At 50.5% G+C, this 229694-nt stretch overlaps 2 protein-coding genes across 5 annotated transcripts; one reads left to right on the forward strand and one right to left on the reverse strand.

Annotated features, from left to right (window-relative positions):
• Positions 1-22391: 22391 nt before the first annotated feature.
• Positions 22392-156213, forward strand: CDH22 (cadherin 22). The gene is made up of 12 exons (XM_025399914.1): positions 22392-22627; positions 79251-79907; positions 89612-89906; positions 103189-103308; positions 113756-113923; positions 117543-117736; positions 120153-120406; positions 130808-130944; positions 143259-143380; positions 143501-143618; positions 151742-151993; positions 154874-156213. The coding sequence occupies exons 2-12, from the start codon at positions 79650-79652 to the stop codon at positions 155449-155451; spliced, it is 2496 nt and encodes an 831-aa protein (XP_025255699.1). The 5' UTR covers positions 22392-22627; positions 79251-79649; the 3' UTR covers positions 155452-156213.
• A 43891-nt stretch (positions 156214-200104) lies between these two features.
• CD40 (CD40 molecule) lies at positions 200105-211045 on the reverse strand. Of its 4 annotated transcripts, none has more exons than XM_025399372.1 (9): positions 210911-211045; positions 207405-207483; positions 206944-207069; positions 206534-206680; positions 206070-206163; positions 202882-202943; positions 201512-201601; positions 201385-201413; positions 200105-200862 (listed from the first exon to the last, which is right to left on the reverse strand). In XM_025399372.1, exons 1-9 carry the CDS (start codon positions 210959-210961, stop codon positions 200704-200706), a joined length of 837 nt encoding a protein of 278 aa, XP_025255157.1. In that variant the 5' UTR covers positions 210962-211045; the 3' UTR covers positions 200105-200703. The 4 variants fall into 4 exon arrangements, with proteins under 4 accessions (XP_025255157.1, XP_025255156.1, XP_025255160.1 ...); XM_025399371.1 differs by having other exon boundaries at positions 201500-201601; XM_025399373.1 differs by having other exon boundaries at positions 200232-200862; positions 202842-202943.
• Between the last annotated feature and the right edge of the window lie 18649 nt (positions 211046-229694).

A 229694-nucleotide genomic window follows, 5' to 3' on the forward strand; every position in this document is an offset into this window, starting at 1 on the left:
GATCTTTGTCACGGCCACACGGATGCTGCTCAGTATGGTTCATTTGGAGCAAACATGGCCCCTTCCATAGTGGACAGGGATCCCTTCCAGCCTCTGGCCACAGGCAGATGAAGGGAGCTGCTGCATGCAAAGGCAGGAGGGTGTGGATTAGGAGCCATCGTGGGAAATGGCTTTCTTATCACGACACAACCGGGATTGCCAGGGCCAACTCTGGAAATTGAATTGCTCCCCGACTCCATGCCCCCTCAATACCTCTTCCCTCTGCTTCCTGCTCCCTCCCTAGCCCTATCCCCCATGACAGGGAGAGACCCAGAGACAGAGATGCAGGATACAGCAATTACAGGGGGCAGTGGGGGTGCTCAGAGACTGGGGCAGAGATTGGGGGACCAGGAGGCAAGGGCAGGGTTGGCAATGAGCCAGAGGCAAGGCAGGGATGCGGCCACAGAGGGGGCCACTCAGGAATTCAGTAGACGGGGGGTGCCACCCTCCCCATGGACTCCTGTGCCATCCTGCACCCGCCAGACCCGAGCTTTGGCCAGCCAGGTTGGTGTCATCTCCTCTCTGTTGGCCCCTCTCCAGCTCCCACCTTGGCGCCTCTGCAGGGCCCGGGAAGGGCCCTGATGGCCAGGGCAGAACCCTGGGCTGGCGCCCACAGGTGCTTGGATGTAGTCCCAGTGAGTTCCTGGCAGAGCCAGTCTGCAGGTGGTGGGGAGCAGGCCCAGTGGCCAGGGGCAGCCAGCTGTGTAATCAGGCGGGTTCTCACCACAGCCAGCCCAAGGGAGGAGGCGCACAGGGAGGGGAAGAGGGGGGCCTGGCCCACCTGCCTCCAGCTCCCCTGGCAGCCCAACCTGGAGTCTCTCGGAGGGGACCTCAGAGTCCAGGAGGCTCAGGATGAGCTGCCGGAGGCTGTGCAGGGGGCTAGGACCCCATGAGTAGACCTCCAGTCAGCCCAGCCCCCAGGCCAGATGCAAAATCAGGAGCTAAAGGCTGCTGCCTCCCAGCCTGGCATGGTCCTGCCTCCCCTTCCCAACCCAGCATCTTGGTGTATAGCCTAAAACTCTCAGACCCTTTCATGAACTGACCCCTGCCTTCAGCCTTTAGACCCTCAGCCCAGAAGTAGCCCCTTCCCTCAAAGCCCTCTCTTCTCAGCCCCAGCTCACCCGTCTCCCGCCAGGTGCCCACCTGTGACTAGCCTGGTGCGCAGGAGCTGCAGCAGCCAGGGAGCCCAGCATGGGGGGACCACAGCCCCAGGACCACGTGGCTTCTTCTCTACTCAGCCCACCCTGCCCAAACACATAAACACTCTCTGTCTCTCATTCATTCACAATGTATTGCTGAATCTCAAGTTCACATGTTATCAGCTCCAGGGACCTCTTAATTCAACCTCCATTTACAGGTGGGGAAGCTGAAGCTCAAGACAGAATGGACTTGTCCAAAGTCACATGACAAGGGAATCCCTCTAAACCCCAGCCAGCCCTTCCCTCCAAGGGTGCCCTCCCCTGGGAGTCCCCCTTTGGCCTCAGGACTCTCTCTGCCCAGACTTTGTGGGTTCTCCTGGCCTCTGCACTCACCTGCGCCTCCCAGACCTGGCCAATGGCAGGGCCCCAAAGTTAATAAATCAAGGTGACTTTGGGGACAAGAATCGGCCTCTTTCTCCCTTGTCCCTCCCATTTGCATAATCCTGGCTGGCAATATGATAATGATGTTTGTTAAAGACAGAGCACAATAAATTAATACCGTTAAGTTGTTGCTGCAAAATGCAAAGCAGGTAATTTACTGCCAGCGAGGAACGGAGCCTTTAAACTGTAATGGATTAACTTTCCCAGCAGCAAATATGTCCCCCGAGGGAGGGAGGGAGGGAGGCGGGTGGGCTGGGCTGATGATAGGGGGGCCTGCCTGCTTCCCAGGGTTGGGCCAAGTGTCCAAGCCAAGATCTTAGGCCTGCACCTATGTCGGCCCCTCCCCCATTGTACAGAAGGGGAAACTGAGTCCACTGCAAGACAGGGAGCTATGGAAGGCCACAGCAGGGCTGTGGTGGTGACCTGGGGGCTTTGTATGACAGCCCATGACCCTCTAGAAGAGGGCGCCACAGATGCCTTATTTACACACCTGCTCTGGTACGCTCAGGAGGAGCTCCTGTTGCAGACCCTGAGCCTCCTCTTCCTTGAGGGGGACTAGTGGTGTCCTCCCCAGAATCTCCCAGGCCCAAGAGAGGCCTCAGCTACAGAGTCAGTCCTAGCCCAAGGAGGGAAGGATCCTGGGTTTTGTCAGGACTGAGAGGAGGGGAGTGGGAAGTGGAAAGGGGAGTGCCAAGAATGGGGTCAGACCTTGGCCTGATGCCCTCAGATACTGGGAGGGAGGGGCTGTGAAAGCAGAAGAGGAAGGGGTCTCTTGAGAGGAAAGGCGAATTCTATGGTTGAGGGGGAGGGGAGTGGGACGGCGACAGCAGGGAAGGTGGGTGGGCGATGGGAGGCTGGCAGGCCTAAGGAGAAGCTCAGGCACTGGCCCAGGGCCCCTCAGGGGCATCTCCTCCACTGGGGCTCACACAGCTCCATGGGTCCCTAGGAGAATTGCCACAGCCCCAGCTCAGGGCGGGCCGGCAGGCGGGTCTCAGGGACCCCAGCAGAATTCTAATTTCTCATTTATCTCTGCAGCTTCTCCTGTGATATTAAAGGGGCGACGCTCTGCAGTTGGCTCCCAGGCTAATTGGATTTGGGCCTCCTCTCACTCCCTGGTGAGGGAGGGGGATGTGGCAGCCTTGATGGGGGAGGGGATGTTTGAGGACTTGGGCTGAGGCTGTGGTCCAAGGCCAGACTCCTGGGCTACAGTCCTGACCACCACGTGGCCTTCCTAAGCCTCTGCCCCTCTCCGGTCCCTGCATTCCCTCATCTGAGATGATGATAATGATGTTAATATTATTAATAATAAAAAACAACAACCATGATTTGCATAGCATTTCCTAGATGTAGACACTGTTCTTAGTGCTATTCAGGACAGCACTCCTCACCCCCTCATCGTAACAACAGCCCAGTGCATTAAGTATGATTACATTCATTGCACAGACGAGTAAACTGAGGCATGGAGGGGTTAAGTAAGTTGCTCAGAGTACAGACAGCGCCCTCGGTGAATGTCTTTCAGGTTTGTGAGAGGCCTAGAATCCCAACTTTAAAAACCCAGTTATGTTCAAATAGACCTGAGGTGGGGGTATTACTGCCTGCACCCATTTCACAGATGAGGAAACTGAGGTCTGACCCATATGTATTTTTAGCTTTAATTTTCTGTGACTCCCACCAAGGGCTCCCTTCCCTCTCCTCCACCCCAGGGCCCAGGGCATTTCCAGGGTAGGAGACTGGGGCTTCAGAGGGTGCGTTCAGTGCAAGAGTCTGAGGTGGGGCAGGGGAACTTGCTCCCAACACCTGCCTTTCCTCCATAGGCCCCACCTTTCTCCTTTTCTGAGCGGAGGCCTCTGTCCCAGCATCCTCCAGCCCTGCTGGGGTCCCTTGTCCCACACTGCTCATCTGGAGGGAGAACCTCACCTCCTTAGCACAAATTAATTCCCAGATGTACCCCAGATGCAAACCACACAGCTCTGCAGGTCCACAGTGGAATAATGGAGACAGGAGGAGGCCGTCCATGGGAGCCTGTTCCCCAGTGACCCTAGAGCCAGGCCCTTTACACATGTTGCCTCATGTTATCTTCATGATAGACCCACAAGCCAGTGCAGCTCCAATGCCCATTTTACAAAGAAACAGAGGCTCCCGTGGAATGTTCCAGGCCAGGCCACACGGCAAGGACCTGATTGAGCTGAGATTCAAACCCAGGTTTATCTTGATCCAGAACCTGAGCTCTGGATACATCCTCCTGTGCAAGAGAGAAGCTGAGACTCCTCTGGAAGTTCAGTGTCAGAGGGCCTGAAACTGGAGCCCAGGATGACTACAGTGGAAGGAGTCCCGCACTGGGAACTGGTAGACCTGGGTTTCGATCTCTACCTGGCCCCAGACTCACTGTGTAGTCCTGGGTGAGTCATTTGGCTTCTCTGAGCTCAAGAGCAAAATGCAGAAACCACAGTGCCTAACTTATGGGGCTGTTGTAAGTGTTACAGGAAGTACAAGCAAAGCACTTGTCACAGTGCCTGACACGTAATAGGTACTCAACCCAGGCTAGCCATCATTCTGTGGACGTATTCATGCTCACCTCCCAAGGTAGTACCTGGGCAGAGCTTTGCTCTTTGTCATGGTCTGAGAGACTGCCAGAGCTAGAAGCATTGAGCACAATGCCCTTGCCTTTCAAATGGGGAAACTGAGGCACAGGGTTGCAACAAGTGAGTGGCAGGGCAAGGACTCAGCTCCAAGTGCCCTGGTGGCCTCCCTGCTCAGCAAGGGTGACAGTTCTCCTTCCAGTCTCCTTTTGCCCTGGGTGTCCGCATCTGTCTGTCCAGGCGTCCCTCCCTGAGAGGCCAGCTGGATGGCTGACCCCTGCAGCTCTTTCTAGTCCAGCCGCTGGCAGGAACCAGCCGGAATAAATGCAAAGAGACCCCCTCTGGAGGCTGCTCTTGCCGTGTCCCCCGTCCAAATGTTAATTTTGCCAGGGCCTTGATAAATCTTCCTGTCGTCTCCATCCGCTCGAGACATAGATTTCATCTTATTGAAAGGTGACACTTCTGCCCTTTGGTACCAGCTATCAATTTCAGGCGGCGATCAGAGTGGAGAGCAACGAAGAATCAGGCCCCATTAACTCCCCTTCTGCCACCAAATCCTTCCTTTAAACCTTTTGGGGCCCGCCCACTTGAGATGTCTGCTTCACCTGCCCTTCCAAAAAGGTGTCAGGACCTCGTCTTTAGCCTTTCAGGGCATGCCTGGCTGAGTTACTTTCTCAGGCCTCCAGAGCCACTTTGCTGCCCAGTGGGCAGACTGAAAGAGTCAGGAAATTAATGTCCAGCTCTTAACTGATGACTCTTTGAAGCCGGAGTATAAGTACCCCAGATCCCTTACCCTTTGTTGGGGAGTGGAAGTGGATTACTCTGTGATGTGAGTGCTCTTCTCCCTCCCAGAATTCCCCAGCAGAGTTGAGCTCCAGTTGCCCACAGTAGTAACAGGCTTGATAAAGCACCCAGTATTGGCTGCCTGCCTTTTCTGTCTCACTTTCCCACTGTCCTACTGGTGCTTCCTGAGATCATTTCCTAAATAAATTACTTGCCCTTGAATCCATTTCTCAGGGTCTACTGTGGGAACCCAAACTGTGAGAACACCGAAGATTTTTTAGCATCTCAAGATGGAATGCACTCTACTAAGCAGTGGAGATACAAGAGGCCTGACATGTATTGATTGCCAACTACATGGCAGGAATCATGTGTTCTGGCTCCTAGATCAATTTTTCATTCATGCTGCCAGACAGCTCTGGGAGGACTTGTCCCAGTTTTACAGATGAAGAAACATGCTCAGAGAGGTGAAGCGACTTACCCAAGGCCACACAGCCAGCAAACAAGAGTCAATATCCAAATCCAGAAAGCACACTGCCTTATCTACTCCATTCTACTGCCTCAGATAGGGGCATGAAATGGAGCCAGGGCTCACTTCTAGGTACAATCAGCAGTGCAGTTGGGTAAATTTCTCCTGAGGGCATACTATGAGGCAGGCAGCCTTCTGCAAGGTGCTTAGGACAGCGCAATGAAAAGACACAGTTCTTGTTCTCAAAGGGGCTGGAAGTGGTAGGGGAGATAGATCTGTGAAAGGCTGTATGGCTAGGACCTCTCCCAGAGTGCGCTGCAGCCTCTTCCCTGCAAAATCCCATCTTATAATCATAGGACATTCATGCAGCGGGGCAGCTGAGAGGTTGTATATTTCAACACATTATTATATGGAGGCCATCGAGGCCTCAAGAGAGGCATTCACCCACAGTTCACTCCATGGCCAGGGCTCTCATGTTTGAACTCAGCCAAAGATTTCTCCAACAGGGCCACAGAATTCCTCAGGCTCACAAGCATTCTGAAAACTCAGAAGTCTCTAAATTAAAACAAAAACAAACAACAAAAAAATCTTGCAACATAAAGTATTTAAACTTCTATATGAACTAAGGAAAAATTAATAATTATAGAGACTTAAGAGAAAATATTTGCATATCACAGGTAAAGGGTTAATAGCCTTAATATACAAAGAGCTTTTGCCAATCAATAAGAGAAAAACAACCAAAAAAAGGGACAAAAGATACCAGCAGAAGATGCCAGTGTAAGGAGTTAATGTGAGAGCTTTGGACTTCGGAGGATCCTGAGGGTAGTAAAACTGTTATTACTTGTTAAATAAATGCTTATTCATTATTAAAAAATCCATTTGGACTGTGGGTCGCATGCTACTGCTTGTTAAATCTGTTAAAGTGCTGGGAGTCCTCCCAGATGCCTTATTTACAGTTACAATGACAGAGAAAAGTGGCTGAATGCCAGAGTGACAACCCTGTTGTGGGATCCACTTCTTGCTCCCTCTGCCAGTTCCGTGCCTTTGGTCCCCCAGTCCCAAACAAAGTGGCCTTAGAGCCAAATTGCCCCTGCAGCTTGGGTAAGGCCGACTAAAGAGGAGTCTGGCCAGTGGTCAGAATGCATAGGCTCGGATCCTGGCTCTGCCCCTGTGTGACCTCCACTCTCATCTCTATAAATCAGTTTCCCCATTTATAAAATGAGTGGGTTGGCACCAGTGGTATTGGAGGTCACTGCCACACCAACAGGCCAGCATCCCGGGGTGAGGGTGGGGGTGTAGGGAGTGGTGGGAGGAGATTTGGCACCTACTATCTCTCATGTCCCCACCTTTACACCATAGGGCAACTGCTGACCTCATTAACTGGAACTCAAGTAAGGAGCCCTTTTAAGCAACAAAGATTTCAACTTACAGATGAAAAGTCAAAAGCCCAGAGAAGAGCAGGCACCCACTTAAAGTTGCCTAGCCTCTTCAGGACCAGAGCCTGGGACTCAGGTTCCTTCCCTCCCTCCTTGGAAGGGAAGCAGAGAGGCCAGAGGCAGATCCAGAGCCTGGATTTTGCAGTTGCTGGGAAGCTTTATCTGCTCCTCGCACTCAGCGCTGCCTCTCTCCTCCTCCTTGACTCCATGGAGATCCCCCACCCTCAGGGCCAGAAGCACCTTGCAGCAGGAGAACCTTGTCAGCCCAGCGGGGTCCTCCTGGTCCTCCCACTCAGCCAGACTCCTCATCTCTGCTCTGAAGACAGCCTCTGGCCCTGAGTGAGCAATGCTGCGCTCCACGTGCTCCACGCCCCCTGATGCTCGCTGTGGGAGACACGGCCTTCCAGGTGAAGCATGGTCCTGTCAGGAAGTCACCGGGAGGGGTACCCGAGTAGCAGGGAGCACCTACTGTCTTTCCTTTCCATGTGTTTTATGTCTCTTATCTTTCGACCCTCCTTCCATTGCTCCTGGGGGGAGGGGGGTCAGTGTGTACCCCGTGATGGCAATGGGGAGATCAGGATTTGGGGCCAATTCTGCCACTTACTGTGTGACTGTAGGCAAGCCATGTCACCTCTCTGAGTCTCTCCATAACCAGGGCTGTTGTAAGGAAACAATTAGATAATAAATGAAAGGTATTAGCACAGTGCCTAGGACCTAGGCAGAGGTCGATAAAGATTAGCTCTTATTGTTATCTGAAAAATGGGATTAATAATATCTAGCCTAGGATTCTTGGAAGGGATAATGACATAATGCATCTGAAACATATGGCAACATAGCAGGGGCTCCTTTAGTGACCACACTGGGGCGAGATGACTCTGAAACAGGGACATTCAGCTCATTTTTGGGCAAGGGGCCTAATCTCATGACTCCAAATGCTCACCAGGATCATGGCTCCCTCATTAGCTCCCACCTGGGGCTGACTCTGGCCCTGGCCAGCCTTGGGGTGTCATCCAAGCTGGAGATGCCAGCCTCGAGGGTGGGTGGGAGCCGGGGACCCAGGAAGACACACATGATCAATACTAAGCCAATCTCTTACAAGATTCCCCCGGCCTCTGGTATCCAATCGTAAAGAAAATCACTCAGCACACTAGGGAGATGTGAAAAATGGCGCAGATTACAGTTTGGGATGTTCTGAGTGAGAGTGAGTGAGTCTGGGATTGTTTCCTGCAGTAAATAATTCATTCACTTTAAATTTCGTGGTTTTTTTTTTTTTTTCTCACCAGCTCCCTTCCTGCCACCTCTGTCTCACTGCCTCTCCTGCCAGCTCCCTCTCAAGTCCGCTCTCCGCCCTGGAGGTTCCCACCCCTACCTCGGTTCAGGCAACCCCCAAACCACCAAGGAGCTCATAATACAAATGTTTTGAGTCTGTTAATGACACTAATCGTCTTTTGCTGCTAATTAGTAATGCTGCCAAGGAAAACTTCTTTGTTAATGAGGCCAAGGGCCACCCAGGCAGGAAAGCCTAGTTGGAAAAGGTTGCATCTCAGCTGGGAGCCAGGCGGGAGCCAGGCAGGCGGGCACCAAGGAGGCCCCTGGCAAGACCAAGGGCAGTCTGGCCGGTGATGGCTCCTACCCTGGACCCTGTCCTCTGCCTCACATGCTATATCACCCAGAGAGGATGACTTGAGTGGGAGGCTGGAACTTGGGCAGGGGGCAGGTGAGTGGAGGCCAGGGAAAGAGATCTGGCTAGTGGTGGTCCCTTCAGCCCCATCATAGACACTGCCAGGCCCCAGATCAAAAGCATGGAACAACTCCAATCTGAGTGCCAGTTCTAAGACCCAGGGCTCAAATATGCGAATGGTGCACCCATGTGGAACCTCTTAGTACACAGTAGCGGAGGGTCCGGCAGACAACTGTTCAACAAGTAGACCCTGGGGAGGTGCTGAGTCCCCAAACGCAGATCAGACTCTGCCTTGATCTCCAGGAACGCCTAGCTTGGTGCAGGGAGACAGACAATAATGGCCAACATTTATCGATCACTTACTATGTGCTGGGCACTGAGCCAAGAATTTATGCCCACTGCTTCACTTATTCCTCCCCAAATCCCCATGAGCTGGGTACTTGTGTGGTTTGGAGCGTTTTTGTTTGTTTTTATTCTTCTGATAGGTAGTCTTTTTTTTTTTTCCATTGTACGGATGAGAAATAGAAGGCACAGAAAGGTCAAATAACTGGTCCAAGAGCGCAATACAGCAGAATCAGTAAGTGAACTCAGGCACCTGGATCTAAAGCCAGTTCTTTGAACCCAAGCCCTTTAACAGAGAAGTAAGAAGACGATTTTCATTCAGTGTGCACCAGTCTGGAATAGGAGAGGTTTGGGGGTTGTAGTCCTGGGTGATGAGTGAGGCTTCCAGGAGGGGGTGAGGTCTGGTTCTTGAGGGGTGCATAGGAGTTAGCTGGGGGAAGTAGGAGGGAAAGTACAAAGGAATTCCAAAAGATGGGACATTGTGAGCAAAGCAGGGCAGCACTCAGGTGGTCTAGCGATATCTGAGGGTAAGGAGTGCAGTGAGAATGGGGAGAGATCACTCTGGGGAGCCCGGGAGAGGGGCTGGAACCGCACCGAGGGCCATGAAGATCCATACAAGGAGAGCAGCAGAGAAGACCTGACTTCAGGACACTCCCTCTGGACTACAGGATGAAGGAAATTGTGAGAAGGACAGACAAGGGAGACTGGTGATAAAGAAGGAAAGGGCTGGCCAGGGATTGCACTTGGGCCGTGTGCTACTGGAATGGAAGGGGAGCAAGCAAAAGGTGATGGATTGAAAGTGGAAGCAGGATGGAGGAGACCAGGAAGGCCACAGCAGGCTCTTAGGAAGATACGAGGAGGGCCACCTTTCTTCTCCTCCTCAGGGAGACATGCTAGGCATCTCGGGATGGGGACACAGCCTGCCTATTCAATCCCAGCTTGAGCTGCAGAGGGGCCAGACACCAGGAGCTGATAAGGCAAGAAGTGCCCCCCAGCCTGAAAGGCCACCTGGCCAACTATATCTTCTCCTGTGGCACCTAAAACCCACCATTTCAATTTCATTCCCTTGGATTAAGCATTGCCTGTTCTCTGGTAGGGAGATCATATCATACCATGAACTCTTTGGAGACAGCATTGAGGACTCAAATTACATATCATTGTTTTCAGGGGCAGCTTTCTGGGGTTCCTCCAGACAGAATAAATTGTTCCTTCCTCTGTGGTCCCAGAGTGCCTCATATGGATGCACAGCCCTGATGATACTGGAGTAAGGTTTTTTCTGTCTGTCTTCTGTATTAACCTGGGAGCTCCTGGAGCAAGATAACAGAGCAAGATCACAAGAGATCCTTTGTTTTGTATGTGTTCTTGCAAATGAGCATGATTTTGTATAAATGCAGTTTTTCGTATGTATCTCCCCTCCTAGACTACGAGCCCTCTGAAAGTGGTCACTTGTCTTATTTTATATTGTTTTATATTATTTCAATTATCATAAAGTAACATTGACTTTCTTTGGGTATATAGCTCTATAAATTTCAACACATATATAAATTCATAGACCACCATCTGAATGCACATTTAATTCAAATAGATGGCATTATGCTATAGATCCCAGTTGGTTCCTCATTCCTTTCATCTCATGTTTTAAAGATCCATCTACGGCCGTCTCCGCACTTGTCTAATAGTTGCCGGGACCTCTGCAGGGTGTGTCTCCCATGTCTTCCCCTCCACTCCCCCAGGGAAGAGAGGTGGGTTGCCTCCAAGTCCCCTCACCACGATGTGGGCACGAGAATCCTCAGACTTGTTCCTCCCAGTCATGCTGATAATTTCACTGAGATTTACACCAGGAGCAGAATCTTTGGGCCATAGGGGCATCATATAAATAATGATCTCTAAATGCCGTGTCACTCACAAGAGTGTCCTGGCCCATCTTGGAAGATGACCCATAACAGGCTGGGTGGAGCCAGCACATGCCACTAGGGCTATGCCAGGTGTTTAAAGGTTGACATCTTTCCATTCTGGTGGGCAAATAGGTACTTACCTGTGTAGAGTTTCCCAAGGGCTCAGCCCACCTCCCTGACACCCAGCTCTACCCCAGAACACCTGAGTCTTCCCAGGATCCAGCAACTAACGGGTTACAAGTTGCCCAGCAGGGCCCCCAGGGTCTTGCTCCAATGGCCATTATTAACTATTACACATTTTGAATATCGTCCTTATCCATAACCCTGTGCAGGGGAATGAGGCAGAGAGGGGCTCAGAGGTTGAGATTCAAGTCCTCTTCAGCCAGCCTTGGCAAGCCCCCTCCGCTTGCTGGATTCCCACAACGCAAGATCAGCGCTCGCCAGACTTTCCTGAAACATTCTTCTACAACCTCTTAGCCACTCTGGGAGCTGGGAAGTGGTTCTCCTCATTGGACAGATGAAGAAAGAAGAAACAGGCCCAGAGAGCGGAGGTGACTCGCCCAAGGTCACACAGTAAGCAAGGAACAGAGCTGTGACCCAAGAGATTGAAGACCAAGGTGAACCCCAACACACTCCTGCTCTGAAGGTCCCCACACCACACCACACCACATGCAGTAAAATGCACCAACTCCCGCTTCAGACCTCTCCTATGCATGAGTAAAGGAGAGGTGAACAGAATTGGTGCTGACTAGTTGGCACAATGCTAGATTTTGTAGACATTTAATTAAACACCCATTAATTTTGATTTTGCAGTTTTCTTTTTGTATTTTGGAGCTTATCTTTTCTTTTTTCCTTTTCACATGTCAAACTTTTCCATAGGCCCTTGACAACTGCTTGAATGCTCCCTGTGGTACAGGGCCAAGTCCTATCTCTCTGTCTCAGTCTTGGGACTTTTGGAGACCCTTAGGCTGTGGCCAATCTGTGGAGAAGGGAGCACAAAGATCAGTTAGCTGAGGTGCTCTCCTTAAGGACCTCAGGTCTGCCTCTGAGACTCGACATCCCCAAAGAAGAAGGTTCCCCAATGCAGGAGGTCTGTGCTCTGGCAGGTTTCAGGAGCTCAGCACAGAGAGTCTCAGGCCCAACAGGGGATGGGAACAGTGCATTCATTGGGGGGAGGCTGGAAGTTATTGGTGAACCTTTTTAAAACGTGGGGAGGTGGGGTAAAGTGGGGACCTGGAATGCCAGGATTCCAGGCTTAGCGCCTTGGTCCAAATTAATAATAATGCCAATGATACCTACCTCTGTTAAGCACCTACTGGATGCCAAGCACCATACTTTTATCTTGTTTAATCTTCATGACATCTGTGGGATTCAAGCAGGGCAGATAAACAAAATATTTAACCTTTAGTACAGCACGTAGGATCAATCAGAACATTCACCACTGAGGCTGCAGCAGGTCCTCATGGCCCCCAGAGGAGCCAACCTTTAGTTTCTGGACCTTGGCGAGAGGAGGTGTCCCTAGGTAAAATGGGAGCAGGAGAGAACATTTGGTCCATGGGTTGGCCAGGACAAACATATTGCAATTTTTGTGTGTGTGTGTGACAGAGTCGCGCTCTGTCACCCAGGCTGGAGTGCAGTGGCATGATCTCAGCTCACTGCAGCCTCCGTCTCCTGGGTTCAAGAGATTCTCCTGCCTCAGCCTCCTAAGTAGCTGGGATTACAGATGCCTGCCACGATGCCTGACTAATTTTATTTTTTAATTTTTAGTAGAGACGGGGTGTCACCATGTTGGTAGGGCTGGTCTCAAAATCCTGACCTCAAATGATCTGCCCGCCTTGGCCTCCCAAAGTGCTGGGTTTACAGGCATGAGCCACCATGCCTGGCCCCGTATTGCCATATTTTAACAAGTCCGCCTGAATATTGGTTCAGGTCATAGGCACTACTACCATCTGCTCCACTTTACAGTCAAAGAAACTGAGGCTCAGAGAGGTGCCACCTCTAGTGGGGAGGCGTTACCTGAATTCAGACCTAGGGAGGCTTCGCTCCAGGGTCTGCACCTTGAACCATTACGCTTCTAATGTTTAACTACCTTGTCCCAGGCCCAGGCACTCACATTCTGGCTACTTTCTCTTCTCCCCAAAGGTTTCCCTGCAGCTTCCGGACTCAAAGGGCCAATGGCAGCTCAGGCAGGAGGAAGGGAAGGGTTAATTGGGCCACAGCCCAGGGCAGGCGCAGCACCACTCTCGGGCCTGGCAGCCTCTGGCACCTGCCCTGGCCTTTCATCTCCACAGGCTCCAGGTGAGAGAAGCCAGAGTCAGACCTGCCAGGGACCCAGCTGCGTGGCTTCCCTTTGATTCCCATGGGGCCCAGAATCAAAAGCAGGCGGCAGTGGCCAGTGCCTCAGCATCCCCCGGATGGCAGCCCCATGCTGCCCTTTTCCCTTAACCACCAGCCTGGCCTGAGCCTCTGCAAGGTGAGGCTGGTGGGGGGCCCAACCTGTGAGATTCTCAGGGGACAGGCCAGAGCCAGAGAGAGGCTGAGGGATGCTCTGGGGCAGAGAGGAAGGAGGGACAGCAGTGCAAAGCATGGGTTCAGGCCCAGGACCAGTTGTAGGGGGTCGGGGGGAATTCCAGGAGGCTGGAGGGGGAAGAGCGTGGGCTCTGAGAAGCACAGAGCTTGACCATGGCCCTTCCCGGAGGTGCTGGCAACCTCGTGGGGTTCAGGTCTCAAGGTGAGAGCTGCAGGGGGCTGGTGAGAAAAAGCAGCGAATTTAAAAGGAATTAGTCAGGAGAAGGTGACAGGCCCATTCTGAAGCAAGATGAATGGGTTTCAGTTGGCGAAAATGATTCTAATTTATAATCTGCTTCTTGCTGCCGCTCGCCAATTAATTCTCTATAGATACATAAATAGGCCGCATGTTTGCTTTGCTTCAAACGTAATAAACATTACACTCTGTCCCCTTCTTTTGTGCCGGTTCCTGTCATGGCATTAGTCCCCACAGCTAATTCCTCACACCTGTCTTTGCCGCTCAGGGGAGCAGGGCTGAGTGGGGAGGAAGTGCCCAGCTCCAGGAAACTCGAGGCACCAGGAGATAAATTGCCGATCCAAAAGCTGCCAACACCCGCAGCAAGCCCGGGCTCCCCACTCAGGAGACGCCCAGGCGGCGAGGGAGGGAGGGAGGCACAGGGGAGTCCCTCCATCCTCCTTTCGAGACTCCTGTGTCACACTCTTTGGTGTGGTGACCATCTTCCTAATGAGGGATGGAGGGAGGCATAAGATGCTTCCTCCCATCTGTAGCCTCAGCCCGCTGGGTTCCAGACACACCAGGCCCACTCTGCTTCAAGCTTTTGCACTTGCCATTCCCTCTACCCCAGGGAATGACTCCTTTACGTCATTTTTAAAATTTCTGAGTCTCACTCTGTCACCCAGGCTGGAGTGCAGTGGTACAATCTCTGCCTCTCAGGTTCAAGCGATTCTCCCGCCATAGTGTCCCGAGTAGCTGGGATTATAGACACATGCCACCATGCCCAGCTAATTTTGTATTTTTAGTAGAGACAGGGTTTCACCTTGTTGGCCAAGCTGGTCTCGAACTCCTAACCTCAAAGAGGTCTGCCTCGGCCTCCCAAAGTGCTGGGATTACAGGTGTGAGCCACCACGCCTGGCATTCTTTGCATCTTTCTTCATGTTTCACCTTCCCAGTGAGATATTTCCCTGACCACCCCCCCACTTCCTAAAACTGACACCCCCTCTTCAACTCTCCCCATGCTCCTTTCCAGCTTTTAATTTTTCCTTGGTACCATCACCCTCTGACATTATATGTATTTTGTGAATTTATCTTGTCTATTTTCCTCCCCAGCTGGAATGTAAGAGCCCCTGAGGTCATCCCCACATTTGGTGCTATATTCTCAGTGCTTGGCATGTAGTAGATGCTCATTAATATTTGTTGAATGAATGAATGAGGTGGGGAGGGAGTGGGAGGGAGCAGCAGATGGGAGCCACAGATTGAAATGACACCTTACTTCTCGTCATCTCATCTGACCCCTGAGAGATGGCAAAACTGAGGCTAGGGGAGGCGAGACTTGCCCAAGATGACACAGCGAGTTAGTGGCAGGGCTGGTACTAGGATCCCAGTCCTTGGCCCTTCTCTAAGGCAGCTCAGGCCAGGAATACACCTCCCAAACGTCCTTCCAGGTGGGGTGTTGAGGCAACTGAAACTCAGGGAGGTGACGTGACTTGCCCAAAGTCGCATTCATTTAGTCACCAAAATGATTGAGTACCTACTATGTCCCAGGCAAGGTTCTAGGAGATGAGGATGTAGCAGCAATCAGGACAGAAAAGATCTCTGCCCTCCCAGAACTCACATCCTAGAGAGAGAAACTGGCATTGGGTGAGTTAACAAATAAATGTAAATGTTAGGAAGTGGTAACAGCTCAGAATTTAAAGCAGGGTGAAAAGATCGTGTGATGTCACGGCAAGATGGAACAGAGGTGAAGTGCCATTTGCCGTGGGTTGGTCAGGGATGTTCTCTGTAAACAGGTAACAGCTGAGCAGGAGCGCCACTGACAAGAAGGAGACAACCTTGTGAGCACAGAGCAGGACCGGGATTTCCACTTGGATCTGTCTGCTCCAAAGCGTGTATTTTTCCCCACTAAAAATGAGCATTCCTGGCAGTAAGGAGCACTATCGGGTGAAGGAAGAAGCACTCAGCTCTGAGTGGGTGAGGTATGAGTTGAAGTCTGAAACCTCGGTGAGAGAGAACAGATAGCAAGGGATGGAGCAGAGGTGGCTCAGCCAGAGACCACAGGGGCAGAGGCCTGGAGGTGAAAGGCCTGGAGGTAGGAATGAGACCTTCAGGCAGAGGTGAGCTGGCTCTAGGGGAAGCAGGGAGCAAGCCCTGATTTGTATTGTTTATCATTTCTTTTTTGTGGTGTAAATATTCTCAACCTGGCCAATTTCAAGGGCTTGCCAACCTGGCTTGCAAAATTCCTGGGAAAAAACTCTAACAATTGGCTTTGATAAGCCAACACAAACCAGTTCCAGCACACCACTGCTTCAGGTGTCAATCAGAGGGTGGCCAGACAGCATCCACACAGGGAAGAAGCAAGACATGGTTTGGAAAAGTACGTGTGGAGCACAGAGTCCTGGATCCCGAAAGGGCTCTTGGTCATCATGACATTTCCCCCCACAACTCCTCCTTTATTTTATGCAACAGAAAACCAAGGCCAAGAAAAGAAAGAACTAGAGACGTGCCCAAAACACAGAGAGAGTGGAGGTCGGAGCCACAGCCAGAAGATCTTAGGCTTCTCAGGATATCTAGCACTTTCTCCGTGGCATCCAACTGCCTGTTCCTAAGAAGTCGTCATCTGTGATGGCCCCATCAGGCCTGAGAGTCAAGGAATCTGCTACCCGTGAGAGGCGGGAAGAGGGAAGCAAACAGGGACATGTGTTGTAGGTCCAGTGGAGGTGGGAGAACTTCATGCCTCCTGCTGGTTTAATACTTACGCTGGATTTCAAAAGATTAGATAGGAGTTTCCAGCAAAACAAAGGAGGAGAGGGAGCTCCAAGTGGCAGGGACAACATTAAAAAAGCTCAGAGTTTGGCACTACCAGAATATAAGGTACGAGAAGGAAACAGTGGGAGAGGAAGCTGGAGAGGCAATGCCCTGTTCCTCATGCTGAAGCCATAATGGTGGGCTTTCAGGTAGCTGCAGAGAAGCTATTTTTAGATGGGTACCCCCCTCTTGCCAGAACCAGATGAATGAAATCGTACGGCAAAGTCCACTTCCTCATGGGTGAGAACCTGCAGGTGAGGGAAGGCCTGGGTTCTGTGGCATGTTGGCCCCAGCTCTTCTGGTGCTCAGCAGGTCACTCGGCCCGGGGTGGGTCCCTCATCCTCATCCCCTTGCAGATCCCCTTTCGCTTCCCACTGGCGGGTCTTCTCCAGGCCAGGAATAGAACCTCACATCTGACAATCCTCAGCGGTGTTTAAATTTAATGGGCCTTTCTGCTTTTTTCTTCCTCAGCACCTGGGCTGGGCGCTCTGCAGCAGCCCTGAGGAGAGGCAGGTGAATAATTCAGGGAGAGTCGGTGTTTGAAGTGTGTGTGGGGAGTGTGGCAGGGCTGTCTCACCCCACCACCCCAGGGAAGGGGGTTCAGGAGGGAAGGTCCAAGTGCTCAGTTTCTGCTCTACTCTGCTCTGTCTTTAGGGCCTTTCAGGGAAGCTCAGGGGACTCTTATTCCCATCTCCACGCAGCCACCTGCAGTGTCAGGCCTCAGGGCTGCAGAAGCTGTCTAGGGCTGACACGAAGAGAGAGGGAAAGGGGGGAGGCACGTCTTTCCCAGTGGCTTTGGATCTGGGTCCAAAGAGAGAGACAGAAAAGAGACAGAGTGTGTATAAGAGGCAGAAGGTTGGGACCTAGCCCCAAACAGAGGTGACAGGAGTAGGGTTAGGGACCTGGGATGTGGGCTGAGATGTGCATGCCCAGAAGAGCTCCTGGTGTAAAGCTGGATCCTGGCCTGGGCCATAGCCACTGTCCATGGTGCTGCCGTTGTGCTCGGGCCCTGGATGGAGTGCCAAGTTCACAAAGCTTGCAACTTGGCAGGCGCTGGCCTCCTACTTTTCCCACCCGGCCCCACCCCAGCCCACCACAGACAAAGTAGCCTTCCCATTTTCTAACTTCGGCACCTTTCCAGCATTTGCATTCATTTATTCACGCATACATTTAACAAGTATTTATTGAGCATCTACTATGTGCTGCATTGGGAGGATAGTGCAGTGAACAAAACAGACTCAATTCTTAAGCTCCTAGAACTTGTGTTCCATCCCTGCACCCACTTCCTTCAGGAGAAAGAGGGGAAAGGAGAGGAAGGAGCTGGCCTTAAATTCCTGTTCGTCCCCTGACTTGGTCTGAGTCGTCCAGCAAAGCACTTTCTCTCCCGTCCAGCAAGTCCACTTTCTACCGCTGGTTTCCCCAGCGGTAGCATGGGGATGATAACCCTGTTTTGTGAGTTGTTGCTGCTGTTCTTCTTATTAATTACAGCAAACACTTATCCTAAGTGCCTTACAAGGATTTGCTCATCCAGTCTTCACCATCTCTATTTTACTATAAGGAAACTGAGACGTGCAGAGGTGAAGTCACTTGCCCAGGGTGACACAGTGGCAAGGGGCCGTGATGGGATTTGAACCCAGGCAGTCTGGCTACGGGGTCTGCGAGGATTAACGCGATGAGGTGGAGGTGTTTAAGGGCGCAGTGGCCTCGGCCCCTGTGGCTCCCGCAGGCTCGCCCTTTCCCCTCCTGGAGCCCCCAGCCATGGGCGGCTTCCCCGTCCCCACGCAGTCCCCTCCCCCTCCCTGCGCTCCCGTCGGCCCCGGCGGAGGAAGCCGGCTCCGCAGAGGCGTAGAGCGCCGGGAGTCCCCGGTGGGCGCCCTCGTTCGGGTCCCGGGTCCCTCTGGGGAGGGGCTGGGGTGTGCCCCGGCTGCTCCCCATGCCCCCTGGCGGGCTGACGGCCCCGTCCCCGCGCTGACATTTCTTTGGTTGTTCATGTCACGGCCCTTCAGTCTGCGCAGTTTTACAAATGTGCTGGCGAGATGAAAGGCGCCGGGAACAGCGACTGGAGAGCAAGTTCGGAAAAGCTTTTAACTTCCAGCTCCCACAGACAAAGCGGGAGGAGGGGGAGGAAGGGAGGGAAGGGAAGCACAGAGTGGGGAGCGTAGAGGAAGGGAGCGGGAGGAGGGGAGTGGGAAGGAAGGAGGGAAGGAGGAAGAGGAGAAGGAAGTGTGGGGAGAAGAGATAAAGGGAAAAGGGGCGGGGGCGGGGGGCGGGGTATGGGGAGGGATGAGGACAGAGAGAATCAGAGTAGGACAGGCAAGAGGAGACAGAGGGAGATTGGGTGCCCCGAAGAAATAGAGATGAGAAGAGACAGAGAAACAGAGAGAGGGAGACAGACACGGGGGCAGAGAGAACAGGACAGAGAGGGGGGAAACGGAAAGAGAAAGACAGATGCAGGGACACAGCTAGGAGATAAGCAGATCGGGGGAAGGGAGAAGGGTGCTAGAGAAGATGTAGGGGCAGGTAACAAGAGACTGACACCCATTCAGAAACAGTCAGAGAGACCAGAGACACTGAGGGGGAGAAGACAGAGACAGGAGTGGAGGGAGTCAGAGAAGGGAGGATAGATGGACAGTGAATGAGAAGGTGACAGACAGATAAAGAGATGACAGAGAAGTGTAGAGAAGAAGAGGAAAAGAGCCAGGGAGAATAGCAGAGCCTGGAGCTAAGAGCAGCCTCCCCACCCCCAATACACACACATACACACACCCTTCACTGACACCTGCTCAAACTCACAGGCTCCCTGGAGCAGACCCTGCTGTTAGGGCGCTCAGACTAGAGCAGGGGCTCTCAACTGGGGGTGACTTTGCCCTTCAGGAGACATTTGGCAATGTCAGGACACATTTTTAGTTGTCACAACTGGGGAGGGGGTGTGCTGCTGGCATCTAGTGGGTAGAAGCTGGGGATGCTGCTAAGCATCCTACACGGGACATGCCCAATGACAGAGAATTATCTGGCCCAAATGTCAATTGGGCCAAAGTGGAGTGACCCTGGGCTAGAGAGAGAGAGATGGCCATGCACCCAGATGACTACTCCAGGGGAAAACATGTCCCGTGTGCCAAGACAGGGCTGTGTGCCCTTCTGATGGATTGGGAAGGAGAATTCTCACATGCGCCTCCTCCTGGAATCCTTCCCTCACCATGCTTCTCTCCCCAAGTCCTTCCTTACCCTACCCAGTCCCTGGAGGAGTGGTGTCTCCCTTGTTTGTAGACTCACCACACGATATAAAAAAGCACAGGTTCAAGCTCTAACTACAAAGCACTCGGCATTTTATTTGCCCAGAGGCAGTACTGCACACTAGTTCAGTGTGCAGGCTTTGGCCCCAGCCTGCCTTGGTTTGAATCCCAGCTCTGCCACAAACTAATTGTGTGACCTTGGGCACATTTCATAGTTGCTCTGTGCTCAGTTTCCCCATTTTAAATTTATAAATTTGTTGAGAGCAAAAGGAACTAATCTGTGTAAAACGTTTAGGAGAAGGCTTGATACATGGCACAGGTTCACTAAACGCTAACTATTGTTACTATCATCTCATTTTCTCTTCACATCAATGCTGGGGGAAGTGGCTTGCCCATGGGTCTCACAGTCTGCATGTGGCAGAGCTGCTCTCAGAGCCCCGGTTTGCCCAGTTCTTCCTGTGTCACACCACACTGCCTCTTGCTGCACCTTCCACACTGCAGCAGAAGTCCCAGCTTACCTTCTCCCAGACCAGAGTAAGAGATCTGAGCCAGGCCCAATGCATCAACCTGATCTCCCTACTTGCCATCTGAATGATCTTGCTATTTCAACGCTGTGTCTCAGTTTCCTCATTTGTAAAATGGGCTAATACTAGTACCTGATTATTGTGAGGACTTAAACGCAAAACTATGGCACACAGCAAGTGCTCAGTAAACATTCAGTGTGTTCTCAGAGCTTAGCCGAAGTGCTCACAACAGAGTGGATGCTCAGAGAAAGTCTGTTGAAGGAAGAATTGGAAATAATGGTAGAATGAGCCTGAAATTAGGAAACATTGGGATAGGAAAACCTGAGGGCCTAATAAAGAGTCACGGGGAGCTGGATGCAGCAGCACATGCCTGGTGTCCCAGTTACTTGAGAGGCTGAGGCAGAATGATCACCTGAGTCCAGGAATCGAGCCTGGACAACACAGTGAGACCCATCTCATAAAAAAGAGAGAAGAGAGAGACCAGAGCAAAAGAGAGAGATGTGACAGCAGTTCATTCAATAACATTTATTGAGCACCTACTGTGTGCATGTAGATGTGAGAGCAACAGTGTCCCAGGCCAAAACAACCTGTGGACAACTAAGTAGGTCTGACTCTGGAGATGAACAGCACACACCGGGGCCTGGAGGAAGAGGCGAAGAGGGAGTGGGAACCGGAGCAAACAGCAAAAGTGAGTCAGAGCGGGAGGAGAGAAACAAAAGTGAAGAGATGCATCTGGAAGGCTGGCCTCTGGTCTCCGAAAGCATGAAAGAGTGGACGCTAAGAATAGAGAGGAGAGGGATGGGGAAAAGGAAGACAATAGAAAGGCAAGGCTGGAAGAGATCAATGAAGGGAAATAAACCAAGAGAAGGACTTAGGGGAGGGAACAGCCTGGCACAGTGGAGAATACATCTCAAAATAAATAAATGAATGATGGAGTTTAGTAGGTGCGGCCGGAGGGGCAGCCAGCAGGCGAGGTGATTCCAATAATCAGGGAGAAGGACTAGGGTGTGGAGATGGAGATGGAAATTGGGAAAGGAGGCGAGGAGGAGAGAAGGATAGGGATGAGGTAGAGCCGGGGTTCCTGGAGGGCCCTGCCCCTTCTTTGCCATGAACTTCAGCAGCTGATTGTGGGTGATTAAATGGCTGGTCATTGGCAGCTTGGCAGGACAGAGGTCTGCAGCTGTCCAGTCTCCTGTTATCCTTCACCCACCTATCTGGAAGCCATGGGGAGTAGGGGGGCGGGTAACTCCTAAGGGGACCCACAACCCAAGATAAAGTGTGGGTCGATGGGAGTCACTGGTCCTATCCTACCATCAACAACCTCATATTGAAAACTCAGGAGTGGGGGTGGGAGGGTCTCTTCCATTAGGCCTCATCCCAGAGAGATAAGGCAGTAAGGAGAGCCAGGCAGCAATAGAAAGAAACAGGACCAGGTGGAAAAAACATCAGGGAGCGGACCAGCCGGATTTTTTAAAGAACGGAAAACCCGACCATCAAGGAATTTCTGGGCAGTGGGAAGATTTTATTGGGAGACTTCTCCAGGTCAAGGTGGCACCAAGTTAAGGATGGAGGCGTCTTGTTTTGCCTGCTTACTTTGTTGGTTACAGGGATGTCCAGCAGAACCCTCCAGAGGAAAAGCCCACAAGGTTCTCTCCCGGGTACACCCGACCTCCCACCTGCCTGGGGACTCAGCCCTAGGCACCTGGTCTCTGTCCACCTCAATGCACAGTGACTGTTTCTGAACTGGCCGATCTGGTCTGTGCAAGGGGCCTTTCTGGGCAGCAAGCCAGGGGTGGCCACTGGAGAAGACTGCTCCTACCCTCGCCTGAGGCCCCGCTCCTCTGAAGGCGGCCTGCCGTGGTAGTCGGGGGCGGAAATGGGAAGCCGTAGTTGCAGTAAAATCAGGTGGGGGAATAGGCTCCGGTCTCAAGCTGCGGCCACCGGGGGAGCTGCCAGGCGGGGAGGTAGATGGTCCCCCTCCTGGGGGCGCTCCCTCCGCGCGGATCTAGGGTTGGAGGAGGGAGGGGCACTGTCCCCTGTGGGGTTTCCTGGGACTGGGCCGCCCGAGAGAGGGAAAGGCCGTCCCCTCGTGGCGTAGGAGGGGCGCGATCCTTGGGGCGGGGGCCGGGGCTCCCCGTCTGCGGGGGGTCCGGGCCCGGCGGCCGCCTGCGGCTCGGCACTGTGCGGCGCTTCTGCCCGGCGGGCGCTGCATTCTCCGAGTCTCCACCAGAGGCTGCGGGAGGAAGGAAGGGATCCGTCCCTTGCACACTTCCCCCCTAGTCAGACACGCACACTCCCTCGCTCCCGCTCGCTCGCTCACTCCCTCGCTCTCTCGCTCTCTCGCTCACACACACGCGCGCACACGCCGCCGCGGCTCCCCCTCTCGCTCCCGCTCTCCCTCCGGCTCCTCCGGGCGGCCGCGGGGCTCCGGACTCGCCCGTCGCCCGCGCCGGGGCTTCCGCCCCACGCAGCGTCCCGAGGCGGCAGGACTGGGGGGAGCCGCGGGCCGCTCCCCGAGGTAAGAGCGCGGAGTGCCGCGGGAGGGGCGGCCGGATCGCCGCCGAGGGGAGGCTGCCCGGCGGGGAGGGAGCCCCCTGGTCGGCGGGAGCGGCCGGGCAGGCGGCGCGGGGGGCGAGCCTCCAGCCTCAGGAGGAGCCGGGGTGCCTGCGCCCGGCCCTGCGCGCCCCCTCCTCTCGGCGGGGCGGGCGGGGAGGGAGTTTCCCACGTCCAAACTTTCCCCGGCGCGGAGCCGAGCCGCCTCTCGGCCCAAAGCCCGCAGCCCCCACCCGTCCCCACAACCTCGTCCGCCGCGCGCCCAGGAGCCTCCGGGACCCCCGCGGGCCGAGGGGTGGCAACGCCAGGGGCCGAGCCGGCGCTCCAAAAGGAGCTGGGAAGGTGGCGCACAGCCCTGACGCGAAGGCTGGGACCCAGGCGTTCCCGGTCCCCCAACCCGGCTAGCGGGGCTCGGCTCCCCGGCCCCTCCCAGAGGCGGGGTCCGGGGCCGGGAAATACCGCACGGCGCGAGCGTGTGCGCGCGGTGTGTGTGTGCGAGGTCGTGCCGCGTCCGGGGGCACCCGGAGGCTGACTCCAGCCGCGGCGACACGCATGGCTCTGGCCCCCTCTGAGCCGGAGAACCGGCCCACAGGGACCCCTGCCGGCCCCACCCGCGCGACCCTGTTGCCCTCTGGCCGTCGGGCGGGCTGGCGGTGAGCGAGGACCAGCGCTGCCCTCTTCCTTAGGACTCGACTTCGGAGACACCGTCCCCGGTTCGGAAGAAGGACGGGGCCCCCGACAGCCTAACGTCCAAAGAGAGCGCCACTTAGGGCTAACCCTCGGGGGCCGCGGCGTTTACTGGGAAGAGTGGACTGCGTGGGCGCGCAGGGTGCTGGGCAGCCCTGGGTGGGCACAATGTGGACCCGTCTCGCTCGCGCCTCCCGGCTGCCTCTTCTCTGGCACTGTCGGGCCCTGTCCCAGGCGTGGCTGCAGCGGGCAGAGCTGATCCAGGGTCCCCCGAGGTCTCCCCGAGGTGCAGGGCACCCCCTTGTGGCGGGCAGAGAAACTGCTGTTTGAGGCCGCTCAGGGCTTCCAAGGCGCTCGCTCCTGGGAACCTCTTCTCTCCCACCCCTTCGGGCGTCGCCAGGGTTGCGCATGCCAGCTTCTTTTTCCGTGGGGCTGATTCTAGCACTCCCCAGCTTTCTGGAGCTGGCCAAGGTGCCCCCAGCACAGGCAGCGGCTCATTCGAGGGCTTTGGCTGTTGCCAGCTCTCTGTGGCCCCTCCACTCAGGTTCAGGATCTCATCCTCTTCTCCCACTGGTCAGCGCCACTACCCTATATCAGCATCACCACTGCCCTGGGGCCCAAAGGCTCCACCCTAACGACCATGACTCTTTGTCCTTCATTAGTATCCCGTGTATGTGTCCTTCAGTGCCCACTCCGTCCCCCTCAGTTGCCTCTAGTCTACAGCCCTTGTTGAAATTTGGCCTCTACACCCATAGTGACATTCTTTGGTCTTTGCCCATCGATGACCATTTCCCCGTCCTCCAGGACCCATCTTCTGTACTGTCTGCCTCAGTTTTTCTGTAGCACTCACCTGTTCCCTGCCCCAGTCATTTCTCTACTTCACCCTTATTTCCCTCCTTGTCCCAGTGTCTGGAACTCTCCTCTTCCATTCCTCCTGGAAGGGAAGGGCATTGCCAACATTTAAACACTGCTTCCTGGAGATGTCCATGTGCCCTTCTGGGACCACCACTGCCAGTGTCTCGGGGGCAGGTACTTTATAAAGCCAGCCAGGTCTCTCTCAGCTAAGGGACACCTGTACCTCTTGTGCGTCCCCATCAGGGGGCCCCTGGAGACGAGAACCCCTTTCCCTATTCCTAACTGTGATCAGCATATTGGAGACCACCTGGGCTGCCCTCTTTTCTATTTTCAAGGATTGGCAACAGCGGCCCGAGGTCACATGGTAAGCTATACCCAGAGCCAGAATAGGAACCCAGGCATCTTGACTTCCAGGCCTCACCAACGCTCCTTATGTGTTGGGTAGGCCTGGGGAAAAACAGACCCATTTCTTGGCTTCATGCTGCAGGCAGGACAAGAAGACACTTGCTTAAATTCAGCATGAAGTGTTCAAGTTAGACCCCAGTGCTCCCAGTCCAGTGTGGGAAGAAAGCTGTTGAATGCCTTTAGCAGAGAAGCCAAGTAGCAGAAGCAGAGGACAAAGTTTGGCCCCTAAAAGTGTGTTGTGACCTCCGGGTGAGTCACAGCCTTTCTGTCAAAAGGGTGGCTGTGATCTCAGGATGTTTCTGGTCGTGCTCTGGAATAATCATACCTAGAGGCTGGAACCCCCGATGCCCCTGCTGCTTCCCCAGGCATTGGTCTTTCTGAGGGCTTTGCAGGAGCGCTGCTTTCTGAAGCCCTCTGACCGGGGCCGGGCCATAGCTGGGGCAGGGAGCCCAGGAGGGCCCGTCTCTTCCCGAGTTGTCAAAGTTCGGAGCAGCCAGTTTATTTACCACATGGGCGATAAGAGTCAGCCAATTAAACTTCCTCTCCTCTCTCTCTGTTCTTCCCTCTCCCCTTTTTCTTCCATCAGGAAGCTCCAGTCTGAAATGCAGCCTCAGGTAGAGGGAGAGAGAGTGAATGATTTCTGTTTATATAACACGGGCAGCAGCTGGCACTGCACGGCCTGGGAGAGAGTGGGGGAATAGAAGACCCTATGGTGGTGGGTGGGCTGAGGCCTCAGGGCCGAGGACTTCCTCATTCCTCCCCATAGCTGAGCCAGGAAGGGTGCTGGGGCTGGGGACCAGGTGGGGAATCAGGCTGAAAGGAAACCCAGGCCTCAGGCCAGGCTCAGAGAGAAAAGCCTCATGCCCCCAGCAAGAGTGGGCACACCCTCCACCCTGGGTTCCTCAGAGCACCTTTAAGATGGAGCTCTCGAGTCAGGGCCTCTCCTTCCTAGAACCTTGTGTTTTGATTCTGGCCCCTGTAGAGAGAGCCTAGATATTTCACCACCAGGACAGGCTCTGACCTCAACTTTTCATCAGGGCAGGCGGGCATGGTAGGACTGTCTTTCCCCTCATGGAGGAGACAAGGCCTAAAAGAAAGTTGTCTGTGGAGTGATTTGAGCTCTGTGTATCTGGCAGGAGGGACATTTTCTCATTGTTGATGATACAGAGTGGCTACTTGGAAACAGAGGTGCAGGACAGGAAGGCTGGAGGCATGGCTGTTATATGCAGTTGGGCAGGTTGTTGACTGTCCAAGGACATTTAATGCAGGAGGAGAGTGGGGACTGAAATCTATTTTAAGCTCCACTGTCCAAGTCAGGTGCCTGCCTGGAGGAGGGGAGCATCTTTCTCTAATTTGCAAAAAGGCTTCATATACTTACCAGCCATGGCCTGTGGGGCTGCTTACCCCCAGAGAAGGATCCCTTTCTTTAATTACTCCAAAGGTGGCCCATCTGGGGGTTAAGGATATGTTCACTGCTCACTCCTTAGCTCAGTTCTCTTACAATGGGCACACACCTTTCTGAATATGTGGATCTGATTTCAAACACATGAGGTGCAGAAACCTGGAGGAATTCCCTTCTCCCCCCACGTTTCCCTTCACGCCCCATCAGCAGGCTCCTTCCTGCTGTCACATTGGGATTAGGCTGGGAACTTCTTGCTTTGTCGTCAGACCCACAAGCCTTCAGCCATCCACTTGTTACCAGCTCTTTCCTGTGCATAATATAAATAGATGATTAAGCGCGTAGGCATTGGAGTCCAACCAGCCTGAGTTTGTGACTTGCTGGCAAGTTACTTTGCCTCTCTGAGCCTCAGTCTCTTGCTCTGTGAAATGGAGGAAAATATAATACCTGTCTCATTGGGTTGTTGTGAAGATTAAATGTGCATGAGCATGTATGGTCCTGAGCACGATGCCTGGCACATAGGACACCCCATACGTAAAGCAGTATCGTTATTATTCATATCTCTCCGTTTGTATTCCTTTGTTCCCATGGGGTAAAGGTAGTGGTTCCTCCCTGTTTGGTTTTGCACATCATTTTGGCTGCCTGCACCCCTGCAGGAGGGGAAGTGAGTTAGGACCACCAGGATCTGTCTCTGACTTCAGGATCCTTCTTCCTTTGCCTCGAGGAAGGTGGAGTCCCTGCATGCAGTCGGCAGTGTAGGAACATGTTCTAGAGTCCCACAGATTCATTTCATCCTAATCTCTACCTTTTCTCCCCTCTCATCCATCTCGCGATCCCTGCCCCAGCTCAGACCTCACTGGCTCATGCCTAACCTGTTGTGGCAGCCTCCTCCCTGGCCTCCCAGCCTCTGATACCCTCCCGCTGCAACCCCTGTGGCAACCAGAGCGTATTTTCTCTAACGCAGGTGGGATCGTGTCACCGGCTTGATTAAAACCCTTCCATGGCTCCCCATTGCCTACTGAATTAAGTCCAGACTCGGCACCATGACATTCAAGGTCCTTGTAATCCGTCTGCATCCTCCTTTATCTCCCACTGTGCTTCCAATCTGACACTCCTGCATCCAGCCCCACCTGCCCTTCCACCTGAACACCCTTCCCTGAAGATATTCCAAAGCATTAAGGACCCAACCCAAATAGCCCCTTTTCGTTGCATCACCCATCTGCCTGTCTGACCATCCATTCATTATCCAGTTTAAAATATATACATTTACATATATACCTAAAGCATTTACTATGTGTTAAGCATTGTGCTGAATGGTAGAGACACAATGGTGAGCAAGCAGCCTGAATCCCAGCCGACAGGAGTCTGGTGGACCAGGGAGGAAGATGAACAATTCTCATAACTGTGACAGCCAATGGGCGGGGCAGCGGAGGCTTCTAGGAGTAAATGATGTTGAGGCACACCTGCAGGCTGTCTCGCGGTTATCTATGGGATAAAGGGGGGTAGGGAGGAACAAGAGACGGAAGGCAGCCTCCAAGCCAAGGGGTACCAAGGCCCTAAGAGGAGGGAGAATAGCAGAGGAACTGCGAGTTCAGTTGGCTGAAGTGGGGTTCAGGGAGTGGGAGTCACAGGAAACCAGGCCAGCGAGGTGGGCAGCAGCCAGGTCCTGTGGGTCTTGAAAGCCACACAAGGAGCTTGGCCTTCATCCCGAGAGCAGTGGGGAGCCACACACAGGTTTTCAGCATGGGAGCGGCGCATGGAGATTCACCATTAGAAGCCTCATCCTGCTGCTGGGTGGGGAAGACCAGGTCCTGGGCTGCTGGTGTCTGATTCTGAGTCATGGAGGGGCACTCACTCGTGAGGGTTGTGGGAGTGGAATGGATAGAGCTGAGTAACTGCATGGGCATGGGGGAGAGAAGGAGTCCCCATTCCTGGCTCAGGAGGCTGTGTGGGTCGTGAAGATGCTACATGAAGAGGAGAAGGGCTTTCAAGAAGAGGTGGGGACCAGCTGTGGACAGGTCGAGGTGAGATCCTAGTGGGATACATGAGTGGGGATGCCTGATGAATAGTCATGCAAAAACATCTAGGCCCACTCGGAGAGTTCTGGGCTGGAAACAGAGTTTTGAGGCCATGAGGAAGGAGGAGCTCACCATCCAGGATGAGTCTGTAGAATGGAAAGAAGCTTGAGGCGCTCTCAAGGTTCGGGGACAGGTTCATCCCCGGAAGCCTTCTTGGACCCAGCCAGGCACACGTGACTCCTGTCTATATTTTGAACCTCTGTAGCAATTAGTTTAGTTTTCTTTTCTCACTGCCTGCCTTGTGTCATCTGCAGCACATTAGATCAGTGTTTTTCAACTGGGGGCAATTTTGCCCCCCAGAGGACTCTTGGCAATGTCTCGAAACATTTTTGGCTGTCACTACTGCGTAGAAGGCTGCTGCTGTCATCTGATGGGTAGAGGCCAGGGATGCTGCTAAACCGCCTACAACGCACAAGACAGTCGCCCCACCCCACTGCAAAGACTCATGTAGCTCAAACTGTTGATAGTGTGGAGGCTGAGAAACCAAGCCCTGGATGAGAAGATCTTGAAGGCAGGCGCTGGGCTTTCTCATTTTTTCCTCCCTAGGGTCTAGCGTGGCATATGGTGCAAAGCTGCACTCACTCCATTCACTGAATTAAATTTGGGTGTGAGGAGAGGGGGACTGAGGCCATGTAGCCTTGAAGTCTGAGTTAGAGTTAGGCCCAACTCTAACCAGGGTTGCCTGGCCCCTCCCCAGAGAGCTGGACCATGCTAATACACAGGCACTTAGAGAGGAGAAAAGGATGCACTGGCTGGTGGGGAGCTCCTGGATCCACAGATATTTTTCTATATATATATATATATATATATTTTTTTTTTTTTGAGACGGAGTTTTACTCTTGTTGCCCAAGCTGGAGAGCAATGGCACAATCTTGGCTCACTGCAACTTCTGCCTCCTGGGTTCAAGCAACTCTCCTCCCTCAGCCTCCCGAGTAGCTGGGATTACAGGCACCTGCCACAACGCCTGACCAATTTTTGTATTTTTAGCAGAGACAGGGTTTTACCATGTTGAGCAGGCTGGTCTCGAACTCCTGACCTCTGGTGGTCCACCCGCCTTGGCCTCCCAAAGTGCTGTGATTACAGGCATGAGCCACCACACCCGGCCATATATATATATTTAATAGGCAAGTTACAGATAAAAAAAATGAGAAATATGACAACCTAGTGATTAGGTGCACGGGCTCTGGAAGCAGACAGAGCAGAGTTGAAGTTCCAACTCTGCCACTTAATAGCTGAGTGAACCTCAGTTTCCTCATCTAGAAAATGGTTTTAATAAAACCTACCTCCAAGGACTCTGGAGCAATGAAGTAATACAGACAAAGTGCTTAGCACTGCACTGGGCTCACAGGAAGCATTTAATACAGAGTGATTCTCTATGTGTGTGCGTGTGTACATTTATATATATATGTATATATGTATGTATCTTTTTATATATGAAAGCATTTTTAATTAGCCATAATTTTACCACCACTTGGCTACCATTTCAGTGCATATCCTTCTTGACATATATAGATTTTTAAAAAATAAAAATGGCATCTTGCTTTATACATATGCCTCCATAACCTGCTTTTTTTCACCCTATAATATATTGTGAATGTCTTGCCATTTCGATAAATATACATCTACATCATCATTTTTTAAGAGCTGCATGGTTCTCCATTGTGTGGCTGGCCCATAATTCATTTAACCAGCCCCCACTGTTGGACATTTGGGTTGTTTCCAATCCTTTGCTATTACAAACAATTCTGCCATGAACATCCTTGTACACACATCTACACGCTCTTGTCCGATGATTTCTTCAGGGACCACTTGGACATTTTTGGCAGGAGGCGCGTGGCCCTGACCAGATTCCTCAAGTAGAAGCCCTTGGGGCCAGCAAAGAGGGGCCTGGGGGGGTCCCTGGGGAAGGGAAGGATGCTGGATGGCAGAGAACTGTTTTGGCTTCTGGGAAGTAGGTCCAGATGTTAACACCACAGACCCCTCTGTGAGTGAAAAAAGCAGAAGGCCCCGCCCCATCTTCTTTGTTGTCACCATAGTGCTTGCAGAGTAGGGGAGGGGAGCTGGGGAGGTGGAGTGTGTGCGTGTGTGTGTGTGCGTGCGCGCGTGTGTGTGTGTGTGTGATGGGCAGAGTGACAGGCACCAGGCAGGAGGGGGACACAAGGTGGATGGGCCCAGGCAGACTGATGGATGGGTAGCAGAAGCAGGTGGATCCAGGTCAGCGGGTAGACAAGATGATGGGTAGGTGACAAGCCAGACAGACTCAGGTAACTAGACACAGGACTGTGGCCTCACAGCGGGGCCCACATGGACCAGAGGCTAAAATTGTGTATTCAGGGACAACAGAGAGTTCCCAGGAGAGGCAGCCCAGCCCCCAGGCCAGGAGGCTGCCAAGGCTTGCGTCTTCTAGGATCCAAGTGACTGTGTTTAGGGTTATGCATTTTTGAGTTGAAAGGGCCTTTAGGGACTGACCAATCCAAGCCCATGATACAGAAGGGAAACTGAGGCCCAGGGAGAGGCCGGAACTTGCCCAGGGCCCTATGGTGTCTCAGAGCAGACTGAATCCTTTGCCCCTAGCTGAGTCTATTTCAGTGTCCATTTATTCAAATGGCTTGAAGAGAAGGGAGATGGGTTGGCAGGGTGGGAGGGGAGCTGGGAGGTCAGAATGAGCCTTATCATGGCTTTTCTGTGTCCTCCCCACTCCAACAGCACTATTCATGACACACTACTGTGCGCTGTTGAGAGAACTGCCTGGGAGCCAGACTTCCAGGGTTCCCATCTTCGCCCTGCCACTTACTAGCTGAGTGACTTTCTGCCTCAGTTTCCTCATCTGTACCTACCTCATAGGATTATTGAGAAGGTGAAATGAATTATTAGAAGTAAAGCACTTAGAACAGTGCACTTAGGCCCATATTCAGTGTTCCATAAGCCTTAGCTACTAATACTGTGCTATTTTGCCCTTATTTTTTTTATTGTTTATTTATTTATTTATTGAGACAGAGTCTCACATAGGCGTGAGCCACTGCACCTAGCCATGCCCTTATTTTTCCCCTTGAATTCTGTATATGTTTGTACGCACCTGCATGCTCACACACACATGACTACATGAGCAGGCTGTGTACCTTGGAAGGCAAAGGTTGTGTCTCTCCTGTGTCCTAGCCCTCCCACCATCGGGACCCTATTTGCCAGCTGGGCACATAGTAGGTGCTCCATAAATGCTCTTGAGGAAGTGGCACACTTGGCTCTATCTGATCGCGGGCACCAGGGGAGGCTTCGTGGGGAGGCAGCATTTGAGCTGTGTATTGAAGCTAGGATGATGCTGCCGCAAGTGGAGGGTATGGGTGGAGGGTGGGGGTGCTTTCCAGCAGGTGGGAAGAGCGTGAGCAAAGAGGAGGAGCTTGGCAAAGGCTTGGGTGCCAGCCGGTTGCCCCGTTGACCAGGGCACAGAGGACATGGAGGGGAGGAAAGACAGAGAGGACCAGAAAGGGAAGTTGTAGCTGAATTCAGATGCGTGGAGCTCCAGGCTGAGGAATGTAGGCAATAGGAAGTTATTGAAGGTTGCTGGCTGGAATTAAGCTGTAGAAAGAATTTCCTGTTGGCAGTGTTTTAGGATGGACTTGAGGGAAAGAGAAAGGAGGCAACAGACAGGGGCAGCTGAAATTGTCCAGGAGATAAGTGGGGTGGGGGCTTAATGAAGTTGTAGAGAACAGGGGCCAGGGAGAAAGGCCCCAAGGAAATAGGATCAACAGGACTCAGAGCTGTTTGCTTGTGGGAGATAAGGGAGACGGAGGAATGAAATATGACAAAACTTCAGGCCTGGTGTCTGAGAGAACTGGGGTCCATTAACCAAATTAGGGGAGCCTATACTTGGGATATATAGGGGAAAATTGAGATGCCAGTTGAGATTATTCATCCAGCCAGCATCCCATCTAAGCCAGCCATCCATCCACTCATCCATCCACCCACCCATCCATCCATCCATCCACCCATTCATCAGTCCATCCATTTATCCAATCCATCATCCTCCAGCCCACCCACCTCCATTTAAACATCCATCTGCCTGCAGTTCACCCCTCACCCACCTCCACCCATTATCCACCCACCCATCATTTACAGTCATATCACCACCTTTCTTTCCATCTTCTTACTACTCATCTCTCCACCCTCATTCACCCTCGAAGTCTACCAACTTCTCCATCCATCCAAGATACATTTTTTGTGAGCCTACTATGTGCCAGGCTCTGATAAAATCTTAACACAGCACTTGAAGATATCTGATCCTAAAGATAATGATTAGAAAAGCCAACGAAAAGGACCAGAATGATTTTACCTAGAAGAGAGAAGTTTAAGAGGAGACTTTATGTATCCAAAGCGATGAAGAATGGAATGAACAGTGGCCTGTAGATCAGCCTTTTTGTTCTATTTCCAGGACAGAACAGAGGAAATGGGTTGCACTTGCAGCTAGACAGATTGAGGTTGGCTGTGAGGGAGGACTACCTTATTGATCATTACAGGTGTCTGAAGTACCGACCTGATAATGCATTTGGGCTGTAGGAGGATATCAAAATCTGTAGAGGTGACTTTGAGGAAATGGGTGCAGAGTGGGGCATTTGTGGAGGAGTTAGTAGAGGGGGCATCAGGATCTTGCCTTGAGGAGAGGTGGGTGGGGGAGTGGTGGAGCAGAGGACCAAGGTGAGGGGACCATCAGGGGCACAGGGCTGTGTAAGCCAAGGAGACAACCCTGTGGCTAGGATGGGTCAGCTGAGGCAGGGCACCCGGGTAGTGGGTCAGGGAGGAGATGGCTGCATTTAATTCCCAAAACAAACTTGGAGGAAGGGCCTTCCCACTCTCTCACTGCCCCTGTCCCTTCATAAGCCACCATTTCTCTCCAAGCCCTCATCCTCTTGGAAAGCCCCAAGCCCCTTCCGGAGCCTCTGTCCCCTGCAGGTTAGCCCCCATCCCCTCACTGAGCCCATGCTCTCTTTTCTGAGCCTTTATGCTCACAAACCCAGCCCTGCAGCCAAGCCCCTGGCCAGATCCCCACCTCCCACAGAGTGCCCGTCTCTTCTTGGAGTCCCCGTCTCCTTGTGGAGGCCTGGTCCTCTCACGTGATAGAGCCCCCAATTCCCCAGAATCTCCACAGAGCTGCACCCCCTGTGAAAGCTCTAACCCTCCACAGAGCCCCCAGCCCTCCTGGAAACCCATCCCGTCCCTGAGCCCCCATCCCGTCCCTGAGCCCCCATTCCGTCCCTGAGCACCTCCTGTCACTTAGCTCCTGGTCACCTTCTGGCATGCCTCCCCCTTCCAGAGCCCCTGTTCTCTCACAGAATTTCTGTCCTCCGAACTGAAGACTCATCTCGTCTCTGAGCCTGCATTCCCTCAAGGAGCCCTCATCCCTACTCACAGAGCCCTGGCCTCCTCACTCAGCCCCTGCCCCTCCTAGAGCCCTCGAGCAGCCCCTGGCTTCCTCCCAGAGCCCTCATGCCACTCTCTGTCCCAGGGTACCAGCCCTTGAGGTCCGTGAGGCACCATCAGCCGGCAGTGGGTGGCCCCAGCTTAAAGTCATTCCCAGGCCTCTGCATCAACTCAGCCAGCTTCAGGCTGGGAAAGAAGCCCCTGGATTTGGGACCATAAGACCCTCCCCACAGCCTACCTAGGACCGTGGGGGGCTTTTGGGACAGAGGGACTTGTAAGTCCCCAAGTGGGCTGGGCTGGGGGTGGAGACCTGCAGCTTTGGCAGCTCCATTAGGCTCGGCTTATGGGCTGGGAGAAGCTGGAGACTCTTGCTGCTTCTGGTTATAAAAACAATCACAAATTAGAGAAAATGCTTTGGGAAATTGCTGTGCTGCGTGAGAGGGAGGCTGCCTCAGGAGGGAGGGAAAGAGGCTCCTAAGACAGCAATGGCTCCCTGTGGCCTCGCCTGTCAGCGCCAAACCATCTGCTTGGCGTTCAAAGCCCCATCTCGTCATCTGACATGATCACCTGATGAGCTCAGACACAGACCTGCTAGGCCACTGCTCCAGGGCCCATTCCCACCTGCAAACCTTTGCTCACCTGGGCTGTGCCCTTACATCTATTCAATCTCAGCACCCCCTTGCAGCCCTTTGCGAACCATTGTTACCTGTCTTGCTTCTCTAACTGGTCCCTTGAGGACAGGAATCATGTCTTTTGCTAATGGCAGTCAGAGACAGACAGATCTGGGCACCAGTCCTTATTGGATACATTTTAGCTGAATGGCTTTGGGCAGGTGTTCGACTTTCCAAGCCTCTGTTTACTCATCTGTAAAATGAGGAGCGTAAGACCCCCCTTGCTGGAATGAATGAGATAATGCGCACATAGTGTCCTCATAGTAGGTACCAAATTAATGAATATGCCCCTCCCTGCCTTACAGCCAGCTCAGGACTTTGGGCTGTGAGAACCAGCATTGATCTACAGACATCCACTTATTGATAACGTCCTCAGGTGCCTCCTCTCTTTGTATCTGTCTACCACTCCCTGACTGTGAAGATACAAAAGGGGAGCACAGAAGTTTCAGGACAAGCACTTAGGAGGCTCCTGATATAAAAAGGTGAGGCAACAGGCCAGGCGTGCTGGCTTACACCTGTGATTCCAGCACTTTGAGCACTTTGAGAGGCTGAGGCAGGAGGATCACTTGAGGCCAGGAGTTTGAGACAAGCCTGGGCAACATAGCAAGACCCCGATCTCCACAAAAATTTAAAAATTAGCCAAGCGTGATGGCACACGACTGTAGTCCTAGCTACTTCAGAGGCTGAGATAGGAGGATCGCTTGAACCCAGGAGTTTGAGGCTGTGGTGAGCTATGATCATGCCACTGCACTCCAGCCTGGGCGACAGAGCGAGACCCTGCCTCTACAAATAAATAGATGAGGCAACAAAAGTTGAATTTTATGAATCTTTTGACTATCAGGCAAGACTCAAGCTGGATCATCATCTATCAGGAGGAATGAGAATGGGAGCCCAGAGCTTGGATTCTGGAAGCTGGACTGCCTGGGTTCTGCTCCCTGAGCTGCCCCCCTTCCTAGCTGCCTGTCCTTATACAAGTAACTTAACCACCTCAGTTTCCCCATCTGTAAAGTGGAGATGATAATCACAGTAGTTGCGTTACAGGCTTGTGGTGAGAATGAAACAAGCTAATGTTTGTAAAGTACTTAGAACAGTGCCTAGCGTTTGTAAGCCCTATGTAAGGGTTTCTTTAAAAGTAAATGTGATGAGGGATTCGGGAACACAGGAGTGGACAGCAGGGAGCTCAGGCCGGGTAGGAAATGGGCTTTCAGGAGGGAGATTTTGCAGAGCTAGAGTCCAACCAGCTTCCCATCAAGTTGGCCTCTTTCTGAACAGGGAGAGCACAGGATATTCTCAAAGCAAAAACACTTTTTCTGGAGACCACTGGGGTGCCTCATTTGGAGAAGGCTGGGCCAAAGGACGTTGCAGGGAGAGGTGGCCTCTGCAGGGGGCAGCAGGGAAAGACATCCAGGGCTCTCAGAGACACCCCAGAACCGCACAGATCTCACCTGCCAGTGAGAGGCTCTTCGCGTGCCTGTTCTTTTCCTGGCAGTGAAAGACAAGGCCAATTGTGTGTGGCCTTCGTGGAAAAGGTCTCAGAGAATTCCCTCCCACCGGATGGTGAGCAGAGAATGAAGGGTGTGAAGGGGAAACCCCTCCCCAAGCACAGGCAGCTCTGGAACAAGCCCTGTTACTATCTGCTGGGTGCCAGGCCTGTGCTGGGCACTGGGAAGGTGCAGTGGGTCAGATACATTCTCACACTTGAAGAATGTGGGATGAACAACCAATGCCAGGAATCCCACTTCTCCTTGTGCCTCAGTTTCTTCAGTTGTCCTCTTCCCTTCTACAGAATGGACTTTTCTTGCCCCTTTCTTTTCCTCTTCCTCCCAAGCCCCCACCCACCCACCCCAGCAGAGAATGGGGGGAGGCCTGTGGAGGAGGGAGAGTTTGTACAAACAGGGGCACAGTTGGAACTTCTGATTGGTTGGTCAGGGCCATTCTTTTCCCTGGTTGCCATAGCAGCCATTTCCCGGGGTTGTCAGTGATGAAACTCATAACATTGTTTTCAAATAATCCGTGTAATTGAAATAACAATTGAGCTGTTAACTTGTCTCTCACACCCCAGCTAGGACAGATCTTCCTCTTTCTGTACCCTCCTACCATCCCCAGGAAGCTCTGGTGTGTCCAGTCTCCTGTCTGAGGCCCCAGCCCCTTCCTTGGGGCAGGAGGAAGAAAGAGGAAGTTGCATGGCTCCCCAGCATCAGTATAGAATCCTAGAAACTCAGGACCCCACAGCTGAACCAGAACTTAGAGAAGAGAATCCACTTCTTTTGCAACCAGAGACTCAAGGAAGGGAAGGGGCTTAACTAGGGCCCCACAGGAAGGACACAGCTGAATGAAGACATCCAGTCCTGCTTTTAGGTGAAGGTTGAAGCTGATGTGTTGCACTAAGGGTCAATGCATAAACCATAAAACTGCCCCCTTTTAAGGATTTGATGTTGCAGGCATATCTACCTACACCTACCCCCATTTTACAAGTGAACAAACTGAGACTCCAATAAGTTAAACATAATGTAAGCGATTTTTTGTTTTGTTTTGTTTTGTTTTGTTTTGTTTTGAGACAGTCTTGCTCTGTCGCCCAGGCTGGAGTGCAATAGTGCAATCTCGGCTCACTACAACCTCCGCCTCCCAGGTTCAAGCAATTCTCCTGCCTCAGCCTTCTGAGTAGCTGGGATTACAGGCATGTGCCACCAAGGCTGGTTAATTTTTTGTATTTTAGTAGAGACGGTGTTTCACCATGTTGGCCGGGCTGGTCTCAAACTCCTGACCTCGTGATACGCCCGCCTTGGCCTCCCAAAGTGCTGGGATTATAGGCATGAGCCACTGCGCCCGGCCTCCATGTTTTTATAACTTCTCAGAAAATACCTGTTGAATGGATGGATCTCAAAGAACACAGACCACCTCTCTCCTCCCTACCCCCAAAACCAGGAACTGAGATCTGGTTGGTTTAGTCAGAGGACTTCTTGGAAGAGGGGTTGTGGACAATTTGGGTACATGTGGCTCAGATGAAGAGAAGTGTGGATTCCTCGAGGGACTATTAGAGGGAGGGAATTCCAAAGTGCTCCCCCTAACCCCAGCCACCCATATCTTAGGTCGGAGACTGCACATTCAGAAACATAAACATGAAAAACATAGGTTCCCTGCCTGATCCTCAGAAAGTCCTGGGATGGATTGAAAAATGGAAGAAGCAAGGCCTCTTCTACAAGCACATGTCTCCATGCACACAGGGAGACGCAGGTCTGCACAGACAGCTCCCTGTAGCGGCAGCTTCATGGAGGATAAAAGCATTTTTTATTAAGTGTCTGGTTGCTGTCCAAGGTACTCTCTGAGTCCGCAGAGTGTGTGGGTGGCTGAGACGACAGGCCATTGCTGGGACTGGGGATGGGGGCAGCTTCAGACCAGATGACAGCAAGAGGTTGGCCTCCTTCCCTGGATTCTAGAGGGTTGTAACCACTAAGGGGTCTTGGCAGTCTCCTCCCCCGCTTCATTCATTCTTACTTACTCAGCATGTACTGAGCATCTACTCTGTGCCAGGCACTGTGTGGACCACAAAAACATTAGGATTAGGAAGACCCAGGGTCTGTCTGCAAGGACTCTTTTGGTCTAGTGGAGAAAACACACACACGCGTGTGCGCGCGCACACACACACACACACAACCAGTGGCTGGTGCTCTTCTAGAAGCACCAGAACAGAACAAAAGAAGGAGTGATTAACTCTGCCTGCAGGAATCAGAAAGACCCCCTGGAGCAAATGACTTGGGCTCAGTCTTAAAAAGATGAACAGTTCTCCAGGTGGATAATGGGCAGGAGAGCGTTTCAGAGGGGCAGCATGAACCGATGCAGGGAAGAATTCATGGTTTAGATCACAGTGAGAAGTTTTGTGTGACTGGAGTGTTGGCTGCTTGAAGGTGAATGGCGGATTGAGGAGAGTGGGTTCTGGAGGAGGCAGTGACTTGCCCAAGGTGCCACTTTGAGTTGCAGGCACAGCCAGGACTAAGACACTGGATACCCTACGTTGTCAGAAAATCAGAACATCAGAGCTAGTTGGGTGTTTGCGATTCTCTAATCCAAACTGCCCATTTTTTGGATGGGGAAACAGAGGGTGAGAGATGTTGAGTGCTGTGCCTGGGGTCCCACAGTATGGGTGTAGCAGTATGGGATTTGAAATCTGGTCTCTTTGGCATCAAAGCCACAGCTGTTTTCCGAGTGCCACAGCTAGGAGCAGAGCGAGCTCCACCTCGGCTCAGCTGGAGAGCAGAGGGCTCTGGCAAGGACAGGCTGCTCATGGGACCTGTGCATTTACTGGGACAGGCAGCCCACTCCTGCCACATTGCTGGCACTCAACACTCACCCTGGGGGAGGGAGACTCCAGCGGGAAAGCTTAGTAGGCATGCCTTCCTCTTGGCTAGAGTGACCTGAGTCCTACCACCAACTCTTTGAGTGACCTTGGGCAAGGTGTGACCCTCTCTGGCCCTTTTTTCCGTGATCCGCGATGTCATGGGAGGATCTTCCTTTGCCGACCATCTGGAGCAGTCATTCTCCTTTGGGGTGGGAGAGCAGTTGATTTTGGCCTCCAGGGAACATTTGGCATTGTCTAGACAACAATTTTGGTTGTCACAACTGGAAATAAAGAGTGCTACTGGTATTCAATGAGTAGAGGCCAGGGGTAAAGCTAGACATCTTACCCTGAGCAGGACAGGCCCCAGCATTAAAGGGTTATCCAGCCAAAATGTGACTGCTGCTGAGGCTGAGAAACCCTGAAGCCTGAGGCCATTTGTGAAGGTCAGATATGGCCACAAGAGTGGGCACATAGGGCTGTGCAGAGGTGCACCCCAGGCTACAACGCAGAGAGCAGAAGTGGCCTCGCTGTCAGGCAGACCTGGCTGTGTTGAGAGGTGCTTCACCTCCCTGCGCCTTGGTTACTTCATCAGTGCAGCAGGGGCAGTAACAAGAGCACCTATCTCGGGAGACTACTGAGAGGGTGTGATGAGATGGTCAATGCCAATGATAGAAGAAGCAAATGGAAAACAGAAGCCTGGAGCCAGCTCTGGAGCCAGTAGGGCCACTTAGGACTATGGGATTTTAGCCAACTTACCTAACCCCTCTGCCTCCGTATCCAATCTGTAAAATGGAGATTATAGTAGTACCCACCACACAGGCCCGATGGAGGATTAAAAATGAGTTAACTGATGTAAAGCATTTAGAGTGACACAGAGTAAGTGTGATGCAAGTGTTAGCTATTATTATTTGGTTTTGTTTGTTTGTTTTTTGTTTTATTTATTTATTTATTTGTGAGATGGAGTCTCACTCTGTCTCCCAGGCTGGAGTGCAGTGGTGCGATCTTGGCTCACTGCAACCTCTGCCTCCCAGGTTCAAGTGATTCCCCTACCTCAGCCTCCTGAGTAGCTGGGATTATAGGTGCGCACCACCAAATCCAGCTAATTTTTGTATTTTTAGTAGAGATGGCGTTTCACCATGTTGGCCAGGCTGGTATCGAACTCCTGACCTCAGGTGATCCACCTGCCTCTTCCCACAGTGCTGGGACTACAGGAGTGAGCCACCATGCCCAGCCAGCTATTATTATTTGAATTCTGTCTTGAACAAGGCAATCACATAAGTTGCAGAGGGTGCATCAGACACCAGGCCCTCCAGATGCCAACTCTCTGCAGCTCTCCGACTATCCATGCCGCACCCCCAACCTTCCTCCCTAACACACCCCCCATAGAACCTGCTCAGGCTCTCTGCAGTTCTGCAAAACTATTAGTCTCTCTCTCTCTATGTCTCTCACCAGCTCCCACCCTGCTTGTCTGTAGCTTCATGAATTTCCTGACACATTGGGCTGGCCCTCTCCTCCTTCTCCCTCCCCATCTCCACCTTAACCCCCTTCCTCTCCCCTAGAGTCTGCCAGAGCCAGAGACAGCTGTCAGCAGCTCCATTCAGGGGAGGGGGACACAAGTGTGCCCGCACCTGACTCTATAGCTCAGGCCCACATCACACCAGCCCTCCCCCTAAACACTCATATTCTGACTCCTGGCCCACTTGGATTAGCCTTGGCTAACCCTTTAGAGAATGAATAAATCCTCCAGCATGGGGTTTCTCAACCTCAGCACTATTGACTTTTGGAGCTGAATAATTCTTTGTCGTGGAGGGCTGTCCTGGACATTGTAGAATGTTTAGCAGCATTCCTGGCCTCTACCCACCAGATGCCAGCAGCACCCTCCTACCCAGTTGTGACAACCAAAAACATCTCTAGTCATTGCTAAATGTCCCCTGGGTGGCAAAATTGCCCCTAGTGGAGAAAAACTGTTCAAGAACTTGACTATATAACGTGAGCATTTGTCTCATAGTGTCTTGGCAAAGAAGCTTTGAAAATCTACTAAATATCCTCAAGTTGAGCCCCTCAAGTTGATGCCACCTTCAACTTTGTCCAGTTTTCTCACCAGTTTTCGTTTCTTGACCCATTCTCAAAACCAGTTGACCACAAACATTAGGCTCAGCTCCCAAACACTCAGCCCTAACTAGAATTCTGAATATTAACGTTAAATCCAAAACTTCAACCTGTTTTCCAAACTCCAAACCTTAATTCAGACCCTAACCCTAAACTCTTGGCCCGTTCTAAAACTTTAGTTTCCTGAACTTCCAACAGAATTCTAAATCCACAGGTTAGCCTCAAACATGAAGCCCAGTTGGAAACCTACACTTTCAGATCCTTCCATCACCAGCTCCTAAATTTTAATCCCTATTCCTTCTGGTCTCTAGAGATTCCTTGGCTCATGTTTCTAGCTTCCTTCCCTCCCAGGTGACCCCAGGTTCTTCAGGAATGGCAGGAAAAGTTCCAGTAGGCAGCTCTGTCTAGCTGTAACCCCTCCCTCATATCGCCCCATGCAATCCATCTGGAAATTCTATTATTATTCATTTGTTTATTCAAACATTTGATGAGCACCCACTCTGCAGACTCTGTGTTGGACACCAGGAAAGCAGTGGAGAATTGGATCCAGTGGCTTCCCACTATCTGCTGGGGGAGACAGACAAGCAGACAAACAGGAAGACAGATAGATAAAAACTCTGCGAGTCATTCAAGAAATATCCACTGAGCACCTATTATGTGTCATGTGCTGTTCTAAATGCTGGGAATTCAGCATCAAGCAAAAAAAGACAATACCCCTAAAATCATGGCACTCACATTATAGAGAAAGGAGGCATCCATTTATAACATATCAGTTGGTGATAAGTTCTATGGAGAAGGTGAAGAAAGCAGAGTGAGGGGATATGAATGGCCTGGGGAACTGAGGAGCTGTTTTATTGCAGGTTGTCAGGGAAAGATGCATGGGGTCAGCTATTTGAGTGGACCTTCGAAGGAAGGGAGAGAGTGAGCCAGGCAGACATCAGGGGCAAGGGTGTTCCAGGCAAGAAGACCAGCAAGTGCAAAGGCCCAAAGGTGGGATCATACCTGATCTATTCAGAGAAGAGCCAGAGGGCCAGTGTGGCTGGAAGGGAGGGAGAGGGGAGGTAGGAAAAGGTCAGAGAAGCAACAAGAAGCTAACTTATGTTAGGTCTTATGAGCCATTTTACTCTGAGTAAAACAAGAAGCCAAAAGAATTTTGAGAGAAGGAGTGTTATGGCCTGATTTATGTTTTAACACCATAACTGAGAACAGTCTGCAGGGGGCCAGGGCAGAAGCAGGGAGACCAGTTAGAAGGCTGTTGCAATCATCCAGGTGAGAGATGATGGTGGCCGGGACCAGGCTACTAACAATGAAGGTGGCAAGATCGGCCAGATTCTGGATCTATTTTAAGGTAGAGCTGACGGGATTTGCTGATGGATTGGATGTGGGGTGTGAAGTCAAGACTGACTTCAAGGCTCTTGGCAGAAGCAGCTGGAAGGATGGAGTTGCCAGTTACCGAACTGGGGAAAGCTGGAAGAGGAGTAGTTTTTGAATTTATTTTCTCATTATTTGTGTGTGGTGGTGGGTAGCACTCAGGAGTCCGGATTCAGACATGAGGGTTTTGAAGTGCCTTTTAGACGTTGCACTGGACAGGCAAGAGGCTGTATGTGTTGGGTTTTGGGCAGACATTTGAGTTGGACACACACATTTGGGTGTCACCAGCAAATCCATGGGGTTTCAAGCTGCAGGGTTGCATGTGGTCATCTGAGGAAGAGTAGCCCAAGGACTACACTCTGGGGCCTTCCAAAATTTGGAGGGAAATGAGATGGAAACAGCAGAGGAAACTGAAGGAGCCGAGAGCTCTATGAGGTACAGGGTGCTGGGAGAGGTGTGGATGTGGGAAAAAGACCAAATCTGGGGTACCAGGGAGGGCTTCAAATATTAGAGGGGACATTGGAGCCTGGCTTTGAGTGATTCATACAAAATGCCCCATCAGACAAGATTGGGGAAGGACATTCTCCCTGGAACAGTATATGCAAAGGCTCAGAGGCCTCCAGCCACTGGAGCATGGTAAGCTACATGCATGGTTCCTCATCCTCCAAACTTGCTACTTCCCTCTCTTCCCCAAATCAGTGAATGGGGCCACCTCAATATCTTACCGAACAGGTCCTCATCTTGCACCTCCCCATAGCATCCCTACTTGTCCGGAGGATTCTGCCTTCTGTATGTCTCTAGAAATAGCCCACTCCTCTCCAACCTCACTGCCCCCACCTACTTCAAGCCACCATTACTGTTCACCTGGACAACACCCTCCTCTCCCATGTCCCTGTTTCATTCTCAGCCACCCGACGGGGGACCCCAGCAGGTGAAGGGGTGGGGACCAGTCTGCTTCACACCCACAGTGGTCTGGGTGAGTTCCAAACAGAATAAGGTTCATGCCAATCCTCTGCTTCAGAAGCTTTAAACAGCTTCCCATTACTCTTAGAATAAAATCTAAACTTTAATAAGGCCCACGAGATCCTGCACAGTGTGGCCTCCTGCCTGCTTCTCCTGTCTCATTTCGACCTTCTTCCCCATAGCTCCTGACGTGCCAGCCTCCCCGCTGCCTTTCAGGTTCTCAGCTTGGCAAAATCCATCCAGCCTCAGGGCCTCTACCCAGGCTGTTCCCTTCACCTGACTGTCCTCATCCTCGCCACCCCCACCCTCCAATCTGAGAACAAATCACTTTCTCGGGGACCCCTTCCCAAGAGCTCCAGACTAGTCCAAGCTTCCTATCAGATGCTCTCCTTGTACCTTTCTTTTATAGTCATCATCGCATGTTTTAATGAAGTCGTGAGTTAATAATGATAATAACAGCTAACGCTTACGGAGTACTTCTTGCTCCGTAGTAAAAGATCGAAGGAATATTGAGTGATTCACATATCTTTTTAGTTATTTAAGTCCTGACACACCCTGTGAGGTAGGTACTGTTATTATTCCCATTCTACAGAGGAGGAAACTGAGGCCCAGAAGAGGTTATTCATGCAAGGTTACACAGATAATAAAGAGCTAAACTGTGACACAGACCCAACGTCTGTCTTTTCTGCTTGATATTAAACTCCATGGGATGACGGACCATGCCCGTCTTGTTCACAGCTTCATCCCCTCCATCCCTCAGAGGGCTTAGTAAATGTTTATTGAATGAATGGATGATTGATTGAACGGATGAATACATGAATAAGAGTTTGAGCAGCACAGGGCGCCATGGTATTGGAATGCAAGCAAGGAGGCTGGAGCCACAGAAGGGATGAGACATGAAGGACCCTGAATGGCAGACAGATGAGTCTGGACTTGGGTCTGGGCAACAGGAGCCATGGGGCTTTCTTGAGCAGAGGAGGGCAGAGCCCAGATAAGGAAGTTAGACAGATCTAGCAGCTGGCTGCCACGGAGGAAGACCACAGGTGGGGTCCTTCCCTGCCCAGCAACCAGGCAAGGCTGGCACCCACCCCCTCCCACTCAGCCCTATTAGCATTCTGTGTATGGCTGGGCTCCACAATTAACACAAAGGTACAGTCATTCATTCTGACTGGTGGACTCGGGGGATCAGCGAATCAGGGGCTGGCTGTGCAGGGCTTCTGCTGGGAAGGCATGTCACAGCACAGCGGCCACCGAAATGAAAAGCTATTAATAATGATCCTGGAACTTCACTCCCATCAGCTGTTTGTTTAAAGGTGTTCCATACTTGGAGCTGCCTGATTTATGTGGGCAATAACGCGCCCTGGTCGGTCCGCACTTTTTAAAGCAGCGCTAATGGGGTGAGACTGAGACCCCAGGGGATGCTGGGGAATCAGGCTCGAGGGCCAGGTGTGGTCAGATTTGGACCTTGACTCCCTGCCCAGCATCAGAGTGGGAGAGCTGAAAGAGCCAGGGAGCTGGGTTCAAATCCAGCTTGAGCATGTCTCTTTCCTTCTCTGAGCCCCTGTTTCCTCATCTTCTCTTTGAGTAAGAGAACACCTGCCTTACAGTGTTGACAGGAGGATCCCATGAAAAGCATACAGTAGGTGCTCCATAATGTCTTAGTTTTCTCCCCTTCCTCTTTTCCTTGTAGAAAAACTCTCCCCACCACCTGCCAGCCCTCTCCAGGAAGGAGAAGCATTCAATCTACTTAAATGTTTATCGAGAATCTACAATTGTATTTCACATTTAAATTCCTGAAGGCCTCACAACAATGCTGGGAGAGACGTCGCGTCGTGCCCATTTTAGAGATTAGGAAACTAAGGCTCAGAGGAGGAAGAGATATGCCTAAGGTCACCCAGTTCAAAATCCACTATGTGGGAGTCCCCAACGGGCAGAGATTGTATATATTTTATCCACCACTGAGTATCCAGCACCTTGCCCAATGCCTGGTATGTCACAGGAGCACAATGTATATGTGTCAAATTGAAAACAAAAAGTGTCTGAACCCTGAATCTTGCCTCAGAGGTCCAATTCCCTTTCCATCGTTTAATCTCAGTGGTAGAAACAGTCAGGAGACCTGGATTCTATCCCCAACTCTGAGGTAAGTTGCTTAAAAGGGTCATTGGATCGGATGACCGTAGGGCAGAGTTTCTTAACATCAGCACTACTGGTATCTTAGGTTTGATAATTATTTTGTGTATAGGTGTTTGGGGGGAAGGAGTCCTGGGCTCTTTGGGATGTTTAGCAGTATCCCTGCCCTCCACCCACTAGATGCCAGTAGCAGCCTCTCAGTTGTGACAAGCAAAGATGTCTCCAGACATTGCAAATGTCCCAAGGGTGGCAAAGTCCCTCCTGGTTGAGAACCACTGCACTAGGAGCTTTCTCCAAATGCACAAATTCTGCACAGCAGAGGTCTACGTTGTGGTTGGGGGAGTGGGGGAGACTTGGCCTGTGACCCAGGAAAAATGTCATGTTGACATTTTCACAAAGTCTCGTTTTCCCATTTGGCCTGTGGGAGAACAATTCTCCTTTGGCAGAGCCAATCACCAGGCAGTTCTGCTAACAATGCTGCAACCTGGTCCACAGAACGGATGGTCATGGCGCACACAAAGGCAAGCTTCCCAGAATGCAGCTAAACATGAGAACCAATGAGTCCCCACCAGGCACAGGGGCGAAAGAGAAGTCTGGAGCTGTTGGGGATGAGTGAAGGGAAAGTGATCAGCACTGGGTACAGTGGTCAGGTTGGGGGTCAGGGGAAAGCCTGAGCAAAGATGGAGAGGCTGGAATGAGTGCTGATGAGGAGTGAGGGAAAAATTATCTGTGCCCATCCCAGAAGGATAAACACTTTTCAGACTTTCCCTCCCATTTTCCCACCTAGTAAAGCTGCACTATCTCGGCAAGAGACACAGTTTCTCCTGGCTCTAAGTCATCCCCTCCGTGCCTCCTTCCCACAGGGACTCCTTACACAGAGGTGGCCTGGAGAGACAGAAATGGTGTGAGCTTTGGTGTCAGACACCAGGGGTTCTAGCTTCAGATGGGAATCTATAGCCCTGTGGCCTTGGCTCACATGACAAAGGGCAATATTAAAGACACTGAGCCACTGGACCAGCATAGTCACTGATCCATCAGAACAGGGGACAGTTGAAAACAACCGACAGGGCTAGCTGGACATCGGCCCCGCCTCTGAGTCTGCACCTCCACCTCTGTACATCTACCTCCTGGGGTCGTCAGGTGAAATGGAGAGAAAGCACCCAGCACAGCAGCTTGCATACAGCAGGCATTCAATAAATGTTCCTTGGCTTCCCCCAAAGATCCCAGAAGGTGTTGAGGTCTGAATTCCCTGCAGTGGGTCCCTGAAAGACATCATTCTTTCCAGATGTTGAGGAAGGTTGTGAACCACTTCTTCCAGCCGGGGCTTAGGGGCAGGGAGGCTGAGAAAGCTGGTCTGGGTGCAAAGATGTCAACTGCAGTCAGGGTTCACTGATCACCTTTGTCCCCCTGGAGGTCTTCGTCCTGCCCGGGAACTCTGGCACACCTTCCTGTCATGCACTCCAGGAAGATCTGGGTCTGTGCATCGGAACCGGGCCAGCCAGCCCTGTCTGAGTGTGTATAGGCAGGTTGTCACTACGAAATCCATTTTCTTATCTCCTGCCATATCTATTTTTCTAATTCTTACTTAACGAGCTCCCCTGAAAATAAGAAAATCATTGGAACAATTTCCTTAAGTGTGAAAGATTAGTCTGAAATCGGCATTAAGGGGACTAATTACCTTCATTCTCCCACCTTTCCGACAGCCGTTTGTTAGCTGTGAGGACTCATTCATCTGCTGCTCAGGGAAGTCAGGCAACATTTGGCTGTGGTGGGATCCTCCGCTCCTGCTTTGGCTCACTGGGTGTGTGTATGCATATGTGTGTGCATATATGTGTGTGTGTGAGATAGAAACATACAGAAATGGATTGGGGAGCAGAAAAGAGTGGGGCCCAGGACTCCATATGCAGCTGCTCCCTGGGACTCTTTGGTGATGGCGGTGGGGGTGGGGAGAGTAGACATACAACTCAGAATCAAGGGTGGGTGGGTACCTGGGGAGGTGCTGGCATGAGCCAGCCACACACGGTCTGCCAAGCTCCTAGAGGCCTGGATTCCCTGCCGCTGACTCACTGAATGACTATGGAGAAGTCTCTGTGACTTTAGGCCTCAGTTTTCTCATCTGTAAAATGAGGGCCATTTCTTGTAACTACAGTAATGACAGCGATATCTAACTTTCATTTTCATAGGGCAGGCACCGCACGGTGATTCCACTCCCTCTTCATCCTCACCACAGCCCCAGGGGCAGCTCCTATCATTAGTGCAGTGTACAGATGGGAAAGTGGAAGACCAGAGATGTTAGGGAACATGCCCTAGGTCATGCAGCTGGAATCGGAATCTGAGTCTGTGTAATTCTGGAGCTCATGTCCTGTCCACTTTGCTCAGACTCCAGACCTCCCCCTGCACCCAGAATGCATTCCCAGTACACTTGGAGGCTGAAGACATAGGTTCCAATCCCCAACTTGAGCTCACACCACTTGTGTGACCTGAGGTACATCCAGGCATGTCCCTGAGCCTCAGTTTTCTCCTCTGTAAAATGGAGACAGTTATGCTTCTTGCCATAATTGGATGTGGGGGGCACCCCGTGCCATACTGCATGCTGTAAACAAAAATGAAAGGATATGGAAGGCAACGGATGGCAGTGGAGGAGGGCCAGGAAGAGGCAAGAGCTGCACAGAGTCCCTGGAAGCCCCGGGGCATGAACCCGGATCTCTGGACGCCAGGCTCCCCTAGACCTGGCTAGCTGCTCCCACTCCTGTCCCTAGCTTTGAAGAACCCGCCTTCCTGAACAAAGCTCTGAACAGCAAGAAGGCTTGTGATGAGGGAGCAAGTTGACAAATGGTGGTGCCCAGAACTAGGCAGGGATTACAGGTTCCAGCATCCAGCCCAGGACTTGGTATGGGGGAGGGGCAATCACCCACCCACCCACCCTTCCCTCCCCCGGGAAGAACTTACTGGGGAAGGCGGATAAGCTCTGAGAAGACGACGGGAACATCTTCCATTTTCCATTTAACCACCCGATATTGAATTATAAATAATTCATACACCTGCCAAACATTTGATTAAAAGAACCCAATTCGCACTGCATTTGTCAAGGGGTAAGAATTGCATTTGGTGTTTTTATTTTAATCTGTCCTTTAACTCTTTTACGAATATTTATTTATACTTGGCTGTCAGGTTTTATTCTATTTGCCCTGATTTTATTCTGGCTGTAGCTGGCATTTTTTCCTTTCCCTTTTTATTTTGTCACTTCTGCCTAGTAGTCATGCATTTGAGAGCCCAGAGGTAATAAATAAGGAAGCGATACTCCTTCTTGCTCTCTCAGGGCACTTGGCCCCACCCATCTCCGCCCATTGTGTGTAGAGACCCCTTTCTCCCACCCCCTGGGTAAATCCACTCCCACCCCTGCTCCCACCCCCCCACCCGGGTAAATCTACTGTGAAATCTAACCTGCCAAACTCAGGGTATCCTGGGCACGTTGTATTCATTTCTGTCTCTGGATCTTTGTCTATCCTGTTCTACTACCATTCTCTTCCCTCTTTGCCAAGCATGGCAATAATTATTTTTTTTAATGAATAAATGAAGCATAATCATCAGACTCATCAGTATGGGTATCTTTGGGGACAAAAAGGAAGGTATTGGTATTCAAGTCTAGTGATAGGAGAAAGCTGTCATAGTGGACCTTAGATCCAGCTCCTGCTCTGCCAGCTGCGTGAATTTTGGTAAGATACTTCAATTCCCTAAGGTCTGCATTCCGTCATCTGTAAAAGCATCTGTAATAACAGCACCCGCATCAGACATTGATAGAAGAATTAACGCGTGTGCCCCGCACATAGTAAGCATTCAAAAGCCAGAAGCTATGACTTTTATGATGAACTGTAAACTCCTTCTCTCACATCCTGTCCATATTCCACTTGTCCTTCCTGCCTTTCCCTTGAATCTGAAGGTCTGGGCATCTGTGATATTATGCTGAATGCCAGGTGTGGGTCGACAGATGTGTCTGTGACAAACAAGAAAAAAGAAAAACTGACCATTTCCCTTTGTTGGCTACCTGCCTTCACAATAAATAATGCACTCTGTGTTTGTTGGAGGGCTTACATGGGTCGGTTTGTGAGTTGACATAAAAACTTGTTTCTGCCAAGTGATTCAGGTGAGCTGGGAATTTCCTTGAGACCTGTGTCAATGCTCCCTGAATACAAAGGTAGGATGTTATACGCCCAAGAAAAGCTGTTGACAAGGACAAGAGAGTATCAGGGTAGGTGTATGTGATTTTTTTCCGTTTATAAAATGCGTCCTCATATACATCACAGGTTTTCTTTCAATCTCCAAGAAAATCCTAGCATCTTTCAAAAGGCAGTCCAGCCACCCTACTCTTCCCTGGCCTCCTACAATCCTCCAGGCATTTCTCGGGATTAGAAGAGATCTCAGGGCCCCATCTGTCACCTGAATTGTTCACCACAGCCTCCTCAAGGCCTCCCTGCCTCCAGGCGGTCTCTCTGCCTCTGGGCTTCCCTTCCAAAGCCACACTCCGCACAGACAACATGTCCTTTCAGAAGTCTATTTAGCCATTTCACTCCCTTGATCAAACCTTCAATGGCCCCCTACTGCCCTAAAGGTAGCGTTCAAGATGGCCCCAGTGAGCTGACCCCAGAAATCAATTGAGATTGGGAAGACCTTTGCTTGTGAGTAGGTCTGCCACCCCAGTTAGATTGTGGTGACTTTTCCTGTTGTCATTGGTCCTTTAACCCCACAAACTTCCTGAAGTCAAATCACAAACTTTCCTGAGAATCTGCTTTGTGCCGGACACCATGGCTCACACGGCATTCAGGGTTAAGCCAGACACTGCCTAGGACTATCCAGGCCCCTGCTCAGAGTTGGAGAAACTGTTGGAAGAGGAAAACAGAGCAGGACATAACATTCATTGAGTGCCCACCATATACATTTTGCCCACAGCAAACTACAAACTAGGTCTTATCTTACAGAGTGAGAAGTGGCTTGCTCAAGGTCACCTTATGTGACAGAATTGAGATTCAAATCCAGGTCTCCCTGAGTCCAATAGCCAAGGTCTATCCTCAGCACCACACTGCCTCCCAGGGAATAGTGAGTGAGGGTCTCAAGAGAGAAGGCAGCCCCCAGACCATATGCTGAGGTCTTTAGGGCCAGTTCAGATGGGACTGTGGTACTTCTGCCTAGAGACTGCCAGGCCCCCTGAGAAGGTGCTCAGAGGACCCTGCCCCCACCATCATTATCCTAATGACAACAATGGCCAGCAGGCAGTTTAAAAGATATTGTTGTTGTTGTCCTCAGAGCCTCACTCTGTCACCCAGGCTGGAGTGCAGTGGCACTGCAACCTCCACCTCCCAGGTTCAAACAATTCTCCTGCCTCAGCCTCCTGAGTAGCTGGGATTACAGGCGTGGGCCACCATACCCAGCTAATTCTTGTGTTTTTAGTAGAGATGGGGTTTCACTGTATTGATCAGGCTGGTCTCAAACACCTGAGCTCAAGTGATCTACCCGCCTCGGCCTCTCAAAGTGCTAGGATTACAGGTGTGAGCTTCCGCACCCAGGCTGTTGTTTTTACCCCAGAGCTTGAAGCAGCAGGGAGGCTCAGCCTAGGGAACCAGACAGCCCCAGGTGTGATTCCCAACTCGTCCCCATGACACGTATGTGACCTGGGACAAATCACTGCAGCCCTCTGTGCCCCAGTTTCCTCCTCAATAGCACAGAAATTATAATCCATCCCTCAAAGTCTTGTTGAGAGGATGGAGTAAGGTCACGTGGGTAAAAAAATGCTCTGTCAACTAGAAAATGAATTATACATTCTCTCTGCACGTATAATTTGATCCTCCAAACAATTTAGTGAAATAGGCAGGGCAGAAATTATTTAAATAAAGTGGTTAATTTCTTTTAAAAATAATTTTAATTTTATAAGAAATACCTGAATCCATTCTCTTAGAAATCAGGGCGCTGTCGATGAAGCTGAAGTCCCTTCCCCACCACCTCCAATCTGGTCCCCTCCCACTTCCTCAGCGCCAGCTCCTAGGATGAGCTTAGTATGTATCACTGCAGACCATTTTTAGACTTTAGCATACATTATATGCACCCACAGAAAATAACTAGCATTGTTTTGTGGTATTTTTAATGTAAATGGATTCATACTGATGTATCACTCTGCAATTTGCTTTTTTCTGTCCAACAACGTTTTTGAAAGCTATCAATGTTGTCATATATAGCTCTGGTTCACTCCATTTAAGTGGCTGTGTTCCATCGGATGAATACACTCCATTTTATTTGTCCACTCCTTTAGCGATAGACCCGTAAGATGTTTTCCCTTTTCCCCTTATCATCAGCCATGCCATGTGACCATCTGTGTACACACCTCCTGCTGCACATGCCGATATTTCTCTCACACCGACTCCTGAATCATGAGTTTTTTTGCATTTTCAGCGTTAAGGGACCAGGGTGGGGCTTATTAATAATGATAATAGTTATCATATACTGAGCTTTCGCGATGTTCTAGGAGAGCGTATGGGCATTATCTCATTTAGCCCTTGCAGTAAAACCATGTGGGAGTCAGGATTCTCTCCAGTTTTCAGAAGACACTGCTGAGGCCCACCCAGAGAGATACAGGATCCACTTAGAGCCATATAGCTGGGTTGAAACAGTGTCTGGACCAGAACTTGGCCTTCCTAAGCCCGGATCAGCCCCTCCCCCCAGCAGCTGTCTTTCCTGCTGCTCTTGAAGATTTAGGGCAAGAATCTCTTAAAAAACTAACTGGGCCATTCTGGACCCAGGGCCAGAAATCCACAAAATGGCAGGGTGCAAGGGCTCACAACTGTAATCCCAACACTTTGGAAGGCCAAGGTGAGAGGACTGCTTGAGGCTAGGAGTTCAAGACCAGCCTGAGCAACATAGTGAGACCCCATCTCTATCCACCACAACATTTGTTTAAATTAGCCAGGTGTGGTGGCACACACCTGTAGTCCCAGTTACTCGGAAGACTGAGGTGGGAGGATTGCTTGAGCCTGAGAGATCAGGGCTGCAGTGAGCTGTGATTGTGCCACTGAACTCCAGCCTGGGTGCCAGAGTGAGACCCTGTCTCAAAAAAAAAAAATAGATAATAATAATAATAACAATAAAAACAAAACAAAAAGTCCACAAAATTGCAAGTGGCAGGTCTCTTCTGATGATATGAAAGGTGTGTCTGTCTAGGCCATCTCTAGGTCAGAAGGTCCATCCTGAGTTTTCCTTACTCCAGACACTGGCGGCTGGGGTGGCAGAGGCAGGACTGGAAGGGGCATTGAACCATGGAGTTTTAGTCTCCTGGAGCTGAAACAACCTTTCAGGAGAAACTGAGGCCTAGGGCAGAGGTGGGGAGGACTCACTGAAGGTCACGCAATGCACCAGAGATGTTCAGGACCAGGAGACTGCCTGGGCCCCGAGGCCAGCTAAAGGACTTGCAAGCCCAGGCCGGGGCTAGTGACCAGCACGAGAAGCAGAGCTGGGGACTGCCCCCAGAAGTGTAGAACTGGAGGGTGGTCCCCCAGAGGGAGTGCCTAGGAGCCCAGGGAGTGAGGCCTGGCTTTTGTTCCCAGCTCCCTGGGGTCCCCACCCCCTGACCACCCTTTCGCTCCTCCTCCTTTTCCTCCTCCTCCTCCTCCTTGTCACCTGTCATCACGGAGGATCCTTCCTTCCTCGGCCAACGCCTCCTGCCCCCTACCTTCTGCCTGGATCTACACTTTCGCCCCCTCTCATTAGCACTGAGCGCACCCAACTCTCTCCTTTAAGAAAGCCCTCCCTCGGCCCTGCCTTCCTCTCCAGCTACCGCCCCCTCCCTCCTTCCCTTCAAAGCCCAACTTATCAAATTGTCTTCGCTTCACTCTCCCACTCACTGCTCAGCCCACGCCAATCTGGTGCCCGCCCCCTCCTCGTTACAACCATCACCAGGTCACCGGCGGCCTTCCTGGTGCTGTCACTGAGGATGCCCTGATCCTCACCTCAAGGGGGCCCTTCCCCCTTGGTCTCTTATCAGCACTGGACCGGTGGGGGGCAGGCCCTCTTCCAAACTCACCCCCGCTCTGATTTCCTCCATCCCACTCTCTTCTGCTATTCCTCCCACCTCTCTGACCACCCATTTTCACTCACCTTCACCTCTCCTCCCCCACCTACCCCTTCATTGGTTAACAACATTTATTAGTTAAAACGAAGAACTATAGAGAAAAAAGCCAAACAAAAATGACTTAAAATCTTACCTATCAGTTATTCCCTTATTCATTTTTTGCAAAAATAGATGTGGTGTGTGTGCCACCTGCATAAGCCCATGCTGTGTCTGCAGAGAGAACACAGAGAGAACAAGGCGGTGACAGTGCCCTCCCCACCTGGCCTGTTGCTCTCCCGAGGTAAACCCTGCAAACCCTATCTTCTAATGCCTTCTAGAAAAACGTTTTGTTCATACACCACCATATATGTCTTGATATTAAGTTTATTTACCTCAAAGGGACCATTCTAACAGCCTGATTTGTACTTGTGCCCCCCTTTAAATCTTGGTGCTGTCCTGGCCTTTTTTTTTTTTCTTTTTTTTTCTTTAGAGGTGGAGTCTCACTAGAGACAGGATCTCGCTATGTCGCCTAGGCTGTTCTCAAACTCCTGGGCTCAAGCAATCCTCTCCCCTCAGCCTCCTAAAGTGCTGGGATTACAGGCGTGGGCCATTGCACCCAGCCTGGGCCTTTTCTTATTCTTCACACTGCCTTGAGCCAGCCATCTCAGCCACCCTGTAGGGTCTTTGTGGTGATAAGACCTGATTCACTTCTTGCCAGCTTTAATTTCTTCTCTGGATTCCAGACCCACAAAATCAACTGTCCATTTGACATTCCCACTTAGGTGGAGAAGCTCACACTCTTTATAGATCTGGCATCTTCCCTGGAAAACAGAAAACTGTCTCACTTTCTCTGGCCCCACCCACCCCCATCTCCCCAAACAGCTCCACTGCTCACCCCAGCCAGCAACCTGGGAGTCACCCCTGAAAGTCCAACGTCGTCATTAGACTGTGTCTGCACACTGGATACACCACTTATGTTTGTGGAGCCTCATCTGTAAGATGGGGATGACAGCAGTTCCTTCCTCCCGATATAGTTGCTGATGTGTGGATTAAAGGAGATAGAACCTGGAAGGTGCTCCGGGTAGCCCGGAGATACTTTCCTGGCACAAGTATCTGCTCACTACATGCTGGCCATGGTTATTAGTGTCCATGATCCCTCCTTATCCTTCCCTTTGCTGACCACCTACATCCAATCAATTGCCTACGACTGTCAATTCTCCCAACCAGACTGGCTAAACAGTCTCCTATCCAGCCTCCCTGAAGCAACTCCGGCCCCTCCAGTCTGTTCTGCTCTTGACAGCCAAAGTGATCCTTTAAAAGGTGAATCTAATCACTGTCACTCCCTTGTTTAAACGCTTCAGGGATCACCACATGTCTAAAGTCCAGGGTCTCTCCTTTGGCTTCAGGCTCTGCAGAGATTCAGTCAAAGAGTTCCAGCTGTGTGTGGCCAGCATATTCTCTGATTGGTGGGTGCCCCACTGAGCTCACTGCTACATATTTGGACATGCCCAAGGTCTTCTGCAGCCTCACACCAGCAGCCACCTCACCAGCATCTCTCCTCTGTCCCCCTCACAGTTCATATTTCAGCTAGAACAAACATCTATTTCCCTAAACAGGATGACACACTTTCTCCCTGACCTCTGGGCCATCATATATGCTGTTGCCTTGGCCTGAACCCCCCCTTCTCCCCACCCCCACCTGGCTAATTTCTACTTATCTCCAGGAAGACCCTCCCTCATCCTGCTCCCATAGCAGCCTTTTGTAAAGTTCTTTCACTCGTGATTTCTTACCAAAGGGGCTAAGAGGGTTTCCCTCTATTACTGGTTTAAAATTGTTTTTTGCCTATGGTCTCTACCACTAAAATGCAAAACATCTAGGGGTGAGAGACTTGCTCATTCAATGTGCTTCTGAACGCTCAGCTCCTGGCACAGAGAGGGCGTTCAGACAACGTTTGTTGAATCGCTTATTAATTCAACCACTCAACAAATATTTGTTGAGCACCTTTCTGTACCAGGTACTATTCTATGCCCTAAGGATACATCAGTGAATTGAGCCAACAAAGATTCTTGTCCCCTTGAAGTGTATGTGCTATGGAGGAGAGAGGGTGGCCAAAAATAAACATCATAAATAAGTAAATCACATAATATGTTAGAAGGTGATAAGAGCTATGGAAAGTAAAGAATAGAGAAAGGGGTGTTGGCAGAGCCTTGGAGAGGGGCTGTGATTTTAGGTGGAGTGGTTGGGTTGCTTTTCATTGAACAAAGATAGTCAGATGGCAAGGGAGGGAGGCCCACAGCTATGGGGAAAGGAGCATCGAGACTTAGGGAACAGCTACTGCAAAGGCAATCAGGTGGGAGAATGCCTGCCAAGAAAGGAAAACCCAGCAGGCCAGCAAGGCTGGAGCAGAGGAACAGGGAGAGGGGAGCGGACAGGGTTAGAGGGGCCACAGGGGCAGATCATGTAGAGCCTTATAGAAACACTGGCTTTTGTACTGAGAAAAATGGGGGCCACTTTTTCCAAAAGCTTTATTGAGGTATAATATACATGCTCTAAAATTCACCCATTGTAAGCACACAATTCAATGAGTTTTCATAAATTACAGAGTCGTGCAACCACCACGCAGTTGCAGAACATTCCTTTCACCCTAGAAAGAGCCTCCATGCCCATCTGCAGTCAATCTCCATCCGCACTGCCAGCCCTAGGCAACCATTTCTTTTGCTTTCTGTCTCTATAGATTTGCCTTTTCGGGACATTTCCTATAAACCAAGGCATACAATGTATGCTTTTTGTTTTGTTTTTCACATTTGGCTCCTTTCATTGAGTGTAATGTTTTTGAGCTACAGCCGTGTTATAGCAGGTATCAGCAGCTCATTCCTTTTTATTGCTTAATAGTACTCCTCTGTGTGGATATACCACATTTGCTTATCCATTCACTGGTTAAGAGGCTTTGGGGTTGTTTCTGCTTTTTGGCTATGTTGAATCGTGCTGCTATGAACATTTTCCTATGAGCCTTTATGTGGACATATGTTTTCATTTCTTTTGTGTAGATACCTAGGAATGAAATTGCTGGATCGTATAGTAAATTTATGTTTAACTTTTAAAGAAACTACCAAACTGTTTTCGAAATGACTGCCATGTGGAGAATATTCTAGAGTGGAAAAAGGATGGAAGCTAAGGGCCCAATTGTTTCATTAATATCATTAATTAAATAAATCCACTGGGTTTAAGGAGAAAGGCGTTAGAACCATCATCTGTAACCTGGGCACATGGTGTCCAGGTCGGCACCAAAGACCCTTGTTGAGGACCTAGGCCAGGGAAACCCTGGCTGCAAACCCAGCCTTCCCAGCCCCAGAAAGGAGCAGAGAGCCCCGTCATATCCCCACCCCTCCCTCCATGCTGCCCAATCCCCAGAAAGCTTCCACGCAGCCAAAGCGTGAAAATTTCCAGTTTAAAGAAGAATCAGCATCAGGCATGACTGTTCGAAACTGCGGAGCCCTCTCCCCCCAGGGAGATGACAAAATTTTCTTTGCAATTAAAATTCCTTTGAAACTAGGACCAAGGAAAATGCAGAGGAGAAAGCGTTTTAAACTAAGGGAAATACTCTTCTGTAGCAATTACCATGTGTGCATTTCAACAAAAGCTGTTGCCTCCTCTCTCCCTGCTCTTCCCTCCTCCCAGTGGCTGCAGGGAACTGCCCCGGTCCAGCTTGGCTTCTGCATTCACACTGGGCCCTGGGGCCTTCCTTGGCCCTTTTCCCTGGCTGGTCCCTGCTTCTCTGCCCACTCCTAGCTCTTGGATTCCTCACACATTCCAGCCTTGAGTTCAGGCCTTTACTACCATGTCCACTTCCTGTAAGTCCTTTACCAACCCAGTGGCTTATCTGCCAAGATGCAGTTCCATCCTTGCACTCACCTGTCTGATACCCCCTGCTGTTGTCCCTCCCCATTCCACGTAGGTCTTTCCCTCCTCTGAGCTCACAGCCCTGCCTCTCTGGACAGCTCACGGAGCTCTGAGCACAGTGCTCTGTAAGCGTCTTGGCCTGTGAGTGTGATGTTCAATGCATCAGAAAGAGTAGGGACATTGGACACCTGGGTTTCCTTCATTCATTTAATCAACAAATATTTATTGAGCCCTAATGATGTGCCATGCACTGTGCTAAAGTCCTAGGGATCAGCCATTTCTGTGTTTAGAAACAAGAGGCTAGGTTTTTGGGGCCAACCCTTCAGCTAAAAAGGGCTAAGAATGCTAAATAAAATATAAAAGGTATCTTATTAAAGCATCAGAGAGCTGACAAGTAAACTCTTTGTAAGGAATTACCAGGAATTATTAGGTCAAAACTGAGGGAAAAACAGAAACCCAGAGAAGTCAGAGAGCATAGAAACTGCTTTTGTCCAGAGGGCATTTGCTGATCCTAGAAAATCTGCATTTGTTTTTTGATGATCTCACGGCATAAGGAGAATTGAAATCCAAGTTCATGGCCTGAACAAGGTGGAAAATCAGATGAGAGACTCTCACCAAAATAAACTGGAACTCCAAAGGATTCACCCTTGGGGTAAGGGTGAACCAGAGATGACCCAGCCTTAAATCATGGATTGGAAGCCTCATCCACACAATTTGGGTATGCCAGGGGACCTCAAGCCTTTAATTTTATTTAATCACAGAATGGTAACACCCACAGCCATATGCAAATGCTCACTAGAAACAAATACCTTTATCCTGGGCTTTAAATTATTCCTTAAAATAAAATTCAAGTACAATGGCCAACATGCAGTCGAAGATAACCAGACACACCAGAAAACAATGCATAATGAGCTAAGCACTGGCAGTACAATGTGAGCAAACAAATGACATCCCTTGTTTCATGGGACTTACAGCCCAGCAGGGAAGACAGACATCAACACTCTTAGCAAGGATACTAACAATCTCTGCTAGTAGAGGCATTTCTGTGTCCTCAGTTTACTTTGCTTCTCAACAGCTTTCCTCATGCTGACCTCTAGTTCCACTCTTGGTTTCCATGACAGACTCTTGGATGGCTTCCAACCTCACTGGCAGCTTCTTCTCAGTCATCGTGCTTCCTTCTCCTCCCCTATTTCATCTCTGATGGTGGTGTGCCCCAGGGCTTACTTCTGGACCTGTTCTCTAGCTCTCTCCAGGTGATCTCATTCATTTCCTCAGCATTAAATATCATCTACATGCTGATGAATTACAGATTTATATCTCCAGCCTGGATTTCTCCTTGGAGTTCCAGACTGTTTCATCCACTGTCTGTGACACATCTCAACATGTATGTCTCAGGAATATCTCAAACATAACACATCCAAAAAGGAACTCTTGCTGCCTCCCCAACTCTTCCTCCCCAAATTTGCTCTGTCGTGGTAAGTATCACACCACCATCCAGTGTTCAACCAAAAACCTAAGAGTCATCTTAAAATTCTGGATGGAATTAGAATGGGGATGGGGATGATGTGAAGTGGTCAATTTAGAGAGTTATTTAGAAGGTAAAGTGGACCAGACTTAATAGATTGCCCCATTGGGGGTGCAGGGATGAGAGATGCCAAGCATGACTTCCAGCCTTCTGGCCTGGAGCACTTGACAGATGAGGGTATCATTCACCAAGATGGAAAACCCCAGAGAAGAGTCAGTTTTAGAGAAGAGGCACATGTTGAGTTTGAAGTTTTTTGGAGACCTCTAAGTGGAGGCATGAGAGGGCAGCTGTATGTTTATCCTTGGGCTTCAGAGGAGAGGTTGGGACTGAGGATACTAAGCTTGGGAGCCATTATAGTATTGATAGTAATGGAAACCATCAGCATGGTTGAGATTGCCCAGGGAAAGAGTGAGGAGTTTGCAGGTGGGGTAGAGAAGGACGCACCTGCAAAGGAGATACAGAAGGCATTATTGGAGAGGTAGTAGGGAACCCAGTTGTTTAGTTTTATATTCTAAATGCTGCTGAGAGTCAAGTAAAATAAAGATTGGAGAACATCCATTGGATTTAGCAACATGGCAGTCAAGGTGACCTTAGTAAGCCATCTCGGTGCATGTTGGGAGTAGAAGCCAGATGGCAGTGGGTTGAGAAGAGTAGGAGGTGAGTAAAGGAGATAGTGAGTATGATCAGGCAGTTTTCCGAGAGGTTTTGCTATTAAGGGAAGGGGTTGGGGAGTATAGGGAGGTATGTGCTTGGTTTTGTTTTTTAAAGATGGAATCTACTTGAGCACGTTTAAATGCTGATGCCTACAAACCCCTTAGAGAGGGTTGAAGGTAATAAGGCAGGAGAAGGGACAATCCATACTATAAGGTTTCTCAGATTCCAGGAAGGTTTGCCTAGGCTCAGACAAGAAAAGGGCCATTTCCTCTGTTGCAAAGAGGAAGAAAAGAGGATGGACATGGATGTGTTTCCTCATCTGTAAAATGGGATAATAACAGTGCCTACCTTGGAGGGCTGTGATGGGGCTTTGATGAATGGATGTTTACAATGGGTTCAGCCCAGGGTGGTCCCAGCAGGTGGTACAGGCTCCACAAACAGCAGCTGCTATTCATTATCTTCCACTCTCATGACTGCTCCACTCTCGCCTGTGGGGAATAATAATCAAAGCTCACTTGGTTACAGCACTTGACTCTTTCCAGAGGATTACTTTTATATTCATCATCTATTCAAGCTTCACAACGAACCTGGGATTCCTGTTCCCTGTTTTACAGAACAGGGCACTGAGGCTCCGAGGGATGAGGTGACCTGCCTAAGGTCACACATTTGGTAGCAACAAAGCTGGAAGTCCAGCCCAGATTCCACTGCCAAATCAACCCAGCTCCTGCCTTAAATATCATCGACATTAAATACCATCTACATGATGAATTGCAGATTTATATCTCCAGCCTGAACTTCTCCTTGGAGTTCCAGACTGTTCCATCCACGGGGTAAAGATGGACACAGACTTAGGGTCTCACCACCCCTGCACGTAGCCCCTGCAGTATAGCCCTGTATGGGAACTCCATTTCTTTCAATACCGGCAGTGTCTCCTGGAGAAAGGATTCCCATGAAGAATCCATGACTAGAATCCATAGCTTTAAACTCAGGAAGAAGAGGATTCAGGTTTGAACAAGGTGCCAGTCTCACCCCCCTTTCTTGTTCCAGCCCGAGACCGGAGATTAAGGAAGAAGGCAACTTATCTACCAGCTCTATCGCTTGTCAGGAGAGGGGATAAAGTAAAAGCCCCCTCAGGCCTGGCTCAGTGCTGCCTATCTGTCACCCCAGATGGGGCCCTGCTCACAGTCTGGGGTGAATGATTTGTCCAAACTGCACTGCAGTCTGCAGCCCCAACAGGCCTGACCTGGAGATGTAGGACCTGTGAGAAATATTCTCTCCCTCTCTCCTTTCCCATCTGTTCCCGGCACCACCAGGTCAGAATAAGTGCTCCCATCTCCAAGCTAAGAGCCAGCCCTGTAGCAAGGTGCTCAGGCTGGCTGTGCCTTCCCTTTCTACTCTCTTCCCCTAGGCTCTCTGAATAGCCCTTCCTCCAAGACTTTGTTCAGGTTCTTCCCTCTGCCTGGAATTCCTTTCCCCTTTGCTCTATATGGCGAACCCCTACTTATCCTTCAAGGATCGGTTCAAATGTCTCCTGCTGCAGCAAGCCTACCTGACTCCCTTGGATAAAAGCAAGTCTTTTTTGAGCACCTACTACATACTGGTTCCTGGGTGAGGCTCTGGGGTATGGAGATGAATCAGACCTCGGCCCCTGCCTCCAGAGGTCCAGGGTTGCAGTCCAGTAGGAAGAAGTCACAAGGCTGGAAGTCCCTGAGGAGGTGGATGGGGAAAGCAGGGGGTAGGCTTGGCTCAGGGAGAATGGTGACCTCAGGCCCCCGGCCCAAGAATAAAAGCAACAGGCCAGTTTCCCTGGTAAAGCAGGCACCCTTACTTGTCCCTGGCAGGCTGGCTCCTCTTGGCATCTTCTGTCTGCACAACCACCCACAACAGGCCACGTGGAATGGAGAGAGGGTGCACGATGTGGGGAGCCCCAGGCTCGGAGCATGGCTCTGACGTCAGACTGCCTGTGTGATCTTGGACAAGTCACCTCTCTGCATTTTGTCTCCATGGCAACGTGGCAATAGAAATAGGATCTGCCTCATAGGGTTATGTGAGAAGTAAATGGATTACATTCGTGAATGCTTAGAATGGTGGTTATCCAGCACTTGACAAAAGTTAGCTGTGCTCAGTACTATTTATTATTTTACTGGCAGAAGATTTGGGACCCACACTGTCAGCTCACCCTGTGCACTGGAGAAGTGCACCCCCTCTCTGGGCCTGTCTCCATCAGGAAAATGCGGAGTCATGGATTTCCAGCTTTGATATTCTGTGATAGGAACAGAGACAGGGCTGGTAATTGGAGCAGGATGGGAATGAATAAGAAAGACCCGGGGCAGAGCAGGACGCTGAGCAGCAAGGAGACCACAGGCAGCCTGCTGTGGTGGTGAACCATGAAAGACCAGTCTGCAGAAGAGTTAGCAGCCAGACCACAGAGGGTATTCAGTGTCAAAATAACCCCTCTGAGGGGTCACAGGGCCTGATCAATTATTTGGCAACTATGTCTAATCATTAGAGAGATAACAGGCCCACCAGAGAGAAGTGATTTCCCCATCACTAGGGGAATGTAAGCAGGGGCTGAGATCTAAGAGAGATTTGAACATCCAAAAGCAGCCGCTGGGGAAAGAAGGAGTGTGCCAGAGTGCTTCAGCTACCTCAGCCCCAGAGTCAACTGCTTTCTTGGTGTGTGACCTTGGCAGTGACCTCATGCTGCCTGGCCGCAGTTTATCCATCTATAAAATGGAGGAGATGGTTATTGTGAGGGTCAGATGTGGTAGTGTTGAAGTGCTCATGATTGCTGGGGTTACTATGACCTCTCGGCCTTGGCCTCTGAAGCCCATTCCTGCCATCTCTGGCCTCTCTGCTCTCCCATTCTAGGAGAAGGCAGCCGGCCGTGCTGGAGTCTAGGGCTGAGGAGGCTCCAGCCTGAAGCCTCCCTAAGGAGCTTGCCATGGTTACCAGCTGCCTGCAAAGAGAGGCCATAAATCCCGAGCCCGGGGTGGTGGGAGGGAGGGAACCCGTGTGTGGGGTGGGAATGGGGGCAGCTAAGTGGAATTGAATCTTGTTTAAGGAGGAGGCCCACGCCTCCCCGGGCCTGTAATTTACTGCGAGGTTGACAAGATGAAAGTGGAATTTTCAGTGGCATAATCGCTGGGACCTCGGGGAGCTGCGGGAGATGAGCTGCGAGGCAGCCGGTGGCCGCCAGGCTTTACGCAAGATCTGGGGCGCTGATCCTGCTGTGATCACAGCAGGCGACAGACCCTCAGAGCGGGGCCAGGACCATCTGGATAAGCCCAGGCTCAGGCCGCATCTTGCCTGCTGTCGTCTCCAGGGCTGAGGTCGGCCCCCAGTTTTTAGCAGATTTTATGTAGTGGATCGCACCACCCAGGACGGTTTTGACCCTGTAGCTGCTGACAGCCCTCAGCCAAAATGAGTTGCCTCACCCCAAGTCATGCCTTTAGGCGCGTTGGGGGGCCCATGTCCAATATGTGGTAGATACATGGATTCAAAGGCCTGACCCCTTGCTCAGTTTGGAGCACCCCAGCTCCAGAGTTCCCTGTGGGAGCAGCTGAGGCCCCTGCTGAGACAGCATCGCAGTTCAACTTCTCTCTCCACGTGGTCCTGCTTCCCTCACCCCTGCCACGGTGTTCCTGAGAGCTCTCCCGCAGTGAATCTCCCGCAGGTAAAGCTCTGGCTCAAGGCCTGTTTCCAGGGAGCTGGACTTAGGGCCTTCCCTCACCAGGAGATTTGTTTCAAAGCAGTGTTTATAAGTAGCATTGGAGTAGGATACTGGCAACTTCTTTTACAGATGGAAAGACTGAGGTCCAGGAAGGGAAGAAACTCATCCAAGGTCCCACATGGTGTCAGGGGCAGAAGCTGGGATTCCGGACTCAGCCCACTAGTCCAACTCCTCCATTTCACAGATGGAAAGACTGAGGTTGGGAGACATCATTCAGCTGCAGAGCTGAGTCAGGGAATGGAAGCAGAGCATGCTGGGGCAGAAGCTACTGCTTTGGAGTTGGCCTGTAGCCGTGTGGTTCTCAGCAAGCCACCTCTCTTCTTGACACTTCTCTTTGTTCATCGGTAACTGGAGAGACTAAAGCCCATCTCAGGAGGATGGTGTGACAACTGCCTAAAATAATAGCGATAAGAGCTCGCACTGGTTGTGTGTGGGAATGAGCCCTTCACACATACCTTGCTGAATCACTGTGAAAACATGTAGCAGTTGGCTTGCGCCTGGGCACACAGTTAGTGTACAATGCTTCATCTCTGTTCCACAACTTGCTGACCACCTGCTCCAGAGGATCTCAGGCCAACATCAGAATCTGCTACAAGCTATCCCAGACTGAGGACAGGCTCTGGCACCAGACTTTCCTAGTTCAAGTCCTGGCTTCTCTCACTTTCTGGCTGTAATCTTGGACAAGTGGCTTTACCTGTCTGTGACCCGGTTTCTTCATCTGTAACATAACAATTATAATAAAACAGATGTGGCACAGATGAAGCAAGGTGACCCATGGAGGGTGCTTAACAGAGTGGTCAAAAAGTACAGCCTCTTCTTTTTGCTCATCAAAGGCACGATCTCTGGCACATAGAAAGCGCCCTATTAGAACATGTGGAAAATGGCAAAAAAAAAAAAAGCACCCTATAGACATTCCTGTTAGTACTATTATTATCCTTACTGAATCAGAGGCTCCAGAGGCCTGGGAATGTGATTTTGAACAAGCCCCACCTTGTTATACACCAGCATGACCCTAGTCCTCTGATGAGCCCTGAGAACTGCAGTTTGACCTTCCATTGTACAGAAGTCTAGCGAGGGCAGAGACTTGCCCAAGGTCACCCAGTGTTTTGGGATCAAAGCCAAGCTCCAACCTACTCCACTTGCCTTCCGGCCTAGAGAGCTTTCTCCTGTACCACAAAGGGACAGGTTCTTTAATGTCATCTGCTCAGGTTGCAATAAAAATTAACTATCCCGAGTATGTGCATCATCAAAGCAGCTCCAAGACGGAGAAAGGACTAAGAGAGACTGGGATGAAATGTGTCACACGTGCACCTGGGGTCTCCAAAGCTGCTCTGTAATGGCTCCTAGGAGCCCCGCCTCCCCGCCCCGCACCAGCCTGCAGGTCCTTCTCTGCCTTGGTGAGACACAATGCCAGGCATAGGGTGGTTGCTTTGCGAGACCTTCATTGAGCAGAGCTGAGGTTGAGGCTTGACCCCTGAATGGCCCAGGTTCCAGTCCTCTCTCCCCACACAGCTGTGCATCCTACAGACAGCCACAAGGTCACTTGGGGCCACCTCAGTTCCCACCCCAGCCCAGAGTGGGTGAGAGTGGGAAAAGAGGCCTTCTCCCCAAGGCTGCTAGAGTAGAGGCAGGATGTGTGAGGACAAAGGACCCTGCTGTAGCATTCCCCCAGTCTCTGCCCCAGGAATCCTCTGCAACAGATAAACTAAACTTTAATAGACTCAGGTCCATGGAGAGCCTCCCTCTGGCTGGAGCCACATACCCAAAATCTGGGTAGGGAGAGAGAGAGAGACCCAGAGGGTTCATCTGGGCCCCCAGTAATTCAGTAGGATGGAGGAGCTGAGATCAAGAGTGTGTGTGTGTATATGTGTGTGTGTGTGTATGTGTGTGTGTGTGTATGTATGTATGTTTCTGTACATCTGTGTGAATGTGTGCATAGACCCCAGATGTAGCAGACGGAACAATAGAACAACAGTGGGCAGGCAACCAGGAGGTGGAACAGGAAAAGAAGTAGGAAGAAGAAGAGAAGAAGGTGGAAGGGAAGGAAAAGTGGGAGAAAAGGGGAAAGAAGGAAAAAAAAAGGAGAATGGATGAATGGATTTCTAAGTCACTGTATTCATGCAATGGAGTACTATGCAGCAGTGAAAAGGAACACATACAAGAACAAAGACAAATCTCACAAACATAAAGCTGAGAAAAAGAAGCAAGATGCAAAAGACCGTTCAGTATGACATACAAGCTCAAAAACAAGCAAGACTAAACTAAGATAACATAGTCAGAAATGCATAGTCGGGAGACAACAAGGAAATGCAAGGAACTAGTCATCATAAAAGCCAGGACAGAAGGAACCAGTGGGTTATGGTCAAGAAGGGACACACAATAGGAGCTTCTGAGGAGGGGACTATTTTCAGTATTTTGCTCAAAGTGTGGATTCAAGGGTTCATTTTATGACTTTTCGTTAAACTATGCGTTTATGATTTGTGCAGCTTTCATTATCAAGGCTGAATTTTACAATTTTAACTGATTATGAGAAGTAGAGAAAGAGGAGGAGGAAGAGGGGGAAAGAGCAAGGAGGAGGCGGTTTGGAGGGAGAAGGGCCTCCTGGGACTCTGCTTGGCTGGCACCACGGCAGGGCCCTGCCCCCATCCGGACGCGTTTGTAAAATGGAATAAATATTGACACGGCCAGGATGGTATTCAATTTGTCCTGATCACTGGGCTGCGGTGAGTTCTGACAGGGCGCGGTGTAAAACAGCAGCTCGGGATGTAATTTCTACTGTCAACATGATGTACAGCGCGGCTCTGCCTGCGGCACCGGCACACGGGCAGGGCGGGGGCGGGGCAGGGAGACAGGTGCAGGCCAGGGGCACCTGCGGTGGAGGGTCCCAACAGGTTGCCACTGGGCAGGCGAGCAGTACTAGCCAAGGAGTCTGCATGTGTACACGGTGTGTGTGTGTGCACACAGTGCGTGTGTGCATGGTGTGTGTGTGTACGGTGTGTGTGTGCACGGTGTGTGTGTGCACGATGTGTGTGTGCGCACAGTATGTGTGTGTGTACACGGTGTGTGTGTGCATGGTGTGTGCGTGCACGGTGTGTGTGTGTGCACACGGTGTGCGTGCGCATGGTGTATGTGTATGGTGTGTGTGTGTGCACACGGTGTGTGCATGGTGTGTGTGTGCACGGTGTGTGTGTGCACTCTGTGTGTGTGTGCGCGCACGGTGTGTGTGTGTGCACACGGTGTGTGTGTGGGTACAGTGTGTGTGTGCATGGTGTGTGTGTGTGTGTGCGCACTCATACATGTTCATAATTTGCACGGGAGGTCAGGGATAAGGAGGGACGCAGGCCTGGGTTAAGTCACCTCAAGTAGCTTGGGGGAAGGACATGGTTCATGCTGAGAGCCAAATGCAGGCCTGTCCTTTCCAGCAGCCACTGAGCACCTCCTGGCCCATCCTCATTTTCCTCCCACAGCCAGTGCCTGTTTGAATTCCAGATCCTCCACTAACTAGCTGTGTGACCTTGGGCAAGTCCCTCAACCTCTCTGAGCCACTGCTCCTGCTTCTGTAATAGAAATTTTAAAGAGAGCTATTGTGAGGATTCAATCAGATCATTGATACAAAGTGCTCTGCATGGAACTAAGTGTTACCTCTTATTATTAGCTAATTGGATGGCACCGTGCCTGGCACATAGTAAAAGCGCTATAAATGTTATCTATCATTATTCTTACTGACTCAGAATCAGCTCAATGTATGCAACTGGCCTCTCTTTCTTCCTTCCCTGTGCCTTTGATCTGCCAAGGTTGTTCCCCAAAGGAACAAAGCTTGGGACACATCCCACTGTGTCCTATTGCCTAGCTTTCTGATGGAGTGAAATGAGATTGTGAAGGGGATAATGATAACTGACTTTATGGGGTTATTGTGAGGAATAAATAAGTTAATGCGTATAAAGTGCCAGAACAGTGCCTGGCTCTTAGTAGGTGATCAATAAACGTCAAATCCGGGGAGTCACTCTTGATGTCTCTCCCTCCCTCGTCCACTACGTCTGATTCATCACCAACTCTGGTCCATTTCGCTTCCTAAATATTCCAAGTCTGTCACCTTTTCTCCAACCCACGCCGGCCTCCCTGGTCCGGGCCACCACCACCCTCTTCCTCAGACGCTGCCACCACCTTCTCATGAGTCCCCCACTTCCAACCTTGTACATCCGCAGTTGTTCTTCCAGCAGCAAGCACGGTGACCTCTTTTAAAACACAACCTTGAACACATCTCCTCTGCCAAAAGCTCTTCAGTGCCTTCTGGTTGAGTCAAAATCTCAACTCCTCCAGGCCCATCCTCAGCTGTTTCCCTAGCCTCTTCCCTTACACTCTGCTTTGCCCGTGGCCTTTCAGTCCCCTAAATATGGCTCTGCACATTCTGCCACCTGTGCCTCAGTACATCTCACTCATCTTTTGGGTTTCAGCTAAAAAACCCCTTCTCAGGGAACTGTTCCCTAACTTGCCCCACCCATCCCAAATGAGGTAGTGTCCCCTATAAATGTGGGAGTTCCTTGTACTTTCTCTTTGCAGATCTTGGCACAGTTGGTAATTGTGCATTTATTTGTGAGGTTGTTGGACGAATAAATGTATCTCCACACACACACACACACATGCGCGTGCACACACACACACACACACACACACAGAATGGAAGGCCATGGGGACAGGGACTTTGTCTGACTTTCTAACTGCTGCATCCTTAGCCTGGCACATAGTAGGTGCTCAATAAATATTTAATGAATCCGTAAGTGGAACAAGCATAGAAGAGCAGTCTGAGGGATGGGGTGCAGCAGTAACCAGGCAACCCCACCGTGTGTTCTTCCATTCATCCATCTATCCACACATCCCTTCATGGATTCACTTACACATTCAGTAGTGCAAACTCTGAGCACAGCACTGAAGTGTGAGCTGGAGGACAGAGAGCAATCATGAAGCATCCACAGCCAGTGGGCAGAGTGCTGAGGCCAGGACAAAGAAAAGCGTGATTCTGAGACACAGGCTCAGATAAGTGTGAGCTCTCCAGGGTCGGGGGAGGAGGCTGAGAGACCGCATGGAGGAGAGGGCAGTGGGGCTGGGAGCCGAACATTGAGTCAGAGCTGGATGTGGGACAGCAAGGGAGAGGGGCATTGTTGGCAGAGGTGACAGCAGGAGCAAAGGCCCAGAGGCATGAATGTCATGAACAGCAGGTGGTTCCATCTGCCCAGGGAGAAAAGAGGCAGAGGCAAGATGTAGAGTAGGCAGGTCCCAATCAGGCAGAGCATTGAGTGGGCCACGTGGGTAGTGGGTAAAGGTACAGGCTTAGGAGCTGGCAGATTGGAGTTCAAATCCAGACTCCACAACATAGCAGTGGTGTGACCTTGGGCCCATCACATAAACTCTTTGTGTCTCAGTTTCCTTATCTGAAAAATGGAAGCAAATAACAATATCCACCTCAAAAGGCTGTGTGTGGAGTCATTGAGCATGAAAAACCTTCGTTACTCTAAACAGTAATGAATGAATGCTAGGCCTGAGTCTGGGCTTTATCTTAAAGGGGAAAGGCAGCAAGGAAGGTTTGGAACAGGAGAACCATCCAGACTGAGTTGGGCTTCATGAAGACGTGTGCGGCAGCGTGTTCGGCATATAGCCTGGGGCAGGGGGCAAGACTGGGGGCCCCGGGTCAGCCTTTGCAGATGAGGTGACCGTGTATATGGGGTGCATAAGACCCCAGCTCTGATCATCCCCTCTCCCCTGACCTTCCACCTTTGCCTCCCTGGGTGATGTTCAGCTACCAAGCCCAGAAACTTTGGGATATCCTGCTCCCACTCCACCACCCGCCTCCCCTACACACAAATACACTCAGAGATGCAAACACCCTCCATCCAAACACTACACGTGCATCACTCACAGGCCCCAGAAATAGCCCTTGGGCTCAGCACACGAAGAGCAGACCCCCATTTAGTCTCTCGCTCCACACTTACTGAGCACCTAGTGTGTGCAGGGAGCTGTCCTTGGTGCTAGGATGTGGTACATGTGCATGCTGCCCCTGCACACATCAGTGATGCACATGCATGCGTGTATTCAGCCTCACACATGCTCATGTGAATTGCAGGCACGCTGAGGCAGTAACTGTTTGCCTCCTTCATTTGTGGCTCCATCGTGCCTTGTACCTTGGGGTAGGAGGCATTGAGAGGTGAGCAGAGACAAAGTGGATCTTCCCAGCACCCCTCCATGCCTCAGTAGCTCCTGCATTACACCAGGAGCTATTCTGGCCCAAAAGGAGAGCACTGAGCTGGTAGAAATAATTTTCCCCCAGGGAGAAGATGGCAGCCAAGCACAGAGAGCTCTGGGCTCAGGATCCAGCAGGCACAGTGCCCTTGGGACTCAGTGGGGGCAGACAGGAGCCAGACTGTCAGGCACTGCTCCCACTGGCAGCCCTGGAAGCCAGGCAGGCGTGGAGAGAGGCCACATACAAGCCAGGTGTGTTGGGAGGAGTGAGTGAGTGAAGGAATGAACAGATGCATGAGCTGCCTCTTCCTGAACTACCCTTTCCCCCAGCCTGAGTCTGGTGCTGGAGCAGGAGGCAACTCCCACACCCTGTGCAACTCTTCACTCTTCTTGACTCAGGCTGCACTATAGGCCTGATTAGCACAGTTGTTAAATAAATACGTGAGTGAATAAATAAATGGCTGAGAGGATGAAGTTCTCTAAACTCTCCTTACCTGGCCAGGATACTTTGTGCATAATAGGGTCCAGTAGTATTTGTCCAGGGACCAGAAATAGTAATAACAACACTAGTCATTCTGACGACATTCACTAACATTTATTGCCAAACACCACAGATTCCTTCACATGCCTCATCTCGCTTACTCCTTACGTTGGCCCTGGGAGGTAAGTACTATTATCCCCATTCTTCAAATGAGAAAACTGAGACTCAGAGAAATGAAGCAAATTACCAAGGTCACACATAGAGTAAAATAATGGAACTGGAACTCAAACTGTGGTCTGACTTTGGATCTCGTGGTCTTAGGTCCCCTGAATGTTAAGAGATTATCAGGAATTTGGGGGAGGAGGCAGGGGTGCCAAAGCCCCAGGCAGCACCACAAAATCTGTTCTACTTTGTTCTGTCTGGGGGTTGCTCTGTGCAGCCCCTCTTCTTGGTCTTGGCAGAGTGAGAGGACACAAATCCCATGACAAGTAGGATAAGAATACCTTCCCCTGTCCCCAGGGGGAAAGACAGATGACAAGGGAGAGCCTGGAGCCACCAAGCTGGCAGTCATACAGCCTTGGCAGTGACGATGCCAGGGCATTGAGAAATCAAGAAAGGACATGCTGGCCATCCAACCAGACTCCGGAAGTACAGGCAGCAGCAGTGATGCCCACAGCTGGCAACTCCCCAGTGACAGGGAAAGTCATATTACCCGACCAGCCTCTGAAGTCTGTCTGGAGCAAGCCTCTCCTGACTCCCTCCCAGGCCCCAGTTCTGTGCTTAGCTCTGCCAGGTATGTGTGTGGGAATGGGGAAAGGGATGGAAGAGGAGTAGGAGTGGTCTTTGTCTTTCGGAAGTTTGCCATTGCAGCTGACAGCAAGCCCCAAAGGGAGACACAGCCAGACAGGCCTGAGGGAGTTCAGGGAGAAGAGAAAGAGAGTCTGGAGGAAGTGGAGGCTGGAAGTGGATTCAAGACCCCGGGTGGCTTAATTCAGTAGTTCAAAAACATCTTCAAGGACACAGATTGTTCTGTATTTTCTTAGTAGGCCTCTTTGGCCTCTTGGTGTGGTTCCCTGCATCATCCAAAAGTGGCTGCTATTGCACCAGCCATCACCTATTTCCACATGCAGAAAACAAAAAGGTCCTCCTTAAGGCATCTCTTTTTTAAGAATAATAAAAATTTCCCAGAAGCCCACAGAAGATATACTTTTATATTTCACTGACCAGAATTGTGTCACATAATACTTTCTAAATCAATTGCTGGTGGGGAGAGGGGTCTGGGTCCTATTGGTTTAGACTAGTCACTATTAACAGAGGAGGGACTGAGCACATGGCCGAGCTGAGGGCAAATATTGAAATGAAATTGAAACAAGAAAGAAGGATGAGGGATGAATTGGCTGTTTGCAGCCAGCCATGTCTTTTGTATTTCCCATAGCTCTTTTTTTCTCATTTCATTTTTGTTCTTTTTTCTTTTGATAACTTTGGTACCAATCATTACTCTTTTTATACACCATAAAACCCAGCCAGACTACACTATTCACTGTATCCCATTCATGTCCTAGGTTTCCTCTGCTCATGCTCGTTCTTCTGGTAATTTCCTACTTCATCTCCCTGTGTCCAAATCCTCTTCACCTTTCAAGGATCAGCTCCAATGCCCCCCTCGTCCAGGCAGCCCTCCATGGTTACCCAAGGAGATAGGAGCTCTTCCTCTGAGCCTTCACATCTGTGCATGAGTTTTCTATACTTTCCATTTTCCTGGTTTTATTTTTTGTTGTGGGATTTTTTGTTTGGGTTTAAAAAAATATTGGTCTCTCCTGCTCATCTTTGAGCACGTGCATTTAATTTGCAGAGCACTTACATGTGATGTGGCACATAGTAGGTCTTCACTAGATTTTAGTTCCCTGATAAATGAGCAACTGCCGGGGATTTCTCTCATTGGAATCTGGTAACTTGGCCACAAACCTGTTAAGGCTCCTTTGTGAAACTTGCCAAGGACCCAGCACAGAATCTGGTACCCTGTAGTTCAATAAGTGTTCATTGAAAGGATAAATGAGAAAATGGTACACGTGAGGTATACTGTAAATGCTGAATGGCTGTTGCCACCCTCTAGATGGTGAGCTCTTTGGGAGAATTATGCCTCTAGGTTTCCATCATCCCAAGAGTACCTAATGGTCTGTCTGTCTCACTAGGGAATGTTCTCTAAGAGTTTGTGGAATGAATGAATTAAGGAATGGACGTCTCTACCGTAGGCTATGACTGCCTTGAGGGCAGGGATCACATCTGGCTTATTTCCAGGGCTGAGAAGAGTCAAGTACACGTAGTGTGGCTGTAATGTGTATGGAAATGCTTCATCACTATTGGTAAATAGACGCTGTCCCAAACCCCCTGAAGACCACCTGACCCTGTCATTCTAGCCCCTACCACAGGGATCTCCTGGACCTGCCCTCTCCTTGGCCCCTGGGACCCTGCAGTCAGGGTGGTTGATGTCTATGCTGCCTCAAGTTGTTAATATTTCTCGCATCGTGCCTGCCTCCTCTGTGTGTCCCCCAGAGTGACAGAGCCTCGACAGGACCCAGAGCACAGCAGGTACTCGGTGACTGCCAGAGACTGGAGCTGTGGGACTCTCCCCGAGGCTGTTGGGGAGCTGGGAGACAGGGAGCACACCCAGGGTTGGGGCTGCTCTCCTCTTCCCATACCCGCTAGAGGAACCCAGCCCAAGGCAGGAGCAGCGAGGATCTGCCAAGTCACGGGAGCCTGGGCAAGGACAGAGACTCACCTGTCTGGCTGGGCCCTGTGGCAGGAGAGATGGGAAGAGTACAGGAGGGGATGCAGGGAGAAGGGGGCTCTTCTGGCCCTCCCCACACAGCTGAAGCTGCCCTGGTTGCATTATGTGTATGCTGATTTGTGTCCTGAGCCTCTGTCTTGAGCCATCTCTACTGGGATGAGGTTGGGGGGCGGGGGCAGGCAAATGAACCTTCACAAATCCCAAGAGGGGCCGTCACCGACCCACACATGTCCCCACCTTCCCTCCTCCCGGTTCTCTTGAACCTGTTCCAGTCAAGCCTGTGCACCTACCACTCCACCAGATCGCTGCCAGCAAGGTCACTAATGACCTCCGCCCCACTAACTCCAATGGTTAAGTCAAAGTCCACATCTGACCTGTCAGTAGGATCACATGATTTATCATCCAAACTGGGGGACATTGTTAACAGTTATGCCGTGGAGCTGTCCCAGGCACAGTTGGACAGACGCTCACCCTGCAATGGCAGCATTCGGCACAGTTCACCACTCCCTCCCTATAGCACTTTCTTCTGTTGGCTCCCAGAATGTCTCCCTTTCCCTCCCCTTCTCTCTGTCAGTCTCTTGCTGTTTCCTCCTCATCTCCTGGATCACTATAGCTGTGGTCCCCCAGCATTTGGTCCCCAGATCTCTTCTCCATCAACAGTCACTCCCTGGTGCTCTCACCCAGTCTCAACTTTACATGCCACTCAAATTCCCAAATTGCTACCTGCAGCAGGACCTCACCCCTGAACTCCTGGCCATAGGCACAGAAGCCTGCTCTGCATCTCTGCTTTATGCCTAACAGAGATTTGGGGTGTAACCTGTCCAAAAACTGATTGTAACACATCAAAGTCAGTTCCTGACCACCCCCAAATCTGCTCTTCCTGCCGTCTTCAACTCTGAATGAAAGGAAACACCATCATTGCCTCTGCCCAGGCTGAGGGCATGGCCACACTCAGTTGCTGTCTTCCCATGAACCCCGTTTCTGACCCATCAACATATTCTGTGGCCCAGCATCTCCACTGCTCCCCCTTGATCAAAGCCCCTGACTAGTCCTCTGCCGGATTATTGAAATATTCCCATAGGCCCCTCCCAACCCCAGGATCTGCCTATCTTAACGCAATAGCCAGCCAGCGTGATTTTTTTTTTTTTTTCTTGAGACAAGGCCTCACTGTCACCCAGGCTGGTGTGATCATGTCTCATTGCAGCCTTGACTTCCCCAGGCTCAGGTGATCCTTCCATCTCAGACTCTTGAGTAGCTGGGACTACAGGCACATGCCAGCACACCCAGCTAATTTTTCTTTTTTTTTTTTTTTTTTTTTTTAGAGACAGGGTTTTGCCATGTTGTCCAGGCTGGTCTCAAACTTCTGGGCTCAAATGATCCAGCTGCCTCAGCTCCCAAAGTGCTAAGATTACAGGTATGAGCCACCGTGCCTGGACTTTTTTTTTTTTTCTTTTCTCTTTTAGAGACAGGGTCTCACTCTGTCGCCCAGGCTGAAGTGTTAGTGGTGTGATCACAGCTCATGGCAGCCTTGAACTCCTGGGCTCAAGCAATACTTCTGCCTCAGTCTCCCAAGTAGCTGAGACTACAGGCACATGCCACCTTTCCTGGCTAATATTTTTAATAGTTTTTTGTAGAGACAGGATCTTGATATGTTGCCCAGGCTGCTCTTGAACCCCTGGCCTCAAGGAATCTTCCTGTCTCAGCCTCCCAAAGTGCTAAGATTACAGGCATGAACCACTGCACCCAGCCCGGAATGATCTTTTAAAACATAAGTCAGATCATGTCACTCCTCTGCCCAAACCCTCTTAGGGGTCTCATCTCACTCACAGTAAAAACCCAAGAGAGCCTGTAGGCTCTGACTACACCTCCACCCTCTCTGACCTCATCGGCTGCTGCTTCCCCTGCACTCACTCCACTTCAGCAACAGGGGACCCCCTCATGTTCCTCCTTCCCACTAGACACGTGCTGCTGACCTCAGGGTCTTTGCACTTGCTGTTTCCTCAGCCTGAAAGCCTCTTCTCCCAGTTTTGTGCACAACCCCTCTGTCCCTCACTTCAGATCTCTGTTTAAATCTCATCTTAATGACAAGGCCTTCCCTGGCTACCCTGCATAAATGATCATTTGTAATAATGATGATAGATGGATAAACAGCAAATCCCACCATCCCCAGAACTTCCTGCCCCTTACTCTGCTTTGCTTTCTCCACTGCACTTGCCATTGTCTGACACGTTATTTGTTTATTGTCCGTGTCCCCACCTGGCAAGGACTGTACCTGTTTCTTTTTGCTGTGCCTAGAACAACACAGAGTGGAAACTCATAAATATTTGTGAAATGAAGGAATGTACATCAAATCCTCATGCACACTCAGTCACATAAGTGACTGCAGACACATGTTCGCATGCACATAGAAGCCATAGGCATATATGTAGACCCTTGGGCAGACGGACAGATTATAGGAGGTGAGGCTGAAGTGTGGACAGGGCAGAGCCAAAATTAATTGAGCCAGGCCTGGGCTCAGTTTTTCATTTCATTTGGGATTAAACAGCTCTGTGCAGTAGGCTGAGACCTGAGGACCAGGGAAGGCCACCAACATGCCCCAGGTCTCATGGGAGGGGTTCCCAGGAGGGCTGAATGCGGCTGCAGGACTCCACAGCTGCCTCCCTGGACCGATTTTGAATGCCAGGACGGGGTCCTGTAGTCACCATCCATTCAGGAAAAGCAGCTGGAGCAAGAAAAGGAGGAAGGGAGGAAGGGAGGGAGGAGGCCGACATGTCTGTGGCAGCCCTAGCAGGGCTGTGCAGAGCAGTGAAGAGTTGGCAGGCTGCCAGGGCACCTAGCCAAGATGCCTGAGGGAGGACCTGTAGGCTGAGGTATGAAGGGCCAGGAGCAGGAGGGAGAGGTGAGGATGGGAGGGCCAGGGCTCCACCCTCAAACAATAGTGCAGACTGTGCCCTCACGAGTTGGGGCAGGCTTGCCCTGCCAGTGGTGACTCCAACACTGGGTTGCAGTCACCTAGAGGTGCATTTTTTCCCATTCCCTGGAGATGCCTTATGCCTGGGGAGTCCAAGTGCCAGGTTCGAGGCACCGCTTTGTTGACAAAGTAGGCTTGATAGAGTCCTCCTGGGCTCTACTTTCCCCCTCTCTAAAGTGGGGATCTTGGCCAGGCACGGTGGCTCACACCTGTAATCCCAGCACTTTCAGAGGCCCAGGTGGGTGGATCACCTGAGGTCAGGAGTTCAAGAACAGCCTGTGAAACCCCATCTGTACTAAAAATTAAAAAATTAGCCAGGTGTGGTGGCATGCACCCTGTAATCCCAGCTACTTGGGAGGCTGAGACAGGAGAATTGCTTGAGCCGGGGAGGCAGAGGTTGCAGTGAGCCGAAATCACGCCACTGCACTCCAGCCTGGGTGACAGAAAGAAATTCCGTCTCAAAAATAAATAAATAAAATTTTAAAAATATATAAAGTGGGGATCTGACTCCAGGCCTTTGCCTTGGACAGCCCTTCTACCAAGAGTGCCTTCTCCTCCCCAACACCCCAAACTCCACATGTCCAGATGCGTCCTGCACTTTAGCTGCAAATGCCATCTCAGCTCATTCCACCCTCTGGACCTTTGCACAGGCTGTTCCCTCTGTGTGGAACGATTTTGTGCACAGCTCCTTCTTATCCTTCCAGACTTGGCCCAATGCCACCTCCTCTGAGAGGCCCTCCCTCCTGATATCGTATCTTTAACAACGCACTCACTCCATTCCTTCCATCATTCTCTCTCCACTTCCTCCTTCTTTACTTTTCTTCTCAATGTTTACCACTCCTTGAAATTATACTGTAGATTAATTCCTCTGTTATCTGTGTCCCCCACCAGAAGGTCGGTTCCACAAAGGCTAGGACTTTTTTTTTTTTTTTGAGATGGAGTTTCACTTTGTCGCCCAAGCTGGAGGGCAGTGGCGCAGTCTTGGCTCACTACAACCTCCACCTCCCAGGTTCAAGCGAATTTCCTGTCTGAGCCTCCCGAGTAGCTGGGATTACAGATGCCCACCACCATGCCTGGCTAATTTTTGTATTTTTAGTAGAGATGGGGTTTCACCATGCTGACCTGGCTGGTCTCGAACTCCTGACCTAAAGTGATCCACCCGCCTCAGCCTCCCAACATGCTGGGATTACAGGCTCAAGCCACCACTCTCGGCCAGTACTTCATTTTTTTATTGCTATGTCCCCAGTGCCCAGTACAGGGACTGGCATTAGAGAAGTGCTGGTAAATATATGTGGAAAGAGTGAAGGAATAACCAGAAGAAAAGCATCTCTTTGTTGATAGATCGCTGAATAACTGATTGCATCTTGCTGTCTTAAACAGAAAGCGATTGTTAACGTATGTTCGATAAATGAATGAGTGAAAAGATAAAACGCTGTTCTGTCTCCCTGCTTGTAGCAGACCCTCATGTTTGGTGACTGAATGAATCTCAGAGCCTCCCATCCTTGTAAAAGGTGTTAGAAACAAAGAAATAAAGGAAAGGAGGGAAGGAGAGCAACAGCTGGGTGCCTGCAAACACTGGCACATCTCCCCTTGACATGCCGCTCCATCGACCTCCACAGCCCTCTCCAGAAGTGGCAGCAGCCTCCCTCCAAATTCTCTCTCCCTTCAGCCTCTCCCCTCCTCTGCATCCCTACAGGGCTGTGATGGGCCCTGGAGCTGCTTGTTGGAGTTGGGGGAAGAGTTCCCATGGTGCACGCAGGGAAACTTTACGCTCCAGGAAATGAAGACTTTGGAGCGGCACCTCCTCCTCACCCACAACTTCAGCCTCCTTACGACCAGCCCAGGTCGTAATGCGGGGAATCAAAGCCAGATCCCTGGAGGCGGCAGCACAGAGCAGGGCTTGCAGAGCAGAGCTGTCAGGGTTGGGGAGCCTGGTGCCCAGGTCCATAGAAGTCATTCTACACCTAGGCAGGGTATGTTCACAGCAGGATCATGGGTCCTCCTGACCCCATGAGTTCAGGCTGGGCCTATAGGGAAAGAGGGAACAGCATGTTCCAGACCCCTCCCTCCATTCCTACCTATGGAGTGTGGACGTTTTCCCATTGTCACAGCCCAGAACTACAGTTTAACCCCCTCACTATCACCCTCACTTTCCAGCGATGACTCCCCACCCTGAAACTCCTTCCATAAAGATTTTCTGGCGCAGATGCTAGAAAAAAGCACTGGGGAATTAGGCATCTGCAAAATAGGCATAAGACAACTTTCAGAGTTGTAATTCCCATGAGTCGAAGGGATGGCATTGCCCACTGTGATGCTGGGTTAAAGAAGGTGGTCTGCATTTCTTCCTCACTAGAGTCAGGCCACTTCCTTTGTTCTCAGGAAGATCTGGCTAGGGCCAGGTCAGCCCCCGACCCTGACCCTGCTACACACCATCTGCCCAAACACACACCCCTGTTCACAATCTAACTCCCCATACTGGCCAGACCACTCAGCCATCATGCACGCTCTCCTGCCTGAAATGCCCACCTTTTCTTCCCATCTGCTCAGATGCCACCTCCTCCAAGAAGTAGCCCTGATTGTCTCCCGCCTACCTTCCCTTTCCAAACACCCGAGCTCAGTCCTTTCCCTGAGCCCCACAGGTCTCAGGTTGTCCACACACAGACACTTTTATAGCCCTGATCACATGCCACCTGGCATTTAGGTTGTTTTAAGAAGGGTTTCACCTTCCACCCCACTAAACTGTGAGCTTATTTACCTTGCCCCTGGCAACCAGCCTAACCTGGCACAAAGTTGAAGCTTGGTGGAACTGAGCTGTTGCACTGAGCTGAACTGGACTCAGGGGAAGAACAAGTGAGGATTGAGCCCCTCACCTCCATGCACTCCTCTCTGTCCCTGAAATTCCTCCATTAAGCAGCATCGCTGTCCCCTGTAAACACCCACATTAAGCCATTATTCATCATTATGGCTTGAGTAGGCGTTAGTCCCTCAGATCCTTTCCTGCTGAAAGCAGGATCTGATGGAGAGAGGGGAGGAGAGATGGATGGATCTGGGGACGGCAGGCTGGCCCAGGAGTGGGGAGGAAAGGTGTCTCTTGGACTGTGGGAAAGAAATGTTTTCTGGGGGAATGTGGAGGCACCAGAGGCAACCTCAGAGGGGTTGTGACCCTGCCTGGAGTCACTGGGGGTGTCTCCAAGCCAGGCCCTCTGGGACTCAGGTGCTCTATCCCTAGAAGCTGGTGTGGGGGTAGGAGCATATCAGAGGGCCTTCCTTTGGTGCTTGTTTCAGATGGAATGGCCTGTCTGTGTCGCGATGGATAGGAAGGCAGGCGTATTGGGTAGTGGGCTGGGTGCTGGACTTCTGTGCACCGCGGAGGCCTGGGTCTTGGGGGCTCTTGAAGATGTCATCTAGAAGCACCTGGGTTGGGGGATTTCTGGGGGCTGAGTAGGGCTGGAGACATCGTCAGCCAGGTCAAGGGCGCCACCTACTAGGGTCTCTGCTTGTGTGGGCATGAAGGCTGAGCTGGGGAGGGGCTGTGAGAAAGGCGCAGGAGGTTGGGAGAGCAGGGGCGTCTGATGCCAGGTGAAAGGAGAGGCTGCGGTGTGCGGGAGAGGGCGCCTACTAGACTATGGGCTCCAAGAAGAGGGGACCACTGTGAGTCGCTATGGTGCCTGTCCCACCCTGCACAGTACCAGCATACAGAAGGTGTTTAGTTGGTACCTACAAGAGGAAAGATAGACTCAACTTGCCCACGCCCCTACACAGAAGCCCCATCTGATGTTTTCTTGTTTCTCTTGCAGGCTCCTGATGGAAGGGGAAGGCCCCTAATCCTGGCAGGATCTGCCGGCCTCAACCCGCATCCTCTCTGCGCAGGAACCATGGCGCTTCCCCGACTCTGGAGCTGTCCAGGCGCTGCCTGGTGATCCGCACGCGACGCGTCGAGGGGGGCGCGGGCGGGGACCCCGGGGGCTGTCCATGCCCCGGATGCGGCCGCGCCCCCTCCCCCTCCAGCCGGGCACCCCCGAGGCTGGGCGGCGTTCAGGGCCGCGGGCCTGTCCGGGTGCCCCGTCGGGGGCGACATCCCGGCGGCCGCGCTGAGGCCACCATGTGACACGGCGCCGCATCGTTGTGCGACGGAGCAGCGGCGCCCTGGTGCCTCCCGTCCATGCTCCTGGGCCCCGGCCCCGCGCAGGCCAAGCATGAGGCCGAGGCCCGAAGGTAGGGGGCTCCGGGCGGGAGCCGCGCTGTCCCCCGCGCTACTGCTGTTGCTGCTGCTGCTGCCGCCGCCGCCGACGCTGCTGGGGCGCCTGTGGGCAGCGGGCACGCCCGCGCCGTCGGCGCCCGGAGCTCGGCAGGACGGCGCGCTGGGAGCCGGCCGCGTCAAACGCGGCTGGGTGTGGAACCAGTTCTTCGTGGTGGAGGAGTACACGGGCACGGAGCCCCTGTACGTGGGCAAGGTAAAGTGGGGCCCCACTCCAACTCCAGATCCCAGGACCCTGAGGACACCCACTGGTAGATACAAGAAACCCTAGTTCACCTTTCCTTTTAAATCCACGTTTCATGTGCCTCCTTCTGCTCCCTGGCCAAAGACTGATAAGGGAGTCCAGAGCCCCACTCCCGCTCTGCCTCACGGCCTCCTCTCCTCCCCCTCATCTTAGAGAGAGCCCAGCAGGCAATCCCAGCCCATCCTGTAGCTAGATGCATGCGGGATTTAGGAACGAGTTTGCAAATCCGGTCCTCTCTACTCTACATACTCTAGCCACTCTGCTTAAAATTCTTCAGCGGCTCCCTATGCACTTGGGGTCTAGCCTAAATTCTATCCATCTATCCATTGATTACAAAGATCTGGCTCCTCCTCCAGCCTCATCTCCTGCCACACTCTCTGAGTTTCAGCCTCACTGCCCTTCTGTTGCTGTTCTGAAAGTCAGTCAATGCCCCATGCACACTCCTGCCACTGCCCCTTTGCCTAAGTTGTTTCTCCCGCTGAACTGCTCTTTCCTGCTCCTTCACGGATGACCTTACACTCACACTACAGCTCCAAGGCCACTTTCTCAGAGAAACCCTTCCTGCCCACACCAGACTAGGACAGATCTGCTGTCACATCCCCCTTGAGGTCCCAGCATCTTTCCTTCATAACACTTTAATTATGCATGTGTTTGTTTGATTGTGCAATTAATGTGTGTCTTTCCTATTAGACCATGTTTGTTTTGCTGGCCATGAAATCCCCAGTGCCTAGCACAGACATTGCTTGCAAACGGTTTATTAAGTGAATAAATGAATGAATGAATGAAACTACTTTCTCAAACTCTCTGAGTAAATGCTGGTAAATCTGGCTGAAGATCTGTGCCACAGAAGTATAAGAAGCTGAGAAGGACTTTTATTCATCCATTCGATTCCTGAGCCCCTTGTGGGGCCCGGGTGTGATGCTGGGGAGAAAAGGCGAGTGAGATTCAGTCTCTGCCAGTTTAGGGATCCCCAGAGTGGCAGAGGCACCCTGGTGCATAAAAAGCTTCACGAGTCAGCACTGGGCACTGAGTAGGCAATCATTAAATAGTATATTTTGTCATGTCTCTTCACGGAAGAGAAAACACCTGAACTGGGTTTTGACGTAGGTGTAGGAGTTCATCAGGCTGGTGGGAAAGAGGACGTAACCTATGCAAAGATTTGGAGGCCTGAAAATAGCTGGTTTGCTCAGAGCCTTGTCAGTAGTTGAGGTGTTGAAGTGGAGGGTGATTGTAGGGCATGAAAGTAGAGTGGTGGCCCGGGACAGTATCTGGCTTTTGTTAAGGCCAATTAGCTTTCCAGGAAGTCTTGGTCAGCAATGTGGGTGGGCAGAGACGACTCCAGAACTTCCTGTGTGCTTAAATGAGTCTGGGAACTGGGAGGCAGTTCTGAGGCTCAGAGATCAGGATCCCCCAAAGCTATTTTCCCCTCCATACATGTGGCTGAATGAATGAATGAATGAATGATTCCCACGAATTAAGCTGAGCAAGGATTTGACAGACAGAGCTCAGATAGGTTCGAGGCCTTGCTCAAGATCATCCAGCAACCTAGCGGCAAAGCTTAGGACTCCTGACTCCCAGTCAGGTGTGGGAGATGGTGGCGCTGGTAGAATGGGGTGAGGGCTGGGGATGGAGTGACCAAGGCTGCTATGTGATAGGTAGTAGCCAAAGGTGAAATCGCTAAGAATGAAGGCTTTGGAGGCAGACAAACCTGAGTTTGAGGCCTGGTTCTGCCAACCCCTTCACTGTGTGACCTTGAACAAGTTCCTTTGCCGCCCCAACACTCAGTCTCTTCATCTGTAAAAATAGGGGCTCAGAGAGCCGGCTTCCTAAGGTTGCTGAAGATTAAAGAAGAAAACAGAGCACATAAAGTGTTCAGCCTGCGGCTTGTTTGTTGTTGCTGTTTTTTATTATTCCCATATAAAGTACTTAACCCTTAAACTGCAAGGTGGAAATCATCATTCCCTTCGGTAGGTAAAGAAACCGAAGTAACAGAGGGCAAAGTCATAGTCATGGGTGAGTGGCATGGCCAGGACTTGAATCTGTGTGAGTCAAAGTGTTGTTGGCGGTGGTGGTTTCATTTTTGTTTTTGTTTTTGAGACAGAAACTTGCTCTGTTGCCCAGGCTGGAGTGCAGTGACACGATCTCAGTTCACAGCAACCTCCACGGCCGGGTTCAAGCGATTCTCCTGCCTCAGCTTCCCAAGTAGCTGGGATTACACCATGCCCAGCTAACGCTTGTATTTTTAGTAGAGATGAGGCTTCACCATGTTGGCCAGTCTGGCCTTGAACTCCTGACCTCAAGTGATCCACCTGCCTCGGCCTCACAAAGTGCTGGGAGTACAGGCGTGAGCCACCGCGCCCGGCCCCCTGAGCTGAAGCTTTTAAGCCCCCAACAGAGAAAGAGAAGAGGCCAATCCCAGCCTGATTTTCCAGACCCCTCTGAGACTCTCAGACCTGGGAAAAGGCTTTTGGTCCAGGAAAACCCCAGAGACACAGGAAAGGACTGATGCATCTGCCTAAATATCAGAGGAGGTGGTCATCTGAGGCACTTCAGCCCTGCTGTCCGCCCAGCAGCTGGGGCTCTGCAAAAGCCTCCCCAGCCACCCACATCCTGAAAAGATGAGAAAACCAGCTTCTGACTCACGCTTTCATCTGCCCCTACCTAGCCTTTATCACCTCAACAGCATGAACTGACCCCACACCCCCATCTCATGGAACCACAGTCTATAAGCAGGGGAGGGCCCTGTAGCTCCCTTCATTAGAAGGAGGGGAAACTGAGGCCCAGAGGCAGAGAAGATCATGCCAAGGCTACACAGCAACATAGCTGCAGAACCAACCCAAGAAGCGAGGTCTCCTAACACAACCTCCATGCTCACTTCAAGAGCTTCATATTAAGCAGCTGCTAGGAGTCAAGCACTGTGCTGGGCCCAGGGCCCTTTCTGTTTCCCCCAGCAACCTCTCTCCACAATTGCCACTGCTGTTGGGACTTGTCACCCTCCTCCTCTATCACCTTCACCCAGAGCCCCTGCCCTGCTGTCTTACTCTCAAGGCCATCTCCAGAAAAGCACTCCAGCCAGGGAGGAAGAGGTTGCATCTCTTTGCAAATGTTTACCCTATGTGCACTTTCTTATGAGAGGTGGCATTGTGTGTGGTTAAAGGGCCACCTGGAGCTGTACTGCCTGGGCTCAATTCCCAGCTCGGCTGCTTGTGATCTTCCTGACTTTGGGCACTTTACAGTTGTCCCTCGGTATCTCTCAATGGGGGATTGGTTCCAGGACCTCCCGTGAATACCAAAACCCAATATAAAATAGCAGAGCATTTGCACATCACCTATGCACATCCTCCCATATACTTTAAATCATCTCTAGAGTATTGATAATACCTAATACAGTGTAAATACTATGCAAATAGTAGTTACACTATATTGTTAAAGAAGGACAAGAAAAACATCTGTACATATTCAGTACAGACCCAATTTTGTTGCTGAATGTTTTTGATCCTTGGTCGGTTGCATTCACTGATGTGGAACCCATGGATACAGAGGGCTGACTGTATTCACCCTCTCCGTGCCTCAGTTTCCTTATCTGTTAAGTGAGGCTATTACTAGGACCCAGCTCAAAGGCTGGCCTTGGGGAGTCAATGAGTTAGTACTTATCAAGAACCTAGAATACTTGCTGGGTCCTGGCACGTGCTCAGTAAGTATTCACTTTTATTATTGTTAAGTCTCACCTTGTAAGTCTCACTATTATTGAGAGTTCCACCATCTTGAGTGTACCATCTAACTACAAACTCCCACCCCAAATCACAAAAAGTATTTTTGGCAACTTAACATTATAGCTTCTTACCACTAAATGGGGGGAAGTTTGTCATTAGCCCACCCCTCCCCACCCTAGGAATACAAGCTTGGGCTTTTAAAAGCCACCTGTCCCCTTTCCAGCTGAGTCCCTCGTATGTACGAGTGCTTGTGTGGGCACACACGTGAATGCAAACACACACTCTCATACCACGCTCTCTCACTCTTCAGGAAGAAAGGACTTCACCACGGTTTCAGTTAATTCACTGCTTCCTGGTTTCCCCCACCCCAGGGAGCCGCTCGGAGCATCCGTCCTTGTCGAATTCTAAAGGTAGCTTAGCAACAGCACCATCCGCAGAGTGAACCCCAGGCGCCCGACGGTAACCTATTTTACAACCACCTCCTCCATCACTCGCCGCCAGGCTTCTGTCAGCACCCACAGGAACTGCTGGGCCCCGCGGTTGTCACCCAGGCTCCACACGAACAGCTCCTTCTGGGGCCCTGCCCCCATTGGCAACCCTGGCCCACCTCTCCCCGACCTTCTCACGACACCCACCCTCAAAGCAAACTCCCAGCATTTCCATAAAATCTGGGTACTCTGACTAATCCCTTTTCCGAATGGTAATTTCCCCCGAGGCTTCTGTCAGCTGGATGTGGACTTTGTAGGATTTTTAATTTTTTTAAAAAAAGATAGAATTATGGGGTCAGCACTTATGACCAACTCCTGTAGGCGGTGAGATCTATTTTAGATATACGGCAGGATTAAAGTGGGGAGGAGAGCAGATTTAATTAAGTTGCTAATATTTAAAGAAAATTGATGAACTCCTGGTTTACGAGTAGCACGGTTGTGAACAGACCCCTCATTCCGGGGAGGCTTTTTATTTGATTTGCTTTCCGTTTAAATCCTGGACTCATTTTATTTGCGTAGCCGCACTGTCCGTTTAATTGTCTTTAATAAGGAAAACGTACCTCTGCTCGCATTTAATTTTGATTTAATTAGGAGGAAGTAATTAATGGCTTCATAAATCCCATTTTTCAGCCCCCTGGGATGAGAAACCATCACTCTTGTGTTTTTCGTGTTGTTTACGATCAAGGGATGGGGCTTGAGGGGGATTTCTCCTCCAAGGCTGGCCACACTTGATGTGGTAGAAAGAACTCTGAATGTGGTGTCAGGCTTTGGAGCCGTCTCTCATTACCTGTGTGACTTTAGGTGGGGTTTAGACCCTCTCTGGGCCTCAGTTTGCCCACCTACTCAATGGGGAGAGAGTAAGTTCTGATGCACAAGATGAGACATCAGTGAGATAGCAGTAAAGGGTCTAGAACTGTGCCTGGAGTGTTTTAAGTTCCCAGCAATTGTCCATGTGTACCTGGGATTTAAGAGTGGCTGAATTCTCCAGAAATCCCAGAAGACAACTAGGGGAGTCTGATGACAGTTGTATACTTTATTATTCATGTATTCAATATGTTTGGTGCTGTGCCCCGTGCTGGGTGCTGGGGAGTTGGAATAAACAGCCAGATGCTTGACCCTCAAGGAGCTTGCAAACTCACACTCACGTGCACACACACACACACACACATTCAACTTTGCCACCCCCTGTATTTTCTCTGCAGGTATTGTCAGGGTACCTAGTGCGTGCCAGGCACAGAGAGTTCTGACATAGACAAACCTAACTTAGTCCATACCTTGAGGCCCATGACAGCTGGGGACACAGATGTGCAACACTAGAAGTTACAGGAGGGTGTGGAGTGGAGGGGTTTGTGTACGGGGCAGGAACGGAGCAGGTGAGGTCTCTTCAACCAAATGAGAGGGCATCTGAGAGGGCTGCCTGGAGGAGGAAACAAGCTGAATTTGAAAGACAAGAAGGCATTGATTGGATCATGGCCCCTAGATCTCCAGTGGGTCAGGATTTGAGTCTGTGTGGTTCTTGTATCAGGAGATAGGGGATAAACTAGGTGACCCCTCAACCCCTCCTGAGACCAGCACAGGAAAAGGAGAGGGAACTAATTTACATTGAGCACCTACTAAGTGCAAGGAGCTTCCATATATTATCTTATGAATCTTCAGAATATATATGGTGAAGCAGTATCAGCCCCATTTACAGATGAGAAAACTGAGGCTCAGAGAAGGGTAGCCACTTGCCCAGGCGCATGCACAGGTTGCTGGCAAAGCTGAAGCTGGTACAGAGCTGATTCTGACTCCAAAGCACGTAATCTTTCCTGATGTGTGGCTTGAGGTTCTTTTCCAAATGGTAAAATGGAGGCTTAGAGAGAAGAGGCCACCGATGACTGTGGCCTGCAGGGCACAGGGCAAAAGACTGGTGTCAAGGCCACTGTCCAAGCTGTGCAGCCCAGTGGCCACCCGGTAGCCCACTCCTTCCCCTTTTCTCCCTCATCCTCTGCCACAGGCATTGTAAGCAGACTAGCCAGATTCCCAGAGACTGCAGAGAAACCAAACTGGACTTTGGAGTCAAACAGACCTGGGGCCACCTCAGTCTCTTCACCTGGAAAATAGGGATACGTTTGCAAACCCCACAAAGTCAAGCTCAATTTCTGCAGATGGCCTGCAACACATGTGTGACACATAGTGGGTGCTCAATAAATGAGAGCACCGTCTTCCATCCTCCACTCACACCACACACAGCTGAGAGTCCTGAGAAATATCTTCTTAGGGCAGAGCCACAGGCATTCTCCCTTCACTCTGGAGCTGGGACCCAGGCAGGCAGGGCAGGCAGCCCCAGCTGGGCCTGAATTCGTAACTCCCAGATCTTAGCTCCTGCCCAGGCCGATTGCCCCCGTCTGACTCTGCGGTCCCCAGAGAGCAGCCAGTAGGCCCCAGGGTGAGCTCTGCATCATATTCCACAGAAGATGACATCACCATAGGCTCTACTCCCTCCTCTCCATTCCTCACTCATAAGTGAGCCCTGCCTGGGATCTGAGTTAAAACGTCAAGGGCTGCAGAGACATGATGGAGAGCCAGGAGATGGAAAGGGAAGGAAACAACCATTAGCAGAGTGCTTAGGTCAATGTAAACATGCTCTCATCTAATCCTCCCCACACCTGTGCCAAGTAGGGCTCGGTCTGATTTCTCAGGTGGAAACACAGGGGCTCAGAGAGGTAAAACTGACAAACCCATGGTCCCAACATTAGTGAGTAGTAGAGTCAGGAGCGTGCTTCCCGCAGTTAGCCACGTGACACAGCACATGACTTCCCCTCTCTGTGCCTCAGTTTTCTAACCTGAGAAATGGGAATGATAATGTTTCACAGGGCAATGATGAAGACTAATAAGATTATAGCTGTTAAGCATCTCTTCGAATGGCGTCTATTCTATCACACTGCTCAGAAGTGTTTGCTGATGAAATAAGCTGACAACAGATCAGACTGGGAAGCAGATAGAGCCACCCCAAAAGGGAACAGAATCACCCCCTCTCACCCCATCTCCCCTGGGGCAATGGTAGAAAAAATGTATAAACAGCAAACAGGAGAGACAGGTCTCCTCATCCTCAGCACTGCCAATGATTCAGGGCCGATGTCCTGAAATAATTTTATTGGGGGCATTAAACTGAGTTATGAGGTTTTTACAATCCAGCCACTTATGAGAAATCTATTAACAGTAACTGGACAGGAAGAAGGCTTCTCAGTGGAGCCCAGGACGGGCATTAATTGGGGCAATCTATAACAGGACGGGGACCCGGAAAGGTTCCACCAGACGCCTCCATTTAGTCCCCGCAATTTCTGCTGAGAATCAGCAGACTCGCCAAAAAGAGAGAGATGCCCATTAATCGGCTAATGAAATATGAAAATGTTTATGGGCCATTCAATCTTCCAAATGGCACTTCTATAATCCACCTTTCAGACACAAAGTTCTACCAGCAGAATTTATACCCCGGCTCCTCCTGCGTGGCAGGGGATGGGCTTTTGTCCCCCTTCGTGATGACTTCATGGGCACCTGTTCTCCTGCTGAGTGGGCTGGGGTCCACAGCACCCCAGCCTGAAAGGAACTTTAGGGGTTCTCTCATTCACACTCCATCTCCATGGAAGCTTAGAGAGGAGCAGGGACCTGCCCAAAGCCATTAGCTTCATCGGAATGGATTTTCCTCTGCGCGAAGCTGCCTGGGAGATTTGGGCATTGGAAGATAAGGACTTAGGTGTTTCTGATTGCAAGAAAACAGACTTCTTGCTGGTTCCTCACCCAAGAGATCTCAGGGCAGTGGAAACAGCCTGGAATCTGGAGCGTAATAGTGCCTAGATTAAATCCTGGTTATATATAGCTAACATTTAGTAATAATAAAATAATAACGATAGCTACCATTTATTGGGCACTCATTATGTCTCAGACAGGGCTGATTTTCAGCTAGTACAAACTGGTATAGTTGTACTGGTTGTTAAAACCATGAAAAACCTCCATACTTGTAGTAAATAGTCCCTCTCCTCTCCCTCGCCCCAACTCTCTCAACCCCTTGGGCCTCTCTGTGATCCAGCAACCAAAGGGTTCCTGCCTGGCCCAGCAGGGATCCTGCTGCAGTACCACTGCCTGGGCAGTGCACCCACCATGCTGGCTGTTAAATATTGTAAATGTCACCTGGTAACACCTGCTAAGGGCCTTGTGTGGATTCTCAACTCAGCAAACCCCTCAGTACCTCTGGGAGGAAGATGCTAATATGATTCCCATGTTACAGATGAAGCAACTGAGAGCCAGAGAGGCAAAGTGATGGGTGAGGACGCACAGGGAGGAGATGTCAGAGCCAAGGCTGGGCCAGGCTGCACTGTCTCTCCCCTCCCCTGGGCTCCTCTCTGGAGGCTTTAGATGGAATAGGAAAGCCCAGTGTGGAGTCAGACCAGCTCTTCCAGTGGCCTGACCTTGAAGAACCCATTCCACTTCTCCAATCTTCATTAGGAAATGGGGAAAAAAATCTGTAAAATAAAGATAGCAAAACCTACTCTAGCAGGTTTTTTAAAAAAGCATCTTGAACTAGAAAAGTACATAAATTGCTTAGCCAGTGCCTAGCACATAGAAGGTGCTCTTTCAATTGACATCCCTTCCTCCTCTCTCCCTTCACTCCCTGCCATGTGCCGTGTCTTGAGCCTGGTTCTCCATATACCAAGATGAGGAAGATGCCACCCCAACCTCCTGTGGTGCAGAGTCTAGGGAGCGGTGGACCTGTAATTCACAGTGAGCTCATGGACCAGCAGCCTGGAAGTTTGTTAGAAATGCAAAGTCTGAGGCCTGGCCCCAGACCTACTGAGTCAGAATCTGCATTTTAACAAGATCCCCAGGTGAACTGCATGCATAGTAGAGTTTGAGAAGTGTTGGCTACAGCCATCCTACAAGGCTGAACATGATCACAATGGCTTGATGTACTGAGAGATCCCGGAGGTGGGGAGAGACTGAGGATCCAGAAAAGTTTTCTGAAAGAGGTGGCATTTTTGTTGCACTTTGCAAGATGAGTAGACTTTCCAAGGGCAGAGAAACAAGGACAGGACTCAAGGCAGGATCCTCAGGGCTGCGCGTGCTAAAGGGGAGAGAGGTGTGGAAGTGGTGCTGGACTTCTATGTGAAGGCAATGGGAAGCCACTGGAGGGTCGTAAGCAGGGAGGCCATGTTCAGATCTGCCTCCAAGGCTGATAGCTCTGAATGCAGAGGGGAAAGTAGAGTCCAGGGACAGGGAGGGCCCCAGAGGACTGAGGAAACACTCCAGGCCCGGGATGTAAGTGAGCGTGGTTGCTGGGCCTCAGTGTCCTCACTAAAGATGTGTATGTGTTGGAGAAGAGATGGGCTTAGGAATAGGCAGCCAATGGCATGGGACGGTGAAGCCAAGAGGAGCTTCCTCCTCAGCCTCCACCTTGCCTTCCTCTCTGCCTCCCCAGATCCACTCCGACTCTGACGAGGGTGACGGGGCCATCAAGTACACCATCTCAGGCGAGGGTGCTGGGACCATTTTCCTGATCGACGAGCTGACAGGCGACATTCATGCCATGGAGCGCCTGGACCGCGAGCAGAAAACCTTCTACACGCTGCGGGCCCAGGCTCGGGATCGCGCCACCAACCGCCTACTGGAGCCCGAGTCGGAGTTCATCATCAAGGTGCAAGACATCAATGATAGTGAGCCCCGCTTCCTGCACGGCCCCTATATTGGCAGCGTGGCCGAACTCTCGCCCACAGGTGGGCTGTGGGCCCTGGGAGTGGGGGGTGGGATCAAGGTGATCCCCAAGGGGAGTGGAGCCTGCTGGGAAGGGGAGTAGCTGATCCTCTGGGAGGGACAGGAAAGACAGAGCCTGCTGACCCAGGATACAGGGTACAGATGTGAGCTCAAGTGCCCCCTGGGGTCAAGCATAGTCCTGGACAAAACCACACACATGACCTCAGCCACTTCCATGGACACAGCTCCCCCATGAATGCGGATCTGCATGTGGACACAGTGATGCCCTCAGACATGCTCATACAGCCACACCCAGTCACATATGTAGGCACAGCCACAGATCTGGACATGCCGCATGCACAAGCCCAGCCCCGCATACAACTCACCACTACAGTGGTATACAACCCCATTCATAGATCCAGTCCCCAACACAGGCACAGCTGGACAGAATCACACACACAGGCACAGCTGGACAGAATCACACACACGGGCACAGCTGGACAGAATCACACACACGGGCACAGCTGGACAGAATCACACACACAGGCACAGCTGGACAGAGTCACACACACAGGCATGCCTGGACGCCTTGACAGAGCCCTTCACAAAAGTTCAGCTGCACATGAACAGATACAGCACAGCCCTTGACAACAACCTCCACACGGACATACTCCCATCTTCAGGCACACCCACCACTGGGAACAGCTAGATTGGGACACAGCTGAAACAGGGCCCAACCATACACTCAGACCCACGACTGCACACCCTGACATAGCCACGCACAACCCTAGGCAGGAAACGGGCCCTTATGCAGATAGCGTTTCTGCACAGACTCAGCCATGTACAGAGACAGAGGCAAAAGCCACAAGCAGACATGAGCATCCTGGGGTCCAGCTCCCCTGGTGTGCAGCTGTAGACAGGCATGGGCACAGGCAGATGAATGAGACAGGCAGCTCTGTCTATAGCTCAGAGAAAGCCACAGCTCACCAAAAACCCAGCCAGCTAGGGACAGAGCCTCATACAGAGATGGCTGAGCCCCCAGACACAGATTCAGTTGCACTTACCTGGGTATGACTGCACGCACACTGGAGCACTGCACACATGATTATGCCCATAGAAAGTGAAGTGCACACACACAATATACATCTCCATGTAGACATCAGACACAGCCATACTCAGAAAGGGCCATGCACACAGGAGCAGGACACTGAGGCTAAAGCTGCATGACTCTGCCTGACCATGAAACCCCCAGACCGTTTCTGACCATCAAGGCCTCACTTAGCTCAGGGCTTCTGGGGCTGTGGTAGAAACTGGAGTCATGGGGTGAGGGGCACAAGCCAGTAGCCGCCATCTCCTTCCCACCATGTTGCTCGAAGTTATCTGCAAGCCAGGCTAGACAAGAAGCTGCTGCCCTGGGTCTTAAGCCACGCTCCATTGCTGACTCGCTGTGGCCAAAGTTTGGATGCTGTGCCTCCCTGGACCTCCCAGCTGTATGGCTGCGTGTCAGAGGCCAGGAGTACTTGGGCTCTAGGGAGAGAGTGCTGTCAGCCCAGCTTCCCCAGGTTGAGCCAAATCTGGCAGCTTGCTGGGATAATGAGCAAGCAGCCAGTAAGGGAAGAGGAGAAGGTGAACCAGAGAGAATGGTGGGCAAGGGATGAGGGGGAAATAGGGAACAATGAGGCTGTGGATGTGGGTGCCGACTGGTGTACACACACAGGCATGCATGCGTGCCTGATGTACATGTGTGTTCCACATATATATGCAGATGTGCACACACACACCTAGCCAAGAAGCACTTTAAGGCCTGTGTGTGCATGTGACGTGTTGTGTCTATATGAGTATATTCATTCATTGAACAAATATTTATTGAGTACCTACTATGTGCTGGGCCCTGGGAACATGGCAGTGAAAAGGCAGAAGATTCCCTACTCTCATGGAGGGCCCATTCTTCCTAAGGAAGACAGACAATAAGCAAGTGAACAACTAGATCATTGGTCCAGTAAGGCTTCTCTGAAGACCTGGAGGAAGTGAGAGTGTGGCCCTGGGGGAAGAGCATTCCAGGCAGAGGGAATGTCACATGCAAAGGTCCTGGGGTTGAATTCTGCCAAGAAAAAACAAGATGACCAGATCATGCAGCCATGTAGACCATAGCCAGGGCATTGCCTTTTATGCTGAGCAAACTGAGATGTCAGTGGGAGGTCTTGCTCAGAAGAATGACATGATCAGGACCCCACAGCTGTTCCATGAAGAATAGATGGAAAGAAAAAAGGGCAAGAGCAGAAGCAGGTGGCCTGTGAACAGGAAGTGATGGTGGCTTGGAACAAGATGGTACCAGTGGAGGTGTTGAAAAGAGGTCTCCTCTGGATATATTCTGAAAGCATAATGGATTGGATAATGGAAATTGCTAATGGATTGGATACGGAGTGTGAGAGAAAGAAAACTCAAGGATGACTCTTAGAATTGTAACCTGAGCAATTAAATAGATGGATTTCTCTTTACTGAGATAGATTTGGGGGATGAGAGGAAATTAGGAGTTTGGTGTGAAGTATGTTAAGTTAGAAAAACGTATTAGGCTGCCGAGTGGAGATCTTGAACAAGACAGTTGAATATCCAGGTTCGGAGAGGGTCTGGGCTGGAGAGATAAATTTGGATATTATCAATGGCAAAGACATATGGAATTTCAGAGCCTGGCAAGAACTTAGCAATTAATTTTGCAAATGGGGAAATTGGGCCTCAGAGAGGCAGTGACATGTCCAAGGTCATGCAGCAAGTCCCTGACTTTCTAGGTCCAGCAGCCCCCACCTACTGACTTAAACTCACAGCCCTGTCCCCCTTCACCTAAAACTGACCTGCACATTTCTGCATTAAAAAAACCAGAAAGGTGGGGCGAGCAGATGCTAGAGAAGGAAGCAGGAGCCCCATCTGAAGGACTAGAGGAAAGCAGGTAGCCTGGGAAGGCTTGAGCGAGGGAGTGACGTGGGAAGACTTGCATTTTAGAAAATTCCCTCTGCTGCACTGCGGAGAAGGGCTGAGGATGGGGAGGTGCCGGGGGAAGAGCAGCCTCATCTCCACCATGGTGGCTCCTCCATGACCACTTCACTCTCACTGCGACTCTGAGAGGTGGTAGGACTGATGGTAGCATTCCCATTGAACAGATGGGAACACTGAGGCTCAGAGAGAAGAAAGTATCTACAGTCACATAGCAAGTCAGTGACAGAGCAAGTTGCTGGGCATGGCTGCCAGGTTGTTGGAATGGCAAGGGTCCTTGTTTCACAGGTGGGGAAACTGAGATCAAGAGAAGGGCAAGGACTCATCCAAGGTCACGCAGAGAGTAGGAGGCAGAGGCAGCCCCCAGTTTATGAGCACCAGCCTATGGAGAACCAGCCCTGTCTTGACTTCCTCTCCCAGCCCACTGACTCTCACAGTCCACTCAGAAAAAAGGTCGAGAGGGAGGGGGACTCAATTTGGACCAGCTGGGAACTCAGGAGGGGGAAGGGAGAAGCAGAAATTAAATTAGTTTATTTCATTTGAGCGACTATTTGAAGGGGAAGCAAATCTGACACCAGGGTGCTTGCAGAGACTCCAGGCAGCTTTGAAAATCAGTCACAATTACTGAACCTCCTGATCCGGCTGCGGAGGGCGGGGCCAACAAGCAGTACCAGGGTCCGGGCAGCTTCAGAGATCAGAGGGAGCAGGGACGCAGCTTGGGACATGAAAGGCAGCAGCACTTGCAAATTAAACCACTCACAGCTTAAAAGGGAAGGGAAGTGTGCCGGGGGCCTCCAATGAGCCACGCTTCTGAGCAGGGGCACACCAGTCATGTTAAGCCTCATGTAGCCAAGTGGGTCCTGAGTTGATAGTCAGGATGCCTGACTCCCTGCATGACCTTGGTCGACTTCCTGCCCCCTCTGGACCCCAAGTTCCCTTCTGAGCATAGAGAGGGTTCATTCAAGCATCAGATGTTTATTGAGCGCCTGCTATGTGCCAGGCACTGTTCCAGGCACTGGGGATTCTTAGGAAACCTACATACTATAGCAGGAGAGAATCAGGACAGAGATAAGCAAATGTGTAATATGCAAATAAATAATTAAAAATATAAAATAGGCCAGGTGCAGTGGCCCACGCCTGTAATCCTCGCACTTTGGGAGGCCAAGGTGGGCGAATTGCCTGATCTCAGGAGTTCAAGACCAGTTGGGCAACATGGTGAAACCCCATCTCTACTAAAATATTTTAAAAAATTAGCCAGGCATGGTGGCATACACCTGTAGTCCCAGCTACTTGGGAGGCTGAGGCAGGAGAATTGCTTGAGCCGGGGAGGCAGAGGTTGCCTAGAGCAGAGATCATGCCACTGCACTCCAGCCTGAGTGACAGTGCGAGACTCTCTCTCTCTCTCTCCCCCCCCCTATATATATATATGCACACATATATAATGAATATTAATATGCCTGATGGTGTGAGTGCTATGCAGAATAAAGGAGTAAAGGAGTTAGGAGCAATTTGGGGGAGTGCTATTTTAGACAGAGGGGTCAGGGAAGGCCTCTCTTTCTGAAAGAGGACATTTCTGAATAAAGATCTGAAGGAAGGGAACCAAGGAGCTCGGTCAAAAAGTGGTTTTCAAACTTTTTTGTGCATCCACATTACCTGGAGGGTTTGTTAAAACACAAATTGCTGCCCTTGTTCCCCCAGCCTTTCTGGCTCAGGAGGTCTGGACTGTTAGAAATGTCTGCATTTCTAACAAACTCCCTAATGCTGCTGGTGTGGAGACCATACTTGGACAACCCCTAAGCTACAAGAAGAATGTTCCAGGCAGAGAGAACCACAAGTGCAAGGGTCCTGAGGCGTAGCATGTTTGTCATTTTATTTGAGGAATAGCAGGGAGGTCTGTGGCTGAGGAGAAGTAAGTGGGAGAATATCTGGAGTCTGAATACCTCAGACAATGGATCACGCAGGACTTGGTAGCCATTGAAAGGTTTTTGGTTGTACTCTGAGTGAGACGGAGAACAGAGGAGTAATTGAATCCAGCTTATATTTTAAAAGAATGACTTGTTGGCTGCCATGTTGAAAACAGACCGTAGGAGGCAAGGTTGGAAGTAGGGAGGCCAATGAGGAAGCAATTGCAATAGTGCAGCAAGAGGTGATAGTGACTTGGACCAGTGTGGATGGTGAGACGAGATGGAATTCTGGATGTACATTGAAGGTAGAGCCAACAGGGTTTGTGAGGGATTGGATGTGGGGAGTAAGAGGCAGAGGAGACAAGGATGATGCTGAAGTTTTGAGCCTGAGCAACTGAATGGATGGAGCTACTGTGGCTGAGATGGGGACTGCTCCAGGAAGAGCAAGTTTGCAGAATAAATTAAGAATTCATTCTTGGGTAAGTTAAGATTGAGGTGTCTATTGGACGTCCAAGTTCAGATGTCAAGGTGACAGTTGGATCTATGAGTCTGGACGTCAGGAGAGAGATGAGGCTAAAGATACAACTTTGGAAGTCAACAGAGAGAGGGAATTTACAGCTTGAGGCTGAATGTGTCAACAGGGAGTAAGTTTTAATAGAGAAGAACTGGACTAGACACTCTTTCAGTGTCAGGGAGCCACACCCCTTCCCTAGGCTGTCACAACCTGACCATGGGATGGCAAGAGGATTTCACAGGTCTCCCACACCCAGCTCAACTCCTCCTACTTATTCATGCCAACCTTGTGCAAGATACTATGCCTGGCACTATTGAAGATACCAGAGATAGAAATGATAAATTCAATTCAATGTGCATTTACTAACCACTACTTTATTCTGGGCACTGCAGGGGATGTAAAGATAAGTAATTCAATTAAATCCACAAATGTTTATTAGCACCCACTATACACAAGGCCTCCAATGTACTTGGCTCTGTAGGGCTTGCAAAGATGAGTCACCCAACTTAGCAAACATTTATTAGCACCTACTTTATACATAGCCCCACGGAGGATAGAGAAGTAGTTGTTTTTAATTCAGTAAACACATATTAGGCTTACTAGGTACATAGAACTTTGCTAGGTATGTGGAGATCACAGATGAGCAAGACACCACCCCTGACCTCAAAGTGGTAGCAGATCAGTTTCATCTCTTGTGCTAACTCAGATCAATTGGTAGTGACTGTCGGGCTGTATTGAGAAGGACTCTAAGATCTCATTCAGCCTTGGTAGGAAAGAATGCCATGATGGATTGGTGATGTCTGCCATGGGCAAAGGAAGGAGAATGTCATAGCACACATGCCATAGAATTGACATTGCCAGACCATGGGATTAGGGCTCAACAGAATGTGGAAATGGGCACTTTTCCACCTATTTCAATTCCTCTGTGAGCAGCATCTTTAACAGATGGGAAAAGACTGTTTGGTTGTACAGCCTGCATTTATTTGGATATTTACTAAATAATAGCGATCAGCAAGCCTTGCGTTCACAGAGCTATTTCTCTTTATTCTCACAATCCTGGGGAATAAGCAGGATCGGTATTAGTGTCTTCATGTTACTGATACAGAAATAAATGCAGTGATTTTTCTGAGGTTCCACAGTAAGAGCTGAAGCCAGAACTAGACCCAGAAGCGGAAACCAGAACTTGAGTTCCTTGGCTCAGCATCCATAGCTTTCTTTGAGGAAAGAGTTGCAACCATTTCTTGCACAGAACTTTGCAGCTTGAAAATTCACTTTCACATCCCTAATCTCATTTCAGCCTCCTAGGGACTCTCTTGGGTTAAGTACTGACATCCCCATTTTACAGCTATGGAAACTGAGGCTCAAGAGGGGAAGGAAAGTAAAACTGGGAGAGCACACTATCTGATTCTTAAATTCGGTGCTTGGGGAAACAGAGAGGAAAGGAGGAAGGCAGGAAGGAGTGTGTTCCCCAAGGATATCATTTGGAGAGGGCAGCGGCAGGCTGGGAGCCTCCAATTGTCCCGTCTATAGCTGGAGAGAGTGTAGCTCAGCAGCCCGCAGGCCCAAGCCAGGAATCAATCGCTGGTCTCTGCAGAGACAACTTCTAAAGATGTTTTTAATTAAAGTCCAGGAAGATCTATACGTGCAATATCTCCTTGCCTAGCAACGGCACTGGCTCTCACCACCCGGGCTGTGGGGAACAGGACAGGAGGCTTCTGGTGGGGAGAAGCAGCAGACAGGAGCAGAGGCCCTGGCCCTCAGGAGTCGGTCCCCTGGCCCAGGTAATCTGGACAGGGAGGAATATATCCCTGTCTCTTTTCGTCTTTTCCATCAACAAATCATTCAACAAATATGAGCACCCTCTGTATGCCAGGCCCTGTGGCCACACAGCATTAGGGTGCAAAGGTGATAGAGCTACCATCCTGCCCTCGAGGGTCTAGCACATAGCAGGTGCTCTGTAGATGTTGAGAGAATGAATGGAACTGAATCATAAGCAAAAATGTTTGCTTTCTGCCATGGGTAGAAGGATGCTATCACAGATACTTAAAATGTTGCAGTCCAAAACAAAGTCATGGGACTGCCTAACAGAGGGCCTGGTAAATGTTGAGAGGACAGAAGAGCCTGTGGGTCTCAGTTTGGGATATGAGAGTGCTCTCTCTCAGGAGGACATAGCAGATACACACACACACACTCAGGGGTTGCCTGGATGGGCAAGTCCATGGCCAGGATCCATAAGGAAAGAAAGGGTGAGAAGAGGAGGGTGTTTCGCGTTCCCTGGAGACTTTAGAGGAAGGTGCTTGCAATGCAGGAGGTCCCTCACCCCACCAGGCCAAACCTCACCTTCCTCTCCTAGTTCTCCCTCCTGCTCTGCCCCCTCTTCCTGCTCTGTATGTACTGCTGTCTCTGTTCTATTTGCTCTGTCTTTGTTTCTGGATTCCTCTGGTTTCCTACTTAACCTCTGTGTTTCTACCGCTTTCTCTCTGTCTCTGCCCCACAGACTTCTGTCCCTCTGACCCTCCTTTCTCTGTCTCTTACCCACTTTCTTGACCCCTCTCTCTGTGCCGCCTTCTCTGTCACTTGTCTCTGGACCTGCCCCCTCCCATGCAGGCACTTTCCTGCATCTCCTATGTGTCATTCATCTGCATTAGGCTGCCCTGGCTGGGAGGCTGGAAGCAGGGTCAAGGCCAGCCCAGCCAGCCGGTATTCTAAGTGATGATAGAAGAGGGAGTTGGGAGGAGGGCAGCAGGGGTGGATGTTGAGAGGGGGCTTGTTTCCTGTGTAATCTGAGCGTTCCCAGAGACTCGACAAGTGGTGTTTAATTTTTAATAGAAAGCATTCTGCACAGTGCTGGCAGCAGCAGGGGTGGGACTCATTTTTTATAAATGTTTGAGAAGCTAAATGTGAGCCTAGGGTTTCCCCAAGCCCAGTGGGGTGGCGAAAGGAGGTAGGGAAGAGGCAGGATGGTAATAATTACAAACGTCTTCATAATAATGACACGTGGTCACCTCGGCTGAGAACTCTGTTCTTTTCCAAAGTGCTTCATCTCTTTCTCTCATTAAGGGGTCTCCCACACCCAGGGAGGCAGGAATGATAAAGTGTTATCTCCATTTTTACAGAAGGGGAACTGAGGCCCAATAGATTGGGAAGATTTTCCCACAGCCACACAAAGCCAAGGACAGGGCTGGAATGAGAATTTATGTCTGTAATCCCTGAGCTCCACTCCATGCAGCACCATTCACTCCCAGAACCAGCTGGGGGGCTCCTCCTGGGGGCTCTGGAACTTGAGTCTGGAGCCTCAACTGCACGTCACAGATAGCAAGGATTAAGGGATAAGAAAAGAAAGAATTCTGGCCTGGGATCCAGGACACACATTCCAATTCTTGTTCCACAACAAACCAAGTCAGAACAACCCAGAGATGAGGAGTAGGCAAGCCCCCTCCCTCCTGATGCTGGTGTCCAGGGGTCTCCTACTCAGGGAGGCACAGCCCCAGGTGCCTTCTGATAATATGGAGAGAAGGGAAAGGAATGAACTTCTGTTAGGCACCCATGACACACTGGGTCCTTAAATCCATCATCTCTAGTCCTCATAGCAGCTCAGAGACTCAGAATGGGCACCCCTTAATGTTACAGCTGAGGAAATGGATCAGAAAAGGTAAAAGATCTGACTGACGGTGTAGAGTGAGGAAGTGGTGGGACTTGAAACCAGGACTCTGTGATGCCAAAGCCCACCCAGTCTCCATGGAGATGTGAGGGGCATCTCCTCTCAAGAGTGTCCGACTTCTCATGCTGACTTCAGCTGGAAAGAGCTCTGATGACTTGGTGGCAACATCATCCTACCTGCTTCCTTCCAGGTGTCAGTCTCAGAACAGGCTCAATTAGTCCAGGAGGGCAGCATGCTGGCTAGGCAGACCTGAGTTTGAATCTTTCCCTACTGCTTACTAATGATGTGTCCCTGGGGAAGTCATTGAGCCCCTCTGTGACTCAGTTTCCTCATCAGTTCAGTGAGGGGTTGGGTTTAGGGCATCAGTTTTTAGACCGAGAGGCACTTTAGATGCACTCTGGAGATTGTGAAAATACCTTTGCCTGCGCTCCTCCCCAAGAGTCCTATTTACTTGGTCAGGGATGGGGCTCTGCATCAATGTTATTTAAAGTTCTCAAGAGATTCTAATGTGCTGCCAAGTTGAGAAGCTCAGTTTCTGTGCTCTTCAAGGACCAGCCTTTCCATATCTAACATTCCACATGGATCCATGGGCCCTGAGATCCTGTTTAGCCAAGAATCAGTTGGGCAACCCTTCCCATTCCAGCCTGGACCTAGGCCCCTAACCACCACTTAGCAGAAGGACTGGGCGGCAGCACCACGGACAGCAGCCCGCTCCCGTCAACCAGTACCAGCTCTACTTCTGGAAGTCAGGGCTTGAACCAGCTGTAGGGGAGGGAGAATCTAAACCCAGTTCCTGTCCTTCCCCTCCTCTTCCCTCCCCTGCTCCTGTGTCTGAGTCTTCCCTCTCTGTCTCTCCCACCTATCTACTTCTACTCCAAGCAGCCCCTCCTCCTACCTCTAAGGCAGGATATATGTGGGCTTTGACATCAGATCCACGTGGGTTTGAAACCTGCCTCTCTTCTGCACCAGGTGAACTTGTCAAGGTACTGTCCTTGGTGCTGAGCATAGAAATCTGAGTTCTCACAGTGATCCACAAGTTTAGTAGTATTCTTACCCGTCTCACTAATGAGGAAATGGAAACACTAAGAGGTTCATTACTTAACTTCACTCAGCCTCCATTTCCTCATCTTTAAAGTGAAAATATTAAAAGCTTATCTGAAGGCCTTGTTTTGTAAATTCTATCACATACAAAAAGGGCTTATATCATAGTATCTAGTACAAAGTTGTTATTTAATAAATGGAAACTATCTTTATCAGTTATTGAATAACGATACATAATTCATAATGGATTTCATTATTAATTCATGTTTGCACCCTTCACTGTGCATAGCAGTCTCCTCAGCTGTGAAATAGGAACGGGGCAGGGGTGTGCTGGAGTCAGCTCATACCGGCTCATGAGAGCCACACTTTGATTTTCAGGAGTTTTGTGGGCCAGTTGATATCATGTTGGTAGCTTGAAACTGGGCCATGGTGAGAATATTTACACCATGGAAATCAGCAAACATTACAAAGCAGGGCACTCCTCCCCACCCCTTCACCCCTCAGAGCTGACTCACCAACAAACCACTGCATCTATGTCACAGAGCTGGTGTGAAGTCTGCAGGAGAGAATGGACATGATGGGGCACTGTGAAATATAAACTGCTGAACCTGTAGAACCCCCCCCTCGAAGTGGTCCCACAGTAGCTACAAGCCTGGCACCCTTTTGTCGGCCAATTCTGGGGAGCTGCTGACTTCTAAAGAAGGTGGGAGGGTATGTGTTGCCCAAGGAAGCCATTCCCCTGGGGCCTGGGAAACCAGTGGTGAATCACTGACCCTTTACCATTCCCACGTGTCGGCATTAACTGTAATGGCTGCAATAAAGAATCCTGGATTGAGGAAATGATTCCATCATCCCCTCGGGAGTCTCTGAGATGCAGCCAGGGAGAGAGAGAGCTCAGCCATGTCTCTGGGGAGTCACTCAGCCCTGCATTGTGCTTTGCCCAGGGAGTGGGAGGGACATGCGGGGGGAGTGACAGGGAGACCCTCTCTCATAACAATTACAACAGCCACTAGTTATTGTGCACCCACCATGAGCCTGATGCTTTACGTATCTTCTCCCATTTCAGCACCTCTGTGAGGGAGTCATAATTGTGCCATTGTGTACTGGCGTGCTGTGCCTCTTGAGATGACAACAGTAACCTGCACTTATTGGGCTCTTGGCATGGTCCAGGCACTGTCCTCGGTGCTGGACGTGGAAACTGAATTCTCAAAATGATCTCAGGAGATTTGTAATACTACCACCCTCATTTCGCAAAATGAGGAGATTGAAGCACAAATGGGTTCATGATAGATCCAAGGTCAAACTTCTAATAAGTGGCAGTGCCATCGCTGGTTGTGACTCAGTGCACCAGACCACTGTCCCCAAAGTCACTATACTTGTGCTGACACTGCTTCCTAGAAGGGACTTGGCATCCCAGAGTCCCGGGTTCAAATGCCACAACTTCCTTACTCTGTGCCTTCAGTGAAATCTTTTCCCCTGTCTGACTTGATTCCTCCTTTATAATATTAGGTGGGGGGACCCACTCTGCATCTCTCAGATACTATGAGGATTAGAGATGATGGATTTAAGTGGCTGGTGAAGCCAGTGTGTCATGAGTGCTCAATAGGACATAATTCCTTTCCCTTTTCTCTGTACCAGCAAGAGGCACCTGGGGCTGTGTCCTCTCTGAGTAGGAGACCCCTGGGCACCAGCATCCAGAGGGAAGGGACTTGCCCGCCCCTCTTCCTCAGCTTCTCTGGGTAACTCTGACATGGTTGACATGGAGCTGGAGTGGCCAAAGAGACAGGCGCATTGCAGGGACGTTTTAGGAGACTGTGGCTGGGAGGGGGAACCTGGAGAGGGAAATGAGAAATGCAAAAGAGTGAAAAATAAATACATGTGTCTGTCTGGAATGATAGAGGGCCCCGGGCTGGAGGCGGGAGAGGCGGGCGGCAGGCTGGGCTTAGCAGAATTGCTGCAGTAGCACTTCCAGATTCTCACTCATTAACCAGGCAGTGAACTGGCCTCACCTCCCAGCATGCAGGCCTCCTGGCCCAGGGAGCCCAGCCCAGCCCCAGGAGGGGCCTGCCTGGCCCCACCGGCAGGCACCCAGCAGAGGGCATCTCCCTGAGGTGGGGTCTCCATCTCCTCCCCTTCGGGTCATATCCTGAACCCCCAAGACTCACTCTTGAGTCTTCCACCTCACCCTCTTCTTTCTGGAAAGGTTTGGATGGACTCAATGGCTTTGTTGGCCCCTCCACCTGACCCTCCCCCACCCTTACCCCCACCCCCACTTGGTCTAGCCTCACGTCCCAAGCCCTGCTTTCGTCAAATTGAACATGATGTCAAATTAGAGCCATCTCTGGGACGGACCGAAAGAAGCTCCCAGTTTAATGAGGCAGCGTCGAAAATCAATAACTTAATTGCTGCTGTTTGATGGACTTTTATCCAATTTATACTCTACCCAGCAGTCTACGTGCAGAGCATGAGGAGAAGTGTGTGTGTCTGTGGGTGGGCCGTCTGGGCACCCAGGGGGAGGGGCAAGGAGGGCACCAGGGCCCGCAGCCAACCACTTTCCAAAGGGAAGGCTGGGTACTGCCCTCTCCTGCCAGGGGCCAAGAGACACTGGCCTCTGACCCCCGATGAACTGGTCTGTCCCTCTGGGCTGTCCCCTACAGCCATGATGCGGGGAGAGGAGGCAGAAGTCCCTTGAAGAATCAGTAGGAGCTGGAGTGGGTAGAACGGCCCCTGCATTGGGAGTCAGGTCCTGGTTTCCAATCCTGGCTCCAACTGACTGTGATGACTGTAACTGGCAATAATGATTGTTGCCATATTGAGAAACTTCTCTGAACTGCTCTGTGCTGGGAGTTTAGAATTCTTCCCCTCAACCTAATGAACCAAGCACTAGGATTCAACTGGCTTTGCTGAAGAGGTAACAGACTCAGAGAGGCTGTCTTTCGTTGCCAGAGTCCTACAGCTGGGAACCACCCCAAGGGGACTTGAATCCAGATCTGACTCCATGGTCACATTTGCGCCACTAAAAAGGGCTCAAAACAGGAAGAGGGTTGGGGCTCAGAGTGGGGATGGGGACCGTGAGGGGCTGTCTTCGATGGCCTCCCGCAGGTCTCCCCTCCCAGCTTCCCTGGGGTGAGGCGAAGTGGGGGAACGAGCTCGGCAGCCCCAGATGACCCCTGTCTCGCTTGGTCCCCCGGGCCCAGGCACGTCGGTGATGCAGGTGATGGCCTCGGATGCGGATGACCCCACGTACGGCAGCAGCGCTCGGCTGGTGTACAGCGTGCTGGACGGCGAGCACCACTTCACCGTGGACCCCAAGACCGGTGAGGGGCGGGGCGGGGCCAGAAGCGGGGCCGTGGGGCAGGGTCAGGGGCGGGGCGGGGCGAGGACCATCCCAGACGTCTGCTCTGAGCCTTCTGCCCCAGCAGCTCTGAGGAGAGCACAGGGGGCACCTTGTGCACAGCAGGAGTCCAGGGTCGCAGAGAGGGAGGGGCAGCCAGGCAGGAAGAGGGAAGGACCGAGGAACAGAAAAGGAATGGGATGGGGGGTTCTTCCAAAACTGGAAGAGCAACAGAAAGGCAGAAGGCAGCCGCTGTGGGTGCCCTAAAAGGACCTCAAAGGTCCGAACTAAGCGGCTTGTCCTTGGAGCTAAGTTGAAGCAGGCGTGTGAGCTCTTCCGGGGTCACAAGTGTAGTTTGGGGGAGGGAGGATGGCTGGTTTCAGCAGTTTTGAGAGCTCTGCCCCCGTGGCAGTTGTTAAGGACCTGATGGAAAAACACAGGCATCTTTAAGGAAGGGTGTTTAAGACACAGAGACCTTTAAGGAAGAGTGGCTTCTTTCTTGCTTATCCCCCCAACACCATCAAACGATGGTGCAGCACGGCCACCCGCTGTCCCCCACTTCACTCACTGTGACATTAGAACCTGACTAATCTCTGAGAAGCCTTGGGGGAGTGCGAGGAGGACAGGATGAGAAGACTGAAGACCAGAGAGGTGAAGTGACTCACTTGAGGTCACACAGCTGGGAGTGGCTGCTGATTCCGGCGGGGTGCTCTGACTGCTTCTGGGATAGGAGGGGCCTGGCTTGGGTGAAGGCAGGGAATGAGATGTCAGACAGCACAGAATGTTTATCAAATGCCATTGTGAGGCTCACAGCCCTGTGGGGCAGGAGGACAGGCAGATATGTGGGGATTTGGATGCAAGACTTCTTGGATGCAGTAGCAGCAATCTAAAAAGGATAAGAAAGTGTCTGCGGGGTGCAGTGGCTCACCCCTGTGATCCCAAGACTTTGGGAGGCCAAGGCGGAAGGATCGCTTGAGTTCAGGAGTTTGAGACCAGCCTGGGTAACACAGAGAAGACCCCATCTCTACAAAAAGAAAAAATTAGCTAGGCATAGTGACAGGTGCCTGTAGTCCCAGCTACTCAGGAGGCTGAGGTGGAATGATTGCCTGAGCCCAGGAGGTCGATGCTGCAATGAGCTATGATGGCACCATCACACTCCAGCCTGAGCAACAGAGCAAGATCCTGTCAAGAAGGAGGAGGAGGAGGAGGAGGAGGAGGAGGAGGAAGGTGTTGCCAGAGCAAGATTTCAGAGAAGGGCATTCCAGGTAGAGGAGGAGGAGGAGGAAGAGGAAGAAAGTGTTGCCAGAGCAAGATTTCAGAGAAGGGCATTCCAGGTGGAGGGTATGGTGCAGGCCAAAGTTGGGAGAAGCAGAACAGCTTGGAGGCATGAGGGGAATTGTAAGCAGCTCATGCTTGGGCAATCAGGTTTGTTGAGAGGTGACATCGAGAGGGTGGCAGGGGCCTGGCTGTGCTGGTACGAGCCAGACTAAGGAGCTTGCATTTCATTCTAAGGACAAAGCTGGGAAGTAGGGTTGGGGGGAGTTGATGGATTTGGGTTTTGGGTTTTTCTTTGTGTGTTTCTTTTGTCTGGGGGAGAAGGGAGAGGATTCCAATCCATAAGCACAGTTATAATTGTATTCTCTCACACAAAGTATCTTCGTTATTTTTTTTTCTCCCCACAAAAGTAATACATTTTAGAAAACATTCAAACATTAAAGAAATGCTAAAAAGAAAGAAAAAGAAAGTGCTTCCCACTCTATCCCCAGTAATTGCAGCCCCAAAGGTAGCCACTTGGTGTATATATCCTATGAGATCTTAGACTCATTCACTCGAAAATATTAAGTCATGTTTAATAGATAATACATCTCAAGGTTCAAAATTCAAAAAGTCCAAACAGGCATTTAGTAGCAATTCTTCACCCCATCCAGCCCCCCAGACACCCAGTCTGTATCCCCAAGGCAGCCAATGTAATTTTCTCATGCATCTTCCAGAGCTATTCTGTACATGTACAAGAAAATAAGGTACATGTATTTGTTTTATTTTTTTACATGAATGGTAGCTATAAACATACTATACACACGGCTTGCCTTTTTCACTTGACAATACATCTTGAAGATTATTCCATATCAGTACATAAAGAGCTTCCTCATTCTCTTATTTAATGGGTGTTATGGATACACTAAAATTTATTTCACCAGTCCCCTACCGGTGGACACTTATGCTGTTTCCAATCTTTTGCTACAACGAACAATGCTACAGTGAATAACCTCACACATACATCATTTTGTGCTTGTGTGAGTATATCTGCAGGATAATTTTCAGGAAGTGGAGAAGCTGGGTCAAAGGGCATATGCATTTGGAATCTCGATAGATAATGCTGAAATGTACCAGATGACACTCCCGTGAGTCACGTGTGAGAGTGCCAGTTTCCCCTCCTCGTCACCGACAGTGCAGGTTCATTGATGACTTCTAAGCAAGGAAATGACATGCTCTGGTTTTCATTTTAACAAGATCCCTCGGGCTTCTGCTACAGAGCTTGGCTCAGAGGCAGGAATTGGAGGCAGGGAGGCCCTAGAGCCCAGGATGCCCAGCATAGAGTCCCAAAGGGCAAAAACCAAAAGCCTGTGCCCTTTCTTGACACTCGCTCAAGACTCCTTAACCTACCTGTCTAGCTAGGAGGCCAGGGATGATGAAGAATTCGTAGGAGGATTGACTGAGATGCCAAGAAGAGAGAATGGGGGTGGCAGTAAGATCCTGCAAAGGACAAACCTTGGGGGCCAACACGAATCTGCAGGACTAGGTTGAGGGAGGAGTTTTTTTCCACGTAGTAGGATTTATTCATCTCGACAAGGGGTACCACCAACAGAAACAGGAGGAGTGTAAATTAAGAAAGCTACTAGAGCAGAGGAATGAGTGAATATGCCCTGGAATCTGAGGCAGAGCTAAATAATTCAGCTTTAACCATATTGGCTTTAAGATAAGAGAAAACAGGGAAAGAAACACCTAGAACTTCTAGCAGGCCATGTGAAATACAGGTGTGGAGCTCCAAGATTGGTTGGGGCTCTTAAAGCTTCAGTTTCCCCATGTGCACAGGGGAGAGTCATACCCATCTCATGTGATGGTTGTGAGAATTCAATGGGACAGTTCACTCATTCATTCAACAATTATTTATTGAGTGCCTATTATGTGCCTGGTTCTGTTCTAGGCACTAGGAATGTAGTAGTAGGCAAATCTAAGGCTCTGCATTCATGGCACTTTTATTGAAGTAGAGAATATAGAAAATGAGCATGTACACATGTAACATAATGTAAAGCAGTGACGAGTGTGAGGGCAAAACCTAATGTAGAGGAAGAACTTAGATTAAGACATCACAGCCGGGCACCGTGGCTCATGCCTGTAATCCCAACACTTTGGGAGGCCAAAGCAGGTGGATCCCTTGAGGTCAGGAGTTCGACACCAGCCTGGTCAACATGGTGAAACCCCATCTCTACTAAAATACAAAAATTAGCCGGGCTTGGTGGCATGTGCCTGTAATCCCAGCTACTGGGGAGGTTGAGGCAGAAGAATTGCCCGAACCCAGGAGGCAGTGAGCTGAGTTGCAGTGAGCTGAGATCGTGCCATTGCACTCTAGCCTGAGCGACAGAGCAAGACTCCATCTCAAAAAGAAAGGAAAGAGAAAGAAAAGAAGAAAGAAAGAAAGAAAGAAAGAAAGAAAGAAAGAAAGAAAGAAAGAAAGAAAGAAAGAAAGAAAGGAAGGAAGGAAGGAAGGAAGGAAGGAAGGAAGGAAGGAAGGAAGGAAGGAAGGAAGGAAGGAAGGAAGGAAGGAAGGAAAAAGAGAGAGAGAAAGAGAGAAAGAAATCACAACAGGCCTTTCTGGGGAAGTGACCTTGGGGCAGAGACCAAGTGCAGTGAAGGTATGAGCCATGCAGATTCCTGGGGACCAACAATGCAGGCCAAAGGAACAGGAAGTGTATAAAGTGCTTAGCCTGAGCCCTGGCACAAAAGGATAGTGATGGTGATGAGGAAGGCTTCATGCATTCAGCCTGAGGAGGTGGGGACCTTAGGGTTGATAAACCTTGGGGAGATGGGGGGAAGAAAGAACATAGAAATAAGAGAAGGACCAAGACTGAGTCTTGGGAGGTGGCAAGGCTGGGCAGATGAAGGATCAGAGAGTGGGGAGGACATGAGAGTGAGAAGGACAGCCAATTTCTAAGAAACAGCATCCCCCACTTCAGAGGGCCCAGAAGATGGTGACAACTGGGAGGCCACAGGGCCTGGGGGAGCAGGAACAGTTCCCAAGAGGTCAGAAAGTGAGGAGCAGGCAAGGCAGGTGAAGGAGTTCAAATGGGGTCCCTGCTCCAGAGTCCCTCAACTCTTCAGTCTCAAAGGGTCCTTTCTGGCACGTCCCAGGAAGAACCAGGTTTTGCCTCCCCTTGCCCACAGCCCCACGGCAAGAGCTGCCCTGGTGCCATTCCCAGCCCCAGCTCCATTTCCCCAGCCAGGAATATTCCGCTGATGCGGGTCTATATATAGCAGCTGCTGCGAGGTACAGTCTGTTCTCGCTGTGCAGATAGCAGGGAGCAGAGCCGGAACGGGGCCTGGGAGGAAGGTGTGAGGGAAGGGAGGAGGCGGGGCGCCGCGAGGCCCCAATGCCAGAGGAGGAATTAACTTGTGTGTTTTAAAGGCCAGGCCTGCCAGCAGGCCCCCCACAGGGCCGACAGGGATGGCATTTGCGGGCTAATGAGGCATCACATGGGCTCCAGGGCCCCTTTTGCAGCATTTGGAGGGGACGGCAGGGGCGGCCAGGACAACAGCTGGAACTGGGGACGATGGGTGAAGACAAGGCTGCGGGAGCTGAGGCCAGGTTATAATTACCAGCCCCCGCCCACCACCACCCCAGCAGGAATAGAAATATTCTGTGAGATTTCAAGATCTCTGCTGAAAATTCTCAACTGAGCCAGAGTCGTCCATTTTACAGGGAGAGAATGAAACTAACATTTGTTGAGCACCTTCTAAATGCCAGATCCTGGGGTCAGGATAAGGAACTAGACCTGGTTTCTGCCTTCATGGAGCTTCTGCTCTAGCAGAGAAGCAAATAGATAGTGACACCCAGGTGTGAGAGGGGCAGTGGAGGGGCACTGGGAGTCAGCCAGTCAAAATGTTTGAGCACTTGCTGAGTGCCAGGCCCTATAGATACGAGACGAACAAGACCAGCATGGATCTCTGCCTCTGTGAAACTTACTTATGGAGGTATCCAATCCAGAACTTGAGAAAAGAGATCAGCAAGGCATCTCCAAAATGTGAGGCCTGCTGCTGGAAGCTTCCTCTCATTCAGTACTCTCAACAGCCCTACCAGGTGCGTGTCCCCATTTTACATAGGAGGAAACAGAGGCTCAGAGAGGCCCAGGAACTCGCCCATGGTCAGCTAGCATGTAAATGGTGGAAAGAAGACTTGAGCCTATAGCTGTCTGGCCCCAGAGTCCTCCTTTTCACACTGCAGCCTATCTGATTCTGTGCAGCCCTGGCATGTGTAGTAGGCCCTCAGCAAGACTGTAACAAATGAATGAGTGAATGGATGAAGTCAAAGAGCTGGAAGGCTTCAAGAGCAACTTCGTGGACTGATTTGGAATTTTTGTACCCCTAGATCTTTCAGAGGGCAATAGTCTCCACCGTGCTTCTCCCAGCATCAGGAGGAAGAGAGTGGAGTAGAACATAGTAGATAGGAAAATATGTTATCAATTCCTCTCTGCCCTGCACACGGCCTCTTAGTAATGTGACTTTGCCACTGTTCCAGGCAAGAGGTGGAGTCTGTTTCCCCACCCTTTGAACCTGGGTTCACCTGGGACTACTTTGGCCAATAGAATGTGGCAGAAGTCATGTTATGCAAATTCTGACTTTAGACCTTAAGAGACCTTGCAGCTTTCACTTTTACTGTCCTGGAACACAGTCCTGAGACTGCTATGTAAGGAAGCCAGCCTACTGGAGGATGAAAGAACCAATGTGTCCCCACCGACAGCCAAGACCAACTGCCAGACATGTAAATGAGCCATCTTGGACCTTCCAGTCAGCTGCTCCTCCGGTTTAGGCTCAGCTGTGTGAGTGAGCCCAGACAAAATCAGCAGAGGAATGGCCCAGCCAACTGGATTTCTGTACCAGTCATCTAGAGCTACGTAAAAAAAGAAAAAACCCCACCTCCAAAGCGTGGTAGCTTAAAGCAACAATAATTTATTATTTGTCACAATTTGGTGTGTCAGCTGGGCAGTTCTTTTGCTGGGGTCACTCATGCAGCAACAGTCAGCTGTCGGGTCGCTGGGAGCGACTTCGCTGGGACAGCTGGCATGACTAGGCCTCCCTCTCCATGTGGCCTTTTATCCTGGGCTTCTTCACAGTACAGTGGTCTCAGGATTCCAAGAGGACAAGCCGCAGCATACAGGGGCTTATCAAACCTCTGCTTTTGTCGCACTTGCTGATGTCCTATTGGCCAGCGCACACTTGCTGATGTCCCATTGGCCAGAGTCAATGTGGGAGGGAATGACCCAAGGGCATGGATACCGGAAGGTGTGGTTCACTGGGCACTGTCACCATAGCAACCGACCCTGTTCCCTGGATCCCCAGAACAAGGCCCAGGGGCAGTGTGGCCTCTGGAGACCCAACTCACACACACCCAGAGAAGGCACCTGAATCCTACACGCTATAAGGCTTCAGGACCAGTTTCCAAGTGAGAAGAGTGTCGTGTCCCCAGTTCCTCAGGAGCTGGAAGTGACAGGGACAGCAAAGAGGGCAGCCACATGGAGCCTCTCTCACTCACAGAAGTAGAGCCGGACCCCTGCTCCAACCCCTGCTCAGATCTGGGACACTGAGCCTTTGGTGCCCAAGCCCATAGATGCACAGTGACCCCAGATCCTACCATGAATCCTCTACATTCACTGAGGTCCTGGATGGCAAGTGACCAGCACAAAGCTTAGCACACAGCAGGTGCTCAGCTAAAGTCACTCCCTCTTCACCTTTCCACCTGGGACCCCCTGCTCCCTGGCCTGGCGGCTGCTGCACTGTAAGCCTACCTGCCCTCCCCTCCCCACCCCCCACCATCTTTCTTCACCCTTCCTGCGTCTCCCTCTCAGTTTTCTGTATGTCTGCTCCTGCTCTCTTAGTTGTTCTTTGCCCATTTTTCTTCCCTCCTTTCTTTCTCTTCCTCTTTGTTTCTCTCCAGGTCTCTGTTTCTCTCTTACTGTCTCTTTCTGGGTATCTCTGACTTTCTCTCTGGTTTATCTACCCCCCCATCTTCCCTTCTCTCTTTCTGTCTCTTTCAGCCTCCCTCTCTCTCCGTTCCCCTCCCCTACCTTCCTTTCTTCCCTTTTCTTTGTCTCTTTCCTCCTGTCTCTCACTAGGTTTCTCCCTGCCTCTCTTTCCCTGGGACTCCTTTTCTTCTCTCTCTCCTCTTCCCTGTCCATCACCTTCGCTCTCTTCCTCCCCTCTGTCTGCCTTCTGTTCTCTCTTTCCAACACCCCGGGGTGGAGAATATGATACACTCCACCTTCCCTGTACAGCCCCTGCTGTCCAGGGCTGCAAAGCCTCAGTGTCCTGGCTATGCACTTTCTACACGTGTGACCTTCAACAAGGTACTTAGCCTCTCCATGCCTCTGTCTCCTCATCTATAAAATGGGTATAATCACAGCACCTTCCACATATGAATATTGAGAGGATTAAATGAGGCAATTCACCTAAGGTGCTTAGAATAATAATAATAATTTTTATTACATGTAATTCTCATGAGATGAAATCCTGTACGAGTGGTTCTCAACCAGTCTTGCCCCAGGATCCATTTGACAATGTCTGGAGACAGTTTTGGAACTAAGGCAACGGTTAGTGCTGCTGGCATTTAGTGGCGGGAGGCCAAGGATGCTACTAAATATCCTACAACGTGCAGGTCACACACACACACACACACACACACTATAGAGAATTATTCTGCCCAAAATGTCTGCAGTGCCAAGTTTGAGAAATCCTGTTGTTTAAGTCAGTATGGTGGTTGTCCCATTCTACAGATAAGGACACTGAGGTTCAAAGAGGTGAAAGGATTTGCTCAAAATCACATGACCAAAGAAATGGCAGATCTGGAATTTATCCCAAGGCAATCCACTGCCAAGACTCCCCTGTTCCTGGGAAGACCAATGGTGGCAGAGAAGGGGTCGGGGGGGGTCTACTGAGGCATTGAGAAGGCCACTGATAGAGGGTTTGTGCGACCCTTGATTAGACAGAATACCCATTCCATATCTGCATGTGATCCCATGAAAGTGGGACCACCCCTTAGGCGCCCCACCTCTGGCTACCCTACCACAGGTACACGCAGAAATACACACACAAACACATACACACACACACTACAGCCTCTCCTTCCATTCTGTTGCCTGTATGGGAATCTGGGGACTGTTGGGGGACATCAGGTGTCGGAGCTTGGGTTTTATGGGGCGCAGCATGGGGCTGCTGGTGCATGACTCCACCTGGCACACAGGCCCCAGGCACCACCTGTCACCACCTGTGCTCGGCAGGTTGGAGTGGGTGGTGGGACAGGCTCTGAATGTCTCATCGACTCCCCTGCCCTACCTTTGTCTCTTCTACCGGCAGGGAGACAAGAAGCCCAGTCTTCCCCACAGCAGAATTAATCTTGTGGTCACCCCCACACCTGCTCCCCTCCCCGCTTCCAATAGCAGCTTGGAAGACTGTCTGCTCAGCGATTAGCTGATGCCTGGACAGAGGATCTAGGGCCTGGAGAGGGTGGCAGTGGGCCTCTAGGGCTGAGGGATAATTTGGTTGTGGGAGGAGGGTGTGAATAAGAGTGTGTGACGGTAGCTATGAGTGTGCACCTGTGTAAGGGACTTTGTATGTGTTCTTATGCCCATACTCTACAAATGTGTGAACTACATTGCATGTGTGTATACAAGTGAGTGTGACAGCATAGTGAGTGTACATGAGTGTGGACATGAGTCCAGTTCACACCCACCAAGCTGCTGCTCCATGCCTGGCTCTGGGCTGTGCGTTACTGACACAGACCTGGTTCATGCATAGAATGTCAAGTGGGGAAACTGAGGCCCCAAAAGTGGGATTAGTTGCCCAGGGGAGTCACACAGTGGCAGGTTCTAGCTTGCAGTCCTCTTTTTAGTAAACCAAATAGTCCGTTCTGTTGCTTTTGTGTTGTTTCTGTGTGAGAGACAATGCATGTGCAATGTGTATGAGCAAGTGTGTTTGAAATTGGATGTATTTGAGGCCAGGTGCAGTGGCTCACACCTGTAATCCCAGCACTTTGGGAGACCGAGGCAGGCAGATCACTTGAGGCCAGGAGTTCGAGACCTGCTTGGCCAACACGGCAAAACCCTGTCTCTACTAAAAATACAAAAATTAGCCGGTCATAGTGGTGCACGCCTGTAGTCCCAGCTACTCAGGAGGCTGAGGCTGGAGAGTTGCTTGAACCCAGAAGGAGGTTGCAGTGAGCTGAGATCGCACGACTGCACTCCAGCCTGGGCAACAAAGTGAAAGTCTGTTTAAAAAAAAAAAAAAGGAAAGAAAAAAGAAAAAGAAAAAAAAAAGCATATGTATTTCAGTGTGTGTATGTGTTAAAGTGTGTATGAGAGTGTATGTGTATATGTCAGTGTGTCTGTGTGTGTGTGTTTGTGTGGGAGGATATGTATTTGAGAGTATGCGTGTGTGTGGATCGTTGAGTGTGTATTTGAGAGTGTCTCTGTGTGTTTGTGTGTATGTGAGTATGAGTTATTTATGAGAACACATCTGTATGGCCAGGTGTGAGTATACGTGTGTCTGTATGGATGTGTGAGTGTATCTGAGCCCGTGTGCGTTTCTGCACGGGCAGATAAGTGTGTGGGTTATCTGTATAGGCCTGTATGCAATTCTGTATGAGTCTGTGAGTGTGAGTGTGAGCATATGACTGGATCTGTAGGGTATATGAGTGTGTGTTTGTGAGTGTATCTATAGGAATGTGTATGAGTTTATGAATGTATCTGCATAAGCCTGTGTGTGTTATTCTGTGTGAGCCTGTGTGAATGTATCTGCAGGAGTGTATGTGAGTATATGAGCATGTGTGTGCATCTGTGTGAGCATGTGTGTATGTGTGAGTATCTGCATCTGTATGAGCAAGTGTGTGAGTCTATCTGTGTGACTGTGTGTGTGAGCATGTGTGAGTATATCTGTGTGGGCATGTGTATCTGTAACTGTATGAGCGTGTGTGTGTGTGTGTGTGGAAGCTGCTGAACCCTGTCCCACATGGTGGCCACATGGATGTCCTTGTGTGGCCCACTCTCCTCCTGAACTTGAATTTCCCCAGGAGTCACGGGCTCTGAATCCCACCTGTACAGGGGTCTCCACATCAGTGGGCAGCTGGTGTGGGGCATCCTGGCCTCACTCTCACTCACCCACAGGTGTAATTCGGACGGCTGTGCCTGACCTTGACCGCGAGAGCCAGGAGCGCTACGAGGTGGTGATCCAGGCCACAGACATGGCGGGTCAGCTGGGTGGCCTCTCGGGCTCCACTACCGTCACCATCGTAGTCACCGACGTCAATGACAACCCTCCCCGTTTCCCACAGAGTGAGTGAGGCCTTCCCAGAGGAAGGAGCGTCTGTGTGTCTGTCTGTTAGCCCATCCAAGCCACCTGCCGACCCCAGCTTCCCTTTAGACTTCTCACCAAAAGAAGGGCTTCCCCCTGTCTGTCTGTCTGTCTGTCTGTCCTCCCAAGCCACCAGCTATCCCCCAGCCCTCCTCCAACCATGCCTCCTACCAAGGAAGACTCCAGGGCTGGTCGATGCCCCACAGAGCCAAGTAACATGCCATCACCTTCCCAGACCTCCTCTTGCTTCCGGCAGAGGGGGAGCCCCACCCATCCACCCTTCTGTCCATCCTCCAAGCCCTCACTGGCCCCTGCCCACTCCCCTAGCCACTTGGACAATCCCATGCCGCTGACCTAGGCTTGCAAAGGGAAGGTATTGGGGAGAAAGGGGGCGCCCAGGGATCTAAGCAGAGGCTGCTTAGCCTCCAGACAGATGGAGGTTGTGCAGAGAAAAACTAAGTCTGAGTGACAGGCATTTCCCTCCTCCTCTGAGCCTGGGTAGCGGGACTCTGTGCTTCTGAATTAGGAGGCCTTTCCACCCTCTGCCTCTGCTGGCACAGCGGGGATTGGAGGATGTCTCCGGCCCAGCCTCCCAGCTCCCTATCAGCCCAGCCAGCCCCTCTGTCCCAGGCTCAGGCCGAGAGCCACGACAGGGAAGCACCAAAGCTGGCAGAGACTAAATGCCGCGGGGAGCTGGGCTGATTCCTATCGGGTGAGTCATTACTTAAGGTCTGCTGCTCTCACATTAGGCCCCGCCACAGGGGACTGACCCCCCGAGAGATAAGGGAATCCAATCCCTTAGCTGAGAGCGCAGCATCATTGCGGCCTACAGCCTCAGCTCAGACAGAGAGCCGAGTGGGCTGAGCTCACCAACCGGCTTCCTGGTGCCAGGGAGCCTGGTATGGAAATCATCCCACTGCCCAATCTCCCAGCCCAGCCCCAGCCCCTGAAGGCCCATGCAGACAGGTCGGATGGTGGGACGCACCCCCACCCAGTCTTCTGCCCATTTGTGCCAGGCTTTGAATGAGCTCTGAGCTGGAAGGGGTGGGGCAGAGCAGAGAGGAGAAGGCCAGGGTCCCCAGAAGGTTTGCTTTCCTGCTCGTCCTTCCTTTCCTCCTTCCTTTCTTTTTCTTTCTGTCTTTCTTATCATGAACTATAGCACACAGAAAGAACATAAAATATAAATGTTCAGTTCAACAAATAATTATAAAGCAAACACTCTTGTGACCACCAGCCAGGACCCCAGAAGCCCTAATATGTCCTTTCTGATCATAGCCTCTTCCCCAACTCCTCCCTTCAGTTACCCACCACCTGCTTTTGTGATGGCCATCTTTTGAGTCTGTTCATCTATGTAGGCATCACCAGACAGAAGTCTAATTTCATCCATTTTTGAATCTTATGTAAGTGGGATGAATCATACAATACAAAGTGTTTTTGTCTTGCTTTTTACCTCTCAAAATTATGTTTATGAACTTACGTTGCTGGTAGCTATAATTTATTCATTTTCTTTGCTGTATAGTATTCCATAATTGTCTATTCTGGTGGTGGTGGACACGGGCATTATTTCCAGTTTGGGGCTATGGGGAAGGAGACTGCTTTGAACCTTGTTGCCGCAGGTCTCCAGGTGCCCATTTGCACTTGTTCTCTATAGATATAGAGGAGTGAAATTGCTGGGTCATGGGATGTAGTCATCTTCAACTTTACCAAATAAAGCCAAACTCTTTTCCCCCATGAGGAAATGCACATGTCCATTGTACCACATCCTCACTGACTCTTGGTACCGTCACGTTCTTTGATTTGTGTTAATCTGGTGGGTGTCTACTGGTAACTCATGCTGGTTTTCATTCATACACTCACTAGTCCCTCACACATTTCATTTATGCGACAGCCTGGCATTCTGCCAGGCACTGGGAATGCCTGATGAATAAGAGATGTGGTCCCTTTCTTCCAAGAGCTCATACCCGAGAGAGAGAATAAACAGAAAATGAGAGTAAAAACGTAGTAATTCTAACAATGGGATAAGCTTGGGGGCCAAGGGAGCACAGGAGCAGAGCCTGGAGGTCTGGGAGGGTTCCCTGGAGGAGGTAACATTCAGTGAGACTGGAAGGCAGAGCGGGAATTGGGAAGGCAAAAGCAGAGAGGAGGACAGGGAGAGGGGATGCCTGGAGGTGAGAGAGAGTGAGTCAGAGTTGCAGAATCACAAGAACTTTAGCAAGGCTGAAGCTAGAGACGGAGTGGGGATTGGAGGATGAAGCTGGAGAAGCCAGCAGGGGCCAGGCAGCGTCTTGTAGGGCAGGCCAAGGGGCTTGCATAACTCCATCCCAAGGGCAATGGGGAGCTATGGAACGGATTAAAGCAGGGGAGTGGCATGTTCAGCTTGTGTTTCAGAAAGTGTCCCACCTCGGCTGCTGTATGAGAATGAATCAGAGGCAGCCACTCCATGCAAGGGTTACCAAGACCTGTGGAGCCCCCAAGAGACACATCCCCACAGTCCCTGCTTCAGCTAGGCTGGCCTATCACTTAGCAAGTCATCCTCACCTCGACCTCAGCTCTGGTTGGAAAGCAGGCGGCAGCCTCCATCCCATCTGATCTCATTCCTTCTGGTTTCCCCTCTGCTCCTCCCCTCCAGCCACACGGCCATCTTGCCATTCTTCCAACATGCCAGGCACAGCACCCACCTCAGGGCCTTTGCACCTGCTGCTCCCTCTGTCTAGAAAGCTCTTTCCCAAATATCTGCTTGGCTCGCTCCCTCCCCTCCTTCTGACTTCTGCAGAAATGTCATCTTCTCTGAGAGGCCTTTCTCCATCAGCCTATTTAGAACTGCGTGACACCCTCATCAGCACTCCTGCACCTTCCCTGCTTTCTCTCTCTCCTAAGTACCTATCACCATTGGACATACCGTATGTTTCACTGATGTGATTGTTTAGTGTCTTTCCCTTTCTATTAAGAGTAAAGCAACATGAGAGCTGAAATTTTGGTCCATTTTATTTGCTGCTGTAACGATAGTCCCTAGAATTGCATGATGTCTGGGGACATCATAGGTGCTCAACCGTTAACATCAACAGCAAAATCAGTATGAAGCCCCACCATTTTAACACAATTTATTCTATTTCTTGAGTAGCTACCAAGTGCCAGACACTGCACTAAGCATGTTACAGGCGTCATCATCTAAGTTAGTTGTCATAACCACACAGCTGTTAGGAAGGCACCATCATTATTTATTTCCATTTTACAGATGAGGAAACTGAGGCTCAAGGTTACACAGCTAGGACTCCAGAGCCTTAGCCTTTATCACTGTGCCCCTCTGTCCCTGTCACTGGCTAGGTAGGGAAACTGAGGCCCAAAGAACTGCAGGCATTTTCCCAAATCAACCAGTGAATAAAATCAAAGGTCAGAATTTAAAACCTCCCTTTGCACTGCCACCCAAACTCCTGCAGGGGACATGCCTCTCCCAGCCCCCACTTTGGCCAAGCTGAGAGCCCCTTTCAAGCACTGTCCTCCATAGAGGCTCACCTGGGCCCCCTTATCCCCTCCCCCACTGCTGGCAGAGGCTGGGGTAGGGGCTGCCTTCATCCCTGCTCATGGCCGTGTTCCCCACAGAGATGTACCAGTTCAGCATCCAGGAGTCAGCCCCCATCGGAACGGCCGTGGGACGTGTGAAGGCTGAGGACTCAGACGTGGGAGAGAACACGGACATGACTTACCACCTTAAGGAGGAGAGCGGCAGCGGCGGCGATGTGTTCAAGGTCACCACAGACAGCGACACACAGGAGGCCATCATCGTAGTGCAGAAGGTGCAGCTGCCTCAGGAGGGATGGGGGAGGCAGACCTCAGGGGCGGGAGGATCAGGGAGGCCTCTGGGCAGCCAAATACCCCCATCTCACTCCACTCAATGGATTAGTTCTCTCTAGAGGCCCAGGACCAACCTGGAAAAACACTGATGGTATCATTCCCCTTTTGCAAACCAGGCATACAGAGGTGAAGTGACCTGTCTGAGGGTGCACAGCTGGTTGTCAGAGCCGGGGTTCAATCCAGATGGGAATCCACACCCTCAAACACTTTGATGTGTGCTTCACATCCTTGCCAGGCTCTTCACACTCCTCATTCCCTTTAATCTTCGTGTTTCCCTCTGAAGTTTCCCACTATCCTCATTTTTACAACTAAGAAAATAGAGGCTCAGAGAGGTCAAGGGGCTTGCCCAAGGTGACACCTGTAAGATACATAGTAGAGATTTGAACCCAGGTCTGGAGACTCCAAAGCTCTTTCCTTCCTGAGTCTAACAGCCTTCCTTGCCCACTGGCTGGCCCAGGAACCAGAAACTAAAACTGCAAACTCAGCAGTCCCTAGGGAGGTCAAATAAAGAGCCAAAAATCCATCTTCCGGGACTTGGTCAGGGGCTTGGCAACTCAGGGCTGCAAAGCCCATTAAGACCACCTGCTCCGACCCCACTCTCCCATGGGAGGTCTGAGTCCCCTGCAGGAGCCCAAAAGTGGTCATAGGCCTTTGTTTGTATCTCTCCAGGGACAGAATGCTCACTTTCTACCACTGTCCAGCGCTTCTTCCTCCCATTCAGCTGGCATCGGTCTCCTTAAATCTGTGCCTATCAGCCTGAGCTCTGCCTTCCAGGACCTCCAGAAATATCTGCCCTCAACAGTCCTTCTTTCACTCAGCAAGCACATAATGACCCGCTCTTTACCTGGCATTGAGGGCTTGAGGATAGAGAAAACGCCCAGTTCCTTCAACTCCCTCTCAGAGGATAATAATATAATAGCTACTACTTGTGATAATGTGCTTGCCACGTGCCAGGTGCCCTTCAACTACTTTCTGCGTATTAACTCATTTGATCCTTTCATCAACCCTCTGAGATACTGTTATCGTTCATTTTATAGATGAGAAACCGAGGCCCCGAGAAGTTCGGTAACTTTCCCAAGACCATGCATCTAGCATCGTTCGGTAGGGATACAGGCCCAGGGGGTCCAGCTTTAGAATCTCCCTTTTTTAAGCCCTGGTGATTTTCAGTCTTTTGATCTCCATTTGTCCTTAACTGTTAGATGGGCCCATTTTACAGATGGAGAATTGGAGGCCTAGAGAAACCCAGCTTCACAGAGCGGCAGAATCAGGCTTCAAACTTAGCCTGGGGACTCCAGCACAGCATTTGCTCTCATCCCCTGGGCTGCTTAATCTCCCCCACCCCCAGCTCTTAGGCCCCCTCCCACTGCCTGCTCCAGCAGTGGCGCCTAGGGTGTCTCTGCGGAGTCAGTGATGGCTCAGGGAGCAGATTGATGGCCTGGCTCCAGAGTACATCGCTCACTCCTAGGCCAGGCCGCCGCCTGCCTCCCGGCATCCTGATTTCCCAGGCAACAGGCTGGAGGCAGGACATGGATGTTTTTGCTGCTGGAGAAGTCAGGGGTGGGGGATTCTGAGAGCAATGGGTGGACCCCATACACAGGGCAGGCACCTGCTGTGGGTCTCCTGGAAGGTCACTCTTGCCAATCAGATCGCTCCCCCACCATGCAACTGAGGTTCCTGCAGCTGCACCATGGCTATTTCTCTTTGCTATAGGCAGTGTCTTTAGAAGGCCAGAGCTAACACACAGCCACGGAGCTCATTCATCAGAGGGTCACCCATTAGCACCCCCCGATAAGAAGCACAGGCTCAGCATGGATTTAACCAGATCTCAGAGGAAAGCTCTAAGGCAGCCCGGCTTATCGGGCTCAACTCACATTAGTTGCTAACTCCGGCATACCAGGGAATCCTGGCTCTGCTAGTGACTCACTGCTCAGTAACTCCGGCAAGTTACTGAGCCTTTCTGGGCCTGGATTTCCTCATGTGTAAAATCCGATCGTAAGAATACAAGTCTCTTAGGGTTGATGTCAAGTTGAGTTAATATATTTAAAGCACTGGCACACAGTAGGTGCTTTGTGTTGGTGAAATAAACTAATGAAATATGCCAACACTGCGCTGGAAGGCAGGAAGTTTGGGTGCTCAGCGCGGTAGCCTGGCGTGGCTGTGTCCCGAGGCAAGACTGTCCTGGAGGAGCCTCAGTTTCTCCACCTGTAACCCACCGAGTGGGTCTGGGTCAGTTCTGCAATTCAGCCCAAACATCCCTGCCGCCCCTGCTGAGACAACGTGTGACCTTGGCCTCCCTCGTGAAGGCCTCAGTGTCCACCAGACCCCACCCACTAACCGGCCCTTTGCTCCCTCCCTCAGCGCCTGGACTTCGAATCCCAGCCCGTGCACACCGTGATCCTGGAGGCCCTCAACAAGTTCGTGGACCCCCGCTTCGCCGACCTGGGCACGTTCCGCGACCAGGCGATCGTGCGCGTGGCCGTGACCGACGTGGACGAGCCCCCCGAGTTCCGGCCACCCTCCCGCCTCCTGGAGGTGCAGGAGGACGCGCAGGTGGGCTCCCTGGTCGGCGTGGTGACGGCGCGGGACCCCGACGCCGCCAACCGGCCCGTCCGGTGAGACCCCCGCCCGGGGCCGACGCCTGCTGCCTGCTATCCCGGCCATCGCCCCCGCAGACAGACTGCGGGCAGAGGGGAGGAGGGCTGGGGCGGGGAGGGCCGAAGGAGGGGGCTGCGTGGGGGAGGGAGGCGCGGAGAGAGGCGCACAGGGATGGAGAGAAACAGGCACGGAGCGAAAGGGCCAAGGAAGCAGATGTGAGAAGAGTCAATGAGAGAGGCAGGGGAGCCAGGCCAATGAGGCAGAGAACGAGGAGGGACAGACACAGAGGCGGGCACTGCACTGGCGGGGCCTCCGCGCTGCTGGCTGCAGCCACACTGGCTCCCTGGTCTCTGGACTGGGCCATCCCTGTGCCCAGGACTCCCCCAGTCTTCTCTCTGCACCCCACTTCCCTCTCATCATCTCCCTTGGTGTTCTGCTAGACACCTCAAACTTAGGTTCAGAACTGGGTTCCTGGTCTCTCCACCAAAGGAAATGAAAAACCCAAACACCAGTTCGCCTGCCATCATCTCCATCTTGGGAATGACAGCCCTATCCTTCCAGTTGTTCAGGTCAAAAATGTTGGAGACATCCTTGCCTCCTCTCATTCTCTCATGCCTCCCTTCAATCCATTAGCGAATTCTGCTGTCTCTACCTTAAAAATTCATCCAGAATCTGACCACTTCTCACCACCTCTGCTGCTACCACCTCGGTCCAGGCCACCATTTCTCTCGCCTGGAGTATTGCAGTTGTCTCCTCACTGGTGTCCCTGATTCTGTCCTCACCCCTCTTTAACCTAGAATTGTTGCAGGAGCCAGCCTGATCCTGCTCAAAGGCGAACCAGAGCCTGGCCCTGCTCTGCCCAAGCCCTCCAAAGATACCTACAAGGCTCAGAATAAAAGCCCAAACCCTGACAATGACAGCTCTGGCCTCCCTGAACCTCTCAGACCACACCTCCCACTCCTTTCCAGTCCACTCTGCTGCAGCCACACTGGCCCCCTCACAGCCCTGCAAACACACCAAGCTCACCTGCACTCTGGGCTTGTGCTACAGCGGATCCCTCGGCCTAGAATGTTCTTGCCCTAATAGCCCCCGTAGTTTGCTCTCTCACTTCCTCCAGGTCTTTGCTCAAAAGTCATCTTCTCAGTGAGACCTTCTCTGACCACTCTTCCTAAAATTTCAACTCCACCCCAACCCCTAGCCCTGATACTTCCTATCCCCTGTCTTCCTCTGCTGCTTCCTTATTACCTTTCATCATCATCTGACACGCTGCTTTTCTGATTATCTTGCTTGTCTCTCCTACTGAAAGGTAAGCTGTCTGAGGGTAGGGATTTATGTCTATTTGTTCACTGCTGTACCCGCAGGGCCTAGCCCAGGCCTTAGTACTCAGTGAACATGTGCTAAATATGTGGTGAATTAATGATATGTAAAAATAGAGGCCAGGCGTGGTGGCTCATGCCTGTAATCTCAGCACTTTGGGAGGCTAAGGCGGGCGGATCACATGAGGTCAGGAGTTTGAGACCAGCCTGACCAACATGGTGAAACCCCATCGCTACTAAAAATACAAAATTAGCAGGGTGTGGTAGCGCACTCCTGTAGTCCCAGCTACTCTGGAGGCTGAGGCAGGAGAATCGCTTGAACCCGGAGGCAGAGGTTGCAGTGAGCCAAGATTGCACCATTGCACTCCAGCCTGGGCGACAAGAGCAAAACTCTGTCTCAAAATAAATAAATTAATTAATTAATTAAAATAAACTAAAAAATAAAAATAATGATTGAGAAAAGAGGCAGAAAAACAGACTCACAGAGATGTAGAGAGACCAACAATGAGAAGAAGAGACTGGAGAGAAAGAAAAGCCCATCAAAAGAGGACAGGAGGGACTGACCCGGCAGTGTGTAAATAGAGAAGGGCACCTTGGAGAGGAAGCCAGAAAAGGGAAGAAATAGACACAGACACAGGCAAGACAGAGGCAGAGCAGGATGGGGCAGCTGGGGTCCCTGGAAGGGTCTTGGAGCTGCAGGTGATGGGAGTCTCTGACAGTAGCCTAGGTTGGAAGATGTTCAAATAGAAGAGGAGGGAGGAAAGGCTGTAGAAGAAACTGATCCAGAGGAGGAGGTTAGGGGCTGGGGGGATGGCCAGTGTGAGAGGGATGGGAAGGAGGCATTGGGGCTCCCTGACTCATTGCCAAAACCCCTGTACCTAGTCAGTGAGTGACCCCTGAGCTGACTATGAGCCTAGCCCTGTGCTGGGCATTGAGGAGAGGGGGAGGGAAAGTTTATTTGAGGACCTCTGCATTGTGTAACTCCGGAGGGCAACGTCCCCATCATTGTCTGATAGGTGCTATCAGGATTGTGCAGTGCACAGCCTGTGCAACATTACATGGCAGCCCTAGGTGAGACACACAGATGCTATCCTGCTTAACTGTTCATGGACTCTCAGACTGGGAGATAGCCCCAGGGGTCTGGGAAGACTTCTGAAGGAGGCAGGAATTGACCTGAGCTAGGTATCTGGGTACGGTGTAAATATGAGGAGAGGCACATTCCAGACAGAGGAACAGCTTGTGCAGAAGTATACAGGCAGAGGAGTGGTAGGTGTGCCTAGAGAAGAGCAGACCTTGATCGCTATAGGGGGCTGGGGGAGATGAGGCACAAAAGTGAAGTCTAACAGGGCCTCAGAGGCAGGCCGAGGAGCTCAGACTGTCCTGAAGCCAAGAATGCCCACGCTGCTTTCACTACACTCACTGCCAATGCCATCCTGCCACTGCCTCTGAACTCCTCTACTCCCTTCCACCTGGGCTGGTGGCACAGTCTCTGAACATCCCCCTTGGCCTCTGGTCTGGGCCCAGACCTCTCCAGGAAGGGCATTGTCACCCCTGTTTGTCAGGGAGCTGAGGCCCAGGGAGGAGAGGAGGATTCTGCAGGCTTTCCCAGAGAGGTAAGAACACGGAGCGGGAGGCGAGTCCTTGGCCCCAGGTCAGTCCTCCCGTCTGCCAGCTCCCCTCCTCTCCAATTCCACTCTCCACACCCCCTCTCAGTCCTCTCCCTCCTCCCTGCTTTGGCTCCCTTCCCTCCTGCTTTTATCTGCACTGAAAGGGCCAACTTTGAAACCTGCTTCTCACCTTCTTTCATCTCTCTTTGCCGGCCCCTTCCCTGGGGCTCCTCAGATGTGGAGGCAGTGAGGAGCTTGAGACTGGTCCAATTTAACACCACAAACATTTACCCAGCTCCTCCTCCGTGCCAGGCCCTGAGCCAGGCCTGGGGACACCAAGATGACTCAGCCAAGGACAGAACTGGGGTGGAGCTTCCAGACTGTGGGGTACAAAAATGGAAACGGGAGGCCAGTGAGGGGCTATGGGAGACAGAGAAGGGGTCCTTGCAGGCCATGTGTGCTGCCAGAGCCCAGCTTGCTCTAAGGGTTCCATTCTGGCAGCACCTGCGTTCTCAGGGTCACAGGCTCAGGCAGCAACTTGGCATTGAGTTATGCCCGGCACTGTTCTGTGCAGTGAGGAAGCAGAGATGATAAAACAGGATCCCTGCCCACATGGAGTTTGCCTTCTCCTGCAGGAAGACAGACAGCAAATGGTTAAATGGAATAATTGCTGAAAGCACTATGAAGAAAATAGATAGAGTGATAGGATAAGGAGGGATTGGGACCACAGAGGGCCACTTTGAATTGTGTGGTCAGGGATGTGACACAAGAGCTGAGATCAGAATGATGGGGAGTCATCCATACAAAAGTGTGAGAGAAATCATTCCAGGTACAGGGAACAGCAAGTAGAATGGCCCTGAGGCAGGAACAAACTTGGTGCGTCCCTGGAAATGAAGACATGAAGTGGCATCCTGGGAGACTCTGCCTAGCATGGTTTGCAAGACACAATGTGTGCCTGGAAATTACAGGAAAGCAGATGGTACAGAGAGATTTTTCTGAGCCTTTGCACTGGAGATAGTAGAAGGTGCCTCATGTTACTTCATTTCCCTTCGGAGGGTATTGTACTCATTTGACAGATGAAGAAACTGAGAGTCAGAGAGGGAAAATGACTTCCCAAGGCCACCCAGCTCAAAAAGGGAAGCACCAGGGTTTGACCCATGTCTGACCACTTCCTGAATCCAGCCTTTTGCCATTTCACTCCTGCTTCTTACTCTCCTTGTGGTTACTGCGGTTCCTAAACTTGTGCAGTGCTCTCCGCTGTGCACTGGCCACAGAGATGATGGCCTCAGACATGGGCCAATGGGAAGGCTGGACCTGTGTGAACGAATCCAGTGACAGGTCCAGGTACACGTGGGCTTGGACTGAGGCAGGGGCTTCAGGAGCTCCAAGGAGGGGTGAGTAGTTTATGCACCAGGAAGGGGAGTGACAGAGGTTTGCCCCAAGAGGCCCCTGCAGGGGGACGAAGGGGACAAGGCTTGGAATGGGGAGAGTGTGCCCCAGGTTGGAGTGATGGGGAGGGGAGGTGGCAGGGACAGAATCATGGAGCCAGGAGGTTAAGTTTGGGAGCAGGGAGACCAGCTGGACAAGCTCATGATAGGGCCAAGAGGGCACTTGGAGATAGGCTGCGAAGGACCTTGAATGCCACATGAAGAAGTGGAACTTTATCCTGTAGGCAGTGGGAAGCCTTAGAAGGCTTTAGAAGGAGGGAGAAAAGTGCTCAGATGGGCCCACCTCTCAATTAGGCAGGTTTGCAGACAGACCGACCATTTATCAGCCCAGCCATGTTCCCACCTAGCCCCATTGTGAGTTTCCTTTGAACATCAAAACCAGCTAGTCCACACTACAGCGGAGGAAGTGAACACTTCGTTTCTCCACCCAGCACTCTGCAGTGTGATGCAGCAGAAAGTGCAAGGGCTTTGGAATCAGAGGAGACCTGGGTTCAAATCCCAGCTCAGTTGTGGAGTCTTGGGCAAGTCAAGGCACCTCCTCTGAGCCTCGGTTTGCCCATCTCTAAAATAGGCATCATAATAGTATGTGCCTCATTCATAGATATCAGATGTCTACCACATACCAAGTTCTGTGCCTGGTGCTCTCAGGGCTGGAAGAAAGATTAAGTGCTTAGATATAGCAGGCCCTCAGGAAATGGTCATTACCATTTTTCTTGGTATTCTGCACACCCGTTTTTTCCCTTTCATTCTGCAACCAGTATTAACCACATATAATTTTCCAGGCATCATGTGTGGGCTTTTCAGTATATGCCTAAAGGGAGTGGGGGAAAACAGTCACAGATAGGGTGGAGTGAGCAGAAAGGAATCCCTTGGTTGGGACAGTGGAGCAGGAGGCAGGTTGCTTTGTTTTGGAAGAGGCTCCCCCACTACACCCCAACACACACACACACACACACACACACACACACAAGCAGCTTGGGTGGCAGCTACATCATTCAGTTGGCTGCATGTATGTTCATGCGCCCACACACAGGCACACCAGAAAGCCTGTATGTGCATAAGCCTGCAGCCTTCTCTATTTATTATGCCTGCATGCATTATATATGCACATGTTTATGTAGAGGAAAACCACATGTGCACCCCCAGCCAGGAAGCAGCACCCTCCCCATTTTCTCCACCCTAACCTTAACAACAGCAGCATTTTGTGCTGTTGCTAACACATGGAAATGCCAGCAGGTGTACCTGGCTGGCTCCTTAAGAGGATACTCTTAGATGTCTGGCTCTGAACAGACATGGGAGCTTGGCTCTGCCACTAACTAGCCCTGTGTGACCCAGGGCAAGATACCTGGCTGCTTCTCTGAGCCTCAGTTTCCTCCTCTGTAAAATGAGAGTGATGACAGTATCTGAAAGGATTCAAAGAGCTCATGACACAAAGTCTTGCTCAACAAATAAAAGTAAGAGCTAATCTGTACACCAAGAACCATCTTAAGTGATTTATTGGTAGTCACTTGTCCAAACCTCACAACCAGCCTGTGAGGTAGGTATTACTATCCCCCTTTTTTTGAAACGGAGTCTCGCACTATCACCCGCGCCGGAGTGCAGCGGCGCGATCTTGGCTCACTGCAATCTCCGCCTCCCGGGTTCACGCGGTTCTCCTGCCTCAGTCTCATGAGTAGCTGGGATTACAGGCATGTGCCACCACACCCAGCTAATTTTTTGTATTTTTAGTAGAGACAGGGTTTCAATATGTTGGCCAGGCTGGCCTCAAACTCCTGACCTCGTGATCCTCCCGCCTCAGCCTCCCAAAATGCTGGGATTACAGGTGTGAGCCACCATGCCCGGCCTACTACCTCCATTTTTAAGAGGAGGAAACTGAAGAACAGAGAGATTAGGTGACTTGTCCAAGGTCACACAGCTAGGTTTCAAACCTAGGCAGATGGGCATCAGATCTGCACCCCTAGGCACCATTCCCAGGCCTCCCTTGCACATGTGGGTGTACACACACATGAGCTGCCACGAACTCATATTCTCTCCCTGTTCCTCCAGCCTCACCTGTTCTAGTTCCCCTTGCTGCCCTTCAGGTTGTTGTCACCAAATGAGAAGTAGGACTGCAAAATTTAAGCAGAACCTTCTAGACCCACAGCTGCCTCCTGTCCTTCTCAGACTACTGCGTCCCTACATGATACCTCCCTGCCCCCAGGTATGCAAGCCACACACTGGGTTGGGGGGACTCCTGTGTACTCCCCACCAGACATCTCTGAATAATAATTAGAGTGACAATAGTTCCCATTCATGGAGTAATTTTCTGGAACTCAGCTAGGCACCTTACATGCATTTCATTCTCCCGACAACTTACAAAGTAGGATTATCATCTCTATTTTGCTAGGAATTAAAGATGGAAGTGACTTGCCTGGGGGCAACGCAGACCTGGATCCAGATCCAGGGCTGAGCTGCTGCCTCTTGAGCTGCTGCTCAAATATAATGCACAATCTCACACACACAGGAACACCACTCACATATTGACACACACTGTCCAGCCACAACACAGACCAAACACACAACCCATGCGAGCACTACACGTGAGCTGCACAAGCTTCGCCCCCACCCCACCCCTCCACCCCTACATTTGCCAGGCCACAGTCCCTGCCACACACTGCTTCCTCCCACCCCTCACTGCTTCCCTCCCTCCCACTCACTCTCTGGCTCCCTGAGCTGGAACAAAAACACCTGGGCCCAGCCAGCCGCACTGACCCCCAGCCCCAAGTCTTTAGCTGGTTAATGGCGGGTGCCCGCTGCCCCCGCCCTATGGCCTTGGGAACAGCTGCCTCCACTTAGATTCCAGCCCCTCCCTTCCCCTCGAGGAAAGAACAAAAGAGAAAAATAGGGAAAAGGAGAAGGAGGAAGAGGAGGAGGAGAAGCAGCAGCAGCATCGAGGGAGAGAGAGGAGAGAGCTGTGAGCCAAGAAGGGAGGAGAAACAACAAGAAGGCAGTTGGCATTCTCCCATCAACCCGGCCTCTTGCCCAGCCCTGACGAGGGATCAGGAGCCGAGGCCGTGTCATGTCTCTGGTCCTCTCCCGGCCTCTATCCTCCCACCTGTGTCTCCAAGGTTCCTTCCAGCTGAGCTGATGTTCAAGAGCCTCCTTCAACCTCCTCTGGACTCAGATATCTGACAGGGCCAGGCTGGGGCAAAGGGGACCTGAAGCTTCATGCATCGAGGCTTTGGCTGGTTCAACTTTGGATGGACTGTCAGTCAGGCTAAAAAGAACTCTGGGAGGGAATCCCCGATCTGGTTTCAACTTGCAGTTCTGTGACAGAGTCGCTGTGTACCCTTGAGCAGGGCATCGGCATCACTAGCTCATGTCACCTTTGTATAAATAAGAAACAGGCCCCCCTTTGATACTTCCTGGTCTAGGACACGTGGCTGGGCAAGCAGAAGGCTCGCTGGAATTCACCCCCGCTTCCCCACTTCGGCCTGGTATCTTTGTGCATGACACAACCTGCACAACCATACTTGGCAGCTCTAAGCTTGGCAAGTTTCCTCTCTGGACCTCAGTGTCTTCATCTGTAAAATGGAGACCACATCAGCCTCATAAGATGCCTGGCAGAAACCTCTTCTATCTCACTTGCCACTTTATCCCCAGAGTCTAGCACAGACCAGCACAGAGAAGGCACTCAATTAGTGTTTAGGGCGTAAACGAATGAATGGAGGGATAGTCGGGGGAGAAGCAGGCTCCAAACTGTTAAGTGCATGCTAGGGAGGAATTATAATCATGGGTCTGAACCTCCCCACGTACTTTCACCCAGGCCAACGGGACTCAAGGTGACCAGGGGCAAGAAGAATATGGGTTTAGCAGCTTAGGAACAAGATCGAGCATTAAATTGGGGATTCGGGGGATTGGCTTATAATGCCCACTACACCCATAGGTACAGCCCTTTACAGTTTGCCATAGGCATTCACCTCCAGGACAGTAAACATGAAAAGCATAAGGGCTGTCCTGTATGCCCCACCCCTCCTCTAACACCACAATGTGAGGTGAGTAGGAGTCATCCCCTTTTTCAGGTGAGTAAACAGAAGCCAAAGAGTGACTTGCCCAAGGTCATACAGATAGAATCAGTGGCAGAGGATTCAAACCCAGCTCTGACTGCTTTCAGAGCCACGAAATTCCACTGGGTGTCAACAGCCCCATTTCAGAGATGGGGTAGTTGAGGCCCAGAGAGGTTTGGCAGTGCAGCCAAGGCCTCACTGAGGGGTCATCTCAGGGCTCTGGGCCCGCAGCAGGCAATGCTTCTGGGGTCCTCCCCTCCCCACTCTGGGAGACTACAAAAAAGCCCCTTTCCTCCTGCCTGTGGGAGGGGCCCTGTGGCTGCGCAGGGCCCCCTCCTTACCAGGCTGCTTTGTCCTGGCGCACAATGAGCTCTCGCTTGGCGTTCGAGGCCTTTGTCCGCGCGCAGCCTCGCGGCGCCCCCATCAGCGTTATCAGCATGGGGAAGCAGCGGCCGGAGCTGGCGGGGCCTCTTTGGGCCGCTGCTGCCCGAGACATGTGTTGGACACGGGCCTTTAAGGCCTGGAGCCGCCACACAAAGGCCCGGGAAGAAGGCGGAACAAAGGGCTTTTTCACGCGGCAACTGAAAAGCTGCAGATTAGCTCGCGCGTGCTGCGCAGGCGAGAGGAGCCGGCGGCCGTGTCCCCAGGCCCCCTCCCACGGCACTCGCCCAGCGCGTGTCCACGCCGCGGCCTCCCGAGAAGCCTCCTGATGCCACAACTGACCCCCTCTCCCCTGCTCAAAATTCCCCGTTGGCTCCTCAGTACATGCCAACTGCGTGCTGTACCGGTGTGTTCTGGTGCCGAACTCTTCCGGCTTTCCGGTTCGAGCCATTTTGCAGTGTTTGCCATTTCTGGGATAACGCTCAGCCGCAGCGCCTTTGCACCTTCTGTTTCCCCTGCCCAGAATGCCACCCCCACTCTCGGTCTCTGCCTTCAAGCTCAATTCTAGGGGCACCTCTTAGGGAAAGATAAGAATTGGCCGGGTGCAGTGGTTCACGCCTGTAACCCAACACTTTGAGAGGCCGAGGCGAGCGGATCACTTGACCCCAGGAGTTCGAGACCAGCGTGGGCAACATAGCGAAACCCTGTCTCTGAACAAAAAAAAAGAAAAAAATTAGCCATGCGTGGTGGCATGCATCTGCAGTCCCAGCTACTCGGGAGGCTCAGTGAGTCAGGAGGATGGCTTGAGCCCAGGAGATCGAGGCCGCAGTGAGCCGGGATGGTACCATTGCACTCCAGCTTGGGTAACAGAGTGAGACCCTGGCTAAAGAAAGAAAGAAAAAGGGCCGGGCGCAGTGGCTCACGCCTGTAATCCCAGCGCCTTGGGAGGCCGAGGCGGGCAGATCACGAGGTCAGGAGATCGAGACCATACTGGCTAACACAGTGAAACCCCGTCTCTACTAAAAATACAAAAAATTAGCTGGGCGAGGTGGCGGGCGCCTATAGTCCCAGCTTCTCGGGAGGCTGAGGCAGGAGAATGGCGTGAACCCGGGAGTCGGAGCTTGCAGTGAGCCGAGGTCGCACCACTGCACTCCAGCCTGGGTGACAGAGCGAGACTCCGTCTAAAATAAAATAAGAAAAGAGAGGAAAGAGAGAGAGAGAGAGAGAAAAGAGAGAGAGAGAGAGAGAGAAAGAAAAGAAAGAAAGAAAGCAAGAAAGCAAGCAAGCAAGAAAGAAAGAAAGAGAGAATCAGTGAGTCTGTGCCAGGCACTTTGCCAGCTTCCAGTCCTCACGACAACTGTGGGTACAATTAGCTCCATTCCAATTGAAGAAACTGAGGCTCAGAAAGGTTGAGGGCTGCCCATGGTCACAGCAGTTCACCGTGCAACTAAGATGCAAACCCAGTTGCTTCCCGCTCCTCCTCGGTCGCAAGGGGCTTCTCTGCACCTTGTGTGTGTCCCAGGCAGGCGCTCCCTCTCTTGGAGTTGGGTGTGGGGACAAGGGCATGGGCTCCATTTGGCACTGGGGCGCCTTCAATCAGCCCCGCCCTGCCCCTCGCAGGTACGCCATTGACCGCGAATCAGATTTGGACCAGATCTTCGATATCGATGAGGACACAGGCGCCATCGTGACTGGCAAGGGGCTGGACCGCGAGACAGCCGGCTGGCACAACATCACGGTGCTGGCCATGGAGGCGGGTGAGCTGGGCGTCGCGCCCCCTCCAAGGGCAAATATGGGGCCGAGGAAGCAAAAGCTGAGGGGAGGGGCCAAGGGCTGGGGGCAGAGCCGAGGCGGCACTGTCAGTCAAAGCCCACGGGGGAGGGGCCAAAGGTTGGGGGCGGGGCAAAGAAACTAGACAAAGATCTCACAGGGGTGAAGGTGAGGGCAAAAGCTGATGGGTGAGAGCAAAGATCCAGCGGGGTTCCAAGTCAAGCGGATAGGGCTAGTCTCAAGCTAGGCTTTCTTCTCTCATCATTTATTGAGCACCTGCTACATGCCAAGCCCTGTTTTAGGGGCTGGGGATCCAGCCTTGAACAAGACAGAAAAGGTCCTGTCCTCATAGAGAGAACGAGACTATCAACAAACAGACAGAAAGCACGGACATACTATGTCAAGTGTTGCTAAGTGCTAAGAAGAAACAAGGAAAGAAGGAGGCTGGGAAATGGAACTGGGAGGAGGAGAGGCATTGCTTCTCTTAGGGGAACATCTAAGAGATGAGGAAAAGACATTTCAACAAAGACCTCAAAAGGTGGGAAAGTCATGCTGACATCTGGAGGAAGAACATTCCAAGCAGGGGGAACAGCCAGTGCAAAGGCCCTGCGGTGTAATTTGCCAAGCATGTTGGAGGAACAGCAAAGAGGCCAGTGTGGCTGATGAGGGGCAGCATGGTCAGCCAGAGTCACTGGAGGGTCTTTGGACTTTACTCCAAATGAATTTGGAGTCATTGGAGGCGTTTGGAGAGAGGAGGGATGTTCTCAGTCAGGGTACCTCTGGCAGCTGCATTGAGAAGAGCCTGGAGCCTGAGGGGAAAACGGGGGCTTAGCTAGAAGCCGAAAGCAATAGTGCTTAGGAGATAGCACCATGGCCTGGCCCAGGGCAGTAGCTACAGAAGAGGTGAGAAGGAGGGGAGAAGTGGCTGGCTTTGGGATACGGGCTGAAGATAGAGCCAGTGGGACCTGCTCATGGGCTGATGTCCTGGGGAGAGATGGAGACGTGTCAAGGATGACTTCAGGGTGCTTGCCCTGAGTTTCTGGAAGAGTACGTGTACGTGTGTGTGTGTGTGTGCATGTGTGTGTGTCTGTCTGTCTGTTTGGTGCAGCTAGGGAGAAATGTGAGTTGGGAGAGAAAGAAAAAGAACCCTGAGACATGGCATCCAGGTAAGTAAGGCTGTGGAGGTGAGGAGCTGAGAGCACCGGGAGAGGGGCCAGGGGAAGTGCCTTCAGGCTTCCTCCATGCCCAGAGCAACACTGCCACTGCCGTGGCCTCCACCTGATCTCCCAGCTTCTCTACCCCATCAGCCCTCAAGGTCTCAGGCATCAGCAGAGCCACCAGTAAGCAATCATGACAACAGGAATATGGTTGAGTCTCTGAGCTGCAGGTGGGTAGGCAACATTCAAACTTGCCTCTGCCCATCAGGACCCCAGGCCTCTCTGCCCCAGGCCTCTCCTGCCCCAAGCTCCTCCTGCCAGCCCTCTTCCTCCTCCCCTAGCTGCCATCCCCCCATTTCCCAGGCCCCACTGGCCCATTCTGGGGCCGAGGAAGTCCCTAGGCTGAAGTTCCCTTCGTCTCTTTCAACTGCAGTTTAAAAGGAAATACAAAGCTGGCTCAGACCTCAGTGCCTGCTGCTCTGGAGCCTTTGAATCCACTCCTCCACGGCATGAAAGGGAGATAACAAAGGTGGCTGGAGAGGAAGTGGCGGCTGGACTTGGGGGAAGAGAGCTCCCCCTCCTTGCCTCCTCAAACCTGCTCCCTGGGTAGCAACTGAGGCTCTGGGCTGCAGACGGAGCCAGGGAGGACTGGCCTGGATGCTGGGCAGGGATGCCTCCTCTCCCTACCCACAGATACACGCCCCCTCACCCCCCGCCACCAGCCTATCACCAGCCCAATGTCCCACCACCAGCAATAGTCTCCTCTTGGGTTAAGCATTGTGTTTCTACCCAGTGGGTCTCTTTCAGAAAGCAGCTAGAATAGCATACAAAGCCTGTAAGGCTGCCATTTCACAGGAGAGAGAATCAGGGGAGGGGTACTCCTCCACAAACATTTTACAATTTTTAACCTGGCCTAGATGCTTTCTAGCACATACTTTATTGAATTATGATCTGTAGCGTGATTAGCACCCATTTTCCTGATGGGAAAATTGAGGCTTGGAGAGTTAGGAAACTTGCTTGCCGAAGATGTGCACTGGCAAAGCTGGGATTTGGACCAGGAGTGCTTGGTTCCCACAGCATTGCTGCATGGCCTCCCTTTTCTGGGCACTCTCCCCTCTCTGAGCCCCACCCCCTTCCCATCCATCAACCCCAGTAACTGACCGTGGGGAAGGAGATGTATCTCTGAAAAGAGAAGACGAGCCACTGGGCTTGAGATTCCCCTTCTCTGAGCTGCAATCCCCAGCCCCTGCCCACTCCTCACCCAGGATATTAATTAATGGGAAAAGGAATTGTTTTGCTTCAGAGAGCTGGTGGGAGGATCAAACAGCATAGCTCATGGGAAGAACTTAGCCTAGTGGTTGGTGCTTAGTAAGTGCTCAGTTGATGGTATCTGTCAGTCTTGACTCTGTTCCAGGCCCTTTGTTGTGATGAGCTCATGAAATCTTCACCCCTAAGGGGTGTCCATTCTACTGCCATCTTCACTGTGGGGATGAGGAAACTGACTCAGCAAGGCGAAGTCATTTGTCCAGATTCCCAACCCCAGCCTGCCTGACTCCAGAGCTCGGCTCTCCTCAGCTGCCCCTCCAGTCCTGTTTCCCTGGTGCTGGCACAAAATCAAGAGCTCTCACAGGTCAGGCACAGTGGCTAACGCCTGTAATCCCAGTACTTTGGGAGGCCAAGGGGGTCGGATCACTTGAGTTCAAGAGTTCGAGACCAGCCTGGCCAGCATGGCGAAACCCCATGTCTACTAAAAATACAAAAATTAACTGGGCATGGTGGCGCGCGCCTATAATCCCAGCTACTGGGGAGGCTGAGGCACTAGAATCACTTGAACCCAAAGGCAGAGGTTGCAGTGAGCTGAGATCATGCCCCTGCGCTCCAGCCTGGGCAACAGAGCAAGACTCTGTCTCAAAAAAAAAAAAAAAAAAAAAAAAAAAGCTATCACAAATAACTGACCCACTCTTCCTTTTCACCATCTCCATGAGATGAGAACAAACTTATTACCCCCATTTTACAGATGAGGAAACAGAGGCTCAGGGAAGAACAGGGATGGCCCCAAGATCACGAGCAAGTCCAGGCAGGGGCAGGCTCAACCCAAGACCTCCCGCCTCCCAGGAGCCAGCCAGAGCCCCAGGTTCATGGCCATCGGGTCTGCCCACCCAGCCCCATGTCCTCCTGCCAAAGCGTCCATTTGGCTTCCTCAAAAACAGAAGAGAAACTCAGAGGGTCACGGCGGCCCCACCTGCTCCCAGTCATAACAAACATGAGGTGACAAGAATCAGAGGGGAAATATTTATACACAGCGGCGGCGCTTGGTGAGCACCTCGGAGAATGTTGCACTCAGCCGGGAGCCGCCGCCTGTCATACTGGATTACCTCAAAGACTCCCGAGCCACTTAGTATGCCGGCTCCCCTCTCCCCGAACTTCTGAGTCATCCATTCTGCCCATGCAGACGCTCCTTCCACTGACATTATCTTTAACGTTTTGTAATCATGAAATATTAATGACCGATATTGAATTTAAAGTACAATTTGTGTCTGAATCCTTCGGTGGAAAGGGCAGTTGTAAAGGGACAGTCTTCAAAGAGACTGGCTGGGGGGATCTAGGGGAGACTTGGAAAGCCAACACTGGGAGGGGGCAGTACCAAGGGGGGTACTCAGTCACCCTCTCAGGAGTCATCCAGCCCTAAGCTGATCTGGAGGAGTAATAGCTAGATGTCCAGGACAGCAAAGGGTTAACCAGACTCGGCAGAAGCTTCCCCATCTGGGTCACCCCCGGCCAAGTCACGTCTCACAGAACCCTGCTTTTCCCTTCATGCCACAGAGCACGTGTTATGATTTTTAGATGCATCTGTGTGAGTATTCAGTGAAGATCGCTCTTCCTCAGGAAACTGTACCTTCCATGAGGGCAGGGCCTAGTCTGTACCTGCAGCACTCACACAGGCCAGGCACACAGTAGGCATGTGTGTTTACTGAAGGGATGAATGAACGGGCTTGCGTGCCCAGTTGGAAAAACAGGAATGCGTGATGGAGAAGAAATGCTTCTAGTCGCATGGCTCCCAGTTGCGTGGGCCTGGACATGCCACTCCCCATCTTGTTACCTTGGTTTTCTCATCTATAAAATGGTGATAATCATACTTACTTTATTGGATGACTGTGACAATGGTAACTATTAATAATAGCAGCTTCCAGCTGGGCACAGTGATTCACACCTGTAATCCTAGCACTTTGGGAGGCCAAGGTGGGCGGATCACCTGAAGTCAGGAGTTCAAGACCAGCCTGGCCAACATGGTGAAACCCCATCTCTACTAAAAGTACAAAAATTAGCCGGGTGTGGTGGTGGGCACCTGTAATTCCAACTACATGGGAGCCTGAGGCAGGATAATTGCTTGAACCTGGGAGGTGGAGATTGCAGTGGGCCGAGATTACGCCACTGCACTCCAGCCTAGGAGACAGACCGAGACTCTATCTCAAAAAATAGTTAGTAATAGCAGCTTCTATTTACTTAAAGCTTACAATATGCCAGGCATTGTGCTGAGTGCTTTCTGTAAAACATAAATCCCCCAAGGATTAGAAATAATGTGCCTCAAGTGCTTAGCACAGGTTCCTACTGTGTGCCTGACACATAGTAGGTGCTCTATTAAGTCAGAGAGAGAATCTGAGAGGAGAGGGAATGTCAGAGATCATGGGCTCCAGCCCTGTACCCATCCTGTTTTGTACCAGAGGAGACAGAGGCCAAGAAAGGGAGTCCTCCCATGAGGCTTTCTGACTCCCAGTCTGTGCCTCTCAGAAGGACCATAGAGGAGGCCTAAGGAGGCTGGAGGAAGGGGCAGGGATGGGGAGTGAAGGTCGCAGTGGGGTCTGAGCAGCAGAAAGTGCTCAGTTTCTCCTGCAGGGACCCCCCCCCCGACACCCACAAGCCATGTACCCGCAGCCAGTGTTTTCTGGGGCCTCTTATCACCCACCCCAGCCTGGACTGGGCTCTGGACCCGGTGATGAACAAGGCTTGGCCACTGACCCGAGAGTTCACAGGTGGGTGGGGAGAGACCCACTGACAGTCAGTGACAATACAGAGTGAAAGTCATGGGGTCATGGCGATTCCTGAGGAGCAGGGAGAGACTGTGTGTGTGTATGTGTGTGTGTGGTTTTTGTTTGGTTTTGGTAGAGAGGGGGCTCTCACTATGTTACCCAGGCTTGTGTCCAACTCCTGGGCTCAAGCAGTCCTCCCACCTTGCCCTCCCAAAGCACTGGGATTACAGGCATGAGCATTAGCACCTGGCCGAGAGGACGTCTGAGTTGGGTTTCAAAGGCCAAGGAAGTTTTTCCATGGGCAGAAAGGGGATTCAGGTGCTCCCAGCAGAAAGCCCCCTGTGTGCAAAGGCCTGGGAGCTTGGATGTCCGAGGCCCATTTTGAAAACAGAGAGGCTGGGTGTGGCCAGTCTCTAGGGCTGGAGGGTGTCCGGAGCAGGTGATGCAAGGCGTGAGTGAAGAAGCTCACTGGGCCTGTACAGAAAGGGCCTTGGTGTCTCATGAGGAACCAGACATCTCCTGCAGGTGACAGGGAGCCAGCGCAGGTCTTTGAGCAGAAGGGTGGCATGATCAGATGTTTGGTCCCCAATGTTCCCTCGGGTTTGTGGGAAGGATGGCTTGGAGGGGGCAAACGTGGAGTCGGGGGAACATATGGGAGGCTGTCAGGCTCAGCTTTGGGCTGGAGGGTCCAGGGCAGGACCAGGGCAGGTGGTTGGGAGCTCCAGGGAGGCTGCCTGGGGAAAGAGACATGTCACAGCTCTACATGGAAGGGGCTGCTTCAAGAGACAGTGAGCTCCCTGTCACTAGAGGTATGCAAATCAGGCCTGGGCTCCTCTTGGACTGGATGACTCCTGGGATCCTATACCACCTTGAATACCTAACAGACCTCAACAGGAACAAAGATTTTGTGATATCCATGGAGTAGGACAGCCTAGAACATTAGGGACCAGCTCAGCTCCTGGGGAAGGAAAGTTCCCCCATCTCCCCTTTGAGTTTCAGGGATGTTATGATTTCAGGGTCCCTGCTTCACCCAGAAGTCGACCCCACCCTTTCCTTGGAGGAACAAACTTCCCCCCAATAAGGTCAAAGCTTCCAGTCTCAATGTGGAAAACAAATAGATCATCGAAGTCCCTCCAAGGGACAGAGAAGGGCACCTGAGCCTCCTGCTCCCATTGTGGGGGCGTGGGGACAGGGCAGGGAGTGCAAGGAGTTCGCTGCTGGCTGCCCTGACACCCACTTCCCTGGAGCACCCCCATCTTCTCGCCCCGCACGCCTCACTGTCCTGCCTGCTTGTCTTGGCGGGTTTGTAATTGGGATGATAAATCTTCCTGCCCAGCTGGCCAGCTCTAATCAGAGCCTGGTGTTTGGATGCAATTTAACTCCCTCGGGGAGGAGGGAGGGGCTGGAGGGCCAGTGGAGAAGAGGGTCCAAGCTCTGCTCAGTCCCCAACACTGCGAGCGAGAGGGAAGGCGCTTTCTTTGAGCTGATCTCTCTCCTCTCTCTCTCCCCCTCCCACCCCACCCCCCACTCTCCTTCCCACTCCCACTCCCACTCTTGCAGCTTCACTTCTCTGTTTCTGTCTAGGCTTCTGTCTTTCTCTGTGACAGCCAAGGAGAGCCACAGAATCCAACTCCATTTGTTTTATTGATGAGAAAACCTTGGTCAAGAGACAGAGAAAGGGAGAGGCAGGAAGAGGGTCCCAGCACTAGACTGCTTCTGAAATGGAGGGGACGCAACCCCTGATACGACAGAGTCAGTTCATCCAAGAAGGTCTCAGTTTCTCCCCTGCACCTCCCCAGCATCCCTCCTGGAGCGTGGCCATGGTCAGAGATGCCACAGACAGTGGAATCCATTCCTCTGACACACCTTTTTTAAGCACCTACTACGTAGCATACACACAGTTACTGGGGATACAGCAGTAAAGTATACACAAATTCTGCTTACATTCTAGGGGAGAAGAGAGAGGATGAGAAAGTTCAATAAAAACAGAGGGTGCTGGGTAAATGCTACAAAGAGGAATAAGGCAGGGAAGTGGTGTTTGGTAGGATGGCAAAGGGCGCATGGAAATAAGGTCTTTAGGGGAGGCCTCTCCGAGAAGAAATCTGGGCCAAGACCTGAAGGAGGTAAAGGAGCAAACTCGGAGCAGAGTGAAAGAGGGAGGGTGGAGTAGTGACGAGGCTGGAGAGGCCACAGCAGGATGCTCATGGGGGGCCCTGTGGGCATGGCGGACTTGGGCTTATCCTTGGATCGCCCAGAACCTAGAGCAATCAAGGAGAGCTTCCTGGAGGAAGCAGGGAAATTTGTTCAGGGCCTTGAAGGCAAGATGCATTCTGACAGCTAAAGACAAAAAAGGCAACACCATGTGGTGGTTAAAAACTCCCCTTTAAAACCAGACCCAGTTTCAAGTACCAGCTCCTATGAGACCTTGGGCAAGTCATCTCACCCCTCTGAGCCCGTTTCCTCATCAGTAAAACAGCAACAGTCCCAGTCCCTGTCTCCCACTGTGGTTGACAGGACGAAATGGGGCAGTCCAGACCCTGGTCTTGGCACGTGCTTAATATGTGTTTGTTGCCATTCTTCCAGGGAGGAGCACATTCATAGGAGTGCCCTAACAGGGGCACCAGGCCAGGCCCCGTCTCCTTTGCCCTTCCCATTGGCCCCCAGCCCCATTCCCACGCCCACTCAGGTTGGTCCAGATGTCAAATGAGGAATTCTAGTAGGGGCTGGGATCCTGCTTGGAAGAGATCCACATCCTCCCCTCCCACCCCAGGGCCTTTGCATGTGCTGATCCCACTGCCTAAGACAATCTTTCCTTTCCCTTGCCCCTCATGCAATTACTTCCCAGTCAGGACTCGCCAGGACTCAACAGAAATATCATGTTTTTCCGGGAAAAACATCCTGCATCCCATCAGGCAAGATCCCTGCTCCAAGCTCTCGCAGCTCCTGAGCTTCTTCCCTCAGCCCTTATCACAGTCTGGAGTAATGTCTGTCCCTGCCACTAGACCGAGACCGTGCTGTCTTGTTCATGCTGTGTCCTTGGTACAAAGGAGATGCTTGATCCACAACTGTCAGCAAAAACCACAGGTTTCAGTTCCAGATTGTCCAGTCCAATCCCCCATCCATTATACAGAAGAAACTCTGAGGCCCAGCGAAGGTGAGAGACCTGCCCCACTGCACAGCAGTTCTCCTGCTCCGAGTTTGGTCTCTCCCCGAGGTACCCTGAGCTGCCTAGCCTCCGCAGGTCCCTCAGACCCCCGGGGCTTCACCTGCCACCTCCCCGGATTAATGGTGAGGCAGCTCAAGGAGGAAGCACCGGGCCAAAGCACGTTTAATTTTAATTTAGGAATCGGTTAAGGCTGCAGGCCTGCTCAGCCCCAGGCTGTCAATCAGCCTTCCTCAAGGCTGCATCAATTAGTTTAAAAATATTGAATGTAATTTTGCCTGACACAACATATTGCAGCTACTGCAAAATATAATTTATTTTAGAAGAAGAAATAATTAAACTAATTTGCATGTCAGTCAGCTGAACTGAAAAGCCAAGAGGGGAGGGCTGTGGGGGACCCAGTCCTTGGAGGGGACACCTGCCACTGGCCATTGGGTGAGATCCACTTGGGCCTGGGTGTAAGCTGTAGCTGCCGCTGAATGGACAAATGCCCAGGCAGCAGGAGGGACCCTGAGATTGTATCAGGACCAAGCACTGAACTTGGAGTTGGGAGGCTTCGGACCCAACCCCAGGTCTGCTGCTGACTCCCCTAGGGCTGTGGGGAAAATCCTGCCCCTCCATGGACCTCTGTTTCCTCATCCAGAAAGTGGGTTTAACAAGGCCTTCTTCAAGGGTTATTTCAAGGATCACATGAGGTCATAATAAGAGAGTGTTATGAATTGGAAAATCCTACACAGAGGTGAAGATTAATAAACAGATTCCTTGTTTTATCCCAGAAACATTTAAGGTGGCAAAAAATAGGATTATTTTCCATTCTTACAAATGATTCTAATTGTGATAGGAGGGGTTTGGAGGAAGGCAGTCAGGCTGGATTCCCCCACCTCCCAGTCACCGTAGGGTAGTGGTTTGCAAACCTTGCTACAGGCTGATCCTCTGAAGCTGTTGAAATAAATAAATAAATAAATGACCAAGCCTTGGCCATCGGTGTTTTCTAAAGGCTTCCCAGGTGATTGTAACGTACAGCCGTGCTGGAGACCCACTGCCACAATGGCAATGGCAGTGGCAATGAGTGCTGACCTTGGGCAGTCCATGAGCTCTGGGATCCCAGGCCAGCCCTAAATTCAGGAATTCCTAGAAAAGAAAATGCAACTGGCAACTTTGGCAATTTAGAGGTCACTCAGCTGCCCCGCCGCTTAGGTCTGAGACTCTAACTCATGCCAAGGGCATTAGGGCTTTCTCACAAGGTGACCTATGACATTTTAAAAGAAGAGGTAAGAGAAGCCGAGCCAAAGCAAAGGTGCTATAATGGGGGTCTCATCCACAATGAGGATCTAGGAGGGGATCACCCACTCAGCAGTCCATCCTGCTCTACCTTCGACATGGCCCATAGGACCCTGTCTCTCCCTCCAGCCCATATACCCCCACCACCCTCCACTGCAGGGGGAAAGTGCCCTGGCCGCCCCCTCTACTCTCCCCTGCCTCTGCTGGGAGAGAGGCGCCTGTTCCTGGCTGTGGGCCTCGCCCCCTTCTTCCCAAAAGCACCCACCGTCTGTCTGTTGAAATTCGCCGGCAACGCACTCTTAAAAATAACGGTTCACCCGGCATCCCCAGTCACGACTCCCATCTCTCACCCCGGAAAAGCCCCCTGTAATCACTAGAATGGCAGATCTGGTGAGCTTAGAAGATAATGTGCCCCTGGCTAAGGGGAACTCCAGAGAGAAGCCAGGGTCTGAGTTAATTAAGAACTCAGCCCCCTCCTTTTCCTGACTGCCCCCCGCAGGAGGTGGCTGTACCTGCCTTCTTATCTCTATTTCTCTCTTTATCAACACGTGAGCAGCTGCCATCAGCACACAGTGGATCCTGAGTTCACAGCAGGAGGCAGCCGACCAGTCCCACTCCCCGCGAAACTCATGGGGAGCCTGGATACCTGGAAGCTTTCAGGCTGCCCCTAAAAGAGCTCCCTGCCAGCCCAGCCAGAAAGCCCCATCTTCCAAGTCACTGCTTGGAAGTGAGGTGTGGTTTCCTCCTCCAGGAGATGTTCCTGAGGTCACTGGCAGGTAGAACATGTCAGTAATGAACATGTCAGTAATGAATATGTAACCAAGATAGCAGAGGATGGGGCACCAGAGAGCACTCAGAGGTCTGGGCTGGTGAGGGCTTAGAAAGCACCAACACTCAGGGCACTGCTCAGACAGGACAGGCTGGGATAAAGTATTCCACATCCTAGAATTATTTAATGTCATTGCTAATAGGACCCTGCGAGGATGTCTGTTTATTTACAAATGCTTATATAGCACTTGCTATGTGTAGTACACACAGTTTTAAATGCCCTGCAGATATTAACTCAATCTGTCTCTTCACCTACCTATTAACCCGTTTGTGCCTGAGGTTGTAATTTTTTGAATTTTTGCAATCAGACCTTGGCGATGACCTAGGATATAAATAACTCTCACATGCTTAGCATTCCAATAATGGAACGCTAGGCATAAGTGGGTCAATATTGGACCCATTTTGCAGGTGAGAAAATTGAGGCACAGGGAGGTCACGTGACATGGCTCGGATTACACAGACATGTAGCCACAGAGCTGGAATCAGAACTACCCAGCATTGCTCGTAATCACTATGCTCTGTTTATTTTCCAGGTGTGGAAACTGATGTCAGAGAAGGCAGGGTCTTACCCAAGACCAAATACTGGGTCAGGGACACAGCCATGCCTGGAATTCAAGCCTCCTGCTGTCTCAGTCTTTCCAGGCTTCATTCATTCATTCATTCATTCATTCAGCAAATATTAATATGTTAGAATTTACCTGTACCATATCCCACAATGCTGGTAGCCCAGAGATAAATAAGACAGGGACCATGACCTTGAAGACATCCCAACTTGGAGGGGTGGGGACTTCATGGTTTTGCTGGCCAAGATTTTCCTCCCTGGACTTGTCTGGCCCGTTTAGGATCAGGTCTTGAGAAGGCAGAAGTCTTGGAGTTTAGTTGCCCCTGACCCACGTCTAGAAAGCGTCCCATGTTTTAGTTTCTCCTTTGCAATGTGGGGATAGAAATTGTACCAAACCACAGGATTTCTGCAAGGATACTTAAAATAATGAATGTAGATGCTCCAGGTGCATACTGTGTGCTCTGTGGTGAGGGGAGGGGTGGCAGTGGTGATGGCAGCGTTGTTGGGGATCAGGGATGTGATGGTGATATTGGTGATTATGATGGGGTAATAGTAGTAATAGGTGGGCTGGTGGTGGTGGTTGTGGTGACTATGGAAGAGATGGTGGTGGTATTGGTGATGATGATGGTGAAGGTGGTATTGGTGATGGTGTTGGGGTTGGTGGTGGTGGTGAGGGTGGTAATGGTGATGGCTTTAGTATTATTTATGGTAGAGATGATGAGTGTAGTACTAGAGGATGTGGTTCATTCTAATGGTGATGGTAGTGATGGTAGTGATGGTGATGACCTGATGGTGGTGGTGGTGATGGCAGTGGTGATGGTAACAGTGTAAGAATGGTGATGGTGGTACTGATAGTTATGTTGGTAGACACACTGATAATAATGCAAATAGTGGTATTGGTAATGGCTTAATGATGACAATGGTAATAGTAATAGCGGTGGTGATGGCAAAGGTGGCCATGGTGGAGATGGTGATGGTGGTGTTGATGCTAACAGTGGTGACGGTGTTGGTGATGGCAGTGGGTGCTACTGGTGATTGTGGTGGTGAGGGTTGTAGTGATAATGCCACTGGTGCCAAGGCTGATGGTAATGGTGGTGATGGTTACAGCGATGATTACTCAACTTATGCCCAAATGTTGCCAGTTCTGGTCCTTGTACCAGCTTGGTTAACCCACAAATCTCTCAGCATGACCCCACTGCCTACTGTTGTCCTTGTAGTAGAGAGGAGGCTATCTAGATCTCACACTTGCTGCCTCTCCCCCGCTCCTGTGCTCTCATTACAGACAATCATGCCCAGCTCTCCCGGGCATCCCTAAGGATCCGAATCCTGGATGTGAACGACAATCCCCCAGAACTGGCCACACCCTACGAGGCAGCTGTATGCGAGGATGCCAAGCCAGGCCAGGTACCCCTGAGGGGCTGGGGACTGGGGGTTGCTTCCAGGACTGGCCAGCAGCACCCTCTGCCTGGACCCAGAGTGGTCTCAGCCTCACCACTAGCCCCCTATCCCCTCCTCACCCTTCAGCTCATCCAGACCATCAGCGTGGTGGACAGAGACGAGCCCCAAGGCGGGCACCGCTTCTATTTCCGCCTGGTGCCTGAAGCTCCCAGCAACCCTCATTTCTCTCTGCTTGACATCCAAGGTGAGCCTCCAAACCCTAGGATGCAAGAAGGGAGAGGCACAGTCTCTCTGCCCTGTTCCCATATTATAGACAGAGGGACGGAGGCGCCCACAGGGCCTATGTTGGATCTAAGATCATATGGAAAGTCTGGGCCAAGCTGGAGCTGTTACCCAGCCCACTGGCCAAACGCAAGCAGGGTGTGGGTTGGTGGAGTGGAGGAGGGCGTCCCAAGGATAAGAAATGGCAGATGGGAAGATATAGACAGGGAATAAATGAGGAATGGTTGTGCCAGAGTCCAGGGTGGAAAGAGCCCCCGTTCTGAGTGAAGACTGAAGTAAGCCACGTGCACACACTGCCTACCCTGCAGGTTTCTGGTTTTTTATTTGATTTTTTTTTTTTTTTTAAGACAGGGTCTCTCTCTGTCAGTCAGGCTGGAGTGCAGTGGCTCATTGCAACCTCCACCTTCCAGGCACAAGCAATCCTCCTACCTCAGCCTCCCAAGTAGCTGGGACTATAGATGTGTGCCACCATGCCCAGCTAATTTTCGTATTTTTTGTAGAGACGGGATTTTTGCCATATTGCCTAGACTAGTCTTGACCTCCCAGGCTCAAGCTATCGGCCTGCCTCGGCCTCCCAAAGTGCTGGGATTACACGTGTGAGCCACTGTGCCCAGCCCACCCTGCAGTTTAAAAACTGCTTTGTTCCACTCACATTCCTTTTTTGGTTTTTGGAATTGTTCTTGAAACAAGGTCTCACTTTGTCACCCAGGCAGCAGTGCAGTGGTGCAATCATAGCTCACTGCAGCCTTGAATTCCTAGGCTCAAGCAGTCCTGCGTCAGCCTCCCGAGTAGCTGGTACTACAGGTGCACACCATCACCCCTGGCTAATTTTTTTTTATTTTTTGTAGAAATGGGGTCTTGCTGTGTTGCCCAGGCTGGTATCCAGCTCCTGGGCTCAAACGATCCTCCTACCTTGGCCTCCCAAAGAGCTGGGATTACAGGCATGAGACACCACGCCAGACTCACATTTCTTTCTGCATCCTCACAGCCATCTTGTGAGGTAGTTTTCTGACTCCTCTCCCCATTTTACAGGTGATGAAACTGAGACTGTGAGAGAGAAAGAGCCCTGCCCAGGGTCATATAGGGAGTCAGTGGTGTGGGTAGGATTCAACCCACCCCCATCGCCAGTCCAGTGTGCTTCCTGCCTTAGCGCACCACCGGGAAAGCAAGCTGCCCTGCCCTGCCTGAGTCCACTGTGAGATTCCTCCCCTCTGGCTCTCACAAGTTCCTCATGATGTTGAAGTTTGAACCTTTAAGGAATAGACTGAGGGGAAGGGAGTAGTCACCAAACTGGAAATAAGGGACCAGGCTTAGCAAAGGGTGCGCTATACCACCCTGGCAAGCTCCTATTCCTCTCTAGTTTTTTGTGGTGGTTGTTGTTTTGTGTGTGTATGTGTGTGTGTGTGTTTTGTTTGTTTGTTTGAGACAGCATCTCATTCTGTTGCCCAGGCTGGAGTGCAGTGGTGCAATCTCAGCTCACTGCAACCTCCATCTCCCAGGGCCAAGAGATTCTCCTGCCTCAGCCTCCCAAGTAGCTGGGGTTACAGGAGTGCACCACCACTCCTGGCTAATTTTTGTATTTTTAGTAGAGACAAGGTTTCCTCATGTTGGCCAGACTGGTCTCGAACTCCTGACCTCAGGTGATCCACCCACCTCCCAAACTGCTGGGACACCTGTTCCTCTCTAAGCCTCAGTTTCATTGTCTAAAATAGGGAAGATGCCTACTGTCCCGGGTGGCTAGGTGGCCCCAGTAAAATAAGGGCCACTGAGATATAGTGTTAATACCTAGAAATATCAATTCCTACGTCCAGCAATTATGTATTGAGCGTTTATTGAGACACAAAGCCTCTGTGTCAGGGTCTGCTCTGGGTCCTGGAAACGCAATAGCAAACACAACAAAACGTAGTTTTATTCTAGTGAGGTGAGACAGAAATTACACAAATGAAAAAGTGTGTTGGGGGTGACAAGTGGCTGGGGTGGAGGAATAATGCAGTCTCCACAAGGGTCTGGACTTGTCTTTCTTCAACCCTGGGTGCCTGGAGCAGTGCTTGGCACATAGCAGGTGTTTGATAAAATGTGTTCAATGAAACAGTGAAAAGTAAAGCAGGGACCAGGCATGTTGGCTCACACCTGTAATCTCAACACTTTGGGAGGCTGAAGTGGGCGGATTACTTGAGGACAGATGTTCGAGACCAGCTTGGCCAACGTGGTGAAACTCCGTCTTCACTAAAAATACAAAAATCAGCAGGGCGTGGTGGTGCACGCCTGTAATCCCAGCTACTCCAGAGGCTGAGGCAGGAGAATTGCTTGAACCCAGGAGGCCGAGGTTACCGTGAGGTGAGATGGCACCATTGCCCTCCAGCCTGGGCAACAAGAGCAACACTCCACTTCCAAAAAAATAAAAAAAGGAAAGCAGGGTAAGAGGAGAAGCTATCTTCTTAAACAGGGTGGCCTGGGAAGGCCTCTCCAAGGGGATCCATAGTGAGAAGGGACCTAAAGGGTACGAGAGAAAACGACCACCCCAGTGGTAGAAACGGCAAGGCCCCGTGGTGAGCAGGACTGGGGTGAATTAGGAATGGAAGAGACCTGAGTGATTAGAGTGAGTAAGAGACAGGACTGGGAGGAGATGTGGTCAGCAAACCAGATCATGTGGTTTCCTTCTGGCCTTGGAATAGGTCTGGGATCCTTTTCAAGGCCTTTACACACTCACACCCAATGTGAGAGGCCTTAGTGGTCTCTGAAGCCAGACCCGTCTGTACCCCTGGGAGTCCTGTTAAAAACATGTAAGGCTCATGCTTACAACCCCAGCACTCTGGGAGGCCAAGGCAGGAGGATCCCTTGAGACCAGGAGTTTCAGAATAGCCTGGGCAATACAGTGAAAACCCATCCTTTAAAAAAATAATAATAATTAGCTGGGTGTGGTGGTGCACACCTGTAGTCCCAGCTACTCAGGAGGCTGAGGCAGGAGAATCACTTGAGCCTAGGAGTTTGAGGCTCCATTGAGCCATGATCGCACCACTGCACTCCAGCCTGGGAGACAGAGTGAGACTTTGTCTCAGTCAATCAATAATTAAAAATAAATAATGAAAAATAATAAACAGATGTAACAACCAGTGCAGCTCAGATGGCCAATCAGAAAGGACGCTGACCATAGCCTGGAGCAGGACCCTAGAAACCCTGCCATGCCAGGCATTAACTCCTTCGTGGCTTGATTGTGTCAAAGTTGGGAGGCTGCCTGGGGAAAAGGCTGAGGCAGCAGGGAGGGACTTGGGGGGCTCAGTGTCAACAGCTATTTAAACCTTTTTTGGAAGTATTTCAATATTTTAACAACGAGTACAGCCCTGCCTACTCATTATTCCAGTAGTATCTCGAGCTGGTCACAGGAAACACAGCTAGCCTTGGCTCAACTCTACCAAGTTCACCAGGCTTTACAATCCAAGGGGTCCGAGATTCTGCCTCAATTGCTTTTGTTTAGCTGCGGGGGGAGGGTGGGGGCACCAGAGCTGCCATCCAGAGTGCCACCTGGTGTAAGCTCCGGGGACTGGGTGGCAGCAGCACGCTGAGGTCATAGCAGCCGTGGAAGGCCTCCTCCTCCAGTCCCTCAGCCCCTTCTCACTACTTGCCAAGCCCCCTCCTCCTCACTGTATAAATATCTTAGGTGACAAACGGCTACCCCAACCCATCTGTTTCTTTGTACAAATGTGTAGCCAGTTTGGAAACGTGATTTATAAATATTGCCTTTGCAGCCAGGGATTGACACTGATGTATGTCAGGCCAGATGGATGGATGCAGCGCTGGGCACAGATCCCACCTAGAAGGGTGGGGTAGGGGGCTGGGGTGGCCAGCGGCTTCCCCAACTGAAGCCAGCTGCTGCCCAGGAGGGCAACTTGATGCATTCAGGGATGATGCCTGGGGATTCCCCTTCATGGGGTGGAGGAGTGGTGGGGACCCGAGTTCCCAGAACATATGGTCCCATGGCCCGAGACAGCAACCCTGAGAGACAAACATCCCTGTTCTTGCTTGGCAATCTGAGGCTGAGCCAGAGCCAGCCACTCATTTCTCAAATCTGCCTACTTCTCTGTGCCTCCACTACTACTATTATCTCACACCTAAAACACGCGAGAGCTTCCTGGCTGTTCTTCCACATTGACTCCTGCATTTTAGATGATAAGCTCCTTCAACTAGAACACAGGCCCAGCAAAGACAGGGACCGCATCCATCCTGTCCATTGCAGTATCCCCAGGGAGGACAGATAGAATAGTCCTGACAGACAGATGGTGCTCAATTCCTACTTGCTGTTGAATGAACGGGTTTGTCACTAGGTCACTTCTTTGCTTAAAGCCCACCAATCAATGGCCTCCTGTTGCATTTAAGAAAATTATCCAGATTCTGGCCAGGAGTGGTGGCTCATGCCTGTAATCCTAGCACTTTGGGAGGCTGAGGCAGGCAGATCACTTGAGGCCAAGAGTTCGAGACCAGCCTGGCCAACATCATGAAACCCCGTCTCTACTAAAAAGTACAAAAATTAGCCAGGCGTGATGGCAGACGCCTGTAATCCCAGCTCCTCAGGAGGCTGAGGCAGGAGAATTGCTTGAACCAGGAGGCGGAGGTTGCTCTGAGCCAACATTGCGCCACTGCACTCCAATTTGGGTGACAGAGCAAGATTCTGTGAAAGGAAGAAAGAAAAGAAGGAAGGGAGGGAGGGAGGGAGGGAAAATGACCCACATTCCTTACCACAGCTTCCCAGGCTTTCCACAATGAGCGCCTGCCTCCTCCTCCAGCCTCGTCTTGACTCATTGTAGCTATTACCCTCATTCCTCCAGCCACAGAGGACTGAGTGTCCTCTCAGTGTCCCAGGTCCCTGAGTGTATTATGCTTCTTCCAACCTCAGGACCTTTGCATGCGCTGTTCCCTCTCCCTAAACTCATTGTTCGGGCTCAGGAATCATATCACTTCTTCCAAGAAGCTCTCCCCGAACTCCTAGACTGGCTCAGGTCCTCTGTCATGTGCTCTTCCTATATTCTTCCTTCACAGCACTCACCATGGTTTATAATTGTTAACTAAATTGTGGGTTTGTTTGATTAGCATTGTTTCTCACATGAAAATATGAGCTCTGATCCAGGACCAGCAGTGAGCTGACTTAGCTCTCTATTGTTTTCTCAGTGACTAGCGTGGTACCTAGCACATAGTAATTAATAAAGATTTGTTGGATGGAGGCCAGGCATGGTGGCTCATGCCTGTAATCCCACCACTTTGGGAGGTTGAGGCAAGAGGAGTCCAGGAGTTCGAGACCAGCCTAGACAATATAATGAGACCTCATCTGTACACATACACACACAAAAAAAACTTTAAAAATTTAAAAAAAAATTAGCTGAGCATGGTGGTGCACACCTGTAGCCCTAGTTACTCAGGAAGCTAAGGTGGAAGGATTGCTTGAGCCTGGGAGGCCAAGGTCACAGTGAGCTGAGGTCACACCACTGCACTCCAGCCTGGGTGACAGAGTGAGACCCTGTCTCAAGAAAAGAAAAAAAAGATTTGTTGGATGAATGGAAGGAAGGAAGAGTGCTTTCAGTGGAAAAATTCAGACAAGTCACTTGTCTCTGAGCCACAATTTCCATATATACAAAATGGGAATAATACCACAACTCTTAATAGGTTGTGAGGATTAAACATTACTATGTATTTCAAATATGCAGACAGTCCTTGATGCATAAAAAATATCCATTCAGCGCAAATGGGTCCCATGCCATTCCCTCTTTCTCCCATCTTGCCCTCCAGCCCCCTTTCTTCCCCTGCAGAAGGCAGATTTTTCCCAGCTGGGGTTGACGCACCCTTTGGTGGGAGAGCTAGAGTTCAAGCCTGAGTGTAGGCAGTTTGAACTGTCGAACTTGACTCAACTTTGCCAAGTTCCCAAGGCTTTCCAACCCAAGGGGCCTGCAATTCTGCCTTAATTGCTTCTGTTTGGCTGAGGTGGCCACCAGAGCTGCCATCCAGTGTGACCACCCCATGTAAGCTCTGGGGATGGGATGGCAGCAGAGACCTGAGGGGCTGACCGGAGACCACTAGTTCTCCCAAAAGCTATGGTTCATTCAAGGATTGCTCTTCAAGACTGGCTCCGTGCCAGCCCTGGCTGGCCATGCAGTGGAGAAACAGGCACACACTAACTTAACACAATGTGACAAGTGCTGTAACAGAACTGTGCATGGCACCTGCGTAGTCAGAGCAGGGAGAGGGGGAGCCATAAATCCTTCCTTCCCAGGGAAGCGGAGAAAGGAGGCCACAAGAAAGGAGGTGGCATTTAGCTGGAGCATGACGGATGAGGAATTTGCCCAGGCAAGAAGGTGAAAAGGGTGTTCCAGATAGCGGGAACTTTATGAGCAAAGGCAGGGCGGCCTAGACAGGGAGCCAGCAGTGGGTGCAGCACAGGGAAGATGGGGGCGGGATCTGAAAAAATATTAACCAGCATTATTGAGCCTTTCTATGGGCCGGGAACTTTTCTAAGGGTTATGTGTGAATTACACCATTTAATCCTCACACCTGCATGATACCCTTTCTGAGTTTACAGACGGGTAAACTGAAGCTTAGAGAAGCTCAGTGGGTTTCCCCAGCTAGTAAATGATAGACTTGCATTGTTTTTCAACATTTTAATGGAAATTCTCAAATATATGTAAAAGGAGATAGGCTAATGGCATGAACCCTCATGTTCCCGGCACCTCGTGGGCAGCTTCCAACTCATGGCCAGTTTCGCTGCATCTGGACCTGCAGTCCACTTCTGAGATGTGCCAAAGGCCACAAGTCAGACCTTCCCAGGGCTCCTTCTGCTGCATAGCATCCGTGATGAGAAAGGCCAGATCTAGGGTGCTGAATTGGGGGCGTCTGGGGAAGGGGCTGGGTTAACTGGGGCCACGAAGCAGGGCAAGGAACCCAGGCTGCCAACAGATCTCCCAGATCTGGCTCTCAGATTAGAAAGAGCAGACTGAAGACCGCAGGGAGAAGGAGGACTGAAGGTCCCCAGCAGGAAGGCAGGGCCCCCTTTGGCAGAGTTGGCTGTGAAGGGCGGGGCAGCAGCCTTCAGAGCTCTGGGCACTTCGTCCCCCTGCATGTGCAGAACTGAGAGGGGCCATCAAAATGACAGAGGGTCAGGTGGCCTGACTCCTACAGAACAGGTGTGAAGAAGGCAGGAAGGGCGGAGAAGGGGGTGCCACCTGTCACCTCAGCCTGTGATCCAAGGCCAGCCACCATCCCCCTGCGTCCTGCCTGGCTTCCCCAGTGACAGGCTGAACTAGTGCCATGAGTTCCATTTGTATTTGTTCACTGTCCTCTCTGGCCGCCTGTGTGAAAAAGAAAGATGTGAAGAAGAAGACCTCGACACTCCAGGGCCCCTCATCAGGCCCCTCACCACGCCCCCAGCCCTCTAGGCTCAGCCTCTTAGGCAGAGACTCCTTGTCAGGCTCCAGGACTCTCAACTAGCCTTGGGGTATGAAAGACAGAAAGATCCCACAGCCAAAGGCAGATGCTGGCTGGCCTTCTGCCTTCTGATGACCTGGTCCCTTCTGATGACCCAGGACTTGTCAGGGCCCAACAAACCACAACCCAAGGACCCTATAGGACTCCTAGGGTCAGAATACACTGGGAAGCTGGGGTGGAATCTAGAGCAAAAACAAACTATTGAGACAATATGGAAAAAAAAAAAAAAAGACATAGCCGGGACAGGACCTTGGCCTAGCTGGGGACAGAATCTTAGAATAGCTGGGGACCTTGGCATAGCTGAGGACAAAATCTTAGGATAGCTGAAAACAGAATCTTGGGATGGTTGAGGACAGAATTGTGGGCTACATGGGGACAGGATCTTTGGGCAGCTGAGGGCAGACTTTGGGGGACAGAATCTTTGGGCAGCATGGGGCAGAATTTGGAGGCACCTTGTAACAGAATTTTGGGAGATCAGAGAAGAGACTCATGATTCCACTGGGAGGCTGTAGTTTGGGGCATAGGGAGGTAAATCTCACAGTGCAGTCAAGCGGTGGCTAGGACAAGGATGCTGACCCCCGGCTCCAAGTCACACCGCACCCCCTTCTTCTGGAACAGACAACACCGCTGCAGTGCACACGCAGCACGTGGGCTTCAACCGGCAGGAGCAGGACGTGTTCTTCCTGCCCATCCTGGTAGTGGACAGCGGGCCACCCACACTGAGCAGCACGGGCACACTCACCATCCGCATCTGTGGCTGCGACAGCTCCGGCACCATCCAATCCTGCAACACCACGGCCTTTGTCATGGCCGCCTCCCTCAGCCCCGGCGCCCTCATTGCCCTCTTGGTCTGCGTTCTCATACTGGTCGGTGAGTCCATCGAGAGCCACCCAGCCCTGCCTGATTGACCCCCATCCTGGGGTCCTGGGTTTCCTTCCTAACCAGCCCCCATGGGGCCTCAGCTTCCCTGTCCACATGAGGATGGGCTGGCCAAATGATCTCCAAGCTCTAACATGCAGCCCCCATGAGGAGTCTTCTAAGTGCAGAGCGGCTCCGCCACCAACTCCAGGGATGAGCTCACTGTGGCCCACCCGCTACACAGCCTAAACCTCACCCTAGCATATTTTTTTTTAATTCTCTTATGTGAATGGTCCCTTTTTAGTCTCTATGTAGGACTTTTAGTAAGAAGGGCTCTTGTGAACCTCACAACCGCATGGCCAGGCATATATTATCCCATTTTTCAGATGAAAGCGCTGAGGGTCAGAGAGGTTAGGTGGCTGGTGTAAGGGTACCGGATAGTCTTCGGATTTGATATTACGTCTTCTCACCCTGTGTCCTCTACTCCTCTAACTACACCACCTGCTATTAATCTAAACTGAGAGCAAAATCTCAAGTCATTGGTGGTGGGGAGGGGGGCAAAGTCTACACTGGTTCCAGCCCACTAGCAGCCATTTGAACCCCAAAGTGTCCCCAATGAAGAGGTCAAGTTTCGAAGCTAACCTGGATTTGAGTGGCCATATGCCACCTTTCACAGCTGTAGCCACCCAAGTACAGAAGGGCACTGAGGCCAAAGCTAGAGGAGCTCAAGGGAGGTCCAAGCGCAGATTCTAGCCTTGCTGTGCTCCCTGGGAGATGTCAGCTGCCTCCCCATGCCCTCGCTGCCGAGCACTGGCATGGCCTCTGTCCACCCTCTGAGGACCTGCCCAAGGCCAGGCTGTACCTCCTCAGGTCCCAGCAGAGGCCCTGGGCAGGCTTCTTCTAGTTGGGAAGCCCCCCTTCTCCCCCCACCCCAGCCCATGGCTCAGGAAACCCTTTTTCCAGAGGGTACACTTTAGAGCAGTTTCATTTTCCGAGGCAGTGCAAACAAATTTCTGCCTAATTGCCCACAAACGAAGACAGTGCACATCAGTGCTCTAAAGGTGACGGGCGGAATCGCTGATCAGGCCTGGCACATCTGTCGCCCGCCGCCCGCAAACCTCACCATCTGCTCCCGTGGGCATCCCCCTCCATAGCTCCCAGCCTCGGCTCTGAAAGCCATCCATCCATCTTTCCCACTTCTCTCCTGACACCTTCCTTCCCTGTGCCCTCCCTCCAGGCCTGTCCCCAGCTCTCATGCTCTTCCCTGTCACAGGCCACCTTGTTAGGTGGTGAGCAGGTGCCCTGCCCCATAGCCCTCACAGCCAGCCCTGGCCACTGGAGCTGTTTGGAGGAGCAACAAGAGTCCAGTGCCCAGCACAGTACCTGGTACATGTCTGTCCATCTGTCTGTCCATCCACCCACCATCATTTACCTATACATCCATCCAGTGAGTCCCTCCCATGTGCTAGACACTGAGATTTAGCAGTCAGCAAAAGAGACTTAAAAGCCCTGAGTAATTGAAAAGTCGGGGTTGCTAACACTGAGATGGGGGAGACTCGGGGTGGGGAAGGGGGAAAGATTAGTATTTCACCTTTGGACCTGTTAAGTTTGAGATTCGCTTGGTCAACAAGAGGACATGTTGAGTAGGAAATTGAATGTACAATCTAGATTTCGGGGGAGAGGTTCAGGCTGGAGGCTGAGATATGGGAATTGTCAGTTTCTAAATGGAACTTTTAAAGCCGTTGAGACCAAAGGAGAGCTCCAAGAGAGGGAGCATGGATACAGAACTGAGGTCTGAATCCTAGGACATCTGAGTTAAGGTAGGCGAGGAGAAGCCTGCTTAGAAGATTGAGAATGAGTGATCAGTGAAGTTGGAGGAGGAGGAGGAGAATGTGGAGTCTTGGAAATCAAGTGAAGAAAGCCAAGAGGGGACAAGCATTCATTCACTTACCCGTGTCCTCCATCCAACTCTTCCTTCAGTCATTCATTCACTCAACAAGCATGGTTCAGGTGCTCACTGCATGCCAGCCACCAAGATAGAGGAACATTTCCCAGGTCCTCAAGGGTAGCTTAGGGTGTGTGTATTGGGGAGGAGACAGACATGGTAACACAGCAGGGTCTGGTCTATGACAGAGCTGTGGCTTTCAAACTTGAGCTGCCTCTTCATGTTTGCAGGTCTGGTTAAAACACAGATCCCCCTCCACTGCCACAAGATCCGTGCCAGGATCCAAGGGTCTGCATTTCTAACAAGCTTCCAAGGGGATGCTGCTGTTGCCCAGGGGCTGCACTTTGAGAAACAGTATGATAGAGGAAGGAGCCCCGTCCTGGGGAATCTTGGAGGGGAAGGCACGGAACCTGGCCTGCAGCTCTCAGGGAAGGGTTCCTGCAGGCCTTGACCTGCAGGAGAACCAAAGGGCTGAGTAGGAGCTCAAGACTTCTGGTGTGGCAGAGGAGGGTGAGGGTGAAAGAGAGGTCAGGGTGAAGGACATCTTTCACTCCCCCAGTTCCGTCTGTTTCTCAGCTGCCTGCTACACACCCCCAGCACCTAGAGTCCTCAGAGAATATATCTCTTCATAGAGCTGAGAAGGGAGACCTCAGGCCTCAACACCCGGGAAAACCTTTAACACTGCTCTCCCATTGGCCACCTCCACCCCAGAGTAATCTAGCCTCGATTTGCATACCTCCCGAGATGGGTAGCTCACTACCTCTCCAGACACTCAGCTCAGTTTTGATTGTAAGAATGGCTTTTTGAACAGAAATCCAGGAAATCTGTAGGAACGTTGAGACTGGGCCCACTCTGCTGGCGGGAAGCGGGAGGAGATGGGGTAGAGGGTCCTCCTAACGCCGTGGGCGGGGCTTGGCCCTCAGTCGCCCCCTCTGTCCCCCTGGCAGTGCTGGTGCTGCTGATCCTCACCCTCAGGCGCCACCACAAGAGCCACCTGAGCTCGGACGAGGATGAGGACATGCGGGACAACGTCATCAAATACAACGACGAAGGCGGCGGCGAGCAGGACACCGAAGCCTACGACATGTCGGCGCTGCGGAGCCTCTACGACTTCGGCGAGCTCAAGGGCGGCGACGGGGGCGGCGGCGCGGGCAGCGGCGCGGGCGGGGGCGGGGGCTCGGGCGGGGGCGCGGGCAGCCCCCCGCAGGCCCACCTACCCTCCGAGCGCCACTCGCTGCCGCAGGGGCCGCCGAGCCCCGAGCCGGACTTCTCAGTGTTCAGGGACTTCATCAGCCGCAAGGTGGCGTTGGCGGACGGGGACCTATCGGTGCCGCCCTACGACGCCTTCCAGACCTACGCCTTCGAGGGCGCGGACTCACCGGCCGGCTCGCTCAGCTCGCTGCACAGTGGCTCGTCGGGCTCGGAGCAGGACTTCGCCTATCTCAGCAGCTGGGGTCCGCGCTTCCGGCCCCTGGCCGCGCTCTACGCCGGCCACCGCGGGGACGACGAGGCCCAGGCCTCCTAGCCCCGCGCCTTGCCGTCGGGGCGCGGCTGCTCACCCGCCCAGCACACGCCGGGGCCCCCAGGACAACGCGTTTCCCCGTGGACCCCCTTCCCTGCCCTCCCCAACTCTCCCTCGGCGGCCGGACGGAGGAGGACTTGCTGGGAGCGGATTCTCTCGCTCCTCCTCCTGTGGGGGTGCAACTTTGGGGCCCAGAGGTGTGGGATTCTGACCAACGGCATTAAAACTGAGGCGAAACCGGGCGCGGCGTGGCTCTGGGGTTAGAATGGGAGATGGGGGTGGCGTTGCAGAGTCGGGAAGGGGCGGGTCACTCAATCCTGGCCTGGGGGAGAATGCTGGAGGGAGCACGCCGCTGAGATGCCCCCACCCCAGGTTTCCCCCATCAGAGTTAAGAGGAAAGAAGGCTATTCATTTACTAAGCACCTACTGTGTGCTGGGACGCTGTACAGAGACCAGCTCAGTCGTCAGAGAAACCATGAGGTGGTGTCCTGCACGGAATAGAAGGGGAAAGGACCCCAGAGAAGTGGCTGTGACCCGTCCAAGGGCACCTGGCCAGCAAAGCCTCTGGCACTGGCCAGCTGCCTGGCCTCGGGCAAGTCACTTCACTTCTCTGGGCCTCAGTTTCCTCATCTGTCAAATGGGGTTAATAACAGAACCTACCTCGAAGAGTTGTGAGGCTGAAAAGGGTTCATGTGTCAAGTGGTTAGGACAGTGCCTGGCACATAGTAGGTGTTCAATAAATGCTAGCCTTTGTTACTATTCTTATCTTTGTGGTTCTTAGAAGCCTAGTGTGTCTGCCTCCAAGGTCTGAGCTCTCTCCCTTGCTCCAGATGCCCTTCCCCTTTTCCCTACATCTCCAAGGGGAGAGGAAAAGGTTGCAACTGTCAGCTCCTGATCCTGCCCTGCGTGGGGGATAAGGACACCCCCAGCAACTGTGGAGCCTTCAGGAGTCTCAGACCACACTGAAACACCAGCGGAGCCAAGCAAGAACAAGCTGGGTGACTCCAGGACTTGAGTGGATGCAAGGATTGGCAGGAGACAGAGGGGTCAGAAACCACTGGGTAAGGGGCGGGGACCTTATCTGTCTGGCTTTGGAACCCATCAGTTTCCCCACTCATGGATCCCAAATTAAGAACCCCTGGACTAAGTCACCTGAAGAGTTTCCAACTCTAAAACCATATGATTATAAGATACAGGTTATCTGTCCTCCCACCTCCCCCCACACCCAAGTGATTCATTCATTCCACATTGATCCAACATGAATTCCAGCTCCTGCTAGCTGGGCATCCTTCATCAAGGTCCTCCACTGCTGAAGCCTCAGTTGCCTTATCTGTAAAATGGGGGTAATGATAGTCTCTTCCTTAAAGGATTATTAAAAGTCTTAAATGAGATAGTGGATGTTAAGCTCTGAACTCAGTGCCTTCCTGACGTGGAAAGTTCCCAATAAATGCTTGTTAGCCTTATTTTTCTTACCCTCCCAGAGGGCTCTCATTCATTCCCACATTTGCCAAGGTCCACTGTGATAGATCCAGAGATGGCCAGTATGTCCCAGTGCCTTACCTGCATTATTTTCTCTCATTTAGGTACTGTCAGCCCCAGTTCACAGATGAGGAATCTGAGGCTGAGAGAGTAGTAAACTGTCGAGGGTTACACAGATGATAGGTAGTTCCTCCCTTCCAGTAGCTCAAGACCTAAGTTGGAGGAAGGAAGTGGATCAGGGAGCTGAAGCAGCCAAAAATAATGTGTTTGGTAAGAGTAGTAGAATTAACAGAATAAGATCTCCTGGAAGCACTAAAGAAAGACTGAGTAATCCTGGAGGGCTTCCCAAAGGAAGTAACTTCAACTGGGTCTTGAAGAATGCATATGGGATGTGAGGTGGCCAAGCGAGCAAGAGTATTCCAAGAGGAACGAAGAGCATCTGCAAAGGCTGGGGGTGGGGAGAAGGCAAGAAGGATGTGGCAGTTTCAGGAAGGGTGTGTGGCCCTTGGGACTGAATCACAGGGTGGAGGAGTGGTGGGACATGAGGCAGGGAAGGCTGGTTGGAGGTAGTTGTGAAAAGAACTTGAAGGCCAGGTTAAGGAACTTGATAACTTGCTCAACTTGAACATGCCTTCTAAAGTCCATTGAGAGTGGCCAGTGGCAGGGATGTGGGGTTAGCATGGTAAGCCCAAGTGGAGGGAAATCTGGGAACCCCCAAATCATCCCATGTGGGACCCTTAACCCATGGTTCCTATAGCTCATGCTACAAATGGGCATGTTAACTTGGGGACCCCTGGGGAGAGCTGCAGCCACCTCTCTCACCCCTGTGTGCCCAGCTCTCACATACAGAAGCCCAGCAGCATTTCTGAGGTTGGTTGCCAGCTCCATTGTAGAAGGAGGAAACTGAAACCCAGGGAAATAAAGTGGCCGGTTCAAGGTCTCCCAGCTAGTATAGGACAGAGCAGAGATGGCACAGGTCCCCCTGGCTCCAAGCCTGCCCCTTCCACATGCACTGGTTGCCTTAGCAGATACTGACCCTGCCAAGAAGGAGGTTACAGGCAGAGTATATGTCCAGAGGGACACATGGACATGAAGTCATAGGTCCCTTGAACATCCTGTCTAAACCTCACACATGGAGAATGACTTACCCAAGGTCACACAGAGTCAAAGATCTTGCCAGAAATAAAGAACATTATTTATCCAGATTCGCCTTCTGAGCCTTTGGCTCTACTATTTACCCACTGTATTATTTCCTTCTTTCTTTCTCTTTCTTTCTTTCTTTCTTTCTTTCTTTTTCTTTCCTTCTCTCTCTCTCTTTGTCTTTCTCTTTTTCTTTCTCCTTCCTTTCTTTCTTCTTTCTCTCTCTTTCTCTCTCTTTCTTTCCTTCCCTCCCTCCCCCCTTTTCTTTCTTTCTCTCTTTTTCCCTCCTTCCTTCCTTCCTTCTTTCCTTTCCCTCTTTCTTTCTTTCCTTTTTTCTTTCTTTCTCTCTCTTTCTTTCTTTCCTTCTTTCTTTCTTTCTTTTCTTTCCTTTCATTTCTTTTCTTTTCTTTTCTTTGCTTTGCTTTCTTTTCTTCCCTCTTTCCAGGGTTTTGCTCTGTCACCCAGCCGGAGTGCAGTGGCACGATCATGGCTCACTGCAGCCTCAATATACCGGGCTCAACCGATCCTCTCACCTCAGCCCCCCAAGTAGTTGGGACTGCAGACATGCACCACCACATCTAGCTAATTTTTTGTAAAGATGGAGTCTTGCTATGCTGCCCAGGCTGGTCTCAAACTCCTGGGCTCAAGTGATCCTCCCTCTTTGGCCTCCCAAAGTGCTGGGATTACAAGCATGAGGCACCACGCCCAGCCATTGTGTGGCTTCAGACAAGTTATTTATCCTCTATGTGCCTCCATTTTCTTATCCATAAAGTGCATATGCTCAGACCAGCTACTTCATAGGGTTGCAATAAGGATAAAATGCAATAGCAACAGCTAACACTTACTGAGCATTTTACATAAATTAACTCATTTAATCCCACAACAACGCAATGAGGCAGCCCCCATTTTACAGGTGAGAAAACTGAGGCACAAGAAGGTTAAGTAACTTGTGCAAGATCAAATGACTAATAAGTGGAGATGCTGAGATTTAAACCTGGGTGCTCTGGCCCCCAGAACCTACCCCGTCAGCAGCACACACAGTGTCCGGCACACAGGAAGCCCCAAACATATGTCTTGGGTGTATCCAAAAGTCCCTGTCTGTGCTCAGAGAGCTCATTCCTCTACCCACCACCGCATTCCACAGCCTGTAGAAGTCCTCAAGCCTCCCCATGATTTCTGCTAGTTCCAGAGTGAGGTGTGGAGGAAAAGGTAACATTCCCTCAATCCCCTTTGCTTCTAGCTCCTGCATCCACGCTTGCTGTCTCCACTGGGTGCTGAGCCAGCCCACAGTGAAATCCAGTGAGTCCTGCCCTTTCACTGGGTTGCACAAGGTGTCTACTCATGCCAAGCATTTGTGAGCTTTTCTGATGACTTGGGGTCACAGAGGAGGGTTTTATGGAACACACAGCTTTTGGTCATCTGTCTCATTGGTTCTCACCAGGTTCCCCAAGAGTTCCAAATCCTCTCCCTGTGTTAGGCAGAAAATATAACCATGCCAGCTCCAGGCTCCAAATAAGCAAACCCAGCTCTATCAAGGAGCTTAGAAAATAAAGAGCCTTCCACTTACCGTGTCTGCCCTCCTTACAAGCCATCTAGGAAGATGAAAAGAAAAATATTCCCCTTTTATTGTCATCATCATCATCACCATCATTATCATGGGATAAAAGAGTATTCAGGGTCTTGAGCAAGAATTGATGTGCAATTGGCCAAGGATTTCAGAACCAGGGATATTAATGACAACAATGATGATAGTAGTGATGACGGTGACAGCACACTTATGTAGCATTGCGGCATGCCAGGCCCTGTTCTCAGCACTGTACATAATTAATACTAAGATAGGTAAATCTCATGGAGAATGGATGCCGTGTTTACTGTGTTTAGTGCTTTTACATAATTTGCCTTGTTTGATTTCAAGCAGGTGCTTTCATTAGGCCTGTTTGATGATGATGAGATGAGGAACCCAGGGCTCACAGATGACCCGCGCTTTGCCCAAGGGCACGAAGCCTTTAAAGACCTGAAATCATTTTACACTCCCACCCGCCACAGCTCTGCACAGGGCCTAGATGACTCTGATTCTGAGTCGAGTTTCTGGGAGGACAGAGAAGCATGTTGGTGAGAAGGGGAGGCACTCCAGGGGGATGGCAGAGCTGGGAGCAAGATGGACAGAGGGGCCTGGCTGGCTGACCACTGTCCAAGCCAGGGTCTGTGTCTCTGGTGTGTACCAATGTGTGTGTGTCCTCACGTGGCTGTGGACAAGCACCAGGGAGGTGGGAAGCCAGTATTGAGCAGCACAGGTCAAGAACTAACCTCCCACCTCCTGATTCCGGCAGCTCAGAGAGCCGGCTGCTGTCATAGAGGGCGTCTAAGCGCCTGCATCCGTCAGCCAGCCGTCATCACAGCCCGCCCCCAGGTCACAAATCAGCAGCTCCACTCACCTCCTGCCAGCAAGCACTCCCAGGCCAGCTCTGTCACTGGTCGCTGAGCCTTTGGAAAATGCAACCCTGTCAGCCCTCACTCTGACGCGAGATGGCTCATGTTCCAGTGTGTGCATGAGCATGCCAGTACATGAATGCACATGTCGTACCCAGACACGTTCATACCTGTGGGCACAATGCAGACATGTTCACAGCGATACACACAGAGCATATCCCTGCAAGTCTGCAAATGTGGACACATGCCAGCATGCTATGCATGCACGGGAGGCAAGCTCTCATGTGTGTGCTCATGTTTGTATTCAGAGCATACACATGCCTGCCATAGATAAGTTCTCTTACATGCATGTACATGTGTCCACTGGTACTCTTCAATAAGCAAGCATATTTTCCCATTCAGGTATATACTCATACACATTCACTAACATATATGTGTCCCCAGAAACTTCCACTCAAATACACAGCACATATGTGTGCATACCCTCACATGTGCTTCTGTGCATGAACATACAACTCCACGCTCTCATTCTCAGTCATATGCACATTTGTATGCACTCACAGAAAAGCAAATGTAACCTCAGGAACAGTCCATTACAAACTCCAAATTCAAATGTATGGTCCCATAGATGCATTTGTACATGTGAGCACACAGGTCTATGTGTATGAACATAATGTACACGATCACCTATAAGCACCTACACAAACAACCATCCTCCAACAAATGCTCAGATCTGCACCAAGCACTCACACACATGCAATGGTAATACGTGCATCTGCCTGTCTCCGTGTAGGTTCCTCAACTTCCAGACAAGGTGTCCTCAGGCATTAACCACCTCTGTCCACATGCACCTTTAAGCAGGCCCAGCACAGTTCACTCATACCCATGCCCCATGTGCCTAACTCAACCCCACAGACAAGCACGCACATAGACACGTGCCTCTAAAGCCCATCTCCCACGTGTGTGGAGTCAGATCCTTGTCACATGGATGCACACACACCCTCTCTGGGGCACAGCCTGCCCAGTCCCAGACCGTCAGGTGTGCTGGGGACAGCAGGAATGGTGCCCACAAGCAGAAATCGCCAGTCACGCAGAATTGCATCTGCCGCAAACTTCTCATCTGCTGTGCAAATGATGATTAAATGTTATTGTGTAAGAGAAAACAGCAAGGAGGGATTCATTAGCTTTATTGTCAGGAAGGATTCCATGGGCTCCAGCTCCCAACTCCAAGGCTGGTTTAACCCCCTGTGTGCTGGGGGGTGCCATGCCCAGACGTGGGATTGTTGAAAATGAAGGCCCCAGGGATAGAGATACCAGTGCTGGGCCCACATGAGCCCATCTGGGTGCAGAGAGCACTGTACAGAGAGTCAGAATGTGAGGGAGCCACTCCAACCTTGCCTCTCATTTGCGTGTGTCCCTGGACCCATCATTTCATTCAGCAAATAATCGCTCATCCCTACCATGTCCCCAGGAATCTAGAGCCACAGAAGCCATGTTCCCTCTGGGTGCGTGTGCCTTCTCAGATGGAGAAGGACAGTCTCCCAAGAAAAGAGCTTAAGCAAAGGTTTTGGGGACTTGGAGAAAGTGGAAGCAGTGCAGGACTTGTTCAGGGAATAAGGACCTGGACAGGTCCGTTGGGGAACAGATTGCAAAGGGCCCAGCAGAGCCTTCCAGAGAAATTGGGTCTTTTTCTGACAACAGTGGGGACCCATGAAAAGTATAGGGATAGGCTGGACAGATAAATTGCAGGGTGCCCAGTTAAATGTGAATTTCAGATAAAAAAAAAATAATTTTTCTAGTATGAGTATTCTAAATATTGCACAGGACATACTTATGCTAAATCACTTATATATTACTTATCTGGAATTCACATTTAACTGGGAATTTTGTATTTTTATTTGCTAAATCTGGCAACCTTATGTATAGATTTGCATTTTAGAAAGATTATCCTGGCTACTTGCCCAAGCTGGATTAGAGGATGAAAGAAGTGAGAGGGAGACCAGTGAGGAAGAGAGGAGGTCACAGTCTCACTTTCTTCCTTAATCAGAGAAGCCCCAAATTTTAGCTGGGTGTATGGCCTTCTATTACAAAAACCACATTTCCCAGCTTCCTTCACAGCTGTGTATGAACCGTGCATGAACTGAGTCCCAGCCAATAAATAGAAGCAGAATTGTCATGTAGCAGCTTCTGGGACACCTCTTTGAAAGGCTGCTGACTCATGCCTTTTGCCTCTTTTTTACTGACCCTTTCTTCTTTTTGCTGGCTGAACACAGTTGAGATGGCTGGAGCTCAAGCAGCCACCTTGAGCCATGAGGACAAAGGTCATATCCTATTGATGGACTTGGTTCTTATCAACCTCATAGAGCTACCATACCAGCCCTGAACTTCCCATCTCCAGACCTGGCTCACATAAGAGACTAATAAACTTCCAACTTGTCAAAGTCACTGACACTTTGGTCTTTTGTCTCAAGCAGCCAAACCTAATTCTAGCTGATGTGAAAGGCTGACACAGGACTGTCAGAGAGAGACATCGAGGCTTAAACTGGGTCAGTAGATTTGAGAAGTAGTTTAGAAGGAAGACCCAGCAGGAGTTGGCAATTGACCGGGTGTGGGGATGGCGGGTAGAAGAGGTCAGAGACTTCAGCCTTTGAGTGACAAGGGCGGCAAAGCTGGTAATGAGCCAGAGAACCCAGGAGAAGCCTGGGATCTGGGGTCAGGAGAGATCAGTTTGATTTTAGACATGCTGAGTTTGAGGGGCCTGCAGGCCACATGCACAAGATGTAGAAATGTAGGGCTGGAGCTCAGGAGGAGGAGCGGAGGCTAAAGAGGTCTTTCTACTCGCTGGTGACTTCAGGAGAGCTAAAGCTGCAAGAGTAGGAGGCACAGGGACAGTGTGTAAAACGATGGGATCTGACAGTCAGGGGTGAGCCCTGCGGAGCACCAGAGGCAGGTGGAGGGAGAAGAGTCACTTGGACCTCAGTTTCTCCAGCTGTGAAATAGGGGCAGCTGAGAGGGGTAACCTAACAGATTCCTAAAGCTCCTTCCTGATCCGGCATTCATGAATCTTAAGGTGTGATCTTAGACCATTTATTTTATCCTCCCTGAGATTCCGTTTCCCCTTTGGAAAATGAAGCTAAAATAGCAGCTACCCCATAGGGTTGTTCAGAGGTGGAAGTGGTCCCCCACTAAAGCACCTAGCTCATCCCTGGCATACAGTAAACACCAAATAAACAGCAGCTGTTAGGACATGGAAGAGGTGGCATGGTGTAGGGGGAAGGAGGGGTGAGGACAAATCCTCTTTCCCATCCCAAGCCCAGGAAGAGGTTGGAAACCTGGGAATCCTCTCTGCGACCTTTAGTGGGCACCTCCTGTATGCAAAGACATAGAGCTATGCAGAGAGAAGATAAAAATGGGGAGAAAATGTACTTACTTTTGAGATGGTGATAAAGCCCAGCCTTGCCAGGACAGCTTGAAGGAAGGTAAGATCCAGGGAGAGGGAAGGGGCTGGGAGAGGGACGGGGTGGGATTATCTGAAAGGTCTCCCAAAGGAGGCTTCTAACTGAGGCCTCCAGGGAGGAGTGCTTCAGAGCAGATGGAGAGAAGAGGAGGCCACCGCTGATCACAACACACACATCTGTGGAATGGGTCCATCGGGAGCAGAAGGGCAGTGAGAGGAGAAGCCCTTGAGCACTTCACAACCCCTGGATTCATGTCCTAGGGCTGCTGTAATAAAGCACCACCAACTGAGTGACTTAAACAACAGCACCAAATGATCTCCCAGGCCTGGAGGCTTGGAAGTCTGATACCCAGGTGCCAGCAGGGAGGTAAGAAAGAATCTGTTCCAGGCCTCTCTCCCAGGCTTACAGATGGCCATCTTCTCTCTGTGTCTCTTAACATCGTCTTCCCTCAACACATCTGTGTCTGGGTCCAAATTTTCCTTTTTTATTTTTATTTATTTGTTTGTTTGTTTATTTATTTATTGAGATGGAGTTTCACTCTTGTTGCCCAGGCTGGGGTGCACTGGCGCTACCTCGGCTCACTGCAACCTCCACCTCGCAGGTTCAAGGGATTCTGCTGCCTCAACCTCCCGAGTAGCTGGGATTACAAGCGCCCGCCAACACACCAGGCTAATCTTTGTATTTTTTTTAGAGACAGGGTTTTGCCATATTGGCCAGGCTGGTCTCGAACTCCTGACCTCAGGTGATCCACCCGCCTCGGCCTCCCAAAGTGCCAGGATTACAGGCATGAGCCACCGCGCCCAGCCCAAATTTCCCCTTTTATAAGGACACAAGTCATATTGGATTAGTGGCCCACTTGACCCCAGGATGACCTCATCTTAGCTAAGTACATCTGCAATGATCCTATTTCCAAACAAGGTCATGTTCTCATGTACAACTACTTCGGGAATTCAACATATGAATTTTAGGGGGACACAACTCAACCCATGGCATCCCCCATTCCAGGCTCAGCACCAGCTCACAGACCCCTCCCTCATCAGGCTCCCTAATGAGAAGTCTTCCCACTTTTTGTGGAAGTTTATACTCAGGTGTGGTCAGAGGGAGGAGGCCTTGGAATTCTGATCACCAGCTAGGATGGGAATGGGATGGAGAACAGTTTTCTCCCTACCTCTTCCCTTCTAGCCACTGATTCACTGAGACTCTCACATTTAACCACACACACACACACACACAGAGAGAGAGAGAGAGAGAGAGAAAACCAGAGACCCACCCATATATGTGAAGTCTCACACAAAGACACACACACCCACGCAGAACCCTCACACACCCACGCAGAACCCTCACACACGAAGACACATGCAGAGTCATATATATAGACACACGTGCTCACAGACCACAACTCACACACATCCCCAGACACACAGATGCATGCTAGCACACCCACGCAGGCACAATGACAACCACATAGAAGGATGCACAGGGACACATCTGCATTCTCACAATCACACACACAACACAGATATGCTTGTGTGCATTCTCATGGGCAAATACACCCAGCCACAATGATGTCAAACACGTGGTCACAGGCATTCATGAGCACTCAGCCTCACACAGACATATGAGGCCGCTTACATACGTAGGGCTTTTTAATCCCGTTGTGGTTGGCAGATCCTGGCATCCACGCACCGTCCCCCTGACCTCACAGCTCACTGTTCACTCTCTGGTAATTGGAGTCAATTTAATCCCCATCCCACCCAGCCAATCACAGGCCCCACAGAGCAGGCAACCATTAAAATGCCCCACCACGAGGGCAGTGAGGCAGAGACCCTCCTCCCAACTCCAGTTTCCCCTTCCACCTTTGCAGTTGAGATGGAATTTATAAACCTAGACAACCACACACATACAATCAAATACTATTCACAGAATCATACACAATTGTGCACACACACAACTACACATATGGGCACAGGAAGATCGTGTACACAACAAATAGAAAAGGTTCCATGAGATAGACGGTGTCTGTATCTATACGGTACACACAGTCTCACAAGTTAGTGCAAATGCGTGTACACCATGCAAGCAGTTCTCCTAATGCGTGTAAACTCTTGGAGAACATGATGGAGATGGAGATGAAGAACACACCTACAACAGCCACACACAGATCTCCAGCTGTGCTTACTGAACTCCCTCCCAGGGTGTCTGAGTGTTTGTGCACACGGAGGAGGAGGTGTACAGGTGCAGAGACATTGCCACATGTGCACACATGCATGCACACACCACACGCACAGGACCCCTCGAAGCCCACTCTGTGTCCCCACAGAGGCCCGTGGTCCTCGCCTGATGAACCCAGAGATGGCCCAGTTCCCCAGGCTGATTTCCCAGGGGAAGGGGGGGCCACAATCCCACCTGTCAACCTGCTATTTGTCACTCCATCACGGCCAGTGCGCTGACATTCAGAGCCCAGCACTGAGATGATCACATTCAGCTGTAATGTACCACAGATTGCACTGACATTTGGAAAATATTCCACCTCGGGACCCATTTGACTTCAAACTTTTCTCCTGGAAGAGGAGAGAAGCAGCAGCAAGGACCTGCAATAGTCTCAGCCTCCCAGGAGCTGAGAATCTGGGCCTCACCTGCCAGAGACCCAGGTATCCTGGCTGCTCCTTCTGCAGCTACCTGGAGACAGGAGGATGAGGAAGAGGAGTAGAGGCTCCCAAGGATGAAATTCCGTATCATACATCAAGTCTTTACAGAAGATCCACTGGGAGTTCCCCCATGTTTGGGGCCTGGCGATATCTACCTGCTGTCAGTGGCACACCCACTAAGCGCCAGGCCTTGCTTTCAGCATGTCACATACAAGACCTCATTTGGCAGTGGTAATGTGAGCTAGGAACTGTTATCATCCCATGTGAATGATGAAATTTCAGAGAGGTAAAGTGACTTGCCCAAGGTCACCAAGCTAGGAAGGACTAAAGCTGAGGTTTGACCCCAAGTCTGTCTGGCTCCAGAACCCTCCCTTTTTACACTCCACAAAATGTGTCACAAAATCAGGCAAATGCTGACTCCTTCCCCAGGGCCACTCACCACCTTTTCCCTTCTCCCTTTCCTCTCTTGGGCTTCCTTTCTATCCTCTCATTTCCCATCCTCTCTGCTTCAGTAAGCAGAACTAGTGCTCCCAGAATGATAGCACAGTCTGGGACAGCTTCCTGGGAGGGAAGAGGAGGGGATGAGTAGCACCTGGAAGCCCAGAAGATTGGATGGATAGGATTGGCATCTGCAGAATCAATGTGCAAACCTCGCAGAAAAGCCTCTGGAAAATACTTCATTTTAGAATGGAATGGTTGGACTTTTCCTACGTGACAGCTGCAGAGACTCCGGGCTTGGATGCAGGAGACTTGCCTGGAGTGGCCCGGCCCTCTCTGAGGTGCCCAGCCCAAGATCCAGGCAACAAGTCTATCAAAGTAATCTAATGGCAGCCAGAGATGTCTCCACCCATTCTCCAAAAGAGGAGCTGCAGAGAATCCTGTCGAACTAAATGGATTGGGAAAAAACGGTGAAAATGTAGACAGGGTGCTAGAGAGTGAGGAAAAGGATATTTTGAAGGCAGGGTGAAAATGACATGGCCTCAGCTAATCCAAAAAGAGATAGAAGAGGTAGGGAGACTGTCCAGATCTCTTATGAGCTGATTAATCTTCTTAAATAACTCAGAGTCCAACTTCCCAAAAGGCAAAAGAAAGTTAGGTTAATCTACTCTAAATGATTCCTGAGCTTCTCGGGGTGGCAATCAATACCCACACACACTCTCTCTCTCTTCATAAGTAATTCTCAGCAATTACAAGAAAGAGAGTTTTGTGGAAATGACATTCTAACTGCAGAGAGAAGCCCAGGCAAGGGAATCAATTGGCCTCCAGTGGGAAGCCAGCCCTTTCAGTGGGGGAGGCTGTTGGACAGCCACCATCACATCACGTCTTGGGCCACAGAGTCCACCCTCGGTCCGTCTGCCTGCAAGAGCTTTAATTGAGTGGAAGAAGAAAGGCCAAATGGGGAGGGTGAACCAAGATCTCCCACAGGAGCAAAAGGTTTCTACCCCACCAGCACCCATCCTTTATGCCCTAGGAGTGATATCAGCGTCTGTAACTGATGTGCTTGAAGCATATCAATGCTTAACAACAACACGTCAAGGATACCATCATCAATGAAAGCATACCATCATCGATGAAAGGATACCGTCATTGATGAAAGTCATCATTGATGACTTTGGGGTCACCATAAGCACTCATCACCAGTAGCCTTAGGGCTCCATTGCCTTTATTCTCAGGAGTACCCATCAGTGCCCATCCCGAAGCCTGGAGGGGCATTCCCCTGATGCCCCTGAGCAGAAGAACAGTATCTTTCTTCTTCATCATTGTATCTCCACTAGCCATGGTGACTGGCACATAACAGAAGCACAGTAAACATCTGTTGAGTAAATGAATGAGTGAGTGAATGTTCTTGGGAAGGATGTGTGCCTCTTCTTGGTCCTGTCTACCACCCTGTCCTCAGGGCCTTACACAGTGCAGTGCATAGCCAAGGAGAGGGCTCCATAAACATCTGTTGATGTGTGGGAGGGCAGGTGGGGGAATGGTGGATGCATACGTGATGCAGTATGCACACGTGGAAGGAAGAAAGGAGGCCTTTGGAGCACAGTCACTGCCCCTCTGTAATGCCAGGGAATCTGCCTCTGAGACTGCAGAGCTCAGCACAAAGGAATGCCAAGAGGGAAAAGAAATCTGCCTCCTGCACCGTCCCTAGGGGTCTGGGCCCCCACATGGCTAGATGGTTTTGGTTGATTCTCCTCTTTGCAGTGGGGATGAGGGTAGGCATGGAGGCAGGCAGAGGCAGGGAGAGTCTCTCACCTCCTGGACCTGCCTCTCCCCACTCCCATCCCACTTCCATCCGAATACAATTTTCCAGAATGTCCCTAGGTTCTGGAGGGAAAGCTCATTACCTGTGATCTGGCCATAAAAATGTCAGTAGCTGCCTGGCGGCTGGGGAGCCAGTTGCCATCAACTCAGCTTACCAGTGGCGGCGGGAGTCAGCCTGGCCTCTCCGCAGCCACCAGCTTCATGTAGACCCAGCCGTGACCTCTGGGAGAGCTGACCACTCCATGACACTTCCAGAGGGCACCTCTCAGGATGAGGAAGGCTCAGCCTACCTGCTGTTTATTCAGCCTTCACTGCGTGCCACTCATTCCCTGTGCCACTGAATGCACATCCTCAGGACAACCCTGGGAGTCGGGTCCAATCACTAACGAGCTCCGTTGCACAGTTGTGGAAACTGAGGCTCAGAGAGGCGGGAGAGAAGTTGCCTAAGGTCACACAGTGAGCATGTGGCAGAGGCAGCCCTCTAATCCAAGTTGATCTGACCCCAGGGCCTGGCTGCTATGGAAGGTTGTTCACAGCCCATGCCACCAAGGCCAGCATTGTCATGCAGCAGCTTGGGACAGGAGCAGCCTCACTGCAGGCAGGGTGACCAGATGGCAACAGGGAGCACCCCCATCTCAGTGACCTCTATTCTCTGACCTCTGCCAATCGCTTGGCTGCCTCCAAGATGTCCCCATCCCATGGGATCTGTACCTCGAGTTAGAAGGCAGACATGAGGGCACCTGACTGGGGAGCCTACTGGCCCATAGCACATCTTCATGCAAATTAGAAGTCACTCGTCATCCAGATGAGGGCCTGGAGGCAGGCCTTGTGCCGTGGCCAGCCTGCACCACCATGATGGCAGCCCTACCCTTGCTCTGAGACCACATTCTGCTCTTAAATCACAGAACCTTGGAACTGCAGTTCTAGAAACATTATGGAATCGATCGGTGTTTTCCCTGTCTCAGCCATTCAAATACCATATTCATGATTTCTGCTGTATCCAAGTACCACCCGAACTATTATTTACTTAATGTTTTTCTTCCCCCAACAACCTCCTTTTTAAGCTTAGTTTTATTTTGAAAGCAAAACTTCCATCAGTACATTAAGTGGAAAAACAGTAACACAGAACATAGACGGTGATGTAAAAATAAGCACACTAAACAGGCTACTGATGCCGGGTCTGATAACATTGCCTGCAGAAGGCTTCAGCCTGGGTCTTATACCCTCTTTATTACAAAGGAAGATTACTGAGTACTTGAGAAATGATAAAGACACACAATCCCCAAACCCAACTTTCTCTTTGACGTAATGGAAAGACTGAAAGAGGACTGAGGAGGGAGCACGTTTCTCACCAAGTGACAGTTCAGTGTCATTTAATGCCATGTAGGGATTGTCAGGGATGTGCAAACTACACCCTTGTCAGCACTAGCATCGATGCTGTCCGGGTTTCCTCAAGGTAGCCCCCCTGGCCACTGCATCAGTCCAGTGCAAGAGCTGAGGACCCTCTGCTTGGTTCTTTCACTATTTGCTGTGTGTCCTTGGGCAAGTCCCTTCCCCTCCCTGTGCCTCAGCTGGACAATATATTCTGTGTGAATGCTTTGACTCTGATATTCTAGAATTCTAAAATCTTAAAGGGATGATTATGTCATCTAGGATCTGGATCAGCAAACTTTTTCTGCAAAGGGCCAGAGAGTAAGTATTTTCCAGCTTTGAGAGCCACACAGTCACTGGTAACTATGCATCTGTGTCACCATAGCATGAAAGCAGTCACAGACAAGAAGTAAAAGTCGATGTGGATGTGCTGTGTTCCAATAAAACTTTATTGGCAAAATAGGCAAGGTGCAGCCCATAGATGGGACTTTGTCAATGTCAACCCCTGGTCAAGGTCTAGGGCGATGAAAGATGACCCAAGGTTGGGGGAAATTTCCACCAAATCCAGATCTGTGATGAGTCAGGCATTGGTCTCCTATGAGACCCCAGTCTCCCTTCCGGGAAGTGATTCTTCCTCGCTGCCTCCCAGGCAGCCAATAACTGCCTATTCTCTCTCTCCTCCGCTTTCAAAACTTATTCAAAGTGAAAGATCTAAGTCATTCTTTGAGGTGAAAATGATGGACTCCCTCATAGCTGGCAGCATCCCCCCATCTCAGTCTGGTGTAGCTGAGACACACACGACCTTCTGGAGATGGACAGATTTGTAGTGGACATCTCCCTCCTCCACCTGCACAGGCCCTTTCACCGCCTGCACCTATTTCTTCAACTATGAAACAAGAACTGATATGGACCCACCCCTAGGAGATTAATTGCAAGGATTAAAGAGTTCATCTCTACAAAGCACCCATCAAGTATCTGGTGTGTCATAAACCCTGGACACCTGGCCTGTTGTTATTATGAATAACAACACCGGCAGCCCGAAGCAGGCCCCCTTGGACCCTGGCCCCCTTGGCCCACCTCCCACCGCACAGCCCTGCCTGCCGTCCAGCAGGGCTTCCCCACAGCATGTCTGCTGCCCGAATCACTGCCATTGATTTCTTGGAAGGCAGCTTTAGGGTTTTGTGATATTTTTTTTATTTTATTTTTAGTTTGATTTTAAACCCTAGTTTATTCTTAGCGCTTTGAGAGAGGAAGTGAAGATTTGGGAGGCAGGCTGGGTCCTTCCTGACATTTGGTTTTCCTGTTCTTCCACTTCTATTTCCCCCTCCACCCGGCCCACCTCTACTGCATAACTTGTTTCTTCCCCCGGAAGACGTGGCACTGGTGACACTCTTCCCTCCCCTGGGTTGGGATAAGGGGATGGAGTCAATGATTGTGACTTGGGGCCCAGGCACTGTCCCCTGTCCTCCTGCTAATCCCCTGTCCCAGCCCTAGTCAGGATCCTTCTGGGGCCTCCTCTTCCCACCCCCAGCCTTGGGCTTAGGGCACTGGGCCAAGGGCTCCCCCAGAACTCTGCCATTTCCTAATTGTGGGTCTTGGGCACACCGTTAAAGTTCTCATGACCTCTGTTTCTTCTTCTGCAAAACAGGTACAGAGGTTCCATCTTGCAGGAGTGTGGGAGGTCCCACGGAGACATCCAAGGCGTGGGGACTTTGTGAGCGCTCTGCATGCGTGGTAGGGGCGGGGGTGTCTTGGTGGTCATTGTCTGACTGGAAGAGGGTCTGGCTGTCTCCCAGGGGGTGCCGGGTCCAGGTAAAAACAGGCAGAGAGGCCTTCCCAGATGGGTGTTTCAAGCTCAGGCTCTGGAGATGTTGCAGCTGTCACTCTGCTGCGACCCAGCTGGGACCCACTGGCAGCATCTTAATTTCTGCCCAAGCTCTTTTCCAGACAGGCTGCTAATTAGGGCTAATGGGCAGCTCTCCCTGCTGGCTCCCACTGCCTCTTCCTCCCCCTGCATTAAAGCAGGCCACTGAGCAGGGCCGCTGGGCACATGCCCCAGGCCCCCATTGGCGGGTCCGTCCTCTGGGTTAAGCATCGCTCTCCAAAATCTCTCGGCAGGGGTGAGCTTTTTGTTGTTGTTGTTGCTTTTCCCTGACAAATGCGGAAGATGTGGGGACTAATAGTCACCCAGGGCAAGCAGTTGATCATTTGGTGGCCATGTACCCACTTCCTGCTTATACCAGGCCGTTGGGAGGCACTGAGGACATGCAAATAAGCTGAACCAGAAGTCAGATATTCCTGGATTCAAATTTACCTTAACCTTGTTCTCACTGTGTGACCTTGAGCAAGGTACTTAACCTCTCTGAACCCAGGTCTCTGCATTTGTGAAACAGTTCCTACCTCATAGGGAAGCTCTATGATAAGAATGAAATGAGATACGGTGGCCTAAACAGTGTCCAGCACGACAGCCATGAAACTGGCTGAGGTCAGGGGGTCATAACGGGCCTTGAATGCCATCTTGAGAAGCAGGACCTTCATGTCAAGGGAGGAATAAACAGTAACTACTATCTGATCACGTTTACGTCTGCTCAACACTTATTAAGCACCTCCTAGGTCCTGAGAATATAAGAAGAGCTACACCTACATAGCACTTACTGTATACCAGGCACTATTCTAAGGGCTTTACATATACTGATTCAACCCTCAAAACAACCCCACAAGGTGGGTACGATCATTATCCCCTTTTATTTTATTTTATTTCATTTTATTTTATTTTTGAGACAGAGTCTCACTCTGTTGCCCAGGCTGGCAACTACACAGTGGCACAATCTCGGCTCACTGCAACCTCTACCTCCCAGGTTCAAGCGATTCTCCTACCTCAACCTCCCAAGTCGCTCGGACTACAGGCATGCGCTATTACATCAGGCTAATTATTTTTATTTTTTGTAGAGATGGGAGTCACTATGTTGACCAGGCTTATCTCAAACTCCTGACCTCAAGTGATCCGCCTGTCTCAGCCTCCCAAAGTGCTGAGATTACAGGTGTGAGCCACTGCGCCCAACCTATCCCCATTTTATAGATAGAGAAATTGACACACAGAAAGATCTAGTAACTTCCCCATGATTACTCAGTCAGTATTTAATTATCCACTGCTGGCCGGGTGCGGCGGCTCACGCCTGTAATCCCAGCACTTTGGAAGGCCGAGGTGGGCAGATCACGAGGTCAGGAGTTTGAAACCAGGCTGACCAACATGGTCTACCAAAAATACAAAAATTAGCCACGTGTGGTGGTGGGCGCCTGTAATCCCAGCTACTCAGGAGGCTGAGGCAGAAGAATCACTTAAACCCGGGAGGCAGAATTTGCAGTGAGCAGAGATCACACCACTGCACTCCACCTTAAGCGAGACTCCATCTCAAAACAAAACAAAACAAAACAAACAAACAAACAAACAAATAAAACATTTATTGTCTCACGGTTTCTGTAGGCCAGGAATCCATGTGCAGTTTAGCTGGTGCCTGTAGAGCTGGAGATATCACCTCCTTGCCACGTAGGCCTCTCCATGGGGCAATTCACAGCATAGCAGCTGGCCACCCTCAAGACAGAAAGCAAGAGAGGGTGCCCAAGATGGAAAGAAGCCAGTTTTTTATAACCTAACCTCAGAAGTGACATTTCATTACTTTTGTTATGTTGTATTATTTGAGGCAGGTCACTAGGTCCAACTCAAAATCTAGGGGAGGGGGTCTGCATTAAGGCAAGAATACCGGATGCCACAACCCCATTGGGGGCCATCTTAGAGGGCAGCTGCTGTGGCCGGTAAATAGCAGAGTTGGCATATGAATCCAGGCAGGCTGGCTCCAGAACCCATCTTCTTCATTCAGAATCTGGTTCATAGCCCAATTCCACAATTGTTACCTAAATGATGACAAACTAGATACCATTCCTGCCTTCCTTCCTGAAGCTCTCCATCTACAAAGGGTAGCAGAAAGGTAAGAGGGCAAAGTGGAAAGTGTCACAACAAAGAAAGGCAAAAAGGAGGTTATACAGGAGGGCTTCCTGGAGGAGGTGATGCCTGACTGAGACACAGAAGACAAAGTGGAGCTGACCAAGCAAAGAAGGGTATGGAAGAGAGTTTGGCAACTGGAACAATTTGTCCAGGGCTGGAAGCCTGGTGCTTCGTGTGAAGGCCAATGTGTGTGTAGGATGAAGGGAGTTGAGAGGGATAGAGAGAGTGCTGGAGAGGTGAACAGAGGCCAGGTCATAAAGGGGCAGGAAAAGGAACTTGGATATTATTCCAAAGAACTAAGGAGTCAGGGAAGGTTGTCCACAGTAGGATTCGTGTTTTTAAGATTATCTTGAATGGCATAAATAGAAGAGAGTGATGGGGGGACAAAAATGGGAGTGAGGAAGCTCTTCCTCCCTTTGTTCATTCATTCAGGTAATGCACATTTTGCAAGGACCAACTATGCATATTGTTCTAGTCACTGGGGATACAGCAATAAACAACACAAGGCTGTTCTCTCAGAAGTTACGTTCCAGTAGAAGAGAAAAAGAAATTTGAAAAACTAATACGTAAAAAAGGAAAATTATCAGAGTAATAGGTACTATTGAAAAAAAAAACAGCAAAACAAAGTAGCAAAAAACCAAAAGAGGCACTTTCAACCGGGTGGTTGGGGAAGGCAACACTGACCTCAAACTCAAATGAAAAGGAAGAACTGACCCTGTGAACACAGCATTCCAGAGATAAAGTGAGTGCAAAGGGCCTGAGGTGCCACGAGCCTGGGTGGGGCCAGTTCAGCGAGGCACACCAGGCAAGAGGGAGAAGGACAGGAAATGAGGTTGGAGAAGAAGAAGCCAGAAAAAAAAAAGGATGGCATCTGATGGTGAGCCGTAGCAGCCAGGAAGAGAGATGGGACTGCTGAGGAGTGATATTAAGAAGGCATAACTACTGGCCTTGGGTAAGCACATTGGAGTAATGATGCTGGGCCCAGTGGACCAGGGGAGCCATAGCAAGTGAAGGAGAGAGGAGATACTGACCCAGCCCTGGCCCGCTTTGCAGACAGGCCTCCGCCCCACAGGCCCAATTGCATGTTAACACTTATATTGGAGGCAGACCCAGGCGAAGGCAACCAGTTAGGCAGCATTTGCATATTTGTTTAATAAAAAATTATGGATGTACAAAGACGGATAATTAATTACCCAGTATATTTTCCCTCCGCTCCCTCCCCTCCTCCTCACATTACCACCATGGCCCCAGTTGCTTTCCTCTCCTTCTGGCTGAGTCAGCAGAATCCCTGCCTCTTCCAAAGTGGGGCACAGGCCCAATAAATATGTACTTATTAAGTGTGTATTGTGGCCAGTCAGGCCTGCACAAGCAGCAATCTAAGACCATTCTGCCTGAAGTATTTATACCAGTACCTAGGGCCACTTTAGCTATTTATTTTTGCAAAGAAATTAAATTAGATAGTTTGATAGCTTTCAGTGTAATTATGAAAGAAATTTACATGAGATGTTGATGGGAAGGGGGATCATTAGGCATCCAAACCCCAAGGGTTTCCATTGGGTGGGCCTCCCCTTATATCCTCCCCAGCTACTACAAGTGAGTAGGGAGGTGTCCCTCTCAGGGGGAGCCAGAGGGGTGGAAATTCAAATTGCTGGAACATGAGCTCCAAGGCGGCGGGAGGTAGCTGTCTGTTTCAGCAATGAGTTTGGAGCGTGGTAAGTGCTCAGCAAATGCTTGGCATGGATGTGGGGATAAATGGATGCTTGGTTCACAAAACAAGCGGTTTCTCCTCTCTGAGCCTCAGTTTCCCCATCTGTCATAACACCTCCCTCCCCAAGTTGTTCTGAGAATTAAATGAGATAATGTAAGCAAAATGCTCCCCCCTAGCCGTAAGCTTCATTTATTGAGCACTTACTATATGTCAGGAACGATTCCAAATACCATATTGAATCCTTATAACCGTTTTAAGTGGATATCAGTACTTTAATGGATGAGAAAAGTGAGAGTTGACCACCTCGTTACCCCAGCATCCAGGTTTTAAAGCAGGCAACCAGGCTGAGCTCAGCCTCCAATCAAAAGCTGTGCAACCACCTTAGCTTTCTTTGAGGTAGTCAGCGAGGCTCTTTCCCTTGCATTTCAGAGTTACAGCCCTACTTACTGCCTTCTCCCACCCCTACATGTAGCCAGGGAAACCAAGGCCCAGAAACGAAGAGTGAAGAGTGCCAGCGTCCTGCTGCGCGAGCCTGGGCTGGAACCCGGGTCCTGCGCCGCCTCCGCGCTCCCTTGCTGTGCTCACCTCTCCATGGGCCGGATAATTAGCGGTGGCTGATTAGCAATTATTGCAGCCGCCCGCGGGGCAGAGGAGGAAGCCCGCCTCTGGGCTGGGCCTCGGGATGGGGGACAGGGCGATGAGGCCCAGAGAACCCCTGTCTTCCCCTCAGTCCCTGGCCAGCCTGCTTGTCCTGGACAAGGCGGGCTGCAGAGGGCAGTGGGGCGAGGGTCCAGGGACGCGCCAGGAACCCAGGGCCAGGGCAAACGCACTTTAATCCAAAATCAGGAAACCGAGGCTGACTTGAGGGGGCCTCTGGGGTGAGATGGTCTGAATTCTAATCCTGGCTCTGCCATTAAATCTGGCTCTGCCATTAAATCTGGCTTTGTGGCCTCGGGAGTTACTTATCCTCTCTGAGCCTCAGTTTCTTCATCCATAAAATGGGAACATAATAATTGTTGCTTCCAGACCAAGCACTATAGCTCACACCTGTAATCCTAGGGCTTTGGGAGGCCTAGGCAGGAGGCTGTCTTGAGGCCAGGAGTTTGAGACCAGCCTGGGCAACATAGCGAGACTCCTGTCTCTAAAAGTAAAAATTAGGCAGGCTTGGTGGCATGGGCCTGTAGTCCTAGCTGTTCAGGATACTGAATCAGGAGGATTGTTTGACCCCAGGAGTTCGAGGCTGCAGTGAGCTATAGTCACACCACTGCACTCCAGGCCTGGGCGGCGGTGAGACCCTGTCTCAATAATATAATAATAACAATAGTTCCTTCCTCTTTGGGTTGTTATGAGGACAAAATAAGATTCTGCAGGTAGCACGTCTGACAGGACTTAAGCGCTCAAGAAGCATTGTTTGGCCAGGCGCGGTGGCTCACGCTTATAATCCCAGCACTTTGGGAGGCCCGGGCAGGCAGATCACTTGAGGTCAGGAGCTCGAGACCAGCCAGGCCAACATAATGAAACCCCGTCTCTACTAAAAATACAAAAATTAGCCAGGCATGGTGGCACACGCCTGCAATACCAGCTACTCGGGAGGCTGAGGCACGAGAATCGCTTGAACTCGGGAGGCAGAGTTTGCAGTGAGCCGACATCACGCTACTGCACTCCAGCCTGGGTGACAGAGTGAGACTCCGTCTCAAAAAAAAAAAAAAAAGAAGCATTATTATTATTACCCAAATCCCTGAAAGTGGGGGAAGCCGCTAACTGGCTTTCTAACCAGCGGCTGGATGACCCATGGACGGATGCAAGAGAAGCTCTCCTGTGTGGGCCTAGGAGCAGCTCAAGGCAGCCCTGCTTCCCCCTGCTTTGGGAGCCCCTCAGATCTTGGAGGTGGGAGAGGACAAAACACGGTATTGATCTGCTGGCTGTGTCAGGAGTACTGGGTCCTGGGTGAAGTCATTCGGATGAATCCCATCTCCAGGGGAGGAAACAGGCACAGCCAGCAGGGGCCTTGCACAGATCAGAAATTGTGCCCTGGGCCCCTCTGACCCCATGACCCCTAGGGGTAGGTAGGGGCCAGGCTGAAGCTCCTTTTTCTTGATGGAAAGTCACTTGGGCCCTAGGCGGCCCTTCCAGTCCCAGGCCCCACCAAGGCCCCACCAAGGCTGGGAACCGGGCTAAACGGAGCAGGGAGGATTGAATAGAGGACGCTAGTCAGAGAATCCTACAGAGGACACCAGACAAGATTCAATTAAAATATCAGCCTTGGTGAGTTCCCCATTTTAATTTTCTACAAACTAGCTTATAAAGAGGGGGATGGAAATGAAGATATTAGTTTTTTTTTTAAGAGCCAAAAGGGAAAATCCTTTGAGGATTATATTCCTTATTTCTCTTTAAAAAAAATAAAATAAAATAAAATCACTCTCAGCCAGGCGATATGGGGGATTTTCAGGCTCTCCCTCCCTTGGAGGTGACTTTCAGGACCTGCCTGTTATGGTGCAGGATGGTAACCGCTTTATAACAGAGAGCACCGTCTCCTGAGTCAGCACTCACTGTGCACCTTCCTCACCACCCCTCAGGTCGGCATCGCTGCACCTGTTTACACGTACCTGAGGCCCAGAGAGATGAAGTGATTTGTCTGAGGTCACACAGCTAGGAAGTGGTAGAGCCCAGTTCCAGCACTCATGTGTTTCCCACTGCAGCCAGACTCTTGTTCAGCCAAAGACCCTGGTCCAAGCCTGGTCCTCACTCCGTGGTCCCCATCACCCCTCTCCAGGAACCTGCAGAGTTGAGAATGGAGAGACAAATAGACGCCAGCCTGCCTGCTGCATCCTGCAGGACCCACCAGAGGCCATTAGTATTCCAGAGGCCCCACGGGCTTCCTGGCCTTCACCCAAGGTGGGTTAGGCCCCCCTCCTGGCTCCTCCAGGATGGCAGTGATTTCCGACACCACCACCACCAACCCCAATGCAGGGGCTGAGTCTTGTATGCCCTTAGGCAACCTAAGCCTGGAATCCAGACCATTCATCACTGTCTTCTGGCAAAGGCCAGCCCCTGCCCTTTCCCCCAAGTGACTGGCCCTGGCAGCCAGTGCCCTTGGTCTCACTGCAATGTCCTCCACTCCCATACCCCCACCCCATCCTCCTGTCTACTGGAAATAATTCGTTTTGCCAGTGTGGAAATAATACAAGCTCAGATTCAGCAACAGCATACCCTCCCCAGCCTGCCACATAGGCAACAGCCTCCCCACCGAACTCCAAATCCCAAGGGCATTCCCAAGCTCTGCTCCAAGACCCGGGGCAGCATGCTGGCAGAGACAAAGCTCCCCCTCTTCTGGGCTGTGTGCTCTTGAACAAGTGACTTAACCTCCTTGTGCCTCCATTTCTTTATCTGCTAAATGGGTATTATAAAAATCTAGCCTGAAAGGTTGTGGTATGAGTTCAATGAAAGCACAGACTTGCCAGGCCCTGGTACAACAAACGATGCTTGGCAAATGTTACCCCTTCCCTCCAAAAACTGGATGCAAAGGGCCTGGCTGGGATGGGATTTGACATGGGAAGAGGTAAGAGAGGGCTGAAAGAATGAGACAAAGTTTCCATGCCCAGCGCGGTGACTCACGCCTGTAATCCCAGCACTTTGGGAGGCCGAGGTGGGTGGATCACCTGAGGTCAGGAGTTCAAGACCAGCCTGGCCAACATGGTGAAACCCTATCTCTACTAAAAATAGAAAAATTAGCCAGGTGTGGTGATGTGCACCTGTAATCCCAGCTACTCAGGAGGCTGAGGCAGGAGGATCGCTTGAACCGGGGAGGCGGAAGTTGCAGTGGCTCAAGATTGTGCCGCCACACTCCAGCTTGGGTGACAGCGAGACTCCGACTCAAAAAAAAAAAGGCTTCTGATATTGGAGTCCACTGAAGCATCGGGGAGCCTGGGGATGGATAAAAATGTCTCCGCCGCCTTCCTGGCCCTGTGGAAAGAGCTTAGAGTCACAGGCAGGTGCACGAGGGCACACCTCAAACTTCCCAGATCAGTGGTGTTGCAGCAGCTTCCCTGCGCACGGACTGGAGCCTAGGACTGGAGGTGCCAGACGCTCAAGGCTCGGTATGAGCTTGTTGAGGGGGTAACCCTCAGATGCTGCTGGTAGAGGGCTGGAGTCTAGCTTGAGGAGCTAACTGAATCTGGGGTTGTGTCAGATCCGTGTGTGAGCAGAGGTTTTGGGGGGTGTCTGCACTAGAGAGTGAACCCTGAATTTGGGGCTGACTCTTGTAAAGCCCCAACCTTGAGATTCAGAGTACCTATTAGATGGGTGCAAAAGTGAGTGTGGTTGTTGCCATGACTTTCAATGGCAGAAACCGCATGGATGCTGCGAAAGCTGAGATGAACCACAAACCCGTCTATGAGCCCACGCCTGCGAGAGATCAGAATTTGAGGTAAGCTATGATTTTGGAGTACCCTCACAGTGAACCTCAAAATCTTGGAGTATCTGTGAGCCTATGTATGGGGGTCATCTGAATCTGGATGTGAACTCACATCCGAGGAATGGGGTCTGTTTAGGAACCCAGCTTATGGGGGCCACACCAGCCCTAGAGGTGTGTTTGGGAAGGACACAGGCCTCTCAGGGCAGATCCTGAGCAGTTAGTGAAGATCCAGTTCCCCATCCTTTTGTTCATCCTGCACGCCTCTTTCAATGCACACAATCCTCATAACTTTGGTCTCACCACTGCCCACCATCCTGGCCTCCCACCCTCAGGTCTGAATTGCTACCTCTCTGGGAATTACAGTTGCTGAACCCCAAGTCTCAGGTGCCCCCACATTCCTTCCTTGGGGCAAGGAGAGTCAAGGGATGAGGGGAGAAAGAGCCCACCATTCCCTCCTCCTCCGACAGGGTAAATCCTCCCCAGTCGCCCTTCAGGGCCCAGGAAAAGCAGATCCGATTCTTGGGGAGCTTGGAGGCCTGCTGCCTTATCTAAGTCTCTGGAACAAGCATTTTGCATTTATTTCCCCAAATGTGTTGCCGAATTGCGTTCCAGCCCATGGCTCCCAGCCATCTGCAGAGAGAAATCCAGTTAGACCTTGTATAATAAGTTCCTGACAATCTTGCTGAGGACGCTGGGTCATAAAAGTCTCCTGGTTTTATCGCCGGTAACAGACATGGAGTGAAATTAAGTTGTCTTATCAAATTTAGATAATATATATCCCTCTAGAGCAGCAGGCTCTGCATGGGGCTTTCATGGTATGAGCCCAGGAGGGGGATAGGGAGTGGCAGAGTGTTCCTGAGGATGTGGCTCAGGGTGGGGGCCGTCCTGGAGAGCCTGGCAGGACTAACAGGCAGCAGGGCAGGGTTACTAGCATCCCAGGTTTCAATGTCAACTAGACCTGGATTAGAAACCTGGCTCTATCATTCCCATGCTGAGTGAACTTGGAAAATTTACTTTACTGCTGAGGGCCTCGGTTTCCTCATGTGTAAAGCAGGCAAATGCCTGCCCGCTGGATTATTGTGAAATTTAAACAAGATGCTACATGCAACAGGCTTAGCCCAGTGCTTGGCATGTAGTGAGCACTCAATACATGTCTGTGGACTGGACATGGCAGCTCACACCTGTAATCCCAATGCTTTGGGAGGCCAAGGCAGGAGGATCGCTTGAGTCCAGGAGTTTGAGACCAGCCTGCGCAACATAGGGAGACTCTGTTACTACCAAAAAAATAAAAATAAAAAGTCAGCCAGGCATGGTGGCCTGTGCCTATAGTCCCAGTTACTCTCGAGGCTAAGGCAGGAGGATCACCTGAGTCCAGGAGCTCAAGGCTGCAGTGAGCTATGATCACATCACTGCACTCCAGCCTGGGTGACATAGCAAGACCCTGTCAAAAAAATATAAAAATAAAAATAAAAACCCTCTGTAATTTGGGAGTGGAAGAAAAATACTATCTGGTCCATTCTCTTCCCATTCTACAGGTGGAGAAACTGAAGCTCAGAAAGGGAGTGAACATGGATGGTAGTCACACAGGCAGACGGGGTTCTCAGTCTCTGCTTCAGGGCTGAGCAATCCCAACTTACTGCCCCCCAGTCAGGCCTTCTGGAAGAGGCTGGAAGTTGCCCTTTCCTGCCTCTGCCTATGGTCCTGCCATTCAGTGCCTTGCCCAGGAAATGGACATACACGGTAGGAAGCCCGGGTTCCTTGGCTCCAGGAATGGACTCTCAGGACATTGCCAGTGCCAGACTTCTCTAGGGCTCTCCAGCTGGTCCTGGGAAGCTTGTCTCACTGTCCCAGGAGGGGATGATCATACCAGAATTGACCTACTTTTCTCCCACAACCAGGATAGCTCTCTCTGGCAACTTCACACTTTGGTTTACATACTCCAGTGATGTAGAGATCGTTACCTTACCAGGAAATCATTCCATTTCCCTATCCTGGACTTAAGAAAACCCCAAATCTTCTGACTTCCGAGCTAAGACTCATTCATTCTAGAACCACACCCTGCCACCACAAGTTTCTTTCAGCACGGCCTGAGTATGTGTGAGCCTGTATGTGTGCTGGTGGGTTTCTCTGTGTGTTCCGCACTGTGAGCTCTGAAGGGAGAGGAAATGATCTGGTAACAATTCTGTATCCCCAGGACTCAGGGCCTGGCATGGAATAGGCACTCAAAAAAAAAAAAAAGAAAGAAAGAAACAGTCACACAATAGCTAACCTTTACTGAGCACTCCATGTCAGGCATGAATTCCATGCATTAATTTATTTAATCATTATAATAACCCTGGGATGCTGTTACCATTATTATCTCCAATTTACAGACAGGGAACCTGAGGCACAGAGAGGTGAGATAACTTGCCCAAGGTCACACAGCCAAGACACGGTAGAACCAGGATTTGAATGGTGAGAGTCCAGAACTGTTACTCATACCTCCCAGGTGAAGATTATTTGGAATTAAAAAAGGGAAGGGGGAAAAGGAAGGGCAGACCCAGGTAAGTATCTCTAACTCTCCGAAGTAGCTTGGGCTTCTGGAGGCCAGAAAACATGTATTACTCATCTCTCTCTCCCAGAATCTAGCACAGTGCTTGGCAAACATTAGTGGCCAGTAAACAAGAAATGTTTATTAAATGAATGTTTAAGCCAGGCATGGTAGCTTACACTTGTAATCCCAGGACTTTCGGAGGCTGAGGCAGGAAGATCGCTTGCATCCGGGAGTTCGAGACCAGCCTGGGTAACAGAGAGAGATCTCATCTCTATAAAAAAAAGTCAAAAATTAGCCAGGCGTGGTGATGCACACCAGTAATCCCAGCTCCTTGGGAGGCTGGTGGGGAGGAGTGTCAAGGTTGCAGCGAGTCGTAATTGTGCCACTGCACTCAACCTGGGTGACAGAGTGAGACCCTGTCCTCAAAAAAAAAAGAAAAAGAAAAAGAAAAAATATCACACATCAATGTTTATACATCATTGGTATATTTTTCTCCCCCACTATCCCTAGAGCCCTTGAGGAACAGGAACTGAACTACCTTCATCCCTGTAGAGCTGCCACTAGCCCATTCTGTGTGAATTAGGAAAAGGTACCCATTCTGGGCAGGCACAATCCTGTGGATTCCGCTTGGCAAGCTAATGACCCGTTGTGCAAAGAAAATAAAAAGCCCCCTCGCCCGGTGCCAGGGGCCCCAGGTTGGCAAGGGGAGCGCCCACTCTCCTGCAGGTGTACCTTTGTGCAGCACACAACTTGAAAAGCTGTCCATGGAAATTCTGCTGTGGCTTCCAGGGGCCCCGCACTAAGCCTGACCATGCAACAGGCATTGTGTTTGTTGAATGGCTGTTTGGCAGTATTCACCTTTCTTCTACCCTATTTCACCCGCAGCCAGTCTGAGCCCCAAGAGAGCGATTGGTGGAAGAGCCACCAGCTGGGTGTGATGTGGCCACGGTGCTGACGGGGGAGTTCGCAGACGTAAAAGGGATAGGCAGGGTCAGGCATAATTGGTAAATATTTGTCTATCTAATCAGAGGGCCTTTTAATTAGCAATTTCATCCTTGCAACTGGTTTATTTTTTTTTTCTTTCTGCGGGAAGTCAATTAAATGTAACAGATGGAGGAAAACATAGGGGTTTCCTTGTCTCCCACCATCTGTCCCATCCCATTCCACCCCCAGCTGTGCCCAAACCTCATTGGTGGGGCTGCCTGCCAGTTGCCAGAGAAGGGCAGTGCTAGGGGACATAAACAAAGGCGGGATTCCTGACCCCCAGGAAGCCCTCTTTGGTCTCTCTGGCCAGCCCACACATGCAGGCTGATCCTGTCTGCACAGCCTATGACTCTGGGGTCCTAAGACCCTTTGCCAACAAGGTATCTCTTCCCACCTGATCCAGTAGTATAGGGTCTGGTTGCCTTTATTTGAGCTCCCATGACAGGCCTGACAAGGGCCCACATGCAGAAGAGACTCTTGTTTAGTTTAGCAAACCTTTATCGAGTGTCTGCTTTCTGCCAGGCAATGTGTTGGGCACTAGAGACATAAATCAAATAGTCCCGGCCCTTCAGGAATGTGTAACACATTGGGGGAGACATTTATTCATTCATTTATCCTTTAAATATTTATTAAGCAGCATGTGCATCAAGTTCTGTGCTAGGCCCTGGGGACACAATGATGAATCCAACAGGTCCCTGACTTTCAATAACTCAGTAAGCAGAGGACACAGGCCAGTAAAGTCATGCATTCAATACGTATTTATTGAGTGTCTATGTGAGCCAGGCACTCTTCTGGCTGTTGGGGGCACAGCAGTGAACAACACAAAGTCCTTGTCCTTTCTAGTAGGGCAAAAGACAATCAACAGATGGACGTATAACGGCAGGGGTGATCCGTGATGGGAAGAAAAAATAGTCAAACAGCCATTGTTTGGAGTCGTATGGAATCTCTTTTTTTTTTTTTTTTTTTTTTTTTTTTTTTTGAGACGGAGTCACTCCGTTGCCCAGGCTGGAGTGCAGTGACGCAATCTCGGCTCACTGCAACCTCTGCCTCCGGAGTTGAAGTGATTCTCCTGCCTCAGCCTCCCAAGTAGCTGGGACTACTACGGGGGTGCGCCACCACACCCAGCTAGCATCATATGGAATCTAATTGAGCTCTGCAAATATCTGGATTCTTTGGCATGGCCTACAAGGGCCCTGATCCCCAGGCTCCGGCTTTCTCTCTAGGACTGTTTCTCAGCACTCCTCACTTTCTGGGCTGTGTTCCAGCCACACCCACCTTCTGAGGATTCCTCCAACCTGCTGCACACTGTCTTGAGGCTTTTGCCCAGACTGTTCCCTCCATCTGGGGCACTCCTCCCCTCTTCTTTGCCTGGCCAACTGCTCAGCTGAAGCGTCCCTTTCTGGGGAGGCCTTCTCTGATCTCTCAGGCTGTGTTAGGTTCTTCTACTGCATTCCTGCAGCCCAGTGTGGGTGTGGCAGGGTCCTCATCTGTCTCCCCACCCTGTCTGGGAGCCAGCCAAGGCCCCAGACCATGTCTGTCCTAGTCCTCTGCACTGTCTCACCAGCACCAAGCTCAGTGCCTGGCACATGCCCCATCCCCTCTCAAGCCCACCTATATTGACTGGGTTGGGTTCAACCAGATGAAGAAAAGAAGGGACATCCCAGGCAGGGTCCAAAATTTGCAAAGACAAAGCAGCTTGAAAGATTCCTAAGTGTTCCAGAAACAAGGATAAGGTCAACATAGTCATTTTAAGAAGGCCAGGGCAAGAAGTTAGAGTTAAGCATAGGCCTTCAATGTTAAACTAGGATGTCTACAATTTATCCTCATAAGCCTATAAACCAACTTCAGTCATTCACAAGAGTCTTCTATGACTTTGCCAAAGATCCATGTGTCCCTGTACTGCTGTTGGCCTTTCTCTTTAAATTATCATTTTCTTCACTTTATTTTTATAACAGCTTTATTGAGATATAATTCACATAGTATAAAATGCACCCTTTTTTTATTGAGAGAGACAGGGTCTCACTCTGTCACCCAGGCTGGAGTGCAGTAGCACAATCATGGCTTACTGCAGCCTTGGCCTCCTGGGTTCAAGTGATCCTCCTGCCTCAGTCTCCCAAGTAGCTGGAACTACGGGTGTGAGCCAGCATGCCCAGCTAATTTTTGTATTTTTTTTTTTTTGTAGAGATGGGGTGTTACTATGTTGCCCAGGCTTGTCTCAAACTCCTGGCCTCAAACCACCCTCCCTCCTCAGCCTTCCAAAGTGCTGGGGTCACAGGCATGAGCCACCAACCCCGGCCAAATTTCACCCTTTTAAAATGTATAATTCAGTGGTTTTTAGTATATTCACAGAGGCATGCAACCACCACTGCTATCGAATTCCAGAACATTTCTCATTTCCTCCAAAAAGAAATCCTGTACCTTCTATCAGCCTCTTCCCATTCTTCCCTACTCCAGCCCCTGGAAACCACTGACTTTTTTTTCTCTGGATTTGTCCATTCTGGACATTTCCTATAAATGGAAACATACAATAGGTGACTTTCATGAATGTCTTCTCTCAATTAGCATACTGTTTTCAAGATTCACCCACGTTGCAACCTGTGTCAATACTCCACCTCTTTTTATGGCCAAATGCTATTCCGTTGTATGTACATACCACATTTTGTTCAGCCATTCATCCACTGACAGACATTTGAGTTGTTTCTACTTTGTGACTCTTTTTAAATAATGCTACTATCGATATTTGTGTACAAGTTTTTGTATGGATGTATGTTGTCATTTTTCTTGGGTATATACCGAGGAAAGGAATTGCTGGGTCGTGTGATAACACCAAGTTTAACTTTTTGAGGAATTGATGAACTATTTCCTAAGTGGCTGCACCGTTTTACAATCCCACCAGCAATGTACGAGCATTCCAATTTCACCAAGTTTAGCCGTTCTAGTAAAGTGATAATCACATTGTAGTTTGAAATGCAATGGTATCTCATTGTGGTTTTGATTTGTGTTTCCCTAATGACTAATGATGTTGAGCATCTTTTCATGTGCTTATTGGCAATTTGTATGTCTTCTCTGGAGAAATGTCTATTCAAATTCTCTGCTCATGTTTTCATTGTATTTGTCTTTTTATTGTTGAGTTATAAGAGTTCCTTATGTATTCAAGTCTCTTATCAGAAGTTTTTTTTTGCTTTATTCTTAAAAGGAAACCTATGTCACCATCTAAAATGGGAAAAAAAAAAAAAAAGTGACACCTGTCATACATCAAAGGCAACTGTAAAAAATACAACTCATTAATTCAATCAGCAAATAATAATCATCTTCTATGATTCAGGTACCATTCTTGGCACTGAAAATACAGCAATGAACAAGACAGGTAACATTCCTTCTCATGTGGAGTTTGTAATTCTATGGTGGAAAGCAAAAAAAAAAACTGTCATGCTAGGCAAAAAGCAGGAAGAGAGGGATGCAGTGGTGTCTGGGGTGACTTTGCTGTTGAGTACTCAGGGAAGGCCTCTCGGAGGAGGTGACCCTCCCAGCAGATAGTTAAAGGAAGAGATGTTTCTGAGTGTGCAAAGATCAAGGGAGAGAAGTTCTGGGCAGAGGGAACTCAGTGGAACCGAGCTCAGTAGGTTCAAGTGCAAAGGCAGGGCAATGTGACGAGAGCAGAGTGACCAAGGGAAAGAGGGATATGGATGGAGTGAGAGAAACCAACAGAAGAAAACCCCAGTCACACAGCACTTACAAACCAGAGCAAAGGACTTGGATTTGTTGTAAGCACAAGGGGATGCCTTTGAGAGTTTTAAGCAGTTGAATGATGTAATCTGATTGATGCTTTTAAAGATCCTCCAGCTGCCATGTGGTAGGTTTGGAGGGAGGCAAGTTGAGAGCGGCATGACCAGCCCAGAGGCTGCAGCAGCCTGCGGGTGAGGGGTGATGCTGGCTCAGACCAGGGCATGAGGACATGAAGGGAAGTGGCTATTCCAGAATATGTTTTGCAGGTAAAGTTGACAGGCTTGGCTAATGGATTGGATGGGGAAGGCAAAGAAAAGAGAGGAGTCAAGGATAACTCCTAGATGTGTGACCATCTACTGAAGCAAGGCAGGCAAGGGGAGAGGCAGAGGAATGGGTAGCACAAGGCTCCATTTAGGACTTGTAGATTAGAAATACCTATTGGACATCCAAATAGAAATATCAAGAAGGCAGCTGGAAATTGATCTGGGTGGAGAGTTGCATTTGAGAATCAGTGGTGGTGGTTAACGCTCTGGGACTAGATGGAGCTCCAGACAAGAAGAGGAGTGAGGCAGAGTCTGATGGTACACTTGCGTTGAGAGGACCAGCCACAGCAGAAAAAGCAAAACAGGAGACCTGCAGGGACCAAGCAGTGCAGCAGGGTGGCAAATGAGAAAATGCAGCACTGGGGAGCCCAGAGGGGAAGGTGTTTGAGAAGGAAACAGTTGGAGAAATCAAAGCTTAGAACAAAGCGGCGTTGTTGAGTTCTAACTAGACTCAGTTGTTTGCTGGTGGCTGAGTCTGACTTGACCTTCCTACAGCAAAGGATGTGAAAGACAAACCAGCACCAAACTGGGGTGCCCTCCTTGGGATCAAAAGAAAACTGTGCAAAGTCTCCCAGGAGACCCAGATCATGTGTCACCTAAGGTTATCCCCCAACCTGCAAGGGGTTCTCCTGACACACTTTGAAAACCACTTTTATAGGGGAAGAGGAGTCATTGAAGGTTACAGATGAGGGGAGTGACATGGTCAAATTAAAGGGGACAGAGAATGGGCCAGAGGAGGAGAGGCTGGGCAGGAAAAGCAGAATGGAAGCTGAAGCAATGGCCCGAGTGAGAGATGTGAGGTCTGGGCTAGAGCAGAGGAAGTTGAACCTAAATGTCTTCAGGAGGTCACCTGAACCCCACTCAACCCCTCAAGCCCCAGAGCCTAACACCTGCATTACCACCTTGCTTTCTGCTCATCCCAAGTCCCATCTCTTGCCCCAGCTCTCTCTGACCCTCCATCCTCGCACTCCTCCATTTTTCAGATGAGAAAACTAAAGTACAGAGAGAGGTCTAGCAAGTTGCCCAACATCACACAGTGAGTAAATGGTGGAGCTGGGATTCAAACCCAGGGGCTCTTACTCAATCCATATTACAGTGATGGAGAGAATGGAATCCAACCACCTATCCAGCAAGGAACCCCTTCGTTAGTGAGCTATTCCTGTCCAGTGTCAGGCATTTCACCCCCTCCAGGATCAGGCTGCTTTGTTAGTCAGGTGGATTTGTACATCCCTCTTTTTCGGTACCACAGTCTGTCTTCCTATAACTTCTCTCCACTGGCAATGCAGCAGAGGCCTGGGGAGTGGCAAGGTGGCACAGAGGTTAAAATAAGGACTTGAAAGCCAAGCCGACCTGGATTCATAGCTGTGTGTCCTCCAGCAAGTCGCCTTACCTCTCTGGACATCCATTTCCTCATGTGTGAGCCTGACTGACGATGGAATTGGCTTCTGTGTTGTTAGGATTATGTGGCAGATGCTTAGCCCATTCCCAGGCCCACAGCAAGCTCTGGATAAGTGGGAGTGTGATCCACTTAGGATGACAGGAGACAAGGATCCCATTTAGGATGACAATGTCTGCTCTGTACACTCTGTCACCTTCTCGCCCGGGACCCCTTGCTCCTCTCCCTCAAAGTCATTGGTCCAGGTCCTCAGCTCCCGGCCCTGCTCTACTTCATCCCGTCCTAGGCTTTCCCTCTGCCCCTGCAACTCCCTCCTGTGGCTCAGGTAATCCCAGCTGCACCTGCTCCCCCTCCTAATCAGGATGCCAGGGGCCCCCCACCGCCCCTACCCCCTGCAGAGCCCCATGGGGCTCCTCGTTAATTCCTCTTCCTCAATCAGCTGTGCTCTAGTGGCCTCTCTACTGATTGCCCCTTTGTTCCCTGCCAGGCCGGTGCCTCTGGAAGATGCCCAGACCCACCCACCGCCCCCTGGGTGCAGGCCAGCCAGCCTGCCCTGCCCACCTGGCTCTGTCCATTAGGCTGTGTCTGGGCCTGCAGCCTTCTGAGCGGGCTGGGATGTGAGCGAGGCGTGTACAAACAAAACCAACAGGAACCTGTGGGTGTGCACACATAGGTGCAGTCAAAAACAGATATACTTATGTTAATTCCAGCAACACACACACACACACACACACACACACACACAAAAGAGAAACAGCAACCACCATGCGCAGGAGACGAGGTACTCTACACACATTCTTTTAAAGGACATCCACACTAACCAGGAAAACACACACACTTGTGCAGACAAAACCCCACAAATCCAAACCACCAAGGGACACACATACATACACATTCCAGCAGGGGCTCTATCCACTCCAGCCTGGATTTTGGCTCCCTGCCCCTCCTCCTGCATCCCTGCTTCTTAACTCCTTGGATGGGCTGGTTAATGCCCAAGGCCCTCAGTCTGAGCAAGCACAGATAACGAGGCAAATCTCATTTCCAGAGCAGTCTATGTCTGGCTTCCACCCCCACTCCACCTAATGTGAGCCTGGGGCTGCACTCAGACATGCACCCACCCAGCCTGCAACATCAATAGGTGCTGAGGGTCTGGCTCGCTGGCCCTCATCATCCCCCAAAGCCACTGTGCTCCTTCCTCAGAAGGGGAGAGGGTTAAGGTCCCAGGGCAAGACCAGGGCAGGATAGGGAGGGCCTGTCCTGCCCAGTGGCCACAGCAGACCATTGACTACTCAAGGGACCTCATCGTTTCCCTGTGGCCAGGGCTGGCCTTGCTCAGGAAGCCGAATGATCACATCCCAGCCGGCTGGCTGCCTCCACTTCCAGCTCAGTGCTCAGGGTGGTGGGGAGATCCCCTGAGAGCTGGCTGAGGTGGGAGGGGAGGCAGGAAAGCTCTGGCACTCTGGGCTTGGCAAGTCCACTGTGGACCCTTCGGCTCTGAGGCCAGCCCCTGATTCCCCAGCCTGAGACACAGCCATCCTGCAGGATCTTTGCAGGGGAGACCCCAGACACTGCTGGGCAAAGAGGAGGGAGAGGGGGCACCAAGCTGTCCCAACCCTCACCCTGCTCCAAGATAGGTACTCAGCTGGAATATGAAGTCCCACTACAGAGGTTGTTAAAATATTGAACTACTTCCAAACCTCCTGATAAACAGGTGTGGCCCCAAGCTGTCTGAGTAACCCCAACACTGGTGCCTTCCCTTGGGTCTCCCTTCATTGCCAGAACTTAGGCATGAACATCTGGCACAGCAGGGGGCCTCCACGGCAGGTAATTAAACATAGGAAGCATCACCCAGGCCCTTGGCCCTGACCCTGACTCTGTCTTCACTCCCACCTCATCCCGAATGCAACCCTTCCCACCCCCTGCTTGCTCTCTGACCCTGGGAGTTTGGAAGCATGAGTGACACAGGACCCATCACAAGCTGGAGGGTCCTTCATTCAGCCCCTTAGATAAGGATCCTATTGGGCAAGGGGCTCCACAGAGAGTAGGGGGCATAAGCAGAACGCTGCCCCACCCCATCCAAGGGAGGAAAGCCAGTGAAGTCCCCTCTCTGGGTCTCAGCCAAGGGGAGTGGCAACAGCCCTCCCACCTGAGCCCCAGCTCCTGGCTCGCACCCCTTGCTGTCGCCCCACTGCCAGTCCCTCGATCATCTGTACGGATTTATTTCACAATAATTTCATTTCATCTCTGGCTCCAGAAAGATGGATCGGCCAGCAAGGTGATCGGGGAATCGGTGTTGGGCTCATAAATTTGCTGCCCCTCTATGAAGCTCCCATGAAGTCCCCTGCACTTGAGGTGGGGGAACGGAAGGGGGATGAGTGTGACAGGCCCATCTCTCCCTGCCACCTTCACTGGGGCGGGGAATGGGAGTGGCAGGAGAGCAGCTTGAAAGTCTGAAAAAGAGAGAGTTTCCCTGCCCCAGAAATAGGTTGTCTCTCCACCTTTGTTACAAATGAGGCTATTTGTCACTTGGCTGGCAGGATAACCCACCTTACCCTGCCCCTCCTCAGCCCCAGCCACAGGAGAGGCAGTCACCAGCTGAGTGGCACTGGGGAACAGGAACAAGAAGCAGGGGTGGGTGCCCCTTCTCTTCCCCCTCACTGGTCAGCAGGAGGCATTGTGCTGGGCAGAATGGAAGTCTTGTCCCTCCCAAAAGGAGGGAGAAACACACACACACACAAGCACATGCACATCACGCACATCTAACCAGCATGCACACACACCAACACCTGCTAGAGAAGAGATCACAAGTGCAATCGCAGAATCAAGGCAGAGTAGGAGAAAGGAGCATGGGATTTGGAACTGAGAGCCAGAAATTGAATACTGATTCTGCGTGTGGCCCTGGGACGCTTACTCAACCTCTCTGAGCTGCACCTTGCTCAGCTGCAAGGATGACCATACACCCTCAAAGGACTGTTGTCAGGACCAAAGGAAATAATATGTGAAAAGTACCTGGCACATAAGTGGCATCAAGAATCACGATTACTATACCCACCCACACCAACCACTCCCTGACTACACATGCACACACGCATGCACACACACACCTCTCCATTCTACACATCTCTCCATCGTGTGATTTGTCCTTCTTTCCATGTCTGCACAATTCCTAATTGACTTCTCGCCTTTGACCTTCAGGAGCTGCCCAGAATGATGCATCCCAGAGTCTCCTGGGGCTGCATTCAGGTCTTCTACCCTGGGTCCACCCCTGGACATTAGAACCGTCCCCCATCCTATTCCACACAGTCCCTCCTGCCCCAACTTGCCTGCTCCCAGCTGTCCAGAAACCAGTCCCAGAGATAAGGCTAGGTAGAACCTAGAGGTCCTTTGGGACAGGTTGGCTCAGTAGAAGGATGGATGCCACTTGTGAAATAGAAGCAGTGACTCAAACAGGGAAATAAAGTCCAGACCAGGGGTCCTCAGTTCTGGCTGAATCTCAGAATCACCAGGGAAGCTCTAAAGAAATATACTAATGATTGACCAGGCGCAGCGGCTCACACCTGCAATCCCAGCACTTTGGGAGGCCAAGGCAGATGGATCAACTTGAGGTCAAGAGTTCAAGACCAGCCCCGCCAACATAGTGAAACCCCGTCTCTACTAGAAATACAAAAATAAGCCGGGCGTGATGGCAGGCACCTGTCATCCCAGCTACTCAGGAGGCTGAGGCAGGAGAATCGTTTGAACCCAGGAGGCGGAGGTTGCAGTGAACCAAGATCGTGCCATTGTACTCTAGCCTGGGTGACAGAGCAAGACTGTCTCAAAAAAAAAAAACTGATGCCTGGACTGTGACCATCACACGCCACCTCCATGGAAATTTTATCTAATTGGTCTGGGATGTGGCCTGGGTCATTCTAGAGGTTAGGAACAGAAGCTCTGCAGCCAGGCGGAACCCAGCCCCAGCCCGGCTCGCTCTAGCTGCCTGATCATGGGTTAAGGAGCCACTTCCCCTCTGAGCCTCCGTTTTTCCCATCTGAGATGCGGAGCGAGCCAACCCCACAAAAGGCTTCAGGAAGATTTGGAACACTGGTCTTTAGCACAGGGCCTGGCACTTGGGAGTGCTTAGGAGGAGAAGGGCTTCCTCCCAGGAGCCAGTGGGGCTCCCACAGCTCTGGGTGGCCCTGGAGTTACTGCCAGTTCCTTCCCTCCGGCACTGCTGTGCCCTCCTGCCTCTCTCCATATTAAACATTAGCCCCCTGCCTTCCTCAAGCCCCAGGCTCAGCATTTCATTCCCCCTGCCCCCACCCCGTATTAACACTTCCCTGGGGTCCTTCAATTAGATTCACACAAGGGTCTCTTCCTCCTCCTGACCCCCAACTTCCCAGATGAGGTGGGAGGGCAGGGAGAGGCGCCTCTGTCCCTGATTTTATCCCATCACTCGGTCCTAATTAGTATTCCAAGGAGAACCCTCTCCACAGGCCCCAGGATTTGTTTGCCAGCGGCCAGTTCCCTGTCTCCCCAGTTCAGAGTGAGTAATTCTGTCCCTCCCAGGCCCATTTAAGGGAGTGAATAATTAGTTACATTCAATTAGGCCTCTCGCTGCTACTGTGGCTCCTGCCTGCCTCACTTGGGGGGACAGGCACGCTAATGAGATGGCACGTGTCTGACGCGGGAGCCGGTGTTAAACACCGCGGACCCCTGACCCCTCCGCAGGGAGCAGAGAGTCAGAGGGAATGGGGAGGGCTGGGGAGAGTGGGGTGCGGAGGGGAGAAGACAGGAGAAACTAAGGGTGGGGACTCAGGGATGAAGTCAGAGAGGAGCGGAGAGTGAAAGGCAGAGAGAGAAAATGGGAGGTAGGAAAGAAGAGATGGAGAGAGAGGAAAAGCGGAGGAGGCACCAGGCAGAGACTCATGAGGAAAAGGAAAGAGAAACCCCACCTAAAAGTCCAGGAGGGACTTCATAGGAGTCTCTTCATGAACCAGCATCCAGCCCTACAATGGAATCCCATGCACCAATTAAAAAGCATGCTGTTGCTGGGCGCAGTGGATCAGGCCGGTAACCCTAGCACTTTGGGAGGCCAAGGCAGGTGGATCACTTGAGCCCAGGAGTTCAAGACCAGCCTGGGCAACCTGGCAAGACCCCATCTCTACAAAGAAACACAAAAATTTAGCCTGGGTGTCAGAGTGAGACCAAAAAATAAAAATAAAAGCCATGCTGTCCATTTCTATATAATTGGCATGGAGAGACGTCTGCCGTGCACTGCTAAGCAAAGAAGGCTGCTTACGAAATAGTGCATATTAATAATAGCCCAAGATTTAAAAAATTTTTTTTTTCAGAGAAAACAAGTCTAGAAGGACGCATACCTTGTGGTTAGCAGGGGGCGGGAGGCTTACGAGTGGTCTTACTTCCCTGTTCCTGTTTATTGCTTGGATGGGGGGTGTGGTGCATGAGCATGACTTTTATAATTAGGCAGAATAATAACACTTGTTCAAAAGAGAACAAGGTGAGTCGGAATAGCTGGAGATGGGAAAGGAGGTAGTTAGAAAGCATGGGAGAAAGCAGGGGAGGAGAAAGACGCTGCAGAGGGTGGGAGGGAGCCCTGGAGTGAGCGGGAGGCAGGGAACTAGCTGGGAGCCAAGTCCCAGCAGGATGTGCCAATCGGCAGGGAGCCTCAGGGACAGAGAAGGAGGGCGAGCATAGGAAGAGATGGGCGCCCTCACCCCCTGCCCACTGGCTGTAGCTGGCTGGGTCCAAGCTGCTCACTGACCTTGCTGGGCTTCTTCTGGAGCGCCCACAGTAACAATACTGCTCCTCCCAGGAGAAGCCCCCTCAGGAGCTTCCTCTGTCTCCCCGACTCCAGGACCACAGCATGGATTTCTTTTTTTCTTTCTCTTTTTTACAAATTAAAACTGCATCTCCCCACCCCTACAGGTGGGTTTGTAATTTGCTGTGCCAGAATCAGTCGGAGGGAGAGAAGTCCTTCGGGGCAGGGTCTTTAATAACTTCTGCTGCCCAAGGAATTGACTGCAGGGCCTGAAGGCTTAAGTGGGGGAGCTGGTGTGCATTCCTGCCTGTGGCTGGGGCTGCAGGGGTGGGAGTGTGGGGGGCTGTTCATAGAATGAGGAGGACATCTACACACAACTAGGCTCCTCCCAAGGGAAGTCCCTCAGTCCCAGAGCACCAATGCCTTAGGCCCTGGTTATCTGGGGGGCACGGGCCTCTTAGGTGGATCCTAAGCCCTCTTCAACCTCCTGGTTGGGTGCAGAGAGAGACAAGCCGCCTAGGACCTGTTGCCTGAGCCAACTCTGGACTTTCTCAGTGCCTCTGTTTCCCCACTTATAAAAATAAAAGGGTAGGACACAGTGAAGTTTCCAGTCTCTTTTAATCCCAGCCGTCTGTGACATGCTTTCCCGTGCTCTCAGCAAGCTTTTGTGGGTTTTTGTTTTTTGTTTTTTGTTTTTTTTAAAACAGAGTTTCGCTCTTGTCGCCCAGGCTGGAGTGCAGTGGTGCAATATCAGCTGACTGCAACCTCCGCTTCCAGGGTTTAAGCAATTCTCCTGCCTCAGCTTCCCAAATAGCAGGGATTACAGGCACGCACACCATGACCAGCAAATTTTGTTGTATTTTTAGCAGAGATGGGATTTCACCATGTTGGCCAGGCTGGTCTTGAACTCCTGACCGCAGGCGATCTGCCTGCCTCAGCCTCCCAAAGTGCTGGGATTACAAGCATGAGCCACAACGCCTGGCCACTTTTATGGGGTTTTTGACCAATTTTTGGAATTTAAAAATAGAGAGAGTTCACATAAAAATCCAGATGCCAGGCCGGGCGTGGTGGCTCACGCCTGTAATCCCAGCACTTTGGGAGGCCGAGACAGGCGGATCACGACGTTAGGAGATCAAGACCATCTTGGCTAACACAGCAAAACCCCATCTCTACTAAAAATACAAAATTAGCCAGGCATGGTGGTGGGCACCTGTAGTCCCAGCTACTCGGGAAGCTGAGGCAGGAGAATGTCATGAATCCGGAAGGCAGAGCTTGCAGTGAGTTGAGATCACACCACTGCACTCCAGCCTGGGCGACAACACAGCGAGACTCTGTAAAAAAAAAAAAAAAAAAAAAAATATCCAGTTTCCAGATAATCTGCAACCCTCATTCCTGCTGGGCAACCATTGGAAGGAGCCAGTGGAGGCTGCCCCCCAAAGATGGACAGAGCCTCTCCATTTTGCCGTAGCGTCTGCCACCTGATTTTCCTCCCAGCCCTTTCTCCAGCCCCTGTGGGCATGAGTTTACATCACCCCCCAACAAGTGCCTACTTTCCTACTCACTGAATGAGCAAAAACCACAGGCTTTTGAGTCAACCTAGTTAGGTCCAAATTCCAGCTCTAACACTCGAGACATTAGCAAGTCATTTGACTTCTGCATCTCATCTGTAAAATGGGTATTGTAAGAGACCACGTCTTATGCACGGCTGTCATACAGATTAAGGCAATGCATGCAAAGTCCTTAGCGCTGTGCCTAGCACACAGTGAGCACTCAGTATCTTAGCAGTGTCACTGTGCACAACCCTAGCTCTGGATGGGGCACACAGTAGGACCGCAGCCGATGTTTGTTAAGGAAGGAAGTATTCATGACAAGGATGAGACCTGGGAATGGATGAAGTTGCGGAGTAGAAGCTTCAAGAGGCTCAGGCTGATGGGGCCAAGGGAATAAAGGCCTCCTCTCCCAAGTGTGGGCGGGTGTGGGGCGAGCCAGCAAACGCAACTTTACTCAGGGCGTCCAAGCCACCGCCAGGGTCTTCGGGCGTTACCTTGGCGCCACCTTCTGGCTGATGCGCGCCTGACAGCCACCCCCTCCGTCCATGCACCGGGGAGGATCCTACACCCTGAAGAGGTTGGTACTCTCCACTATTTTCAGAACTGGCAGGATCCTTAGAACTCCTAGGGACCCATTATGCATCCGGGGACAAAAGCCCAGAACTGAGTAACTTTCCTGAGGCCACATAGAAAGCTCCTGGCCAGTCTCTATTTAGAACCAGAACGTGCTAACGCTGCCAAGAATAACCACCTCTTCCCTTCATTAGGGACGCTAAGAAAAACAAAATTGCACGTTGTTGTGCATGGGCTGTGCTGATTCTCAGGGGGAGCTTCTCCCAGAAGCAGATCCTGAGACTAGGGATGAATGCAGGTCGTTTATTTGGGAGTTGAACCCGGCAAGCACCAGTGGTGGAGAGGGGATGTGAGACAGGGAAAGGATGGGTATCAATGCAGAGTGCCCACTGGAGGCTCCATGGCTCAGTCCCTCCAGGGAGCCTCAGAGACACTGTAGAACACAGCTCACACTTGTCCCTCCCAAGGGCAAGGAAGCTTGAGCATTTATCCTCCCACTTTCAACCCTGGCTGGCTGAGAGTACTTCGGGGAATTAACTCCCCCATCTACATCTTACCTGGCCCCCAAACATGTTTTCAAGACCTGGAAAAGCCCTAAGGCAAGTGATCCCCGGTGCTTGCAGTCAGAAACTGGCTGCTTACACAGTATAGGAATATGAATGCTGGCTGGGTGTGGTGGCTCACGCCTGTAACATCAGCACTTTGGGAGGCCGAGGCAGGAGGATCACTTAAGGTGAGGAGTACAAGACCAGATTGGACAACATGGTGAAACCCCTGTCTCTACGAAAAATACAAAAAATTAGCTAGGCGTGGTGGTGCACACCTATCATCCCAGCTACTTGGGAGGCTGAGGCAGGAGAGTCACTTGAACCTGGGAGGTGGAGGTTGCAGTGAGCTAGGGTGGCACTACTGCACTCCAGCGTGGGCAACACAGCGAGACGACATAAGAAAGAAAGAGAGAGAGAGAGAGAGAGAGAGAGAGAGAGGGAGGGAGGGAAAAGAAGAAAGATGAAGGCCAAGTATGAACCCTGGGTCAGCAGCATCAATACAACTGGGGAAACTTATCAGAATGCAGATTATTGATCTCCATCCCAGACCCTCAGAATCAGAAACACGGGAGGTGGGGCCCCACAGTCTTTAACAAGAACCACCATGCAGGGGGCTCAGATACACGCTCAGGTTTTGTTGTTGTTGTTGCTGCTATTGTTGTTGTTGTTATTTTAGACAGAGTTTTGCTCTGTTGCCCAGGCTCTATAGAGTGCAGTGGCATGATCTTAGCTCACTGCAACCCCCGCCTCCCGGGTTCAAGCAATTCTCCTGCCTCAGCCTCCCAAGTAGCTGGGATTACAGGCACCCGCCATCATGCCTAGATAATTTTTGTATTTTTAATAGAGACGGGGTTTTGCCCTGTTGGTCAGGCTGGTCTCGAACTCCTGACCTTAGGTGATCTGCCCACCTAGGCCTCCCAGAGTGATGGGATTACAGACGTGAGCCACCGCGCCTGACCCACACTCAAATTTGAGAATCTCTGACCTAGGAGAGAACACAGGGGGCATCAATAGCGTCTGCTGCAGATATTGTCACCATTTGTCAGATAAGAAGTGAAGCAGTGAAAGTGACTCATCCAAGGTCACACAGATGACAGGTGGCAGGCGTGGGTCTTTGATCTCTTTCCACCATACCACCATAGAAGTGAACAGCACTCACACTTAGGCTCTAGGTAAGACATAAGAATTAGGTCCCAAAGTTCCCCTTCCCCACCACCACTACTTTGCTCCACTTTCTAAACCAAAGGCCTCCACCTGGTGCATCCAAATGGTTCTTAAAGCTCTTCTGGGAAGCCTGCCAAGCCAGGTGCCCCTCTCTTGGCTCCCAGCTGCCCTCACAGCCTCCATCAGGATAAGCCCTCTCCGTATCTCCCCTTGCCCCCCATCGCCCCACACCCTCCAGCCAGCAGGATGTGTTGGGGAAATCCAAAGCAGGTTCTTTCCTGGGAAAGGTTGAGACCCCTGGGTTAAACCTCACCTCGAACCTTTGTGCCACGGCACTTTGCATTGCTCTTCCTTCTCCTCCTTGTCCTCCAACCTTCCTCCCCTCCCCTCCCCTCCCCTCTGCTCCCACTCCATCTGCCGCTCCTCCTGGCTAGGCTCCCCCTCAGTTGGCTCAGCAGGAAAAGAGAACAGGATGGTTTATTTTTATCCTGAGATACTGCTGGGGGGAAGGGGATACCATCTGACCGAGAAGCAGTAGCTCCTGCAGCCACAGGAGGTCAGAAGGTGGTGACAGACCCAGGATCTCCCTGGGAAGGAACTACAGATGTCGGTTCCAGACAGTAGGCAGACCTGGGAGGAGCTCAGGACCCAGAGTGAGGAACTCTGAGCATGGCACCACCAGACACTGCTGTGTGACTATAGGCAAGTCACTTCGCCTCTCCGGACCTCATTTCCACCTCTGTAAAAGAGGGAGGGATGCAGGCCCGCCCTGCTTGGGAAGGCTACTTTTGTGAACGTGAATCAAATGGGAAGAGCACTTTGCAATCTCGATACCACATGTGAGCACCCATGGAAACCACCCTGGAGGGGCAGCAGCCTGGGGACATTCTTATTTATCTACAGAAAATGCCCTCATTCCGTGAGCCTGACAGCAGGTTAAACAGCTCATGTCACCCAGCATGTTCGCCCCCGTTTTTCTTTTTACATGTTTGATGATTTTTTAATTACATAAGCATTATGTGAATTCACTCTCCTTTTGGGAAAAAGATGAAGCATTATGGGAAAGCCAAATCTCCCTTTAACCAACCCTCCCCCGACCCTTCTTCCCCACCCCAGACGTCACCACTCTTCAAACTGTGGGTTTTCTGTGTGTCCTTCCAGAACCCTTGTTATATCAATATATGATGCACATTGTATTTATACATATATCCATAGGCAATATACATACATAAAAGCATGTATTTTTTTAAAAAGTTCCATACCCATCATTCAGCAGCATGCTTTTTTTTCCTTACTCAACAGTGTTTTTGAGATTCTGTTGTATAAATATATTCTAATTTTATTTAGCCAGTCTCCTGCTGATGGACAGTTAAGCAGCTTCCAGTTGTTCACTATCACAAACAATGCTGCAATGGGCGTCTGTGTTTATGGCTTCCTGGGCGCAGGGAAGCCACCAGGATGCCTCTCTGGGCACCAAACTGCTGGATCGGAAGGTCTGGTGGTTATTACTAAACCACACCCCCCACAACCACCACCAAACTTCTGCCTCTGCCTTTAATACAAGTTGGGAGACTGGATGGGCTCCAGGGTGAAGTGAGAGGTTCAAGGTGAACTGTTTCTGCATCCGGTGCCAGGTCTCCTGTCTCAAACTGCAGGGGTGCAGGCGGGAGGGAGTAGCTGTGCCCAGTTAGTGCCAGTCCCTCACCCTCACGCCACAGCAGCAGCAGCACCAGGCTCTCTGGTCAAGTGCCTGTTTGCCCACGTGGCCACACTCCTGGGTGTGTGCAGCCTCACTGTCTCTCCTGCACTGAGATGCGACTCTCTTTGCCATCCTCCTGGGTGACCGGTTGGCATCCATGTAAAGTCTCCTGCACTGGAGCGGCAGGGTTGGAGCCAGGAAGATCGTCCGGAAAATTGATCTCCTGGGGTTCCTGCTTGTGGTGGGGGGCCTGGGGAGGCAAGGTGTGAGGTCACCCCCAGCAACAGGGGCAGCTGTGCCTCTGAGGAGCCCCTCCCTGGGAAGCGGATCCCTTCCCCGAGCCCTCTCGCCTTTCCCAGACGGCGGGTCAGTGCTGATTCCTTGGGTGCCTCCTGCCCCCTGCTGGCCATACCAAGGGCGACGAAGAGCTTCCAGAGTGGGAGCCACTGGGCTTAAGGGGCTGCCACATTTGCTCCCACCCATTTGACCCAGCCCCAAGGCCCAAAGATGCAGCTCCCTAAGCATTGAATGCCAGGAAAGGAGTGAAGAACAGCCAGTGTTAGGCTCTGCCAGTGGTTCCAGGGGCAGTTCTGTGGGGGACTGAGCTCCAGATGGAAGGAGCATGGTGGGTGGGGGTGACAGTCCCCAATTCTGCTGCCACCCCACTGGCTGCAGGAACAGACTCTGAATCAGTTTTACTGCCCCATAGGCAATCGTGAGGCCATCTTTCCAGTTTGTCAAAACTCTGTCCCAGTTCTCAGGGGCGACCTACCTTATCATTTGGCTTCTTGGCCACCTTTTCTAGAGGGAAAAAAAAAGGATGGGGAGTTGGAGAGGCCAGATTAGGAAACAGGTGGTCCCCCCTCACTCCCCCATAACCTCCCCACCTGAGGACTCACTGATAAAGACCAGCACCAATAGGAGGATGACAAACAGGATCCCCAAGCAGATGGGGATCACCACCAGGGCTCTCTGCCGATCCTGGGGACCTGGAGAAATCGGGACTTCAGCATGTACCCCTCACCTGCAGGGTCTCCCTACCCTAAACCTGCTGTGACTTGTCAGACTCCAGAATCCTCCAGTGTCAGAGCTCATCTACATCACAGGGTTCAAACCGCAGCCTTTGGGGAAATGTGGCTGGCAGATGTTTTTAAAGGAACCAGAACATTTTTTAATGTTTGGAAATACTTGCCGACATTTTTAAACTGGGAGATAACATATTAAAACATAGACATCTAATTTCTCTTACAAACTGGGAAGATCGGGTTCCACCGGGCAGCCTCCCCACCTGGGAACCATCAGCTTGAAGCGAGTGGCGGCGGCTGTCACCACCCGCTCACGATGCTCCCCGCCACTCCCCGCTCTCTGCCCAATGCTGAGGTCTAGCATGATTCATGTCTGCATGGTGCTTTTGGTATAGAAGAGTGGAGGGGAAAGGTAAAGTATTTCTCTTGCCAAATTTTTTTTCTAAGTGGGAAAAACAAAAGAAAGACCAAAAGGCGGGGCGGAGACTAGGGTGAGGCAAGGGATGAAATTGTTTCAGGATAAAATTGAAAGGGATGTCCAAAACGCTCAGTCATCAAGATAAACACTCTTTTAATGCCATATTTTGAAAATCATCAGGCAGACACCAAGTCAGCAAACTATGGCCTGCAGGCTGGCTGCCCATTCGTTTCATTGGAACCAGGGCCAGGATTAGGGTGAGGTGAGCGAGGCAGGGTCATGCAAACACTGAGTCGGATCCTGTTCTTTATTTAAAATGTTGCTCTCTTGCTCATCATAGATTTATTTGCATTAATTTTTATTTTTAAAAATATTGCATCAAAATGAATTTACCTTGATTACTACACTTTTATGGCACCTTCTTAAATATTGTGCCCAAGGGCAAGTGCCTTGCTCACCTCACTCTAGTCCGAGCCCTACAAACAGGAAAGTACAGTTTGAGAAAAAGCAAAGAGAATGTATTTTTCTTACTCCTGACCTTTTTCACTGATTTACATTATCTGATCTTTGCTGTAGGCCAACCTTCTCACTCTAAAATCAAAACCTACTAAGGAAGTAGTGTTATCATCCCATTTTACAGATGAAGAAACTGAGGCTAAGAGAGGGGAAGTGATTTGCCCAGGCTCCCAAGTGGCAGAGCTGTGATACCACACCCCCAAACTGCCTCTCCTCCCCCTTTTCCCATCCAGTGTTCCTGTGTGCCTCATCTCCCCCTTCAGTTCCCACTTTCCTAGGCTTTTTCCAGGGCCCATTGTCCAGGACTCACCACAGACAACATCAGTCTTGTTTGTGCCTGCCTGTTGCACAACCAGGTCTTTGGTCTCACAGCTATGCGCCGACACGTGCACAAATGCACACACACAGAGAAAGAAAGAGATATTAAGTTTCCCCAAGCAGAAGATTTCTAACTCTAGAATGAGTCAGTCAACAATCAACAAATCCAGGTTCACTGAACACACAATACGTGCAACATCCTGTGCTGGTTATTATAGGAATGACACAGACTCTGTTCTTACAGAACTTAAAAGTGCAGAGAAAAGATTATTGCACATCTTGAAGGAGTAATAAATAGGGGAGTCTATAATGAGTGCCATGCTTTGTGATCTAGGCAGGCTAAAGTGAGATGGGAATGGTTCCGAGGAAACAGAATCCACCAAGGCTGGAATGGAGAGATGATGAGTTCAGCTTAAGATAGTGTTACTCAACCTCAGCACCAGTGACATTTGGGCTGGATCATTCTTTACTGGGTCGGGGGGGCGGGGGCTGTCCTGTGCATTCCAGATGTTCAGCAGCATCCCTGGCCTCTATCTGCCAGATCCCTGTAGCATCCCCCTCTCCATTTGTGACATATGAAATGTGTCCAGACATTGGCAAACATTCCACAGGGAACAAAACTGCCCCCTGTTGCGAACCTCTGGTTTAAGGGTCTTCCAGACAGACTTCCCCGCAGACATAAGACCTGAGTGGGCCCTAAAGGATGTAAAATTTGGATCAGCAGTGCAGTCCTGCTAAGTGGGACCATGTGATGTGGGGAAGTCAGGCAGGTGGCATGCAGGATGGTGTTAGGAAACTATGGAAAATTGTGTCTTTAGAACCAGATCACTGGCAGGTGTGAAGTTTTCGACTGGATTCAGCTGGTCAGTCTCATCAGCATCCAACCAGGCGACTTCACTAGTGAGAGGATTCAGCTGCCTGGAGAGCTCAGAGGAGGAGAAATTACAGAAGAGTGGCCAGTCAGGAGGCACAGCAAGCATCTAGATATGAGATGATGAAGACCTGGTCCAGGTGGCCCCAGGAAGAGTAGAGCAGAATGGACACAGGACGTTGCAAAGGAAAAATCATCTAAGGTGGGAGAAAGAGAGAGAAGCTTTGAAGAAAGCATATACTTTAGCCTTTTTTAAATTTTTATTTATTTATTTTTTGAGACGGAGTCTCGCTCTTTCGCCCGACTGGCTGGAATGCAGTGGCACGATCTCGGCCTAACTGCAGCCTCCGCCTCCCAGGTTCAAGTGATTCTCCTGCCTCCGCCTCCCGAGTAGCTGGGACTACAGACGCACGCCACCATGCCCAGCTAATTTTTGTACTTTTAGTAGAGACAGGGTTTCACCGTATTAGCCAGGATGGTCTCCATCTCTTGACCTCATGATCCGCCCGCCCGGCCTCCCAAAGTGCTGGGATTACAGGTGTGAGCCACCGCGCCCAGCCTACTTTAGTCTTACATGAGTAGAGCATTCAGGAGTTTACAATACACTTTACATGTTTTTAGCTCAAGCCTTGTGAAATGAAAGTCATTCCCATTTTCCAGATGAGGAGACTGAGGCTCCGTGAGGGTCACACACTTACTGAACTGTAATCAGATTTGTAAGCCAGTGCACTGGTTCCATTAATACTATACCACTGGGGCCTCCAGTTATCAGTCAACATTTATCAGTAAAAATTTGAGCACCTACTATGCATCAAGTACTGTTCTAAGAATAGGGGATGTATCAACAGAAGGAAAAAAAAAAGGCCAAGTCTCTACATTTAAGGAATTTTCAATCTATTAGGGAAAGGCAGACAGTTAACAAATAAAATGTATATGGTATACTCCTATTTGTGCAAAAGTAAAAGGAGGGAGATTGTGTGTGTGTGTGTGTGTGTGTGTGTGTGTGTGTGTGTGTGTGTGTTGTGTGTTGGTTTGTTTATATGTAGAATCTCTGGAAGGATATGCAAGGAACAATGGCTCCCTCCAGAGATAACTGGGAGGCTAAGGGGCAGGGATGGGAAAAAGACACTGCTCTGGCTCTTTTGTGCCTTCTGTCCCATGTGCCTATCTTGCCCATTTTTAAAAATCAAATGCCAAAAGTTAATGGGGCAGGTGTTTGTCTTTTGAGACAGAATGTCGCTCTGTTGCCCAGGCTGGAGTGCAGTGGCGCTATCTCGGCTCACTGCAACCTCCACCTCCCGGGTTCAAGCGATTCTCCTGCCTCAGCCTGCCAAGTAGCTGGGATTACAGGCGCCCACCACCACACCCAGCTAATTTTTTCATATTTTTAGTAGAGATGGGTTTTCACCATGTTGGGCTGGCTGGTCTTGAACTCCTGACCTCAAGTGATCCACCCACCTTGGCCTCCCAAAGTGCTGGGATTACAGGCGTGAGCCACCACACCTGGCTTGCCGCCCGTGTTTAAGGTATTCCAGGCAGATGAGTTTGACGGAAGAGAATGAACAGTGTGTTCAGAGGATTGCAAGTAGCACGAAGCTGTGCAATGCAGGAAAGGGATCAGGAATGCAGCAGGAAGGTCTGATGCCATGCTAAGGAGTCTTGGTTCCAACAGAAAGATAGGAAGCATCTCAAATAGGAGAGTGTTATGACCTGAAAGAAACTGTCGAACATTCATGTTGGCAATAGGATGAAGAGAGAACCAGCTGGAGGGGAGAGAGCAGAAGCAGGGAGGCCAGGAGGCAGAAAAGGCATCACCCAGACCACAGTGATGAAGCCCAAACTAAAGTGACAACAGTGGAGACAGTGAGTATGTTCCCAAAACATGTAGACAGTCAGAGGGCAGGACCAGGTGTGGGTTTGGAGCTGGATGTAAGAGAGGGAGGCCCTCAGGGTGAGCAGCCAGAGCCCAGAAAGCCCTAGAAAGCCAGGTAAGGTGAAAGCAAGAGGAGGAAAACTGAGAAGAAGCAGGAGGGGCAGAAGGAAAGCTAAGATAAGTGTCCCAATACTCCCAGAATAGGAGGCTCTCATGAAGCGAGAGGTCAACAGTGTCTATTACCTCAAAGAGAGAGCAGGCAAGAAAAATGTGGAAACGTGCCCATCTGGTTGGCCATGAGGCCACTCTGCAGATGCTTCACAAGTGCATGAGTACGTGTGGACCTCTGGGAGCGGGGACAGGACAGGTGGCTGGAGAATGGAGGCAGCTCCATGCCACTCTTAGAGCAGGAAACACAAGCGATGAGTGCTTATACCTTGTCCAAGGGCGACACTTTTCAAAAGCAGATGACACATTGGAGAAGAAGCCGACCGGGCAGGGCTCACAGATGGTATCAGAAACCCCTGTAGCTGGGAGTGGGTGGGGAGGGGGACATTAACCATCACAGTGGACCACCTGTCAAACTCACAAGGGAGCCAGTGGCCAGGCAGGACGGGAAGAGCTCCTGCCTTGAACACTCTTCCCCTGATGTGGTGCTGCCCCCAACAGCTGCAGTCCCCAGGAGGATTTCTCCCATTGCCCTTCAAAGGCAGATGCCCATGGCAGGAGGCAGAATGAACAAGGTCCCATCTGCAGCTCACTCCAGTGGGGATGCCGACATAGGTTGGAGCCTCCGCTTCCTCTGCCTCTGGAGCTAAGTGCCCACTGCCCAGCCCCTCACCCTGGGCCCTAAGCTCCTCTGTCCCACCTCCAAAACTGATTCCCAGATGAGCCACTTACCAATCTGCTTGACCCCAAAGCCAGGTGAGCATGAGCGATGCGGGACACAGCTCTCACAGGACTTACTCGTACAGTGCAGGCCTTCTTCACAGGTGCAGATGGTGTCTGTTTCTGAGGTGCCCTTCTGCTGGACCCGAAGCCCTAGGTCTGAGAAGAGAAGGGCAGGAAGGATGGGAACACCCCACTGGACCATAGTCTGAGCCTCACTCCCCACATTGCCTGCTCTTTCTTCCTCAGACCCTCTTCCAAGTAGAGATGGCAATCAAATCATTTAATGACCAGTACAAGCCGGACTCCAACCAATCAGAACAAACCCTGGCTACATAAAATTAGAATGGCTGCATTGTTGGGAATATCAGCTGCAATATCAACCCGGCTCCCAAGCGTCCCTTTCCCAACAGCCCACGCACTGGGGTCACAGTATTTGTGCTGGTGGCAGCGTGTCTCTCTATTCCAGGTGTCTAGGAATTCACTTTCACCGCAAGGAAGGCATTCTGTTTCGGTGAACTCTGTGCAGTCACTCACCAGTTTCTGTCCTGGAAAACATCAGGAAATGAGGGAGGGCTCTGGCCAACTCCATGAGTCAGACACTAACCACACAATGATCAGGCCAGGCTTTAGGGTAGGGGATTCAAAGATGAAAGTCTTGGACCCTTCATAGTCAGGCAAGGAAGATGGAGGAGCTGGGATCCCTAGTTCAGGGTAGACAGAGGTTTACCTGGTAGAGAGGGAACCCAGAACATTCTGACAGTGAAGCAGGACTGGGAAGTGGGTTGTTTCAGATTTGAGTTTACAGTTAACACATGGGGTCTGCGTCTGCCACCAAAGCAAAGGGGGGCTCCATGATGGGGCTAGAGGGTTGGCATCTCACCTGGCTGGCACAAAGAACAGCACTGACTGTTTATTAGGTACTGTTTTTCTCTGCATGCAGTGGGTGGTTCTGGATAGACCTAAAAACAGAATGGTGCAATTTGAAGGGATCTTGAAATCTCCGCTGTAGCCTCTTCAGCAGAAAGGTAAAAGTCATCCAGGACAGAGGCTGCAAACTGAAGTGCAAGTCAAAACAGAAAGTAGAATCTGCATGATATTTGGAATGTTTGTTTTCAAGTAAATTGCCTGATTATAATTGCACCCAGAGAATCATTTTGATATTTTACAAAGCAGTGGTACTGGAAACTCACACATTCTCTGAACTGAACAGAATTCCTTTGGGCTTGATGCCTGAGTCATTCCTCTTCCCAAAGATCCCATTGGATATGGGGACTCCAGCAGCTCCCCTGGAGTCCTGAAGCTAGCTGACTTCAGCTGGCCCTAGTGCTGTTTGGGGCTATGTTTAGCACTTGGCCTCTTCCTCCTATTCTTCTGCTTCCCTTCCTGCTCCTTTCCAAGACCCATCATGTTTTCTTCCTTCAACTCCTCATCATCTGTTCATCCAGCCCTTCCCTCATAAAATGCTAGAATGTAAAGCTGGAAGGGTAAACTCACACTCTTTCATTTTACAGATAGTTGAGACTGAGCACCAAAGAGGAGGGTCACTTGCCCAGAGTTTCACAGTGACAGAGTCCAAATGAGAACTCAAGTCTCAATGCTCCCTCTCTCCATCAATTTGTGTTTCATCTTCACCATTTTACTACATCCAGGTACCACCCATGCTATTAATTACTTCTTGTTAATTTCAATACTTTTATTTTCTTTTATTTTTTCAGACAGGGTCTCGCTCCATCACCCAGGCTGGAGTGCAATGGCACCATCTCAGCGCACTGCAACCTCTACCTCCCGGATTCAAGCAATTCTCCAGTCTAAGCCTCCTGAGTAGCGGGATTACAGGTGTGCACCACTATGCCTGGCTAATTTGTGTATTTTTAGTAGTGATGCGGTTTCACCAGGTTGACCAGGCTGATCTCAAACTCCTGACCTCAAGTGATCTGACTGCCTTGGCCTCCCAAAATGCTGGGATTACAGGCGTGAGCCACCATGCCTGGCCAGTACATTTACCTTAAATGTAAACCTTACATCATCGCCAAGAGACAAGAACCAGTATCACTTCTCATAAATAAAAGGTAACCCTAAAAATAAATTATGAGGAAGCAAAACAAGGTTATTAAACCCCAGCTGGTTGCTTTGCTTGCTGAAGGCCCTCCATCCCAGGCCTGCTCTTGATTTTTGTTTTAAAAGGAGGATTAGCAAGGCTTTGAGAGGTATTAACTCTATTCTAGCTCCAGAGACTTCCTCTTTGAAAAAATGAGAAAGATTTTTAAAAGAACTGTAAAGTGAGTATATGTTTAATTATATGTCCATGTGCTCCTTAAAATCGTCCCACACTTTGGGAACAGCCAGGGAAAAGAACACAAGTTTGAGAGTCAGACAGCTTTAGACTCCAGTCCTGACTTTGACTTTGACTTTGTAATACTTTGTTATTTTGCTTCTCTTAGCCTCAGTTTCCCTGTCTCTAAAATGGGAGTAATAATGCCTGCCCTGCAGGTTGGACTGTGAAGATAAGAAAGAATACATGTATATGGCCTGGCACAGTGTCGGGAACATAGTAGGTGCTCATTAAACAGCAATTTTAATCATCATTCATTTGTATCTGCTTGCATGATATATGGCCAGCACCCCGGCTACCTGGCTGGCTGTTCAGAATCCTACCTAACTGGTGGCTCTCATTCAACCTGGGTATCTCAGCAAATTACTTACAGAAATGTGTCTTACCCAAAATGGGAAAGGAAATAGAAAAAGCCACTGCCCCCCACCAGCTCATCGCAAGACACCATCCCGTGAACGTGGAGCTCCCACACTCCCAAAGATAGGAAAGTCCTTGATACCATCTTCAAACACATGAGAAATAAAGCCCTCCTCTAAAAGCCTGTCAATCCCCAGTTCTCACTCCCCGTAGTTCTGGTCCTTCTGCCACAAAAGAGCTCAGGAGCAGAGCTTGAAGACTCTCACTATCTGAGAGGCAGGCTCAGGAATCATGCAGATGTAGATTCACACGAGGTTCTTCCATTAGCTAGCTATGAGACCTTTGGCGAGACAATCCCCCTTTCTGAGCCTCAGTTTGCCAGTCTGTATAATGGGGGAGTTGTGGGAAATCAGACAAAGAAAACAGGCAGTGTTTGGCTTAGAGCCTGACACACAAGAAGCCCTCAATAGATAGCTTCTGACATTGTCTTAGCCCAACCTCTACCTGGAGCCAAAGTTGGGAGTTATGAGGGCAGACTCTGCTCTTGAGAAGCCTGGGTCACACCCTTCACCCCACCTCCTCTGGCTTTTCCTCCACTCCTACCACAAGGGCCCCCCTTTACCTCTTTTCCAACTCTGCCCTCCCCCTGCCTCCCTGCTCCCTAAGAGCCATTGCTTCAGGTGAAAGTGAAAGCTGTGGGACCAAAGCAGCCTCCCCACTCCCTCTCTTCCCTTGCTACCGACCCCCCACGCCATGGATCATTCCTGCCCAGGCTTCAGGCCAGAATCTACAGCCCTCAAAAGTAGGGGGAGGCCAGAGGGGCTGGGATGAGGGAGTCAGGTACCTGGGGGATTCCCAGCCTCCAGAATGAGGAACTACAAAAATACATTTAAACAAAAAGTAAGTCAAGTGTAGGCTTCTGAAAATCCCGGAGATATGCTTGGTTGGCTCCGAGCCCTTCTGATGCCTGGAGAAACCCCTGGTTTCTCCAGCCCTCTGACCACCAGCCCTGGTCAAAGCCAACCAGAACCCTAGTCTCCTAACCCTTTATTGGGTCCCATAAACTGTTCATCTCCCCCAGGGGTCCCCTGAATTTATGTCATCTTAAATTCAGGAGAAAAAGGCACAGCCCTGGGGATTCCTTCTAGGTTGGAACACCCAAGATAGGGTTCAGGGCAGGGGGCGATGTTAAAAGCTCCTTGTCGTCTCAAAAAAGTACCTGGGTCTCTGCACCCATCTCTTTTCCCACAAGATGCCCTGGAAGAAGGCAGCCCCAGCTGGCAAGATGATAACCACTTACAGAGGCTGGCATCTGTCCACAATAAGAAGGGGACAGGAAACGGGCCAGACCCGCCCCTTCCCTTGGTCCGCCTCACTTCCCGCCCTCTGAACCCCCTACCAGTCTCTGTGTGGCCAGCCTCCGAGACTCCCTAAACCCATCCACGCCGTCTAGGCACGCTTGTGCAGCCGGTGCCTTCCCTGTGCGACCCCTGTAGGCCACCCGGGACCCCAGCCCCGGAGAAGAGAGAGGCAGCCCACCCCATTCAGCCTGGAGCGGGGGCACCTTGCCCAGCTCCCACCCACCCTCCTGCCCCCACAAAAATCAGCCAGGAAGGTCTCTCCCCCGAAGTTTTGCTTCCCCTTCCTTCTCAATCCCCACTCCCAAATCCCGTCGGGTGGGGGCAAAAACAACTCACAGCGGTCAGCAAGCAGCCCCAGAGGACGCACTGCAGAGGCAGACGAACCATGGCGAGCTGAGACCAGACGGCAGGACCACTGGGCTCCCGAGTGAGGCCTCTGCTGACTCCCCTGCCCCTGCCTTGGCCCCGCCCAGGAAAGAGGCGGGGTCTTCAAAGACCAATCGCGGTCCACCTATCGGGGGGCGGAGCCCCCAGCAATTCACCGCGCAGGGATTTCCCCAGAACATTCCCAAAAGTCTAATTCCCCCCGGGAGTTTAGGGACGCGTCTTGCGTCCTCCTCCTTAGGGGAGGAGGCATGGTCCCAGAGACAGCCATTCTTCTTTGCCCCCAGGTCCCTCCCACAAAGGCCAAGCCGAGGCAGGCCAGGAGCTAGCCTGCTTCCAGGGAGCGGAGAGAGATCCCATGCGTGCTGGGGCCCACCACAGGGACCCTCACGGTTTTCCCCTCCCTGCCCCCCTCTCCGCTGCCTCTAGGTATCCTCGCAAAACCGAAAGGGTCTCCACTGCGGAGAGACCTGAGGAAGTTCCCCCAACACTACCACGCAGAAAACGGGAAGGCCACAGCTGGGGTATGGGGAGGCGTTTCAAGGAAAAGAGTTTCCCAACTCATAATTTCACTCCTTCAAAGGAAATTCCCTCGTGTGGGCGCGTCGTCTCAACTTCCCATGCATCCATCCATGCATCCGTGCGTCCTCACCTCATTCCATTCCATCCCACCTCCCACCCAGCACATGGAGACAAGCATTTATTAAGAGTAGGGACCGGGCGCGGTGGCTCACGCCCGTAATCCAGCACTTTAGGAGGCCGAGGTGGGCAGATCACTTGAGGTCAGGAATTCGAGATCAACCTGGCCAAACTAGTGAAACCCCATCTCTACTAAAAATACAAAAATTAACCGGATGTAGTGGCGTTCGCCTGTAATCCCAGCTACTCGGGAGGCTGAGGCAGGAGAATCGCTTGAACCGGGGAGGTAGAGATTGCAATGAGCCGAGATCGTGCCACTGCACTCCAGTCTGGAAGGCAGAGCAAGAAAAAAAAAAAAAAAAAGGTGGGTGCCGGGCGCCGTGGTTTACGCCTATAATCTAACACTTTGGAAGGCCAAAAAGGGAGATTGTTTGAGGCCAGGAGTTCAAGACCACCTTGGCAACATGGCAAGACCCTCATCTCTACCAAAAAAAAAAGTTTTAAAAGTTAGCCAGGCGTGGTGGCAAACACCTGTAGTCCCAGCTACTCAGGAGGCTGAGGCAGGAGGATCGCTTGAGGCCAAGAGGTCAAGGTTGCAGTGAGCCATGATTGCAATAATTGCAGCACTGCAGTTCAGCCTGGGCGACAATGCAAAACCCCATCTCAAAAAAAAAAAAAAAAAAAAGAGTGGGCCAGCCTTTTGTGGCATTATAAAACACTTTAAGAATGTTAGGAAACTTGGGACCCTCTCATTTTGCAGAAACACACACACTTGTGCTTACATTTCCTGGGTTCATGACCTCTGAAGACTTTTTTTTTTTTTTTTTAGGTGTTTTTTGTTTGTTTGTTTTGATGGAGTCTCGCTGTGTTGCCCAGGCTGGAGTGCAGTGGTGTGATCTTGGCTCACTACAACCTCTGCCTCCTGGGTTCAACCGATTCTCCTGCCTCAACCTCCTGAGTAGCTGGGATTACAGGCAGGCGCCACCATGCCTAGCTAATTTTTGTATTTTAGTAGAGACGGGGTTTCTCCATGTTGGCCAGGCTGGTCTCGAACTCCTGACCTCAGGTGATCCGCGTGCCTTGGCGTGCCAAAGTGCTGAGATTACAGGTATGAGCCACCACGCCCGGCCCTCAAGATGTTCTTGAACCAGTGTTAACACTCTGCTTTGCAGCATGGAACACCTGGGTTCTGGTGGAGGCTCTGCCTCTGAAGGACTGTGTTCCCTTAGGCCTGAATTTTTCTACAAGGAAAACTTAGGAGCTTGAACTAGACAACGGTTGGGATGATGACCCTCCAAGCTCTCAATTTCTGGAACAGGCCAAGAGGTCAGACCACACAGATCAGGAGGACTGTGTGGTCTGATGGAAGGGGAGGACGCTTCTAATCCCATTCTTGTGGCTTCTGCTGTTAAGGGCACATTTGCATCTTGTGGATTCTGCCTCTAGGATCCATCCCCTATTTTCTGTCACCTCTGCCACTGTCCTAATTCAAAGGCCGCCATCTTTCATCTGGACTGTCCCAACAGCCTCCCTCATTCCACAGGACATATTGAGCACCTACTATGTGCCAGGCAACTCTTTACACTGCTGCAATTCTCTTGATAAACTCCAGATCTGATCGACTGGGACACTTTCCTGCATAAAAACCTCTTTGGGTTTCCCTACACCCTCAGGATGATCCAAACTCCTTATCCTGCCAGAGCACACCCTTCCCCACTCAGCCCCAACCTCTCTTTCTATACTAACTTCCTGCCATGTTCTCCCATGCACACTGGCTTCAGCCTCTCCCCACTTCCCAGACACACAACCTTTTTTCCTTACAGTTTGTCTCATTGATCTTGATGTTCCTTCCTTTTCTTCTCCTTTCTTAAGTTTAAATGTCACCTCCTCTTAAACCTTCCCCAACTCCCTGAGACAGAGGTAGGTACTCTACCCCACCCCACCTCCTCCCCCATGTTGCCACAGCATTTAGCATGCCAGACCATAACTCCTTCTGCCTGGTCCCATTTGACTGTGAGCTCCCTGAGGGCAGGACTGGATCTTTCCCAGTCCTAGGTACATAATAGGACACCAACATACGGGTGTCAAATGAATGAATAAATGAATGAGTGGATTCGGCAACTTCTCATCCTAAGTACAGCCTCCATCATGAAAAAGAGTTGGTGGCAGGGGGTGTGAAGCTGGTAATCTCAACACAGACATCAAGCTGCAGTGGCCTCTTGAGGATGGTGGTCAGATACCAAAAGGCCAGAAACTCTTGAAATCAGGGTCCAGGGAACTTCATTAAAGCCACCCAAACATGCCCAGGATAAAGAGAAGATTAAAATATCTTTTCCCTTTTTAACACACTTTGAAAAAAACAAGTACGGTTTTAAATCCTTTGGGAGAGGGGCGTTACTATAATGATTTCAGCCATTACTTATTCTTTATTTGCTTGATTCCAAAATTGGGCCTTTCACAAAACTGCCTGGGGAAGCAAGTACACAGAATTAAAACATTAATTATATTATATAAAACATATCATAGCAGCAATTAAAGCAGCTTAAATTAATGTGTGAAGGAATAAATGTTAGCCTTCGGGTTGCCCCATGGGGCGAAGACCAGATAAGACAAAGGAAAGATATTTTAGTACATACATATCCTGAGGAGGCATGTGCTGGCGGGCACAGGCCCAGAGAAGGCCTAGAATCTTGCTGAGCTGAGAAGAGTGTGCTGGAGGAGGAAAGCAAGAAGATGATTTAAGGGAAAGCGGCAATATTTGGAGGCCAATCAAAAAGGGAACAATGAAGGGTTCAGCAATAGGAATGGAGCAAAGGACATTCAAAAGAGTAGGGAGCCAGGCTTTTGGAAACACAGAGATGAAATGGCCTTTGTAGGGAGGTGGGTTCACAGGGCCAGGTGAATGGGTGAGGAGCACGCCTAGAGGTCCAGTGTCCACAGCGCTGCCAGAATCTGGCATCCAGAGTGTTCTGTCCAATATGCAGATCCAATTGTGTTGCTCCAAGGCTTAAAGTGGCTCTCCAGGGCCCTCACTCTTTAAACTTGCAGAGCTGCAAGGCCATGGGCCTCCTGGTCTACATCTCTAAGCATCCTTCCTGTCTTCCCCTTCATGCTCCAGCCCCACTCCCTAGATGTCCCATGCTGTCATCTCTGCCTGGAGAGCTCCCTTCCCACTGCCACTCTCCTTTCACCTGGCCAACTCTTTCTCACCCTTCAAGGTCCATCTCAGGCGACCCTCCTCTGGAAATCTCTCTCTAACAACCAGCCTATCCCCCTGTGCTCTCTCAGAACCTGGGGCAGCTTTACCCAAGCAAGACTCTAGCCCGACCACGCTGTATTTCAATTATTCTGTTTACTTGTGGAGCCAGTGTATTGAGGCAATTCAACTCCGTGGGGCATAATAATGAAGATTTTCTCCCCTAATCTCTGCCTTCAGTCATGCTGTGTTGAATCTCCCTTTTCCATCCCTTAATGACATTTTGGGCAGACTGCATTACTTTGGATCACTTTCTGTTGTTAAACCTCCATCCTTTAGAGCTTTATTCTCAAACTCAATTTAAATCTTATTTTATCTTCTCTTTTACTCATTCAAGAGTTGACTTGAGCCAGGACTCTGCCTGCTAGGAGGAAAAGGACTTGGTGGAGGTGGGGGGATGGTCTGATTAGGAGACATACCCTACCACCCCCACCCCGACCCTGTGTCCATATATGGTTTCTCATGGGCAAATGAGTAAGTTCCTCAGTGGCTTCTCCACTGCACAGTTCTGACAGGGTCATCCAGCCCAGGTTTGACCTCTCCTACCTCACCCCACCACCTGGGGCCTGCCACTGTCCTGACCCTCTTGCCCAGCAGTCAACCTGTTTGAGTAGGCCACCAGAAAAGTGCTCCAGCCAGGCCAATTACTGCAATGTCCACTTGACCTAGAGAAGCTCACGCATCCAGTCAGCTACACCACAATGCGCCTCTTCTCACCTCTCCACTCCCCTGCTCAGAGAGGCACAGTCCACTGCCCACAGTCTACCCCCCATCAGGGAACAGCATCCCAGAACCCCATGCTTGCAGTCATCTCTCAATCTCCACAAGGGACTTCCTTTGAATTTCTGCCACCCCACCTTTAACAGAGAGGGGAGAAATTGCCTTCTGCTGTAAACACCAGACTACTCAATAAAACCAAGGATCTCCTCCCTCCCCAAGATTGCTGTATGGACAAGGAAGAGAAAATGGGGATTTGGGGCTGTGGGTATAGAGCCAGTTCTGCCTCATTTAGTAAACCTGGAGGGAAACTATCTGGCTCCCTAGAATACAGGGTACAGAGGGCCTGTTGGCTTTGGCTGTGGGTCAGCCATGTTGCTGATTCCTAAGGGACAAGGAATTTGCACTCAATTGCCTTTGAATCAGGCCATCCCTCACTTCTAACCCGGAATTGCGGAGAGGAGGAACAGTGTCTCCTTTATCTTTGTAACCTGACACCCACACAGAGTCTGAACATCTGCCAGATGCTGAACAGGTATTTGTTGAATAAACGCAGAACTATAGAGTAATGAGGCTGAAGGGATCCCTCAGACCCACCTGCTCATTCCCACACCATCCTGGGTAGCAACCCATCTCCATAAGATGACAGGGCTCTCTAACTGGGATTCCCAGGCCTAACCATGGACAAAAAGCTTTCCCTTTAGCTCACCAGTATCGGGTGGGAATTTATCAAAGGGAACTAAGAAACTCAGAAAAGAACCCAAGCAGAAATTTGGAAAACCCAAGAGCCAGCAAAACAGATGGGAGAACAAAGTAGAAAATGTCTTGATCCTTATCTGGTTAAAACCACTTACTCCTCTGATTCTGATCCCAACACAAGGAGGCCTGGAGCCTGGTCCTCAGCCCTCCCAGACTCTGATGTCTGGAAGAAGAGATGCTTTGGTTGCAGGGGAGAGGATCCAAGTTTTTACCATGACCTCAAGAGCCTGCATGACCTGACCATTGGCAACCTCGGTTTCCACCTCAGAGCTTTGGCTTGGTGCCCCCTCTGCCTAAAATGCCCCTCCTCCCACCCTTCATCTGCTGACTCTTCCTCACCATTCATGTCTCAGAGAGGCCTTCTCTGGCCATCTTATCTAAAATGAATTTCCTCCACTACCCACACACCTCCCCCACCACTGGCTTCTCTTGTAGCACCTGTTCTAATCAGAGTTGTCCTTGCAAACAAGAGAAGACATAGAAGTGAACTTAAATAAAAGAGGACACTATTGAAAGGGTGTTGGGCAGCCCAGAGAACTGACAGGAAGACTCAAGAGAGGAACCCAGGCAAAACCACAGGAGGCGGGGAATAGATGAGACTCTGCCACAGAAAAGTTCTATAAACCATCTCTGTGCCAGTCTACCTCCAAGACAGCCTTCAACGATCCCTACCTCCTGGTCTTCACACCCTTATGTAGTCCCCTTCCTTGTTGTACCCTGGTCTGTGTGACCAACATAAACCAGCAGGAGTGTAGGTCACATCAAGATTAGGTTACAAACCCACTGAGGTCGGGTGCAGTGGCTCATGCCTGTAATTCTAACACTTTGGGAGGTCAAGGAAGGAAGGGTCACTTAAAGCAGGGAGTTCGAGACCAGCTGGGCAACAAACATAGCAATAATTCATCTCTATGAAAAAAAATTTAAATAAAAATAAAAGGACTGAGGCTTCCATCTTATGTGTGCACTCTCTCACTCTTCTTTTTCTCTCGTCTCTCTCTCCTTTCTCTCTCTTCTCTCTCTTCTCTTTCTCTTCTCTCTCTCCTTTCTCTGTCTTCCTTCTCTCTTCTCTCTCTCTCCTACTTTCTCTCTCTCCTTTCTCTCTCTTCTCTCTTCTCTTTCTCTCTTCTCTCTCTCCTTCTCCTTTCTCTCTTCTTTCTCTCTTCTCTCTCTCCTTCTCCTTTCTCTCTCTTCTCTTTCTCTCTCTCTTCTTTCTCTCTCCTTCTCTTCTCTCTTTCCCTCTCTTTCTTCTGTCTCTCTTCTTTTTTTCTGTCTTTCTTCTTTCTCTTCTCTCTCCTCCTTTCTCTCTCGCTTCTTTCTCTCTCTTCTCTCTCTCTCTCTCGCTCTCTCTCTCCTTCCCACTCCCCTCTCCCCCACCCCCTGCGTGGCCTCCAGGCCCTCTGGGGAAGTAGCTGTCTGCCATGTCATGAGGACATTCAGCACTCAGGCAGCCTATGGAGAAGTCCATATGGCAAGGATTCAAAACTTCCAGCCCTCAGCCACATAGGAAGTGGAAGTGGAAGTGGAAGTGGACCCTCCCGCAGCAGTCAAGCCTCATATGACTTCAGCCCCAGCTGACACCTTGACCCCAATGGCGATCTAATCAGAACCACCCAGTTAAGCTGCTTCTGGATTCCCGATCCACAGAAACTGAGATAATAGATGTTTTCTTGTTTCAAGCCACTAAGTTTTAGGTCAATCTCTTACCCAACAATAGATAATGAACACAATTTCTAACTGCCCCTGAACTTGAGCATCACTCCCTCAAGGTTCAAAGTCTTGGGAAAGGAATCAGAGTGGCCACACCTGGCTTACACCCCACATTCTGTGCCTCCTTGGCTTCCTTGTCAAATCCCCTGCCCTCGTTCCCCTCAAGTAAGAAGGGTACACATCCTGAACATCCAGAACAATCCATCTGCCCTGCAACGTTCCCTCAGAACACTCAGCACAACTGGTTCTCTATGCAGGATGATGTTTTTCTCCTTTCCCCTTGCTTTTCCTAAATTTGGGCACACACCAGACGTAAGAACCAGAGAGGGCAGATAGTTTCTTGGCCCAATAATGCAGGGAAAACATCCTCAAAATTCTGATTGCCTTAAAAATGCCAGGCCCTGAAGAAAGACCCATTAGAAGGCAACTTCTTCCCAGTGAATTAGTGGGGGAAAAGAAAAAAGCACTTTGGGAATCAGGATCAAGAGATACACTTCTGTATCTTTTCATGCAGCCATAGCCCAGTGAGTAATCGAGCCTTTCCCACTCAAGATAAATATGAAACAGGCGCTTTATTACAGACCAAAAAATCCATGGTCCCATCTCATAATCAAATCAGCATTTTTGTTTGTACATTTGCATGTGCCACCTTTTAATCTTTGCCTATATGGACATTCAGATTTTTCTTTCCAAGGGATAGCATAAATAGATTACCTATTTTACATTTTCCTATAACACTAGACCATGTATATTATTTCCACCTTTGTAAACTCCTATTTTTATTTTTTCTTTTCTTTTCCTATTTTTTTTATTGGAGACAGGGTCTCACCCTGTCACCTAGGCTGCAGTACTTTAGCACTAGCATAACTCACTGCAGCCTAAAACCTCTGGACTCAAGTAATCCTCCTGCCTTGGCATCTATTTTTTTTTTTCTTTATCTATCTTTACACCTCTCTCCCCATAATAGCCTGATAGGTATCTGTCTACACATTTAAGAATATATTTGTCTTTGGGAGGCCGAGACGGGCGGATCACGAGGTCAGCAGATCGAGACCATCCTGGCTAACCTGGTGAAACCCCGTCTCTACTAAAAAATACAAAAAAAAAAACTAGCCGGGTGAGGTGGCGGGCGCCTGTAGTCCCAGCTACTCGGGAGGCTGAGGCAGGAGAATGGCGTAAACCCGGGAGGCAGAGCTTGCAGTGAACTGAGATCCGGCCACTGCACTCCAGCCTGGGTGACATAGCGAGACTCTGTCTCAAAAAAAAAAAAAAAAAAAAAGAATATATTTGTTCATTTAATAAGAAAAGGAATCTCTATCTTTTTTTGCAATCATTTTTGTCACTTAATAATATATCATGGAAATAATTCCAGGTTAGTAGATACAGATCGTACACATTCTTTCTTTAAAATAACTGTGTGAGATTCCATAGTGTGGACTTGTCACAACCAATTTAACCATTTTCCTGTTGATGTACATTCAGGTTGCATCCAGGTTCTCTCTACTGCAAAGCAGGCTGCAACAGCGTTTTCACACATATGGTTAGGCACCTGTGCTTTTATGTCTATACAATAGATTTCTAGAAGGAATTTGTGGGTATTTATATTGTAAATGCTAACAGATATTTTAAAGATACTTTCCAAAAACCTTGGGAAATTCATATGCTTGAAGGCACCTTTAGTCTGCCTTCTCCCCAGTACTAAATGTCATCATTCATTTTAATATTTGACCATTTGATGGTGAAGAGAGATATCTCTTTGCTGCAATTTATTTACATTTCCTCAATTATTAGGGAAGTTGAGGATCCTATCAAATGTTTATCAACCATTTGGATCTCCTCCTCTGTGAACTAACTGTATATATCCTTTGTCCATTTTCTATTAAATTGTCTGTTTCATATTAATTTTATTCAATCATGTAGTCACTCAACTAATAAGCATTGAGCACTTACTAGGTCACTTGTTGGGGTTATAATACTGAACTAGACGAAGTCCCAGCCTGAATATTAACCCTTTACTCTGTCATCCATGTTGAAAATCAGCTCAGATGTCTAATTGTATCTCCAGGCTCTCCCCTACAGATATCCTCTGGTACAGCGGTCCCCAACCTTTTTGGCACCAGGGACCAGTTTTGTGGAAGACAATATTTCCGTGGACGGAGGGGTTGGGAAGGATGGTTCCTGGTTTTGGATAAAACTGTTCCACCTCAGATCATCAGGCATTAGATTCTCATGAAAAGCACGCAACTTAGATCCCTCATCTGTGCGGTTCACAATAGAGTTCGCGGTTCCATGAAAATCTAATGCAATTGCTGATCTGACAGGAGGCAGAGCTCAGCCTGTAATGCTCACTAGCCGGGTGCTCACCTCCTGCTGGGCGCCCGGTTCCTAACAGGCCATGGACGGGTACCAGTCCACAGCCCGGGTGTTGGGGACCCCTGCTCCGGTAGATTGTAGTCATTATGCTTTCATGTTTTCTGATGTAAAAATACCTAATACCAGCACCACTGGTCACAAATTGGTTAAAGCAGACAGAGGACTTAATCCAATCCCCATGTAGCACCTTGTTGGCACTCCACCCTCAGGTCTTCCATATTCACTGTTCCCACTCTTCCTGTTCCCTATCTCAAGCACCTGTGACTTTCTGCCCCAGAACCTTTTTTTGGCCACAAGAGCATTTTTAGCCCTTCAGAGGGCAGACCAGAAGTGCTGGAGATAATGCAGCCTTCTACCAATGACAGATGAGGAGTTGGTGGATCAATGCCCAGGCTCCCTTGCCTCTAAGCTGGGATAACTAAAAGGTACGTGTTCTACACTGTCCAGTCAAGGTGAAGCCACAGTTGCCTCCAGTGTAACCTGCTCATTTGCCCATCCTGTAATGGCTTCCTTCTCCTCTCTGTCTCAGTTACCCATTACCCCATCAGTGCTTCCCGGAGTCACCTCTCAAATAAAGTACTTGTTACTTGCACTCAAATCTTTGTCTCAGTTTCTGTTTCTGAAAGAATACAACAAAGGCACTTTGATCTACAAATGAGGAACTAGCAGCAGGAGGCAGCATCTCTCGATGAGTAAAAGTGTAACTTCTGAAGTCATAGGGCTGGCCCAAAATCTGATTCTGCTACTGACTGTGTGTCCTTGAGCGTATTCTTAACTTCCAGTTTCTTCTTTACGAAATGAGCCTAAGAGCTCACGTGGTTATTATAAGGACTAAGTTAACCATGTGATTTTCTCACATAATGTCTAATAAAAAATGGTATTATTCTTTAATATTAGGAAACTGAGTTCTAGAGAATAGAAGTAGCTAGCCTAAGGTCACCCAGGAAACTGGGACCCTTATGCCCCATTTCAAAGACTCTACGCTCTGTCATCCTTTGGGCCAGGGATGTTACAGTCATGGGATTTCCCTTGTCCTAGGCTTTAAATACTCCTAAACATCTATGTGGATTGGAGTATTTATTTGTGCTATCCAGTAGAATTTTCTGTGATGATGTAAACATTGCATATTTATGCCATTCAATACAGTAGCTACCACTAGCTACATATGCCTGTTGAACATCTGGAATGTGGCTAGTACCACCATAAAAGTGGGGATTTTATTGTATTGACTTTTATCAAATGTAAAGAGCCACATATAGCTAGTAGCTATTATGTTAGATAACTCAGGTCTAGAAAAACAGGGTTGGGGCCAGGTACAGTGGCTCACACCTGTAATCCCAGCACTTTGGGAAGCCAAGGAGGGAGGATCACTTGAGCCTAGGAGTTTGAGACCAGTAAGGACAACATAGTGAGATCCCATCTCTGTTAAAAGAAATATTTTTAAAAAGTAAAAAATTGGCCGGACATGGTGGCTCACTCCTGCAATCTCAGCACTTTGGGAGGCGGAGGCTGGCATATCACGAGGTCAGGAGATCGAGACCATCCTGGCTAACACGGTGAAACCCCGTCTCTACTAAAAATACAAAATATTAGCCGAGCATGGTGGCAGGTGCCTGTAGTCCCAGCTACTCGGGAGGCTGAGGCAGGAGAATGGCGTGAACCCAGGAGGTGGAGGTTGCAGCGAGCCGAGATTGCGCCACTGCACTCCAGCCTGGGCAACAGAGCGAGACTCAGTCTCAAAAAAAAAAAAAAAAAAAAAAGGAAAAAATTAGAGAAAGGGGATTGGGCAATGGTGGAAAGAATCTCTCTTAGTTCTTTTCTTCTCCCCAGTCTCTCCTACCTTCAGACTCCCCTCCCAGCCCGAGCTATTCATCCCCCTCATCATAGGCCTCCACCTTTCCCTCCTTTGTACGTGCTAAGTTCCAAGGAAGGAAGCAGCAGGGACTGTGACAACCGCTGTATTTTCATACACCCAGCAAGGTGAAACAAACCCCTTTGTGATCCCTGTACTGAAAGACAAGACAAATACCTGCTATAAATAAAGCTGAATAAAGATCCTTTTCTAGATGGCTTCCATTGTTCTCTCTTCTCTTATAGTATTCACGCTGAGATAATTTCCGGCTTCTCAGATCCTCCACGGTTATAAAACATACCATTACCTCATTTTCATTTCATTAGATTTACAGGTCACGAGACTACTTTGATCCTTACCAAGTTCATCATTAATGGTTTCAAAATAATGATTCTTTCCATTTCAGCATGAGCCAACACAGAACTTCCTACCCATGCATTCTTTTATCTCTTGCTTCCTACTTTTAACTCCCTAGTCTAGACAATAGTGGCTAATTTAGTTTTCCAAATGCTGACGTGAATTTCATATCCATAAAGACGTTCCCCGCACAGTTCTGTCACCCCACAGCAAAAACAGTAAAAGTAATAATTTCTTTCCAAACTACCTAATCCTGATGGATGGCATAGAAAGGTATCGGATAAACCACCAGCTCTCCCAGGCTGTATTTCCATGATACCTGTAATTAACCCAGGTATCTGTAATTAACAATGGAACACATGGGCTTAGTAGTCTCACAGAAATGGGTTTAAATCCTGACTGTATCACTTAACAGTGAGAAATAAAATGACTCTACCTTTTTGAGTCTCCGTTTCCTCATCCGTAAAATGAACATACGAGGTACTTACATTGCAGGGTAGTGGCAAAGACTCAAAGGATTTTTTTTTTTTTTTTTGAGACAGAGTCTTACTCTGTCACTCAGGCTGGAGTGCAGTGGCAGGATCTCAGCTGACTGCAACCTCCGCCTCCTGGGTTCAATCAATTCTCCTGCCTCAGCCTCCTGAGTGGCTGGGATTACAGGCGCGCACCACCATGCCCGGCTGATTTTTGTACTTTTAGTAGAGAAGGGGTTTCACCATGTTGGTCAGGCTGATCTCGAACTTCTGACCTCGTGATCCACCCACCTCAGCCTCCCAAAGTGCTGGGATTGCAGGCAAGAGACACCGCACCTGGCTGACTCAAAGGATTTATACGAGAAGCAGGACACTGAAATCATTAAGAGCGTAGACTTTGCCACTAACATACTACTCTGTGACCTTGGTAATTTGCCGACTCTTCTGACCCTCAATTTTCTCATCTATAAAATGGGAATAAATAATAATACCTACTTCTAAGGGTGTTGGGAGGATTAAATGAAGATACATATAAAGTCCTCAGCACAATGGCTGACTCAAAGAAAGCACTCACCTCTTAATATGCCCTTGAAAGAGCTTTTCACCCAAGTTGTTGGCTACTTTCTTTAAAACAGGATTCTTAAGTTTTCTTTGTGTTGTAGACTCCTCTGGCCATCTGGAGAATCCTACAGATTCTTCTCAGAAAAATCTTTGTAAATGTAAAATATGATAGAGTTATAAAGAAGACCGGTTATATTGAAATAGTCATCAAAATATTAAGACAAGTATGTGATATACATGTATGTGCCTCTTTAATAATGGATTAAATAACAAGCTCTAGTGGCAAGCCTAAAACCTCCATAATTTCAAAGTAATGATGTGTGCAAACAATAATTTGAGACATCTGCAGCAGCAACTCTAGTGTAATATCAAATAGAAATATCTGTGCCTTCTATTGGTGACAAGGTAGCAGGCCCTGCTAATACTACTGTAGTTTATTGCCTACATTCACGATCAAAAGAAATGCTTAATTTAAGTTAGAGGTCAACGAAAACAAAGGAGTAAATTTTTCCATCCAAGTTCATGAACCCCAGGTTAAAGTTCATAATATATTTAGCACCCATTTATCCTCAGCTGTGGGTCTAAAGTCATAGATTAGGAGACAATAGGAAACATCTCTTCACATCCCATTATCTGGCCTCTGATTGGGCAAATGGTAGAAAAGAGAAATGCACCATTCTGTAAGAGCATGTAACAAGATGACAACTACCAGCCAAGCTTATTTAGCACTAAGTGGCAGGCGTTTTTCTAAGTGTTTGACCTACGTTAACTCACCAACATTCACAGCAATGCTTTGAGACAGCTACTGTTACCATCCTTGTTCTACAAAGGAAAAAAACTGAGGCACAGAGAGGTTAGGTACGTCCCCAAGGTCACACAGCTAGTAAATGGTAGAGCCAGGATTTAGAGCCAGGAAGTCTGAATCCATAGTCTGTGCTCCTAGCTACCATGCCATACTCCCTCTCTACTCTGAGTGCAGGGGAGTAAGATTTCAATTACATTTCTCTCTTCTTATTAAGGCACCAGCATTGAATTGGCTCCCCCACCTTATGCAGTATGACCCTCTATTAATTATATCTGCAAAGACTCATTCTTCAGGAGGAGTAGGAGTTAAAGAGATGAAAGGGAGGAGGGAGCGGGGAGAGGTAGGAAAGGGGCTGGGAAAGTATTTTAAGCAGAGGAAATGGGAGGTACAAAGGCCTTGAGGTGGAAAGAACGTGGTGGATGTAGGACGTGAAAGAATACCGATGGGGTTGCAGGTTGGAAAGCAAGGGGCACAGTGGGGTAAGATAAGTCTGGAAGGCAGAAAGTATCTAGATCTCGCAGGGCCTTGAAGGCAGCTTTATTATTATTCTAAGAACAATGGGGAGGACAATTAAATTTGTTTTATAGAAATATCACTCTAGCTGTAGAGGAGAAAGAATTGAAGAGAAAGAAAAGTGGAAGCGGGGGCCCTGGTTTGGAGGCAGTCAAAGGGGTCCAAGCTAGGGATGATGATGGCTTGGACTACTGGTGGGCAGGGATACATAGAGAAGTGGACAGATTCGAGAAAGATTTGAGAGAAAGGCTCTGGTGCACTGAATGTGGGGGCAACAGATGACTCCACTGTGGCAGACTGCATTTCCCAGTGATGGCCACAACCACATCTCAGAGTGGGACTTTGATATTCTTCCCATTGAGAGATGGGGTTCTACGCTCCCTTCCCTTGAATCTGGCCAGGCTTTTGTGACTCTTGAAACTGTCATAGAAGGCAACACAGCTCCTGCCTGGTTCTCTTAACCACTCCTTCAGAGCCCTGAGCTTCATGTGAGCAGTACAACTGCCCTGAGGCCGCCATGAAGTGAGGAAGCCCTCTCTCCACAAGCCTGTGCAGAGAGACCACGTGGATAGGCCCTAAGACTACATGAAGAAAAATTGCCTAACCAAGCCCCTCTGAAAACCCTGATTTCCAGAAACTATGAATAAGGATAAAATGGTTACTTAACACCACTAAGTTTTGAATTTGGAAAACTTATCCTTCAAATTCTGTCTCTACTGACTTGGCCAGTTATCCACTTCTAACCCTCATAAGGGAGATTTAACATTCTCTATTTGGGTTATTTGTAAGGGACCCTGAAAATTGGTGACACGTGGAAAATAGCTTTTAGGTAGTTTATCTCTGCAGTTTTAATTTGTAAACCAGCCCAGTGATTTGCAAACCTCAGAGAGTTTTTTTAAAAAATAAATAAATAAATATTCTCAAGTTCTACCCTGGACTCAATGAATAAAAAACTTCAGGAAACAGTGAGCCACCAACTCAGCTGACCTGCCTGACTCTGACATTTTCCTTTACCTTTCTGTATGATTATTAGAGTCACATTCTATTTACATACCACAACACTTGTAGGCAAATTGGAAAATGGATCCTTTGAATTTCAGGTGAAGGAGGGTATTAATCAGATGAATCTGGTCATTTGAGTAGCACAAACAAGATTCGCTTACCTACATTAAAGATAATTATCTTTAAATATTTTCACAAGTATACTTTACATGGCTTCTGGAAACAGAATATCTAAATACATTCCATCTAGAGTAACATAATTGAAACAGTACAGAATGCCTCAAAAAGAGACAGCTATATAAACAATTGATATCCCTGAACTTGATCCTCCTGTAGAAAATAATGTATATGGTAAATAAGAAACACAAAAATGGTTGAGCAGTATTATTTGAGGAAAGAGATAATCTAATTACACTTACTTAGGGCATCATGCATCAAAACTGATTTTAGGCTGGGCTCGGTGGCTCACGCTTGTAATCCTAACACTTTGGGAGGCCAAGCCGGGCAGATTGCCTGAGCTCAGGAGTTCGAGACCCGCCTGGGCACGGCAAAACTCCATCTTTACTAAAACAGAAAAAAAAATGAGCTGGGTGTGGTGGTGTGTGCCTGTAGTCCCAGCTACTTGGGAGGCTGAGGCAGGAGAATTGCTTGAACCCGGGAGGCAGAGGTTGCAGTGAGCTGAGATCGTGCCACTGCACTCCAGCCTGGGCAACAGCGAGACTCTGTTTCAAAAAAACAAAACAAAACAAAACAAATCACCAAAAAAAAAAAAAAAAAAAAAAAAAACCTGATTTTAATTGGATTAAAGTTTTAATTATTAAAAGGGAGAAAGAATCTAATTACACCTACCTATGACATCATGCATCAAAACTGACTTTAATTGGGTTAAAGATTTAATTATCAAAAGGGAAAAAAGAAAGTCATGGTAAAATTAGGAAAGGAAAACATGTATTTATTTAGTCTTCTGGAGAGAAGAAAGTCCAAAGTCAAAAATGGATCAGGACTGGGGGGCCTGGGGGAGAATCTGTTTTCTTGCCTTTTCCAGCTTCTAGGAGCCACCTGCTTTCCTTGGCTCGTGGCCCCATCTTCTGTCTTCAAAGCCAGCAGTGTAGCATCTTTCTCTTCTCTGGCCCATGCCTCCTTCCTTCCCTCCCTCCTCTTCTTCTGTCATCACATGTTCTCTGATTCTGAGCCTCCTACTTCCGTCTTATAAGAACTCTTGTGATTACATTGAGTGCACCTAAGTAATCTAGGACTATCTCCCCATCTCAAGATCAATGACATCTGCAAAGTTCTTGTTGCCGTGTAAGGTGACATATTCACAGGTTCCAGAGATCAGGGCGTGGACTTCTTCAGGGAGTCATTATTCTGACTACCACAGTTGTACAGAGCTATACTGACATGGTAGGTGTCACCAAGGCTGGACTTCAAGCCAGGTAACCCTGCCAAAGAAGCTCTCTACTGGCTGGGAGGGACTTTAGGGTAGTCTTTCAACAACTCTCTGAACCACCTCTATCAGCATACAACAGAGCTTGTCAAGTATGTGAAGTTCCATTCTGATTCACTGTGTTTTACAGAATCTTGCTTTGAGAAGGTATTAGTTCTACTGGGCTCACCAGAAATTTGTGATATGGTCTCAACAAAGTCCCCTCCACCCCCACTCCAATGTCCTAGGCGACCAGAATTCAGTGATCACTCAATGATCAGTGAAATTTACTCCCTCTGTCAACAGAGTAGCCCATGAAAACCCAAGGGCCTCTGCTTTCTAGGAATGGTCTAACAAATAGCACAAGCAAATCTATAGGAAGACACAAAGTGTGATGTCATCAAGTGAACCTACAGAAGGTGAGATCTATGAGCTAATGAGCCCACACGATGAGCCAGGCATGATTCTAAGAGTGATATGTGCTACCTCATTTAACTTAGCTTACTTCATCCTGACCTTCTGACTATTCTTACATGCCTTTTACAGATGAAGGAAGTGAGATGCAGGAAGGTTAAAGCCAAAGCTTTCCCAGCTAGGAAGTGGTGGAGAAAGAAGTGAACATAGACCATCCAGATTCCACCATTTATGTTCTGATCCACCAAGACTTCATAAATGGTAAATTCCCTCAATAAACTTGGACCAAGGAAGCTGGAGGGTGGGATATCTGTTTGCATGGCACACTAGATAGATTCCCTGGGGCAGCACAGGCAGGTCCCAGAAGGTCGTGGAGCCTGTAAAGTGATGCAGAAACCTCTTCTCCCCAACTCTCGGTGCCTGTCTCCTAGCCTCTTTCAGACGGCCCTATTAACCAAGGACTTCCACCAAGACCTGCAAGGACAAATGTGGAATGTCTTGGCTTTTTTCTTTTTGACAGAGTTTCACTCTTGTCGCCCAGGCTGGAGTGCAACGGCGCTATCTCAGGTCACAGCAACCTCTGCCTCCAGGGTTCACGCGATTCTCCTGCCTCAGCTTCCCAAGTAGCTGGGATTACAGGCACATGCCAACACGCCTGGCTAATTTTTCTATTTTTAGTGGAGACAGGGTTTCACCATGTTGGCTAGGCTGGCCTTGAACTCCTGACCTCAGGTGATCCACCCGCCTCGGCCTCTCAAAGTGCTAGGATTACAGGCATGAGCCACCGCGCCCGGCCATGTCTTGGCTCTTACTAGGTCATGTAAGCCCTCTGAGAATTGTATATAAGAGATTTTAATCCCTTTGCCTGGAAAAAAAAAAATGCATCTATGCACATAATGCTTCAGGGGGTTCTAGTCAAAAGGGTTTAGAACAAACACTGGCTGAGAAGGACACAACATCACTTCTGCACACTCCTGCCAAAGATGTATAACCTGAATCTAACAATGAATAAACATCAGACAAGCCCCAAAGAGGAACATTCTGTAAAATAAATGGCCTGTACTCTTCAAAAATGTCAAGGTCATGAAAGACAAAAAAGACTGAAGAACTGTTGTAGATTAAAGGAGACTCAAGAGACTTGAAAACTAAAGGCAACATGTATCCTAGATTGGATCCTGGACTAGGAAAAAAACACTGTTTTTTTTGCTCTGAAGAACATTACGGGGACCATTTGTGAAATGCATATGAAGTCTGTAGATTAGGCAAGAGTCAGAGAGAGGGGAACAGAAAGAGATGGGTAGAAAGGGAGTTATAGAACAAACTGAAATGTTCGTTTGGGGAATCTGTGTGAAGGACATTCAAAAATTCTTTTTAAATTTATTTTATTTTTAGACGGAGTCTCACTCTATTGCCCAGGCTGGAGTGCAATGGTGCAATTTTGGCTCAGTGCAACCTCTGCCTCCCAGCTTCAAGCAATTCTCCTCCCTCAGCCTCACGAGTAGCTGGGATTACAGGCGCACAGCACCACGCCTAGCTAGTCCTTGTATTTTTTTGTTTTTTTTTTAGTAGAGACGGGGTTTCACTATGTTGGCCAGGCTGGTCTCAAACTCCTGACCTTCTGATCCGCCCACCTCGGTTTCCCAAAGTGCTGGGATTATAGGCGTGAGCCACTGCACCCGGCCTCCCCTCTCCCTCCCCCTCCCCTCTCCCTCCCCCTCCCCTCCCCCCTTCCCCTCCTTTCCCTTTCTTCTCTTTTCTTCTCCTTCCTTCCTTCCTTCCTCCCTCCCTCCCTCCCTTTCTCTCCCTCTCTCTCTTTCTCCTTTCTTTCTTTCTTTCTTTCTTTCTTTCTTTCTTTCTTTCTTTCTTTCTTTCTTTCTTTCTT

This window comes from Theropithecus gelada, chromosome 10, assembly GCF_003255815.1.
Source record: "Theropithecus gelada isolate Dixy chromosome 10, Tgel_1.0, whole genome shotgun sequence".
NCBI lineage: Eukaryota > Metazoa > Chordata > Mammalia > Primates > Cercopithecidae > Theropithecus > Theropithecus gelada.

Coding starts and splice junctions, on each gene's coding strand:
- CDH22 (XM_025399914.1), top strand. CDS start 79,650: ATGAGGCCGAGGCCCGAAGGTAGGGGGCTCCGGGCGGGAGCCGCGCTG. Junction 79,908..89,611: donor AGCCCCTGTACGTGGGCAAG/GTAAAGTGGGGC, acceptor CTGCCTCCCCAG/ATCCACTCCGACTCTGACGA. Junction 143,381..143,500: donor AGGATGCCAAGCCAGGCCAG/GTACCCCTGAGG, acceptor CTCACCCTTCAG/CTCATCCAGACCATCAGCGT.
- CD40 (XM_025399371.1), bottom strand. CDS start 210,961: ATGGTTCGTCTGCCTCTGCAGTGCGTCCTCTGGGGCTGCTTGCTGACC. Junction 206,164..206,533: donor CTTTGGGGTCAAGCAGATTG/GTAAGTGGCTCA, acceptor ACCCACTCCCAG/CTACAGGGGTTTCTGATACC. Junction 200,863..201,384: donor CCAAGAAGCCAAATGATAAG/GTAGGTCGCCCC, acceptor TTGCCTCCCCAG/GCCCCCCACCACAAGCAGGA.